A 288,358-nucleotide genomic window follows, 5' to 3' on the forward strand; every position below is an offset into this window, starting at 1 on the left:
CGATGCATGCGTCAGTGGAATACGTTCTCAGAATCAGTTCGGGATTTTATGTTGTTGCAACGTTTCTTGAATTCTTCTTTCACGGCCTTCGGAGTTTCTTCTCGTTTAAAAATTATATGCCCATCTTGCGAGCTTATTTCTTCGTAAAATATATCACTATCACCTTGCAAATCACTCATGATGGACTATATTTTTTTTTATTTTAATCTGCCTAGTCTCGAAATATTTCAACCGTAACTTCAAATTAAACCATCTGCACAAGCGTCAGTAGTTCAGAATATATATTTATCCATGGTTCTGCTCTTAATCCCGAACCAATTTCACTTGTTCTGAACGAGTTCTAAAGCACTGGGAGTTCAGTATCGGTTCGGAATCAGTTCTAGTCTTGTTGGAACATACATTGAGCTACTGCGCATGAGCAGATAGTTCAGAATCAATTCTGAACCGTGCTAGAACAAACCTAACATATAATACAAATATGAGTATCAATCCTAAAACTCTACATTTCCACGTAATATTCAATTGTGAGTACAAAAGCGGCATAAGTGAGTCAGCGGTGTAATATGATTAATTACCTACAATTATTATGAAATGCCGTGTAGCTTACAATTAGGATTGCATTTCCAAAGAAATCAATCTACCTTAAACAGAGACGAAATTGAAGTGAAAGTCACTTGAAGCTTTCCGGGAACGTCAACTTTCTTCAAAATTTGGGCGCCGTCTCACTTGTGATAAAAGTAGTTGCATAAGTTCATAGTCTTGTAGGGGCGACGAATCTGGAATACAGAGATATCCACCTGGTTGGAGCCAGTGCGAACAGGGAGTATGCAAATATGCATTTACAAGGATGACTCGAAACGTTGTTTGAAAAATTGCATACGGATACATAGGGTAAAGCGAAAGTGACTTACACAAACCTGCAATATGTTGAAAAAGTTCTTCGAATTATTATTATTCAAAAGAATATATAAATGAAATAATTTAATATAGGCCTACGTCTTAAAAAGATAAACTTTCCGTTCCGGATTATAAATTAAATTAAATTGTATTTTTTGTACAGACACTCGCAGCTACCAAGGTTGTATCACCGTTCCCACAGGAGTTCTTTTACATGCCAGTAAATCTACTGACGTGAGCCTGTCGCATTTAAGCACGCTTAAATACCATACCTGCGCCGGGATCGAACCCGTAACCTCGGACACACAAGGCTAGAACTCTACCGACTGCGCCACCCAGGTCAACCCCAGTTGATAAACAAAAACGTTCTCTGTAATCCCAAAATTAAGACGTTTGACTTCATTTTTAATTGATTATTTTACGACGCTTTATCAACTGCTATGATTGTCTAGTGTCCAAAGGAGGTGAAGGTGATAATGGCAGGAAAGGTCCACGGTCCAACACCAAAAGCAACCCAGTCTTTGCTCTTAATGGTTGAGATGTGATGCAGATGTTCGTTCATTGCATCACTGCACTAACTCTTTAAAATCTGCTACTACTTCTGTAGCTCTGCACCTCCCCAATCAGGGGCATGTGTATGGCCACTTTCTTTTACAACCTAATTTCTACCTACCTACAGAAAAGTCTCCTGTTCCTTCACGTCTCCACTCTCTGTATACAGATATCTTTTCTAAATTAATTTTGGTTTGCCTTTCTCAGATGTGAGACGTGGGCATTCCTCAATATTACCTAAATTTCTATTTCCTACTTCTATCTTATTTTTACAAACAATTTTAGTCATGTTCTAAATTCATTACTGTTGTAAGGCAATGGCGAAAAATTGTTGTGGGACGATTTGAAATTATTTCCACATAATTTGGTCTTCTAAATTCATTACTGTTGTAAGGCAATGGCGAAAAATTGTTGTGGGATGATTTGAAATTATCTCCACATAATTTGGTCTTCTAAATTCATTACTGTTGTTAGGCAATGGCAAAAAATTGTTGTGGGATGATTTGAAATTATCTCCACATAATTTGGTCTTCTAAATTCATGACTGTTATTAGGCAATGACAAAAAATTGTTGTGGGACGATTTGAAATTAATTCCAAATAATTTGGTCTTTTAAATTCATTACTGTTGTTAGGCAATGGCAAAAAATTGTTGTGGGACGATTTGAAATTATTTCCAAATAATTTGGTCTTCCAAATTCATTACTGTTGTTAGGCAATGGCAAAAAATTGTTGTGGGATGATTTGAAATTATCTCCACATAATTTGGTCTTTTAAATTCATTACTGTTGTAAGGCAATGGCGAAATATTGTTGTGGGACGATTTGAAATTAATTCCAAATAATTTGGTCTTCTAAATTCATTACTGTTGTAAGGCAATGGCGAAATATTGTTGTGGGACGATTTGAAATTAATTCCAAATAATTTGGTCTTTTAAATTCATTACTGTTGTAAGGCAATGACAAAAAATTGTTGTGGGACGATTTGAAATTAATTCCAAATAATTTGGTCTTTTAAATTCATTACTGTTGTAAGGCAATGACAAAAAATTGTTGTGGGACGATTTGAAATTAATTCCAAATAATTTGGTCTTTTAAATTCATTACTGTTGTAAGGCAATGACAAAAAATTGTTGTGGGACGATTTGAAATTAATTCCAAATAATTTGGTCTTTTAAATTCATTACTGTTGTAAGGCAATGACAAAAAATTGTTGTGGGACGATTTGAAATTAATTCCAAATAATTTGGTCTTTTAAATTCATTACTGTTGTAAGGCAATGACAAAAAATTGTTGTGGGACGATTTGAAATTAATTCAAAATAATTTGGTCTTTTAAATTCATTACTGTTGTAAGGCAATGGCGAAAAATTGTTGCGGGATGATTTGAAATTATTTCCAAATAATTTGTATTCTAAATTCATTACTGCTGTTAGGCAACGGTGAAAAATTTTTGTGGGACGATTTGAAATTATTTCCCAGTAATTTCTGCTTCTTATAAATGATATTGTGGTGAGGCGAATAAAATCGTGGAATGAATTGTAGTGGGACGAATATGATTCTTTGGACAAATTGTCGTGGAACGAATATTGTCGTAATATGAATTTAGAGAGGTTACCATCAGCAACAGATATACTTCACGTACTCTTCAACGAGGTCTTAATTCTTGAACGGAAGTAACTTGAGGTGGAACTCGGAATTTTTCTATTGCTGGTGATGAATATAAAAATCTCATAGTGATTCAAAGATCAGTCCTATCTTCGCTGTCAGGTGAATAAATAGGAAGAGAAGGTACGAAAAGAATCGTTGCAAATGACTAAGTCCACTTGACTGCTCTTAATATACAGAAAGTAAAATGGCTAGTTATCTACAGTATTAGAGGAAAATTAGTGGAGAAGTGATAAAGGCAGACAAAATATACTCCTACCATGTCTGTCCATCGTAGACTTCTTTTGCAATACCCAGGATTTGAACCTGGACCTTTGGCATGTACAGCTAGCATTCCAACCTCTAGCTGTTACCTGTGCAAAGAAAATGAAGGTCTTTGGCAGGTGAAGTGGGCAGTGGGAAGCATATCACAGCAAAGTTTATGGTGAATCTTTGATCCCAACATGTACCACACACGAGAGAAAAAAAAGTACTTAATTGAAAATAACTTCAATTTTGTAGCACACCATTGTGGAGACATGATGTGATCAATGCGAAAACTGTAAATCCATTAAATCCACTCCAACTACCTTTGTTTTTTTATATTATATCCGACGGATTATTTTCTCTGACATTTTCACAGAAAATAATGACATAACCCAGTGTTACCACCATAATTTTGCACTATGTGGGAAACCGAATGTTATTTCTCAAAAAACATACAACAGTACCGGTATGCAAAGTGTGCCAAAAGCCTGAACAAACTCAACCTAACCTGTCACTGATCTTCAACCTTACGAAAACTTGCTATCTACCTACCCACCAAAAACAATATACTTTGCATACTTCCACTCGGTAATCAGTTTTGGAATAATATTCTGGGGAAATTCCACAGATAGTAACAGTATATTCCTACTACAAAAAAGAGTAATTAGAATAATAGTAGGTGCCAAATCTAGGGAATCGTGTAGGACTATTTTAAAAAAACTACAAATAATGCCCATGGCTTGTCAGTATATCTTTTCATTAATAGTCTTCCTCGTATGTAATCGTGAAAACTTTGTAACTAATTCAACAGTTCATAGCATAAATACACGTCAAAAAAATGACTTTCATACTCCATCGGCAAGTCTATCGTGCTATGAAAAAGGAGTGCGTTATATGGCAGTAAAATTTTTAATAGCCTCCCTATCGATATAAAAAATGAAACTCAAAACATAAAATTATTTAGGGCCAAATTAAAGAAGTACCTATTTTCTCACGCCTTCTATTCTGTAGGTGAATTCATGACATTCAACAACGCTTCATGAAATTGATACTAAAACTTTGTGTTGTACTAGTAGACTATATTGTAATCTCGTCTGTATATATATTTTTCATCTGGGCTGTGACTATAAATTAAGACTTTATAATAGTATTAAGTTTTTTGACTTGTTCCATATTCTAGCTGTAAGCAATGTACGAATACCATGGAATGTTAATAAATACAATACAATACAATACAATACAATACGTATAACTTATTGCAAAACACACCAAAAGCTGAACTAACCAAACCAAACTTGTTACTGATCTTCGCGTTCTATGCATACACTTACCCACCAGAGAGTGTAAATGCAAGACATTCCAAAAGCCTGAACAAACTCAATCTAACCTGTCACTGATCTTCAACCTTACGAAAACTCACCAAGTTCTATTTATCTAAATACCTACCAAAAAGTGTAAACGAAAAAAAGCCTGAACAAAGCAAACCTAACTTGTCACTGATCACTTATTTTTCTTTCCAGATATTGGCGGCCCTGCGACAGCTATTTCAAAACTCCTCTGCTGAATAATATGCTCTCAACTAAAACTGTGAGGGCCGTATTCATAGACATTTTTAGCGCAGGCTTTCGGTGGATTATCAGCATTTTTCATATTCATAAACCAGTGTTAGCGACAGGATATGATTTGAATTCTGTACTAGTAACCAGTGGATAGCCGGGGCTAGCTTAGTACGCTCGTAGCGCGTGCTGCGAAATGTCTATGAATAGCACCCTCAAAGACTGACAAATGCATTACGAACTGTTTATCGAGTGTACTTGTGTAAATGTAGTCATGTTATGTACTTAATAAAATTTCATACATCTTGATTACACAACTTTTAACACTGTATCACTTCGGAATATGTATGATAAGACTTTCCTGTGTTAAATTTCAACGTACCTTGTTTACATGTTTCGACCTATTTATGGGTCATCTTCAGAACTGGTCGTTGTTGGTCTTGGCGCCACTTGTTCTGTTTCCTGTGAGGGTGTGTTCCTGTGGTATAGTGTAGAGTCAAAGAGTGTGTGTGTTTTGAAGTTGAGTTGTGTGTTGAGAACAATATGAAATATACAGACACACAAAAACACACCCCAACGAAATTCTCAACACACAACTCAGCTTCAAAACACACACACTCTTTGACTCTACACTATACCACAGGAACACACCCTCACAGGAAACAGAACAAGTGGCGCCAAGACCAACAACGACCAGTTCTGAAGATGACGGAAAATAGGTCGAAACATGTAAACAAGGTACGTTGAAATTTAACACAGGAAAGTCTTACCATACATATTCCGAAGTAATAAAATTTGTTATTTCTGTACATTAGTGAAGTTATTTCATCCCTCAGTTTAAACTGATGAGTTAAAAAAACACAACGAAAATGTTGTGTAGTGAAATCGAAGATTCAGGAAGTTTATAAACAATATTGAAAAACACGTTTAATTTTCTTTTTTTTTTTTTAACATTGTATATATTTTATATCTTACAACAGATTAAAATATCCACATAAATACCACAACAACTGTTTCAAAATCAATACTCGACGTCTTAATTAGCAATAGACAACTTGCACACCATCTTGCACTACTCACTAACTTGGAATCCTGGCTGCAACTATCACAGTTACGGGTTTACTTCTCTGGACTCTTGGCTCAAGTTCTTCCACTTTAACGCTGCAAATCTCATCTGCCCAGCAGACTATCACAAGGACGGAGGAATGCACTGCTCTCGCAGCTCGTGTGTCATTTGTTTCTATTTTATCCTACTGCATTTGTTTTTATGAGGATCCAGTTATACAAATTACTTTTTGCTAGGGGAAACATGTGAAAGTCGCTTTAACAATTAAAGGAATTGAAACGTTATCTGGTGTTAATAATTTGAAATTATGTTCTTTTTCTTCATTGTTGAAAAAACAAAAGAAACGGTAATATACTTAAGTTTTTCTAGGTTATATTATTTTCATTTCTTTTATCTAATTTTATCTGTCATCTTGCATGTTTTATAGATTATAGCAAATACCTTACTACAATAATACCGGACAGCTGTATACTAGCAGCATTGGTGTGAGTGCGAAAAATCGCGGACCTGACATCTAGCGCAGAGGGATGGAATTACGTCCACATATACAAATATTAACATAGCGAGATTCGGACTATTGTTTAAAACGTGGAATAATATATGAAACACTTAAGAAATGTTGAATAATATTTAATGTAAAATTATTATCCTATATCAAAGCTGCGTATTATGAGAATATTGCATACTTCATATTACTTTCCGTAATTAATTGTTACATATTTTTTCTTTGGTTTAGTGAGACAAAATCAATCTGACATTAGGAATGAATTTACAGTAATGTTTTATATACGCATTGCTGACAACTGCAAAGATAAAATTGATAGTAATCTGATGCTTGTAGTAATTAGTAAAGGCATGTGGACAACAATAAAACTTAATTTGATAAAACCTTAAAATTTCCAATATATTTTAACTTCTATTCATTTATTAGGCTTAAATAAAAAAGCTAATTTTTATTTTTCTATCAACACAGAGACAAAGGCATTAGGCCTACTAAAGAATGTTGTTGACTCACGTTTTATGAACTGTCGGAAATCGAAAGTACGATTTGGAGCAATTTGTAATGCTGCAATTGTCACAATTATAAACAGCACACGTACACCCTGACATTTTAACAGAACACTAATTAATAAAACTATTAACTAGCCCAGCAACAATATACATTGCAGTTGATTACAGCTTGTTTCGCGAGTATCTCCAAACCGGCAGGTAGGTAGCAGCACCAGCGTCGTTCGCACGCAAAACTGCTAGCTGTCCGGTATTATTATAGTAAGGTATTTGATTATACATTATTACTTATGATGTTTATCCTTGTTAAAATCCGATTATGTTTAATCAACACCTACTTTCTCACTTTGAAATCAAAATTTCACTTCTTTTTCTCGCTGTTATTTATACTTGCTTTAATTTATTTCGTCATATCGCGAGTATTTCACTTTTACATGATGGTACAATATTACAACGTTTTTATTTTTTCTCCAGTTATTTATACTTATGAAACTATTATTATTATTATTATTATTATTATTATTATTAATCTCTGTCTTTGATGTATCAGAAACTTGTGCAGAATCCCAAACCTTGTCTTCCAGAGACATCTATAGTCTCAGCTGGAGTGAAAAACAGACACAGTAACATTAATTTTCCCTGGAATCCTCCCCTTCAGGAACAGGGTTGTTATATGTGCACGGTAGCTATTACACTTTAAGTTAAATTTGCATAAATGGACCCTAAATGTTTATTTTCAACGTTAGGAGCAGCTGCGTTCACAAAGCTGATGCCTTATTACACAATGCATTTATTTCTATCTTACGAGAGAGCTCGAATTAAAGGATTTTGCAATTGTTTTTAATTCTCTAGCCGTGACGTTCATCGCGATATAAAAATAAATTTAAAACCTGTAGGCATAAAAACCTACTAGACTTGTTTAAGACTAGTTTATTTATGTTATGCAATCCGAAATATTGAGCATAAAATGTTAAAAGTAGTTTTGCGTTTTTAAAACTCAGAATAATAAAAAATCTAGAATTTTATGCATGTGAAGGTTCTGAGAATTTCGGACTCGCACTGTATCGGGGCTGTAGGTATTCAATGTAATACTTGGTCTAGGTCTGTCTAGGACTCATCACCTTTGAACATGGCATTGTCCACACCATTCTTTTCACTCATTTTCCTTTCTTTCATAGGCAGTCCGTTCCTCTTGCCCTCTTCGTCTTCTTCTTCTTCTTCCCTTGGTGTCTCCACGTATTTGTACCTCATGGCCATGTAGGCAAAGATTGCCATATCCACTAACATGAGGCCGGCAAACAGAAGGAACTCGTAAGCCTGGAACAAGACACACATGCAGGTCAACATGTCGATCCTCGGGGTCACAGGATAGGCTATTTGTTCATCAAAAATTAACTTAGCACTCGATATAGTAATACAGCTATTGGCGCCTGTTGTGCTCGTACCTGGCTGTCAAAGAACTTGGCCTCTGCGACAATGACGACAATGAGGTTGCCAAAAGCGACGGTCAGCAACCAGCCGGCCTGGAGGACGGACTTCATGCTCACCGGGGCCTGCAACAGCGACCGACAGATTGATTGAAGTTTATCCCGCAAAGACAAAGTATATGATTACGTCTCGTGACGAGAATATTGTACGAAATGGAAATATAAAAATTGGAGATTTATCCTTCGAAGAGGTGGAGAAGTTCAAATATCTTGGAGCAACAGTAACAAATATAAATGATACTTGGGAGGAAATTAAACACAGAATAATTATGAGAATTGCCTGTTATTATTCGGTTGAGAAGCTTTTATCATCCAGTCTGCTGTCAAAAAATCTGAAAGTTAGAATTTATAAAACAGTTATATTACCGGTTGTTCTGTATGGTTGTGAAACTTGGACTCTCACTTTGAGAGAGGAACAGAGATTAAGGGTGTTTGAGAATAAGGTGCTTAGGAAAATATTTGGGGCTAAGAGGGATGAAGTTAGAGGAGAATGGAGAAAGTTACACAACACAGAACTGCACGCATTGTATTCTTCACCTGACATAATTAGGAACATTAAATCCAGACGTTTGAGATGGGCAGGGCATGTAGCACGTATGGGCGAATCCAGAAATGCATATAGAGTGTTAGTTGGGAGACCGGAGGGGAAAAGACCTTTGGGGAGGCCGAGACGTAGATGGGAGGATAATATTAAAATGGATTTGAGGGAGGTGGGATATGATGGTAGAGACTGGATTAATCTTGCTCAGGATAGGGACCGATGGCGGGCTTATGTGAGGGCAGCAATGAACCTCCGGGTTCCTTAAACGCAAGTAAGTAAGTAAAAGTAAGTAAGTAAGTAAGTAAAAGTAAGTAAGTCAGTAAGTAACTATATATAGATTTCAGTCAGAGAATCTGAAATTCATCTGTGAGCAGTATGGGATGAAGATAAATGCAAACAAGACGAAGACCATGGTTATCGGAAGAAAAGTAAAGAAAGTAAACTTGCGAATCCTAAATGAGGCAGTAGAGCAAGTGGACAGCTTCAAATACTTGGGGTGTACTATAAGCAGTAACATGAGCTGCTGCCAGGAAGTCAAAAGGAGGATAGCTGTGGCAAAGGAAGCTTTTAATAGAAAAAGGAGCATCTTCTGCGGACCTCTGGAGAAATAACTGAGGAAGATACTAGTGAAGTGCTTCGTGTTGAGTGTGGCATTATATGAGTCAGAAACATGGACATTACGATGAAGTGGAGTGAATAGAAGCATTTTTGAAATGTGGATATGGAGAAGAATGGAGTGTGTGAAGTGGACAGACAGAATAAGAAATGAAGTTGTGTTGGAAAGTGTGAGTGAAGAAAGAATGATGCTGAACCTGATCAGGAAGTGAAAATAGAATTGATTTGGTCACTGGCTGAGAAGAAACTGCCTACTGAAGGATGCACTGGATTAACATAGTAAAGTTAATCACTGATGTAACTGTAACATTGTATTTCCAAGTTATAAGGCCTACCAACGATGATGGTAAGCACAACAAAAAAACACGATCGTGAAATAAACAAACGAACAAATGAATAAATGAATAAACAAACAAACAAACAAACAAATAAATAAATAAATAAATAAATAAATAAATAAATAAATAAATAAATAAATAAATAAATAAATAAATAAATAAATAAATAAATAAATAAATAAAATCTGAAACGACCAAGTAACTAAACATGCAATTAAATAATAAAATAAATAAAGCTGGATAGATATATATGCAAGAATGAAAATGACGACAGAAATAAAACAAGTAAATGATGATAGAAATAAAATTGAAGAAATAACAAGTGAATGATGAAATAAAATTAGGGAAATAACAAGTGAATGATGAAATAAAATTAGGGAAATAACAAGTGAATGATGATAGAAATAAAATTGAAGAAATAACAAGTGAATGACAAAATAAAATTAAGGAAATAACAAGTGAATGACAAAATAAAATTAAGGAAATAACAAGTGAATGATGATAGAAACAAAATTGAAGAAATAACAAGTGAATGACAAAATAAAATTAAGGAAATAACAAGTGAATGACAAAATAAAATTAAGGAAATAACAAGTGAATGACAAAATAAAATTAAGGAAATAACAAGTGAATGATGATAGAAATAAAATTGAAGAAATAACAAGTGAATGACAAAATAAAATTAAGGAAATAACAAGTGAATGATGATAGAAATAAAATTGAAAAAATAACAAGTGAATGACAAAATAAAATTAGGGAAATAACAAGTGAATGATGATAGAAATAAAATTGAAGAAATAACAAGTGAATGACAAAATAAAATTAAGGAAATAACAAGTGAATGATGATGGAAATAAAATTGAGGAAATAACAAGTGAATGATGATGGAAATAAAATTGCGGAAATAACAAGTGAATGATGATAGAAATAAAATTGAGGAAATAACAAGTGAATGACGAAATAAAATTGAGGAAATAACAAGTGAATGATGATAGAAATAAAATTGAGGAAATAACAAGTGAATGATGAAATAAAATTGAGGAAATAACAAGTGAATGATGAAATAAAATTAAGGAAATAACAAGTGAATGATAGTAGTAATAAAATTGAGGAAATAACAAGTGAATGATAGTAGTAATAAAATTGAGGAAATAACAAGAGAATGATAATAGTAATAAAATTGAGGAAATAACAAGTGAATGATGATAGAAATAAAATTGAAGAAATAACAAGTGAATGACAAAATAAAATTAAGGAAATAACAAGTGAATGACAAAATAAAATTAAGGAAATAACAAGTGAATGATGATAGAAATAAAATTGAAGAAATAACAAGTGAATGACAAAATAAAATTAAGGAAATAACAAGTGAATGACAAAATAAAATTAAGGAAATAACAAGTGAATGACAAAATAAAATTAAGGAAATAACAAGTGAATGATGATAGAAATAAAATTGAGGAAATAACAAGTGAATGATGATGGAAATAAAATTGCGGAAATAACAAGTGAATGATGATAGAAATAAAATTGAGGAAATAACAAGTGAATGATGAAATAAAATTGAGGAAATAACAAGTGAATGATAGTAGTAATAAAATTGAGGAAATAACAAGTGAATGATAGTAGTAATAAAATTGAGGAAATAACAAGTGAATGATAGTAGTAATAAAATTGAGGAAATAACAAGAGAATGATAATAGTAATAAAATTGAGGAAATAACAAGTGAATGATGATAGAAATAAAAATTATAAAGTAATAAGAGAATGGGGATAGAAACAGAATAAATTAAAATAAAAAAGCAAAATATATGAGCACACAATAATTGTGTAAATCAATTTTCTATTGTCGCTTGCTGAATTTACAACTCAGGCCCTTTCTATGGGCCACAGGTTATGTTGCAGTGCTGACACTTCCGCATGGAATGGTGATGCCGGAGAATTGATAGAATAAAAGCAGTATACACCAAGCTAACCCGTCCATTCTTTATCTACCAGAAATCTACAAATGTTGCTTAGACTTTCTAGGATTTGAACCCAGGTCGCCAAAGCAGTCACATTTGAGGTAAACATGGCTCGTACCTGCGTGAAGGAGAACTCCAGTCCAGTGATTGAGAACATCACTTCTCCCATCGTGATGACGAAATACTGCGGGATGAGCCAGAGCATGTGGATGCTATTCGGCTGCGTTACGGTCAGCAGTTTGTAGTTCTGGAACAACAGGGTGGCAAATGAGACGCTGTGAACCAATATACGATTATGCAATATGTAAGGAGGGAAGTTCATATTTCTTACTGCTAACTAGAACTGTATGCCGGACAACTGTCTATGAAAACTATCAAACTTTAAGTTATTCATTACCAGGGGTGTATTTTGCGGGCTACCGTGGCTACCGGTGGTAGCCCAAGGAAATTACAAAAGAAAAAGTTTATAATATAACATAATGTAATAATTTTGTATTATTAGTTTTACCATAGTAATTAAAATTAAAGTAATTGTTAGATATATTTTGTGTAATAATAGGGTCAGCGGTAGCCCAAACCCTTTAACCAGTATACGCCCCTGTTCATTACCATGTCATCAGGCTCGTTTTTTTCTTTTTGGTAGGTTATTTTATGACGCTTTATCAACATCTTAGGTTATTTAGCGTCTGAATGAGATGAAGGTGATAATGCCGGTGAAATGAGTCCGAGGTCCAGCACCGAAAGTTACCCAGCACTTGCTCATATTGGGTTGAGGGAAAACCCCGGAAAAAACCTCAACCAAGTAACTTGCCCCGACTGGGAATTGAACCCAGGCCACCTGGTTTCGCAGCCAGACGCGCTGACCGTTACTCCACAGATGTGGACTCCATCAGGCTCGTTCTGGCCTCATGACTAAGTACATTCCAAAACTGTTCCACTCATCTTTTCCTTGGTCTGCCTGTTTGAAACTAATTTCAGTTTAGGTACACATTCTTCTTTCTGTGTGATGTTTCTACTTACTCCTGCACTGGTACATTTTTATTCCGTTTTGATTTAAATGTATTTCAAATTCAAATTCAAATTTATTCACAATTTACATTTGAAATGAATACATATGAATAGATACCCGAAATGAGCTTATGCTCGTGCTCGGGTACAGTCCAGTAGTCTACATAAATTTTACAGGGTTCAAATAATAATGCTGATGATATAAATAATAGTAACAATAATAATAATAATAATAATAATAATAATAATAATAATAATAACAATAATAATAATAATAATAATAATAAAATAATCGTGACAAATGATACAAAGATTGTAATACAAAATAATTCATTAATAATAATAATAATAATAATGAACAATAATGAATAATGAATAATTTAACAGAGGTCTGCATCGGACGTTTTCGCTCGAGTGCCAAGTAGTTCATAGCATAATCCGATAGATAGCGCACATGCATGATGGGTGAAATTGTCACGAGCGATAAATCCTCGAACGGTATAAGCCGAGCGTTAGACATTCGTTCTTGTTACAGTGATGAACTGTGTAGTAACATCATAGATGTTTATCATTTCAAAACTTTGCAGTTTTTAACTAACCTCTCCATAGTACAACTACAAAACTTGCTTTAAAATGTAATATAAATGTTGTAGGTAATTTTTTTTTTTGCACACAGGAGCGATTTTGTTTTTGCCACATCTGATAGATGTTATTGGATGTAAATGTAATTATTATAAACGGAGAACACAATCACGATAATGCAAGAACCGTATCAAGTTTTCTAGTAGTAATAATAATAATAATAATAATAATAATAATAATAATAATAATAATAATAATAATAATAATAATCTCTAATAATTAGTGTATCAAGCTTTGCGTCTGTAACAGTTGTGCAGCATGATTATTCGTTTTATTATATTTTCTGTGACGTTATCTCTGTACTAATATTGTTATTAATCTACTGCTATATCAATAATATTTTGTAAAACGTTTCTACATTGTCGCAGTATATAGGCGGAACACTATGTATGGACCTATCATATTATATATGTGGTAAATCAAATATTGAATAATTATTAATTAGCAATAATAACTGTATATCGAAGTTTTTCATACTATTTTATTTATAACTTCATGTTGCTGTTTTGGTACGACTGTTCCATTAAACGTTTGTCATAAACGCAGAAAATAAAGCCTTATTTTTACCGTGTGAGCAAAACATATGTGTATCTTATCTGTCGCCTTCCATACAAGATAAGACATGTCGGTGAGATGACCTTGTACTGTGCTTCTAATTATTACGAGCGTATCACGACCGATCGTATCTCACTCGAGGGTGCGACACTCGACCGAGTTCAAGAGAGCGATTTAACTCCAATGCAGCACTCTGGTATTTAACTTCTTCCCGGTATGTTTGCTTGTCCTCTTATCTTTGTGCAGGCCAGTAACATGCCTCAGAATCACATCCCTACCTGTTACTTCAATCCTCCTGTCTCCAGGTTTGGTCAAGGTTCAGAATTCAGAGGTATGCCCCACGTTCAATTTTGAATGTAAGCTTACGACATAATTTAACATTGTCAAGGTAGGCAATTCCTGTCTCCCTAAGGGATCCTCAAGGTCTGATGGATTTACATCCTATATTAACTTACAAGTTCTCCGTCATTTTCCTGAATTGTGAAAGAATAGACGCCTCCAAGATCCATCTTTTCTACTGTGAGTTCCAGCTTTTTTCCTAAGTTTTCGATGTCGTCAATACTTATTCTGAAGCTGCAATGCAAAAAAGAAAAGAATATTGAATTAACACGTGTACAGGCTCCGAAACAAAACAGTTGTAAATACATCAGCTGAATTTCTACTTACTTAGAAGAAGATAGCTCCACATATTCTGTGACGTAATTCCCAGCTATGAGGGTGACATCTTCATTCTTAGTGCCATCCACTTCATTGAATGAAATCGTTCTGTTTTTACTATTGTCGGCAAAACTATAAACAACTCTGAAAAGAACAAAACAATAGAAATATGAGATATAAAATGTATGGTACTCACTGGTACAAAATTAATACAGAAAAACAGATAATCTGAAAAGTGTTATACTTCATTCACCCAGCTTTAACAGGAGTATCATATCTCAATTTTAAATAAGAAAAACAATACCACAGATGAGATTACACTATTTTTTAACTTCCAAAAATTTCAGGTACATGTCTTCAAGGACAAGTGAATAGAGATCACGTCAAAATAACAAATGAGAACTTACATCCAGTTATATTTTGAGATCAGATTAAAATTGATTTTTATCGTCTATTAATAAATTTATACCTAAAGGTAGAGGCTTTTGAAAATGTAAGCATTCATAGCACACATCGTTCTGAACATTTCATCTTAAAAAGAAGGCAAAAAGAGCATACCTTGGGAATGGAACTATGCACGATTTTATTATTATTATCACTCACTTACTGGCTTTTAAGGAACCCGGAGGTTCATTGCCGCCCTCACATAAGCCCGCCCGCCAGGGACTATCCTGAGCAAGATTAATCCAATCTCTATCATCATATCCCACCTCCTTCAAATCCATTTTAATATTATCTTCCCATGTACGTCTCGGCCTCCCCAAAAGACCTTTTTCCCTCAGTGTGGAATGATTGTTGAAGTCCTTAGGATGGATTCCTGTGAGTACATGATTGATTGTTTTGCTGTTTAGCCAACTGTCCAAAGACAGGTCTGAACCTCACAAGTGATACCAAGAAGGCACCACTTATGAGGCAACTAGGCCAGGAGATAATGGGGTAGGGTAGCCTTATGTGTCGATGCAGATTTTGGATCTGTCTTTTGTTTCCTTTGTATAATATTAGTATGTCATCTACGTATCTGTGCCAATATATGATGTTGTTTGTTGTTGTCTTTGTTTAGTATGTATGTCTGTTCTATGTGGTGTAAGAATATTTCTGCTAGTGTGCTGGAAATGGGTGATCCCACGGGTAGGCCTTCGGTTTGAGTGTAATATTTGTTATTGTATGTGAAGTAGTTTTGTTTTGTGATGATGTCTGTCCCCAACGAAATTCTCAACACACAACTCAATTTCAGAACACACACACTCCTTGATTCTACATTACACCACACGAACACACCCTCACAAGAAACAAAACAAGAGGCGCCAAGATCAACAACGACCAATTCTGAGGATGACCCATAAAAGGTCGAAACATGTAAACAAGATACGTTAGAATTTAACACAAGAAAGTCTTATCATACATATTCCGAACATGATATTGCCTACTGAAGGAACCAATTTTGAAGAGAAGATAAGGTTCATGCACGTTTCCTTTTATCGACATGCCACAGCAAGACAATTGCACATTTACACTTCAGAGTTAGATTGTAAAAGCGAGGTCTCTTGTTACACAGATGTTTTACTGTCAAAAAAATGTTTGTTTACCTTACTATAGGCTCTCCAGTGTCAGATTTATCGATGGTGTCATACTGAGTTAGTGGTATTATCTTCGGGTTGTTTTTTGGAGTCGTTATGAAATACGCTGCACCCTGAAACGAAGAAAGTAATGAGTTTTACAACTGTTGTCTTACTACAGCTCACAATGTTCATTTTCTTAAAAGTGCAATATTAGGAGTCAAAGTACTGGCATCGAACTAGTCAAGAAACTACATTTATATAATAGTTATGATTATCATAATACTTCATATTACAATACGAGATTGGAAAATTTTATCCACTTTGATAAAAAATTAATTTTTTTAATAAAAGTAATTGTATTATCTTTATCAGTTTTGAACATGTCTTTTGTGGAGACGGGATTGCATTATTATTACTTTTTTCCTGCGAGCCGCGATTCGTTTATGTTTATAACAGAAGAAGAGCAGTGCTAGGAGAAATAAACAAACATTGTTAAAATGAGTTCAAATGAAGATTCAGATATTGAAAATGCTGCAAATTCTGCAACTGAATGTTTAGTACAGTACCATTGTTGTTAATGTTTATAATAAATAAAATCAATTGCATTTTAGGCATATAGGGGCTAATCTCCTTATTGGTTGAATGGTATGAATGCTACTATCGATATGTATTGTTGTTTTTATTTTATTTTATTTTAGTTTTATTTTATTGGGTTATTTTACGACGCTATATCAACATCTAGGCTATTTAGCGTCTGAATGAGATGAAGGTGATAATGCCGGTGAAATGAGTCCGGGGTCCAGCACCGAAAGTTACCCAGCATTTGCTCATATTGGGTTGAGGGAAAACCCCGGAAAAAACCTCAACCAGGTAACTTGCCCCGACCGGGATTCGAACCCGGGCAACCTGGTTTCGCAGCCAGACGTGCTGAGCGTGTATTGTTGTTATAATCGACATAAAATATGTTGCCAACTTCTAAATTAACAGTCAGTTTTATATTGTTGACTTTTAGCCTATTTCAAAATGGAAATAACGCCAGTAATAGTAAAATACATTTTCCCTGGACCAAAAATATATACAAACTGACTAAAATCACATCAGTAGTAACGAACTGTTTAAATTTTTTTTATTTAAATTTTTAATTTGGTAGCATTGAATGCTTATCGAATATTGAATACTAAAAACCTAATCGAACCATTATTTCCACTAACCTTTTTTGTGTATAATGTGTGATGGGTGGCCCCTATAATGCATCTGTTCCCCATTTTATTTTATTTAATGTTACATTACGCAACCAGTTAAGTAATAGCAGTATCATTACCTAACTAGTTGTGTAATGAATGTGTTTACAACATTTTTATTAGTGATTTAAAGTTGATATTACATAATCAAAGTGGATAAAAATACTTACGTGTGTATAGACAAATAATAAAATAATTAATTAATTAAATTATCAGTTAAATAAATAAATATTGAATTAAACAATTAAAGTAAGTTAAGGAAGTTACGCAAATAAATAAATAAATAAATATAAAAACATAAAAATAAATAAATAAAAATATATAAACAAATTAATAAAAAATAAGTAAAAATGTAAATAAATGGATAAGTAAATAAATAAAAAAGGAAATAAATAAATAAAATAAAAAATAAAATATATATATAAATAAACAAACAAACAATAAATACAAGAAAAATTGACTAAACTGATACATACATTCTCAATCTGCATTTTATTTCTTTCATAGCAATTCAGTCCCTTATCACGTTGTGAATAATATTACTGTACTGTTTATTAACTAATATTCGGAAGACATACGTAAATTAAATCCTGTAATTTGCATCCAAATAAGATGATGAAATGTTGTCTTCTGGATTCTGTATAACTAAAAAATTAAGATGCTTTACTTCATTTATGGATGTACGGTTTAAGTCTGCAATTATGGTTCTTACAACAAATATCTTTATACTTGGACAAACAAATGACCAAGTGAAACATGTTTCAGATGGCTATCGTGGACTGTTTCACAGGTCCAGTGGCGAAGCTAAGATGTAAAAACTGGGTACACTAAAAAAATTTGCTGACCTTGTATCTTTTTATACAGCAGATGTTTCTCGGCTTTTCTAACAACATTTTTTGTGACATAGACCCCATAAGAAGATGATGACCACTCATTTCCACTCCCACACATATAATGAAAATTGGAGTTTTCTATTTTGCCTCCATCTGCTATTTTAATTGTAAATGTGGTGTCGAAGTCCTATCTTTGTAAACACATTTTGTTTCATACATCCAACTTGAAAACAGTTTCTCTTTTAATTCTTCAAATAATGACCTCAATGTTCTCTAGTGTGAGCCATTTTACACAAAATTAATATGTACGCATGCACTTTTGATTAAACTAAACTCAGCACTACAGCACTTTTAGAGACACCAATACAGCGCGATGTATTATTGTGGTGGAAGGCTAGCCTCGTTTCATACAGAGATATAGCGAATCGATACCCCCTTCCTGGTCCCCCCCCCCCTCAAGCTTGCAAGTCAAGATCGTAGCCATGCCTTTAGAGGCTTCTGCCACAAGCCTTGCACTGAACTCTCCATACCGGAATGACTCCAATAGTGAACTGAATATATGGAAGGATAGGAGTGCAACCAAGTGTTATAATACATCGTTATTACGAATTTATACTGTTCCTAGGTATAATAACTCAAGTTTTTGGGGTAGGCTAAGTCTGAAAAACCTCTTAAAAGCTCCGCCACTGTACAGGTCGCCACTGAGTGACACAGTCATGTTGCAAGTTGTTGACACGGACATAACACACTCGGTTTTCTCCAGGATCACTTTTAATTAAACCAAAATTAAGTTTAATATTTCGCTAAGCTTTTACACGTTAAAAAACATTTCATGTGAATCTTTTCCAACTCCATCTGATACCGAACTGTTTTTAACACGGTCATATTGGATTAAGATATAAATCACTGAAATAAAGAAGCATCAAAATACATTATTCATTTATTAATTAATATGTCTTCCTTATTGTTGAAAGTGCCTATATAAACAGACGACATCCCGAATGGCTAGTTGGTTGCTTTCAGGAAATGATGCGATGCACATAACCTCTTAAAATATAAAAACAAATGAGGATAGATCTTCCAACATAATAAGCGTGGTTAAACATTCCATTTGATGAATGTTGTAGTAGAAGCATAACCTGGACTACGAATGAACAAATGGTTGCAAAACGGTATTTGTCGAATACAGGGGGGAGAGCCATTAATCCTTCCCATTGAAGGCTTTAAGGAACCAACCTGGACAAATACCCAATGTCACATCCCTACCTTCCCGTGGTGCAGCTGTTAGTAAGCATAATTTTACAAGGGAGGGACTACTCATCAATTAGCACTGGTCAGCTTGATGAGTTAATGACTGAATTTGGTATAATTTTCCTCTATTCAATACCTAATTCCCTCTTTACCCTTTCCTATCCAGTCCTCTGACTGAACTCTTACTTTCTTCGACCCCGACAGTATTCGAGGCCTAGGGGTTCATTTCCCTTCCCTTCCTCCTCTTTCTACTTTTCTGTTCCCAGTGCTGACCTGCTATGGCACTAAAATCGTCCTCCAGTGGCTTAAGGAGGGAAAGCTGGTGATCAACAAGATCTCCCAACGAGGTCCTGTGGACCCGTCGACCAACAGCAGGTGTGGTCCTCCAGACATTCTGGGGGTTGTGTGTGAATGAAGTAGCCACCAAAACGTTAAAATATGGTGTTCACTTAAATCGGCTACAACTTGCCATTTAAAAAACAGTTGATTCCCGATTTACCACGAAAATCGTCTGTAGCTGCATTTAGATTGGCAACAGGCCATGACTGTTTGGCCAAACACCTGCATAGAATTGGAATATATCAGTCCCCTAACTGCCCATTGTGCAACTCAAACCAAGAAATGGGTTCGGAACGCCTCAAAATCTGTGCTTCAGTGGCTGACCATGATAATATCTTTGAAAAATATTGGAGTGCAAGAGGTCAAATGACTTTATTGTCAAACGCCTGGCATTAGAAAACAACAACAAATGAAGTCCCTTAACTAACGAAAGCATTAGGGGTGGCATCGACGCAACCCCCAAAGGGGTAAATGCTGTAATCTTTGTTACAATTTCTCTTGAGTTGTACGCAGAAAAACGTCCTACTTTGACCCTTGAAGTCCTTTTCTATGAACAAACTGCATAAGATCTGTTGTTACAGTGTCATCACCTGATGTTCGAGCACCGATATACGTCCTTGGGGCAGTCCGTTGCCGCATCCGTCCACCAAGCCCGATATCTGGTAGTTCGCCTCGTCGCTTACTGCCAGCATCTCAGACTTCCAGAAGTCCAGGGGTGGGATCTCGAACTTGTCTTCACCAGGAATATCACTTTGGATTGCGACTGAACAGTTGAAGCCATTGTAAATTCTCAGCTGGGCTTCTCCAGCTTGTGGAAGAACTGCGTAAGTGTCCTGCAAATCACCATGGTAACAAATTATTTGTCAATTTTTTATTTGAGATATTCTAGATCGCTTAGTCTCTCGTATTTTCTTAAAAAACAGTTGGCAACCCTAGTATTAAGTGACAAAGTGACATTTAGTTTTAATTAACATGAATTACCAATTATATCACTCAAGTGACTAACAATGTGATTTTATTTTAATCAGTTATGAGTAGGGCTAGGATTTTGATGAAATTGCATCTTTTTTCTAGTAAGCCAGAAACATTGCTGCTTTAGTATTTACTAGCCGTACCCGTGCACTCTGCTGCACCCGTTAGAAATAAATATAAAGTAATTACATAATTAAAATAGGACGTTTGATTCAGGGAACATTCGTGTTTGATAGAAGGATAAATCGTTTAATACGTTACTTAATTTAAATTGTATTTGGTCATAAAAATTATTTTAGGAAATACAGGAAACGAATGCCTATCAAGTTTTCTGTGCATAAGAAGCTATTTTAATCTTACCTGTCCTCGATTCACTCAGAAGTTACTGTAATAACATTATAGCATTATGTCCATCTAGAGAAACTACACTTTCCAATGCTGAATTAATAATTAATTATACAAATCGGTTAATTTAGCTTCTGATATTACTTCATACAAACACAGAAACATTATCTGTAGGCTATGTTTAATATCTTTCGATTGTTGTTGTCCAAGGCCCCTTATAGACGAAGTCATTTTTTCTTATTTCATTGCACCGCCTTAGATGGCGTTATTTTAATCTCATTTATCTCATTAAATATCATTCCTATCAAAATTTTGCAAAGAGTAAAACTTGTCGGAAATCATTTTTGAAGAAACTTTTGTTATGTAACATTTTTTACAAAAATCAATAATAAGCGAGATATTTCGATTTATTTAATTCAGGCCCCCTTATCACCCGCCTTTCAAATGAAGTATTGTGAATGCCATATAGCCTAAAATCTAAGTTATAACGAACTTAATTTATATTCCAATTTTCATATAAATCGGTTCAGCCATTATCGCGTGAAAAGGTAACAAACATCCAGACAGACAGACATACATACATACATACATACAAACAAAAATTTCAAAAAGGCGATTTTCTGTTTCAGGGTGGTTAATTATATATGTTACGACAAATTATTTTTGGAAAATCGAAAATTACCAGAAAAATTTCGGCTACAGATTTATTATTAGTATAGATTTATATCTTATGTGATAAACTGAGTGTTTTAAGACATATTTGTTAGGGCATTTTTTGCATTTTTTGCCTGTTTCAACTCATAAGAGCATCTTTTGTTTTATTTGGTCATTTTTTAGGCATTTTCATTTAATTTTGGCCATAAATCCCCGTTATTAATATAAAATAATGTCTATTTCCTTTTATATTTTCTTTACATATTTTGTCCATTAATACTAATTATTTTGTATAATATTTTAATCGTTTTTCTACACAAATATTGTCATTTTAACGTAGTACACCCCATGTAATGGATCAGTCCAACTCCCTTCAATATAGACTCGTCTATACCTGCTAATTCCGGATAAGAGTGGCCTTGTGGTAGACTACATGAAAACTAAGAGTAAAGTAAATTCATGGCGCTACAGCCCATGAAGGGCCAAGACCGACCAGCCGACTTCTGACCTCACGTCCACATGCCGACGCAGAGGTGAACGATCATACATGGAAACTACATCAGATAAAATAATTAATTAAAGTGTACTACTTAGAAAAAATTATGTAAAATTTAATTTAATTACTAGTCTAAATATTAAATAGTACAAAGCTCTTTTCCTACTAAGGTAATTATGTAAGATCAATTTTTAGGGCATTTTAAGGTCATTTTTGGAAGATTTTTAGGTCATAAATGCATTGTTTTTAGGATTTTTTTCGTGATTTATGGGTCATCAAAATCCTAGCCCTAGTTATGAGTGAAAATCTTGTTTCAAAGCGTTCTGGTTCAAAATGAAGTAAAATATTTACGAAGTAAAACTTCATGCTACGAGGACAGACTCTCAGCAAAGAAGTTAGGCCCCCAAAACCTGAAGTTACAGGTCACTTTTATCTCCAGGTTATTAGACTTTTATTTTATCTTTTGCGCCCCATCTGGTCATAAGGCCGAAAACCGCAACTGACGGATGGTAAGAGGAAGGAAGACAAATGAGACGTAAAGGCGTGCCTCAAGTTGCAGCTCCACGACGGCTGAAATGATGAAGGCGATGGCGGCCAGGACGCCCCCCACGCAGAGCCTCTGCAGGGGTCGCTTCAGCAGGTTGCACTTGGCCAGCAGGGGGTACATCACGGTCTCGAACAGGGGGATGAAGGCGAGGATCAGCAGTGGGTTGATGACCTGCAACTGGTCAGGCTTCAGAGACCAGCCGCCCAGGTCACCTGTCATCCGTGTGGCTTGGAACGTCCAGCGAGAACCCTGCAAATGGAGAAGGCGGATTACTAGGGCTAAGAAAAGTAACGATATCAGGGTAGTAAGTAATTTCTATATACATTGTTTACAATGGTGACTTGCTTGCAGACTCTCCATCAATCCTAAACAGATGGAAAAATTATTTTGGGCAACTACTAAATATACATAGGACAAATAGAAATGATCGGGACGGAATTGAAATACAAACTGCTGAGCCATTTATACCCGAACCCACACTTTCTAAGTCGAAATTGCGATAGAAAATCTGAAAAAGTACAAGTCTCCAGATATTGATCAAATTCCAGCAGAATTAATACAAGAGGGCGGAAGCGCATTATCTAGCGAAATTTATAAGCTTGTACTTGCTATGAATTGGGAAAAGGAAATTGTACCAGAACTATGGAAGGAGTCCATAATCGTACCTATTTTTAAGAAGGGGGACAAGACTAACTGTAGTAACTTTCGAGGAATATCACTTTTGTTGACGTCGTACAAAATTTTGTCCAATGTTCTTTTGAGAAGATTAACTCCGTTTGTAGATGAAATTATTGGGGATCATAAGTGTGGTTTTAGGCGTAATAGATCGACTATTGACCAGATTTTTTGTATTCGACAGATATTGGAGAAAAAATGGGAGTATAAGGGTACAGTACATCAGTTATTCATAGATTTCAAAAAGGCATATGACTCGGTTAAGAGAGAAATTTTATGTATCATTCTTATTGAATTTGGTATTCCCAAGAAATTAGTTCGATTAATTAAAACTTGTCTCAGTAAAACTTACAGCAGAGTCCGTATAGATCAGTTTCTGTCACATGCGTTTCCAATTCACTGTAGGCTAAAGCAAGGAGATGCACTATCACCTTTACTTTTTAACTTCGCTCTAGAATATGCCATTAGGAAAGTTCAGGATAACAGGCAGGGTTTGGAATTGAACGGGTTACATCAGCTTCTTGTCTATGCGGATGACGTGAATATGTTAGGAGAAAATCCACAAATGATTAGGGAAAAAACAGAAATTTTACTTGAAGCAAGTAAAGCGATAGGTTTGGAAGTAAACCCTGAAAAGACGAAGTATATGATTATGTCTCGTGACCAGAATATTGTACGAAATGGAAATATAAAAATTGGAGATTTATCTTTCGAAGAGGTGGAAAAGTTCAAATATCTTGGAGCAACAGTAACAAATATAAATGACACTTGGGAGGAAATAAACGCAGAATAAATATGGGAAATGCCTGTTATTATTCAGTTGAGAAGCTTTTGTCATCCAGTCTGCTGTCAAAAAATCTGAAAGTTAGAATTTATAAAAGAATTATATTACCGGTTTTGTAACTTTCTCCATTCTCCTGTAACTTCATCCCTCTTAGCCCCAAATATTTTCCTAGAACCTTATTCTCAAACACCCCTAATCTCTCTTCTTCTCTCAAAATGAGAGCAGCAAATCATAATACATCGTGATATGATATAAAATATAATTTTTTAGTTGTTTTTTTAATTTCGTGGTTTACGAGCAGAACGGTTTTTTGCTGTTTTCCAAAAACTACCCTGGACGATGATTCATATATAGATATCTGTCCTCGGAAATTGTGGAAAGAAAATGTGGTTAACGTTAGATTACCCAGTAAGGAATGAGACAGGAATGCCTGCACTCACCTGTTGGTCGAAGAGCGCCCAGAAGATCGGCAGCGGCAGATAGAGGAAGAGCACCCTCAGGGTCGCCTTGGTGTCTTCGATGAGTGTGCGGTCATACGTGTCGTCTGCGTAGTCCAGCCAGTGCTCGCGCTTCTCCTTCAGCTTGTTCTTCCTGACCAGCGCATGCTGCAACATCAGTGAACAGACATGAACCATGTGCCTTGTGAGTTGAAACAGGGAGAATGGAGGCAGAAGAGAATCACACGGGAGATATGAAGAAGAAAATGAGGGACAGAATGAAGACATAAAACATAAACATTCATTTTAACGATTAATAGTTTCGGGACCTTTTTTACAACCAAGTTAGACGTTACAGCCTATTGAAATATAATGAAGAAATAATATAATTTTAGTTCGGAATATGTATGATAAGAACTTTCTTGTGTTAAATTCTAATGTACCTTGTTAACATGTTTCGACCTATTTTGGGTCATCTTCGGAACTGGTCGTTGTTGGTCTTGGCGCCTCTTGTTTCCTGTGAGGGTGTGTTCGTAGTGTAGAGTTAAAGAGTGTCTGTGTTTTGAAATTGAGTTGTGTGTTGAGAATATCGTTGGGGTGTGTTTTCGTGTGTCTGTATATTTCATATTGTTCTAGTGTGTTTAGTTTCTGGCTTTTTGGTTGGATGTGTAGTATTTCCATGTCTGTGTTGATGTCTCTGTGGGTGTGGTTAGCATTTGTGATGTGTTCTTTGTAACGTGTTTGAAATGATCTGCCTGTCTGTCCTATGTAGAAGTTGTTGCAGGTGTTACATTTGAGTTTGTATACGCCTGTGTGGTTGTATTTGTTTGTGTTGTTTGTGTGTTGAGATGTTTTTGTAGAGTGTTATTTGTTCTGTATGCGATGTTGTAATTTAATTTCTTGAATGAGGTTGCAATTTTATGTGTGTTTTTGTTTTCGTATGTTAGTGTGATATATCCAGCCAAAAAGCCAGAAACTCAACACACTAGAACAATATGAAATATACAGACACACAAAAACACACCCCAACGATATTCTCAACACACAACTCAACTTCAAAACACAGACACTCTTTGACTCTACACTACGAACACACCCTCACAGGAAACAAGAGGCGCCAAGACCAACAACGACCAGTTCTGAAGATGACCCAAAATAGGTCGAAACATGTTAACAAGGTACGTTAATATTTAACACAAGAAAGTTCTTATCACACATATTCCGAAGTGATACAGTGTTAAAAGTTGTGTAATCAAGATGTATGATTTTAGTTTTGTTTCCGTCTTTACTTATTTTAATGTTAACCCAGAAGTATTTTGTTAACACATTTTAATATTTTACTGGTGAACGTTTCCGCCCATTTTGGGCATCTTCAGATCATAAATATATCTGTACATAATTGCATAATACACATTGAAATTCTACAAACAATTAATGGAAATTTAGAAATACACTAGAAACATTTTCTCAAAGGTACACCTAATACACCAACAAATGGTAGTTGTATGATAAATATGCATAATTAATGTCATATTATAATCATTCATGACAGCTGGAGATCACAAACGAGTTATTATATTGGATCGGTAAACTATATAATGACTCAAAGGTGAATACTTGTTTAACAATAAGACTCTTAGGTTAAATGTGCATATTTCAACAGAAAGTCACATGAAAATATTACATATCAAAAGAAATTAATATCATCAAAAAATCAAAAAAGGTCAGATAGATGTAAGGGGTCCTAGCTGACTGTTAATATTGAAGTTGGTGTAAATAGAAAGGATGTGGATTGAAGGCGAAAGGTTTGGAATGACAAAATGAATGTTAAATGTAGTTTATACAAACTTAGGTGACGCTGTGATAATCTATTAAACAAATACCGGTATGTTGTAAATATGCACTATTGTGAAGGTTACAATCTATACTAATAAATCTGTAGCCGAAATTTTTCTGGTAATTTTCGATTTTCCAAAAATAATTGGTCCTAACATATATAATTAACCGCTCTGAAACCGAAAATCGCTTTTTTGAAATTTTTGTTTGTATGTCTGTCTGTCTGTCTGTCTGTCTGTATGTTTGTTACCTTTTCACGCGATAATGGCTGAACCGATTTATATGAAAATTGGAATATAAATTAAGTTCGTTGTAACTTAGATTTTAGGCTATATGGCATTAAAAATATTTTATTTAAAAGGGGGGTTATAAGGGGGCTTGAATTAAATAAATCGAAATATCTCCCTTATTATTAATTTTCATGAAAACTATTACATAACAAAAGTTTCTTTAAAAATAATTTCCGATAAATTTTATTCTATGCAAAATTTTGATAGGACCGACATTTAATGAGATAAATGAGTTTCAAAATTACAATAACAACGCCATCTAAGGCAGTGTAATGAAATAAAAAAAAATTGGCTTCGTCTATAAGGGGCCTTGGACAAAAACAATCGAAAGCTATGAAACATAGCCTACAGAGAATGTTTCTGTGTTTGTATGAAGTAATATCGAAAGCTAAATTAACCGATTTGTATAATTAATTATTAATTCAGCATTGGAAAGTGTAGTTTCTCTATATGGACATAATGCTATAATGTTATTACAGTAACTTCTGAGTGAATGCAGGACAGGTAAGATTAAAATAGCTTCTTATGCACAGAAAACTTGATAGGCTATTCTGTACATTCGTTTCCTGTATTTCCTAAAATAATTTTATGACCAAATGAGTGCTCTCTGGATCAAAATGATCGCATTTTAATTTGTTTAATATAGCCTAATTTAAATTAAGTAACATAATAAACCATTTATCCTTCTATCAAACACGAATGTTCCCTGGATCAAATGTCCTATTTTAATTATGTAATTACTTTATATTTATTTCTAACGGGTGCAATGGAGCGCATGGGTAAGGCTAGTAATAAATAAAGTCAAATTATTACAAGTGTGTATCGCTATGATGGATAATATCAAGTTGTTATTGTCAGTCTCATATTGCCGTAGAAGTTCGTTGTGTGTCGAAGATTAATAGATTAATAGTATATGACAAAATATCATAAATAACTTTATAAAAGTTAAGAAGTATATTAAAATCACATGTTAAAATCAGTTAAAAGTCGAGGATTAATGATGATTAACATAGTATCATTGTAAGTTGTTGAACATTTACTAATGATGAAGTTGACGTAAAAAAGTGCATCATATATTGAATCGATGTATGGTGAAGTTATACTATTTCTTCATTATAATTCGACTTATTTGACACCTTTATTAAAATGAATTCAAAATTCAAATTTGTATTGAAATATGTTGCCGAGCAGACATGTTGAATGTAAACAAAATAAATGTAAAACAGAATCTTCCAAAGTACTACCGTGTAGTATTGTTTTTAAATTTTCTTAAATATTGTATAAAAATCGGTGTTTAATAAAAAATGTTTTCTTTTTCTACAATAGTGCGTGAAGTGCAGTACTGTCATGTCTTCTTAAAGTCAATGGAAGTCTAATCCTATTCGGGTTTATTATTTACTTTGAAAAGTTCCTAAATCTTTCCTTGAATGCAGGTATTTTGACAGGCAACTTATCTCTTTCTAAAATAAAATGAAATTTTATATTTTGCAGTACAAAAGCACCCTGTGCCTAGCAAAATATGTTTAGATTAAATAATATTAGAAAGGATAAATTCTTTTACATATCTCGGATACACATTATCTTTTTTCGATGAAGTGGACATTTCACAGAAAATTTCTAAATACACCAGAACAATGGGAATAATTAACAATATTATGAAACCTTCCCTAGTACAAAGGCATACAAGAATTCGCCTTTACAAGACCTTGGCGAGACCTGTACTTTGTTACGGCAGTGAGGCATGGACATTGAGGAAGAAAGGTGAAACCAGAATAACGGCTAATGAAATGAAATTTATGAGATATACAGCGAGATATACGAAATGGGATCACAAACGCAATGAAGATGTAATGGAAGAATTACAACTAGAACCTGTAATTAATCACGTAAAACATTATCATCTGCATCGCATGTGTAGAGGTAGAATCCCAAAAGTCATGCTCCACTATCGTCCAAACGGGAAGACATCTCTCGGTCGTCCAAAGAAGTGCTGGATTGAAATTCAACTGTGAGATCGTAACAGACCATTTGGCCTAATACTTGAAGGGAAGAAGAAGAAGAAGTAGAAGAAGAAGAAGAAGAAGAAGCAGTACAAAAGCCAGTCGAACATAATAATGCTAGCAGGTATGGAGATTATTTTCAAAGGAACTCTATATTGTGATAAATCAAAAGAAAGCCCCAAGTATTAACAAAACACTTCAACTCACTATTTATTCACTTTCAAATGTCATATAAGGAAAAACCCAATGATGCGCTGGTCTCCACAAAATGCCAGATATGCTATCAACTGAATTATACAGCGAACCTTGCTGGATTACAAGCGTATAATCAAGAATGAGTAATATCACAATCTGAAGAAACATGTCAGGGTTCCCATTAAAAAAAGTTGACTTTAAAATTACCTTGATAATCACGACTAAATAAAAAATAACTAATACCATTGTTTTTTCCCTTTAAACGAAGAAACATATATAACATTCTAATCTTGCAAATGAATTTTCTTCGAAATAAGCAGCTGGAAGTTAAAAAGAAAACACCCTGTATAACCATACTCGATGCGTTTTATTTTCTTGTAAAGCCATAATGTGTTTACATTTGAAACAGTTTCTCAGAATCTTCTATTAGGAAGCTCTTAAGTACATACCCCGATACAACTGCACACTCTGAGCACCACGTTGCCTTCTGGTTCCTTGATAATGTACAGTCGCTTGCCAATCACAAATATAACTGAAAAACAAAACAATAAGTATATCAACGTCATCATTATTTCAAAATATTAACAGAAATGAGAATGGATTTTAATGTTCCATTTTATCTGGGTCTTGTAAAGCTACCAATGAATTTTGGTGACTTTTTTTAGCTAAACTAGCTTTCGATATAACTTTCTGTAATAAAATGAAATGCTGAATTCATTTAATTTGCAAGTACGTCAGTCGTCAAGTACAGGGTCCTTCATTTTGGACACTTCCCTCACATTGCAAGCTATGCGGCATTTTCTGTTACACACCTCGCACAGTTTCTATGGTACCGGTAACTTTAGCTTCTAAACTCTAATTAGCAGGGAAATGTTTATAATCCTTCTTCATGTCAAAGAAACAACAACATTAGATATAAATCTTTTTCGGGTCTCAAACAACAATGGCATTCAGTTTAAATCCTTCTTCATGACAAAGAAACAACAACATTAGATATAAATCTTTTTCGTGTCTCAAACAACAATGCCATTCAGTTTAAATCCTTCTTCATGACAAAGAAACAACAACATTAGATATAAATCTTTTTCGTGTCTCAAACAACAATGCCATTCAGTTTAAATCCTTCTTCATGTCAAAGTAACAACGACATTAGATATAAATCTTTTTCGTGTCTCAAACAACAATGCCATTCAGTTTAAATCCTTCTTCATGACAAAGAAACAACAACATTAGATATAAATCTTTTTCGGGTCTCAAACAACAATGGCATTCAGTTTAAATCCTTCTTCATGACAAAGAAACAACGACATTAGATATAAATCTTTTTCGTGTCTCAAACAACAATGGCATTCAGTTTAAATCCTTCTTCATGTCAAAGTAACAACGACATTAGATATAAATCTTTTTCGTGTCTCAAACAACAATGCCATTCAGTTTAAATCCTTCTTCATGTCAAAGTAACAACGACATTAGATATAAATCTTTTTCGTGTCTCAAACAACAATGCCATTCAGTTTAAATCCTTCTTCATGTCAAAGAAACAACGACATTAGATATAAATCTTTTTCGTGTCTCAAACAACAATGGCATTCTGTTTAAATCCTTCTTCATGTCAAAGTAACAACGACATTAGATATAAATCTTTTTCGTGTCTCAAACAACAATGGCATTCAGTTTAAATCCTTCTTCATGTCAAAGTAACAACAACATTAGATATAAATCTTTTTCGTGTCTCAAACAACAATGCCATTCAGTTTAAATCCTTCTTCATGACAAAGAAACAACAACATTAGATATAAATCTTTTTCGGGTCTCAAACAACAATGGCATTCAGTTTAAATCCTTCTTCATGACAAAGAAACAACGACATTAGATATAAATCTTTTTCGTGTCTCAAACAACAATGGCATTCAGTTTAAATCCTTCTTCATGTCAAAGTAACAACGACATTAGATATAAATCTTTTTCGTGTCTCAAACAACAATGCCATTCAGTTTAAATCCTTCTTCATGTCAAAGTAACAACGACATTAGGTATAAATCTTTTTTGTGTCTCAAGCAACAATGCCATTCAGTTTAAATCCTTCTTCATGTCAAAGTAATGACATCAGATTTAAATGTTTTTCATGTCAAAGTAACAACATTAGACATAAATCTTTTTCGTGTCTCAAGCAACAATGCCATTCAGTTTAAATCCTTCTTCATGTCAAAGTAATGACATCAGATTTAAATCGTTTTTCATGTCTCAAAACAACAATGGTAGTCGGTTTAATTTTTTTTAAGGTTAAGTTAATCCCATTAGTCAAGTTTACCCCAGTTTACGGCATGGAAAATAATTCATTTCAGAGGAAATGGGAAGGGAACACACCATCAAGATCTTCCCTAAAACAATGTCTCTGGCCCCACTGACGACACTTACTGACAGATATGATCATGAGCACGGCGGGTATGCCGAACGCCAGTGGGTAGCAGGAGTCCTGGTCCAGGCACTTGACGTCCTCGCGCAGCACAGGCGTGAGGAAGGTGGAGATCAGACTGCCAGAGTTGATGGCGAAGTAGAACAGCGAGAAGAACTGCTGCAACTGCTTCTCCTGCTGGGGCAGCTTGAACTGGTCGCCGCCAAAGGCTGACACGCACGGTTTGATACCGCCCGTGCCGATGGCGATCAGCAGCAACCCCACTATACTCAGCTCCCTGCGCACGGTGGGCGTAAGAGAAATAAAAACCACACCACATACCACACCTAAGAGTACAAGCCACCAAAACTGTACATACCAACATCATAAGAAGAAAATTTTTAATACAAGAAGTAACTTTTAAAAATTTTAGACAAATTTAAAGTTACAGGCTTAAGGGGTTAGCAGTAAAATTATTCAACATTTTTTTCCTCCATTACTGTACTAATGAAAATTGCTATGTGTAAAACACAGTCCTTCTGCTATATGAAAAAAATATTTTTACGATTTAGAAAAAATTATTTATATTCTTTTCTTCAAAATTCAAAATGGTGGCAGTTTACTGTGCAGTGATGAAGCGTTTCCCTCATAACTCATAAACTTGTTAACTGTTTCATGTTCTCTCTCTTTTATTTTATTACTGAAACTCATGTTTACAATATCATGCTCTTTGAACTACATTCCTTAATAAATAATTTTTTTTTTGTTAGAAGAAAATACTCATATATAACCATTTTTTAAATGAATTTATTTTTTATCAGACAATCTATCAAAGGTAGGGAAATGATCTTGCATCATATTGTAGATATGACATGCATAAATACACACAAAAAAAATTCAACAGAATGTTGGGTAGTTTTTGAGTTATGTGGGAAATGCTTCATCACTGCACAGTGAACTGGATTTTGAAAAAAAAAAAAAAAAATGTAAATAATTTTTGTAAACCATGCAAATATTTTTTTCATATAGCAGAAGGACAGTGTTTTACACATATCAATTTTCTTTATTGTACAAGACACAGTAATGGAGGAAAAAAAATGTTGAATATTTCCAAAATTTTACTGCTGTAAGCTGTACCTAACACCGTAGTGCCAAAGACTATAATATAATATTTCCAAGACCTAAAACTGGACATCATCTTACCAGCGTTATAAAATTATATTATAACAGATAGTTGCCACATCATAAAAATATTCTTAGTACAATTTTCTTTTGTCAATTTCTAGAGCAAAAAGAGTTAGGCGAAAGGTAAATTTTTTAACTTCAAGTGCAATATTTCCAAGATCTGCAACTGGTCCTCTTATCAGAGATACAACAATATGTTATATAACGAACATTTGACACATCAGAAGACTTTTAGTGTGAAGACAAATTTTATAGTAATACACTTTTTGTAACTTTAGGCACTAATACTAAAAACTGCAATGCAACAATTTGAAAGCTGAGACTGAACACAAGCTTACCAACACTACAAAACTCAATTACAACGAAGACATATATCACAAAAAAAAATTTAATGCAATAAATTATGTATTGTAAAGTTTTTTGTGCAGAGTATCTTGCAAACTTGAGAAAATATATATGTTTTTAGACATTCTGTAAATTTAAACAGTTAGGAAACTTGTACTTTTTAGGCAAACTTCACATCTCCAGGCAACTTGTGCATTTCCAGACAATTTGTAAGTTACATTTCCAGACAACTTGTACATTTCTAGTCAACTTGTCCATTCCCAGGAAACTTGTATCTTTTCAGGCAACTTAAATCCTAGAACATATATACCCAGATTGCTCGGCCTTATAGGCTTTGACGGCAACAACTTTTGTCAGGTTTACTATGCTGTCATCTGGTTGTTATATAAGGAGTCACGTCATAACTCCCATTTGAATTGAATTAGCGACTGTACTGCCATCTCGTGTTCGTTTATTGTATTGTATTGTATTTATTAAAATTCTATGGTATTCATACATTGCTTACAGCTAGAATGTGGAACAAGTCAAAAAACTTAATACTATTATAAAGTCATAATTTATAGTCATTGTTTAGTTGAAACATATACAGAAAAGTTTACAATATAGTCTACTAGTACAACACAAAGTTTTAGTATCAATTTCATGAAGGGTTATTGAATGTCATGAATTCATCTACAGAATAGAAGGCGTTAAAAATTAGGTACTTCTTTAATTTGCCCCTAAATAATCTTATGTTTTGAGTTTCATTTTTTACATCAATAGGGAGGCTATTAAAAATTTGTACTGCCATATAACGCACTCCTTTTTGGTAGCACGATAGACTTGCCGATGGAGTATGAAAGTCATGGCGGACGGGTGGCAATCCTGGCGGTTGTTCTCTTCGAAGTGCTGCCAATTTTAACATAGGGATGAGCAATCTGTTATATAATATAGTATATGATCTGGGCTTAAACTTAATGTTAGAAAACTTGTAAAATGTCAAGTAACTTTAAAATTTTGACACATTTTATAATTTTTAAGTATCTCATAATTTCTTGTACCCATATAGCCTAGCGAAGTTTAATCATTATTTTTGTTTCTCTTTTACATATGCGCACCACTTATACCACTATCTTATTGCTTCATAATCCAAAGCACCTCCAGTCTGTCTGTCTTGTTGTTCAAGGAACGAATTCTTTGAAAGGTTTGTCTTACAGTGAAGTTCGAAGTAATCATTAAATTTAGTATGCTTTCATTTCAAAAGTGAAATCCACAATTTGAATCTGTCCGCATAAACTCACACAACAGAAAAAAAAAAAGTTACCTGGCAGGGACCTCGATGGCTCCAGTTGCAGACGCTACGGATACCACCACGTTTCCAATGGCGTAAATAACAGAGATGTAGAATATCGTCCTGGAAATGAAAGCAAAAACTTAGCGTGGAGTTAACAAATAGTATAAAGGGATAAATACGACCTCATCTTATTCGACTTAAGAGTGCATTGCATTCCTCTTGATTTCATTCTATTCTTCCTGTTTTCCTCGTATTCCCGTCCTTCTCCTTGTCTCCTTATTTGTCCATTGTCCTCATTGTACTCGTACTCCCCTTGATCTCCCTGTCTTCCCATTATTCTCCTTATTTTTCTATTATCGTCCTTGTCTTCCAATTGTTATCCTTGTACTCCCATTGCGCGCCTTGTCTTTCCCTTGTTCTCCTTGTCTTCCCCTTATTTTTCTCATGTTCTCCTTATTTGCTTCTTAATTTCCCCTTCTTCCCATTTTATTTCCCTTATTCTCAAGCATTTTCCTTGTTCTCCTTATTTTCCTATTGTTCTCTATCTAGTAGTATTAGTAGTATTTATTTATTTAACCTAGTAGAGATAAGGCCGTCAGGCCTTCTCTGCCCCTCTACCAGGGGATTAAACTATAACATGAACAATAAAATTACAATTAATATTAAATTTACAATTACAATTACAATAAAAATTAAAGTACGACAAGAATACCTGATTAATGAAAGCTAGACATTTTATCATAGAAGTTAAGAGCAAAGAATATTTTTCTATTTAACTGAATTACAAATTAAACCTACAATAACAAAATTCTATAGTGATGAAATTACCGGATATTGAAATATTTTGTGATAGATTAAGAGAACTATTTACAAGAAACCATGTCTGAACGAGTCTCAATTACTGACCAAGTGCCTAGTAAGTTTGCGTTTGAATTGAATTTTATTTGGACAGTCCCTGATGCTAGCAGGTAGCGAATTCCAGAGTCTTGGCAGGGCTATTGTGAAAGAGGATGAGTATGAGGAGGTGCGATGGGATGGTATTGTTAGTATTGTTTCATGGCGAGAGCGTGTGTTCAGATTATGGTGGGAAGAAAGGTAAGTGAAGCGAGACGACAGGTACGAAGGAATAGAAGAGTTCAATATTTCTAAGAGAAGGAGAAGTGAATGTAAATTTCTTTTCTTATCTAGTTTAAGCCAACCTATTGTTTCCAGGGATGGGGTAATGTGATCATATTTACGAACATTGCTTACAAAACGCACACACAAATTATGAGCACGTTGAAGTTTCGTTTTGTTGTCTGGAGAGGTCAGTCAGTAAAAACTCCCCTCGGTCTCCTTGTCTTCCCCTTCTTCTCCTAGTAGCAGTGAAAGGTCGTTGCATTCTTTTATGTAACTGTCAATTCCCAAGGTACCTACCCCCCCCCCCCCCACGTACTTCTACAACAAAACGAAGGCCCTATCTGTTGGGTTAACTCCGCAGAGGAGCTCTTGTTAACGGAGCCAACAGGTAGATTGCCCCTTTGTCTGCATTCCCTGATGACATTATCCACAAATCTCGTAAAATGTGATGAATGGTGTTAGAGAGTTAGGTGTAGGCAGGCCTATTGGAGGTTCTGGTCGCAGCAGATTTGTTCTAGAGAGTTGAATAACACTATTTTGCAGTTCTTGCAGTAATTCTGTTTTCACTCAAAGTGAACAATAGTGCCATAATATCACTAAAATACTAAAATAATGATTAAAAAGATTTTAAAATGGACGCAACGTACATACATAACACAGGGTGATTCATGACTTACACGCAAAACTTGGATTCCTCAAATTACAGTAGTAGGAATTGTCCCAAAAAAGGGTTTCGTAGTTACCGTTGTTTCTATATCGAATGACTTTTACAACATTAAAAGAAACTACAATATACAAAACGAAATTTAGGACATCTTTAAGGCTAAGGCACCACAGCCACACGTCTAAGCTATCAGATTCAGTAGGCTGCTACTGCAGGTAACAGTTGACGTGGAGTTATCACTCAAGATTGAACTGCGCGGTAGCAGTTCGCAGTGTCTTGCTTTGAAGCCTGCGAGATGCTGCAGTCATTCTTCTGTTATGCGACTTAAAAGGACAATTCATTACTTAAGCTGATATCCTATACAGTGTGTTTATTAATAACAAAACAATTAACAGAGTTAGGGAAAATAAAAGATTACTGAACTGTACTGCACTGAATAATCAACATATAACTTTTTAAATTGTCAACAATGCATACTCGATCCAGTAAACCTTAAACCATCATAAAAATTCGTGTAAAAAATAAAGCTATGTATTAATTTTTATTTTTAATGTAAGAACATAATTAGTGCCTGTCCAGGAAGACATCTTTTGCATATTTTGAGACTATCTTGCAGGCAGCATGATGGAAGCCAGTGCTGGGCAAAGTGCCGTTTAGCAGTAAGGTAATAAACCGAACCTAGGAGCAGTAGGTTGGGATCCGTACAGACAAAACCAAATCGATTCAATAGCAAAGGACCAACGCAAGGCAGCAAAAATATGTCAAACTGGGGAAGGGACATGGTGAGGAGATAGTAAAAGACTTAGGGTGGGAACTTCTCAAATCAAGGCGATGAAAAACCAGACTCACCGCATTGTTTAAGGCACAAATGGGACACAAAGCATGGACCGACATCAATGCTAGGTTAGCAACACCATCATACTTAGGAAGGGCTGATCATATTAGGAAGTTTAAATGTAGAAAACAAAGAACGGACGTGGCAAAATTTTCCTTTGTTAACCGCACAATAGTAGACTGGAACAGCTTACCTGCGGCAATCTTTCAGGGCGGTCCTCTCAAAATCAATACATTTAAGGAAAGGTTGAGAAGATTAGACTGAAAATTTAATTGGAGGTGCAGTGTAATTATTTAAATTGTCATGTAATTAATTGAGTTGAATAATAATTATGTTGATATGTAATTAATTAAGATGATATGTAATTTAGTTGATATGTAAATAAATTAAGGTGATATGTAATTAAGATGATATGTAATTAAGTTGGTATGTAATTAATTAAGGTGATATGTAATTAAGTTGGTATGTAATTAATTAAGGTGATATGTAATTAATTAAGATGATATGTAATTTAGTTGATATGTAACTAAATTAAGGTGATATGTAATTAAGATGATATGTAATTAATTAAGGTGATATGTAATTAAGTTGGTATGTAATTAAGGTGATATGTAATTAATTAAGATGATATGTAATTAATTAAGATGATATGTAATTAAGTTGGTATGTAATTAAGTTGGTATGTAATTAATTAAGGTGATATGTAATTAATTAAGATGATATGTAATTAATTAAAATTATATGTAATTAAGTTGGTATGTAATTAAGGTGATATGTAATTAATTAAGATGATATGTAATTTAGTTGATATGTAAATAAATTAAGGTGATATGTAATTAATTCAGGTTATATGTAATTAAGATGATATGTAATTTAGTTGATATGTAAATAAATTAAGGTAATATGTAATTAATTAAGATGATATGTAATTAAGTTGGTATGTAATTAAGGTGATATGTAATTAATTAAGATGATATGTAATTTAGTTGATATGTAAATAAATTAAGGTGATATGTAATTAATTAAGGTTATATGTAATTAAGATGATATGTAATTTAGTTGATATGTAAATAAATTAAGGTGATATGCAATTAATTAAGATATGTAATTAAGTTGGTATGTAATTAATTAAGGTGATATGTAATTACTTAAATTGGTAATAGTTGGGTGAAATAGAAGTACCGGTACTTATAAGTTAGATTTACTCTTGCTTATTGTAGGGATTATTACAGAATAGTTTTTATTTATAGTCCTAGGTTTATTGCATCTACTATTTATAGATTTACGTTTATTTAATTTTATTTCATGTAATTGTAATTAGTGTATATTATATATCACTGCCACCGGGTGTATTCCCAATTGTAGCGTTAATAAATAAATACATACATACTCTATTTTCATTTGTCTGTCTGTCCAACAAGACAACAGTTCACATGGTACTTTTTTTTTAATTATGAGGTGAACGTGTTATGATGATAGCTCTGAGTTGTTAGGAATCTGAAGGCTCCAAAACTTCACCTGAATTTCCCCAGAAGGCTGTCAGCCAGCATGGCCCCGAAGATGGGGAAGAAGTAGCACAGCATGGCGAACACATGGTAGATAACCGTGGCGTCGTCATCGGAGTAGTGCAGGATGTTCTTCAGGTAAATGGCAAGGATCGCTGCAACCAAGCATCGTTAACTCTGTGATCAGAACTGCCGACGTGAAATTGTATGTTTTGAATTTTAAATGTTATGACGTGAAAAAAGTCTTGAGCATTTAGGTTGTTAAAATAATAATAATAATAATAATAATAATAATAATAATAATAATAATAATAATAATAATAATAATAATACTTACTTACAAATGGCTTTTAAGGAACCCGAAGGTTCATTGCCGCTCTCACATAAGCCCGCCAGCGGTCCCTATCCTGTGCAAGATTAATCCAGTCTCTATCATCACACCCCACCTCCCTCAAATCCATTTTAATATTATCCTCCCATCTACGTCTCGGCCTCCCTAAAGGTCTTTTTCCCTCCGGTCTCCCAACTAACACTCTATATGCATTTCTGGATTCGACCATACGTGCTACATGTCCTGCCCATCTCAAACGTCTGGATTTAATGTTCCTAATTATGTCAGGTGAAGAATACAATGCGTGCAGTTCTGTGTTGTGTAACTTTCTCCATTCTCCTGTAACTTCATCCCCTTAGCCCCAAATATTTTCCTAAGCACCTTATTCTCAAACACCCTTAACCTATGTTCCTCTCTCAGAGTGAGAGTCCAAGTTTCACAACCATAAAGAACAACCGGTAATATAACTGTTTTATAAATTCTAACTTTCAGATTTTTTGACAGGAGACTGGATGATGAGCTTCTCAACCGAATAATAACAGGCATTTCCCATATTTATTCTGCGTTTAATTTCCTCCCGAGTGTCATTTATATTTGTTACTGTTGCTCCAAGATATTTGAATTTTAATAATAATACTAATAATAATAATAATAATAATAATAATAATAATAATAATAATAATAATAATAATAATGGCAATCAATTATATTTTTAGTTCGATACTTTCTCTATTTTATCATTTATATAGAGTGATTCACGAGAGTTTACCGTCACTTACCTCGTGAATCACCCTGTATATTCATCTTTATTCTCATCTATTTATTTTTGTGTGTTAGTATATTATAAATTACATTCACGTTGATTTATACATGTCTCTCGTAACCCTAGGGACATTCTCATAAGTAGCGATTTTAATGTATGTAACATCAGTTATGTATTATCTAGGGCTGACCGAAGCCTAGCTGCCATTTGCAGTAAATGACAATTATTATACAGGATGTTACAAAAAATTGTAGTAACACAAAGTTAAGTTTTTTAAATGGCACACACTACTTCATATCATTAATTTGTTGCATTCATTGTGATTAAAATGATATCAGCCCGAAGTACGGCACCATAGCTTTATTTTCAGGTCATTAACAAAACAAAAACGATTTAAACGTCCTATGTATGGTGAACGGAAGAAACGTTCGGGTCAGAAGATGTCAGATGATAACATTAAGACGGGTATGCTCGTTCTCTGACTCCCGATTACGTTCTGTAATCACAACTTTCGAATGTAGAGCGTGCTGTTCCCCGTTCGAAGCTCGACGGATGGCTGCAGAAGGCTGTTCAAGTACGAACAGTGCGGGACAATGACACAGTCAAAACCTTCTATAAGCAAACGATCATTCCGTACAGTGTGGGAGGAAGACTATTTGTTGTGCGTTCGGTGAAAACGTGAACTGTTTACTATGTTGTATTGTAAGGTACTGTCAGGAATACTACTGAGCAACATAAAATGACATTATACGCTCTGTCATCCAGAACATGCCGAAGTGATAGGGAAGCTCTTTTCTGTAATATGTATTCATATATCAACATTATTATTATTATTGTATTCCAATGGATACCATCCCATTGTGGAATCCTGGGAAACGAGAATGCGGATGCTTTAGCAAAGAAGGGCAGCACTGCTACTTACAGACCTGTTACTAAATCTACGTATTACTCTGTGAAGAGATTTATTAAATCTACATACTTAGACTTCAACAAACAAAATTTGATAACACAATCTCAAGGGAAAAAATGGAACTCTCTGCAACATAATCCACAGTTAATTCCCGATTTACCACGAAAATCGTCTGTAGCTGCATTTAGATTGGCAACAGGCCATGATTGTTTGGCCAAACACCTGCATAGAATTGGAATATATCAGTCTCCTAACTGCCCACTGTGCAACTCAAACCAAGAAATGGATTCGGAACACCTCAAAATCTGTGCTTCAGTGGCTGGTCATGATAATATCTTTGAAAAATATTGGAGTGCAAGAGGTCAAATGACTTTATTGTCAAACGCCTGGCATTAGAAAACAACATTATTATTATTATTATTAATATTATTATTATTATTATTATTATTATTATTATTATTATTATTATTTGATTTTATTCCAAAAGAAATACATGTTATGATAAAATAATTTTTTCAGGGTGCAACGTGCACTACAGTTTCAAGAATTGAAAGCACTTCATGAAAGGTCAAACATTGAAGAAACTCGAACAATTAGTGCCTGAATAAAATATACTGGAACAGCTCGAATGTGAATTCACAGAACATAGATTTAGTGGTTTTAGATGTATGGAGAGTGATATTAATATTTTTGTCAATCCTTTCATAGTAAATGTACAATCCGTGAGAGTGCAGTTCCAGGATGCGTTAATTGATTTACAAAGTGGCGTAGAATTCAGAAATGCAGAGAATATGACTTGACAAGAATAGAAGTGTTAAAAAAAATTAACAAAAGATGAGCTTATTCGCTGCCGCTGTATTGGCTACCTTCGCCTCGACATACTATACGTGTGTGAACAATTATTTTCGAGAATGAAGGTTGCTAAATGGAGACATAGATCCCGATTAACAGATGAGCATCTTTTGAGCTAGTAGCGCATTGCAGTAAATTCGTTGAAAATAGATTTCCGATTACTTGCAGAAAAGAAAGAGCATGTTGAATAGGCCGCAATGTATGGTGGAATATGAAAATAACACTACATATGATATAATAATATTAAACATAATAAATAATGTAATAACTGAATATTACAGTGTATACTCCTTCCTTTTTCAAATTCAGTTTATTATCCGTATTTGTTAGAGTATGAGAGCGATGCCACGGGCGGTGCTGCAATGTAGTTGCGGAGCCCAGTCCGTACACAGTGTGTGTTATGCAGTGCAGCATCATCCGTGTAATCGGGGCTTTTACAATTTTGAGCATACCTGCATTAAGGTATATGGATCGTATGCGGAGATGAAGAGTAAGGCACAAAGTTATGAGACTGGATAATGCTGGGTTTGCAGTGAAAGACCTGTCTTGGACAGAAAACTATGAACGAATATGTATGTATATATATATATATATATATATATATATATATATATATATATATATATATACAATACTTTTTGCTATTTCATGTAAAAATATCTTTCAATAGGTAAACAAAATAAAACAGATAAAAGTGTGGTTATGTTCCCCAGTATTAGAAAAGCAACAGTGAAAGAAATCAGAACACATTTTCCAGACTGTTATCACAGTCTAGTATATACAGTCACGTAGCTCAATATGTAGTAAATATGCAAACATTAGATAGTTGCTCACCACTAGGATCGCTAATATCACCTCATTACAGGCAATGCAAAATAGAACCGTCACAGTCTATTGTTTCTAGTACCCCCAAAACTCAAGCTTCGTGACTGTATATAGTAGACTGTGCTGTTACTTACTTCGCATTCCATAGTAAGAGAATCTTTCACAGAACTCATTGGTGATGATGAAGAAGACGGATTTGGGGTACTTTGGTTTCTGAAACAAGAAGACAGTCGCTTTAGTGATGTGCATTTGTCAGGAGCAAGCAAATAACTGTACATCGGTCATGTTATTTTTATTTTCAGGCGGCTTTGATTTCAACGTCTTTTATAAGGCCTGTAACACTCTTGAAGAGTTTTCGCTAGTGAGAAAGAGGCGAAGAGCCTTCCTCCACACACTTGGCGAGTTCTCGCTATCACAGATCACACCTCGCTATGATCAACTATGCACTGCCTTCATGCAGAGAGCATTTATCTGATTATAGTAATCACTCGTTGGGGGGAAATATTATAGGTTATGTATTTACGTATATTGTCATATTTAAATATATAACCTATAAGTATATACTTTACAAAATACGTACGAACGCCATGTTGAATGTGAGTATTCAGATGATGAGGAAATGGAGTTACATGAACATATTTTGTTAATGAAAAGAAAAAGTAGGCCTAAAATTAAAGCCAGAAATATCTGAAAATCACATTGTATCTTACGAAAATATGGGCGAATTTTGGACACTGGTTTCGATTTGAATGATGATACGTTTAGGCGTTATTTTAGGTTCAATGGATCACAGTTTTTTGCCATTCATGATATGATAGAGGATTCTTTGCTATGTTCTGATTAAAATTATGTAAACTGTTAAGACATATAGATACATTATTTCAAATGTTTAATTAATACTATTGAATATCATCAAAATAAAATATAGCCCTATTTATTTTCAGATAATCTGATATTTGTCTCCAGATTTCTTCTTTAAGTTTCGTGTTTTTATAGTTTTCATCCCGTGTATCATATAAATAGGCTTACGGGTGACATCGTACAAGTTCGATAAGTTTCTGGCTGCAATTATCAGCGATCTTTCCTCATTTTCAAATAAAAACAATACAATTCATCGCCACCTGTGATATCTTTTTCTACATTCAATCGTCATAAAGAGTATAAATGTCAAACATCTTTGATAAATGTGTCAAGAAAATTCGCTGAGCTACCGATTCCAGCGAGAAACTCGCGCGAGGTTTTTGCCTCGAACGAGAATCTCTTCCAGTGTGTGGACGTCCATTTGAATCCATGTTATCAATTTTTTTAATATTCTCGCAATACATTTCTCGCCAGAGAAAACTCTTCAAGTGTGTTACGGGCCTAACAACCGATAGGTCATTTATATGATTACATGAAAGTATATTTTGCAGACTTCCTTAATTTTTATATTTATTTCGGATGATAATCAAGCTGAAATGATTGATAATAAATTAATTTAAGTCATTCCAATTGTAAAAATTATTAAGAATGACGTAAATTTAAAAATGCATTTTTAATTGAGGTTTTCGACTTTTTTAAATTTTCACATTACACATTTGCAAGATGATTTAATATTACTACTGACAATTTATTTCGCTAATGAGTCAATTCACCAATTATGCATAAGAATCCATTGAGATTCAACCATCAGAGCTATCTATCCGTTTCATATTGCCACTTTTACTTCCACAAATCAATGAAAAACACCATCACCCAATTAACTCGGAAATAATCAACAATGTCCTCAGCATAAAGAACAGCCAATAAATTCCTTCTACGAAATATCATTTCCACAATCACACATTTAATTAAATTATTACCTTTTTAAATCTCATTGTATTTATAATAAAAGTGAATATTTCTATTATTTCATTGTTTCTGTTATACATTAGCAGTTCACATTACTTTTATTTTAACTGTAATCAATTACATTTCAGATTAATCAAGGGAATTTCTGAAAAGAACAGATGTAACTCAAATTTACCAATATTTTAAACAGAAAGTATCACATGCAATCCAGATTGGTCGATATTGTAATTCAGAAAAGGTCATCCGTAAATTCCATGCCTACTAAACGTCTTTAATTTTCAAGTTATTATACAATCACATAAACAAAACAGTCAGTTGCCATGGTTACCAAACAAATGATATTTTCTGAAACAAGATAAGAATGTAAGTAAATAGTATGCGTTATTTTCTTTTTTTTGTTATTAATTATTTATTTATTACATTTGTCTCAACAAATAATTTACTATATTCAGGAAAGTCTTATTAACTATCACGCGAGAATTATATTTCCCATTTTCTTTAGACTATTTCGTTTATATGACGTCATTCTATTTTCAGCCAATGAAGTATAATGAAATTCTGAATTCCAACCAATCACAGTCATACATCGCGATAATTTCTGCAGCTCAATTTATCACTATTAATTTTTCGCATCATCGTTCTTCTGTTTAGTCAGTGTCGCCAACTGTTTCCACGTAAATCGATGAGCATGAATCCATTGTACTAAATAAAGTGCGAAATCCTACTTCCACATCTACATCTTCATCTTCTAATTCCATGTCTATTGTATCTAAAGAAAATGACACTCCTTCATAACAATTGTTCAATTAATTAATGTATTAATCAGCTTATTTGTAATTATACTATAAAATGTTTAAATTAAATTATGATTTCAGCAGATAATGAAAACGTGTAGGCCTATCTATTATAATAAACAAGAGAAAAGTGCAGTACATGTAATTAACATTTTTAAACCTGTATTTCGCTTTTCTTAATTGGCATTACTGAATAACATTCAATTTCTTTATTGCAGTAATCGTTTATTTATTTATTTATTTATTATTGCTAGAAAGTTTGAAATGAATACAAATCAATAAATACAATGAAAGATAAACTAGCCCACTCCTGAATGAGTAAGACTCGTGCTCAGGAGGGGATTCCATTACAAACAAAATAAAATTAAAATTGAGAGTGAATACAGATTAAATAGTGTTTAATATGTTTAAACCCAAACTATAAATCCAATATAATTTTTTTTTATTTTTTATTAATTTGGAGAGGATTCGTGGTTAAAATAATATTAGAATAAAATTTGTTTAATAATCTGGGACCTTGATTCATGCTATGATAAAAGCTGCATTGGTTTTACATTTTGGTTCAGACAAACGCAGAGAATTCATATTTTTAGTTCTATATTTATGTATACACCTTTCAAAGTTATTAAAATTTCTATGAAAATATTTTAATAAAATAAAATAATACATTTGTTTAATGTTGAAAACTTTGAAATGTTTAAACAACAATTCAGTTGGGTAATCTTTCTGCTTTAATCGTTATTCATCTATTTCAACTTTACAATGTCTGAAGGTTAAGTATTCATAAATATACGATTATTAACATTTTGTGAGCGAATTTTAGGGATATGTTATTTACATTAATTTTATTTTATTCACGAAACAGTCCTAATAAATGCCACTCGAGGTTTGAGATTTCCCAAATAAATCCACTCGCTTCGATCGTGGATTTATCGGCAAATCTCAGACCTTTTGTGACATTACTATAGGTAAATTCACGAGAGCGAGGTGCGAGTCAATTTAGGACAAAAATGAAAATCTCTTTTTTATGATGATGATGATGATTATTATTATTATTATCTTATTCAATTTTGTGTGTAAAATTGTAGTGTAATTTGTAAATTTGTAGTGTTTTTGTAACGCAGTCTTTACTCCTGGTTGAGTGTTAGAGAAGGCCGTATGGCCTTAACTCTGCCAGGTTAAATAAATCATTATTATTATTATTATTATTATTATTATTATTATTATTATTATTATTACGTATTCTTTAAAAAGGGAATATTTTGTATGACGTACTACTGTCAGATTAAAATACAGGGACATCATTATATTTTTACTTCAATTTTTATTGTACCTGAGTTTTTTAATCTACTTCACTCTCACCCCTTCTACTAATGAAGTTCAACCGTCCTCCACACAGATCCAAAACCGCATACAGTCATAGTAGCCTTGCGGTCATAGTAAACAGTACGTTCCAAAAATATGTTCGCGTTCTCCAGTGACGAAAGAGCTTTCAATATTGCATCATTTTCCATTTGCCTACGTCGCATCCCGGTTTCCCCCACCAGCTTCTATTCGCCTCTCTGTAAATGCTAGTGGCTGGGCTGTCTTAGCTCTTTTCTGAGAACATTAATTTCTGTTTGGAATTGGACGTCTACGTAATATTATACACATACAATTGTTTAAAATAACTTCAATAAAAGGGCCTCGTTAAGTAATTAACTGTCACGTGATTTCCCCCCTTTCTACGACGCTGCGACGTAACCACTTGGACGGACAGTAGATAGCATGTCTGAGTAATTTTATCTTTTCGGATCGGGCAGAAGTGAAGATTGAATTTACAGTACGTAAGGTACTCTTTATAGAGTAGGTACAGAATTATTTCAACATGAGTTACTAGTACGAAGGACGAAACTGGTAATTGGGATTAGATACAATAGTCTATAGTGCGATAATATGCACATTAGAACTGAAGCCTGTATCGAAATGAACGGCCACCATTTTCAAAAATGTGTTTAAATAGGCCTATCCATATTATGATTATTTTTCAATTTAACTTCATTCTCTATTGTGTACGCTAATGTGATGTAGACAGTATAATATACACTGCATAATGAATACGTCCGCATGGACAGCTCAGTTCGTGAGTAAAAACACTCATTGTTAATATTGTACTGTATTTTGATTAAACAAAAACCTAATGAAAATTATCAAACTCAAAATCGCGATATTTCCTAGTTTACGTAAAGGGATGAACTACTTTTCTTCCCTCCTATACCTAGTAAAGTGATTTGTTTGTATATTACGCCAGTATAATCGAACTCCAGTCGTGGAAGGTGGTAGCAAACGGTGTTTCCGGTTCTTAATCGTTGATCCAAAGGTATAGACAGGTTAATATTAGAAATGTTAGTAAAAATAAAATTATGTCCCTGTACTTCATACAGATTGTTCGGGCGGGCGGAAGATGCGAACTGCGGTCTACCTATGGAGCTAGTACGTGTCACATGGGTCCATCCCAGCGGAGCTGGAACACGTGGTAAAATCCAGGGTTACTGTCAGGGTGCAGCACGTGACCAGACTCCCACAGCATACTTGCACAAATAAATTGTAACGTCCTTCAAAACAATCGTGTTAAAAATGTACTGTTAAAAGATTAGCCTCAAACAGTTCATTTCTGAGCGGTGGTTATGTAGCAGGGTACTTCTTGAATATAGTGCACCGTAGACTGATGTTCAGCAGGATACAAGTCAAGCCGCTGTATTTAAACGATTTTAAGAAAATATCACCTTACTTCCTTCTTCATTTCGGCCATCTCTTACAGTCCAGGGCATTTTCCAGACAACACTCGAGGAAAGGGCTAAGAAAACCCAGATTGACAGTAACTGCACGCAGTGAACGAGGAGCTCAGAGCTGATTTTTTTATCCTAGCGCCCCAGGTTCGATTCCCGCCCTGGTCGTGGTGGACAAAGCAGATGGTGCAAAGGGGCTTTCTCCCGGACACTATCATTTTTCTCTTTAATTCCACCGACACTCTCTACTTCGTCTATTGTCTGTAATAGTGAACAATACGCATAAGCGAAGTGTCTGGGGTAGTAACGGGTCTCCGATGATCATCTAGGATTTAAGAACTAGAGGCTACGGGCCCTAGGGTTTATTACGTAGGCCTACTCGTATGGGAATGGAACCTGGCTCTTCCAGGGCTGAGGTAATCAAATTAGTTTTGTTTCGTTGTATGTCTGCTCATGAGCACTGCCTCCTTTCTGAGACTTATATAAAGTGTCTGTGCGACAAAACTTTTTTCTAAGACTGTACGCTGGTTTATATAGTGTCCCAAATTGATGTATACACATTCTGAAACACTATTTCTCAGCAACGAGATGAGACAGAAATACGATTTTTGCGGTTTTGTATTTCTTAAGCTCGTACATGTTCAAAATGGCCCCCTTCCGCCACAGTACACTCCCAACAACGACGTACAACAGAGCGACATACCAACTGGATTGTTGTTAATGGAATATCATTACAGGCATGTTCAATCTGAACTCTCAGTTCCTCCAGTGTTTGTGGTTTTGTGTCGTACACTGTGTCCTTTAGAGCTCCCCATAGGTAGAAGTCAGGATGGGTTAAATCCGGAGATCGAGGTGGGAACTCCGCAGCACTTCCTCTTCGTCCTATCTATCTCTGGGTCGTCCTCATTTAGTGCGTGGACAAGTCTCGGAATATAATGCTTCCATTTTTGAGCTCGCAAAATTCGATGAACACTGGATTTGCTGATACCATTCTCACGAGAACATTGCCTCATTGACTTCTTTGGTGTTGTGCAAAAGCCTGCATGACTGCATCAACACTCTCGTTATCGGTGGAACTTCTCTTTCTCCCTTTCAACACATCTTGCACCGTTCCGTCGACTTCAAACTTGTCTAGGATTCTTGTGATAGTTAACCTTGTTGGTGGTTGTGTTCCAAATTCAACCCTTCAACGTCGTTGAACCTCAACAACATTCTCCACTTTCCAATAGCATTTCAGTATCCACTTACGTTCATCGAACGATAATTGCACCGCCATGTTTGTTTATAAACAGATGAACATGTTTCCATGCTTTCCACTGCCTTCTGAATCATAAACCACAAAAATCGTATTTCTATCTCATTTCTTTGCTGTGAAATAGTATTTCAAAGAGTGTTTAGATCAGTTTGGGACACTCTGTATTTGTCTTAATGTGCTTAATGTATATAAATTTACTTTTATGTTTTCAAGAAAGTCAACACTCCCGAGCACAAGCTTTTGTTTTTTTTTTTTCGGAAGTGAGCTAATGATAAAGAATATAATTTTAAATTTTGTGTAAAACAGCTCAATATATTATTATTATTATTATTATTATTATTATTATTATTATTATCATCATCATTCTGTCATTATTGTTTATTTGTATTTGTCTCTAATTTTAATAATTATTTGTATGCACCGTGTCTTATATTATTCCAGTCTTCATTTATATGATTTCATTAGTTCATTTGTAATTCATTTTGTTTAATTGCCATTATTTTAATTATCTCACTGTAGTAATTTTAATAATTATTTGTGCTACTTACTTTGTTGCATTTGGTGAATGATTAATGTAACTATTTTATTGATTGTATTTCATCTCACTGCCATTTTCTATCATTCATTCTCATCATCATTTGTTATTTTGTTTGTATCTTGTGCTAAACTGTAATTGGCCTTGTTTCGCACGTTAATATTCTAAATAAATAAATTATTATTATTATTATCATCATCTTCATTATTATTATTATCATTATTATTATTATTATTATTATTATTATTATTATTATTATTATTAATTTTTATAAAATCCGAAGTACAAACACCAAACTCCAATCCAAAGGAAATCTACAACTCAAATCCAAAGAAAATCTACCTACAACTCAAAACCAAAACGGAGAAAAAAAAAAACAGAACATAAAATACGAACATACACCGATTCTTGTGATTGAAACTAAAAAATAAAATAGCAAATCTAAAACGCAATCTAAACGAAACACTCAACCTCAAAAGTGAACCTAAGCCTACAACTAAATCCAAACACTAAAACTAGAAGATAACCGTGAAATCCAAAACCACACTCAAAATAATTATAACTCAATATTTTTACTAATGTTAAATCTCAAATTTAGAACTCAAAAACGTAGGTCTATGTGAACGTAGAACACAAACGCAAAATCCAAACTCAAAACAGAACTTAAACAATTAAAAGCCAGAATTTCGAGACCCAAATATAAAAAAAATAAATAAAAATCCAATCCGAATTCAAAAACTGAAACACAAAATAAGACCGCATATCCATATGCAAATATTAATTTTAATATGCCCGGAAATGAGATTGCTTCAAACAAATAGACAGGCGTCTGACAAAAACTTGTCGATAAGTTTGGAAGGTTGCTATGGAATATTTTAAAAGAGATATTCTGTCTGCAGTGTGGGTTTAAGGTTGCATTCATGTGAAAGTGTCCTTGTAGTTCCTGTAGGCTATGCCTTTCAGAGGTCGTTTTCTAGAAACAGTCAACGTACTTGAATAAAAATGTATTATCACTAAAAAATTGCCTTCCTGGTCAATTAACTTTATACAAAATGTTTCATTTAACGACCGTTTAAAACTGTGTTATTTGAGTTCGACGAGTCCATGATAAGGCTGCAGTAGTACAAAGAACGACGTAAAATAATTTTAGCACTAGTCTGTCTGTGTACAGCGATTTCTACTGAACTATTGGACGGATTTTGTTCATATTCAGAATCTACGAGTCAATTTGTCAGGGAATGATGTACATGAAATATAATAATTTTAGTACTAGTCTGTCTGTGTACAGCGATTTCTACTGAACTATTGGACGGATTTTGTTCATATTCAGAATCTACGAGTCAATTTGTCAGGGAATGATGTACATGAAATATAATAATTTTAGTACTAGTCTGTCTGTGTACAGCGATTTCTACTAAACTATTGGACGGATTTTGTTCATATTCAGTATCTACTAGTCAATTTATCAGGGAATGATGTACATGAAATATAATAATTTTAGTACTAGTCTGTCTGTGTACAGCGATTTCTACTGAACTATTGGACGGATTTTGTTCATATTCAGAATCTACGAGTCAATTTGTCAGGGAATGATGTACATGAAATATAATAATTTTAGTACTAGTCTGTCTGTGTACAGCGATTTCTACTGAACTATTGGACGGATTTTGTTCATATTCAGAATCTACGAGTCAATTTGTCAGGGAATGATGTACATGAAATATAATAATTTTAGTACTAGTCTGTCTGTGTACAGCGATTTCTACTGAACTATTGGACGGATTTTGTTCATAATCAGTGATGTACATGAAATATAATAATTTTAGTACTAGTCTGTCTGTGTACAGCGATTTCTACTAAACTATTGGACGGATTTTGTTCATATTCAGTATCTACAAGTCAATTTATCAGGGAATGATGTACATGAAATATAATAATTTTAGTACTAGTCTGTCTGTGTACAGCGATTTCTACTAAACTATTGGACGGATTTTGTTCATATTCAGTATCTACTAGTCAATTTATCAGGGAATGATGTACATGAAATATAATAATTTTAGTACTAGTCTGTCTGTGTACAGCGATTTCTACTGAACTATTGGACGGATTTTGTTCATAATCAGTGATGTACATGAAATATAATAATTTTAGTACTAGTCTGTCTGTGTACAGCGATTTCTACTAAACTATTGGACGGATTTTGTTCATATTCAGTATCTACTAGTCAATTTATCAGGGAATGATGTACATGAAATATAATAATTTTAGTACTAGTCTGTCTGTGTACAGCGATTTCTACTGAACTATTGGACGGATTTTGTTCATATTCAGAATCTACGAGTCAATTTGTCAGGGAATGATGTACATGAAATATAATAATTTTAGTACTAGTCTGTCTGTGTACAGCGATTTCTACTGAACTATTGGACGGATTTTGTTCATATTCAGAATCTACGAGTCAATTTGTCAGGGAATGATGTACATGAAATATAATAATTTTAGTACTAGTCTGTCTGTGTACAGCGATTTCTACTGAACTATTGGACGGATTTTGTTCATAATCAGTGATGTACATGAAATATAATAATTTTAGTACTAGTCTGTCTGTGTACAGCGATTTCTACTAAACTATTGGACGGATTTTGTTCATATTCAGTATCTACAAGTCAATTTATCAGGGAATGATGTACATGAAATATAATAATTTTAGTACTAGTCTGTCTGTGTACAGCGATTTCTACTAAACTATTGGACGGATTTTGTTCATATTCAGTATCTACTAGTCAATTTATCAGGGAATGATGTACATGAAATATAATAATTTTAGTACTGGTCTGTCTGTGTACAGCGATTTCTACTAAACTATTGGACGGATTTTGTTCATATTCAGTATCTACAAGTCAATTTATCAGGGAATGATGTACATGAAATATAATAATTTTAGTACTAGTCTGTCTGTGTACAGCGATTTCTACTAAACTATTGGACGGATTTTGTTCATATTCAGTATCTACTAGTCAATTTATCAGGGAATGATGTACATGAAATATAATAATTTTAGTACTAGTCTGTCTGTGTACAGCGATTTCTACTAAACTATTGGACGGATTTTGTTCATATTCAGTATCTACAAGTCAATTTATCAGGGAATGATGTACATGAAATATAATAATTTTAGTACTAGTCTGTCTGTGTACAGCGATTTCTACTAAACTATTGGACGGACTTTGTTCATATTCAGTATCTACGAGTCAATTTATCAGGGAATGATGTACATGAAATATAATAATTTTAGTACTAGTCTGTCTGTGTACAGCGATTTCTACTAAACTATTGGACGGACTTTGTTCATATTCAGTATCTACGAGTCAATTTATCAGGGAATGATGTACATGAAATATAATAATTTTAGTACTAGTCTGTCTGTGTACAGCGATTTCTACTAAACTATTGGACGGATTTTGTTCATATTCAGTATCTACTAGTCAATTTATCAGGGAATGATGTACATGAAATATAATAATTTTAGTACTAGTCTGTCTGTGTACAGCGATTTCTACCAAACTATTGTATGTATGTATTTATTCACACTGCAATGGGGATATATACCCGGTGGCAGTGGTAACTAATTACACTCAATAATGACAATAATAAACTTAATTAAAATACAATTAATAATAATACTAATAATTAATACTAATAATAGTAATAATAATAATAATAATAATAATAATAATAATAATAATAATAGGGAATATCCTAAATTAAATGTAGCACGATCACTTAAAATAACATTTAAAATAAATCTAATTTGTATCTTAAATCTAAGTTCGAACTAAAACCCACGATATGTTCATATCTGCACAAGTACCTTTCAAATTACACTCATTTCGCTGTCAACTCACTCACTGCACTGGAACTACGACACATTTCACTGATTCTATCCTGATTTCACTAATACTTCAAAAACATTTCACTGTTCAAATACTTTGCACTGCCACTATAAACTATAAAGCTTCACTGACAGGAACACGTTTCACTTACACAGCACACTTCACTGACACGACATACTTCTTCACTGATACAACACACTTCACTGACAACATAATTCTTCACTGATACAACACTTCAATAACAACATATCATTTACACCCTTTAAGTACTGTGTATAATTACCGTCTATTAGTAAGGTCCTTAAGCCTATTTTTAAATGCATTTTTGGCTGTTGGTAAAGCCTTTAGTAAGTCTGCAGGTAAAGCATTCCAGTCCCTGATAGTACGATTGAGAAAAGAAAACTTTCCAGTGTCCGTCCTCTGCCTTCTTTCCCTCAATTTATATGAGTGGTCGTTCCTTGAAGAGTAATTTGGCGGCTGCAACCTATTTTTTATTTCTCTCCAGGTAGGCTCACCTCTGTATGTTTTGAACAGTGCGCATAATCGAATTCGCGTTCTCCTGTCCGTGAGTGTGTCCCATTTAATGGACGGATTTTTTTCATATCCAGTACCTACGAATAAAAAAAGAAAGAAGAAAAACAGGACTGTCCTGGGAAAAACGGAACGAATGGGAACCGTATTTTATGAATAATCATGCTGACTTCATTTATAGACTAGCATGTAAGTATTTAGTTTCATTTAAATGCATCAATGTTTCAAATGACTAGTATTTAGAGTAAAATGTAGCTTACTGTAGAGGGTTATTCAATTACAGGCATTGTGACTGCCCCATCCTAAATTTGTAACATTCCAGAGATGAAATAATAAACGTTGAGAAAATGCTGGGCGTCTATAGTTGGAAAATGACTGTAGCGTGATTCATTTGTTGACATTCCGACCACTTCGAACACAGCCACGGAATGAAAATAAATATATAATATGCAATAATGTGATAAACCTGGAATCTCGAAGGCGGAAGTTACAAGTTTTGACGGGCTGGTAGGACTTAAGTATTTGTGATTGCAAACTACATAAATCGTCATCATTCACTAGCACAGAAAAGTCAATGTTCTTTTTTTTCTAGTTGCTATGGATACATTGAAAAGACGAATGACTGTCCTCATAGCACAAACCTTGGTCGTTTTACTTTCATGCGGATATAGAAAATAATGTTATCCTTCAGGATAAAAAAAAAAAGAAGAACTGGAATCGTGTGGGACGAATTTGTACAAAAGTTTGTGGGTCTACATTGCTAGTTACAAGAGGTCCTTTCTGAACTAAACAAAGCAGTACTATATTTTAATGTGAAAATATTTCAATATACAGGGTGTTAAGTAATATGATGGAAACCTTTGGGGACTATATAGAGGACCTAAAACCAAGGAAAAATATTTCATATAAATGGGTAGTAATGTTATATGTGCCAACATAAAATTGAAATACATGTATTTCTTGCACCGTAGCATGAAATAAAATTTAAGCATCAGGATCAAGTGGAGAACATACAGTATTTATTTATATTCTTTAAATATATTTTTTTGCCCTTAATTAGCCATGAAATGTAGCTATATTGTTTGAATCAAAATTTCTTTTTATTACAGAAGACAATAAAGAATGGAACAGAATTTTGCTTTGCCATTTTGCATTATTTCTTTTTATTTAATGGGAAATCAACTTTGATTCTGGAAATAAATAATTGCAACGCCGCAGTAAATTCAGTAGCACTTGTCAACGCATGCAAAAAAACCTTCCCAGCAGTGAGGAAGGTTGTCAACATCAGACCTTTCTGACAAGGGATCTGCCCTTACTCCCGGCGTTAGGGTGAAGCACGCGCCTAATATCAGCGTTGCCAAATATCCATTAAAATGATTAATTAATAATTAAATTATTGAGATACTCTTAAACTGTAAATGTGACAGAAATATTATGCAAATATTTGTTGGAAATGAAAACTGTAATTTAATAGTACATTATGCAACGAGCCTATAATGGTAGTAATTAAGACGGAAGTATGTTTATGAAACGAGCGAAAGCGAGTTTCGTAATTTTCATACGAACATCATAATTAGACTACCATTATAGGCAAGTTTCATACGACTTTTTATGCTCGACCATATTTCTAACTTGAAATTATTCATAAGTATTCATGTTATGGTTATGTAAGTGAGGAGCGGAACTGACCTGAATTGTGAGATGTGCGCAGACACGAAAGTATTGATTTTTTCCGAAGCACGAATGTCATTGACCTTGATATAATCTAGAGAATAACATGAAGATTAGTCTTGATATAACCTGGAAATTGATTTAGAATTGAAAAACGAGATGACAAATTTAATTTATTTGAATATTATTTACAATTAACGCTAATTATTATAGTAACAGAACATAACCTTCTGCGACAGTATTGGATTTCCAGCCTCCGTGACTTTTCGCTAACTGTCTTTCGATTGCATATCCGAGATTAATCGATACTTGCGGTTTTATAATGGTACAATGGTGATTTCTCATTGGCTGGACAACTGAACTATAATGAATAGGTGTACTTTAATGAGGTGCATTAAAGGGCTACTACCAGGTGTATAATTACTACATTTCGGCATGGTCGAGCATAAAGATGTTTATAAAATGTGTATTATAAATGTGTTTAAAAATAACGGGGTCTAAAATTATCACGTAAAATAATTATTTCTGAGAAATGTAAGTACAAACGAATAAAACAGCAGAGGACATTTCTGGTCATAATATGCTCAGAATTCGTCCTTTAAAAGGAATGGCATTAAACACCTTGCACTCTGTATATCCTTCGTTGAAAATTTCTTCAACGTTTCATGATCGAAATTAATTGAAATAGAGGTTTCTAGTTGAAATAAAACAAGGGATACTTAAAAAAGTTAAATATTTCTTCGACTACTTGTACTTGTACTAATTCTGAAACCTTTTTGTTAAACTTATCGCGGTGTTTTACCAAAATAAACAAATTTCATTTTCAATTAATAGAAAAAAAATCTTATGAATTAGACATTTAAGGGGACACTCAACTTAAAAATTGGAGAAAAAGTGTCATAAAAATGAAAAATTAAATTTCTACACTAATTTACGTGACAGTGATAATTAAAGTGATATTTCAATAAATGATTGATTAAAAATTGAAAAATTTTTTATTTTGAAAAGTATTGGATCTAATGAGCTGAGATTTTGCATGTTACTTTCCATGTGTATATTAAACTTTTTCTCCAAATTTGAAAAAGATTGGTCAAATAGGAAAAAAGTTCCAAAATATAGTTGAGTGTCCCCTTAATATACAATACAGTAGCTAAAAGAAACGAAAACCCTCGCCGATAAAAAAAATTGTTTAGGTGCTTTTTTTTTTTTTTTTTTTGTAAAAATACATTAAATGCAAACATACTAATGTGCAGAGGGAAATTTCCGCTACAAAATAATCTATAAAGACATATAGAAAATTAACAGCATAAAAAACGCATCTGTGACAGAAGAACGCACTAAATACTGCACGTTTTTGTGTCGGCAATATCTCGCAAGCAGCGGTTCAAATGATGTGGATGTTGATGTTCATCTTAAAGTCGAACAAATAAGAACAAAACAAAATCACTATAATTAGCGCCGCCACCAATATCGGTCACGTCCATTTAAACTCTTTCCGGCAATATGACGTCAAAACCAGTCATTCATTTTTTTTATTGTCATAGTAACCTCTCACACTTACTGACATCTGGAGTCTCGTTTGGAACGCGAGCTTCGTTTCATGCCCTGTTATTAATGCCCATTATTACATAGACATTAAGTTTCTGTTTTATGTGTTTAATGAACGAAAGATTAATATAATTTTTATGTCCTGGCAAGAAAAAAAGGTAAATACTTGTCAATTCATACTTACTTACTGGCTTTTAAGGAACCCGGAGGTTCATTGCCGCCCTCACATAAGCCCGCCATTGGTCCCTATCCTGAGCAAGATTAATCCAGTCTCTATTATCATATCCCATCTCCCTCAAATCCATTTTAATATTATCTTCCCACCTACATCTCGGCCTCCCCAAAGGTCTTTTTCCCTCCGGCCTCCCAACTAACACTCTATATGCATTTCTGGATTCGCCCATACGTGCTACATGTCCTGCCCATCTCAAACGTCTGGATTTTATGTTCTTGTCAATTCATAGGAATTGAAAATGTCTAGAGAGTTTAATGAGCAAGAAACGATAGAATTATTTATGGGAATGAGTTCTCTCTGGGACTGGTAGAACGTGCGTTCGATTTTGGTGGGTATGGGGTTTTCCCGTTTATCGTATTTTATACAACTGATGGCTTTCATCTCCTGTCGATACTAAGCACGTATACAGGAGAAGTGCTATGATTTTGTAAATTAACAGATTCTGAAATTTTCATGGAAACATTTTCCAGCGTTCTTCTTCTTCTTCTTCTTCTCCTCCTCCTTCTTCTTCTTCTTCTTCTTCTTCTTCTTCTCCTCCTCCTCCTTCTTCTTCTTCTTCTTCTTCTTCTTCTTCTTCTTCTTCTTCTTCTTCTTCTTCTTCTTCTGTCTTTTCCGTCAGTGTTTTCCTTTCTCACTGAGCTAGTTGTCCTTCGCAGTCTATGTAATGGTTACCAAGTATGAAATTACAATCCCCTTTAAAGAAAATTCTCAGGAAGGCCAAAGAAAAGACTATAAGGTGTTTTGCTTCAAACTGGAACATTTGTACGTAACTCAAATCATAAGTTTAAATGTTGATCGCTAGAAGAAAGTGATGCGGATTTTATTTCAGGGGAGATTTAGGGCCGTATTCATAAACGAGACTTTGGATGAAGACTTCCCAAAGTCGACTTTCATGGTAAAGTTTAACTTTGTTAAAAGTCCTATTCATAGTCACTACTTCTGAGACTTTGGCTTTGACTTTGATAAATCGAGATTTGACGATCTTGTTCTAATGTTGGCAATCACAACCACTGCCTTCTAAACGAATTAAATTAATAGATAGTTGAAATAGAGTAGGCATTGCTACAATCAAAGACATCTTTTGAGACACAGATCAATGAAACAATTGGACATCGGTACATGTTAAGCGATTGTTAACCGTTCTTGCAGCTTTACATAAGAATAATTATTCGTGGGCTTAGTGTGAAACTAACGTAAGTAAAAAATTGACATTTTTAGATCTTTACACCAATAGATAATAATTCGTTCTTCTACTTGGTCACAAAAAATCGTAACTCAGTTCCAAACAGTCTTGTACTCGTATATAATACAATAAAATTCGTAAGTACAAAACATGATGGTGTAGTTCATCTGAAATAGTATTGCCTGTTAAGAATTATGTTGTGAATAAAACATCGATTTTAATTACGTTAGGTTCACATTAAGTCCTCGAAATATTTCATTATAAAATAATTTTATTCTGAAAATATGGAAGATAAGAAGATGCCACTAATAACAGACTACTTAAAAATTAATTGAAATCAATATTCAGAAAACATTATTACATATGACGACCGCAGGATTAAAATTTAACAGCATATCCGACTGTAGGCTATAACATATCCTCTATAGAATTAAACAGTGAAATCAATATTAAGCCATCAATTACCTGTAGCGTAAAATCGCGATGGACTAAGAAATTCAATCATTGGTGGAACAGATAATCCTCTTTGATTATTATTGATCAATGAATGTTGAAACATGACGAGGATATCTAGTACTGTCTGTTTATCAAATCTGTACCTTGATTTGAATTTATTATCTATATCTAATAATACCCTAAGGAATAGGAACAGCTTTAATAATCTCCTAGATGTCTTAAATATTCTAGAAAAATTTAACAATTTTCGAAATATCAGCCATTTTTCTTATGTCCACGAACGAAAGTCAAAGTCAAAAAGTCTAGATTTTCGGCGACTTTGAAGTAAAATCACCATTGAAGTTTACTTCCGTCAAAGTATCGACTGTGAATAGGAAAATGGTAACTTTGTACTTTGCAAAGTCAACTTTGGTCCAAAGTCTTGTCTATGAATACGACCCTTAAAGTCCTATCTTAACAATATTGTATTGTATTTATTAACATTCCATGGTATTTATACATTGCTTCACAGCTAGAATATGGAACAAGTAAAAAAAAAAAAACTTAATACTACTATAAAATCTTAGGGCATTGCATATTCTTTCTACGTTTATTTTAATGCATAACACCGCACAAGTTACGTTATAAGCTATAACAGTAGACTGGTGTTATTTATTTTTTTTTGGGTTTCTATAGAAACCAGATAATGATTTGTAGGCCTACAATCTGTACTAATATGGAGCATTAACAATGCCGATAAGATCGAGAATAAATTTAATACTATCGTGGAAAATATATAGCAAAATTCAAATACATACAGAGATACTAAAATAACAACAAAATATAAAGATAAGTTTCAAAGAGTCATAGCAACACCCATATCACTGTCTACGAATTTCTAAACGTTTACACAGAAAAACAACAGAATGAGGTTTCTTAGAAACGTTGCACCGTACAAACTTCTGGATAAAAACAATTGAAGACAGCACCGATAATGAAATCATTTCAAAGCTAACAGACAAAATAACTGACTATAGAAAGAAGAAAGGAATATGTTGAAATAATAAATGACAATCGAATTCAGAAATTCACAAAGAAATTACAGTTATGTAAGAAGTAAGCTAACTGAGGGGGAAAAATAAAATCTGAATCAAATAATTTTGACATGACAATAGAATAGGCATAAACTTTCTAATGTTGTGCTCTATCAGTATTTAATTTGACGATTCTTTCAATAGAAGACGTTATTCAGAGATTAAATTTAATATGGGCGACAAAATTTGCCTGGAGCCCTACGTTACAGACACATATTTTACACACCATAACTCTAAGACAGACCCACATCTTTACTTATCTTCCGGAGAAAGCCAAGGATATTACCGTACTGACTTTTAAAGTCTATCGTGATGAAGGCAATACCACAGTCTACTATATACAGTCGCGAAGCTTGAGGTGATTTTTTGCAAATCTCGTGATAAAGCGCTCCAAGCGGTTAGCAACTAGAAACAATAGACTGTCCACGGTCGACTTTGGACTGTGTCGTATTTCCATCGAGTGCTAGCTCGTTGCGTATTTCACATTGATGCTTGTGAAATGTTCGTTATTGGTTGTAATGAAAATGTTAATGGCTAAAATACAATAATTGGAATAATAATATTTTACTAGAGACGTAGAAAAATTAAGTTTGCTTTAATGAAATTTATTGATCACGTTTTATTTTCAATTCTGGAGGGATTATCATTGCTTAGGCCTACTTTTTTTTTCAAAGGATATGTTTTTAATTATAGCTGTTAATTTTGTAGTTATTTTTATTTGTTACTTTACTAGAAACGTAGAAAAAGTAAGTCTGTTACAATAAAATTTATTGATCACGTTTTATTTCCAATTCTGGTGTGATTATTATTGCTTAACCTCATCCCACTTTAACTACGTAAGCCTACACTACAAGTACCGGTACGCGTAAGTTACTCCATTAATTCATATTTCCATTATTATTGTTGTAAAGGGAAATGCAAATTAATATTTATTGGTTTCATAGTTAATTATCGCTATAATCTTGAATGAGTGAAGCGATTATAGTAAATTTCAGTTCGTTTTGCACAAACAAAAATAATATTAACCTATTTCTTGCAGGTATCTTCGAGTTTATGGTGGAGTTTAATATACTTCATTAAAATAATAAATTAACTTTATGCATTTAATATTTCAATAATGGAAGGAAGGTGTTAATTTTTCCAAAAGAACACAACGAAAGTGTAACATATTTTGTCGTCTGCTAGGAGAGAGATCTGCGATGATGAGGCGATAGTAGCGATCCTAGTGGTGGGCAACTACCCATGTTTGCATTTTTAGTACATATTGAGCTTCGCGACTGTATATAGTAGACTGTGACAATACCATGTCAAATCATTACAAATGCATGGGATAACAAAGCAGTGTACTTTACCATCAGCAGATGTAGCGGTCCCATGTGATTGGGATTGATTGCACGTCTCTTACATTTCCCATTCGAAGTATCGCACAACCATGTACTACAAAATAACAATTCCAGGAGAACGTCCAAGCACAGCAGGTATTGCGGATTTCTTTCAAACATAAAACGCAGTTCAGTACGTTAAAAAACGACGAGTGATAACCTTGTGTTACGTCAATATACCACAAATAGTGGGAATAGATAGTGAGACAAGCACGCATGTTAAATAGGTGGGACATAAACAAAAAGTGGATGAAGAGTACACAAAAGAAATAGTGGATGGAAAATGTTACATCGGTACGAAAATTTTGCTTCCTAATTTTTTCCCAGAAACTTTCATCGCTCGTCTTGTCACATTAAAGTGAAGTGACGCATTTTCATAAACGTTCTGTTATTTTTCTACGAAGTCGTCGACATTTTTCACACGTATGTGAACGGGATACTGTATTACGAGGCGCGTCCAGAAAGTAAGTTTGCCTATTTAAAAAAAAAAAAGAACACACACTTTCAGGAAGACATTTACTGGCAACAGGTACAGCAATGTTTCAGCTATTTTTCAACATAGCCACCATCAGAATTGAGACACTTGTCGTATCGTGGGATCAACTTTTGTATCCCTCTGTTGTAGAACTCTGCCGCCTGTGAATGGAACCAGCGTGTGACAGACGTCTTCAGCTCTTCGTCGTTGCCAAAACGCTCATCGGAGGACAGGAATTTCTTGAGGTGCAAGAAAACGTGAAAATCGCTGGGAGCAAGATCAGGACTGTAGGGTGGATGATCAAACAACTCCCAGCCAAATTCCGTCAAAACAGCTGCTGTGCGCCGAGCCGTATGTGGACGAGCATTGTCATGGAGGAGCACAACACCTGCAGTAAGCATTCCACGTCTCTTGTTTTGAATGGCACGTCGCAATTTTCGCAGTGTTTCACAGTAACGGTCAGCATTCACTGTTTCACCTCTTGGAAGGAAGTGAATGAGCAGAATGCCCTTCCTGTCCCAGAACACCGTGCACATCACTTTCCGTACCGACAGCGTCTGACCGGAGATCCACTATGCCGCCAATGCATTGACTGCTGCTTGGTTTCCGGGGTGAAGTGCGAAATCCAAGTCTCATCGCCCGTGACGATCCTGTCGAGGAACTCGTCGCCATCATCGTGATACCGTTGCACAAATGTCAGTGCTGTTCCTAAACGTTGCATTTTATGTTCGGGTGTCAGGTTTTTCGGCACCCACTTTTTTTGAATAGCAGGTGCTTAGTGACAATCTCATGCAACAAGGATCGCGATATGTGCGGAAAATGGCTGCTCAGCTCCGTAATCGTGAAGCGACGGTTCTCCATGATGCACTGCCGCACCAGCTCAACATGATCATCACTGATGAGGGACGGTCGCCCACTGCGCTCTTCATCATGGACACTTTGACGACCTTCGGAAAACTGCCTACACCAGCGACGCACCATCTGCTTACTCATGATGTTCGGCCCATAGACCTGACAGAGCTGTCGATGAATTTCAATTGGCGCAATGCTTTGTGCATTAAAGAACTTTATCACCGACCGAACCTCGCAGGCGGCGGGAGAAGGAATAAGAGCTTCCATTTCGGACCACTGCTGCCACGCTACTGGCACCAGGCGGGACCTGTCTGGCTGGCATATGATTGATACGTCATAGATCTGTTACGCATGCGCAATTGACACGGCTAATTACGTTTACTTTCAAGGGGAAAAAATCGGGAAACTTACTTTCTGGATGCGCCTCGTACATCTCGGTAGAAATCCTTGTTGAGATTATGTAGACCAACACGAGCACTCTGTTTGAGTTCATAATATGGACCCAGATTTCGTCTCCTGTAGGCCTAACGACACGTGACAGAAACATGTCTCCTTGATTTGCATAACGCTCCAGGAGCTCCGAGCAAATGTTAAATCGTTTTATTATTGTGCTTACTATAGAAATGATTTCATTGCGCGTCATTTTTTCGAAATACGAATAGTTGAATATCGCGCTCACAATAATGAAAAATGAAGTCATGTTTATTTACGTAATATATGGCTTTTAATTTATATATATTTTTTATTTAAACAGTTTGCTGATGCTTTCCTCTGCGTCGACAATTGACTGCTTAAAAAGTTGCCTGTCGGTTGTTACATCAAGCACGCCAACTAACGGAACTAAATTCCCACGTACGCATAACGATCTGTTTGCAGAAACACTTGCACCTCGCATGACAACACGGTGCTGGCCGGGTGGAACTACGATCTACGAAAGACGTCACAAGGAACAAAAGAAGTATGACCTTTTTTTTAATTGGTTATTTTACGACGCTTTATCAACTGCTATGGTTATTATAGCGTCTGAATGAGATGAAGGTGATAATGCAAGCGAAACGACTCCAGGGTATGTAGACCTATGTATGTATGTATGTATGTATGTATGTATGTATGTATGTATGTATGTATGTATGTATGTATAGTAAGTTATTTTACGACGCTTTATCAACAGCTTAGGTTATTTAGCGTCTGAATGAGGTGAAGGTGGTAATGCCGGTGAAATGAATCCGGGGTCCAGAACCGAAAATTACCCAGCATTTGCTCATATTGAGTTGAGGGAAAACCCCTGAAAAACCTCAACCATGTAACTTGGCCTGACCGGGAATCGAACCCGGGTCACCTGGTTTCGCGGCCAGGCGCGCTAACCGTTACTCCACAGGTGTGGACTGTATGTATGTATGTATGTATGTATGTATGTATGTATGTATGTATGTATGTATGTATGTATGTATGTATGTAATTTCGTCCTAAGGATTATATAGGATGATGTTGGACACGTCAAAAGAAATTAAAACTATTATAGGTCTAAAACTAATTAGCAATACAATACTGATATATATATATGTGGTGTATAATATTGACATATGATTGAACACAACTAATACAATGATATTAATTTCGCAACTAAATTTATATAGAAGCAATGTCACATGAATAAATTAAGGCAAAAAAAAAATAAGAAAAAAAAAACTGACAAATTTTCACGCAATAAACCTAGAATTAAGTTACCCAGCATTATTTTGCTCTTAATGAGTTGACAGAAAACCACGGAGAAGGCACGTGTCTTTAATTAGCACCGATTTTTAAAGAAAAACTTTAAGTGGGCACCTATTCGGAAAAATGTCCGTCACCATTTCCGTAAGGCGGTACACTACGCTAATCTTCCTCCTTAGCGGGAGCTCGCCGATGCAATTCAATCCTCCTTTAGAAGGCCGATGGAACTCGCAGAACATTATAAGAAAAACAAATTAAGTTTGAATATCATCGTATATGTATTACATTCAAGATATTACTAGTGGATTGAGCAGCGAATGCTACATTTATTTTCTTACACTGGTTACGATATTCAAGAAAAGTTCAAGTTTTTTGTTTTATGATTATGCTAAGTTTCACTATTCTTATAAAGAAATGACTACGATTATTGAAACAAATTAAACAAAGGTTTTTTGAGAGCTTACCTTTAACGATTAATTCATACACATAACCATTCAAACAACGTTCCATGCAATAGAGATTCTACGAATTCCCTGCCACCTTTCTCACACTCTTAGCCTATGCTGGCTATTCTTACAATTAGGCCTAGTTCAAATACTACACGCAAAGTTTCAAGGAAAAGACTCGCCAAATAACTTCAGAGAAAGGAAGAAAATGTATTCTAATGTAATGAATATTTCGTTGGAACTTTAGCTTTGCACTGCATTTCTCAGGAAAGAGATTATTTTGTTTCACTTTTATCACAGATATTTAGGCAAGTTATAATCTAGGTCCACGTACTTATCTTGACTGCAAGCTAATAAGATTCTGAACCGAAAATCTTGTTCCCACGCTTCCTATTATGCTCTAAAATGTTTGTTTGAACTAAAACCTTTCACTGCCACCATTTCATTATACAGATTGACTTAAAAAATAACATGGTTGAGATAAACATGCCTCTCGCCTCGATTGATTGTTACGTGTGCGAACAAATGAGAAACGAAATGACTAACGCAAGGCGATGGATAGAGGACGCGCTCTGGTGCGGAACCGTCGAGTTTCTACAGAACCAGGTCAAGGACCTCAATATTCTGCATTCTTCAAGCTTATGCTTAATATCGCCACTCGATGACATTTGGCACTGCCACGCCTGCTAGGCCTCTTTATCTTCCGGAGTCCGAGGTTCATTATTTATACAGACCATTCAGAGAAAATAAGATCAACATAATTGTAATTCTTTATTTAACGTCGCTTTTAATTACAGAAGCTAATCAGAGACGTTAAGATGATGATTGTAGTTATATAATTCTTTATTTAACGTCTGTCTTTTTTTTTCAGCAGATGGAATATTTTGCAGATATAAAGACTGTTAAGTAAAACATATGTAACATTGATCTCCTATTAAAATAAATGAAAATAATTTATGTAAAGATTAATTTTTGGCCCTGCAGATTATATCTGTTATGCTAACAATAATAATTATGAACTTTGGCGTAGCTCAGTGGTTAGAGCACTTGGTACGTAGAACCAAGGACTGGGTTCGATCCCCGACGTCGGAGCGAATTTTTCTCCTCTAACAATCATTGAAAATAATTATTAACTTGTCTCATGCAGTGATACAGTAAAATAATCTAAGAATTTATATAAATAGAAAGTTAAGCTGAGATACGCAAATCACAAATGTAAAATAATTTTTATAAAAATTCACACACTAAAAATAATCAAAAATTTCCTTCCGTTGCACTTAAGAAGAATCTATTAAATAAATCGAAATATCTCGCTTATTATTGAGTTTTGTAAAAAATGTTACATAACAAACGTTTCTTTCAAAATGATTTCCGATAAGTTTTACTCTTCGCAAAATTTTTATGGGACTGATATTTAATGAGATAAATGAGTTTTAAAATTAAAATAACTGCCATATAAGGCAGTGCAATGAAATAAGAAAAAATGACTTCGTCTATAAGGGACCTTGGACAACAACAATCGAAAGATATTAAACACAGCCTACAGAGAATGTTTCTGTGTTGTTGTATGAAGTAATATCGGATGCTAAATTAACCGATTTGTATAATTAATTATTATTTCACCATTGGAAAGTGTAGTTTCTCTAGATGGACATAATGCTATAATGTTATTACAGTAACTTCTGAGTGAATCGATGACAGGTAAGATTAAAATAGCTTTTTATGCACAAACAACTTCATAGTCTATTCTGTGTATTCCTTTCCTGTATTTCTTAAAATAATGTTTATTTCAGAGAATTTACGAACCACAAGAGTGTATTGATTTAGTATGCAGTAATAATACGTTAGCTTAGCATTCCATTATTTTATAATCCAAATTTTAACTGTGCTCAATTGAATCGAGTTAAAATACATAAAATACATATGAATTAAATGCAATGCAAAAAAATTGGGTAATGAGCCAAGCAGATTATGTTGCGCTGTTGTAAAATAAAATTTGTCCTCGTGAGATTCAAGAGCTCCCATAACAAATTAAAAACTTACTTATCGGTGTACATCCGTTATCAACACATTTTTTATATAATATAATATAATATAATATAATATAATATAATATAATATAATATAATATAATATAATATAATATAATATAATGTAATTTAATTTAAGTTATTTACGTTATTTGAAGGGTTCAGAACCATAGTGGGCCAAGCGCCATTTGCTGAATACGTAGAAAACAAGAGTTAAAATTAAGTTATCATCATAATTCAATGGAAACATATAACAAGTAAAATAAAATATACACATTAAATCTAAATGATTTCAATGTTCATTAAACTATGGTTGCATGTAATAACAATTAAGAAACAGGTTAAAGGAATTGTCATTGCACCAAATGAGTGTCTCTGGACCAAAATGATCGCATTTTAATTATTTGGATGCAATTTAAATTAAGTAACATATTAAACGATTTATCCTTCTATCAAACACGAATATTCCCTGGATCAAATGTCCTATTTTAATTATATAATTACTTTATATTTATTTCTAACGGGTGCAGCGGAGCGCACGGGTACGGCTAGTAAATAAATAAAATAAACGAAATAATTAAATAAGTAAATAAATAAATGACGCAATAAATAAGTTAATAATTAAAATAAACAAGTAAATAAATAAATGAACAAAGAGACAAATAAATAAATAAAATAAACGAAATAATTGAATAAATAAATAAATAAATAAACAGATACATAAATAAAATAATAATACCGTGCGTTCGGTGCAATAAATAGGCAACTAATTGTTTCTTATAGCCAAATTATGTGTGCCCTATTAATTTGGTACAGTGCAGAGAAATGGCAGTGGACAGGTTTGGCCACAACTCCAAATGACACGATTAAGAATATCTGAAAGTAACTCAATGAAAAAAAAAAAAGTTGACGACCGGTGCACGCTTCGCTGCACAAATCCGGTCAGAACGCCGCTGGTATCGCATTCCACCGAACAACCCACACTTCCGTTAGGAATAATTGGACCTGAATTATTACGAAAAGAAGTTACCCCCCCCCCCACCATGCAACGCATGCGTAACACTTAGCGATTATCACACGTTTCGAAACCAGCTATTACGCTTAAAACACGGTTCAATTTTTCTTTCAATGCATTTAATTGTGCATGCTTTTTTTTTTCATAAAAATGAGAGCACATGCGGCAATTGAAAGCTACCCATCGCCGGTGGGTATTTTGTACGTTATTTCGTTCAACAGTAGCATGTAGCGAGCAGCTGATTATTCTAGGTGACCTTGAATAAAATAAAAATTCTTCTGTTTTGTGATGGCGGACATCTTAAGCTGAAAATGGCGGTAAGTACGATTAGCTTTATAGAAGATTATCCAAATACGAGTACCTATGAGTGTTGAACCACAATTTTGAGAATCAAGTAGGCCTAAGCATTGGATTGATATTTAATATTTACTAATTAATACACAGGGTGATTCACGACGATTTACCATCACTTACGGACTTTATTTCCGAAGACACTCTGAGCAAATAATGTCATATAAATATGTGTTCTAATCTCAATATTTTCAAAGTTACATTAATTTGGAGTTGTTAGTAAAATACTTTTTTTCTTCAGATTTAAGGGTAAAAAATATTACAAATAGAGAAAAAACTATTCAGAAGTATCATTTCTTTAATTGGTTAGTGTTCTGAAGCTAAAAATGTGTTGTTAATTGCTTTGTATAGATTTCATTTTTCAATTTTTAACTAAAAATTACACCATTCTTAGGCACTTATCACAAAAATTGTTACAAATTATAGGACTTTAGGAACTTGATTCTTTACAGTTTAATTATGCATCCTAATGTACAGTCTTAAAAAATTTACAAGAGTGGCGTGATTTGTAACAATAGTGATAAATGCGTAAGAAAATGTACGCACGATCTCGCACAATAGTAATATGCGTTACAAGAGCGGTATGTTGACGTTTTCATGGTCGAGGAAAAGATTAAAAAAGCTCAACTGGTATGTTGACGTTTTCATGGTCGAGGAAAAGATTAAAAAATCTCAACTACGTTTCGCTTTTTCAATCTTTTCCTCGACCATGAAAACGTCAACATACCGCTCTTGTAACGTATATTACTATTGTTTGGCGATGGTGGACCTTTAAGCTGAAAATGGCGGCAAGTACGATTAACTTTATTGCAGATCATCGCAAATACGAGTGCCTATTGAGTATTGAATCACAATTTTGAGAATCAAGTAGGCCTAAGCATTGGATTGATATTTAATATTTATTAATTCATATACAGGGTGATTCACGACGATTTACCGCCACTTACGGAGCTTATTTCCGACGACATTCTAAGCACAAAATGTCATATAAACATGTGTTCTACTCTAAATATTTTCAAAGTTACATTAATTTGAAGTTGTTAGTAAAATACTTTTTTTCTTTAGTTTTAAGGATAAAAAATATTACAAATAGAGAAAAAAAACTATTCAGAAGTGTCATTTCTTTAATTGGCTAGTGTTCTTAAGCAGAAATGTGTTGTTAATTGCTTTATACAGATTTTGTTTTTCAATTTTTAAATAAAAATGACATCATTCTTATGTTTTTACTACAAAAATTGTTACAAATCATACGACTTTAGGAACTTGATTCTTTACAGTTTAATTATGCATCCTAATGTACAGTCTTAAAGAATTTACAAGAGTGGCGTGATTTGTAACAATTGTTGTGGTAAATGCGTATGAAAATGTAATTTTGTACTTAAAAATCTTAAAAAAAAAAAATTCTGTACGAAGCAACTATGGAATTCACAACACATTTTTAGTTTCAAAATACTAGCTAATTTACCCTTAAAACTCAAGAATAATGGTATTTTACAAATAACTTCAAATTAGTGTAATTCTGAAAATATTGAGATTAGGACAAATGTTTATATGACTTTTTTGCTAGGAACGTCTTCAGAAATAAGCTCCGTAAGGGACGGAAAATGCTCGTGAATCACCCTGTATATACGTAGTGAAGATGTCGTTCAACACGACACACCATGTAGACACAAAATCTGCATGCACCTTAACTGAACTTCCCTTTTCAACTTGATTCTTTCAATATTATCTCCAAATTGCATGCATAAAAGCATGGAAAATTGAACCGTGTAGATGCACCTTATGTCCATTATCCGGCAATTTTTCATTTCGAAGTAAACCTTTGAAGTGTTACATCGAGTGTGATATCTTTCCCTTAAGATGTTTGCTTCGTTACTTCTATTGCGATATCTCTCCTTTTGATGTCACCAGTGACGTAATAATTAGAAATTCAGCTCACGATGTATTAACGTTATTTACAGTATCTATTTTAATGCATGTAGAGAATCGCCAGCATTTGGTGACTCCTAACGCAGCATTTCAGTTTGTATCGATTACAGATTAAAGCGAAAAACAATTCGGACACTGAAAATGTTACGTCATTACAATTATGAGAATTTAAATAGGTATAGTGTTATAATTATACAGTCTTATTTAATATTTTCATAATGAAATATATTATGCAGCTATTATTGTTTTTACTATATTATTATTATTATTATTATTATTATTATTATTATTATTTGATTATGTCTCGTGACCAGAATATTGTACGAAATGGAAATATAAAAATTGGATATTTATCCTTTGAAGAGGTGGAGAAGTTCAAATATCTTGGAGCAACAGTAACAAATATAAATGACACTCGGGGGGAAATAAACACAGAATAAATATGGGAAATGCGTGTTATTATTCGGTTGAGAAGCTTTTGTCATCCAGTCTGATCTCAAAAAATCTCAAAGTTAGAATTTATAAAACAGTTATATTACCGGTTGTTCTGTATGGTTGTGAAACTTGGACTCTCACTCTGAGAGAGGAACATAGGTTAAGGGTGTTTGAGAATAAGGTGCTTAGGAAAATATTTGGGGCTAAGAGGGATGAAGTTACAGGAGAACGGAGAAAGTTACACATTGCAGAACTTCACGCATTGTATTCTTCACCTGACATAATTAGGAACATTAAATCCAGACGTTTGAGATGGGCAGGGCATGTAGCACGTATGGGCGTATCCAGAAATGCATATAGAGTGTTAGTTGGGAGGCCGGAGAGAAAAATACCTTTGGGGAGGCCAAGACGTAGATGGGAAGATAATATTAGAATGTATTTGAGGGAGGTGGAATATGATGATTGAGACTGGATTAATCTTGCTCAGGATAGGGACCAATGGCGGGCTTATGTGAGGGCGGTAATGAACCTCCGGGTTCCTTAAAAGCCAGTAAGTAAGTAAGTATTATTATTACAAGATTATTATTATTATTATTATTATTATTATTATTATTATTATTATTATTAATATTAAACATGACTGACAATGACTGTCATGTACAAAATGGAAAGTTAGAATCTGAGAAATATAAGTAGATAAGTAAATAAAAAATGAATAAATAAATAAATACAAAATCTTAACGAGGACCTTGAATCCATATCTGCATGGGCCAGAAAGTTTGGTTTGACTCTCAATGCAAGAAAATCACGAGCAATCCTAGTGGGACATCAACGTCTACTATGCAACATTACTCCTGCTCTTCCAGTCAAGTTGAACGACACAATAATCCCTTTTGCTTCCTGTGTTAAAAACATTGGAGTTTACTTTGATACGCATTTAAACTGGAATGACCAAGTAACCCATACTACCAAAAAAGTGCTTTCCATACTACATTCCTTAAACAGCATTCGAAAATTCCTCCCGCTATCACTCAAGAAAATTCTAGTGGAAACACTAGTAATGCCCCACTTCGATTATTGTGGTTCTCTACTGACCGACCTCAATGTCAACCAGTCGCAAAGATTACAACGTGTTCATAATTCTTGTGTTCGCTTCGTCTGCGATGTCCGTCGCGCTGACCACATCACCCCATCCTTCCAAACTCTAAACTGGCTACGGCTTAACGAACGTAGAAATGTTCATTCTCTTGTTCTCCTTTTCCAAGTCCTTCACACCTCTACACCTACCAACCTTGCCTCCCGTTTCAGTTACCTGTCATCATATCATAATCTCTTAACACGCACGCAAAATAGCCGCATATTAGCCATACCAACACATAAGACATCATCGTATTCATCATCATACACAATCTCGCTCTCGCGCTTGTGGAATACCTTACCCAGTGACATCAGAGACTGTCGGAATTTAGTAGCGTTCAAAAGCAAGCTTATTAAGCATTTCCTTACTGCGTAGAGTAGGTTTAATTTTTACTTAGTTAATAAAAAAAATTTTCTCTCTTCTTAATTTTTACAATGAACTGTCTAGCTTTTATTGGTCTGTTAATCTTTTAGTGCTTTGATTTTTATTGTATTTGTAAATCCAATATTAATTGTAATTATAATTGTAATTGTATTCGTAATATTGTAGTTGTAATCCCCTTGTAGAGGGGAAGAGAAGGCCTGATGGACTTATCTCTACCAGGTTAAATAAATAAATAAATAAATAAATAAATAAAATGTAAAAGAAATATGCCTAAATATGAAGATAAAATGTTTTAATGAAACTGTTAAAATTGCAATAATTAAGTAGTTTTTAGAGTAGAAACGTGAGATTAAATAATATAATATAGAGAAAGTCATTTTCGATAGAAATGGACATTTAAAGGATCTATGTAAGAATTTCTAGAAGAAACACAACGGATTATAATACGAGAAGGAAAAATGGCTTCAATAATACATATTATTGCAACTCAGCAATTAGAACGGTATGGCCATATGAAAAGAAAGATGAGTAAAAAAAGAAATGTGCTAGGATCAAAGGGATTTCAAGAATGGTGTGATGTAAGTGATTTGATGGCGCAGTATGGTTACGACACTGACAAATGAAGTGCAACAGAGCGTAAAGTGAGAGCAGAAACACACTGCTGAATAAATATTATTGTCTGTCTTCATTATTATAGAAGTGCTTTGTTCGTATCAATTACATTAGATAACAAAATTTATATATATTTTAAGATTTAACATTACGTTTGTTTCAAGAAGAGAATTAAAAACAGAAGAAAAATGACACAGGATATTTCAAGAACGAATCATTACAAGTAATCAGACGAAAATATACATTAACCAACAGTAAGAGAGAAAAAAAAAGACGAACAGGAAGATCTCAAACAATATTGTACGCGAACTCTTACAAGAACAGTATGATTATACACGTATAGCTAACACAGCCCTAACGGCAGCGATTTTCTTATGTTTCTTCTTGCAGTTACCAGGAAATGCTCGTACGGTATCATAGCAACCATATATTCGTCAGTAAGAAATTTAATGTGACTGAAGTTCAGCTGAAATTAATTACGCGTAATAGCACAGATTACAGGAGGTTATCAAATGAAGCTTTCACTACAGCGGCGTTATACGGTGTGTACTGTAATTCCATTTTAATTGACAGTGTGATTAAAATTCAAATCCATAATATATGCGTACTGCAATCTCAGTTAAGCAGTGTGTAATCGATCTTAACCAATACTTGATCATGTGTTTCAGAAAGTCCAAGTAGAATTTGCGGTGAATAAATTGACCCAACACTATTTCCATAATTCACCATTACTCTATTACCAGTACATCATCAAGAGAAAAATCATACACCTTATCAACGTCCCCATTAGACAAAATTAATGGAAACTACATGGCAAACGTTGTACAAGGCAAGTAACCAAGGAGATACCTGGAGCTGGCATCGACGTACAAATTAAATCCTCACCTGAAACGTCAACCATGAAACAATCTGTAATCTAAGTCCAGATATCCTGTGTAATCTATACTAATAATAAATCTGTAGCCGAAATTTTTCTGGTAATTTTCGCTTTTTCAAAAATAATTGGCGTTAACGTGTATAATTAACCATCCTGAAACCGAAAATCGCTTTTTTGAAATTTTTGTTTGTATGTCTGTCTGGATGTTTGTTACCTTTTCACGCGACAATGGTCGAACCGATTTATATGAAAATTGGAATATGAATTAAGTTCGCTGTAACTTAGATTTTAGGCTATATGACATTCAAAATACTTTATTTAAAAGGTGGATGATATGGGGGCTTGAATTAAATAAATCGAAATATCTCCCTTATTATTAATTTTCTTGAAAAATGTTATATAACAAAAGTTTCTTTAAAAATGATTTCCGATAAGTTGTATTCTATACAAAAGTTTGATAGGACTGATATTTAATGAGATAAATGAGTTTTAAAATTAAAATAACGCCATCTAAGTCGCTGTAATGAAATAAAAAAGTGACTTCGTCTATAAGGGGCCTTGGACGACAACAACAATCGAAAGCTATCAAACAAAGCCTACAGAGAATGTTTCTGTGTTTGTATGAAGTAATATCGGAAGCTAAATTAACCGATTTGTATAATTAATTATTATTATTATTTCACCATTGAAAGGTGTAGTTTCTCTGGATGGACATAATGCTATAATGTTATTACAGTAACTTCTGTGTGAATGCAGGACAGGTAAGATTAAAATAGCTTCTTATGCACAGAAAACTTGATAGGCTATTCTGTATATTCATTTCCTGTATTTCTTAAAATAATGTTTATGAACACATTCATTTTCATCTCAGAGAATTAACGATTGGTGTTAATATGTATAATTATTCATCCTGAGACCGAAAATCGCCTTTTTCAAATTTTTGATTGTATGTCTGTCTGTCTGTCTGTCTGTCTGGATGTTTGTTACCTTTTCACGCGATAATGGCTGAACGGATTTCGAAGAAAATTGGAATATAAATTAAGTTCATTGTAAGTTAGATTTAGGCTATATGGCATTCCAAATACTTTATTTAAAAGGGAGGTTATAAGAGGGCCTGAATTAAATAAACCAAACTATCTAGCTTATTATTGATTTTTGTGAAAAATGTTACATAACAAAAGTTTCTTTAAAAATGATTTCCGATACGTTTCATTCCAAGCAAAATTTTGATAGGACCAAATTGCACCAAAAACGGATGTTCTCTGAACAAAATAATCATATTTCAATTATTTACATGTAATAACAATTAAGAAACATGTTAAAGGAATTATCATTGCACTAAATGATTGCTCTCTGGACCAAAATGATCGCATTTTAATTATTTAAATACAATTTAAATTAAGTGACATATTAAACGATTTATCCTTCTATCAAACACGAATGTTCCCTAGACCAGATGTTCTATTTTAATTATGTAATTACTTTATATTTATTTCTAACAAGTGCAGCGGAGCGCACGGGTACGGCTAGTAACAGATATATTAACAGCCTCTTTGCAGCATACACAAGAAATTTCTGCGAAATCTGCCGCATTTCCTGAGTAACTGAACGCTTCAATTCTTCGGTATTAGAGAAACTTCCTTTTTCTTAGACAATCTCCCAGCCAGAAATCGTCCTTCTTCTGAGAATTATTTGCCACACTGCTCATTAATTTATCTTCAGCAACGTTTCTCTAACAACCTGTTCTGTATTCGAAATTTTCACTAATTTTCTGAACTTGTTGTAAAACCGTTGCAGCATTTACATCATGTTCTACGAATTCTAGTCTAACACAACGTTTTTGTGTCTGCCATGGAACCGGTTTCTTAAAAATTTTCCGACAAGTTTCCAGAATGAAGATACGATTATAAGCCCACTCCTCAGAACACATCTACACGTGCTGAAAGATTCTCTTTCTAACATATTTAACACCGAATAAGATTGATTAGCATGTGTCAAGACAATTTACCCTAAGGAATAAACGTGCGCAAAACAAATGCAGTAATCACGAAGGAATGGCTTGAATAGCCTTCATTTGTTCTATTGTGGAATATAGGCCTACACACGTTGTCAAAGCAACCGAAATGAAAAAAAAAAAAAATGAAAGTGGATATCGTGACGAGAAGCTGCATTGTTTTGTGTATGAAATAGTGTTTTTTTCAGTATTTACGTAATGTAATTTATTTTAACATAGCCTTAGTGATTTGTAAAATGTTCCACTATTGTAATAAATTTAAAAGTTACAAGATGTTAATGAAATGTAATAATGTATTCAATCATATAACGTGATGTGAAATTACAGAATTTGTGATGATGATGATTATAATAGTTCACGAATTTTAGGTTAGGATATCTGTTTTGACCAACCAATGGATGTCGCATTAGAAAAATTTCGAAAGGTTTGTCAGTAATCTTTTCCTTTTCTAATGGTAATTCAAAATTTGTAGTGATAATCTTCACTTATACACCCAATTTTCATTCATATCTTTAACTCAGGGATGCCGTTCTTACGTCACGAATTACTCGTCACACATCTGATTTGTCACACTTTAAATTTTCGTCACAGGATTATGTCATATAATACACTTTTGTTACAGACTGCATAGGCCTATCATATGACATACTTTTCTCACAGATTCTAATGTCACATAATACACTTCTGTCACAGGCTTCTATTATCACGTGATAGACTTGTCACGGATTGTGTGTTACATGACACACTTTTGTCATAGATTGTCTTACATGATATACTTTGTCACAGATTCTAATGTCACATGATACACATTTCTCAGGTTTGTATTATCACATGATACACTGGTCACGGATTGTATGTTACATGACACACTTTTGTCATGGATTGTCTTACATGATATACTTTAGTCACAGATTCTAATGCTACATGATACATTTCTGTCGCAGGTCTGTATTATCACATGATACACTTGTCACGGATTGTAAGTTACACGACAAACTTTTGTCATAGATTGTCTTACATGATATACTTTGTCACAGATTCTAATGTCACATGATACACTTTTCTCAGGTTTGTATTATCACATGATACACTGGTCACGGATTGTATGTTACATGACACACTTTTGTCATAGATTGTCTTACATGATATACTTTGTCACAGATTCTAATGTCACATGATACACTTCTGTAGCAGATTTGTATTATCACATGATACACTGGTCACGGATTGTATGTTACATGACACACTTTTGTCATAGATTGTCTTACATGATATACTTTGTCACAGATTCTAATGTCACATGATACACATTTCTCAGGTTTGTATTATCACATGATACACTGGTCACGGATTGTATGTTACATGACACACTTTTGTCATAGATTGTCTTACATGATATACTTTGTCACAGATTCTAATGTCACATGATACACATTTCACAGGTTTGTATTATCACATGATACACTGGTCACGGATTGTATGTTACATGACACACTTTTGTCATAGATTGTCTTACATGATATACTTTTGTCACAGATTCTAATGCCACATGATACACTTCTGTAGCAGATTTGTATTATCACATGATACACTGGTCACGGATTGTATGTTACATGACACACTTTTGTCATAGATTGTCTTACATGATATACTTTGTCACAGATTCTAATGTCACATGATACACATTTCTCAGGTTTGTATTATCACATGATACACTGGTCACGGATTGTATGTTACATGACACACTTTTGTCATAGATTGTCTTACATGATATACTTTGTCACAGATTCTAATGTCACATGATACACATTTCTCAGGTTTGTATTATCACATGATACACTGGTCACGGATTGTATGTTACATGACACACTTTTGTCATAGATTGTCTTACATGATATACTTTTGTCACAGATTCTAATGCCACATGATACACTTCTGTAGCAGATTTGTATTATCACATGATACACTGGTCACGGATTGTATGTTACATGACACACTTTTGTCATAGATTGTCTTACATGATATACTTTGTCACAGATTCTAATGCCACATGATACACTTCTGTAGCAGATTTGTATTATCACATGATACACTGGTCACGGATTGTATGTTACATGACACACTTTTGTCATAGATTGTCTTACATGATATACTTTGTCACAGATTCTAATGTCACATGATACACATTTCTCAGGTTTGTATTATCACATGATACACTGGTCACGGATTGTATGTTACATGACACACTTTTGTCATAGATTGTCTTACATGATATACTTTGTCACAGATTCTAATGTCACATGATACACATTTCTCAGATTTGTATTATCACATGATACACTGGTCACGGATTGTATGTTACATGACACACTTTTGTCATAGATTGTCTTACATGATATACTTTGTCACAGATTCTAATGTCACATGATACACATTTCTCAGGTTTGTATTATCACATGATACACTGGTCACGGATTGTATGTTACATGACACACTTTTGTCATAGATTGTCTTACATGATATACTTTGTCACAGATTCTAATGTCACATGATACACATTTCTCAGGTTTGTATTATCACATGATACACTGGTCACGGATTGTATGTTACATGACACACTTTTGTCATAGATTGTCTTACATGATATACTTTTGTCACAGATTCTAATGTCACATGATACACATTTCTCAGGTTTGTATTATCACATGATACACTGGTCACGGATTGTATGTTACATGACACACTTTTGTCATAGATTGTCTTACATGATATACTTTGTCACAGATTCTAATGTCACATGATACACATTTCTCAGATTTATATTATCACATGATACACTGGTCACGGATTGTATGTTACATGACACACTTTTGTCATAGATTGTCTTACATGATATACTTTGTCACAGATTCTAATGTCACATGATACACATTTCTCAGGTTTGTATTATCACATGATACACTGGTCACGGATTGTATGTTACATGACACACTTTTGTCATAGATTGTCTTACATGATATACTTTTGTCACAGATTCTAATGTCACATGATACACTTCTATGGCAGGTTTGTATTATCACATGATACACTTGTCACAGATTGTAGCTAGTATATCAGATGGCATATGATACACTTTCGTAACGCTTACATAGTTTGTATTTTTAAGATCGCAAAACACTGTTTGCCGACTTATTTAAATTATGGAAGGCAAAATTAGAATAACAAAACATAAACATGGTGTTGGTGAACTTATGTACAAAGGGTAAAATTTAATGAACATCGTGTACAAAGAACCGGTATTGCGTGGCGTTATGAACTACGTAATGAATATAGGTCTATGCTGGTTATTTCACATGACAAAAGAGTGCAGTTAAGGGCCATCGGAGTGTTTACAATCAGTGAGGATGGAGACAGTCATACATCATTCAGCAGCATGTCTCAGACTCAACTGAAGCAGGAATTCAACTTCCTAATAAGGAATCTGTTCAAAGAACTGCGAGGAAGACAAGTCTACCTCCTGCAACAAGAATGCTATACGAACTGGAAATTATTGCTGACAGATATACCAGAACTCTTAACGGCGAAATATGTATTTCTTGTGACAATTTAATATTGTGACGTATTGTTTTTGTATAACGAAAAGCTAATTTACACTGAAAAACAAATTTTTACTTTTTGTCTTGCTTCGAAATATGAATAGATGAATATTACTAAAATTACTAAAATCCAAATTGCCCCATCATGTACCATTTTCCGGGGAAAATGAATTGAAATTTTTTATGATAAAACTTATTTGTTTTTAATTTTTCACTGCTACTGATGAAATTACAACACATTAGGGATTCAAAATTCCTCACAACACTTGAAAAATATGTACTGGATACAAAAATGATGTTACATAGTTTAAAACACAACAACAATAAAAATATTTCATGCGTATAATGAGAAAAATCTCGGAATTTGAACTTACATTTAAAATAATTTTCTGGATGACTTCTGACTATAAATAGACCCGGGACTGTATTTTACAAGGAACCAACAATAGTCTGCAAGCATGCTGGATGATGATCTTCCTTTATATCGCCTTTTCATTTCAGATATTTCTTGATGAAACCTTTCACCATGCTCGTCGCTTACCGCTCCAAAGTTAGGAGGAAAGAAATCCAAATGAGAATGTAAAAAGTGTATTTTGAGAGACATATTACACTCTATTTTGTAATATGCACTTAACATCGTTTCCACAACAAGTTCTATGTAATTCTCAGCCCTAGAATTTCCAAGGAAATTGGAGCGAACATCTTTGAAAGGGCGCTATGCCATTCTTTCTGTAAGGGGAAAGTTCTTTCTCAAACAAAGGGTCAGCCGTAACTTTGTGAATTTGTGGACCGATGAAAATGCCCTCTTTTAATTTGCGTTCACTCAAACTGGTAAATTTTTCCTTTAAATACTGCAAACCACACCCTTGTTAGTTCATTGCATAGACTTGACTTTGAACTGTTATGAAATTTACTAGAAGGGACCAATATCTGTTTATTATTAGAAGTACAAAAGAACATCCCAACAACCATAAGAAACCGGAAATAAGCATTACCTTTTGTTTTGGTTTATACCCCAACCCGCGCCAGATGTTTCCTGGGGAGCGCTTATCGAAAAGCGAAATCATAGTGTATCTTAAAACCTTACGTAGTACGAAGAAAAGTTTATTTCAAGTTTATTTAAATTCAAATTCAAATATACAGAATAAAGAAATATAATTACAAAAACAAACAAAGAGAAATAGAAATAAAATAATACAAGCAATATAAAAAGAAGATACAGTAGTATTAACAAAATTTGAGACCGGATGAGCAGCGCTCGTGCTCGGTCGCAGTTCAGATATAATATTAAAATAAAAAAAAATAATAATAAAAATAAATAAGTAAAATAAAATAGGAACTAAAATATAATTACAGCGGCAATGGAATTATATAATATAATATTAACACTAGAGAAGAATAAATATCGAACGTGAAAAGTAGGACTAATATATATTTCAAAATTATAGAATACAAATATAATATAGCTTGATTAATTCATACACATATGCTATAAATTTATTTAATCAAATTGAAGATATTAACACGTTTCTAATTTTCTTGTTATATGTTAGTGGGTTACATGTTAGAAGTTCTGGGTGTAATTTAGTTAAAGCATTGTACAACCGAGGGCCAAAATTTATGCTATGCTTTAGACCAGCAGATGTGAGACATTTAGGTTCTACTAATGTTGAATTAATATTTCGTCTTGTGTCATAATTGTGTGTCTGTAATACAAACTTATTACGATTTTTATGATAAAATTTTAACAGCATATACTTATAAATTTGTTCAATATTAAATACATTAAATTCAGAATAAATTAATTTAGTCGAATAATCGAAACGTTTCTTCAAACAAATTTTAATTATTCGTTTTTGTAGTAAATTTAACGGACTAAGATTAATTTTTGTACTTCTACCCCATGCATTTTCGGATTCAGCGCACATCAGACCATAAGAGACACACTGTTATAAGTCGGAGCAAATTTTTTGTTGTTCAGTGTTGTAATGAGAAAGCACAGAGCTTTTAACTCATTCACTGAATCAGTTTACCTATCCACTCTTCACTCTTCACTCACTTATTAAGTAATATTTACCACCGAGCAAGAGTTCAAAGTCTGTGCTTTGGAGGACCCAATTACATTTCAAGGTTGGGTCTACAAATTCTGGGATATTAAATTGGATTGCAAGCAAAGTTTGTAAACATAGTTATTGTACCATTACATAATTATCCAGGCTTACAAGGCAGAAACGTGTGTACATTCACAAAAATCGAATTAACAAAATTTTAACTTCGAGTTTGCAATCACTAGGAGGTTTTTCCAGTGATTTTTGCCTGTAATCTATTTGTTCTCTGAGTGGGGAACGAACCCAAAGCAGGGAAATGCCCTCTCAATGCTCTTGGAGTAGCATGCATTTAGAAATATAGAAGGACGTAGGACTATAGATCGATTTTTCGCCCTAAGATACGACAATATAATTTATCATTATACAGGGTTGTTTCCGATCTCTGATAACGGATATCAATGACGTCATGTGCGTCAGGAATCACACCGACAGCTGAATTACAGCGAGAGGTGACAGACCAGTAGTGCGTGATTTCACAATCAGAGTGCACGGTGTATCACAGTAGCAATGCCCAAGAAAATCGAGCCTTTTTGGGAGGGGTACATAACAACCCTTTCCGATGCCAAGTACAGTTACGTGAAAATCACAGGAGCCTGCAAAAAACGTGGTTTCGTTATTTCCAAGAAAGGCACCTTGTGTGTACCTAATAAGACTGGCAAAGCTCGGATGGGATTAATTCCAGAGTGCAAAAAGCAAGCAAATCCACCCCCGTCACAAGTCAGAGGAAATTAAACACAGAATAAATGTCGGAAATGCCTGTTATTATTCGGTTGAGAAGCTCTTATCATCCAGTCTGCTGTAAAAAAATATGAAAGTTAGAATTTATAAAACAGTTATATTACCGGTTGTTCTTTATGGTTGTGAAACTTGGACTCTCACTTTGAGAGAGGAACAGAGGTTAAGGGTGTTTGAGAATAAGGTGCTTAGGAAAATATTTGGGGCTAAGAGGGATGAAGTTACAGGAGAATGGAGAAAGTTACACAACGTAGAACTGCACGCATTGTATTCTTCACCTGACATAATTAGGAACATTAAATCCAGACGTTTGAGATGGGCAGGGCATGTAGCAAGTATGGGCGAATCCAGAAATGCATAAGGAGTGTTAGTTGGGAGGCCGGAGGGAAAAAGACCTTTGGGGAGGCCGAGACGTAGGTGGGAAGATAATATTAAAATGGATTTGAGGGAGATGGGATATGATGGTAGAGACTGGATTAATCTTGCTCAGGATAGGGACCAATGGCGGGCTTATGTGAGGGCGGCAATGAACCTCCGGGTTCCTTAAAAGCCAGTAAGTAAGTAAGTAAGTAAGTATTCTTTCTTCGTATGAGCAAAGTTACCAAAGGCTCCCATGTTCACTGAAAGACTGAAAAATTCTCTACAAAAATTTAGTGTATTAATCAGTGCTTCAAACGCGCGTTCACAGCACCACTAACGAATCACTAGTGGCGTTGTTAAGTGGCCTCGTCTGGAGGGGTCCTTAATCCGTAATAAAATTAAGATTAATTAACACTGCTTGTTGACTTCACCCTATTATGACGCGGTTACTAGGCAACGCTAAACGTGACATAACATGTTTCATAACCTGGTGCTAAGTAAAAATACGTATCAACGAGTTATTTAATGTACAGTGATACAGCATATTAAATAAGCGGCACTTTAAATTTTAAAGTGTTGGGCAATAGCCTGCATTACACAAGAAAGTGAATGAATATATCTCCAGTAAGTCACTGGCATTTCTGGGAAAGGATATTTAACGAGTTAAAATAGTGCTAAATGCAACAGGTTTCTTCATTCAACTATCTCAGAAACATTAAAAATTTAAATATTGATCAAATAGAACAGAAAATACATAAATATAATTTGTAAATGGTACAATATGAAGACATTTTGGAAAAGAAGTTGAGTAAGACCCAAATTGCTACAAAATATAACAGAAACTTTTGAAATTTGGAAGCGAAACATGGAGATAAAAAGGAAGTGAAAAAACAAAACACAACCAAAATGAAATATTTAGGATTGTCATTTGGATTAACACTACTAAGATTTATTTCAAATCATCAGTCCTCAAGTAAGGTTGACCACTGGGATCCGAATTAAGAAACATAAAAGATAAAGGGAAATGAAACGAGCAAAATAATGATTCGATTTGTACATTAAAACAAAAATTTACGTGTTGACATATAGATGATGGTGTATAATTTGAAGAGAGGCCTTCAGAATTTCCATTACGATCTTCTGAACCTCATAAAAGGGAATTTTATAGGATTTAAGGATATTACATGTAAATTTTGGTAAACAACCCCTCGCTCCAAATAGTAAACCTGTAACATCCCAGTTGTAAAGCGAAATGCCATATTTTTCACTGAGGTATGGAAGACAAGGTACATATTTAGCTCGCTTGTCATCATTTATCTGCAGTGCTTGATTCGTGTCTCGTTCAAAGCAAATCGTAGGGTCGAAGACCATCGCTTTCTGGGTTCTTCTATTGATGGCAATTATATAGACTCTTCTATGAGAATCATCTTCAGACACACAATGAATCTCCTCATGTACTTCCCATCCTCTGTTTCTTAGCAGGTTGGCAATTGCTGTACGGGCACGATGGTCAAAGAAATGAAATAATAAACATTGAAATTAAAAGTGAAATATAGCTTCAAAAATCGATGATAATAAGAGATAAAAAAAATGGAAACCACATGTAGAAAAGATAAAAAACTCGACTTTCAAATACAGCAATGTCATATAAGCCAAGAAAAGACACAAGAATCCAAGGAAGGTCACTGAAAAAAGGAAGAATAAGAAGAAAAAGTCTTGTTTCATATTTATACTGCATAAATGTACAATTTTTTTTCTGTTTATTTTTCACTTTTCAGCGATTCAAAACCAACAATTAAATAGCGATGAAAAACGAAAATATACAAGTGTAAGTATTTTGGAGGGAATTCAGTACTCGATCCGGAGATCTTTGTCGCCAAGGTATGTCCATAAATCTTGAAATCAGTCGATCAGGGAACGTGATTCTGAGGTTAGTCGAGCTTTCTGCTGCGGTATGCGCCGTGGCACCATCTTGTTCAAAGAGAGGATTATTTACCCCAAGTCTGGGTAGTTCTTCTAGGAGTCGATCTCGCAATATTCAACGCTAGAGGCTGTCTCACTGCTGAACAAAACCGACCCGACTTCTTGCCATGACAGTTTGCATCGTTCAGCGTTCACAAACGGAATACTGCCACAAAATAATGATTGAGTAACACTGCCTTGAACACGAAAATTGCTAACCCATTTTAAAATCGTATCTCGTTTGGGTAGACTATTCTTTTATGTATTAGAACTCGAAATTTAGTTATGAAATTTCTGTGCTTGTACAATGCTCCCTGTTTAAGGGGTTAGGTACAGCTTAAAGAAATAAAATTTTGGAAATATTCAACATTTTTTTCCTCCATTACTGTATCTCGTCCAATAATGAAAATTAGTATGTGTAAAACCCTGTCCTTCTGCTATATGATAAACATATTTTTACGATTAAAAAAATATTTATATCTTTTTTAAAATTCAAAGTTCACTGTGCAGTGATAAAGCGTTTCCCTCATAACTCAAAAAATATCCAACATTCTGTGATGAAATTTTTTGTATGTATTTATGCATGTCATATCTACAATATGATGCAAAATCACTTCTCTACCTTTGATAGATTGTCTGATAAATAAATTCATTTTCAAAAATGTTTTTTTTTTATTCTAGTAGGTTATTTTACGACGCTTTATCAACAGTTTAGGTTATTTAGCGTCTGAATGAGGTGAATGTGATAATGCGGTGAAACGAATCCGGGGTACAACACCGAAAGTTACCCAGCATTTGCTCATATTGGATTGAGGGAAAACCCCGGAAAAAACCTCAACCAGGTAACTTGCCCCGACCGGGAATCGAACCCTGGCCACCTGGTTTCGCGGCCAGACGCGCTAACCGTTACTCCACAGGTGTGGACTTCAAAAATGGTCAAATATCTAACACAAAATAAAAAAAAAAATATTGTTTTTTTAAGGAATGTAGTTGAAAGAGCATGATATTGTAAACATGAGTTTCAGGAATAAAATAAAAGAGAGAGAACATGAAAAAGTTAACAAGTTTATGAGTTATGAGGGAAACGCTTCATCACTGCACAGTGAACTTTGAATTTTGAAAAAAAAAAAAATGTAAGTATTTTTTTAAATCGTAAAAATATTTTTTTCATATAGCAGAAGGACAGTGTTTTACACATACCAATTTTCATTATCGTACAAGATACAGTAATGGAGGAAAAAAATGTTGAATATTTCCAAAAATTTTACTTCTGTAAGCTGTACTTAACCCCTTAAAAATAGTCTCCACAGAAAATGCCTACTGATTTACTGAAAAATATCCCATAGTTCTTCAAATTGCAAAACACAGAAAATTAATTCGTAACAATATGATATTCGCCGATTGTTGCGTTGACATTCCACAGCCTACTAATATCCATCCGTCCCCAGTGGCCAGTCCTGTACGTCAGCATTCATTATCTGCATTTATATTTCCCGCGTCCGAACCAATAAATTATCTAGATGCGTAAATCATCAATCTTGGCTCTGCGGTTAAGCGAAACAAGAAGAATATAAAAATGTCAGTACAACCTGTATCTACCAGTGTACAAAGAGGCACGCGAGCAAACCTTGAACTAGAATCCTGAGCAGGCACGCCTTCTCGATCAGTGCGGACTGCTTCAGAAACCTGTAAGTGTAGCCTATCCCAGGTGACAATCTAACGTAGCTTCAGATACAATACAGTTGCCCCAGAAGAAAACTATGACCACAAGTCTAAGACTGGGAAGACATGTTTCAATCATCATTCTTGTATAGTGGTAACTATGGCAAATTTCCTTGGTGGTAACCGACTTAGCCGCTTGATCCGAGGTTCGGGGTTCCAATCCCGGTCAAGGACGATAAAATCCTCAGAAGAAACAAAGCATCTTCTGTGTCTGCAATAACCAGTCTGAAATTTTAAGTATAAACGTAAAAACTTACAAATTCTTAGCTTGTACGAATAATTTTTACAATATGAAATCGATCAGTAAAAAACCTCGCATTTTTTATACTCTAATTTTTTCCCTATTTATACAAGATGCTGAGGAGAGTGCATTTTCAAAAATATACTATCGAAAGTCAAACGGTTTTCGTACTATTGAGCGACAAATTTAGCGTATTTTATAAAAACAAGCCTCTTTCAGCGCTCAGAACTCTGGAACCATTTACTGCAGAACATTGAACGGGAGCTTATTTTGAAGCTGACATTTGGTAGGTTATGTTAAGAAGTAATCCTTATTTTTATTGTACACAGAGAGACAGATAATCTAATTTTACTTGCTTTTAGGCTTTTTGGCCATTTGTAAAAATGTAAAAAAATATTGAGAAAAAACCTTGCATTATTAAGAGGGATTCGGCATTGTTTGCTTAGGGGCTCGGCAATAAGTTTCGAGGATATTAAATAAATTATTTTCACACGCCTACACTTGAACGGCGCCGTACCGCACGCACTGGCCGAGAAATGAAGATAAGCGAGCGTTGGGCGTCATTTTACTCCTGTGTTTATGAAAACTTGTGATAAAGCTAGCCCAGCTATGCGCTACTAGACGAAACATCACGTGTTTGTCTCCTGGCCTTGCTTGTCTCGGCTAGCTCCCGCCTCACAATCAGCTGGTTAGTTCACGCGCGTACTATTTATTTTCTTTATTTGATATTTTCAATACTTTCTTATCAACGTACCATCAGTAAAAATTATGTTTATTTGTACTTTCAATGCGGAATCTAACCATATATTTTAAAAATATTTTTTCGTGGGCAAAGGAGCCTTAATGAAGAAAAATCTAAATTTCTCCAATTCCATAAAAAGTAAGAAAAACTGTTTACATGTCAATATAAACTTTAATTTCTCAGCATCAAAATAAACCATGATTTTGATCATTGGGTGAAAGGGTTTCGGAGCCACAACAGTTTAAGGTTGCTAATTTTATGAAAATACGATAAATTTAAATATTTTAAATTTAAACACTATGAAGTTCTGTTACCTCAAACTTTGCACAAAGCATTATATCACAGTTGTCTACGGACAGAAAAAGTTTCATTGTATTTAAAAATTGCAAGCTCAATGTTCTCTATATTTCGGTCGATTTGAGATGGAATAGCCCAATATCACGTCAAAGCGTATATAAACATAACGAAAAAAAAAAAAAAAAGAATATCGAATTATACACAATATACAGGCGGCCATGCACCGCCAGGAGATATAAAGGACATTTTCGTTCTTCTTTTGTTTTTGTAATTATTCTGCGATTGTTTACTGTTTATGTTCGCGTTTTCCGGTATCGAGGTCAACTTGAAACGTACGATTTCTTTCAGGAAGAAAATAAGCAGTAAATATTAACGAAATACACTACGCAATACAATTTATTAATGCGAAACTTCATCCTGTAAACGAAAACGTAAACATTACTCTAAGCCTAAGGCCTACTTTAACTGGAACTATTGGAGAGGAAAACATGTGGCTATGCATGGCCTCCTGCGTTGTGTTTATGTTTTGTTGAAGCTTCTCTAACCGTTTTGTATTTCACTGATTAATTTATTGATTTAAAGTGTACCAAATTGATATTTAAATTAGCTTTCATGCTGTTATTTGAAAGAGAACACAACTTAATAGTAAAATTTGAGATATTTTAAGCATTTTTAATTCTATAGAAAAAAAATTGCAGGGTATTCGTAGAATTCCTATAATTATGTGGAGCATTCATTGGTCGTGTGTTTTCAGATAATTGTAGGTCACCGCTTGGGGAGAATCATCTCAGTATAATCATAAAACAAAGAACTTGAACTTTTATTCAATGTCGTAACCAGTGCAAGGAAATAAATACAACATTCGCTGTTGAAGTCACTAGTAATATCTTGAATGTAATACATACAGTTTGGGTTTGGATAATATTAATTTATTATTATAAAGCTATTATGAAAAAATTTCTTGCTGGTTATATTATGATTAAAAGATGGGAGTTTCCATATATGACAATCAACAATGCATAATCTGAAAGGACAAATGAAAACCGTAGATGATTAAAATGGCTACTACAAATCAACAGCGGGCACAATGTGTTCTTTGGTATGCTAAATTTGAGACTGTTAAAATAGTTCAAAGGGAATTTCGACGTGAGTATGGTGTGCGTAATGTATCTAAATAGGATTCCATAATGTTGTGGTATCGAACATTTGTAGAAACAGGTTCCGTGTTAAAAAACATGCAGGAGATCGCAGGCGAAACCCAGTACAAGAAGAAGCTATCTCTTGGCTTGGCCCCCAAATTCCCCAGATCTAACCCCTCCTGACTTCTTCGTGTAGGGTTTTCTTAAAGACATTGTCTATTCACAGAAACCCAGGAACATTGATGATCCGAGAGTAAAAATTACTCAAGCTTTTCAACAAATCACCCCTCTTTTGTTACAACGGACATGGGCTGAATTGCATCACCGTTATGAGTTGTGCAGGGTGCGCAATGGGGGTCATGTTGAGCTCTGAGGAATCTCCCATCTTTCAGTGTTGTATGCACAAAGTTTCAACAAATAAAGTTCAGTAGTAAATGTTTTACTGTGTTTTTATTTTATCCACACACAAACGGATCATCCTGTATAATGTACAATGATATTCAAATTTCATTTGTTTTTATAATAATGATATGTTGCAAGATGCGCGTGGAGTACTACAGAAATGGTGACATGCATCCTTCCTGAATAGGTTTCCACTTGAACGTCCCACATTAAAAACTGATCGACGTAAGACAACATGCAACGTATAGCTTTGGTAATTCCGGTATTTCTGTTTTGAGGAATAAAACAAATGAATGCAGACAAATGAAGCCTTGTGAAGAATAGTTAATTACATGTGGTGAGATCACGAAATAATTGAAACTCTATACAGATAAACGCAGCAACTAAATAGTAAAATGCAACTAATAAATCTATTTACTGTGACCACCCTATGAAGTGCTACTCTTTTGCTGCTTTGCCTGCCAGAGGCTCCTGCTGCGATACGAGACGTTCAGCTCAAGATATAGCGGATTTCACGTGACATTAGTTCTTAAAAAGCTAATATAGCATTCTTTTCAATGTCGCCAACTGTTGCCAGATATCACCAAACCAGATACAATCACAATCCTATGTACGAAACACACCCCCACCCCTACCATCGACAACTGCACATCGCAGAGCTAAGATCACCAGTGGTTCAAGAGATACTGAAGACGACGACACATAGCGTCGAAACGGGCCGTCTGTCGAAGATAAATACCTTTTTAACAATTTTAACACTTTTAACGTGTGACAGAGTAAATTTTATGTTTTTAACAAAGTGTTAACGAGAACTTTAATCAATGAATAAATATTATTTATTTATTTATGATTGATCGATCTAATATTAAAATATATTTTATGTAGCAAAATGAAATTAATTGCTTTGAGAGAACAATTTATGATTCATGAGACCTAACCTAAAAATTTATTGACAATTGTGGAAATTCACTGCACCATCGATTTTCGAATTTTTTTCTGAAAACCTCTAATTTTCACCCCTTTTTCAAAATAACTTAGAAAAAAAGTAGCGAAATGACCTAACCTAATCTAAATTTCGACTTAGGCATCAATGCATCGAACTGTTAAGGTAAGAGAAATTAATGTGTTTGTCAGATTGATGCCTAAGTCGAAATTCAGGTTAGGTTAGGTCATATCGCTCCTTTTTTTTCCCCCCCAAGTCCTTTTGAAAAAAGGGAGTAAAATTGGGGGGTTATCATAAAAAAAATCGAAAATCGTTGGCGGAGTGGATCTTCACAATTACCAATTTATTTTGATCAAATGAAATTAACATGAAACTCCGCAAACCGAAAACCACCTGAATCATGCAAGTGAAGTGGGTAGGCTTTGGAGACACTCGCACGTACACACTTTAACATGTTTGCTGTTTATTTTTGAATTATTACTGTATTATTTTATTAATAATATTATTAATTACGTTGAAATTTCAAATGACACTCGCTAGTAACTTTTGTTTCATGACCGTTGGCAACATCTTCAAAGACAAACGATGCTGCCAACATAACAGAAAGTAACTGTCAGTCGTAGTATTTTCAGTACCGAAATTCGAAACAAAGTTGACAAAAGAAAATTCAACCTGACGGCTGGAAAATCACTATAATCCAGTAACATATGCAGTAATAGGGGAAAAGTAGTTAGGTTCCACCCTTACGGATGAAGTAAAAATACCTGCACTATACTGTATGTATACAAGGTGAGCCAAAAGTAATGTCATTAATTTCAGGTGATTAATCTCTGAGACATTTCAAACAGAAAAGTTTTAGCTTCCTTTTCCAAATAAAAATTGTTTTATATGAAACATTTCATAGAATGTTTTGGGAAAGTCATTGATTCTATTTAAGAGAGCAGCGTATTATGATGGTAAATGATTGAAAGAATTTCAGTTTTATCCTTTAAACGTACGTTTTTGTATCAAATTTCTTCACATTTAAAGGACAAAACTAATTTTTTTTTTTCAATCATTTATTATCATAATACGCTGCTCTCTTAAGGGGTTAGGTACAGTTTATAGCAATAAAATGTTTGGAAATATCCAATATTTTTTTCCTGCATTAGTACTGTATCTTGTACATTAATGAAAATTGGTATGTGTAAAACACTGTCCTTCTGCTATATGAAAAACATATTTTTACGATTAAAAATTATTTATGTATATTTTTTTCGAAATTCAAAATGGTGGCAGTTCACTGTGCAGTGATGAAGCGTTTTCCTCATAACTCATAAACTTGTTAACTTTTTCATGTTCTCTGTCTTTTATTTTATTGCTGAAACTCATGTTTACAAATTACGCTCTTTAAACTACATTCCTTAATAAATAATATATTTTTTTTCATTATACGAATAAGGAGTAGCGGACAGCCGATGAGGGGTGGTCCTCCAGCTTGGGGATTGGGCGAAGGGCTAACAACCCATCACCGTAAAAAAACAGCTTGTTACGAAACCTTCAAATAAGCATCGGAATGGGACTGATTCTCTGGCACGACCACAGCAAAGGAATATAGAGTGTTAGTTGGGAGGCCGGAGGGAAAATGGGAAGATAATATTAAAATGGATTTGAGGGAGGTGGGATATGATGATAGAGACTGGATTAATCTTGCTCAGGATAGGGACCGATGGCGGGCTTATGTGAGGGCGGCAATGAACCTTCGGGTCCTTAAAAGCCAGTAAGTAAGTATTATGTGTTAGAAGAAAATACTGATATTTGACCATTTTTTAAGTGAATTTATTTTTTATCAGACAATCTATCAAAGGTAGAGAAGTGATCTTGCATCATATTGTAGATATAACATGCATATACACGAAAAAATTTCATCACAGAATGTTGAATAGTTTTTTAGTTATGTGGGAAACGCTTCATCACTGCACAGTGAACTGAATTTTGAAAACAAATGTGTAAATATTTTTTTTAAATCTTAAAAATATATTTTTTTTTTCATATAGCAGAAGGACAGTGTTTACACATACTAATTTCCATTATTGTACAAGACACAGTAATGGACGAAAATATGTTGAATATTTCCAAAATTTTATTGCTCTAAGCTGTACCTAACCCCTCAAATTGACTGAGCACATTGGGAATTAAATCAATGTCTTTCCCAAAACACGCTTTGAAGTGTTCATTAAAAAACAATTATATCAGAATATGTACGACAAGAACTTTCTTGTGTTAAATTTTAACGTACCTTGTTAACATGTTTCGACCTATTTTGGGTCATCTTCAGAACTGGTCGTTGTTGGTCTTGGCGCCTCTTGTTTCCTGTGAGGGTGCGTTCGTAGTGTAGAGTCAAAGAGTGTATGTGTTTTGAAATTGAGTTGTGTGTTGAGAATATCGTTGGGGTGTGTTTTCGTGTGTCTGTATATTTCATATTGTTCTAGTGTGTTGAGTTTCTGGCTTTCAATTTCAAAACACACATACTCTTTGACTCTACACTACGAACGCACCCTCACAGGAAACAAGAGGCGCCAAGACCAACAACGACCAGTTCTGAAGATGACCCAAAATAGGTCGAAACATGTTAACAAGGTACGTTAAAATTTAACACAAGAAAGTTCATATCATATATATTCCGAAGTGATACAGTGTTAAAAGTTGTGTAATCAAGATGAACAATTATATCTTTAAAAGGAAGCAAAAACAAGCATACAGGAGAACCTCTATTATCCGTGGTAATAAAGGGGGTGGGCTGAACGGTTAATCGAAAAAATCGGATAATCCGTACCATAGAAGAATTAAGTGTTGAATAATGCAGTTTCGAAATTTTCTCCGTGGTCATGTGTTTTAACACATTAGGTGGTGGACCAGAAGTTTTAAGTATAATAGCTCTGTTGGAAAGAGTGGGTGAAGAAAGAGTAATGCTGAAACTGATCAGGAAGAGAAAAAGGAATTGGCTGGGTCATTGACTGAGAAGAAACTGTCTACTAAAGGATTCAGTCGAAGGAATGGTGAACGGGAGAAGATTTCGGGGCAGAAGAAGATATCAGATGATAGACGACATTAAGATATATGGATCATATGCGGAGACAAAGAGGAAGACGGAAAATACTGTAAGAAAGACTGGAGATTGCTGGGTTTGCAGTAACAGAACACTACGAATGAATGAATGAATGAATGAATGTCAATGACGGGTTTCTAAGGGCCAAGGAAATTTCCTATGATAGATTTCTGTTGAAAGATAGGAAAACTATAGGTCTCATGTTATAGATTTAATTAATTTATACACTTTATCCTTGTTTTTTATTAAGTATCGCACATTTGTAACTCCAATCTCGTATTTCGATGTGAGATGAACCACAGTTCCTCTTTTCCAAAACCACTCAATTATATACACTTATCTCGATACTTAGCACAACATATTGTATTCTTTTGGCACTTCTGAAAGACGTTTTGCAGAGAAATCAAACACTTCACTCGAACAGTAGATCATAATGTGTAAGGACAAAGGCTTGCATTATAATATCACTCTATATAAAAAAAAATACGTACTAATGTATTGTACAGTACTCAATATTTTTTCTGCAACCAAAAAGGAGAGAATGACGCGGATAATCCAACAATCGGTTAATAGGGTGACGGATAATCGGGGTTCTACTGTAATTGCATTAAACTTTTTTTGTTTGAAATATCTCAAAGAATAACCCCCTGAAATTAATGGCATTACTTACGGTCCACCCTGTATCTGTGAGGTGATAAACAGCTGACGGGTGAATCTGGCATAGATACAGCCCGATCACTGGCGATAAATTTCGCAAACAGCAAAACTACATACAGCACGGTCCACTGTCAACTGTCCCGTTCCCCGTTACGTATTGTTGTTGTCGTCGTCGTCCGGATTTGGAAGTGCGAACTCCGCTGTAGCACACCACGTGGACACACTCACTCACTCACTGCTTTACCTTCTGCAGGCCCATGGCGAGCTCGGCAGCGCACCAGAACTCACTGACAACACTGAGCGAGCGGCCTACCCGGAGAAAGGCAACAGGACTGCAGGGGGCGTGGCTTAGACCAGACCGCTCTGTGCGAGAGCAGGTGTGGAGCAGGCAGGAAATCATCACCATCACCATCATCACCATCATTTTCTCCTTCTTCTTCTTCTTCTTCTTCTTCTTCTTCTTCTTCTTCTTCTTCCACAACTTTCTTTTCCCAATGTATTATAATTTTTCCGTAATTCTCGTTCGTCATATTTTCTTGCCATTTTCTACATTTTCATTCAGAAAACTTCAACGTGACTATAATTAAGGGTTTATAGTACTATCACAGTTTAATATATATAGTCACGAAGCTTGAGTTGTGAGGGTAGGGGAGTAGTGGGTACAGTGAGACACAAAGTATTAAGACATATGTATGCAAGTGAAATTTCAAGTATTTTTAAAATCAAGTGCAATAAAAATAGACATTAAAACATGGAGTACAATAATACATAAACAAAAATGTTAATAGATAAAGGACATAATATACAATGCGTGTTTGTCAAAAAAATGCAAATGTCTCACTGTTCCCATTCAGGAGGGTACAGTGAGACACCACAGTGTCTATTAACGGACATTCAAATGATTTACATTTATTTCAAAACAAAACAAAAGCTTGCTGTCTCTTTATCTTGCTATGTTCTGTAGACTCATTTAGAATCATTTTGAGTCTGACTTCGAAACCATTGAAACAACTGGAACATTTGGAAAAGTGAATTTTCCATGACTTTTCAAATTTTTGCGAAAAAAATAAAATGAATTTTTGGTGACAACAAAGCTTATAATTATAAGAATTTAATTTAATTCTTTATTATTTTTTAAATATTTTCTTAAATTTTGTGAATAAATTTTTATTTAAGAAACCATTAAAATGTAATGTATCCATTATTTAAGCTATAGTTCCTAAATTGGTTACTAGTATGTTCATTTTTAATGTTAGTTGCTGGTGAATGTACGAGGGGGATCCAGGAAATAACGACCGTTTTGTTGTAATGATTAAAAAAAATATATATTTATTTGAAAAAAAAAACAAAGTCTGTTACATAACTGAAGCTTCCTTTACTTCTCTACATAATCACCACCTACATTTAAACATTTGTCGTATCTGTTCACTAGCTTTAGAATTCCCGTGTTATACTCCTCTGCCGCCAGTTCATTAAGCCAGTTGTTCACTGTCTTCTTCATCACTTCCAAAACGCGTACCACCCAGAAAGTCTTTCAGCTTAGTGAAAAGGTGAAAATCGCTAGGAGCAAGGTCTGGACTATAGGGCGGATGATCAAAGATTTCCCAACCGAATTGATCCAGCAATTCTCGAGTTGAACATTTCGCACCATTTTCTCACATTTCTTTCATTCATTACAGTATCACCATACACTTCTTTCAATTGCCGGTAAATTTCTGCAGGTTTCAAATGTCGGGCATTCAAAAATCGAACCACACTCCTCACCTCACAGTCGGCGGGATTATCATTCACGTCGTTCATTTTGAAGTAACACAAAATGCACAATGGCGACTTGTTGCAACCAGTACTGACAACATTATGAGAACACATGTTAAGGAAGCCAGTTGACCTTCAAACAAGGAAGGGGAGTCAGCTGCGCAGCAGGTATGCGCGAACGGTCGTTATTTCCTGGATCCCCCTCGTAATATAATTACAGTTTGTTTTTGCAAATCATTGGTACATGGGAACAGTGAGACGTCTCAGTGTACCCCTCAAAGGCATGTCTCACTGTTCCCTTTACGCATAGTTCGTTTAAAAATTACGCCGTCACTTCAAAATCAGAACAATAATGACGAAACTTTGCCAAACATAATCTCAAATACCATAGTATTAGGTAACAAAACATTCATATTTGTATTTCATTTGTATATCCAATATAACCTTCATTAAACACAAGCCAAAATTTTGCTTCTAGAGTGAAAAATTACGAGTTATTTTTTCATCACTCACCTTTATAACTAGAATCAAATCGAGTATGAAAATACTGTTACTTTACTCATGCAACATACAACTCCACTGTTACAAACATTTCAGCATCAAAATTTACCATCTAATAAAATGTCTCACTGTTCTCCCTGTCACACTGTAACCACTTCTCCCCTACTAGGAACAATAGACTGTGCAGATACTATTTCGCATTGTCTGTGATAAGGCTATAGTAGCGATCCTAGTGGTTAGCAGCTATCTATGGATGCATATTTACTACGTATTGAGCTTCGTGACTGTATATAGTAGACTGTGGTTACTATTAATACTAAGACACAAAACTTCCATATTGATTTTATTGCTTTAAACAGCTTCTCATATTCTTAGCTTCAAAATGTAAATCGGCCTAATCATAATTCCCAGTTTTCCCATGATATTTCAGCAGAATTATCGTTTCTGTATCGCATTTCGCGCAGTTACAAAGCGGTAAAGTGTAAATATGATTTTGTGGGTTGCGCCATTTGTGCGCCTGAATCAACAAAACCGGCATGATAGCTATATCATCTCCTTGTTTACGATAATTGGATACGTCACTGTTGATGATAAAGGTCACATTATCACGGTATACGAGCCTATACTTCAGGTAGGATTCGCCAGGTTTGGAACCAAGACTTTCCGATATCCATTGCCTATCTGGTGCAATAAATATTCTGCATGCCAGAATGATACCTAATGGCTGTCAACTGTCACTGAACTGAATAAACATGCGGGAAGTGTCTGTAGAAACAACGACGGCTTCTTACGTAATGTTTCGTCCGAAGTAGAGATTGGCAAACCGGGGAAACCGCGGAGAGAACGAGTACAGGGTGTTCTGTTAGTCACCAGGAGTTCCTCCATTGATATTCACAATGTGTGTTGCAGCTATGCCTCGGTAGACGATCTTATATTATGAATTCGATTGCGTGTAACAATGAGTGCCTACAGTACGTGAAAAAATACACGTTTTCCTATTTTAGTACTGTCTGATTTGTTTGCCTGGCTTTCGAGGGTCGTACTGGGACGGACCCATGTATTCACGGTGGCCCATTGCGCCCCTGCAAACCCAGCATTCTCCAATCTTTACTATTTTCTGTCCTCCTCTTAGCCATATATCTTAATGTCGTCTATCATCTGACATCTTCTTCTGCCCCGAACTCTTCTCCCGTTCACCATTCCTTCCAGTGCATCCTTCAGTAGGCAGTTTCTTCTCTGCCAGTGACTCAACCAATTCCTTCTTTTTTCTTCCTGATCAGTTTCAGCGTCATTCTTTCTCCAACCACTCTTTCCAACACAGCTTAATTTCTTATTCTGTCTGTCCATTTCACACGCTCCATTCTTCTCCATATCCACGTTTCAAATGCTTCTATACCTGGTAAGGTTTATCTTGTCTCAGTAGCAATAAAACCAAGTCCCTTCAAATGAGGGTAGAGATTATAGGAAGGTTGTAAATTTTCAGTATTCCTTTCAAAACCTTGTTATTGTACAGGCTGCCGGAACTCAGTTTCTTGAAAGACAAGCTCAGTGACGGAACTACAGAGTATGGAGATATTTTGTTATTTTATTTTGCGCTACAGAATGTATCAACTAGTCCCTTCCGACACTGGATGAATGGACGGCACGGCTCCACTCCCCAATCGCCATAACAACACAGACGAAGTAAGACATATCTCCTTTCTCTCTCTTTTCACAGTGAGACAAGATACATCACACAGCCTTTAGTCGTTTCTCTTCACTATATGTTTCTGCACCGTATAATGCTACACTCCACACAAAGCACTTCACTAGTCTCTTCCTTAGTTCTTTTTCCAGAGGTCAGCAGAAGATGCTCCTTTTCCTATTAAAAGCTTCCTTTGCCATTGCTATCCTCCTTTTGACTTCCTGGCAGCAGCTCATGTTACTGCTTATAGTACACCCCAAGTATTTGAAGCTGTCCACTTGGTCTACTGCCTCATTTAGAATTCGCACGTTTACCTTCTTTACTTTTCTTCCTATGACCATGGTCTTTGTCTTGTTTGCATTTATCTTCATGCCATACTGCTCACAGCTGTCATTTAGCTCCAGTAGCATATCCCTTAGTATCATCTCCTCTTCTGCTAACAACGCCATATCATCAGCAAATCTTATGCACTTTATTGTTCATACTCCTACTATCACCCCTCCCATGTTCTAAAACAGTTCTTCAGTAAATCCTCCAAGTAGATGTTGAACTTAAGACACATTTAATAAAGTTCTAATGAATAAGTGGTAAACTTTCATGATCGCAGCTCAAAATCTATTGGAGGGTGATAATTTTGAAATTTATAACATATGTTTAGGGGAGAATCCACTGAAAATCATGAAAATTTTCCAAATTATTCTCATTTAATTTCTTTAGAATGTATGCTTTCATATCCCAAATAGATTTAGTTCAATTATATTTACAAATATGTTTGATCTTTTTAATTAAGGAAGAAGAACTGTGAAACTTATTTTTTCATTAAAGAATTCTTTTTTACAAATTTCTCATTACAAATCTAGTAATTTTTTGTCTAAAGTTGGCTCTCTGAAGTTACTAGATGAATGTAGCGGAGGAGAATTTTAATAGGTATGTGTTACTACATAATATTAATTTTACTTTCAAATCTATTTTTTCGTAAGTTTATTTTTGTTGATTCAACACCAGCTTTTTATGCCAAATATTAATCAATCTGGATGAAATTTTTACTGCAAGTATTTATGAGGTAGCTGCATGTTTCTATGCATTTATTTTGTGAGAAATGCTGCTAGTTTATTTTATTAATATTTTTTTCATGAATTATAGTAAAAATAATATTTTAAAAAGTTCAAAAATATTTTTGAAAGCGAATAAATGAAATATTTTATAAAATGAATGCATATAAATGTTTCCCTATGCCTTGTGAATGTAACAAAAAAAAAAAAAAAAAAAAAGGAAGCTTGAAAATTGAGATCTTCTACTACGAAGTTGGGTTTGAAAATATTTCTAAAAAAAAAAAAATTGAAATATTATAAAAAAAAAATCATAAGCTAAAAACATTTGGGAGTAAAAAATTTTGATTTTATTAGTCCTTTACATAGTAAACATCGCCTCAAAATTTGGTTAAAAATTAATTACAGAGAAAGTTGTCATTTTTAGTAGAGTGTCCCCTTATCATATTGAACGGGTTACATCAGCTGCTTGTTTATGCGGATGACGTCAATATGTTAGGAAAAAATCCACAAACAATTAGGGAAAACACGGGAATTTTACTTGAAGCAAGTAAAGAGATAGGTTTGGAAGTAAATCCAGAAAATACAAAGTATATGATTATGTCTCGTGACCAGAATATTGTACGAAATGGAAATATAAAAATTGGAAATTTATCCATTGATGAAGTGGAAAAATTCAAATATGTTGTAGCAACAGTAACAAATATAAATGATACTCGGGAGGAAATTAAACGCAGAATAAATATAGGAAATGCCTGTTATAATTCGGTTGAGAAGCTTTTATCATCCAGTCTGCTGTCAAAAAATCTGAAAGTTAGAATTTATAAAAAGTTATATTACCGGTTGTTCTGTATGGTTGTGAAACTTGGACTCTCACTTTGAGAGATGAACAGAGGTTAAGGGTGTTTGAGAATAAGGTGCTTAGGAAAATATTTGGGGCTAAGATGGATGAAGTTACAGGAGAATGGAGAAAGTTACACAACACAGAACTGCACGCATTGTATTCTTCACCTAATATAAATTAGGAACATTAAATACAGACGTTTGAGATGGGCAGGGCATGTAGCACGTATGGGCGAATCCAGAAATGCATATAGAGTGTTAGTTGAGAGACCGGAGGGAAAAAGACCTTTAGGGAGGCCGTGACGTAGATGGGAGGATAATATTAAAATGGATTTGAGGGAAGTGGGATATGATGATAGACACTGGATTAATCTTGCTCAGGATAGGTACCAATGGCGGGCTTATGTGAGGGCGGCAATGAACCTCCGGGTTGCTTAGAAGCCAGTAAGCAAGTACGCAGAACGCTTTCCAGTGCCGTAAACTGGCTTGGTGAATGATGTTCTACAAGAACTAGGCTAGATGTAATCGGAACTGCATCTCTGCGCAGTGAGGTCATTGAACTTTGCCGCTATTTAAAAATAAACAGCACATAGACTATGATTTCGTTCGGCTTGTCTAAACCCTATGAATCGTGTGGATTCAAGGAAAATGCATGCATTACGTTAATTAGCAGACACGCCTGAAATACAGCTGTCATTCTGTTGTACTATAATTGTATTACATAAAGACACAAAGATGAGATGTTATCTCGTTCCCATAGCGACACACTGCTTTCTATTGTCACGTGTCTTCCACTGAGCGTGAACGACCCTGAGGACTAGGACAGAAGTGGCGCGTGGGTGCAGGAAATACCCTACACACACATACACACACACACACACACGTGTCCTTACACGATTATCCACCGTACGCACCAACGACTCTCGTACTTTGAGGCAATCTTGTCACTATTATAAACTTCCTTTTTGTAGGCGATCATCTGTCGGTAGCAGAACTAGGAGATTACATTCAAAGGTTGACATACAAAACAGGGCGCCACTCTTGAGTTTCTTGTACAGAATCAAATTTTCGTCAAATTCAATTTTTCACAAGGCTTTTTCAGATTTGTCAGTACTTAACAGGTTTTACTGTTACACCACTTTAACAATGTTTGTTTATTTCTTATAGTTCTGCTGTTCTTCTGTTATAAACAAAAACCTTATGTCTTCAAATAGTACATTATGCAACGAGCCTATAATGGTAGTAATTAAGACGCGAGTATGTTTATGAAACGAGCGCAAGCGAGTTTCATAATTTTCATACGAGCGTCTTAATTACCATTATAGGCAAGTGTCATACGACTTTTTATGCTCGACCATATTTCTAACTTGAAATTATTCATAAGTATTCGTGTTATGGTTATCTAAGTGAAGAGCGGAACTGGCCTTCTAAATTGTGAGATGTGCGCAGACGCGAAAGTATTGATTTTTTCCGAGGCACGAATGTCATTGACCTTGATATAATCTAGAGAATAACATGAACATTAATCTTGATATAACCTGGAAATTGATTTAGACATTGAAAAACGAGATGACAAATGAATTTATTTGAATATTATTTACAATTAACGCTAATTATTATAGTAACAGAACATAACCTTCTGCGACAGTATTGGATTTCCAGCCTCCGTGACGTTTCGCTAATTGTCTTTCGATTGCATATCCGAGAATAATCGATACTTGCGGTTTTATAATGGTACAATGGTGATTTCTCATTGGCTGAACAACTGAAGTGTAATGAATAGGTGTACTTTAATGAGGTCCATTAAAGGGCTGCTACCAGGTGTATAATTACTACATTTCGGCATGGTCGAGCATAAAGTAATAAAACAAACAAACGAATCGTCTCTCGCAGAAAAAACTAATAATAATAATAATAATAATAATAATAATAATAATAATAATAATAATAATAATAATAATAATAATAATACAATCGCCTCTCTACAAAATACATGCTCAAAACTAATAAAAATAATACAATAAGTTTTATTTAAAAATTAATTGTTTATCAAAGTGAATAAAATATTTTACGATATACTTATTGTAACTTCATATTACAATACTCGGCAGGTTATCAAACTCGTATTGTAATACGATACTGATATCGTAAATATCGTAACTGTTAATCCTTTAATATATCTTTACATAATCGAAAAATACTAACAGGTCCACCGAACATAAACACGTTTCACTCAATGTAAGGGATTTCGTAAATGTCCTGTCACTTTTTAATTATTAATTTATATCACAAATTAGGGCCTATATGAACTTAAATTTATATGATTATTTCGTTTATATGACGTCATTCCATTTTCGGTCAATGAGGTGTAATGAAACTTTGAATTACAACCAATCACAGTTATAAATCGCGATAATTAATACAGCTCGATTTATGAATTTCAATTTACCGCATGGTCGTTCTTTTATTTAGTCAGTGTCGTCGACTGATTCCACGTAAATCAATGAGCATGAATTTTTTTGTTTTTATTTTATTGGGTTATTTTACGACGCTGTATTAACATCTCAAGTTATTTAGCGTCTGAATGAAATGAAGATGATAATGCCGGTGAAATGAGTCCGGGGTCCAGCACCGAAAGTTACCCAGCATTTGCTCATATTGGTTTGAGGGAAAACCTCGGAAAAACCTCAACCAGGTAACTGGCCCCGATCGGGAAATGAGCATGAATCCATTGTACTAAATAAGGTGCGAAATCCTACTTCCACATCTACATCTTCATCTTCTAATTCCATGTCCATTGTACTAAAGAAAATGACACTCCTTCATAACAATTGTTCATTTAATTAATGTATTAACCAGGTTATTTGTAGTTATACCACAGTCTAGTATATACAGTCACGAAGCTTGAGTTGTTGAGGGTGCTAGGAATAATAGACTGTGCAGGTACTATTTCGCATTGTCTGTAATGAGGCGATAGTAGCGATCAAAGTGCTTAGCAACTATCTATGGATGCATATTTTCTATGTATTGAGCTTCGTGACTGTATATACTAGACTGTGGTTATACTATAAAATATTGAAATTAAATTATGATTTCAGCAGATAATGAAAACGTATTTTTGTTATAACAAGAGAAAAGCGCAGTGCATGTAATTAACATTTTTAAACTTGTGTTTCGCTTTTCTCAATTGGCATTACTGAATAACATTCAATTTCTTTATTGCAGTAATCGTTATTCATCTATTTCAACTTCACAATGTCTGAATAGGTTAAGTATTTATAAATATACACTTATTAACATTTGTGAGCGAATTTGAGGGATATATTATTTACATTTTTATTTTATTCACGAAATAGTCCTAATAAATGTCACTAGAGGTCTGAGATTACTATATAAAATACGTAACAGAATTAATATCAACATACGTGCATTGCAAATGGCCTAGGCTAAATCCGCAACCTCACGGAATAATTCTTGCAGTCTGACAGGTCGTCAACGGCAGAAAACATAGTGCACTCACGAGGTATATTAACACATCACAAAAACATGTCATGGTAGAAACCCACAAATAAGCTTGCGGGAATCTTTATAACTACAAGGTCAGTCTTTGTCTAGAAAATGCTGTAACACACCAATAGCGAACATTATGACCAAACCATAAGCAAGATAAACCGCGTCGGCAACAATGTAATCAGCTTTCGGAATTTTACGCTGTGGCCAAATCAACATTGCACAAACTGAATTTTCAGTCCTCTTCCTTCGGAAACTACAATAACAAACTGCTTCCTTGCGGTTTTATTAATTTCCTGTTTCTGTGATGTACATTCTCCGTACTTTCTTCATAAAACTACCATGAAAATCCGTTATTACAATATAGTGCAATTAGGAAGTAAAATTTTCAATTGAAACTTACATTTCGTCAACGAATTAAGGAATCTATACTAATAATAAATCTGTAGCCAAATTTTTTCTGGTAATTTTCGATTTTCCAAAAATAATTGGTGTTAACATGTATAATTAACCATCCTGAAACCGAAAATCGCTTTATTGAAAATTTTGTTTGTCTGTCTGTCTGTATGTTTGTTACCTTTTCACGCGATAATGGCTGAACCGATTTATATGAAAATTGAAATATAAATTAAGTTCGTTGTAACTTAGATTTTAGGCTATATGACATTCAAAATACTTTATTTAAAAGGGGGGTTATAAGGGGGGTCTGAATTAAATAAACCGAAATATCTCGCTTATTATTGATTTTTTGTGAAAAATGTTACATAACAAAAGTTTCTTTAAAAATGATTTCCGATACGTTTCATTCCAAGCAAAATTTTGATGGGACCAAATTGCACCAAAAACGGATGTTCTCTGAATCAAATGATCATATTTTAATTATTTGCATGTAATAAAAATTAAGAAACATGTTAAAGGAATTATCATTGCACTAAATGAGTGGTCTCTGGACCAAAATGATCGCATTTTAATTATTTAAATACAATTTAAATTAAGTGACATATTAAACGATTTATCCTTCTATCAAACACGAATGTTCACTGGACCAGATGTCCTATTTAAATTATGTAATTATTTTATATTTATTTCTAACGGGTGCAGCGGAGCGCACGGGTACGGCTAGTGTTTGAATAAAACTTGCTTCCCTTGCTTTATTACCTAATACACTAGGGATTTACTATACGGTAAGTTTGTTCCAGCACGGTTCAGAATCGATTCTGGACTGCCTTCTCTTGCGTAGTATCTCGATGTGCGTTCCAACAAGCCTTGATCTGGTTTTGAACCGATTCTGAACTTACAGTTTCCTGTTCCTGGAACTGGTTCTCGATTAAGATCAAGAACTGGAAATTCTGAACTGCTGACGCATATAGGCTATTCCATATTAAATCGATCAGTAAAAAACCTCGCATTTTTTATACTCTAATTTTTTCCCTATCTATAGAACGTGCTGAGAAGAGCGCATTTTCAAAAATATACTATCGAAAGTCAAACGGTTTTCGTATTATTGAGCGACAAATTTAGCGTATTTTATAAAAACAAGTCTCTTTCGGCGCTCAGAACTCTGGAACCATTTACTGCAGAACATTGAACGAGAGCTCATTTTGAAGCTGATATTTGGTAGGTTATGTTAAGAAGTAATCCTTATTTTTATTGTACACAGAGAGATAGATAATCTGATTTTACTTGCTTTTAGGCTTTTTGGCCATTTGTAAAAATGTAAAAAATTATTGAGAAAAAACCTTGCATTATTAAGAGGAATTCGGCATTGTTTGCTTAGTGGCTCGGCATTAAGTTTCGAGGGTATTAAATAGATTATTTTCACACGCCTAGACATGAATGGCGCAGTACCGCACGCACTGGCCGAGAGCTGAAGATAAGCGAGCGTTGGGCGTCATTTTACTCCTGTGTTTATGAAAACTTGTGATAAAGCTAGCCCAGCTATGCGCTACTAGACGAAACACCACGTGTTTGTCTCCTGGCCTTGCTTGTCTCGGCTAGCTTCCGTCTCACAGTCAGCTGGTTAGTTCACGCGCGTACTATTTATTTTCTTTATTTGATATTTTCAATACTTTCTTATCAACATACCATCAATAAAGAAATATGTGTTTATTTGTACTTTCAGTGCGGAATCTAACTATATATTTTTAAAATATTTTTTTTCCTAGGCAAAGGCGTCTTAATGAGTAAAGATCTAAATTTCTCCATTTCCATAAAAAGTAAGAAAATCTGTTTATATGTCAATATAAACTTTAATTTCTCAGCATCAAACTAAACCATGATTTTGATCATTAGGTGAAAAGGTTTGGGAGCCACAACAGTTTAAAGTTGCTAATTTTATGAAAATACGATAAATTTAAATATTTTTAATTTAAACACTATGAAGTTCTGATGCCTCAAACTTTGCACAAAGCATTGTATCACAGTTCTCAACGTACAAAAAAAGTTTCATTGTATTTAGAAATTGTAAGGTCAATTTTCTTTATATTTCGGTCGATTTGAGATGGAATAGCTCATACGCAGTTGGGTTAATCTGCGGTTGAGGTTAAAATGCTTCGAGACTGGGCAGGTTAAAATAAAAGTAATAGTCAATCATGAGTATTTGGAAGGTGATAGTGATGTATTTCATAATGATTTATTTCGGAAGTAATTTTAATATGAGAAGAAATTCCGAAGGCCGTGAAGGAACAATGTTTCAACAGCGTAAAATCCCGAACTAGTTCTGCGAACGTAGTCAACTAGCGCATGCGTCGAAAATGTTCGGTGTAGTTCGTAACCACAGAGTTCGTAACTCGTTCTTAATGGCTTGCTGGAACAAACTCAATGTAAAATTCTTGTGACGTCACAGATTGCTCGAAAGAATACGTAAATGATGACTGTCAGAATTAGAATGATGCAGTAAATGGATGTGATATTTGTGTTAACACTAATATTATGTGGTTTGTCAGTCCTTGGTACTGAGTGAGTCTCTACACCAGAGATGATAATCACATGTGCGAAGTTGTACTGATCTCCAGAGGGGCTAGTAATTAATATGGTATGACGAGATGCACGCAAAACTGGAATATAGGAAGATAGAGGAGGCAGACCTGAAGTCCGGAACTAAATCAAAATTGTATTCGATACTTTTCATTTTGGTTTCCATATCTTCGTATGATTTATAAACAGAATAAATTAATTCGAAAATTTACAAATCCGACAGTTCTGAATAATGAAATTATTCGAAAATAGTCTATTTGTTACAGCACAGACTGCTTTCAGTTCGCGAAACCACTCTGTTAAAAAAAACCGCGGTACAAGGACTGGGAAAATATTTTCTTATGATATGATAATAGTACATTATGCAACGAGCCTATAATGAAGGTAATTACGAAGCGAGTATGGATATTTATGAAACGAGCGCAAGCGAGTTTCATAATTTTCATACGAGCTTCTTAATTACCATTATAGGCGAGTTTCATACGACTTTTTATGATCGACCATATTTCTAACTTGATATTATTAATTTTCTTTGTATCTGACCTTGACCAATGTCCCGTATGTTGTGAGATGTTGGCAGACGCGAAAGTATTGATTTTTTTTCCGAGGAACAGATGCCCACATTGACCTTGCTAGGCCATAAGAACCTACAGAGATAACATTGAAATTAAATTAGACATTGAAAAATGAGATGATAATTGAATTTATTTGAATATTATTTAAAATTAACGCTAATTATTATAACCTTCTGCGACAGTATTGGATTTCCAGCCTCCGTGACTTTTCGCTAATTCTCTTTCGATTGCATATCCGAGAATAATCGATACTTGCGGTTTTATAACGGTAGAAAGCTGACCTGTCATTGGCTGAACAGTTGTAACCTGAGTCGTCATTGGCTGAAAGACCTGACCTTTAATGAGTAGGTGTACTTTAATGACATACATTAAAGGTCTGCTACCAGGTGTATAATTACTACATTTAGGCATGGTCGAGCATAAATATTATTTAAGTTATAACACAGAATAAAAGCTGAATAAACTACAGGAAACTAAATAATGAACTAAGAAGAGAAATTAATAAAACAAAAGAAGACTGGATGAAAGAGCAATGTGAAGAAATAGAGGACATAGAGAGAAAAGAAAGATATGATTTAATGTACCGCGAAGTAAAATGTTTGGACTTCACAAATAAGAATAGGAAATCCATGTGGTTGATAGAAGACGACATCGGAAATGAAATAACAGACAAATAAGGAATACTAAACAGATAGACGAAATATGTAGGAGAGTTATATGAGACAAGGGATCGTCCAGATGACTTAGCTATAGAAAACGAAGAAGCCGTATCAAAAGACGAAAAAGGATTTTCTATTTTAAGGGGAGAGGATGGTATTTTTTAAAACTTTTTCCCTATTTGGTTTAAAATATTAATTTTTTGTATGTAGAGAGCTCATAGCTGTGGCAACTCAGCCAAATAAAAATATTTTGAAAAAAAAAAAAAAATTATTTGGGGGCCCAAATTTGAAAAAAATATACCCAATGCAGAATTGTACTGAAACCGATATATCTAAACCGCTTTTAAAAATAGATTCAACCAGTTTTTTGCCATGTATTTGCAAAAGCATGCTCTACAAACTGTCTGTAACAGAATTTTGATATCAGTCCCTACGTTTGTAAAATAAACAATTACAATTTAATAACAGTTTTCTGATTTCCTTTCTTGGAAACAAACGGACGTATTTTTAAAATGAAATCAATTAACAAAATTCTGTTACAGAGAAAAGTTTCCTAATAGTCTAAAGAATGTGTGTTCTAAATTTCATGCATGTATCTTTAATAGTTCAGAAATTATATCCATTTTTGTCTAGCAATGTAGCAAAAAAAAAAAAAATGAAGTTACTTGAAACCGATAAAAGCGGGCGTGTGATTTAAAAATCCATAGCGCAGGAAGTTTAAAAATGACGTCTCAACATCCGAGAAGGGCACAAATACCCACAAAATGTTATGCAATGCATTCCACACATATCAAAGGGTATTTTAAAGAAAAAAAAATGTTTTTGAAAATTTAATTTACCGGAAACAACAATAAAAGTGGGCGAGTGATTTAAAAATCCATAACGCAGAATGTTTAAAAATGGCGATTCAACATCCGACAAGCGCACAAATACCCACAAAATGTTATGCTATGCATTCCACACATATCAAAGGGTATTTTAAAGATTTTTTTTTTTTAATTTACTAATTTTTCACCAAAAAATACCATCCTCTCCCCTTAAGCGAAGAAGTTGAAGTAGCGCTTAAGGAAATGAAGAATTGGAAAGGAACAGAAGTTGATGGAATCCCCACTGAGTTAGTGAAATGCTTGGGTGAAGACAAGAAGAAAATACTATCATTATGCAAAGAAATATGCGAGAAAGGCGAATGGCCTGAAGATTTTACGGAGAAAGTGTTTATTTCAATACCGACGAAAAATAATGCCAAGAAATGTAAGGAGTTCGGGACTGTCAGTCTAATATAGCACTCGACGAAGATTCTCTTGCGAATACTGAATCGACGTTTATATTTTCAGATGGAAGAACAGTTGGAAGAAGAGCGGTTTGGCTCTTCAGGAAGGGAAAGGATACGAGAGATGCAATAGACGAAAGATGCCTAGAGAAGAATAAAGAAATACAGTATTTGTGAACCTAGAAAAGGCTTTTGACAGATTGGAATAAACTGATGGGGATCCTAAAGAATTTTATACGAAGGAAAAGAAACAACAGTTTTCAAACCTGAAATTATTACTGGCTTCATGACACAGCAAGGCATTATGATACAACAATCACAACGGCCTCACGAAGACAGATGTGTTCGTACTCCGTGACCTTGCGTTCTGGTAATCACGGAAATCTGTTGCGGACGTCGTGGAAACATTTTCGTTGCATAATCTCTAAGCTATGAAGTCAAATGACTCTCGCATTCTTTGATTAATAACACAGTACAATCTGAAATAAGCTGAACTTTAGATTTTATAAACGAGTTATATTACCGGTTGTTCTGTATAATTGTGAAACTTGGACTCTCACTTTGAGAGAGGAACAGAGGTTAAGGGTATTTGAGAATAAGGTGCTTAGGAAAATATTTGGGGCTAAGAGGGATGATGTTACAGGAGAATGGAGAAAGTTACACAACACAGAACTGCACGCATTGTACTCTTCACCTGACATAATTAGGAACATTAAATCTATACGTTTGAGATGGGCATGGAGTGTAGCACGTATGGGCGAATCCAGAAATATATATATATATATATAGAGTGTTACTTGGGAGGCCGGAGCGAAAAATACCTTTGGGGAGGCCGAGATGTAGCTGGGAGGATAACAATAAATTGGATTTGAGGGAGGTGGGATATGACGGTAGAGACTGGATTAATCTTGCTCAGGATAGGGACCGATGGCGGGCTTATGTGAGGGCGGCAATGAACCTCCGGGTTTCTTAAAAGCCTAAGTAAGTGAATAAGTAAGTAGACAGACAGACTAGTACTAAAATTATTATATTTCACGTACATCATTCCCTGATAAATTGACTCGTAGATACTGAATATGAACAAAATCCGTCCAATAGGTTAGTAGATATCGCTGTACACAGACAGACTAGTACTAAAATTATTATATTTCATGGACACCATTCCCTGATAAATTGACTCGTAGATACTGAATATGAACAAAATCCGTCCTATAGTTTAGTAGAAATCGCTGTACACAGACAGACTAGTACTAAAATTATTATATTTCGTGTACATCATTCCCTGATAAATTGACTCGTAGATACTGAATATGAACAAAATCCGTCCAATAGTTTAGTAGAAATCGCTGTACACAGACAGACTAGTACTAAAATTATTATATTTCGTGTACATCATTCCCTGATAAATTGACTCGTAGATACTGAATATGAACAAAATCCGTCCTATAGTTTAGTAGAAATCGCTGTACACAGACAGACTAGTACTAAAATTATTATATTTCGTGTACATCATTCCCTGATAAATTGACTCGTAGATTCTGAATATGAACAAAATCCGTCCAATAGTTTAGTAGAAATCGCTGTACACAGACAGACTAGTACTAAAATTATTATATTTCATGTACATGATTCCCTGATAAATTGACTCGTAGATACTGAATATGAACAAAATCCGTCCAACAGTTTAGTAGAAATCGCTGCACACAGACAGATACTGTGTCCAAAACTATTTTTTCGATATGAGCAATGCCGAAAACGTATATTTTCGTGAAAATCTGGAAATCTGTTTTTCTCAACAACGATTTCTCTTAACATTTCGTATATCGGAAGAACGAAAGATAGTAGGTTCGGATGTTGTACTCACTTCTTCTGCGTACTCGGGGTCATCCTCTGCATTGTTGTCCAATAGGGCAACCGCTGAAACAGAAGAAAATAAACCAATATAATACAGGTCAAGGGGTGCGGAATGGGAGCAGTTGTCCATTCACACAATGTGGGACACGTCGTTAATATAGACGAGGCTTGAAGAATGGGCAGTGGGGTCAGAGAGGCCTCGCAAGTGGTACACAGCGCTTGCAAGTCAACGATAAGCACTGCAACACCAGCTTACCATTCCGCGGTATCGGGTTCGAACCTCTGCGCTGGCTGGAAATTTAAAGGTTTTATCAAATTAAGTTTTATTGTCGTCCACATGCCTTTACTAATCATTACAAATACCATAATAATATACTATATATTTTTGTGCGAGATCGTGCGTATTTGCTTGCTTTCCGCACAGAACCAATACGCGGTAAGTGTGAAATACCACATTCAGTATTCCCAACGTAACACACATAACAATTTCCCTCTTCTTACCGCTTAAGCGCGAGATTCATTTTACTGCTTTAGGCTTTTAACACATTATTTTTAGAGACGTTTAACATAGTAATAAGTATAAATTGGAAACTTACCACTGCAATTTCACCTAAATTGCACTGTTAATTATTGTTTTTAAATATTTGCAAAAATTAAGTAAACTCTACAACACCACAAAAGTTACTGCATTTGTAATGCAAGTAACATTAAGGAAGCCGTGAAAAAATCAACAAACTTGCCGATGTTATTACTGCAATATGTTATATAAATAATATTGTTAAAATATTAAAATGAAAAATAAATCATTACATAACCTTACCGTTTGTTTTAAGTTCGCATTTATAGACTGGGGGGGGGGGAAAGACAGACGTATATCGCGGCCTGCTGGAGTATAGTAAACACAGAAAACATTTTATAGCAACAATGTTGACGATAGATATTTTAGTTTTTAAAAGTTGCCGTCAATGAACAGAAACCAAGATGGAGATTTCATTGCAACTAATTAGAAATTCCTCTTTCAGGTATATAATAAACGATCTTCGCACAAAATAATGTACGATACACGAGCGGTATGTTTGTTTTCATGTTCTCGGAAATTAAAAAAGCTCAACTACGTTTCGCTTTTTCAATCTTTTCCTCGAACATGAAAACATCAACATACCGCTCTTGTAACGCATATTACTATTTCGTTGTTGGTAAATCTATAGCATCTATTAGATGCTTTATGGTTGTGCTACAGATGGAATTACTTGTCAACAATGTGACGCTGAAACGTGTGTTCAGGTTACTGCCAAGCGACAGTCCTGATGTATTTTTTTATTTATTTTTATTTTTGATGATTGGTTAATTAATGTTAACCCGGCACACTCACAATCATACAAATTTCCAGACTTTAGACACCCAGGGAATTTTTCTTCTTCAAGAAGTGAAAGTTCACATGTGGTTTAGTAATAAATATTTTTTTCTCGAAAATTTTAATGCACTAGTTTCCGAAATAAATGTATGTTACGGGTGGTTTGAATCACCCTGTATTTTCTGTTCTTTTATTTAAATTACTAGCTTAAAGCACCCAGCGTTGGCCGTGTTTCCATTTTTTTTGCTTCTATTTTTAATAAAACTGGTTGTTAAACTTTTCGAAATCTCGGAAACTCAACTACAGACAACCAAAACGAACTATCGTTACTAAGCTTTCCTAGTAAGAAAGATGAATCTTCATTAAAGAACTTCGTAGCCAAATTCCTGCCAGGATTAACTCAATTCAAAACAGCTGAAGATCAGGCACCGAAAAGAAAAAAATCATCATGTTCCTTACGTCCGAGTTTGTATAATTGAGGCGTTAAGTTTGTTCTTACGATTTCGCGTTCACTGGAGACATCTGCTGTCCACAATGCGAACTAATGGTGACGATTTGCAAGTCATGGTACAGTTTACATTTCATCTCGTTTATCATCTGCTTGATAAGAAAGTTGTCAACTTTGCGAGATGAAGACAAAATAAGATCTCAAAGATAATAAAAGTCTGGCAATGACGTAAATAACCTTTCCCCTCTGATCACAGACTTCGAATTTCTTCTATCTTATAAATTCAATCTCAATTCATTATACAGAATATGAGGAACAAATGAAGGGAGAGACAAATTACCAGGCCTGCACATATACAAAGGGGAAAACAAACGACTACACACGATACAGAGAAAGAAAAGTAAAAAATAGAAAAACAAATGACTATTATACAGAGAATAGAAAAACAAATGTCTGCCTATTGTGTAAATTTACCTACTGCATAAAGAATAAAAAATCAAATGATTCTCCATTGTACAGAGATTGGGTAGAAATGTCTATCCATTACACAGATAATAGAAACACAAATTACTACCTATTATACAGAGAACAGAAAACCAAATGACTGATTATTATACGGAGAATAAAAAACAAATAACTGCAACTATACAGAGAATGGAAAAAAACGACTGCCAATTATGCAGTGAATGGAAAAACAAATAGCTGTCTAGTATACAAAGAACAAATGACTACACATTTATCTTTGTAGATAACTGAACAAATGACTACCTATTGTACAAAATATATATTACATAGAAAAGAAAGAGGGTACAATGACGGCCTATTATAAAGAAAAAAAGAAAAAGAAAGACAACTGAACATCTATTATACTTTAAAGGAAAAATTAAGTGCCTAATAACTAGGGTAGAGGGTGGTATTTTTTGGTGAAAAATGAGTAAATTTTCCCACAAAAAAAAAAAAAAAAAACTTTAAAATACCCTGTAATATGCGTGGAATGCCTAGCATAACACTTTGTGGGTATTTGTGCCCTTATCGGATGTTGAGTCGCCATTTTTAAACTTCCTGCGTTACGGATTTTTTAATCAATCGCCCACTTTTACTGTTGTTTCCGGTAAATTAAATTTTCAAAAAAAAAAAATTCTTTTTTCTTTAAAATACCCTTTGATATGTGTGGAATGCATTGCATAACATTTTTTGGGTATTTCTGCCCTTACCGGATGTTGAGACATTTTTAAACTTCCTGCGCTATGGATTTTTAAATCACACGCCCACTTTTATCGGTTTCCAGTAACTTCATTTTTTTTGCTACAGTGCCAGACAAAAATGGATATAATTTCTGAACTATTAAAGATACATGCATGAAATTTAGAACACACATTCTTTAGACTATTAGGAATCTTTTCTCTGTAACAGAATTTTGTTAATTGATTTCATTTTATAAATACGTCCGTTTGTTTGCAAGAAAGGAAATCAGAAAATTGTCATTAAATTTTTAATTGTCTATTTTACAAACGTAGGGACTAATATCAAAATTCTGTTAGACAGTTTGTAGAACATGCTTTTGCAAGTGCATTGCAAAAAACTGTTTGAATCTATCTTTAAAAACGGTTTAGGTATATCGGTTTTAGTACAATCCTGCATTGGGTATATATTTTTTTTTTTTTTCAAATTTGGGCCCCCAAATAATTTTTTTCAAAATATTTTTATTTGGTTGAGTTGCCACAGCTATGAGCTCTCTACATACAAAAAATTAATATTTTACACCAAATAGGAAAAAAGTTAAAAAAAATACCATCCTCTGCCCTTAAACAGAGAAGAAGGGCAATACACCTCATTACTTCGTATATTACACAGAGAAGAAAGGAAAAAGAATTGATTACTTACAATACAAAGAGGAAAGGAAAGGAAAAACCAATTGACTTCCTACTATAGGGGATTCCACGTTAAGAAAAAAGCATTCAGCATAGAAGGCTATTCCATCAAATGTCCAGTTGGCATAGAAACGCCTACCAAGGACAGAGCTTCTATAATAAACTAAGCAAGGCCTTTAAAACAAATGCTTTCTTCTTAACATGGAATACTCTATATGCAGAGATGGAAATAAAACAAATTACTATCCATTATGTAGAAAACAAAAGAAAAAGAACTGAATACCTATTATACATATAGAGAAGGAAGATAAAATAATTGATTACCTATACAGAGAAGAAAAACGAAGAATTTGTACAGAAACAACTGACTACGTATACAAAAAAATAAAGGAAAAACAGCTACTTAATATACAAGAAAAGAAAAAATACGTATCATAAAAAGATTAATTCAGAGATACAGAGCTTCAAACATTTTAAATCTGATATAACAGCATTGCGCAGAATGACATTCAAATGTTTCTAAATTGCGCTGTGATTGTTGGAGGGAAATATTTTGTCAGGAGGGAGATATGTTATTATGGATTCAATACATGCAGGAAACGAAAAAGACGACGTAATGTGCGTTAAGTTGTTATTCCAGGGAACGCTTCAATAATAATAATAATAATAATAATAATAATAATAATAATAATAATAATAATAATACTTACTTACTTACAAATGGCTTTTAAGGAACCCGAAGGTTCATTGCCGCCCTCACATAAGCCCGCCATCGGTCCCTATCCTGTGCAAGATTAATCCAGTCCCTATCATCATATCCCTCCTCCCTCAAATCCATTTTAATATTATCCTCCCATCTACGTCTCGGCATCCCCAAAGGTCTTTTTCCCTCCGGTCTCCCGACTAACAATCTATATGCATTTCTGGATTCGCCCATACGTGCTACGTGCCCTGCAACAACAACAATAATAATAATAATAATAATAATAATAATAATAATAATAATAATAATTACCGACTACATATACAATAGCCAATATATTATTATTATTATTATTATTATTATTATTACTTACTTATTGCCTTTAAGGAACCCGGAGGTTCATTGTCACCCTCACATAAGCCCGCCATTGGTCCCTATCCTGAGCAAGATTAATCCAGTCTCTATCATCATATCCCACCTCCCTCAAATCCATTTTAATATTATCTTCCCATCTACGTCTCGGCCTCCTCAAAGGTCCTTTCCCCTCTGGCCTCCCAACTAACACTCTATATGCATTTCTGGATTCGCCCATACGTGCTACATGCCCTGCCCATCTCAAACGTCTGGATTTAATGTTCCTAATTATGTCACGCTAAGAATACAATGCGTGCAGCATTATTATTATTATTATTATTATTATTATTATTATTATTATTATTATTATTATTATTATTATTATTATTATTAAAAATTCTATTAGAAAGTCTGACGAAAAAATGAACTCTTATGATTACAGACACTTTCTATTTCAAGAGGCGAATTTCTCTAACTCCCTCTCCTGTAGAGATACCTTGTGTTGCCAAACTCAGTGGAATTCTTGCTATGGAATAGTACGTTATACAACGAGCCTATAATGGTAGTAATTAAGACGCGAGTACGTTTATGAAACGAGCGCAAGCGAGTTTCATAATTTTCATACGAGCGTCTTAATTACCATTATAGGCAAGTTTCATACGACTTTTTATGCTCGACCATATTTCTAACTTGAAATTATTCATAAGTATTCATATTATTATTCTTATCTGACTGGGGAGCGGAACTGACCTCGTGCAATATCTCGTAAATTGTGAGATGTGCGCAGACGCGAAAGTATTGATTTTTTCCGAGACACAAATGTCATTGACCTTGATATAATCTAGAGAGTAAAATAAACATTAATCTTGATATAACATTGAAATTGATTTAGACATTGAAAAACGAGATGAAAAATTGAATTTATTTGAATATTATTTACAATTAACGCTAATTATTATAGTAAGAGAATATAACCTTCTGCGACAGTATTGGATTTCCAGCCTCCGTGACGTTTTGCTAGTTGTCTTTCGATTGCATATCCGAGAATAATCGATACTTTAGCTTTCATATTGCTTTCTGATTGGTGGAACACCTGAACTTTAATGAATAGGTGTACTTTAATGAAGTCCATTAAAGGGCTGCTTCCAGGTGTATAATTACTACATTTCGGCATGGTCGAGCATGAAGTCTATTATTGAATTTAATTTTTATATTGTACTTGCGCCAATGCGGAGAATAATGGATGAAATTTGTACAGTATGTTCAACAACTGATAATGAAAATATTGTTTGAGGCCACTAAAATTTCGATTTTTCTGTTAAAAAATAAGCGTAAATTTATTTAGTGATATTTGCCTAAATTTTTCCAGTATGCAACCACCACGTTTTCCATACTGAACTTATGTCGCATTCAAATTCAAGTAAGCACTTCAAGTGTTGCCTCCACGTGCCAGATATCGCTAAGATAGCAGTCTAACAATGCAGCGGGGGGCGATATCTAATCTTGTTACAAAACGTTACATAGCAAATTAAAACAGGAAACTTCAGACTTTATTATAACTTAATGAAAGTGGCCACTGTGAGCTCTTCGCCCTTCTTTATTAAGCCTACACTTATCGGCGATTAACTGCTTTATCTCGTATATGTACTGTTAACAGCGTATTAACTTTCAGCTGTTAATTCTGTGGTTACCATGACAACCTTCGTCTGCAAGTTTGAACCAGGCTGAGCAGGATTAATTTTTAGAAGGCGAAAAAAATATTCTGCTTGAATTGAAATTACGTCTTTGGTGTCGTGGTAGCAAAGTCTACCTTGTATTCTAGAGGTCCAGAGTCTGATCCCTACGGCCAGTCATCGCGACATGGATTTTTACTGATTTCCCAAGTCTCTCCGGAAAAATGAGCAATTAAAAGGGACACGACCTGCAACCCTTTACGTCATTCTTGTAAACTCTTTAAGAATGTACAATAAAAAAGGTAAAAAAAAGTATCCCCGTAATATGCCATGAAGGTACTTGGGGGGCATGGAGGTAGAGCCCCATGCTTTCCATGACCTCGGCACTAGAATAAGGTGGTGTGGTCGGCACCACGCTCTGACCGCCTTTTACCCCCGGGAAAGACCCGGTACTCAATTTTATAGGAGGCTGAGTGAACCTCGGGCCGTTGTGAAAGTTTGGCATCGAGAAAAAATTCTGTCACCACCTGGAACCCCGGACCTTCCAGTCCGTAGCCAGCTGCTCTACCAACTGAGCTACCCGGCCGCCTAAGACTGTACATTAGCATGCAAAATTCAACTGTAAAAAATCAAGTTGCTAGAAGTCGTGTTATCTAACAACTGTTGTGATAAAAATTGAAGAAAAAAATCTGTACAAGGAAACAACACATTTTTAGCTTCAGAATTCTAGCCAATTAAAGAAAGTATAGGCCTACTTCTGGATAGTTCATTCTGTATTTGTAACATTCTTTTACCCTTAAAACTAAAGAAAAAAAGGTATTTAATAACTGTAAATTAGTGTAATTCTGAAAATATTTAGAATGTCCACACCTGTGGAGTAACGGTCAGCGCGTCTGGCCGCGAAACCAGGTGGCCCGGGTTCGAATCCCGGTCGGGGCAAGTTACCTGGTTGAGGTTTTTTCCGGGGTTTTCCCTCAACCCAATATGAGCGAATGCTGGGTAACTATCGGTGCTAGACCCCGGACTCTTTCACCGGCATTATCACCTTCACATGAGCCGTTCAGAGCAAAAGTGGTGTAAGTCAAAGTTGGGTAATGATGTTTAAAGTAAACATTCTGTAAAATACAGTGCAAAGTAGCAATTAATATGTCCTTCGTGCTATCCACTGACTACTAATAGTTTAAATAAATTGAATATTAATTGCTACTTTGCGCTGTATTTTACAGAATGTTTACTTTAACTCTCATTACACATTTTTGACTTACACCACTTCTGCTCTGAACGACTCATTATTAATTTTGATCCCGCTATATTTCCTGGAATTTTCGAAAAACGATCTAAAGATGTAGTGGAATTTAAATGAACACCAGTAAACAATGTACACGAGTGGCAAAAAAAACCGGACCGACCCTTGTAGCTGATTTCAGAGCCCTGTTCACTCCAGAGCACGATAGACTGGTAACTAAGACTTTCGTGGTTCGAATCCTGCTTGGAAGGAAACTTTTTTTTGTTCCTTATTCAAATTTATTCCCAATACTTTTCGATTGCTGGTAAAATTCATGTTCTGAGAATAATAAGTTAATTAAGTAGTAAAATATCGCTGCAATCGAAAAGTATTGGGATTAAATTTGAATAAAGAACAAAAAAAAAAAAAGTTTCCTTCCCAGGGAGGATTCGAACCACGATAGTCTAAGTTACCAGTCTATCGTGCTCTGGAGTGAACAAGGCTCTGAAATCAGCCACAAGGGTAGATCCAGTTTTTTTTTTGCCACTACTGTACAATCAGAACTTAATACGATGGCGAATAGAATACAATATGCTGAGGGTATCAGGGGGCGGAATGTAGAAAATTACAAAAGGAAGAAACATATGGAGACGATTCTATTTATTGACTCTCTTCAATTAAGAAAAAAGGAAAATTTGAGAATAGTATTTCTTATACTACAAAATGTTTTTCAGGGATCGAATTCAGGCCCTTTTTGTTAAAAAGGCTTCAACCGTTTGGTTTTGGACCCTCAAGTAGCTATATTACATTTAAACAAATGCAGCACCACAAAATTCTTGGCCACTGAGTCGTTACCATGGATACCAACCTTCACTCCAATCGAACTCGTCCGTGGATTCCGATGAAGATCTGAGTCTGGTGGAAGCCATGCCTTGGGAAGGTCATGGTGTCGAACCCGGGTCTGTGGGCACGGGAGATCAATTACGGTGGAGTTAGCACAGATTCCGCGGGATAGCGTGCTGGCTTCGTACCCAGAATGTATGGATTTTAATTCCAGAAGAGGAGGAAGGTTCTATTCTTGGTATAATTTTTTAAGTGTATGGTCACAGGTGCATTTATGTTTAACATTTTAGAATATGTATAGCAAGTAACTCCACGATTTTCAGCTTTTTCTTGCTGTGAAATTACGATAGAAGACTATTTTACATTTTTAAATGCTTTCGTATATAGCAATTCAGACTTTGGGGGTCTATGAATGTAAAATTTATAATGGATGAAGATTAAGAAAGCGCTTTCGGATATTTTACAGTAAATCACAAGGGAACTCTTAGTGAGTTCACATCGAAACCTCCCCTCAAACTAACCAAATTGTCGGACCTTCACAACATAATACAAAATATATAGGCTACAGAGTGCTGCATTGGAGTTAAATCGCTCGCTTGAACTCGGTCGAGTGTCGCACCCTCGAGTGAGATACGATCGGTCGTGATACGCTCGTAATAAATAGAAGCACAGTACAAGGTCACCTCACAGACATGTCTTATCTTGTATGGAAGGCGACAGATAAGATACACATATGTTTTGCTCACACGGTAAAAATAAGGCTTTATTTTCTGCATTTATGACAAACGTCTAATGGAATAGTCAATGGAACGTACCAAAACAGGAACATGAAGTTATAAATAAAATAGTATGAAAAACTTCGATATACAGTTACTATTGCTAATTAATAATTATTCAATATTTGATTTACCACATATAATATAATATGATAGGTCCATACATAGTGTTCTGCCTATATACTGCGACAATGTAGAAACGTTTTACAAAATATTATTGATATAGCAGTAGATTAATAACAATATTAGTACAGAGATAAAGTCACAGAAAATATAATAAAACGAATAATCATGCTGCACAACTGTTACAGACGCAAAGATTGATACACTAATTATTAGAGATTATTATTATTATTATTATTATTATTATTATTATTATTATTATTATTATTACTACTACTAGAAAACTTGATACAGTTCTTGCATTATCGTGATTGTGTTCTCTGTTTATAATAATTACATTTACATCCAATAACATCTATCAGATGTGGCAAAAACAAAATCACTCCTGTGTGGGGGGGGGGCATTTACCTACAACATTTATATTACATTTTAAAGCAAGTTTTGTAGTTGTACTATGGAGAGGTTAGTTAAACGCTGCAAAGTTTTGAAATGATAAACATCTATGATGTTACTACACAGTTCATCACTGTAACAAGAACGAATGTCTAACGCTCGGCTTATACCGTTCGAGGATTTATCGCTCGTGACAATTTTACCCATCATGCATGTGCGCTACCTATTGGATTATGCTATGAACTACTTGGCGCTCGAGCGAAAACGTCCGATGCAGACCTCTGATAGGCTACACTGTGTAACACAGTTTACTGTACATTGTGAAATTAATAATTTGTAAATACTATCTTTTCTGTATGTTTCACAGAAAAATTATATAGTAATAAAAAAAAATGTTAAGGGACTAAAAATACATCGGAATGCAACTATTTCATTTTCTCAATAGTTCCAGAAGACAAAAATAAAATAAAATTATAAAGTGTACCTTCATTTGTTTTATTTAACATTTTACATTTTTGTTTCTTCTGCAGTCAATTTTTTTAATTGTTCATATTTTCTTAATTTTCTATATACCTTATCTTAAAATCTGGTATTGGCTTATTACACAAGAAATGAACATTTTTTTTATCACCATGACAACGAGTTTGTTTTTGATTGTTCTGGTAGTCGTGTTATTAGTAGGCACTTTGCTGTAACTTGGCCTAAAAGTCCGCCAGATATTAACCCAACAGATTATTTGTTGTGGGGTTACATGAAGGACAGAGTGAGCAAACCTACGACAATTGATGAGTTGAAGGACTGCATCGTACATACCGTGGCAGATATTCCACAACATGAACTCAGGGCTGCTGTATAGCCTACAGCATTGAAGAGGGGCTGTTACTTGTACAAGAACAAGATGGTGGACACACATCTACTATGCTTTTTCAACTGCTATGGTTGTCTAGCGTCTGAATGAGATGAAGGTGATAATGTCAGCGAAATGAGTCCAGGGTCCAGCACCGAAAGTTACCCAGCATTTGCTCTTCATGATTGAGGGGAAACCACGGAAAAAATCTCAACCAGGTAATTTGTCCCAATCGGGATTTGAACCCGGGCTCTCTCGTTTCACAGTCAGACATATTAACCGTTATTCCACAGCGGTGAACAAGTTCCAACATAAAACAGTGTCATAAGACTTAAAAATATGTGTTTAATACTATAAATCGATTTCTTATCAGGGACATTATTTTATTTTAGTAACATTTTTAATATTAACCTGGCTATACCTTTGGATTAATGATTGAGACCCGGAAACACCGTTTGCTACCCCCTTCCACGACTGGAATTCGATGATACTGGCGTAAAATACAAACAAATCATTTTACTAGGTATAGGAGGGAAGAAAAGTAGTTCATCCATTTAGCCTACGTAAACTAGGAAATATCGCGATTTTGAGTTTGATAATTTTCATTAGATTTTTGTGTAATCAAAATACAGTACAGTATTAACAATGAGTGTTTTTACTCACGAACTGAGCTGTCCATGTGGACGTATTCATTATGCAGTGTATATTATACTGTCTACAGCACATTAGCGTACAATATAGGGAATGAAGTTAAATTGAAAAATAATCATAATATGGATATTTAAACACATTTTTGAAAATGGTGGCAGTTCATCTCGATACAGGCTTCAGATCTTTTGTGCCTATTATCGCACTATAGACTATTGTACCTAATTCCAATTACCAGTTTCGTCCTTCGTACCAGTAACTCATGTTGAAATAATTCTGTACCTACTCTATAAAAGAGTACCTTACGTACTGTAAATTCAATCTTCACTTCTGCCCGATCCGAAAAGATAAAATTACTCAGACATGCTATCTACTGTCCGTCCAAGTGGTTATACCGCAGGATCGTAGAAAGGGGGGAAATCACGTGACAGTTAATTACTTAACGAGGCCCTATTATTTAAGTTATTTTAAACAATTGTATAATATTATGTAGACGTCCAATTAATTCCTAACAGAAATTAATGTTTTCAGAAAAGAGCTAAGAAAGCCCAGCCACTAGTCTTTACAGAGGGGCGAGCAGAAGCAGGTGGGGGAAATCGGGATGCGACGTAGGCAAGCGGACGACAGTACCTGTGCGAAAATATGATTCAATATTGGAAGTTTTCGTCACTGGAAAACGCGAACATATTTCTCAAACGTACTACACTCACTAACTGAGTACTGCGGCCTTGGTTCTGTGTGGAGGGCAGTTGGAACTTCATTAGTAGAAGGAGTGGGAGTGAAGTACATTAAAAAACTCCGGTACAATAAAAGTTGAAGTAAAAATAAAATGATGTCCCTATAGTATCGTGTATTGATTAAAAAAGTCATCAAAATGTAACATTGTGACAAATAACCCGATAATACGACGCAAGGACCCTGGCATTAAAATATGGGAATTCGTGTTATACTGTATAAAATACAGGCTAGTACAGGTGTGATAACAGAACTGGAGACTTGCACGCAATAACACAAAACACTATAATATAGGTCTACATACAGGGTTTTTCATAAGTAAGGAATTATCCAAATAAAACTGAAATTAACTAATTAAAAAAAATGTTCGGACATGTCAAATTTAATATTTTGAAAGGAAAAAAAAAAAAAGAAACAACATTTTCAGCCATTATTATACAGGGTGTGACGCCATTGACAACATTTTTAAATGGGAACATATTATTTTTTCATTTTTTTTCTGAAAGGTTGGCATCCTATTTAGTTATTTATTTACTTTCATACGAACGTTTGGTTGCTATGGAAACAGTTTCATTGTTGACTTGTTGATGAAATGAAAATAGTAAGGCAAACATAATTTACTGGAATAGTCTGTCCCGTAACTAATTTGTTCACACATTTCACAGGATCTTCAAAGGATCGAAATCCAGACTTCTGGAACACTCAGCCAGCACGCTCACTCTAAGGTCGCTCTGTTGTTTATCGTGTATTCTTTACACACTTCAACACAATGAGATAACTTATCGGTTTTACGAGCAGTAACATTGTCTGGTATCATGCATCGGTGAAGAAACGCTCTTCCTACACAACAATTATGAATGTGCTAGTAGATACCATTGTGCATGTTTCAAAGTCTGAAATATCTACATTTAAAACAAAATATTTCCTCTCTTATTTCATGCATTTAATTGGATGTTGAACGATATCTCCAACCGAGAAAAGAATTGACAAAAGAAATGAAGAAACAAATGCATAACGACGAGGTCAGAGTTTGCTTCCGTTGCTATAGAAACAATGAAAAGGAATTGCTCACTTATTCTATGTAAATATTACTCTTCCGTGGAATGTTTGGCGTATGATGATTTTTTATATCTAAACATCTACCTACAATCTTCATAGAGACGTTGGGCAGTGGAGACATCTGGCAACGCAGGGAACTTGGTTCGTTTGCATGCGTAAATTTACAACACGGACTTCATTTTATTTCACTTCTGAAGGGAGCCCTGCTAAAGATTTTTGCCACCCCTAAAATTACCGAAGAGAATTCTCTACAATGCAAGTAGATGAAATTTATTGAGTGCAAGATTTATGGAACGAATTAACATGCCTGCTGCAGGAATCGCCATAAAATATACTTAATAAAAAGAACGATATGAAAATAATTTCGATCATTCACAGAAATATCTCTGAAATGACTTAACTTGCAAATGCTTATATAAAAAAAGATTAAACGATTTGCTTTTATCTAATGAATTAATGATAAAGACAAATGTGGAGGTTACCATGGCAACCAGGCAGCCATCTCGATAGCAGAATCTACAAATAAAATGGCGTTCCTTTCATGTTTTATAGACCACTTCAATCGCATTCCCATCAAAATAAGCTGATTTTCTCGGTAGAACCTTACAGTTTTGTTTTCCTCGAGTACACAAAGGAGCAGTAAGTTCAGCTTAATACGGACTATGTTCCTCAGAATAATTATATTGGCAGTTTGCTGTATGCAGAATTCTGTTACATGCCAGCCAAATGAGAAAAACACAAATGAAGTTCAGAAATATATTTTAAGCAGATAAATGTTATTTTTAAGTGCAGTTTCAGCCAATATATTTTATTTTGAATTCTTATTTCAGTCGATAATTTTCTAACTCACATAAGCCCATTGGTCCCTATCCTGAGCAAAATTAATCCAGTCTCTACCATCATATCCCGACTCCCTTAAATCCATTTTAATATTATCCTCCCATCTACGTCTCGGCCTCCCCAAAGGTCTTTTTCCCCTCAGGTTTTCCAACTAACACCCATACGTGCTACATGCCCTGCACATCTCAAACGTCTGGATTTAATGTTCCTAATTATGTAAGGTGAATCGACTATTGATAAGATATTTCTTATTCGACAGATAATGGAGAAAAAAATGGGAGTGTAAGGGCACAGTACATCAGTTATTCATAGATTTCAAAAAGGCATACGACTCGGTTAACAGAGAAGTTTTATATGATATTCTTATTGAATTTGGTATTCCCAAGAAACTACTTCGATTAATTAAAATGTGTCTCAGTGAAACGTACAGCAGAGTTCGTATAGGCGAGTTTCTGTCAGATGCGTTTCCAATTCACTGCGGGCTAAAGCAAGGAGATACACTATCACCTTTACTTTTTAACTTTGCTCTAGAGTATGCCATTAGGAAAGTCCATGATAACAGAGAGGGTTTGGAATTGAACGGGTTACATCAGCCGCTTGTCTATGCGGATGATGTGAATATGTTAAGAGAAAATCCACAAACGAATATGGAAAACACGGGAATTTTACTGGAAGCAAGTAAAGAGACAGGTTTGGAATTAAATCCCGAAAAGACAAAGTATATGATTATGTCTCGTGACGAGAATATTGTACGAAATGGAAATATAAAAATTGGAAATTTATCCTTTGAAGAGGTGGAAAAATTCATATACCTGGGAGCAACAGTAACAAATATAAATGGTACTCGGGAGGAAATTAAACACAGAATAAATATGGGAAATGCCTGTTATTATTCGGTTGAGAAGCTTTTATCATCCAGTCTGCTGTCAAAAAATCTGAAAGTTAGAATTTATAAAACAGTTATTTTACCGGTTGTTCTTTATGGTTGTGAAACTTGGACTCTCACTCTGAGAGAGGAACATAGGTTAAGGGTGTTTGAGAATAAGGTGCTTAGGAAAATATTTTGGGGCTAAGAGGGATGAAGTTACAGGAGAATGGAGAAAGTTACACAACACAGAACTGCACGCATTGTATTCTTCATCTGACATAATTAGGAACATTAAATCCAGACGTTTGAGATGGGCAGGGCATGTAGCACGTATGGGCGAATCCAGAAATGCATATAGAGTGTTAGTTGGGAGGCCGGAGAGAAAAAGACTTTTGGGGAGGCCGAGACGTAGATGGGAGGATAATATTAAAATGGATTTGAGGGAGGTGGGATATGATGGTAGAGACTGGATTAATCTTGCTCAGAATAGGGACTGATGGCGGGCTTATGTGAGGGCGGCAATGAACCTCCGGGTTCCTTAAAACCCAGTAAGTAAGTAATTATGTCAGGTGAAGAATACAATGCGTGCAGTTCTGTGTTGTGTAACTTTCTCCATTCTCCTGTAACTTCATCCCTCTTAGCCCCAAATATTTTCCTAAGCACCTTATTCTCAAACACCCTTAACCTCTGTTCCTCCCTCAAAGTGAGACTCCGAATTTCACAACCATACAGAACAACCGGTAATATAACTGTTTTATTAACACAACGAAAATTAGACAGATGTTCATATGCACATTTTCACTCATGTCAGAATAGTCGATGTTACTACCTCCTAAAATATTTACTAACTCTTCTACATCACCCTGTACATAATATATTAAACTTCTTGTAAAGAAACACTTGTTTGAACGTGGTGACCTTTCCCCTTGTGTTTTCGTATTACATTTCAGACTTAATCGACTGTACAGTTTCTGCCTATGTGGACTGCCTTTCCTCCGGTAACTTAACTTGTTGACCGTGTAATACAAAGCGGTAATACACAATCTTGTTCTGGCGTCAGTTGATTTATAAGCGGATTACGTTGTGAAGATGTTTCACACACCCCTTCTAGACCTCTAACCTGTAACCAGAGCAATTATTTGTGTGGCTGCCCTTCCTTTCACCCCATAACCTACAGCTTTTAAAATATTCTTTTTTAATTATGTGAAAAATACATTACATAATATTTAACGCGCATTTATGGCCTTGTGGGCTTCTGTGGCGTCATTTTTAAAGCCCTGGTGCACAGGATTAAAAAAATTACACCATATTTTGATTGCAATTTTTCTTAGACCCTAACTTAAAGAAATCATTAAAAATACTTTTTATACGGGTTGAGTAACTTTCTTATTTCTAATTTTACGAAGAAACTGTTTATACAAAAGTTGTAGCGTATTATTTATTTATTTTGGGTTATTTTACGACGCTGTATCAACATCTAGGTTATTTAGCATCTGAATGAAATGAAGGTGATAATGCTGGTGAAATGAGTCCGGGGTCCAGCACCGAAAGTTACCCAGCATTTGCTCGTATTGGGTTGAGGGAAAACCCCGGAAAAAACCTCAAACAGGTAACTTGCCCCGACCGGGAATCGAACCCGGGCCACTTGCTTTCGCGGCCAGACGCGCTGACCGTTACTCCACAGGTGTGGACTGTAGGGTATCAAAGAAGGAATATTGTGAACATATTTTCAAGTACCATGCTTTTCATTTATAAAGAGTGTGCCAAGGAGTCGGTTTTTTTTTAATAGCACCATGTACTTATTTCCCCATTTTTGGATTCTTCAGGTCTCAGTACGTACAAAATACTTTTGTGCGAGATCGTGCGTATTTGCTTGGTTTCCGCACAAAACCAATCCGCAGAAAGTCTAAAATTCCACATTCAGTATTCCCAACGTAACACACATAACAATTTCCCTCTTCTTACCGCTTAAGTGACATATTGATTTTACTGCTTTAGGCTTTTAACATATTATTTTTAGAGACGTTTAACATAGTAATAATTATAAATTGGAAACTTACCACTGCAATTTCACCTAAATTGCAATGTTAATTATTGTTTTTAAATATTTGCAAAAAGTAAGTAAACTTTACAACTCCACTAAAGTTACTGCATTCGTGATGCAAGTAACATTAAGGAAGCCGTGAAAAAATCAACAAACTTGCCGATGTTATTACTGCAATATGTTATATAAATAATATTGTTAAAATATTAAAATGAAAAATAAATTATTACATAACCTTACCGTTTGTTTTAAGTTCGCATTTATAGACTGGGGAAAAAAAGACAGACTTATATCACGGCCTGCTGGAGTACAGTAAACACAGAAAACATTTTAAACCAACAATGTTGAAGAAAGATATTTTGGTTTTCCGAGTTGCCGTTATTGAACAGAAACCAAGATGGAGATTTCATTACAACTAATTAGAAATTCCTCTTTCAGCTATGTAATAAACGATCTTCGCACAAAATAATGTACGATACACGAGCGGCATGTTTTCTTTCAATTCTCGGAAATTAAAAAAGCTCAACTACGTTTCGCTTTTTCAAACTTTTCCTCGAACATGAAAACTTCAACATACCGCTCTTGTAACGCATATTACTATTCTGTCATTTATAAACTATTGTATTGTAAAAATTACCTCTTTTGATGACAATGTAAATGTACTGAATAAAGGGAAATTTTAATGTCTCAGTACACCAATTTGAGGAGGCTTTGGATTAAACAATTGCAGACAAAAGCTGATAGAAACAAGTGAATAAAGCTAATAAAAACAACTGAATAACAACGGTTAAACATAAAACAATTTCAAAGACAGATTTATGCATTGTTTGGTAGTCAATGAAACCGTTTGAGCATCTTTTGTAAACCGAAATCAAAATACGATTAATTTTGGTTTTAATGAGTTTGCTTGCTTTAAAACCCGTGTTTGGCATCACTACTGCAGTTAAATTTCAATGGCGCATGTTCTACATGTGTCTTTTTTAAATTATAAATTTCAATAAATTAATATTGTTATTCAATTGTTTTATTAACTTTATTCTTTTCTTTCTATTAGCTTTTGTCTGCAATTGTTTAATCCAAAGCCTCCTCAAATTGGTGTACTGAACCATTCAAATTCCCCTTTATTCAGTACACATACATCGCCTCTAAAGAGGTAATTTTTAAAAAAACTATAGTTTGTAAATGGAAAAAAAATATGATTTTGTATGTACTGAGACCAGAAGAATAAAAAAATGAGGAAATAAGTACATGGTGCCATTAAAAAAAAAACGGACTCCTCGGCACATCCTTTATAAATGAAAAGCAAAGCCTAGTATTAGAAAACATATTCAAAATATCCCTTCTTTGATATCCTACAAATTTTGTATAAATAATTTCTTCATAAAATTAGAAATAAGAAAGTTACAAACATTGTTCCATACTTTTTACTCACCCTGTATAAAAAATATACATGACATAAAATTTAACGCGAATCTTTAACCTTGTCAGCTGCTTTATGTCATTTTTAAAGATCTGGTGTACAGGGTTTTTAAATGATGTTAAAATTTGCTTTCAGTTTCTCGTAACTTTAATTTTTTACTTCATTCCATAGTAGAGAATGTTACATATCTTCGAAACTACCCAGCTAAGTTCATGATATTTGGTACAAACATTCTTTAGGTTACTAGAAAACTTTTCTCTGTAATATAAATTTATTTTGTTACATTTAAAAAATATGCTTAGATGTCCTTATATGTACCTCTAAAATGCAGTTGTTTGCCTTAAAATATTGAAACCGAATATAAAAATTGTGCTACAGATATTTTTAAACAACATGCTTCCGGGAGTAAAATGTCAAAGATTTTTTGAATTTATCTTTAAAAATGGCTGCGATATACAAGATGGGTTCAAAAGTCGCTTTCCCAAACATTCGTTCTTAGATTTCATACTTGTACACATATACAGATGTTATAACTTAAACAAACGAATAGCTTGTGTAGCAAGTTGTAGCTTATTTTACGACGCTTTATCAACATCTTAGGTTATTTAACGTGTGAATGAGATGAGGGTGATAATGCCGGTGAAATGAGTCCGAGGTCCAGCACCGAAAGTTACCCAGCATTTGCTCATATTGGGTTGAGGGAAAACCCCGGAAAAAACCTCAACCAGGCAATTTGCCCCGACGGGAATCGAACCCGGGCCTGTGAAGTAAGTGATCGGTTGACAATCATTTTCGTACGTCAACTGTTTTTCCTATGTCATGTCTCTATTTTGAACAAAATCTGTGAAGGAAAGTGTAGTCAAATGTAAACTGAATGTAATTAAATGTAAGGACATGTTTGGGGAAAGCGACTTTTGACCCATCTTGTAATCATTTTAATGGATTACTGTATCTGTCCTTTTATTTGGTGCCATTTTTAAAACTATCTAGAATTTAAGTTATTCCAAGTGGTACATCAATTAGGGGTAAAAATCAAATTTAGCCATCTTCTGTCCTTAAGTGAGGTGTCAGCTAACCATGTGTAAGTAACCGATAATTTTTTTACTTGGTTATTATTTTAACGACACTGTATCCACTACTAGGCCATTTAGCGTCGATGAGATTGGCGATAATGAGATGGTATTTGGCGAGATGAGGCCCAGGATTCGCCAGAGATTGCCTGACATTCGCCTTACGGTTGGGAGAAAAATACCCAACCAGGTAATCAGTCCAAGCGGGGATCGAACCAGAGCCCCAGCGCAACTCCGGATCGGCAGGCAAGCGCCTTATGCCGATGGCTAAACCGGTGATTATAATTTAACCACTGCTACTTTTAACCGTAGTTACGGTTACTTTTTAACAGTGGTTACTACGTTTTAACACAGATTGATGCATATCGCCATAAACATTTTATCGGCCTCTGTAGGATTTTAACCTGGGAATCTCGGATGTAACCATGGCAACCTTTAGTTCACGAGGTGGAGTATTGTGAAGATGATGTGTGCAACGCATGCGATGTGAGAGTGGTCAGCTTAAAGACCTCAGAATCGAACCGTGTGTGCCACTTTCATCGGGCCTTCCTCCCCCAGGGGTGACAAGACGAGGCAGCTAACGGCACACAACAGACGCTCTCTGTGTTACCTACAGGAGGGGAATCCCACGCATCGCTCCGAGGTGAAGAGCCTTTCACCAGGAGCAGTGAATGCTTGAAGGAAATAACAGAGTGGAGACGGGTCAAAGCCCTCTGCTGCCAGAACTCGACCACGGCCTCATGAACGAAAGCAGAATATTTCACATAACAGACTTTTTTTTTTTTTGCGTAATATGAAAGGTCGGACCTTTCAGAAAACTATTAGCTGATTTATTGTTCATTGCTACGTTAATTTAATACGATGATGCATAAATTTACTGTAAATTAAATCTCAATAGCGATTTAGTATATAGAAGAATATTTTATTACAAACACAAGCTTAAATCGGAATTGTAAGATATTAACTTGTTTTGTTTTGAAATTACAACATAGGTATAATTATTTAGATATTAGTTCCAGGGTTGCCACCTTTCATTTCTCAGAAGTAGAAACAAAATTTGGGAATTATTTAGCTACAAGTTCCTAGTTTTCTTTCTAGCTGCCTATTGTTTTATATAAAACATAACATTACTAATCTTGTCTTAATACTATAAAGCTTAGTACAATAAAATATACCAATACATTGACCCAATTAACCTAGTCTTAGTAACATAGATGGATTGAAATAAAACTCATATTGTACAATCCAAAACACTTCTGAAAACAGCAGATAATTCAGAGAGCTTTATGAGACACATTAATATTTAAGAGTGTTTCTATTGATACTTTTTGTTGTTCCTTCCTTACAAATGACTTTTAAGAAACCTGGAGGTTCATTGCCGCACTCACATAAGCCCGCCATCGGTCCCTATCCCGAGCAAAATTAATCCAGTCCCTACCATCATATCCCACCTCTCTCAAATCCATTTTTGTATTATCCTCCCATCCCTAAAGGTCTTTTTCCCTCAGGTCTCCCAACTAACACTCTATATGCATTTCTGATTCATCCATACGTACTACATGCCCTGATCATCTCAAACGTCTGGATTTAATGTTCCTAATTATGTCAGGTGAAGAATACAATGCGTGCAGTTCTGTGTTGTGTAACTTTCTCCATTCTCCTGTAACTTCATCCCTCTTAGCACCAAATATTTTCCTAAGCACCTTATTCTCAAACACCCTTAACCTATGTTCCTCTCTCAAAGTGAGAGTCCAAGTTTCACAACCATACAGAACAACCGGTAATATAACTGTTTTATAAATTCTAACTTTCAGATTTTTTGACAGCAGACTGGATGATAAAAGCTTCTCAACCGAATAATAACAGGCATTTCCCATATTTATTCTGTGTTTAATTTCCTCCCGAGTGTCATTTATATTTGTTACTGTTGCTCCAAGATATTTGAATTTTTCCACCTCTTCGAAGGATAAGTCTCCAATTTTTATGTTCCCATTTCGTATAATATTCTGGTCACGAGACATAATCATATACTTTGTCGTCGGCCTAAGTAGCGTACTCGGTATAGCGCTGGCCTTCTGTGCTCAAGATTGCGGGTTCAATGCCGGTTCAGGTCGATGGCATTTAAACGTGTTTAAATGCGACCGGCTCATGTCAGTAGATTTACTGGAATGTAAAAGAACTCCTGGGGGACAAAATTCCAGCACATCTATGACGCTGATATAACCCCGGCAGTAGCGAGCGGGGTTAAATAAATCATAATTTAAAGTTTTTATACTTCATCTTTTCGGGATTTATTTCCAAACTTATCTCTTTACTACAGTAGTTTCAAGTAAAATTCCTGTGTTTTCCTTAATAGTAAATGAGAGAAATGAAACCGACACAATATGAAATTTAACTTGTTTGTTAAAAATTGGATGGCTGTGAAAAAAAAGCATATTCCTGAATACGTTCTATTAGAACATAGTATAATATTAATAAATATATCGTAACATAATAATAATAATAATAATAATAATAATAATAATAATAATAATAATATACACAATTTGAAGTACCGAAAATGTAAACTGTAAACAATTTTAATAATGTCCCTCCCCCTTAACAGAATTCTGCGTACGCCACTGCTTTCTATACATGCTCCAGGCGAGATCTGAACCAGGGCCACAGATAGAATACGTCAGAAAGACGTTAGACGTTACAATGTTCAGTTCCCGTCCCCCACCACAAGACAATCGAAAAACCCACCTACGCCACTGATAACACGTGTGTGACGTCACAACCACGCTGCCGGTTGAAACATATGGAACTTGATAAAAGGGTTGGAGAGCTTCGTTTCAACATCCAATAACCGTGTTTGATCGAGAAACTGAGACACCGAGCACCACTTACCAACACACACGCACCAACACTAAAGTGGAGCACAGCCAGCGAGTGACCACGTGACCTTGATCACCGCACTTCCTGCTTCTCGCCGCCAGTCAGTCATTCAAAACGGAACTAAATCAACGCTCACGTTTGCAGCCAGTCGCTGATGGCTGTAACTATGGTTACCGCAGCCGAAACAACAGACTGCCGGGCTCCGCTGACGTGAGCAGTGCTGGGCTTGCGCAGACAGCCAGTCTTCGGTATCAGAGTTGTCGTCAGGTTAAGAAGGCGTACTACGATGGGTGCGGGTTCGTTGTCAGGCAAGGCAATGATATTATCGTTGTGATTTCCTCAGCAAATCATAGCGGATGAAGGTTTGATTCTGGACAAATCATGCGAGGTTTTTTATTACACTATGCGTCGATGTAACAGGCTTTCCAAGAATACCTCGGCTTTTTGGTCATACTTATTTTTTTACTTCTTTATTTAACGACAGAAAAACTGGTTTACAAGGCACAGTACATCAGTTATTCATAGATTTCAAAAAGGCACATGACTCGGTTAAGAGAGAAGTTTTATATAACATTCTTATTGAATTTAGTATTCCTAAGAAACTTACTTACTTACTGGCTTTTAAGGAACCCGGAGGTTCATTGCCGCCCTCACATAAGCCCGCCATCGGTCCCTATCCTGAGCAAGATTAATCCAGTCTCTACCATCATATCCCACCTCCCTCAAATCCATTTTAATATTATCTTCCCATCTACGTCTCGGCCTTCCCAAAGGTCTTTTTCCCTCCGGCCTCCCAACTAACACTCTATATGCATTTCTGGATTCGCCCATACGTGCTACATGCCCTGCCCATCTCAAACGTCTGGATTTAATGTTCCTAATTATGTCAGGTGAAGAATACAATGCGTGCAGTTCTGCGTTGTGTAACTTTCTCCATTCTCCTGTAACTTCATCCCTCTTAGCCCCAAATATTTTTAAGCACCTTATTCTCAAACACCCTTAATCTATGTTCCTCTCTCAAAGTGAGAGTCCAAGTTTCACAACCATAAAGAACAACCGGTAATATAACTGTTTTATAAATTCTAACTTTCAAATTTTTTGACAACACATCAGTTATTCATAGATTTCAAAAAGGCATATGACTCGGTTAAGAGAGAAGTTTTATATAACATTCTTTATGCTCGACCATGCCGAAATGAGTAATTATACACCTGGTAGCAGCCCTTTAATGAACCTCATTAAAGTACACCTATTCATTATAATTCAGTTGTTCAGCCAATGAGAAATCATCATTGTACCATTATAAAACAGCAAGTATCGATTATTCTCGGATATGCAATCGAAAGACAATTAGCGAAAAGTCACGGAGGCTGGAAATCCAATACTGTCGCAGAAGGTTATGTTCTGTTACTATAATAATTAGCGTTAATTGTAAATAATATTGAAATAAATTCAATTTGTCATCTCGTTTTTCAATTCTAAATCAATTTCAAGGTTATATCAAGACTAATTTTCATGTTATTCTCTAGATTATATCAAGGTCTATGACACATTCGTTCCTCGGAAAAAATCAATGCTTTCGCGTCTGCGCACATCTCACAATTCAGGTCAGTTCCGCTCCTCACATAACCATAACATGAATACTTATGAATAATTTCACGTTAGAAATATGGTCGAGCATTAAAAGTCGTATGACACTTGCCTATAATGGTAATTAAGACGCTCGTATGAAAATTATGAAACTCGCTTGCTCTCGTTTCATAAACAAACATGCTCGCGTCTTAATTACTACCATTATAGGCTCGTTGCATAATGTACTATATTGAATTTGGTATTCCCAAGAAACTAGTTCGATTAATTAAAATGTGTCTCAGTGAAACGTACAGCAGAGTCAGTATAGGTCGGTTTCTGTCAGATGCGTTTCCAATTCACTGTGGGCTAAAGCAAGGAGATGCACTATCACCTTTACTTTTTAACTTTGCTCTAGAGTACGCCATTAGGAAAGTCCAGGATAACAGACAGGGTTTAATAAAAGAGCTTCGCCGATTGTTCAGATCGCGAGACGCCACTGTCCAAGTGTAAGGCGAATGTCAGGCAATCTAATGGGAAATCATCGAACTCATCACGCCAATATAAAATCTCGTTATCGCCAGAATTCCAACGACGTTAGGCAATACAACGTCATAAAATAACCATAAAAAAGGAATTTTTGAATTAAGTGACGCTTGAAATATCTCGTAAATTCCTGCGGTATATCAGTGGAGGCAACGTCACGATAATGGCCGACTTGAGAGGTACAAGGGCCACATTCCGAACTGACGCACAGCTCTGAGCCCTCTAAAGGCTGACGAGCTCTTGGTGCGAACAATAGACGGCAGATAAGAGCAGGTACTTACTAACCTGGAATAAGGTCAGTCCCGATACCCGCACGTTTTTATAACGCATGGATTGAGAAATGCTGACATACAGGATGTCCAGACTAACCGAGGAATTATATGCACTGAAAACCTTAGAAAAATGTACTGACACTAAAAAAAATTAGCTACGTAAAGTTTTGCTGCACTTTTAATGAGGCATCCAGATAATTTCTAAATATTTTTACTTTTAAAAAATCTGAAAACACATATGAAATAACTTTACTTGTGTTATGTAACTGTTTTTGCTGTAGTTTAAATGACAATAAATAAGGATGGTAGATTTTATAAACTTGAAATTAAAAAATTAGCCATTTAAAAATCAAATTTAGCACTTTATAGCGCTTCTAATGTTAGAATTAGGCATTTTTGCGTTTTAGGATGGAACATATTTTATGGAAAATTTGTTGGTAGAAGTTCAATGTCGAATAATTTCAAGGGAAAAATTGTTCCGGGGCCGGGTATCGATCCCGGGACCTCTGGTTGAACGTACCAGCGCTCTCCCAACTGAGCTACCCGGGAACTCCACCCGACACCGTCTCAACTTTTCCCTTTATATCCACACAACTCGCGTGGGCTGACGAAACGCCAGAGACCCACATCGAGTGCACACAATCTCTGTGTGACTTGGAATTGTGGTTTTCTGTTAACGTACACAGTGACGTATATATTATGCAAATATAGTCTTTCAGGTGAAGCTCCCTGTAAAGCAGATTTGAATAATTTCAAGGGAAAAATTGTTCCGGGGCCGGGTATCGATCCCGGGACCTCTGGTTGAACGTACCAGCGCTCTTACCAACTGAGATTTGCAAGTTCAATGTCATCAATATCTTTACAAGAACAATTTTAAGATTTTTTTGGATGAAATTCTTGAAAATAATAAATAGGTACAGCAAGATACAAAATTACAGTGAAATTGTGAACTTTTAAGAAACATTCCAAAACATAATATGTCGTTCTAGTTTTGTAGTTTTCGTTGCTACAAGGATGACAATAAAACATTCAAAAATTTGTTTCTTTATCGTTCTAATTTTGTAGTTTTCGTTGAATGAAAATTAGCGCACTTAATTATTTTTGATTTCCATAGAAATAATTTCGTTCAAAGACATTTAAATGTAAGCTTGCTCGTCATTCAACTTTCTTTTTTTGTTTCCATAGAAATAACTTCATTCAAAGACATTGAAACGTAAATTTGCTCATCATTCTATTTTTGTTTGTCTTGCCATGATAATAGATTTGATAAGACTTGTTCGAAAGTCAGTTTATTTCGTACTGAATTTTAAAAGGAACCTTTATGTATTTTTATATTATTTAAAATTCGGCTTGACTTACAGCATGGTACACATCCATAATTTTTTTTTATTTTAGTAGGTTATTTTACGACGCTTTATCAACATCTTAGGTTATTTAGCGTCTGAATGAGATGAAAGTGATAATGCCGGTGAGATGAGTCCGGGGTCCAACACCGAAAGTTACCCAACATTCACATCCATAAATTCATACTCAAATGACAATTCTGGTAATCTTCTCATAAGCACACATTTTCATGATCATGGCCAGCGCGTTCGCCAGACTTCAATTCTTATTGTTTTTTTTTACATATCACAGACATTGTAATTTCTCAGTTTATGCTAGGCCTATAAGCTACAATTAAAAAATCACGAAAAAAATCGTGTAACAATTTTTGAAGCTGGGTGAAATTGTGTTTTTTTTTTGTTTCAAGTAAAAATTAATTAAATCCAAATCCGTGACGGGACAGCCTATATAGGCCAAGGCCTATAAGCCGACTGCTCACCTTACGTCCACATGCCTCAACAAAAGTGAAGGACCATTCAACCAGTACGGGGGTAACATTCGGTTAGCATGATGGTCTTTCTTGCTATTATAACTCGTTTTCGCTATCTATCGTAGCTCTTCAAACGCATCACGATGCTGGGTGGGCACCGGTCCCATACATTGGTCGAAATTTCATGCGAAAATACTTTCCCCTCGAAGACTGGAACCAGTGCTCAGTCTCTAAAGCTAGTTCTAGACATGGCGCCTTACACCACACAGCTACGGTGCGGGACAAAATACAGATGACCCAGTAAATTTAATCGAACATTCTGTGCGTAACAAGCTGTACAAGAAAGAATGTTGCTTGTTTCAGATCAACATGATGGACGTATGCAACACGTATGACGAAGATTTTGATCTAATCTGATTAAATTGTTTAAAATCGAAGAAAAAACAATGACGACGTATTTGAGATTAAATGACAATATCCTGGAAAGTACATACAGTAGATATACTGTACTTAAGAGTTCCAATAGGCCTAACAAATAATGCTTGAACACAGTAAGATGTGTGAAGTCATCCAGAAGTCACCCCAAAATTTAAAACGTAACAAATGTAACTATTATAATGTTTGAAAAAGAAAAAATCAGAAACATCACCACAGTCTAGTATATATAGTTACGAAGCTCAGTATGTAGTAAATATGCATCCATAGATAGTTGCTAACCACTAGGATCGCTACTATTGCCTCATTACAGACAATGCGAAATAGTACCTGCACAGTCTATTGTTCCTAGTACCCTCTTAAACTAAAGCTTCGTGACTGTATATACTAGACTGTGACATCACTGTGTTGGACAAATAATAGAGGTTCTTCATTTGTTACTTTTTGAATTTCCATAGTTACCATTTTCTCGATTAAAACATTAAAGATCTGATTAGTGCTACAAACATTTTGAACTTTCAAGCCGTATACTAAATAGTAGTTTAAACTGCGTTTAATTTAATCCGAGGCTTAAACTTAAAGCATGCTCCATATTTTCAACACTCTACTGAAGGCAGATTAATTTAAACTACTGTTAAACCTAAGCTGAATTCAAACCAATCAGTTGGTAATCCTGTGTTACAGTAAACTGCCACCATTTTGATCGTAAAAATATTTTTTTCATATAGGAGGACAGTGTTCTACACATACCAATTTCCATTATTGTACAAGATACAGTAATGGAGGAAAAAAAATGTTTAATATTTCCAAAAATTTTACTGCTGTAAGCTAAACTATGTAGTGTTTAAACCAACAAAGGCAATTAAACTAAATTTGAGAATACGGTTTTTTGTTTAAACTACAGTTTAAACTTACAGTGCCTAAATTAAAAAATAGTTTGAGAATACGGCCTTAATGTTAGGATACAGCTGGTCCAATGCTATAGGAGTTTGCTCAAGGTCTAAGAAAATTTAAAACATTTAACAGTTTTAAGAGAAGGACCACAGTTCATTCCTACTTACGTGAATTTAATCAGAAGGTTTAAGGAAAGTGGTTTAATTGCTGATAATGAATCTGAAAGACCAAAGATAACCAAGGCAATTAAACTAAATTTGAGAATACGGTTTTTTGTTTAAACTACAGTTTAAACTTACAGTGCCTAAATTAAAAAATAGTTTGAGAATACGGCCTTAATGTTAGGATACAGCTGGTCCAATGCTATAGGAGTTTGCTCAAGGTCTAAGAAAATTTAAAACATTTAACAGTTTTAAGAGAAGGACCACAGTTCATTCCTACTTACGTGAATTTAATCAGAAGGTTTAAGGAAAGTGGTTTAATTGCTGATAATGAATCTGAAAGACCAAAGATAACCAATGATGTCACTGCTTCTGAAGTTCATCAGACAAATAATAAGTAGAAATAGTTATTATGAAATTAGGAGTGTTAGTCAGACATCTTTAAATGAGTTACGTCACAGTTTGGAGAATTCTGAGACACCATCTTAGGGCCGTATTCATAAACGAGACTTTGGATGAAGACTTACCAAAGTCGACTTTCGTAGTAAAGTTTAACTTTGCTAAAAGTCCTATTCATAGACAATACTTCAGAGACTTTGACTTTGACTTCGGTAAGTCGAGATTTGACGATCTTGTTCTAATGTTGGCAATGAAAATCACTGCCTTCTAAACGATTTAAATTAAAAGATAGTGAACTAGAGTAGGCATTGCCACAAGTAAAACCATTTTTTGAGTCACAAATCAATGAAAGAATTGAACATCGGTACATGTTAAGCGATTGTTAACCGTTTTCGCAGCTTTACATAAGAATGATATTATTCGAGGACTTATTGTGAAACTAACATTAGTACAAAAATTGGCATTTTTAGATCTTTACACCAATCGATAATAACTTGTTCTTCTATCTGGCCAAAAAAAATCGTAACTCAGTTCGAACAGTCTTGTATATAACACAATTCATAGCTACAAAACATGATGGTATAGTTCATCTGAAATAGTATTGCCTGTTAAGAATTTTGTTGTGAATAAAACATCTGTTGTAGTTGCGTTAGTTTCACATTAAACCCTGAAATTATTTCATTCTAAAATAATTTTATTGTGATGATATGGAAGATAAGATTCCACCAATGACAGACTATGAAAGAGACATATTATCCTGCTGCCAGTTGGCAGAGTTATTCCCTGCATGTGTGTAGAAACTACTTAAAAATTATCTGAAATACAGAAAACATTATTATGACGACCGCAAGGATTATAAATTAACTGCATTTTCAACTGTAGGGTAAACATTGGTAATTTCGTGGCAGTGGTTATTTCGTGATACTTCTTCTTTGCTCTTTTGTGAACTAACCAATGGTGTTACGAGATCCAAATTTCCGCCAAGGGATTGCATATGTTGTCCAGTTTCCAGAAACATACAGCTAAGCTTTGTGTGACTATTGTAGTTGCTTCAGTGTGCTTTTATGTTTGGAGAGAGCAAGTTTGCGTCGACTTCTCAGGCGTACAAATTTTGTGGATGTTTGTAATTACATTACAGGCTTATTACTAAAGGTAAGCATATGATATTTGGTACAAAGATTTATTGTATCTTCATGAAATTTTAGGAAATGTTTTTGGAATTTTAGATACATATGTAATCGCCATATAGGCTTAGCTTTACTGATAGAAATCTTATCTGTTTGAGGCGAAATTTTGTTGAGCATTAAGTGTTACAATTTTTAAAATAGTATAAAATGTATTACAATACGAATTTTAGAAATCTGAAGACAAGATGTGATAACAAAAAAGAAAACGGAGACGCAGTGGGTTCAATGTAGCTTCTGTTTGATTTGTTATCATGCTAAGTGTCAATGATAAGTGTTAGATGACTTATTTGCAAGAATTGTGACAGAAGATGGAACATGGCTCCACCATTTTGGACCGGAGACAGAGGCAGACAATGGAGTGGCATCATGAAAATTCACCAAAGAAATAGAAATTCAAAAGTACACCTTCGGCAAGAAACGTTATGACTACTGTGTTTTACGATTCAGAAGGACTCTTGCTTGTGGACATCATGCCACACGGAACCAGCATTAATTCTGACGAGTATGTTGCAACTCTCAAGAAACTTCAAGTTCGACTGAGTCGTGTTCGACGACATCGGGAGAAGCAGGGTGTTCTGCTATTGTACGACAACGCACAGCCATATGTCAGTCACAAGACCACAGACCAGATCAAAAAATTCGGATAGACAACACTGAAACATCCGCCTTACAGTCCTGAACTGGCACCGTGCGATTACCATCTCTTTTTGGTAGACTGAAGGATCCCTTCGCGGAACGAGGTTAGAAGATGACTCCCTTGTGCACGCTGCTAAAGAGTGGCTCAGACGTGTTGGTCCAGACTTTTACCGTGCTGGTCTACAGGCCCTCGTTCCTAGGTTACGTAAGGCAGTTGAAAGGGACAGGGATTATGTGGAAAAGTGACATTTTGTTCCTTAAGGATGCATCTACGTTCTGTGAAAATAGCAAAGCTGTAGGATAAAAATATAATTTTTAAACAAAAGATATGCATTACTTTTGGAGTTATCCTAGTAATATAGGCTATAGTAAAGTCCATAATAAAAGTGTTCACCCTTTCAGGGCAAAGAAGATCCCTTTTCAATTTCAATGTTTACTTTGATTTCATTCTTATTATGTGTTGATATGTATTTCTATGTGTTCTTGCTATGAATATTAGACGGAATTACTATGTTTGAAGTCTTGTAACAATAAATGAGAATTTTATTTGACTTTAATGAATTTTTTCACAATTCTTCTACCTCTCACGAAATTATCAATGCAATATCACGAAATTATCAAGGTTATCACGAAATAACCAACCTTTCAGCTTAAGTTGTAAAAGTGGTTTTTGGCACATATTCAAGAACGTATCCAATCTTTTATGTCTCCAGATTTGTACAGCAAGTTATCGTCTTTTAGATGAAAAAATCTGAATAAGGACATATTTACACATTTGCATTTTAAATTAGTTTTCATGAAATTATCACGAAATTACCAATGTTTACCCTATAATCTATCCTCTATAGAATTAAATAGTAAGAATCAATATTAAGCTATTAATCCTTACCTACAGCTTAAAATCGCGATGAAATACGTTGTATTATTTATTGGTGGAATAGATCATCCTCTTTGATTATTCATCAATGAAAGTTGAAACATGACGAGGATATTTAATACTGTCTATCAAATCTATATCTTGATTTGAATTTATAATCTATAATAATACACTAAGGTACATGACCAGCTTTAATAATCTCCTAGATGTCAATATTCTCGGAAAATTCAACAATTTCCCAAATATCAGTCATTTTCCTTTCGCCCACGAACGAAAGTCAAAGTCAAAGTCTAGATTTTCGGCGACTTCGAAGTAAAGTCACGATTGAAGTTTACTTTCCTCAAAATTGTCGACTGTGAATAGGAAAATGGTGACTTTGTACTTTCCAAAGTCAACTTTGGTCCAAAGTCTCGTCTATGAATACGACCCTTAGTCTGTACCCATAAAAAAAATAGAAGGAAAGGTATGATTGCACTTTGAGAGAGTTTTCTAGACAAAGGAAGCACAATCCTTTCTTAACGGCGGAATTAACACAAATGTAATTGTAGAATTTGGTCTTTAATTCAACATGGAATTCACCACTTCAAAATCACTCTATGGTGTGGCTTCACTTAACAATCTATCATTGGTACACATTTCTTCGAAGACGACAATGGAATAATAGAGACTGTCACAGGAAACGGGAAGCGCTAGTTAAGCGTTATCGGTATAGAACTTCACCCCTAGACTAAAGAATCATGACATGGAAAACATAATCTTAATGGAAGAAAACCCAGACAGGATTGTTAGCCCATCAAAGTGATAAAATGGCCACCGATGTTTGTTCATACACTTCATCTGTGAGATTTGCAACATCTGCTGATAGTCTGACCTTTATAACGTAATTCCTTGTTAATCTAGTTTGTTAGTCTGCTTCCTTACTGTCTTACCGCGATTTCAAAACCCGTTCAAATAACACGCTATCTGCAAATAATTAAAAAAAAAAAGGCTTCCCAATACAATGCAGATAGCTTTGCTTATCCTCATGTCTATCTTAGTTTGTCTCGTTGCTATGCGACAATTTTGATCAGGTTGCTGAACTGAAAGAAATCTGTGACTGTCAGTTGTTACCCTTAAATTGAACATTCGTAGTCTTTGAAATATAGTAACATCACAGTCTAGTATATACAGCCACGAAGCTTGAGTTGTTGAGGGTACTAGGAACAATAGACTGTCCCGGTACTATTTCGCATTGTCTGTAATGAGGCGACAGTAGCGATCCTAGTGGTTAGCAACTATCTATGGATGCATATTCTCTATGTATTGAGCTTCGTGACTGTATATACTAGACTGTGGTAACATAAGGTTTGTTCCTGCACGGTTCAGAATCGATTCTGAACTGTTTGCTCATGCGCAGATCTCAATGTGCGTTCCAACAAGACTAGAACTGATTCTGAAGCAATTCTGAGCGCCTGGTTCTGAACGTGCTTTGGAATTCGTTCGGAACGAGTGAAATTGTTTTTCGGTTAAGAGCAGGAACTGGGAATTCTGAATTGCTGACGCATGCGCAGATGGTTTAATCTGAGGTTGAGGTTAAAATACTTCGAGACTGGTCAGGTTAAAAAACAGTCGATCATGAGTGACTTCTGGCTGAGAAGAAACTGCCTACTGAAGGATGCACTGGAAGGAATGGTGAACGGGAGAAGAGATCGTGGCAGAAGAAGATATCAGATGGTAGACGACATTAAGATATATGGATCATATGAGGAGACAAAGAGGAAGACAGAAAATAGGAAAGACTGGAGAATGCTGGGTTTGCAGTGAAAGACCTGCCCTTGGGTAGAACACTATAAATGGATAAGTGATTTGGGAGGTGATAGTGATATATTTTATGATGAATTAAGTTCGGAAGATTAATTTAATTTTAATATGAGAAGAAACTCCGAAGGCAGTGGAAGAACAGTTCAAGAAACGTTCTAACAATGTAAAATCCCGAACTAGTTCTGAGACCGTACACATCTGGAACATGTGTAAAAAATGGTCGGTATTATAAGAGGATTTCACATTATGAAAAAAGCATTAAGCATAATATAGGGCTATTCCATGAAATGACCAGTTGCTATAGAAACGCATACCTACCACATAGCTTGTACAATATATTAGGCAAGGCCTATAAAAGAATGCTTTTTTCTTAACGTGAAATCTTCTACGTGTTCTGGATTGCTTGCTGGAACAAACCTATAACGTATCATTCATATTATATTCATTTGTTTCTCGACTGCCAAATCTAAGCAATTGCTGTTTTAATATAACTAGTTAAGATATTCTGTCAACCGAACATGGACGTTGCTATATTTAATTTGTGGCTTCCTTGCGAAAATGCAATATTCAATGTACAAACTTCATTCAGTAAGAAATCAATGCATTACCTGGATCTTACATTACTTAAATATTACACGTAACACAAATAAATAAGAAACTTAACATTCATACCTACATTTTAGCCCTTAATAATAATAATAATAATAATAATAATAATAATAATAATAATAATAATAATAATAATAATAATAATAATGTTTTATTTTCGCTGGCAGAGTTAAGGCCATAAGGCCTTCTCTTCCACTCAACCAGCCTTAATCAATACAATACACGAATATTTACACTACACTTAAAAGGTTCTCCAGCAATATTCTTCAGTTAAGTTTTAACGACTAGTAGACTACATATTTATTTAAATTTAGATAAACCTTTAAGGTAAAGTAGTAACTTAATTTATGAGCTAATTTAATTCAATCAATTATAATTAGTTTGAGCTTTGAGATAGCTAGTAAAATGATGAAAATTAATTTAATATAAGCTTACTAGAACTATGTTACATGGAGAAAAAAAATATATATAAATCTAAAATATATTTCTATAATGAGAATATTAATGTAATTGCCATTATAGGTTTTGTAAATCTATTTAGAGAAATTAATGATAATAGGAATGGACAGATGTTAGTTTCATTATAATAAGTAATAAATATTAATCAGCAATTAATTTAAGTAAGAATTTATGTAATTTTGACCTAAATGAAGTTATTGTCCAACAACCCCTTACATCACTCAGAAGCGAGTTCCAATTTCTAGCAACCTAAGATGAAAAAATAAAGATGTCTTGTTTTTTTATTTTATTTTATTGGGTTATTTTACGACGCTGTATCAACATCTAGGTTATTTAGCGTCTGAATGAAATGAAGGTGACAATGCCGGTGAAATGAGTCCGGGGTCCAGCACCGAAAGTTACCCAGCATTTGCTCATATTGGGTTGAGGGAAAACCCCGGAAAAAACCTCAACCAGGTAACTTGCCCCGACCGGGATTCGAACCCGGGCCACCTGATTTCGCGGCCAGACGCGATGACCGTTACTCCACAGGTGTGGACAAGATGTCTTGTGGTAGGGTATAATGAGTAAATTGTTATGATGAGATCTTGTACTTAGCTGATGATATGCGGATAAATTTTGGAAACGAGAAGCCAAATAGATTGGGGTAGCGGTGCGCAGAATTTGAAATAAGAGAACAAGAGAATGCAGGGCTCGTCGATCGCTTAGCCTTAGCCAAGACAGAGTTTGGAAAGACGGGGAAACATGACCATACTTACGAATATTACAAATATAATATATATAATATATTATTCTGAAGTTACACGTAGTACTCACTGTAATAGCAAGATTTATCATTCAACTGTTCCTAACCGCTTTGTTGATTATATGGCTAGTTTAGACGGCCACGAAATTGTGAACATGAATAAAACAAGCTGCCATTCAATGGATACTTCTTAATGTTTCTGAGTTTAGACGGCCATGACATTGTGAGCTTATAACCTCTACAACTTGAAATATTTATTCAATGTAAATATGTGCTATCATAGAAAAAATATTGTATGACACACATTCGTAAAGTTATTTTTTTGGCCCTCGTGCTAAAAAGAGACCTTTTACGAATTATTGTGGACCGGAAATTACACTGGCGTTATTCAACTTCGGTTGCTATGGAAATGCTTACACCATATCTGATGATCTCAACAATGCGAACGAATTCATTGTTATAGACAAGGAAAATCCGCATATGTATATATATAAATAGCCTATTTGGAAGAGTTTATAATAATCCGAGGCGGGGGTTACAATATATTTCAAAAAATAAAATCAGTTTGACATAGTTTTGCTGTGAGAAACAAACGCGTGCACAATACATGTGTAACTATAGAACATTAATACGCGCTTGACATTACAGATGGATAAATAACAATAACAATATTTTTATGAGATATCTTCAGGTACTTATTTACAGTATACCAGTTAATAATTTGGGTTGGATACAAAAGGCGCATTTTATAACATAAAAAATATGACATAGCCTACCTCACTTGATTTGAAAATTGCACCTTTTAAATACAAGTATGCCAAATTAATTTCAAACGTATTAGTTACTACTTGAAAGAATCTATCAAAAGTAAGCCTAAATATGTGGCCCCCACATCTGAATTACATTACAAATGTAGCCCCGTTCATTCTGAGTTGTACAGCCCTGATTTGGACATCGTACGTACAAAGTCCTACATACCTGAAAGACGGAATGCCACAGTTATCTGTTCATATTTCTAATTTGAGTAGCAGCGATGATGAATGGAGGGATTAAGTTCTTATATTCCACCTAACTGAAGTTATCAGCCATGACAGACAACGCTGAACATGTAGAATACAAGCTCTAGGCTTTCACAAGAAAGAGGCATTCGAACTGCAGAAGCTCAAATCTACCCGTTTGGGAAGACGTAAAATTAAGCTGCTAGGTATAAATTATATCAGGAGTTTTACAAAAGTTAAATTAGTTTCTATATGATGCTAAAACACGGGAGTCCGATATCATTTTCACGAACAAAAGAAGTCATATTGTCTCTTAGCAACGACTGAATAAAAAACTCCCTTTGCTGTCAGGGAACGATAATGCATCTTTTGTTTTATATAATTCGAAAGTATAACATTAGTTCAACGTTGTTTTCGCCGTGAGTATGATATTTTGAGAGCTCTGAATTACAAATCGACAATGTTGTGATATCGCTTGTTTAACACTTAAATTGTCGAAGTATCGTATAGGATACATTGTAATAATTTATGCTATAATATTAATAAAATAGCGTGAAAGAAACTGGTGGGAAAATATAAATTAAAGACAAATTATAGTAATATACAACATTGCGTTACGTGTTTTCTTTACGGTCCGTCACGGCTTAAGAAATGCCAGTGTGAGAGTTCCTACAATTTAAGAGATAAATTGTGTTTGGTAGAACACAGATTTCTGGTATAGGCAAAACTCCCATCCTTCTAAAGAGTATTTACAGATTTCTAGAAAATAAATAGAAAATTTTGTCATATTCTACAGCTTCTTTATTTTATGTCTTCACAAACGGATCACCCTGTATTTTAACCAAATACCTTACTATAATAATACCGGACAGCTGTATACTAGCAGCATTGGCGTGAGTGCGAAATATCGCGGACCTGACATCTAGCGGAGAGGGATGGAATTACGTCCACATATACAAATATTAACATAGCGAGATTCGGACTATTGTTTAAAACGTGAGTTACTAATGTGGAATAATGTATGAAACACTTAAGAAATGTTGAATAGTATTTAATGTAAAATTATTATCTTGTATCAGAGCTGCATATTATGAGAAATACTTTCCGTAATTAATTGTTACATATTTTTTCTTTGGTTTACCGAGACAAAATCAATCTGATATTAGGAATGAATTTACAGTAATGTTTTATATACGCATTGCTGACAACTGCAAAGATAAAATTGATAGTAATCTGATGCTTGTAATAATTATAAAGGCATGTGGACAACAATAAAACTTAATTTGATAAAACCTTAAAATCCAATACGTTTTAACTTCTATTTATTTATTAGGTCTAAATAAAAAAAAAACTAATGTGTATTTTTCTATCAACACAAAGACGAAGGAATTAGGCCTACTAATGAAATGTTGTTGACTCACGTTTTATGAACTGTCGGAAATCGAAAGTACGATTTGGAGCAATTTGTAATGCTGCAATTGTCACAATTATAAACAACACAGATACACTCTGACATTTTAACACAGCACTAATTAATAAAACTATTAACAAATTAACTAGCCCAGCAACAATATGCATTGCAGTTGATTACAGCTTGTTTCGCGAGTATCTCCACACCGGCAGGTAGGTAGCAGCACCATCGTCGTTCGCACGTAAAACTGCTAGCTGTCCGGTATTATTATAGTAAGGTATTTGTTTTAACCATGGGAAGGGCATCGATCACTGGGCAACAATGAAAATGTTTCTTACTCAAAAATAGCTAATTCTTATGTATTTCCACGTGCTGAATTCAAAAGTCACCATAAAAATGACATATTAGCTCTTGATTTGTAGAAAAAGTGACATTTCATTTTTTAAGAGTCAACATTTTCAGTTTAGGGGAAATTTGGGGGAAATTTTGTTTTGGGAGTTGGCACACCTGTCAAATAACAAAACACAAATGTTCTTTAGCTGTTTGTAGTTACAAACATAGGTATTGTTGCTGTCACTGTGAATTTCATATTGTTTCTGCTGTAATTAATGCAGAATTTCTTGTTTGGAAGTGTTTTTAAAGCGTAAAATTTGTAAAAATGCCACGAAAATTGTGTGTTTGGAGTAGAAAATGAAGACAGTGTGGAACAAGAAGAAGAACCCAACAAGCCTTCCACATCCCAGGACCCTGATTTTGAGGAAAAAAGATGATAAACAGCACAAACTGAGTCAAGCGGAATTGAATGATCTCATTAGAGACCTTGACCTGTCAAAGGAGAAGGCAGAAATTCTAGGGTCTAGACTACAGCAATGGAATCTTCTCGAACGTGATGTCAGGGTCTCACAGTACAGACAACGTCACAGGGATCTGCTTCCCCCTTTTTTTTTTTTTAGAAGAAAAACAATCTTGTTTGCTGCGACATTAATGGCTTGATGAAATGTTTGAATTTGAACCATGATCCAACTGAATGGAGGCTATTCATAGACTCCTCCAAGCTTAGTTTGAAAGCTGTATTACTTCACGATGGCAACCGTCTTCCTTCTATTCCTGTTGGTCATGGAGTTCACATGAAGGAGATTTATGCAAATATGACAGCCCTCTTCGACTCAATCGAATATCATGAACACAAGTGGAAAATCTGTGGTGATCTAAAACTCATTGCTGTACTCTTAGGAATGCAACTGGGGTACACAAAATATTGCTGCTTTTTATGTATGTGGGACAGCAGGGATAGGAAATCACATTATATTCAGGCAGACCGGCCTGCAAGAAATCTTAACCCTAGCGAGAAAAATGTAGTTGCCGAGCCTCTCGTGGACCCAAAAGATATTCTTCTTCCACCCCTGCATATTAAGCTGGGTTTGATAAAAAATTTTGTCACAGGATGAACCAAGAAGGACAGGCCTTTAAGTACGTAAGAGAGAAATTTCCGAAATTAAGTGATGCCAAAGTCAAGGAAGGTATTTTTGTCGGGCCACAAATTCGAGAACTTGTAAAGGATCCTGCATTTGACCAAGTTTTGGAGGGGAAAGGAAAGGAAGTTTGGGAAGCCTTCAAGGGAGTTATTCATGGATTTTTAGGCAACAAAAGAGATGATAACTACACTCCGTTGGTGACAGTGCTCCTGCAAAAATACCATCAACTCGGATGAAACATGTCCCTTAAAATCCATTTTCTCCACTCCCACCTAGACTTTTTCCCTCCTAGTTGTGGAGCTTTCAGTGATGAACACGGAGGAAGGTTCCATTACGATATTTCTGTTATGGAACAAAGATATCAGGGCCGTTGGAATGAAACAATGCTTGCGGATTACTGCTGTCTTTGCGTAGGGATGCTCCGGAACTCACTTACAAGAGGCAAGCTAAAAGACAACGATCTCATGAAGCCACACATGATTCTCTTCAGACCCAACCATCTGCCAAGTATTCTTCTATAAATTTAGAACTCTTAGAATGTAACTGCCATTAAAAAAAAATTAAATGCATTTTCAATGTTGTTGGCATATGTAATTAAAATGTATCATCCACACCTGTGGAGTAACGGTCAGCGCGTCTGTCCGCGAAACCAGGTGGCCCGCGTTCGAATCCTGGTCGGGGCAAGTTACCTGGTTGAGGTTTTTTTCGGGGTTTTCCCTCAACCCAATACGAGCAAATGCTGGGTAACTTTTGGTGCTGGACCCTGGACTCATTTCACCGGCATTATCACCATCATTCAGACGCTAAATAACCTAGATGTTGATACAGCGTCGTAAAATAACCCAATAAAATAAATAAAAATGTATCGTTTTCTCTTAATCCGTTAAACTGAAATACTTACACTTATTGTGTATCACAGAAACTAGAGCTAAGAAAAATTTTTCATTGTCATATTCGTTTTTCTCAACCCAAAATTAGTAAGAATTGACTCATGAAGTGCAAGAAACATTCAAAAATTTTTTTTTTGTTGGCCAGTGAGACGATAGAAGGACCTATACACTGAATTTGATTGAGAAAGTTTTTGATACGCAAAAAATAAATTAAAAAGTTTCTTAATCAATTTCCTATAAATCACAATGAGCTGTGATACTAGCAATAAGAAAGGCAAAGATAAAATAGAAGAATGCTTAGTCACGTTGAGATGGGTGTCAAAAGTCACTAATAGCACGTTTCTATTTAGTGAATTTTGTTATTCTCATAAAAACATGACAAAGATAAAAATAACAATAACCTCGCAGATTCTGATAACGAAAATAAATGCGCATCGAATCTCTGAAGAGATGTCGCGTGGGAACGGCAGACAAATGAATCTACATGTGCGTTCCCCAGGTTATTTGCAATACTTTATCTCTTGTGTCTTTCTAGACTAGAGAGGCTATCCAAACACAATAAATAATGTGATAATTGTAGTTCTTTATTTAACGTTTCTTTTAAACTACAGAGGCTAGTCATTGCAACCTACAAAGGCTCTCCAGACATTTCATTTACTGATCGGTTGGAACTTGTTTACTTGACCGGCAACTTTCCACCATCATGTAATGAGCTGCTTTGTGGTAAAAGAAAACAAATGACTACTACTAGACGGCGGTAAGAGGAGGAAATGTGGCAAGATTGGAAACCGTTATTGCTATCAGTACAATCAAGGAGACTATCATAATAGAGAGACACTTTCCGTTTCGTTTAAGTGGGTCAGTGAAGGAATGAATTACCCCGAACGTAAATGAAAAAAAAAAAAAAATATATATATATATATATATATATATATATATATATTGGTCTTTATTATAATATTCATAACCGTCATTTTTTCCCCACTTCAGATTAATGATCAAAGGAAACAATCGAACATCACAGGACTGAAACTGTCTTTTACATTAAATATAATGTGTTGCCATAGAAACATTAAAAGCAAATATGTTAAAAATGACGTAGGTTTTGTTCAATATCATCCAATCTATACTAATAATAAATCTGTAGACGAAATTTTTCTGGTAATTTTCGATTTTCCAAAAATAATTGGTCCTAACATATATAATTAACCACCCTGAAACCGAAAATCGCTTTTTTGAAATTTTTGTTTGTCTGTCTGTCTGTCTGTCTGTCTGTCTGTCTGCCTGGATGTTTGTTACCTTTTCACGCGATAATGGCTGAACCGATTTATATGAAAATTGGAATATAAATTAAGTTCGTTGTAACTTAGAATTTAGGCTATATGGCATTGAAAATAAGTTATTTAAAAGGGGGGCTATAAGGGGGCCTGAATTAAATGAATCGAAATATCTCGCTTATTATTGATTTTTGTGAAATATGTTACATAACAAAAGGTCCTTTAAAAATGATTTCCGATAAGTTTTATTCCATGCAAAATTTTGATAGGACTGATATTTAATGAGATAAATGAGTTTTAAAATTAAAATACAATGCCATCTAAGGCAGTGTAATGAAATAAAAACAAATGACTACGTCTATAAGGGGCCTTGGACAACAACAATCGAAAGCTATGAAACATAGCCTACAGAGAATGTTTCTGTGTTTGTATGAAGTAATATCGGAAGCTAAATTAACCGATTTGTATAATTAATTATTATTTCACCATTGGAAAGTGTAGTTTCTCCAGATCGACCTAAAGCTATAATGTTATTACAGTAACTTCGGAGTGGTCTCTGGACCAAATGATCGCATTTTAATTATTTAAATACAATTTAAATTAAGTAACATAATAAACGATTTATCCTTCTATCAAACACGAATGTTCCCTGGATCAAACGTCCTATTTTAATTATGTAATTACTTTATATTTATTTCTAACGGGTGCAGCGGAGCGCACGGGTACGGCTAGTCTATATATATATAATTTGAACTGGTAATGGAAATTACGGGAAAACGGCTGAACGGATTTTAATAAGTGACACCTCATTTTCATGCCTGTCATCCAAAGTTTTTCGGAAAAGTAGTAGTTTTCAGTGAAATGTCAATTTTCCTACATAATTTTCCTATTTTCCAAAATCCATCTGTTGTCAGTTTTGAGAACTAATTTTATCGAATCACGGCCGACTTGATTGAATTTCAGAAAAAAAAAACACACTACAATAAACAATAGGCTATTACACGAAGGCCATGACCTGCAGGATTGCCGACATATTGAGAGCTCAATTCAATTTGTTATTATAAACTGATTCTGTAGTGTATAATTTTCTGAGTACAGCTGTGTATTGGATATTCAAATCTACGAAACTTGAGGTGGTTTGATGACATTGTTACCATTAGAAATTAAATATTATTATAGTTAATATCATGATGCGTCTATTTTTCAGAGTATGTTTCATTATTAGGGAATCAAATAACTTTCAGAATGTCTGGTATTCTTCATTGAAAATAAACTTGAAAAATATTTATTTGAACGTCTAACGAACTTAGTTTGCAGCATTTGCTGCACAAGTCACTAGTTATAGAATATAATCGGAAGGAGATGGACAACAAAATTTACACTTTCTTCACTGACACTGCTTCTAAGGCGGGTAATTACAATTTGCTTAAAGAACTTCGCCAAATTTGATTTATTACGAAATTAATGCTTTTTTAAGTTGAACAAATACATGTAACGTACAGTCTTAGTAAAAAGTTTTATAAGTCCCAGAAAGGAGGCAGTGCGCATGATCAAGGGACGAGCGACCTGATTCACAAGAGAACGACTAGTTGAGGTAATAAAATTAGTTTTGTTTCGTTGTATATCTGATCATGCGCACTGCCTCCTTTCTGGGACTTAAAAAGTACCTGCGCGGCAAAACTTTTTTCTAAGACTGTACATTATCAAAATACTGTCAAAAATTGTTAAAAATATACAGAAGAATGCATGTTCATGCTACCAGAAGAAATTTGACATGTCCCTTAGCTGAATTTATTTTATTGGGTTATTTTACGACGCTGTATCAACATCTAGGTTATTTAGCGTCTGAATGATATGAAGGTGATAATGCCGGTGAAATGAGTCCGGGGTCCAGCACCGAAAGTTACCCAGCATTTGCTCGTATTAGGTTGAGAGAAAACCCCGGAAAAAACCTCAACCAGGTAACTTGTCCCGACCGGGATTCGAACCCGGGCCAACTGGTTTCGCAGCCAGACGCGCTGACCGTTACTCCACAGGTGTGGACTCTTAGCTGAACCAAAATGTTACACAACCATGAGTAAATCATGGCCAGAGTTACGGGGCACGGTTATACAACTCCGTATTGACAATGAATCCAGACCTAGGTAATTTTAATTTTGACTATTTCGTTTATATGACGTCATTCCATTTTAGACCAATGAAGTGTAATGTAATTTTGAATTCCAACCAATCACAGTCAGACACCGCGATAATTTTTGCGGCTAGATTTATCGCTATCAATTTATCGCATGGTCGTTCTTTTGTTTAGTCGTTGTCGCCAACTGTTTCCCCGTAAATTGATGATCATGAATACATTAAGATGCAACTACACGGTTAAACTTTTCTTTCAACTTTGAAACAATGAATGCAAGATTGATATTTAATATTAATTAATATATTTACGCAGTGAAGACGACGTTCAAAACGGCGCACCATGTAGACACAAAATCTTCATGCATTTTAACTGAACGTACTTTTTAAACTTGATTCTTTCAATATTATTCCCAGATTGCACGCATAGCGATTGGAATATTGAACTGTGTAGATGCAGCTTTAATTCCGTTACACATTACAGCGAGAATGCATTTGTCGAGCTATAAAAATGCTTTCCTGTAGCACTGAGTAACGGTCGAAATAAGGCACAGCTGACATTGGTCCTGCTCCCACAGGTAACTTAACCTATAATTGTAGCCTATAAAATTTGTATTTTGTGAATGAAATTAAACAGTTAATAGAAAGTCAGGTGTTAAAATTTATGTCAAACCCAAAGACCTTGTATAGTAATATATACAAGGTCTTTGATCAAACTGCCTTCCGTGTGGAGTAATAAAATTCGTGTTTTAATTATTTATACAGAGATGGCTTCACTGTGTAGCAACATGTCTCGCTCTGAATACATAAGCATTGCTATACAATTCTTCATTTAATTAATGTATTAATCAGGTTACTGTAATTATATTATAAAATTGTAAATTAAACTATGATTTCAGCAGATAATGCAAATATATTTAATAAATACATAATATGTTATAATAAGAGAAAAGTACAGTACGTGTAATTAACATTGTTAAACCTGTATTTAGCTTTACGCAATTGGCATTACTGAATAACATCGAATTTGTTTATTGCAGTAATCATTATTCATCTGTCTCAACTTCACAATGTCTGAATAGGTTAAGTATTCGTTAATATACATTTATTAACATTTTGTGATAGAATTTTAGGGATATATTATTTACATTTTCATTTTATTCTCGAAATAGTCCTAACAAATCTCAGACATCTCGTGACATTGCTACAGATAAATTTATAAATAAAATTAAGCAAGTTATTTAATATTCTTGTCCTTTTTTCTTTTTCTTATTTTGAGTACATTTATTCAGTAAAAGTTATATTCCATTCTTGATTTGATTCTCTGATTTTTATCTTAGTAATTTCTGTTTTATAATTATTGCATTAAATATTGCAATTCTATTGCATTTTTGTTATACTGTACAAAATAGTTATTCATAGGAACTGCCTCGAACGGGAGTTTGCTCAGGCGAGTGTGCCCTGTGTATATTATAAGTATTTAATTTTATATTGTAGTATGTAGCAATAAATACAATACAATACAGTACAATACATGATTTATACAGGCTACATCAGTGACTGATTACATTAGTTTCTATCTGCAATATAGGCTATTACAGAATAACTATTTCTTATTTTCCGATGTGACAAGAAATGTTTAATAACCGATTAAACAAAAGACAGCCGGTTATATTCGATGACTCAACTGTTGTCGCGCTACCACCGCCTTCTCGATGTGACACCTTCGCCCAGTATCTGTCGCGTCCCACGTGCTCCAAATGCCGCCACATACCGTTTCTCAATTGTAATGGAAATAACAAACTATACATTTATACGTAGAAATCTGGGTTACAAGGACAGCGAGAGTGGACTCTTTGATTACGTATGTATGTATGCTAGGTCGTACGTAAACTCTTGTGTTAACTTACATTTTTATTGTTAATCTTTTTATTTCCTAAAACGTTCCAGAGTCAGATTTTACTCTTTCTGTTCGGAAAAAAGACCTAAGCTTACGGATATACGAAAGAAATGTGGGGATGAAATAACTGAAAGACGTTGCGTGGAAACATGAAATCAAAAGTTACAGAGGTCAAATTACAATACGACGAAATTGTGGTGATGAAACAATGTATAGAATTACGTGGATACATTGAATAAAAAAAATAGAATAAGCAAAAATAAGGATGTGAAACAAATGAAAGTTGTTGCATGGATACGTTAAATGAAAAAAATGAAAGCCGTTAGGTAGATACTTTAAATCAAAATACATAAAGATACAATTAGGATACGAAGAAAATGAAGTGATCAAACAATTGAAACTCGTTGCCTGGATATGTTAAATGAAAAAAAAAATTGAAAGCCGTTGGACGGATACTTTAAATCAAAATTCATAGAGGTACAATAATCTTAATTATTAGGATACGAAGAAAATTAAATGATCGAACAATTGAAACACGTTGCGTGGATACATCAACTCAAAATTCAGAGCGAGAGTGGACTCTTTGATTACGTATGTATGTATGCTAGGTCATACGTAAACTCTTGTGTTAACTTACATTTTTATTGTTAATCTTTTTATTTCCTAAAACGTCCCAGAGTCACATTTTACTCTTTGTGTGCGAAAAAAAGAACTAAGCTTACGGATATACGAAAGAAATGTGGGGATGAAATAACTGAAAGACGTTGCGTGGAAACATGAAATCAAAAGTTACAGAGGTCAAATTGGAATACGACAAAATTGTGGTGATGAAACAATGTATAGAATTACGTAGATACATTGAATAAAAAAATAGAATAAGTAAAAATAAGGATGTGAAACAAATGAAAGTTGTTGCGTGGATACGTTAAATGAAAAAAATGAAAGCCGTTAGATGGATACTTTAAATCATAATACATATTGCCAGTTTGCCCAAGTAATGTTTAATTTTGCTTAACGAATGTTAAATTAACAGTCTGTTTATTTTTAACGCTTTGTTAATGTATTTTCCATTTGTTCAACATCATTTTGTTTAAGATAACCAACACTTAACTACAACGTCTGTTAGCACTATTTTAACTATTCAACAGCAGTTGGTAATGATTCTACACATGTAAGACAATTCTTGATTGGCTAAAATTAATCTTTAAATTCTATATTATAGAGTGAGTCATGAAACTTGCATAAAATGACAACCTGTTATAGTAGGCCACGCTCCATAAACAAACAGTTGACAAATAAAAGTTGTAGCTGACGTGCTGAATAATAATTACAAAGTGAGGTTATATTTCCTCATTGCTATTATGGATACGAAATACAAAAGAAATAAAATAACACTGATGTATTTAAACAATCCAAAGTATTTTTTAAATGTTATATTACCAGTCATATGCTAAACATTCCCTACAGAGAGACACAAAATATTAATTTCGCAACATCTGTTCGTACAACTGTGGAGACATCGGCCATATTTAACTAACTGTTAAACGAGGTAACTGCCCGAAATTCTACATTTAAAATTAACAAACTGTTAACAGTCTGTCAAACCAAACTGGTGTTGAAAACATACAATTTTATTAATTAACAAACTGTTTAGAGTTTAACAGTCGTTAAATTTTCTAACAATACTTGGAAAAACCGGCCATTAAAGATACAATAGGATACGAAGAAAATGAAATGATCAAACAATTGAAACTCGTTGCCTAGATATGTTAAATGAAAAAATTGAAAGTCGTTACCTGGATAATTTAAATAAAAATTCATAGAGATAGATCTACAATCAGGATAGGAAGAAAATTAAATGATCAAACAATTGAAACTCGTTGCCTGGATATGTTAAATGAAAAAAATTGAAAGTCGTTAGCTGGATAATTTAAATAAAAATTCATAGAGATAGATCTACAATCAGGATAGGAAGAAAATGAAATGATCAAACAATAAGAAACACGTTGCATGGTTACGTCAACTCAAAATTCAGAGCTAGGAGAATATAAATCGGTTTTTTATGATGCCCAGAGGTGAAGTTAGGTTACGAAGAAAACGTGATCTAACAATTGAAAGACGTGTTGCCTGAATATACATGAAACCTGAATGCACGCTAAGATACGAAGAGAACATTATGAGATTAAGGGCGTTCCGTAGGTGGGAGGGGTTGTGATTTTATCCACCACCCTGACCCATTGACGACAAACACGGTCAATGCTAAATGTCAGGGATAGCCTGTCTCCATAAACTACACACAGAAACAAGTACAGAACCGTGCGTCAATTGGTGGGTAGTGTATCTAGAAGACCAAAGTCGATTCCCGGACGGTGTATGCGTACTGGTTGTCCTGAGCCACGTTCACCACAACAGGAGAAGTTATCCAAGAGAAGAAGGTTAAAAATAGAAATGAAGGAAGGATAAATATAACTTACTTACTTACTTACTTACTGGATTTTAAGGAACCCGGAGGTTCATTGCCGCCCTCACATAAGCCCGCCATCGGTCCCTATCCTGAGCAAGATTAATCCATTCTCTACCATCATATCCCACCTCCCTCAAATCCATTTTAATATTATCCTCCCATCTACGTCTCAGCCTCCCTTAAGGTATTTTTCTCTCCGGCCTCCCAACTAACATTCTATATGCATTTCTGATTTCTCCCAAACGTGCTACATGCCCTGCCCATCTGAAACGTCTGGATTTAATGTTCCTAATTATGTCAGGTGAAGAATACAATGCCTGCAGTTCTGCGTTGTATAACTTTCTCCATTCTCCTGTAACTTCATCCTTCTTAGCCCCAAATATTTTCCTAAGCACCTTATTCTCAAACACCCTTAACCTATGTTCCTCTCTCAGAGTGAGAGTCCAAGTTTCACAACCATACAGAACAACCGGTAATATAACTGTTTTATAAATTCTAACTTTCAGATTTTTGGACAGCAGACTGGATGATAAAAGCTTCTCAACCGAATAATAACAGGCATTTCCCATATTTATTCTGTGTTTAATTTCCTCCCGAGTATCATTTATATTTGTAACTGTTGCTCCAAGATATTTGAACTTCTCCACCTCTTCAAAAGATAAATCTCCAATTTTTATATTCCCATTTCGTACAATATTCTCGTCACGAGACATAATCATATACTTCGTCTTTTCGGGATTTACTTCCAAACCTATCTCTTTACTTGCTTCAAGTAAAATTCCCGCGTTTTCCCTAATCGTTTGTGGATTTTCTCCTAACATATTCACGTCATCTGCATTATTGTATAAAATACAGAAATGGAGGAAAAAAAATATTGAATATTTCCAAAATTTAACTGCTGTAAGCTGTACCTAACCCTTAAGAGCTGTGCTTATACAACTGAATGTTCACAAAATTCTACTGTGTTTAAATCGTTGTTGGGAGAATTTCGTAATTCCTTATAATATTGCAAGAATTTGTTTTCCTCAATACCTCCATTCAAAAAAGCCGTATTGTGGGTTCTAAATTAGTAATTTCGCTGAATTAAACATTACATCGAAGCACATACCTGTACTTGCAAGTTCCATGTGAAAGAATAAAACACAGTTCACTAGCACTTAATGTGGTTTTCAATAAAGCGCTCTCTATTGTCACTGATGAGTGAGGATTGAACACTGCAGATAGTAATGTTTACACAACCCCAAAACAAATAAATATCTGCGGAAAATATAGCTCAATGTCTTTACAAGATGCCTCGTGCAGTCAGGGACACATATTCGTAAAAATATATAGTGAAATCAACACGTCGAGAAATGAATTTTGTCCACCTAGATTAAGAACATTGCACACTGTGCGTTGGGAGGGACATAAAAGGAACACGAGTTCGAGTTCTTGCAAGGATTCTCGGAGTTAACATATGTGTGAGCTCCTAGACTAAAGGTCACTTGTCTCACTTAGATTACGTCGTCCCACTTCAGGATCTTAAAAAGTGGACATAGTAGAAAAAAGTAAAAAACTCGCAATAGTCTCACGAAAACCAAGTCTCCATTACCAGCCAAAGATAATGAACGCCAGGGACTGGAATCCAAAATAAATAAGTGGAGGAAAGTAGGTCCATGGAGCACTGCTTTTAGGATTCATCATGATGTAAGCACAGTCTAGTATATACAGTCACGAAGCTCAATACGTAGTAAATATCCATCCATAGATAGTTGCTAACCACTAGGATCGCTACTATCGCCTCATTACAGACAATGTGAAATAGTACCTGCACAGTCTATTGTTCCTAGTACCCTCAAAACTTAAGCTTCGTGACTGTATATACTAGACTGTGATATAAGAATGAAAAAAAAAAAAAAAAACGTTAACAAAAAAAAAATGAGTGACGCAAATAACATAAATGAAGAGTCTTATACTTTGGGATCAGTGTGTAGGATACTCGATTGTCAGATTTTTCAGCTAATAGCGAACAGGTCTGTTCAGCTGCTAACGCTGCCAAGGCAACCGCGCTCCACTTTCTTAATACTGTGCGAAAGTTAAGCGTTCTTCAACTTTCTCTTTGGCAAGCTTTTGATGATTACTTAATCAGCCTCTGAGGGCAGTAGTTCTGCTCCCAGCGGTCCCAAATATTGCGAATACATACGAGCACAAAATGGCATTCGTATTGGCGTTTATTTGCTCTGATAGCTTTGTTTATTTTCACAGAAACTTACAAATAATTTAATATAATAGTATATAGTAACTAAACGTAATGCAAGCAGATAAGAACATTTTCCTTCTGCAACTTCACACTCCTCCCTTATCGCTTTTATTCAAAACAATTTCAGAACTCTATTATAATTATTATTACTACTACTTCTTAACTTTGCTCTAGAATATGCCATTAGGAAAGTCCAGGATAACAGAGAGGGTTTGGAATTGAACGGGTTACATCAGCTGCTTGTCTATGAGGATGACGTGAATATGTTAGGAGAAAATCCACAAACGATTAGGGAAAATACGGAAATTTTACTTGAAGCAAGTAAAGCGATTGGTTTGGAAGTAAATCCCGAAAAGACAAAGTATATGATTATGTCTCGTGACCAGAATATTGTACGAAATGGAAATATAAATAATTGGAAATTTATCCTTTAAAGAAGTGGAAAAATTCAAATACCTGGGAGCAACAGTAACAAATATAAATGACACTCGGGAGGAAATTAAACACAGAATAAATATGGGAAATTGAAACAGTTCTGTATGATTGAGAAATTTGGACTCTCACTTTGAGAGAGGAACAGAGGTTAAGGGTGTTTGAGAATACTGTGCTTATGAAAATGTTTGGGGCTAAGAGGGATGAAGTTACAGGAGAATGGAGAAAGTTACACAACGCAGAACTGCACGCATTGTATTCTTCACCTGACATAATTAGGAACATTAAATCCAGACGTTTAAGATGGGCAGGGCATGTAGCACGTATGGGCCTGAGGGAAAAAGACTTTTGGGGAGGCCAAGACGTAGATGGGAGGATAATATTAAAATGGATTTGAGGGAGGTGGGATATGATGATAGAGAATGGATTAATCTTGCTCAGGATAGGGACCAATAGCAGGCTTATGTGAGGGCGGCAATGAACCTCCGGGTTCCTTAAAAGTAAGTAAGTAAGTTAAGTTGTTAATGAAACACAGTAAGAATCGGCCTGAAGTACCACAGAAACAGTACTCGAAACAGGCAAAAAAAGAAAGATATTTCTGTTGTTCAATATTTACGAAGAAAATCAGAATATTTAATTACTACATGAAGTAAGTCACGATTACATTTCTGTAATTATATATTCGTGATTGCTAAAGTGTGCGCAGACTACACAATCTTGTTGCAAACAAATGCGCTGAATTTTGATTACATTTCTCCTCTTGCGAAATGTTACCGAGATATTCTACATATTGTCTTTAAAATATGCTTTCCTATTGCAAAATCCTTCTTTGTTTCGTGCCCTATCTTATCACACAACACACACCATTACAAAGCGCACCTTAATGTCTCATAATTCAGAGGTTACGATCAGGGGTAGACAAATCCCAAAACTTTTTGTGTGGCGCCTGAGTTTTCTTTTAGTTCAGTTAGAATTTAAGATTCTGATTTCTTTGGGGCTAAGAGGGATGAAGTTACAGGAGAATGGAGAAAGTTACACAACGCAGAACTGCACGCATTGTATTCCTCAACAGAGAGATTCTCTTCAAAATATGTGATTGGTTCTCAGTCAATAAATTAGTATTAAATTGTAACAAAACGAACATAATTCAATTTAAATCCTGTCCAAATTCAACGTCGCAAATTTCAAGCGCAATTATAAACAATAGATCCCTATTAGAAGCAACAACAACCAAATTTCTTGGCTTAAAAATCGATAATGTGTTAAAGCGGAAAAATCATATTAAAGAAATTACCCCCAAACTAAATTCAGCTTGTTTTGCTATTAGATCTATGCAAAAGATAGTAAATATCAATACCTTAAAAACAATATACTTTGCATACTTCCACTCGGTAACGAGTTTTGGAATAATATTCTGGGAAATTCCACAGACAGTAACAATATATTCCTACTACAAAAAAGAGTAATTAGAATAATAGTAGGTGCCAAATCTAGGGAATCGTGTAGGACTATTTTCAAAAACTACAAATAATGCCCATGGCTTGTCAGTATATCTTTTCATTAATAATCTTCCTCGTATGTAATCGTGAAAACTTTGTAACTAATTCAACAGTTCATAGCATAAATACACGTCAAAAAATGACTTTCATACTCCATCGGCAAGTCTATCGTGCTATCAAAAAGGAGTGCGTTATATGGCAGTAAAAATTTTTAATAGCCTCCCTATCGATATAAAAAATGAAACTCAAAACATAAAATTATTTAGGGCCAAATTAAAGAAGTACCTAATTTCTCACGCCTTCTATTCTGTAGGTGAATTCATGACATTCAATAACGCTTCATGAAATTGATACTAAAACTCTGTGTTGTACTAGTAGACTATATTGTAAACCTCGTCTGTATATATTTCATCTAGACTGTGACTATAAATTAAGACTTTATAATAGTATTAAGTTTTTTGACTTGTTCCATATTCTAGCTGTGAAGCAATGTACGAATACCATGGAATGTTAATACATACAACACAATACAATACAATACAATACAATTCAATACAATACAATGTTGCTCAGGATAGGACCAATGGCGGGCTTATGTGTGGGCGGCAATGAACTCCGGGTATCTTAAAAGCCGTAAGTAATTAAGTAAGTAAATAAGTAGGTAAGTAAGTAAATAAGTAAGTAAGGCAATTGTTTGTTGTTCTATCGTGCACCAGGTGGTTCTGTCTACCTTATTTACAAAACATGATATGAGTCAACGACAGACCCTTTCATGCCATTCGAAAAGTTAATGACTATGTACAGTACGCTGTTAACTGACGTTTGTAAATGACAACAAAATAGTTTTAAATGTAAATAAATGTAAATTGTAAGTGTAAATAATTGTTCTTATTTAGTCAACTGTCCAAAAACAGGTCTGAACCTCACAAGTGATACCAACAAGGCACCACTAATGAGGCAACTAGGCAAGGCGATAATGGGATAGAGTGGCGAGTTTCTTTACCCCTCCATTGCATACATCCCTGACTAGTGCAGCTAATATGAAAAAAAAGTATATATATTTTTAATAATTTATTGATCCATCAGCGCATTTAGCGCTATACAGATCATTTCTAAATAAAATATACATACAATACATGACACTGAATTGAGGGCAGCCTAGATTGGGCTCCTCAAAGAACAAAAATAATTGTTAATAAATAATTACTTACAAATGGCTTTTAAGGAACTCGGAGGTTCATTGCCGCCCTCACATAAGCCCGCCATTGGTCCCTATCCTGAGCAAGATTAATCCAGTCTCTATCATCATATCCCACCTCCCTCAAATCCATTTTAATATTATCTTCCCATCTACGTCTCGGCCTCCACAAATGTCTTTTTCCCTCAGGCCTCCCAACTAACACTCTATATGCAATTCTGGATTCGCCCATACGTGCTACATGCCCTGCCCATCTCAAACGTCTGGATTTAATGTTCCTAATTATGTCAGATGAAGAATACAATGCGTGCAGTTCTGTGTTGTGTAACTTTCTCCATTCTCCTGTAACTTCATCCCTCTTAGCCCCAGATATATTTTCCTAAGAACCTTATTCTCAAACACCCTTAATCTCTGTTCTTCTCTTAAAGTGAGAGTCCAAGTTTCACAACCATACAGAACAACCGGTAATTAACTGTTTTGTAAATTCTAACTTTCAGATTTTTTGACAGCAGAATAGATGACAAAAGCTTCTCAACCGAATAATAACAGGCATTTCCCATACTTATTCTGTGTTTAATTTCCTTCCGAGTGTCATTTATATTTGTTACTGTTTCTCCAAGATATTTGAATTTTTCCACCTCTTCAAAGGATAAATCTCCAACTTTTATAGTTCCATTTCGTACAATATTCTGGTCACGAGACATAATCATATACTTTGTCTTTTCGGGATTTACTTCCAAACCTATCTCTTTACTTGCTTGAAGTAGAATTTCCGCGTTTTCCCTAATCGTTTGTGGATTTTCTCCTAACATATTCACGTCATCCGCATAGACAAGAAGCTGATGTAACCCGTTCAATTCCGAACCCTCTGTGTTATCCTGAACGTTCCTAATGGCATACTCTAGAGCAAAGTTAAAAAGTAAAGGTGATAGTGCATTTCCCTGACAATTTTCAACTACATTCCTTAATAAATAATATTTTTTTTTATTTTGTGTTAGAAGAAAATATTGATATTTGACCATTTTTTAAACGAATTTATTTTTTATCAGACAATCTATCAAAGGTAGAGTAGTGATCTTGCATCATATTGTAGATATGACATGCATAAATGTCATCTCAGAATGTTGGATAGTTTTTGAGTTACGTGGGAAACGCTTCATTAATGCACAGTGAACTGAATTTGGAAAAAAAAAAAATAAAATAAAATAAAAAATAAAAAATAAATAAAAAATAAAAAAAAATAATAATTTTTTTTAAATCGTAAAAAAATATATATTTTTCATATAGCAGAAGGACAGTGTTTTAAACATACCAATTTTCATTATTGTACAAGATACAGTAATGGAGAAAAAAAGTTGAATATTTCCAAAATTTTACTGCTGTAAGCTTACCTAACCCCTTCACCTCATATTTACTCTTTCACTGAATCACCCTGGATGAAACAATAAAGATGAAGACGACAATTTATTGACACAACAATCTTTCAACTTTCAGCTGCTGAGATCCTAAGTTTTATGGTGCAGAACAATATCAATCAAATTAAACACGTTAAAACACGGTAATTTCGCAATGCAATGCTTTAAGTGGAGAAAGGACACAGAATTAGACCTCACTTAATATATTTGAATATGCAGTTCCTGTTTACTACAATACCATATGCATTCTACATTGAACCTTATTTGTTTCACTTAGAAACCTGTCTAAAGCAATTTAATTTTTTTTAAAGACTCGTTGGTTTACGTATTTAACACTTCATTTGTTTTTTTCCTGGTTGCTACGTGCTTTACGACAACCTGTTGCAATTTGGCGAATCACGTGGTAACCACAGCAACAAAACCAGTTCCGCGTTTTCTGGGTCAAAGGAAAACTTTCAGTACCATAGGCTACGCTAGTCCAGTTCAATAAATTGCTGATATTTATTCTTGCTATATGTGTACAGTTTGGTATAGTACTTTGCATTACGATTTTCTCGATAAAAGATTAGCTTGCATATTAGCGGTTAGCGGTAACGGGCAATTAAAATTTCTCACGTCTGCTTTAATGTTTATATGTAAGGTAAGGTTGAAAATACGGACGTCTTTCTTTTGTTTTATTTTTTTCAGAAGAAGAAATAGTTATTTTTAATGCAAGCATTCAGTTGTCATGGTAACAAATTTGTCAAGGAAAAAAAAAAGTTGAGTTTTATACTGTTTTATTTCATTTGTAGAAAGGAATGGTTTTTTCGTAGGTAATTTCACAAAGTGTTTTCATTTAGCAGTAAATAGACGAACGACTTCAGTTGTGAATGAATTTATCTAGGAAAGAAAAAGTCTGGGAATAGTATTTATTAGAACTATTTCGCTAATAGGATAGTAAATAGTTGATATAAAGTATATCTATATTATTATTATTATTATTATTATTATTATTATTATTATTATTATTATTATTATTATTATTATTATTATTATTATTATTATTTTTAAATAAGATATTCAGTTCACTAATCTAATAGCCTATTATATTTTATTAGTTGGCATGGCCTACTTTATTCTTTAAACAAAGAGTGGAAATAATGTAAATTTGCAAAAACTGGTTCCATACTGTACCTCAGATTTTGTCTGTGTGAATTGATTTCGCATTTTTTTTATTATTTTGTCAATTCATTACTGGAAAGCTTCATCTTATCTTTTTTAATCTTCTACCATTGTGAGAATATTAATTTTAGGTACAACCAGCCATGACCTTCTAAACTGTCTACATAGATTAAACAATTGCAAAACAGTAGTGATAAAACAAAATCACTAATCTGAACGATAACGTTGCAGTAATAGGTGGCTCTAAAATTCAACGGATTACGGTACACTGTATTGTGAAGAGATTCTTCAGTGCAAACATGTATTATACCTATCAAATTAATTTATTCAATACCCGTTTATAACTGATATGGGCGGAGTTATTTCATATCGGGTGTCACCGCCATCTAAATTCTGTGTTTCATGTAAAACTCCAAGAAATTTGACATCTGCCACGGTGTCGGACTTGTGATGGTTTAGAGTTGACCCGTGCAATGTGAGTTCTTCCCAGAAGCTTTTAGCTTGCAGTGCTTTCTAATTACACAGCAGTTACAATAACCATCATATGTACAGCACCGACTACAGGTTTGGCAAATTATTCAGGTCGTATACTTACAGAACTCCTCCTTTTGCAGTTACAGCATTTCTACTGCTTCAAAGAGGCACACATAATATAATAACAGTGAATAGCGCTTTTAATCCCACTTGAAATGGCAGCCCAACAGTAAACTACAAACTTGCTGATGGGATCTGCAATCGAAACTTCAAACATTTCCGACCACAATCAATACCAGCTGACGAATGTCTTCTTTTCTTCTTCTTTTTGACTGGACAGGTTTTTATTCTTTTGCTGCAACTTACAACCCTCGGTAATGTATTTCTGCCTCTCCTTTCATTAGTGTATGAATAACTGTGTATTTGAAATATATAAAAATACATAAATAAATAATAAATAAATAAATAACGAAACAAATAAGTCAGTAAATTAATGAATAAATAAATAAACAAGTAAATGGCTAAATAAATGACTAAACGAATAACAACAAATGAATAAATAAATAATTAAATTCATTAATAACTGAATAGATAAGTAAATAAATAACTAAATAAATGAATGAATAAGCAAGTAAACAAGTAAAAAATAAATAAGTAAATAAATAAATGAGTAAATATATAAGTAAATAGATAAATACATAAATAAGTGAAGAAATAAATAACTAAATAAATAAGTCAGTAAAAATATGAATGAATAAATAGATAAAAAATAAACGAATAAGAAGAAATGAATAAATAAATAATTAAATAAATAAATAAATAAATAAATTAATTAATAACCGAATAGATAAGTAAATAAATAACTAAATAAGTGAATAAATAAATAAATAAATAAATAGATAAATAACTAAGTAAATAAATGAATTAATAAGTGAATAAATAAATAAATAAATGAATGAATAAGCAAGTAAACAAGTAAAAAAATAAGTAAATAAATAGATAACTAAGTAAATAAATGAATTAATAAGTGAATAAATAAGTAAATAAATGAATTAATAAGTGAATAAATAAGTAAATAAATAGATAAATAACTAAGTAAATAAATTAATTAATAAGTGAATAAATAAGTAAATAAATGAATGAATAAGCAAGTAAACAAGTAAAAAAATAAGTAAATAAATAGATAAATAACTAAGTAAATAAATGAATTAATAAGTGAATAAATAAGTAAATAAATGAATTAATAAGCAAGTAAACAAGTAAAAAAATAAGTAAATAAATAGATAAATAACTAAGTAAATAAATGATTTAATAAGTGAATAAATAAGTAAATAAATTAATTAATAAGTGAATAAATAAGTAAATAAATAGATAAATAACTAAGTAAATAAATGAATTAATAAGTGAATAAATAAGTAAATAAATGAATGAATAAGCAAGTAAACAAGTAAAAAAATAAGTAAATAAATAGATAAATAACTAAGTAAATAAATGAATTAATAAGTGAATAAATAAGTAAATAAATGAATTAATAAGCAAGTAAACAAGTAAAAAAATAAGTAAATAAATAGATAAATAACTAAGTAAATGAATGAATTAATAAGTGAATAAATAAGTAAATAAATGAATGAATAAGCAAGTAAACAAGTAAAAAAATAAGTAAATAAATAGATAAATAACTAAGTAAATAAATGAATTAATAAGTGAATAAATAAGTAAATAAATGAATGAATAAGCAAGTAAACAAGTAAAAAAATAAGTAAATAAATAGATAAATAACTAAGTAAATAAATGAATTAATAAGTGAATAAATAAGTAAATAAATGAATTAATAAGCAAGTAAACAAGTAAAAAAATAAGTAAATAAATAGATAAATAACTAAGTAAATAAATGAATTAATAAGTGAATAAATAAGTAAATAAAAGATTTTAATAAGTGAATAAATAAGTAAATAAATAGATAAATAACTAAGTAAATAAATGAATTAATAAGTGAATAAATAAGTAAATAAATGAATGAATAAGCAAGTAAACAAGTAAAAAAATAAGTAAATAAATAGATAAATAACTAAGTAAATAAATGAATTAATAAGTGAATAAATAAGTAAATAAATGAATTAATAAGCAAGTAAACAAGTAAAAAAATAAGTAAATAAATAGATAAATAACTAAGTAAATAAATGATTTAATAAGTGAATAAATAAGTAAATAAATGAATTAATAAGTGAATAAATAAATAAAAAAGTAAATAAATAGGAAAATAAGTAAATAAATAAAGGAATAAATAATAAGTAAATATATTAATTAATAAGTGAATAAATAAGTAAATAAGAAAATAAATAACTAAATAAATAGGAGAATAAGTAAAATAAATAAATAACTAAATAAATGAATGACTAAGCAAGTAAATAAGTAAAAAAATAAATAAGTAAACAAATAAATGAATAAATAAATAAGTGAGTAAGTATATAAGTAAAGAAATAAAATACATAAATAAATGAAGAAATAAATAACTAAATAAACAAATAATTAATTAAGTAAATAAATAAATAAACGAATAACAACAAATGAATAAATAAATAATTAAATACATAAATAAATGAATAAATTAATTAATAACCGAATAGATAAGTAAATAAACAACTAAATAAGTGAACAAAAAATAACCAAATAAATGAATGAATACGCAAGTAATTAAGTAAAAAAATATGTAAATAAATAAATGAATTAATAAGTGAATAAATAAATAAATAAATAGGAAAATAAGTAAAATAAATAAATTAATAACTAAATAAATAAGTAAATAAATGAATGAATTAGATAAATAAGGAAATAAATACATCAATAAATTTAATAAATACGCAAGTAAACAAATAAATGAACACATAAATAATACTTTAGCTATTACCTAAGTACTGTAATGTGATTTTTTAAACTTAAAATCGTTTTTCTCATCATTTGTGTCTTTGAAGCTGCATCTACACGGTTCAATTTTATATGCGCCTATGCTTGCAATCTGGGAAGAATATTGAAAGATTCAAGTTTAAAACGCGCGTTCAATTAAGAGCATGAAGATTTTGTGTCTGCATCATGGTGCGCATTTTGAACGTCACCTTCACTACGTATATATAATTAATATTAAATATCAATTGCTTGAATGCGTAAAGTTGAAAGAAAAGTTAAACCGCGTAGATGCACGTCTACAAGTGGAGTTATAGTCAAATTAATAACTGCGAATAAACTGCTTTTCATTCCCCCTTGGCTCCTAACCTCTCACATTCATAAAATATGTGGTCAGATTTGGAGATGTGATTTCGATATTTCAACTAGAAGTTAAATCGATTAAGTATTGCGTAGCTGGCATTCTTGACTTTCATTAAAATCTTGAAGTCGATTTTTAAAAATATCATAACATCACATTTCGCTTTATACATTTCGTATAAGAAAAAGGGAAATGTATGCGGTCCACATTCCATTTAATTCCGATTCCTACATATCAGTGGAAAGTGAAAAACAACTGAAGGTGCTTGAGGCAAGAAAGAGAAACAACGCGAACAATGAATTGGCCTTGGGTAACATTGCGAAGGTCTAGATCAGAGACTACGAACAAATGCACAACAATGTACTTGGAAAAATTATTGTTGTGGGTGACTGGCTTCAGGCAACAAAACGCTGCCTTTAAACTTGTACACGCGTGAAGGATGAGTGGGAAATCTTTATCAGTTTTGGATTTATTGCATTGTTATCTGAGGAACAACAAGGTTCCAAGACAATGTCGTGAAATTGTGATAAACTGAAGATATTCGAGATTCAAGAAGTGAATGTCATAAAGTTAACACAAACAAGGTTCTTGAAGTCTTCCTTCGAGCTGCGCGATAAGGCGTGAATTGGGGTCAATTGGTCTTGTAATATCATTTCGAGTGCGGTATGTTTTACCAATTTAATTAAGTATATCGGGCGTGTCATCTCCCAGTTTATGAAGACAAGGACTACAAGTGAGGCTCGTTCTGAAGTAACGTAACTCACGCTGAAGTATGTATCGTACACTTTAGGTTGTGACGTCTGTATTAAACACAGAATAAATATGGGAAATGCCTGTTATTATTCGGTTCAGAAGCTTTTATCATCCAGTCTGCTGTCAAAAAATCTGAAAGTTAGAATTTATAAAACAGTTATATTACCGGTTGTTCTGTATGGTTGTGAAACTTGGACTCTCACTTTGAGAGAGGAATATAGGTTAAGGGTATTCGAGAATAAAGTGCTTAGGAAAATATTTGGGGCTAAGAGGGATGAAGTTACAGGAGAATGGAGAAAGTTACACAACACAGAACTGCACGCATTGTATTCTTCACCTGACATAATTAGGAACATTAAATCCAGACGTTTGAGATGGGCAGGGCATGTAGCACGTATGGGCGAATCCAGAAATGCATATAGAGTGTTAGTTGGAAGGCCGGAGGGAATAAGAGTTTTGGGGAGGCCGAGACGTAGATGGGAGGATAATATTAAAATGGATTTGAGGGAGGTGGGATATGATGATAGAGACTGGATTAATCTTGCTCAGGATAGGGGCCAATGGAGGGCTTATGTGAGGGCGGCAATGAACCTCCGGGTTCCTTAAAAGCCATAAGTAATTATTATTATTATTATTATTATTATTATTATTATTATTATTATTATTAGACTGTTATTCATAGCTTATGTTATTCCATTAGACACACTTAAATCTTAGAGCAAATTGGATTTACAGTCCGATCCGTTTGGGTATGGATACTATTAATTTATTATTATGAAGCTATTATGATAGTAGGAAAAATTTCTTGCTGGTTATATTATGATTAAAAGATGGGAGCTTCTATATATGACAATCAACAATGCATAACTTGAAAGGACAAATGAAAATCGTAGATGATTAAAATGGCTACTACAAATCAACAGCGGGCACAGTGTGTTCTTTGGTATGCTAAATTTGAGAGTGTTAAAAGAATTCAAAAGGAATTTCGACGTGAGTATGGTGTGCGTTATGTACCTAAATACGATTCCATGATGTTCTTCGTGTGGGGTTTTGTTAGACATTGTTAAAGATCAACATTACAACATTAACTACCTGAAAACCCGGTTCTAAGGAATCAATAACCTAAATATTAACTGGATTAAAATTTCAATTGAAATTAAAATGCAGTATGGTTCATTTTCACATATAATAGGCTAGTAGTACGTGGAAAGCCCCAGTAGCATAAAACCTAAAATAAGAAAAGAAAATCACGTTTGCTTCATATTCTTGTAGGCGCACATAATTTTCGAGTATTAAATAAAATGTTAAAAACTACTCTAAAGACTAAGAATTAAGTTAGGCTATATCATCTTATAAGCATAAAAGTACAATTAATATAAAATATTATATCTTACTTCCCTCAAAGCAACAAGAAAGTGTAAAAAAAACCCCTACTTGCCGCATCTTCATTTCGTTGCAGATTATTGTTTAGAATTCTTGCTAAATTTTGCGTTCTTTCCTTCGAAAATCGAAATATTCGCCTGAAATTATCGTCGTTAAATACTGCAGTTGCAAAGGATTAGTCCTTTATGCAAATCTGGCGTTCAGGTAGTAGCTCCCTGTAAAGCAGGTTTGAATAATTTCAAGGAAAAATTGTTCCGGGGCCAGGTATCGATCCCGGGATCCTTCGCTTAGCGCGCGAACGCTCTACCGACTGAGCTAACCCAGGAACTATGCACGACACAGTCACAATTTTTCCTTTATATCCACACAACTCAAATGAGCTGAGTTCTGGCGTCTTGTCAGCTCATTTTTTGAGTCGTGTGGATACAAAAGGAAAAATTGTGACGGTATCGTGTATAGTTCCTGGGGTAGCTCAGTCGGTAGAGCGTTCGCGATCGATACCCGGCCCCGGAACAATTTTTCCTTGAAATTATTCGATTAGTACTTTGCTAATCATCCAGTTGATCTCCTAACTCCATCTTGTATACGTGAAGCCTTGATTTTAAACCTACCCCAATCGTGGTCTCTGCTTCGGACCATGGCTCAGAAAAATGAAAAAGACCTACTGGTAGTTTTATAAATCCAAACGCGGTTTAAAGGCATGGTCGTGGTCTAGATTTCGTTTCAGAAATCGACTCTAAAAATTGAAGAACTTTCACTTTGTATTGATTTTATATAACGCTTGTCAAGATATTTGCACTTACTTTCCCAACACTCTGCATAATATGAGTATTTAATAATTTCCAGTTGGAAAGATATGCGACCAGAACCTACACTGTAGCCTATTGTATAAAAAAGCAGTCAATTGTTTCAGGCACACGAAAATGTTTGCGAATTTAAGATCCCTGCACGTAATAACAGTCTAGTATATACAGCCACGGAGCTCAATACGGGCTATTCCATCTCAAATCGACGGAAAATGAAATTTGTAGAAACAAAAGCCGCCCTAAATAAGGGTTCGATAGATCGGCCCACTAATCAATTCATAAAGAATAATAAGTAAACAAAACAATTTTGTGACACTTGGAAAGAAAAAGAAAAAAACATTAAGATAAGAAAACGTAGGAAATCATTTACAATAAAAATTTTGTTGGGTACAAATGATTACTAATTATAGCTAAGGATGATTTTAACACGTAAGATCCCATGGCATCAATCGTTGCATCAGAAATTTTGTATTGTTTAAGTTGATTTAAAGTTTCACGTGGGATCGTGCCACGGGCACCGAACACGAGCCCAAAAACTGTCCTTGCAATTTTTAAATACAATGAAACTTTTTCTGTCCGTAGACAACTGTGATACAATGCTTTGTGCAAAGTTTGAGGCATCAGAACTTCATAGTGTTTAAATTAAAAATATTTAAATTTATCGTATTTTCATAAAATTATCAACTTTAAACTGTTGTGGCTCCGAAACCCTTTCACCCAATGATCAAAATCATGGTTTATTTTGATGCTGAGAAGTTTATATTGACATATAAAGAGATTTTCTTACTTTTTATGGAAATGGAGAAATTTAGATTCTTCTTCATTAAGACGCCTTTGCCCACGAAAAAATATTTTAAAAATGTATGGTTAGATTCCGCTTTGAAAGTACAAATAAAGGAAATAAATAGTACGCGCGTGAACTAACCAGCTGACTGTGAGGCGGGAGTTAGCCGAGACAAGCAAGGCCAGGAGACAAACACGTGATGTTTCGTCTAGTAGCGCATAGCTGGGCTGTGCTAGCTTTATCACAAGTTTTCATAAACACAGGAGTAAAATGACTCCCAAAGCTCGTTTATCTTCAGCTCTCGGCCAGTGCGTGCGGTACTGCGCCGTTCAAGTCTAGGCGTGTGAAAATAATCTATTTAATACCCTCGAAACTTATTGCCGAGCCACTAAGCAAACAATGCCGAATCCCTCTTAATAATGCAAGGTTTTTTCTCAATATTTTTTACATTTTTACATATTGGCAAGAAGCCTAAAAGTAAGTAAAATCAGATTACCTGTCTCTCTGTGTACAATAAAAATAAGGATTACTTCTTATCATAACCTACCAAATGTCAGCTTCAAAATAAGCTCTCGTTCAATGTTCTGCAGTAAATGGTTCCAGAGTTCTGAGCGCTGAAAGAGGCTTGTTTTTATAAAATACGCTAAATTTGTCGCTCAATAGTACGAAAACCGTTTGACTTTCGATAGTATATTTTTGAACATGGACTGTCCTCAGCACCTTGTATAAATAGGGGAAAAAAATTAGAGTATTAAAAAAATGGAAGGTTTTTTACTGATCGATTTCATATGGAATAGCCCATACGTAGTAAATATGCATCCATAGATAGTTGCTAACCACTAGGATCGCTAATATCGCCTCATTACAAACAATGCGAAATAGTACCTGCACAGTCTATTGTTCCTAGCACCCTCACAACTCAAGCTTCGTGACTGTATATACTAGCCTGTGGTAATAACTAAAACCAATGTTCATTTTTTTTAAACAAAACAATTTCCGCAGAAAACAAAAGCAAGCTAGTGACTTCAATGCGTTGAAAGGTTTCTATGGCTACTCACGCGCTGGGCTCTCAGTGGACGGAGGCTGATCCTCCATTTTCTTTTCACTGCTGTCCATTTTATTCCAGAAGTTTACAGAACCGAGGCAACAATCGAAATGAGAAAATTTATTATGCGTCTTTCCTCCTTTATAAACTTCCTGGCTTCATCCAGGACAAAGCATAATCCTTTAAAAGATGACGAAATATTTTATCTGATATCTATCAATCGTTATCTTGACAGAAAGCGTGTCAACAGCTCAGAGCGGACTAAGAATTTCATCGGACATATTCACATGATTAATTGTGATTAGAGGGAAACCCGTGCCAGCACGTTTATCTGATTTTTATCAGATAATTTGTTTTTGAATCCCGTTAGCATGTGACAATGGAATAATGTAGACGAACACGCAGGATTGTGCAAAGTTGATAGCATGATCATTACAGGACAACTAAGGAAAAATAGTTTATTAACGCAGGGAACAATGTGATTCTGTTCATCTCAACCCGTCTTTAAGCAGTTCGTTCAACCCTGCTCTATCTCTATTAATCGAGATGAAGATAAACATGGCGGATCTAAAAATGTTATTTTTGGAGAGCCCGCTTAAAACTTAAAAACAATCTTTACCTTTTATCAGTGGCGAAGCCCTTAAGCGACTATTTTAGGCTTAATAAAAACAAATCCGTGGCGCCACAGCCCTTGAAGGGCCCAGATCGACTGGCCTCACGTTCACATGCCGAAGCAGAGATGGACGATCATGCAACCAGAATGGAGGTATAGTATGGTTAGCATGATGATCCCCCAGCCGTTATAGTTGGCTTTCTTTTTTTTTTTTTTTAGTAGGTTATTTTACTAGTACAGCAGAGTCCGTATAGGTCAGTTTCTGTCAGATGCGTTTCCAATTCACTGTGGGCTAAAGAAAGGAGATGCACTATCACCTTTACTTTTTAACTTTGCTCTAGAGTATGCCATTAGGAAAGTCCAGGATAACAGAGAGGGTTTGGAATTGAACGGGTTACATCAGCTGCTTGTCTATGCGGATGACGTGAATATGTTAGGAGAAAATCCACAAACGATTAGGGAAAACACGGAAATTTTACTGGAAGCAAGTAAAGAGATAGGTTTGGAAGTAAATCCCGAAAAGAAAAAGTATATGATTATGTCTCGTGACCAGAATATTGTACGAAATGGAAATATAAAAATTGAAAATTTATCTTTTGAAGAGGTGGAAAAATTCAAATATCTGGGAGCAACAGTAACAAATATAAATGATACTCGGGAGGAAATTAAACGCAGAATAAATATGGGAAATGCGTGTTATTATTCGGTTGAGAAGCTTTTATCATCCAGTCTGCTGTCAAAAAATCTGAAAGTTAGAATTTATAAAACAGTTATATTACCGGTTGTTCTGTATGGTTGTGAAACTTGGACTCTCACTTTGAGAGAGGAACAGAGATTAAGGGTCTTTGAGAATAAGGTGCTTAGGAAAATATTTGGGGCTAAGCGGGATGAAGTTACAGGAGAATGGAGAAAGTTACACAACACAGAACTGCACGCATTGTATTCTTCACCTGACATAATTAGGAATATTAAATCCAGACGTTTGAGATGGGCAGGGCATGTAGCACGTATGGGCGAATCCAGAAATGCATATAGAGTGTTAGTTGGGAGGCCGGAGGGAAAAAGATCTTTAGGGAGGCCGAGACGTAGATGGTAGGATAATATTAAAATGGATTTGAGGGAGGTGGGATATGATGATAGAGACTGGATTAATCTTGCACAGGATAGGGACCAATCGCGGGCTTATGTGAGGGCGGCAATGAACCTGCGGGTTCCTTAAAAGCCAGTAAGTAAGTAAGTAAGTAAGTAAGTAAGTAAGTAAGTAAGTAAGTAAGTAAGTAAGTAAGTAAGTAAGTAAGTAAGTAAGTAAGTAAGTAAGTAAGGTTATTTTACGACGCTTTATTAACATCTAGGTTATTTAGCGTCTGAATGAAATGAAGGTGATAATGCCAGTTAAATGAGTCCGGGGTCCAGCACCGAAAGTTACCCAGCATTTGCTCTTATTGGGTTGAGGGAAAACCCCGGAAAAACCCTCAACCAGGTAACTTGCCCCGACCGAGAAGCGAACCCGGGCCACCTGGTTTCGCGGCCAGACGCGCTAGCCGTTACTCCACAGGTGTGGTCTATAGCTGGATTTCGCTACCTAGCGTAGCTCCTCAAGCGCATCACGATGCTGGGTGGGCACCGGTCCCAGACACTGGCCGAAATTTCTTCCCCATGAGGACTCGAACCAACGCGCATTCCGTAACGCAAGATCTAGGCAGGATGCCTTAGATCACGACGCCACGGCGCGAGACGGCTTTTGAGGTTTAGCCTTCCCAAAAAATTGGAGTTATTATTCTTAGTAACAGTAGGCCTATAAATTCGTAGTAACGATACAGGGTGTACCACGAGGTTTTCCCCAGGTTTATGGAGGTGATTCCTGATGTTATTTGGAACAGGAGGTTACTATACGACGCTTTATCAACATCTCAGATTATTTAGCGTCTAAATGAGATGAACATGATAATACCGGTGAAATGAGTCCGGGGTCCAACACCGAAAGTTACCCAGCATTTGCTCGTATTGGGTTGAGGGAAAACCCCGGAAAAACCTCAACCAGGTAACTTGCTCCGACCGGGAATCGAACTGTTTGCGTAGGACTGACTGTAACGATCAAACAGTAAGGAGTAGCCTATATAAGCGAAGCGAGTGATACGTTCCCATAACAACAAGCACGTTGTTGATACTGCAGTCGCTGATTGCATGTGAGGTTACGAAATGCTACACGCGCGGTTCACACCTGTGTGAATCTTTGTCGTCTTCAGATGCAGGGAGGAAATTTTGAACATTTGCTTTAAATCCACTCTACATGCAAGAGACTGGTACAAAATTAAACACTTGTTTGTATTCTAACTATGATTTCCATTTTTTTCAGTGACATCCTCAAATAAAAATTGTTTTCTACTTTTTTTCAAATTGCCGTAACTCCTTAATTATGAATGTCACCCCATTACTGTATTTACATTTTTTTGTTCCAAATAACACCAGGAATCACCTCAATAAACCGGGGGAAAACCTCGTGATACACCCTGTATATTGTAACACTTTACTGCACTCCGATCCTTCCATATATCAAGTTCACTGTTGGCAGCCATTCCAGTATGGAGAGAACAGTGAGGCTTAAGGCAAAAGCCTCAAAAGGTGTTGACTCGCAAGCTTGAAGGAGAACCCGGGAGGTGGTATCGATTCGCTACATCTCCGTACTAAACGCGGCTAGCCTTCCGTCACAATATTACATCGAGCTATATTGGTGTTCTGTGAAAGTGCTGCGTTGTTGAGTTTAGTTTAATCAAAAGTGCATGCATGTGTGTTACATATTAATTTTGCGTAAAATGGTTCATACTGAGAGAACACTGAGGTCATTATTTGGAGAAAAGAGAAATCGTTTTCGAGTTGGACGTATGAAACAAAATACCTGTGCTTACAAATGTAGATCGACACCAGATTTATATATTAACATAGCGGATGGAGGAACAAAAAATAGACATTTTCAATTTTCATGGTATAAGAAATATCCTTGGCTAACAGGGTGCTCTGAGACAAATACGTTATATCTATATTCTGTTTGGGGGTGAAATGAGTGGTCATCAACTTCTTGTGGGGGTCTGTGTCACAAATAATGTTGATAGAAAAGCCGATAAACATCTGATCTGTAAGAAGATACAAGATAAGCCAATTTTTTTGTGCGAGATCGTGCGTATTTGCTTGGTTTCCGCACAAAACCAATCCGCGGAAAGTCTAAAATTCCACATTCAGTATTCCCAACGTAACACACAACAATTTCCCTCTTCTTACCGCTTAAGTGACATATTGATTTTACTGCTTTAGGCTTTTAACATATTATTTTTACAGGCGTTCAATATAGTAATAATTATAAAATAGAAACTTACCACTGCAATTTCACCTAAATTGCACTGTTAATTATTGTTTCTAAATATTTGCAAAAATTAAGTAAACTCTAAATCATTACATAACCTTACCGTTTGTTTTAAGTTCGCATTTATAGACTGGGAGGAAAAAAAAAGAGAGACGTATATCACGGCCTGCTGGAGTATAGTAAACACAGAAAACATTTTAAAGCAACAATGTTGAAGATAGATATTTTTGTTTTGCAAATTTGCCGTCATTGAACAGAAACCAAGATGGAGATTTCATTGCAACTAATTAGAAATTCCTCTATCAGGTATGTAATAAACGATCTTCGCACTACGTTTCGCTTTTTCAAATTTTTCCTCGAACATGAAAACTTCAACATACCGCTCTTGTAACGCATATTACTATTGTCATTATACATACAGGGTCCGGCAGTTGGCTCTGAGAAATTTCAGCATACTGTTCTAAAGTGACTATAACGTTTACAAATATAAAATAACACAGGATATGGCTTGAACAATGCAATTTATTGGCATGTCATTATTTTTTTAAATTACACATTTCAAGTGATCCCCTCCGTAGCTATCTTAAGGTTTGTTGCAATCTTACTCGAAAATTCTTCATGACACGTTGCAATAAACCTGCGACTTCTGCCTGCAGCCTGTTTTTTTGAGATCCTGGATACAGCGTGATCTAGCTTGAAACACCCTTTCTTTGAGGTACCCCACAGAAAAAAATCAGCAGCTTTAAGGTCTGGGGATCGAGCCGGCCAATTGGTAACGCCAACTGAGGAATTAAGCGTCCAGGGAAAAGATTTCTCAATGACTGCACAGCTGATAACTCGTACGACAAGAGTCGTAAAAATATTTTGTTTCTATAAAAATATTTCGGTCTAAATACAAGGTTTGACGTGTCTAAGCTTATTGTCCAAAATCCCCTCATTCAATTTTAATTGCAATTATGCGTTACTTTTGAAACACCCTGTACTTACTGGCTTTTAAGGAACCCGGAGGTTCATTGCCGCCCTCACATAACCCCGCCATTGGTCCCTATCCTGAGCAAGATTAATCCATTCTCTATCATCATATCCCACCTCCCTCAAATCCATTTTAATATTATCTTCTCATCTACATCTCGGCCTCCCCAAAGGTCTTTTTCCCTCCGGCCTCCCAATTCACACTCTATACACATTTCTGGATTCGCCCATACGTGCTACATGCCCTGCCCATCTCAAACGTCTGGATTTAATGTTCCTAATTATGTCAGGTGAAGAATACAATGCGTGCAGTTCTGCGTTGTGTAACTTTCTCCATTCTCCTGTAACTTCATCCCTCTTAGCCCCAAATATTTTCCTAAGCACCTTATTCTCAAACACCCTTAACCTATGTTCCTCTCTCAGAGTGAGAGTCCAAGTTTCACAACCATACAGAACAACCGGTAATATAACTGTTTTATAAATTCTAACTTTCAGATTTTTTGACAGCAGACTGGATGATAAAAGCTTCTCAACCGAATAATAACAGGCATTTTCCATATTTATTCTGTGTTTAATTTCCTCCCGAGTGTCATTTATATTTGTTACTGCTGCTCCAAGATATTTGAACTTCTCCACCTCTTCAAAGGATAAATTTCCAATTTTTATATTTCCATTTCGTACAATATTCTGGTCACGAGTCATAATCATATACTTTGTCTTTTCGGGATTTACTTCCAAACCTATCTCTTTACTTGCTTCAAGTAAAATTCCCGTGTTTTTCCTAATTGTTTATGGATTTTCTCCTAACATATTCACGTCATCCGCATAGACAAGCAGCTGATGTGACCCGTTCAATTCCAAACCCTCTCTGTTATCCTGGACTTTCCTAATGGCATACTCTAGAGCAAAGTTAAAAAGTAAAGATGATAGTGCATCTCCTTGCTTTAGCCCACAGTGAATTGGAAACGCATCTGACAGAAACTGACCTATACGAACTCTGCTGTACGTTTCACTGAGACACATTTTAATTAATCGAACTAGTTTCTTGGGAATACCAAATTCAATAAGAATATCATATAATACTTCTGTCTTAACCGAGTCATACGCCTTTTTGAATGAAACACTCTGTATAATTATTTTTAATTGAAGCAAAAAATTTATATATATAATAAATACATTTTTATTAATAAAAAGTGACTATATGCCATAATATTTCTACAGTACGAATCAGTACAAAAGTATGTACGAAAAAGGGAATAAAAATAAAAACAAAATAAAAACGCCGGTCATCTATACACAATATGCATAAATAGGATAAACGTTCACTTAGCACACTAGAACTAGAATGTAGCTGAAGTTGTTACTTTCCTTGCCGATTATAAGTTAAATAAACGTAAGTTTGTACACATTCTTACATAATAAATCACATTTCAAGTTGAGATAAAATAATGTAACAACAAGGTGCAAACATTAAAATAACGTATATGTACATTAAATCAATGTTGGACCACGAATAGAATTTACTTTAATGTATATGCCTTGCGTCACTTCCCCGCAGCTTCCAGCAGCGGCTGGCTCTCTTCGCATTGCATGACGCTGCTGGAGCCGTCTGCCTCCAGGTTCACATAATTGTACCCGGTGCACATCATCGCGAAAAGCGTCATGTCCACGAAAATGAGACCGGCGAACAGGAAGAATTCATAGGCCTAAGGAGAAACATTTACCATGTTAGGCTAACATAAAAATTTAAACGATACTGTCTTGTCGGGGTTACTTCGCTTTTATATATATACAGGATGATTCACGAGGAAAGGTAAAAAATTTAGGATACGATATCTTAGGCCATTTTGAGTGAAAAAGTTCATATGAACATAGGTCCGTTTTCGAACGATGGCAGAGCTAGATGCATTTTTTTGGGAAAACGTCTCGCCCCAATGTGAATCAGACGTTACCATATGCTGCCGACGTGAGACAAGGTCAAGGTCGCAATGAATGACTTAACATTGGAATCTGCATTGTCAGCGGTGTAGATAAGAGGAAGAAACCGGGTGGTGGGGCATTACAAATGTCCAATCACCTGCCCTTGTCTGATGTAATGACACAGAACCCGCAGATAACACAAATAGCCTACACTATCATCAATTCACAGTCAGCTACCTACAGTACAGTAGTTATACAGGTACAGTTATCGGAAGTGTTAAGTTGTGTTTTTCAAGATGCCTTATAAATTTTCGACTGCAGAATACGCCGATATTGTGTATGTTTATGGTTTGTGCGATGGAGTTCCTTGCGTGCCATTGCTGAACATGAACGACGCTTTCCAAACAGAAGGGTACCATATCGAAGAGTACTTACTGTCTATGGGGTTGGATGAAAGACTTGGTATAGCAAAGGAAGGGGGAAACGAGAGAGGCGCTAATCGACCTATTTTGGATGCGGCATAAAGAACAGCCACGTGCAACTCTCCCGAGCGATGAGCGCGATTCACGCCCGAGCGCAACAGTGCATTGAAGCAGAAGGAGATGCCTTTGAAAAAGTGCGAAAACATCGACCACGACTTCTAGAATATTAGGTATGTATGCATACGTGAATATAAACTTTAAATTTGTCCGTTATCTGTCTCTAAATGCGAATTAGTAAAATGGAATCTTAGAAGTTTTTGTGAAATCAAAGAGCCATATCTCCGTAATAGTTCGAAAACGGACCTATATTCATATGAACTTTTTGACTCAGAATGACTTCAGAATTCACATCCTAAATTTTTTATCTTTCCTCGGGAATCACTCTGTATGTATATATATATTTTTTCTCATTTAGGTTGTCTCAATAATTTGCACTTTATGACATTATTATTTTTATAATAATAATAATAATAATAATAATAATAATAATAATTAGCAGGGAACGGATTTATATGGACTAAAAATATATGAAATATGTAAATATATATGTAGTTATTTTTACCAAAATATGGAATTAAATATGGATTTTTACCAAAATATGGAATTAAATATGGACTTAAAATTATAAAAAAATGACTATGTACGTTAAATATTGGTACATTTTAATCAAACTAAACAAAAAATATAATGGACGTACCTTATCTTCCAATGTAGTTTCAACAAAACACAATTTTTATTGTCTGTTACCATAACAATAGGTTACAAACATTTCTTTCAAGTGCTGAAAAGTGAATCTTCTTCTATTGTCTCTGAGGATAGATTTATACTGACTAAAAGAGCGTTCGACGTCACAAGAAGTAACTGGTACATAATTCAATTTCACAATGTCTGCTGGGGATAAGTCCAAGTTAATCTTCACTGTTGATTCACCACTCATCACAGCAACAACCTTTTGTAGTTCTTCATATCCAGGGTTTTTTGAAAGTACAGTGTCCACCTTAGCTCTTACTGCATCTGCAACTTTACCTCTACCACGATTCAGTTGTTCCACAGTACTATTTATAATTTCAAAACTTTCAGATAGTGAAAGGTGCCTATTTTGGAGACTTTTGAGCGTTTTTATGATGCATGAAAATGTATGCTGAATGTGAGCTAAGTCATTCTTCACACTTATGTCACAGGTAACTGTTTTCGCAGTATCAATTGAGACTGCATCTTCAGAGTCCAATGCAAGGAGAACATTGTTAATAGAGTCTATATGTTCGGCATAATATTCAACTGCTTCTAGCCATGTACCCCATCTAGTTAAAATTGGCTTTGGTGGCAATGGAATTTCAGGGTACATTTCTTTCAACACGTTAACTCTACTGGGAGCTTTGAGAAATACTTTTTTCACTGATGAAATCAACAAATCTACTTTAGGGAAATTGTCTCTGACCACTTCTGCCACACGATGAAATGCATGCGCCACACAAGTAAAATGAGTCAATTTAGGATATACAACAGATAATGCTTGTCCAGCTTTGACCATATAAGGGGCAGCATCGCTAATAAAGAATAACACATTATCGTACATAATACCCTTTGGCCACAGGATACCCATAGCTTCGTTGAACAGTTTAACTATAGTTTTGTTATTGCACTTTTCTAGAACATCACAATGTAAAAGAATTCGTTCAGAATATTGTTCACTTAACAAACCGATAACTACATTACCAACAAGTCTACCTTCTTTGTCGGGAGTCTCATCAATGGAAACCCAAATTGAACTATCTTTAATTTCATCTCTTATCTTCTGTATTGTCTCATCGTAGATGGATGGAGCATACGTCTTCCTAAGTGTTGACTCATCCGGGATTGTATGTTGAGTATATTTTTCAAGGAATTCCCTGAAGACCTTATTCTTTAGTTTGTAGAGAGGAATATCAGCAGAGATGAGAGAACGGCACAGGTCGATGTTAAACTCAGATCTTACATTCGATGTTGTTGGTTGTGTTAAAAACAATTGTCTCTGCTTGGAATTTAGTTGTTTGTTGGCCTGATGTTTACTAGTTGTAATGTGTTGTTGCACCAGGAACTTTTGTGTAGATGATACTGCACACTGACACAAATTACAAAATAATATTTTATTGTCAGTTGATAAACCATCTTCTTTAAATTCTGAAATGTAACTTGTTAGTTTTGATTTTAAATTGACTGAATGACGTACTTTTGGCATATTTACCGTCTTTATAGTATGATTTACAAAACTGAACCTATGTGTACTCTGACTGGCATTTAACTGTTGAGCTGCACAACTGAAGTCTGTTAAAAATTTTAAATTAAATTAATACAGTTTTGTAACTTACTTTCCCATTGTTGATAGGACTGCTAATTTTCAAATAACTCTGATGTTAAAGGGATTACTGAACATGTGTTTAAATCTCTATTGTTGAAATGTATTTTTAAAAGTTAATGGAATTTTGTTTTGTTTTATTGTTAAACCTAATATAATATGGACTGTTTTATATGAAATATGGAAAATATATGGAAATTAACGAAAATATGTACTAAACTCTAAAATATGGAAAAATATGGAAAATAAAAGTAGGATTTTTCAACCCTACACATTGTGAAACATAAAGATAATGCAAAATATAAATTATATTAGCTTTATAAGTAAATATGTATTTACATATAAATCCTTTCCCTGATAATTAGTATTATTATTGTTTAGTCCGTTGTCCGAAGACGGTTTGAACCTCATAAGTGACACCAATAAGGCATCGCTCATGACGCAACTGAGCCAGGAGATAATGGAGTACGGTGGCCAGTCCCTTTCCCCTCCAATGCATACATCGCTGATTAGTAACATGTCGTTACCTCAGAACAACAGTGGGATATCTTGCAAAAATCATATTTTAAATAATGAGGATAAAAATTGCTATTGAACATCGAGTCCAATGTGTAAACAAAGTTTTGATTTAATATGAAGCTAAAACAACAAGAAACTTTGTTTACACATTGCACTCGATGTTCAATAGCAATTTTAATCCTCATTATTTAAAATATGATTTTTGCAAGATACCCCACTGTTGTTCTGAGGTAACGATATTACATCAATCAGACTATTATTATTATTATTATTATTATTATTATTATTATTATTATTATTATTATTATTATTATTGTTATTATTAACTAATATAGTGCCTCTGGTTGAGGTTCTGGCTAATATGTAGATAAAAAAATGATCTGCTGCCGTGCATTTTTTAAAAAGTGGAGCGAAGTACTCATATGATGGGTTTTCAGCCTTCAAAATTAACACTTATGCCTACAGATGAAGTATTCATTATTGAGCATTTAAAAATATTTGAACTTAAAAAAAAATAATGAAAGCAATGAAACAATGAACTCTGTGGAATATAGAGGGAAAAATTGGATCGGTGTCTGGCAGAGTTCCCAGGTAGTTCAGTTGGTGCAGCATTGGTACGTTTAACCAAAGGTCCCGGGTTCGATGCCTGGCCCTGGAACAATTTTTCCCTCGAAATTATTCAAATCAACTTTACAGGGAGTTATACCTGAAAGCTTGATTTTCATAATACACGTCACTGTTCGTTAACAGAAAACCACAATTTAAGTCACACGGAGTTAGTGTGCACTCAATGTTGGTTGCTTGACGGTTGTCAGCCCACTTTGAGGTCTGTGGAATATAGAGGGAAAAATTGGATCGGTGTCTGGCAGAGTTCCCGGGTAGCTCAGTTGGTGGAGCATTGGTACGTTTAACCAAAGGTCCCAGGTTCGATGCCTGGCCCCGGAACAATTTTTTCCCTCGAAATTATTCAATTCTGGTATAGTTCTTATGTATATAAAACAAAGACACAGTCTAAAATGTTTTAATACAGGTATTATTTTTATACTTGTATTAAAGGTTAACCACTTTTATTTAATGTTGAAATCCAGGTGACATTTATAAACGACATTCAGAATAAGCTCATTATAAAAAATTCAGTCTAGAGAAGAAAATGTTATGATAGTGGCAGAGAAATAAAAGCAAGTTTTCGGAGATGTAATTTCAGGAAAAATGTCACTATTCAGGCCGATGTGGTACTAATAATAGTGAATCATATGTTCAGAGAAAGGACTTCTTTTTCCTCCCTGTTCGAAATGAACACAAAAAATGCATAACTTGGGGAAAAAATGCAGAAGGGGGAAAATTCCCTGCCATCCTCTTTTTTCAATTCGAACATTGACTTTCAACGTATTTTGAACCCCTTCTACTAATATTTTCTTTTCTGGTTGTCAGATTACTCCAGTCGAAGTTCCAAACGTTGCTTGCAGGCACATCTTTCATTTCAATACTCAAATACTGCATATCTTGCCTTCGAATTTTCTCATTAACTGCCACCCTAATTCTTTTAATATGATACACACAGTACAAACTAAATCCAGGATGTTTTTCAAGTGAATGACCTGGACAGTTATCTTCAAATCTGATTACATTCCTTCCCTATCTGGCGAGGTAGGATTTCACTATCGTTCATAATCCTGAGGAGTTACTGGAAATGCAAAGTCATTCGTTTGTAAGATATATTGTATAAAATCAGCTTCCTCTTCATCAGTAAGTGTTTGAAGGAATTCTACTTTCAATTTCTTAATTGAAGTTCTTTTGGGAACATTAAAGACCTTTGTTGTATTCTGCTGAGACATTTTGTTTCTAATGGCTGCAAGACATTCTTCCAAAACTCCTAAGTCGCAGCTTCGATATCTGCCTTCTTCTGCAATTCTTTTATATTTCGTGGCATTTTCACCCATCTGAAATAAATTACATTTTGTATCACTCTGTTCAATAGACATACAAACTCGTACATATTTGATAAAAATAAGTAACAGTGGGCATAGTTTACGGAACAGATGCATTATAGGACCCACCCTAAATATAAAAATATGCAAAGCCACAAAAAAAAGGTCAACGGAAGTAGCGTTTCGATCAATTAAATGATCGATACATATTGTTTCCATTATGTTGCCAACCAATCAATATTGTTGTAAATTAGTTTGATCATAATCATGGCGGCAATTTCGAATGCTATAGTTAAATATAAAAAAGAAGTGGATTAAATTCTCCCTCTTGATTTAAAATGTAGGCCTCGAAATGGAAATTATGGAATTACAAATAACGTGTAAACTTTTTAGTTGCTTGATCCATGAATAAGGACATGTAGGCTATGTTTATGGTTTTTTTATGTAAATGTGGTTTACTTAGGAGTGAAATGTTTTGCAAAAGATGCAAGTAAACGAGATGAACTCCTGTGGAGATGTCATTGGAAATTACAAGGTATTGAATGATAAACACAGGAACGCCGTATCGTAGCACTTTGTGAAATCACTCGGATAACAGAGAAGATGAAACGAAACATCTCCAGTGAGGTCTATGGTAAAATGGTAATTTTATATCAATTTTGTTTTTAATTCTTTGGTCCAGGGAAAATACTAGTAAAAATGTGTTTTTGTGAAAGACTAGTATTTTTCCTGGACCAAAAATGCAGTATAAATGGCGTAGAATTAGTATTTTATAATATACTATAAAGATGACTAATATGAACTTAATTTTATCGTTGTATTAATACCAATGTTGTATTGTTTGAAAGTGTAATGTTACTGTGTTTAAAGTTTAGCTTTGGTTGGCTTCTTTAACTTTATTTTGAATAAAATTTAATATATTGTATAACAAAGGTGAATAATATAATTTTAATTTCAATGTTGTTGGTTTTATTAAATTATACATGTCTATAGCTATTACTATGTATTTATTTTGTTAAGATGGCATACTTGATATAATAATCGAAAATATCTAATATATAATCGATACTATGGATTACTCGGGGTGGGTCCTATAATGCATCTGTTCCTAATTTGCTCTACATTTGCTGTGGAACAATGCATCCCCAAAATTAGGAAAAAGGTAACTTATAAAATGAAAAATTCTCTATAAACAATAAAAGCCATTAAATGCGAAACAAATATTACATGGCAGGCAGACATAACTATCAAGTAAAATAAAGCAAACTCACCTGCAGACAAGTACAATCCAGTCTGATGAATGAAGATATTTTCGATTAAGTTTTCCACACGAGAGTTTAGTTGTGAGGTTTTAAAAATCCAAAACAGCGATGATTGTGATGAGCATGTTGTAGTGTTAAAACACATTTCCCTCCACAAAACTGGCTTCATTTATACACCGACGGATCCTTGATCTCCAGACAACAAGGTGTCGGTGCAGGTGTTACGTGCTGTCTCTTCTCACTTTATAGATCTCTTGGATATGGAACAACAAGTTTTGATGGAGAAATCGTTGCAATAAGTGAAAGTCTCAGGAATCTTCTATGCCACATCAATAAATTTAAGAATGCAGTTATATTGTCAGACTCCAAAGCAGCTATTCTATCAATAGTCTCTAAACACACACCTTCATCTCAAACAGCAGAAATAACTAAAATGCTCTCTCAATTAATATCACTCAATAAAAGAACTGTATTCCAATGGATACCATCCCATTGTGGAATCCTGGGAAACGAGAATGCGGATGCTTTAGCAAAGAAGGGCAGCACTGCTACTTACAGACCTGTTACTAAATCTACGTATTACTCCGTGAAGAGATTTATTAAATCTACATACTTAGACTTCAACAAACAAAATTTGATAACACAATCCCAAGGGAAAAAATGGAACTCTCTGCATCAAAATCCACAGTTAATTCCCGATTAACCACGAAAATCGTCTGTAGCTGCATTTAGATTGGCAACAGGCCATGATTGTTTGGCCAAACACCTGCATAGAATTGGAATATATCAGTCCCCTAACTGCCCATTGTGCAACTCAAACCAAGAAATGGATTCGGAACACCTCAAAATCTGTGCGTCAGTGGCTAACCATGATAATATCTTTGAAAAATATTGGAGTGCAAGAGGTCAAATGACTTTATTGTCAAACGCCTGGCATTAGAAAACAATAACACATTGTGACACATTAGCTGATTCGATATCTACACACAATGAATCTCTTTGTTCGAGTGAAGCAATATTTGACCCCAACCCCAAGTTATGGCACTATAAAATAAAATATTCACAGTCTAAACTGGCATAAACACAGCTAATTAAAACTCTTATATATTAAATATTATTAGGAAATGCTAAAGGTGAAGTACAAAATATCACAGAAAAATTTCAGAGGAATGTGTATCTTTTGTGGCTGATAAACTTGGACGATCGGCACTCACCTGGCTCCTGAAGACCCTGACTTGCGTGATGATGATGACCAGCAGGTTGCCTAGGGACACGGACAGGTACCAGGCCGCTATCGTCACGGTCTTCATGCTCTTCGGTGCCTGCAAACAGCAACAACTTGCTACAGCCTACACCACATCGTGACTCCTTCATGCTTCACACACCCCTTATACATAAAAAATCATATATATAATAAATTTAGCTTCCCTTATGAAAAGGTTGCCAGATTTGACAAAGCGTATTACATATAATTTGGAAACATACCTAAAAGGTAAAATGATATCCATTTGAAACGATGAGATAATCGAATATACAAAAGTCAGAAAAATTAACACCTAAGTAGCGTACATGCTCATTTGCAGTTAAGCATGTGACAGTGGTGTCATCAGAAATGTTTAGTTGATTTGGATGCAATTTACCGCGAGAAATATTAATAGCTACAGATTTATTTACATTTATATCTAAACCAATAGCTTTGAAACGATCAATAGCCATCCTTGTGAGTTCTAAAGCGGAGTTTTTGTTTTTAGCTATGGTAACAGTATCATCTGCAAAACCAAGTACAGTGATGGGTTTTAAACCTGAAACAAGATTGAAACCGTATTCGGCAGCGATCGAGTCTTCTGACAATTCATTAAGGATATGATCAGTACATAGATTGTATAATGCGGGTGAAAGGGGCGATCCTTGCATAACTCCTTTTCGTAAATCTATGGGATTAGTTTTTTTATGATTGATTTCTACTCTAGTGGAATTATTTAATTGAAGATTCAAAATTAACGTTTTCAACACGCTTGGAATAAGCAAGCTATCTAATGTGTTTGATAGGTGCAAGTGCCCGATATTATCGAATGCCTTACTAATGTCTAGGAAAACGAGAGTTGCATCACATTTTTTAGATTTTGCGGACATTAAAATGGACCTGAGAAAGGATGTATTAACTATTGTTCCTGGAGAATGTGTAAATCCCCTCTGATGAGGATTGAACTTTATATATTCTCGAAGGCGTTTATCGAGGACGCATTCAATTACCCTACGTAACACGGAACAAATAGTAATTGGTCTCCAGTTTTTTAAGTCATTTTCGTCGCCAGATTTATAAATGAGAACACTTCTTGCGGTCTGGAAGCATGGAGGTCACTGGGTGTGCTACAAATAAGCAACTGGTTTGTAAAAATTAATAATCTTTCACCACAAATATCTAAAAGTACTCAAATATCTTCGTTAAGATACCTGATTACATGTAGTATTTCATACAACTTACTTACAAACGACTTTTTAAGGAACTCGGAGGTTCATTGCCGCCCTCACATAAGCCTGCCATTGGTCTCTATCCTGAGCAAGATTAATCCAGTCTCTATCATCATATCCCACCTCTCTCAAATCCATTTCAATATTATCCTACCATCTACATCTCGGCCTCCCCAAAAGTCTTTTTCCCTCCGGCCTCCCAACTAACACTCTATATGCATTTCTGGATTCGTTCATACGTGCTACATGCCCTGCCCATCTGAAACGTCTGGATTTAATGTTCCTAATTATGTCAGGTGAAGAATACAATGCGTGTAGTTCTGCGTTGTGTAACTTTCTCCATTCTCCTGTAACTTCATCCCTCTTAGCCCCAAATATTTTCCTAAGCACTTTATTCTCGAACACACTTAACCTCTGTTCATCTCTCAAAGAGAGAGTCCAAGTTCCACAACCATACAGAATAACCGGTAATATAACTGTTTTATAAATTCTAACTTTCAGGTTTTTTGACAGCAGACTGGATGATAAAAGCTTCTCAACCGAATAATAACAGGCATTTCCCATATTTATTCTGTGTTTAATTTCCTCCCGAGTATCATTTATATTTGTTACTGTTGCTCCAAGATATTTGAACTTCTCCACCTCTTCCAATTTTTACATTTCCATTTCGTACTATGTTCTGGTCACGAGACATAATCATGTAGAATTGTACAATACAGGTCCCTAAATTTGTTTGACATGGTATATGGAAAAAACCCTCTGTTACTTGCAGGGTATTGTTTTTAGGATTAGCTTTATTACATATTTCTACTTATTTTGATGAATACCACCTACTGTCGAAATCTATAACCCACTTTGAACACCCAGTACATCAGCTCCATCAGGCAAGGCAAAGAAGAGAGAACCTATCGTACTGTAACTACGTAGAGAACAGCTCTTAGAAGGGATCCCCGATTTTATTAACTTGAAGGTTTCCACATCCCATAACACGGTGCAAACCCCCATCACCAAAATGTCAAACAACATTGTAATTATATAGACCTGTGCTAACCTGGTTCTTGGTTTTAGTACTGTTATTAATACACATAAATAACAGGTAGGTGATTACCTGAAGGAAGGAGAACTGTAGTCCAGAGATTGCAAACATGACCTCGCCAACGGAAATCAGAATGTACTGCGGCACGAGCCACAGCATGTGGATCCTGTTCGGAGGAGTCATCACGAACAACTTGGAGAACTGCAACAAGAGAGCGATATCATCAAACTGGAACATTCCATCTAACTAAATCCTGAGATGGTGATGGTGGTGCAAAATATGATAGTGTTGGTGGGTATGATTATGAAGATTGTGGTGATGATGACGACAACGACGATGGTTTTAATGATAAGTAAGATTATTCATTTATCCAAAACTAACACTTCAGTGTCAGCCAATTAATTATAACTTACTTACTTACTGGCTTTTAAGGAACTCGAAGGTTCATTGCCGCCCTCACATAAGCCCGCCATCGGTCCCTATCCTGTGCAAGATTAATCCAGTCTCTACCATCATATCCCACCTCCCTCAAATCCATTTTAATATTATCCTCCCATCTACGTGTCGGCCTCCCCAAAGGTCTTTTTCCCTCCGGGCTCCCAACTAACACTCCATATGCATTTCTGGATTCGCCCATACGTGCTACATGCCCTGCCCATCTCAAACGTCTGGATTTAATGTTCCTAATTATGTCAGGTGAAGAATACAATGCGTGCAGTTCTGCGTTGTGTAACTTTCTCCATTCTCCTGTAACTTCATCCCTCTTAGCTCCAAATATTTTCCTAAGAACCTTATTCTCAAACACCCTTAACCTATCTTCCTCTCTCAAAGTGAGAGTCCAAGTTTCACAACCATAAAGAACAACCTGTAATATAACTCTTTTATAAATTCTGACTTTCAGATTTTTTCACAGCAGACTGGATGATAAAAGCTTCTCAACCGAATAATAACAGGCATTTCCCATATTTATTCTGTGTTTAATTTCCTCCCGAGTGTCATTTATATTTGTTACTGTTGCTCCAAGATATTTGAATTTTTCCACCCCTTTGAAGGATAAATCTCCAATTTTTATATTTCCATTTCGTACAATATTCTCGTCACGAGACATAATCATATACTTTGTCTTTTTGGGATTTACTTCCAAACCGATCGCTTTACTTGCTTGCAGTAAAATTCCAGTGTTTTCCTAATCGTTTGTGGGTTTTCTCCTAACATATTCACGTCATCCGCATAGACAAGAAGCAGCCAATTAATAATAATACGGAATAATGAAATTTCAACTTGAATTACTAATATTATAGATTTATTAATTTGTCATACAGAATAATATCTGTAATATTGACAATTAATATTGGAGGAGAAAAATTCGCTCCGGCGCCAGCGATCAAACCTGGGTCCTTGGTTCTGTGTACCAAGCGCTCTGACCACTGAGCTACGCCGAATTCAATCCACAGTACCGGACCGAACCCTCCTACCTTTGTGACCTGACTCCAAGTTAGGCATATATGTTGACGTATATGTCAACTGCCATTAAATATTAATTGTCAATATCACAGATATTATTCTGTAGGACAAATTAATAAATCTATAATATTCTCATAGCTGCAGTGCATATATTTGTACAGATTAGTGTGCACGTAACTGCGGAATCCCGGCCAAACAAGTCACTCAGCTGAGTGCGCTCCTAGTATAATGGCAGTTGACATTGGACATATACGTCAACATATATGCCTAACTTGGAGTCGGGCCACAAAGGGAAACAGTGAAGGAAGAGGGTTCGGTCCGGTGCTGTGGATTGAATTCGGCGTAGCTCAGTGGTCAGAGCGCTTGGTACATAGAACCAAGGACCCGGGTTCGATCCCCGGCGCCGAGCGAATTTTTCTCCTCAAATGTTAATTGAATGACTAAGTTTAATTGTGAATATTGTACACTGTTCTTGTAGTTAGTCCTCTACAAGTAAAATACATTTTAAGCAGTGTTAAAAGTCTCACACTTCAATATTTACAATGGAAAGAAACCAACTCACCACAATGTTCCCTGTCACTTCTTGTATTACTAAGGAATAAACAGCTCCAACCTCGAGGTGGACATCTTGCTGGTAATCAGGCACTGAAGCGTTTAGCAGAGAGATGGAATATTTGTATCTGCAACAAATTCCAGTAGACAGTACGGTTATGAAATTTGTAGCACCATAAGATCACTATTGCAGTTTATGTTTCTCAAAATACATTTTAAAAATCTTTGTTTTCAGAAAATTACATTAAACAGGAGGAGTCAACAATTGGCGATCAGATTCCCAAGGCAAAGAGAAATCTCCAAATTCATCTTTATAGTCACTGAACTCGTAGCGTCAATGAATCCAGAAGCCAAAACAGAATAAATGGTTCCCATTCCAACTTTGCTCATTCTTTCGAATCCAGTAAAGATCTTTTCAGTGTTGCCATGTCTACTTTTATGCATGTAAATTAATGTTTTAAACGGATTTCGGCCATCAGTTCTGCTATCTACTTAATTTCTTTTTTTTTTGCAGCTTCATGGATTTTTCATCGTACAAAACAGTATTAACTGACAGAAGGTGTGATCTTGTGTCACAAAATAGAGAAAAGTTACTTGTGCTGTACTGTAACCAGTTTTCAGCTACGCCAATGTAGGACTAAGTACTACTTTATTTCATTTTATTTATTTTAATCAATTAAATAATTTACTTATTTATTTAGTTATGTAGTTATTTACTTATTTATTTATTTACTTACTTATTTATATACTTATTTACTTGCTTATTTACTCCTTTTTTATTTACTGATTTATTTATTTACTTATTCATTTACTTAGTTATTTACTTATTCACTTATTTATTTAGTTATTTACTTATTTATTAAGTTATGTAGTTATTTACTTATTTACTCATTTATTAATTTATTTACTTATGTATCTATTTACTTATTTATTTTCTTACTTAGTCATTTATTTACTTATTTATTAATTTATTTACTTACTTAGTAATTTATTTACTTATTTATTTATTTACTTATTTATTTATTTACTTACTTATTTATATACTTATTTACTTGCTTATTTACTCCTTTTTTATTTACTGATTTATTTATTTACTTATTCATTTACTTAGTTATTTACTTATTCACTTATTTATTTAGTTATTTACTTATTTATTAAGTTATGTAGTTATTTACTTATTTACTCATTTATTAATTTATTTACTTATGTATCTATTTACTTATTTATTTTCTTACTTAGTCATTTATTTACTTATTTATTAATTTATTTACTTACTTAGTTATTTATTTACTTATTTATTTATTTACTTATTTATTTATTTACTTACTTATTTATATACTTATTTACTTGCTTATTTACTCCTTTTTTTATTTACTGATTTATTTATTTACTTATTCATTTACTTAGTTATTTACTTATTCACTTATTTATTTAGTTATTTACTTATTTATTAAGTTATGTAGTTATTTACTTATTTACTCATTTATTAATTTATTTACTTATGTATCTATTTACTTATTTATTTTCTTACTTAGTCATTTATTTACTTATTTATTAATTTATTTACTTACTTAGTAATTTATTTACTTATTTATTTATTTACTTATTTATTTATTTACTTACTTATTTATATACTTATTTACTTGCTTATTTACTCCTTTTTTATTTACTGATTTATTTATTTACTTATTCATTTACTTAGTTATTTACTTATTCACTTATTTATTTAGTTATTTACTTATTTATTAAGTTATGTAGTTATTTACTTATTTACTCATTTATTAATTTATTTACTTATGTATCTATTTACTTATTTATTTTCTTACTTAGTCATTTATTTACTTATTTATTAATTTATTTACTTCCTTAGTTATTTATTTACTTATTTATTTATTTACTTATTTATTTATTTAGTTATGTAGTTATTTATTTTCTTCAGTATAAAAAATTGAGTTATCTAGTTCTTGCATTCAGGTACAGAGTGGATAACACTGACAAACTATTTCATTATGCAGGTTTATTGTGTTTTATTTGTCAGCATATTAAATATGGACAAAACCATTAATCCCTAAAGGCTTACTTTTTTAACAGTGATGTAAACCTGCTCCAAATAGTTTAAGAACGAAGATATCTTAGAACTGAAATATTTATTTCGTATCTTCATATTCTGGCAAAATTTTCTGTATATTGTGCAGGTCTCAAGTTATAGACCTGTTTGAATATTCATTATTACTTATTTATTTATAAATCTATCTAAATATTTTGTAGATCTACTCAGATCGTCTGCATCTGTTAATACAAAATCTTTCAAGGAAATATAAAACTCAGCCCACTTACTGAATGGCACAGCATAAACAGAGGCCACAGTTAAACAAAAGATGACAGCTATCTTAGATATGCAGTGCCTGTTAGCTCTTATTTGATTCTTCAATGAAGTATTCACACATCGCGTACAACAATGAAGGAGAATGCTGATGAACTAGATTCTCACCTGCCAGCATCGAGCTCCATGTACCTGGACACCCCCAGCGTCTTCTCGGGAACAAAGTAAACGTCGTTGACCCCGTATGTGTTGCGCAGGGCGACGGTGGTGTTGACGAATATGTCTATGCTTCTGAGGAAAACTATCCTGTAAAATAAACATCGCATTCACAGCTATTGCTACAGCTTGGAAAACAATTACAACTTCAATTATATTACTAATATTTGCTTCTTTAGTTATGTTAATCCAACTATTTTCGGTTTTGTAGCGATTAACACCTTCTTATTCTCAATTGCTATCACTGTCTATCATTCCAGTCTCCTCTCTGGTTGTCTGTCCTAGCCTTAACACACATTCCAACCAAGCCAATTGTTTATGTAATTAATTAGTTCAATTACTATAGTACATTATGCAACGAGCCTATAATGGTAGTAATTAAGACGCGAGTATGTTTATGAAACGAGCACAAGCGAGTTTCATAATTTTCATACGACCATCTTAATTACCATTATAGTCAAGTTTCATACGACTTTTTATGCTGGGCCATTTTTCTAACTTGAAATTATTCATAAGTATTCATGTTATTCTTATCTGACTGGGGAGCGGAACTGACCTTCTGCAATATCTCGTAAATTGTGAGATGTGCGCAGACGCGAAAGTATTGATTTTTTCCGAGGAACAAATGTCATTGACCTTGATATAATCTAGAGAGTAAAATAAAGATTAATCTTGATATAACCTGGAAATTGATTTAGACATTGAAAAACGAGATGACAAATTGAATTTATTTGAATATTATTTACAATTAACGCTAATTATTACAGTAAAACAACATAACCTTCTGCGACAGTATTGGATTTCAAGCCTCCGTGACGTTTCCCTCGTCTTTCGATTGCATATCCGAGAATAATCGATACTTGCGCTTTCATATCGCTACAATGGTATTTTCTGATTGGTGGAACACCTGAACTTTAATGAATAGGTGTACTTTAATGAGGTCCATTAAAGGGCTGCTACCAGGTGTATAATTACTACATTTCGGCATGGTCGAGAATAAAGATATTTATTTGCTTTGTCATTAAACTGTTTATTCACTTATTCACGTATTTATGGAGACATGAATGTAATTAAGAAATTCCTATGGACAAGTTACAAGCATGTCGCAAAGTAGTCCAGTGGTGGGGCTGCAACCTAAAGACTTCTGGACAGGCTTCATATTGAAATTTTCTCCATATATGCTGGATCATACTAGATGGCCTAAAAAAATCTTATCTTATGTCCCAAGAGAACGAAGAAATTTAGAACGACCTAAAAAAACGCTGGCATGAGACCGTAACAGATCCACTGGGGTGTAATACATGAAAGCGTCGTTAAATAAGTTACCATATTTTTTTTAATACATGAAAGCTCATGATGATGATAATGATGATGATGATGATGATGATGACGATGACGACGACGACGTGTTTATGTAACCAGTTTATTTAAGAATTAGTCCAGCACTGTGGCATCGCGGTCTAAGGCATCCTGCCTAGGACTCGCATTACAGAATGCATGCTGGTTCGAGTCCTAATGGGGGAAAAAATTTTCTCATGAAATTTCGGCCAGTGTATGGGACTGGTGCTCACCCAGCATCGTGATGCACTTGGGGAGCTACGATAGGTAGCGAAATCTGGTTGCGAATACCAGCTATAACGGCTGGGGGGATCATCGTGCTAACCACATGATACCTCCGTTCTGGTTGGATGATCGTCCACATCTGTTTCGGCATGTGGGCGTGAGGCCGGCTGGTCGGTCTAGGCCCTTCAAGGGCTGTAGCGCCACGGCTTATTATTATTATTATTATTATTATTATTATTATTATTATTATTATTATTTAAGAATTGTTTATTTTTTGACTGATTTGCTTAATTTAAAATAAATGAAATAAATAAATAAATAAATAAAGCAATCAGTCATCAGTCAATCAATCAAACATATCGCCGTTGTTCCTCAATAACTCCCATGTGCAAAATATGAAATTTTTCAGTAGGAAGAAAAAACACATTTATTCATTCTATGGCAGTGGTACATAGGAGATCGTGAATTCTTTCGAAAGAAAGAAATATAATTACATATAGGAGATTTTATTATTTGCTGTATCACTATTTAAGTTATTTAATAGAGCAAAAATCTGAAAATCGATAAATGTGTCACATAGGAGTTATTGCAGGAACAACGACAATATTATTAAATTTTCTTCATTCTTTCCTCTATTTAATTGATTGATTAATCATATTTCCAAATTTGTTATTTAGTTCATGGCTTATTAACTTAATTATTTATTACAGGTTATTAATTTATTGTTTATTTATTCAGATATTAATTTCTTTTAACGATATTTAATTTGTTATCAATTTGTCTTTTATTTAGTAGTTATTCATTTGTTTCTTTTTTATTGAATGCATTATTAATTTTCTGTTTATTTCACTCTTTATTCATTTGTTTTTGTTCATGCGTTTAAGTAAATATACTTTCTTACATTTATTAATTTTATTTCTTGCGTATTTAGTCTGTTATTAGTCTTAAATAATTTCTAATTTCTCCCAATAATTTTATTTTCCATTTAAAAATCAACATGCAAGTCGCCTAGAAATTTAAAACATTGAAACAATTACATAACTGCCAGCATTGGACTGTGTGTCCCTCTTTACAATGACGTGCGATCCAAAAACACTAATTAAGATAGATTTCCGTCATGATTTTAACAATAAACATTATACGCAAGTTAATCTGGAAATTCTGCAGTTTATCCATGAAAATTTACCACAAATCATTTTAGTCCAATACCAGTTCAACCCAGATAAGACATACAAATGGGCAGACTGAAAAACAGGCAGCCAAATAGACGAACTTACAGACTGACAAATGGATAAACAGACAGGCACCAGTCTAAAACAATTTGTTTCGTTTTCAAAGAAAATCAAAACATGTATTCAACTTCTAAAATCATGTTGATGATGATAACAATTATTATTTTCGTAAAATTACGATATTTCTTTGTATTCCCATATATGTAAACAATAATTTGACTATGCAAGATCCAGGCATGTAATCCGTCTGGCTGTCCCATTTGTACTAAATTAACATGAATATGAAAGACACATTACCTAACTCTGGGTTTCCCACTGAGAGACTTCGTCAATTCTTCGGGTTCGGAGGAGAATACTTTTAAATTGTTGTTATCGATGCAGATCAGAAAGGTGTCCACCTGCAAATGGAGATAATACCCATCATCTTGTGGTCAAACTTACAACAAAGTGAGTACTTAACATAGAACAAAACATCTATTTCTTCGATATTTTGAGGTGCTTGAAAATGTTTGCGCTATTTTGCCAATAAAAATATTGTGTTGAAATCATAATGAATTCTTTTATTGTAGAAAGTTGTCACTTTTCTAACCAACATCCCTCTCCCAATGTGATGCAAGTTTAAAAATGTCACTCCTAGGCCCAATTGTATAAAACTCCCTGACTAAAGATCAACTTTGATCGAAGATCGAAAAGTAAACCGAGTTCAGACACTTCTTCTATTGTATAAAACTTTTCTGCGATCAAATTACCTTGGTTCAAATGCAATCTAAGTTCACGTGAAAAGGATTTGGCAACATCGCATAAACAGGTGAAATACGTGATGCGCGGACCATGTTATACAGGTTTGTTCAGTGTTGCCAATCTAGCGATTTTAACTCTTTTTCAACAACAATTTCTTTTAACTTTTATATTGCTTAAATAGGGATTTAGTGACCTTTTTAGCACCCCATAGTGACAAAATTTAATCTTTCTTTGTTGATAATGAGAAATCTAGCGGATTTACAACTACTTTTTCGCGACTTTCCGTATTACACTCTGTTGGAGACACTGGTTTTTTTTGCAATGTAAATAATGGCGGACAATAAGAAGAAGGTTGACTGTTCACCAAATTGTTATCATGTTATGGTGTTTGATACTGCTAAACATAATAAAGCTTTATAAAACGACAATTTTCGTTTAGTAATACAGTTAATTGAACATTTATGAATGTAGCTATCATATCCATTAATAATTAATGGTTGTTATAAACATAATATAATTATAGGTTATGTTATTTGATACTGCTGAACACGATAGAGCCTTATAAAATATAAGAATGTTTGTGTATTAAGGCAAGAAATTGAAAGAAATATATATAAATGTACCTAACATATCTATTAATATTAATAATACTGGATATTTTATTTGCACAATCTGTCACTCGTATATTTCAAACAGAAAATAAATAACTGAACTTGGATCATCTAACTTAATCGGAGAAATTTCTTCAGTCAAAGTAGACTTTAGTTTGAGACAAATTAATCTCAGATTAGACTTTATACAACACAAAATTCCAAGTTCAGCTGAAACAAGGATCAATTTAACCTCTGATCTAAGATTAAATGGTTTATACAATCGGGCCCTATTCAACTCGCTGTCTTGTATTCAAAAGGGCTTTCCAACTTCATTCTTTCTGATACATCTTGGAAGATCTATGAATAGTGCTCACATCAAAAGTTATTAAAATACAACATAAGCATTGGACAGTTTCTACACATTTTAAGAGGAAAATAAATTATTTTGAACCTTCATTTTGTTAGTTATTTGAGTGTGATATTTCCTATGTTATATTAAACAAATGAGTCCATCATGACCTCCACTTAGGCTGACCAGATTTTTAACAGTCCAGCATGGGACATCGGCAATTTCAAGAAAAAACCACAAACGCTTACCTATAATCTTTTCGCTGTAAGAAAAACCCTAATATAAACAATAGCACGTGACTGAAGTGAGGCTTCATTGGCCGCTGTTTGGCGCCACAGATTCTCAGTACATGTTCCCGCCTACTGTTGTACATTCTGTTTCATGTTAAACATTTCCCGTTACTTGTCAAGTAGGCCTAACCTCACTACTATGCATTCGTTTGCTTAGGAAACATTTACTTTATAATTACTGTGATTAAAACTCTCATAACTTATTATATACATTTAAGACTATTTCTTTTTCTCCGCTTTTGAGAGGGTTTCTACTCTTATGATTAATAACCACACACACCGAGGATGCAGAAGCCATACTTTAGTACCACGTCAATAACTACGAGCTGAAGCGACGCCAGCTTGTTACAGAAACAGACTAGCTAATAGGGATTATAAAGAATGGACACTTCGCATCGGTACCTTTGATGTAGCCGGACTGATTTCAATGACCTTCAAGCCAGCTAGAGCGTGAGATTCTGCTTTTTCCCTAGAGTTGGCGCTGACATCACTCCAGCTAGCAGTCGACACAGTGGAAATATAACACATACAATTAATACATCTAGGTACATTACGTACTCAAATAAAATAAACTGAATCCATAAAATAATAAATCCGTCATTAAGTGTAATGTCTAGACTCTAGAGTTCCTTTATAATGAGAGTTCAGAAGTTGACCCCAACAACAATTAAAATATGTAATGATTTGATAGCGCTGAAAATGGAAAAACAAAACACTTACGAGAAGTAAAAACCATATACCTATATTGTATTATATACAAATATTAAACGAATTCGATACTTAATTTTATAATGTATTATATTATTTTGTAATATAATTTGTGATATCTGAAATATAAAAAATTATTATTACAACTAGTTTGTCACTGAGAAATAAGGAAAAGCTGTTAACTTGAATTTATTTGAAGCAAAGCGTTACTGGATTATGCAATAAGGTAGGCGATGTTTGGATCCTGTGTCTCAACTCTATTCTCAATTATTATCTTAGCGTATGCTCGATTACACTAACCTCTAGCGCTTGAAAGTGGAACTAAACGCTGGTGCACAGAGAAACAAAACACAGGAAAATTCGCTCAGTGTCCATTCTTTATAATCCCTATTCGCTGAACTGACTACCTCGGTATTACTGTTTGTATTCATCCGCGTTCATAGTACATAACAAAATATAAAAGTAGCTTTTCTTTTACATATCGTTTTACATATGAGTGAAGTTATATGTTTCATTGTATTTAACAATTATAATTCAATTTTTTATTTTCAAATAATACAAGATGATAGTTTCCAAATACGGACTATATTTTGCTGCGTCCTGTGAGTGTTTCGACTGTGAGCCAATCACGGGTATGACAGCCACGTGCTTGTGTTTACATTAGGATTTTTCTTACAGCGAAAACAGTATAGTCACTATCCGTTGAAATGTTAAAGAAAATACATGTAGCAGAAGATACAACGATAGAACTTTGCACATTAATTCATAAAGTATCTTAAAGTTTTGAATTAAATACATAAACACACGTAACTCATGTATATAGTTCATTACAGTTACTAAGAATTCAATTTCAGTACTGATGCATGCATGGTAGTCTTCTACATGATAGGCCTAATGTACACACTGAATTCTAATACACATTTTACAAGTACTTGTGTGAAGAATGTATCTTTTTAAGGATCCGTTCATTCCCATACAGCTTCACACTAAGTTCTTCAAATGAGGAATGAAAATTTTTCTTTTTCACTTGTAGACCTAACAAAGCTTTAACTGTTTCAACTTTTTTTGTGACTTTTCATTAGTCCAGATTGAGTTCATTGTGGAGAAAAATCTTTCAACTGATGAATTACTGACTGGAAGAAACATGATTAATGACACTATTTTGAGAAGATTTTCAAATGGAATGATTTGTTCCTTGAAATGTTGAAAAATATCATACCACTTTTCACCCGTTGGTTTGTCACAAAATTTCTCGTTTTTGAACTACTTACACATGGACGCTGCGGCAGTTCTAACGCTTCCGCACAACGCGAATGCAAAGATGACCAAAGATAAATATGCTATGTTCTTCTCAAAGAGTGCAGAATATCTCATACTGTGCTCGCTGGTACTTCTGTCTGATACTGAGAAGCGTTCAGAAATGTGCATGAATCGCAGTAATTCCATCACGATCCTTAAATATTTATGTGTAAAATTTTATTGAAACAAAATCAAAGCTTCTGAGGGCAAAATTAAATTCTGGGGACAAAATGGGGACATTTGCTCCCTGGGGACAGCAATTCAAAACCGGGGACGTCTGGTCAGCCTACGGCTCCACTGTGAAGTGACTCACGAATCGTTTCATAATTATGAGACCACTCCACAGCTGAATGAACAATAACACCCACTACAATGCTCACGACGTACATACCTGGAATTCCGTGGCCACCACCTCCATCCTCAAGCTATTCACTTCCAACTGGACGTCATCACACTGCCTGGAGGTGAACAGCGTTATTTGGTACTTGGTCCGGTTCTTGGCTGCCACATTGCGGAACACGAAGTTGTTGGTGGCGTTTATAGTTTGGAGGCGGTTGAACGGGTTCAGAATGTGGACTTCGCATGGCAGCAGGTTCACGAAGTTCAACTGTGACTCTCCTGCATCAGGAAGAACTGGGTATGTGTCCTACGATCAAAGAAAGAAATCTCATATACAATAAAATATTAATTGACTTACTAAATTCTATTTCACTAATGTTAGCTTCACAAAACGTTTGAATGGAGCCGCCATTTTCAGTTGACTGTCTATGCAGGAAACAAATGACAATAGCAAAGCATGTTTTATAGTACCGTAAAGAATTTGCAGTTTAAAATGTTCGCAAACAAAGAAACAAATGCTAGGGAGGTGATAAAAATTGTTGGAATAAGCAGCCATGATTGGTTATAACATGTTGTTCACTATCACTTTATTGGTCTAAAGTAGTATGACATATTAAAAGTGTTACAGTCAAATATACTCGTATTAAAAGAAAGAGAGAACTAAGACAGACAGACAGACATACAGATAGATAATTAAATACATAAATAAATAAAATGAAACTTATGCTAAGTTTAAACAAATCTGGACATAAACATTGTGAATTCAAACACAATGATAAGAAAAACGTTAAATAATTGCAAAGGAAAAGCCGTGATCTAAATGTAACAACAATTCAAGCGATGAGTCACATTACCTCAAGCTTCAGCTCCAGAACTGCTGAGGCGACGAAGGCAAAGCCGGCTATGAAGCCACCGATGATCATCTTCTTGAGCGGAGAAGACATGAAGTGGCACTTGTCCATCAAGGGGTACAGAGTTTTATGGAAGAATGGGATCAGCAGCAGCACAATCGCTGGGTTGATGACCTGGATCTGGTCCGGTAACAATTCCACGCTGAGCACTTTCCCAACCATGCGAGACGCTTGGAACGTCCATCGTGAACCCTGCAGAAAAACACAGTAACAGTCATCAGATGTGTTTTGAGATAACAGAATTTTTATTCTAGACAGATGTGTAGCTGTCACAGACATGTACGTGAATTTAGCTTATCTCGATGCTGATTCTTTTCATTCTGAATTCCATATTTTATTTTGGATTCTTACGTGCCCAGCCACCGAATTTGAATGCTGTATTTGTTATTGTGGTACTATAAGCAGTTTGTATGTCTAATCTTTTCATTAAGAGGGGAGGTACGCCATTAGCCTGCAAAACTTGAGTGAAATTCATTTTTTTATATCTCAGCTACTATAAAAGCCAAATCAACAAAACTTTTCATGTTTAATGTACATACATTACACTTTATAAAACACTGCTCACTGTAAAAATAATATCAAATTTGCACATTTTTACAACCGTAAAGCATTTACATAATAAAATATACAAATAATTAAATATCTGCGTTGTTTTTTTACTAGAATGTTTTAAAGATCTATATCAACAACATAGTCTAGGATCTTTTACCTCTTCTTTAAGGAAATATTTCTTTAATAAAAATTTTTTCCAAAATTTAATATTGCAGGTAACGACTAAAAAATTGGAAATTTATCCTTCGAAGAGGTGGAAAAATTCAAATATCTTGGAGCAACAGTAATTAAACACAGAATAAATATGGGAAATGCCTGTTACTATTCGGTTGAGAAGCTTTTATCATCCAGTCTGCTGTCAAAAAATCTGAAAGTTAGAATTTATAAAACAGTTATATTGCCGGTTGTTCTGTATGGTTGTGAAACTTGGACTCTCACTTTGAGAGAGGAACAGAGATTAAGGATGTTTGAGAATAAGGTTCTTAGAAAAATATTTGGGGCTAAGAGGGATGAAGTTACAGGAGAATGGAGAAAGTTACACAACACAGAACTGCACGCATTGTATTCTTCACCTGACATAATTAGGTACATTAAATCCAGACGTTTGGGATGGTTAGGGCATGTAGCACATATGGGTGAATCCAGAAATGTATATAGAGTGTTAGTTGGGAGGCCGGAGGGAAAAATACCTTTGGGGAGGCCGAGACGTAGATAGGAGGGTAATATAAAAATTAATTTGAAGGATGTGGGATATGATGGTAGAGACTGGATTAATCTTGGTCAGGAGAGAGACCGATGGCGGGCTTATGTGAGGGCGGCAATGAACTTCTGGATTCCTTAAAAGCCATAAGCAAGTAAGTAAGGTAATGATTAAGAAAAAAAATATTTCCTGAAAAAATAGGTAAAAGATTCTAGTCTATGTTGTTGATATTGGTCTTCAAAACATTCCAGTAAAAGAATCATGCAGATATTTATTATGTAAATGCTTCACGCTTGTAAAAATAATAATCCAGTGTTTCTTCACTAAATTTTGGAAAAAATATGCACAGTGTATTCGCGTTTATATGGTGTATATATAGAGATCAATAAGAGCACAACTGATTAAAATAAACATAACAATAATGGCGATGGCAGTACCAATGGAACAGGAAAGTGATTTTAAGACATTTTATTGCTCTTTTAGTTATTCTATCATATTGTAAGAGCAAAATTTCTAACAAATAAACTGACAGCACAATATCACACTGTACCTGTTGGTCAAACAGACTCCAAAACAACGGCAGGGGGATGAACAGGAACAGGATGGAGAGCACGACTTTCATGTCGGAAATCAACTTGGAGTTGAACTTGTCACTGGCGTAGTCCAGCCAGTGATCTTTATTTCTGACTCTGGACCGGCATTTAGCTGTCACGGCATACTGAAATGAATCAAAATCGTTTTCATTTCATTACTGCAATTCATAACTTGGATAACAGATTAAATGGCGATCTTACTCGTGTTAATTGTGTAAGCATGTGCGGCTTACAACTGTTTCGGTGCTTCTTCACACCATCCTCAGAGCCTACTAGATCTCGGTGTCATCTCGAACTTCTCTGCCTGTTGTGTGGGTGCGTTCGATTGTTGAAAAGTGTTGAAATGTGATGTCAAATAATATGTGTGTTCTGAAATTGATCTGTGTGTTGAGAATTTGATCAGGGTGACTTTCAGTGTGTCTGTATATTTTGTATTGTTCTAGTGTGTTGAGTTTTTCGTTTTTGGGTTGTATGTGTAGGATTTCCATGTCTGTATTTATGTTATGTCCTCTGGTTATTGCTTTAATGTGTTCTTTGTATCGAGTTTGGAATGATCTGCCTGTCTGTCCAATGTAGAAACTGTCGCAACTATTACATGTGAGTTTGTATACGCCTGTGTGGTTGTATTTATTTGTTTGTGTGTTGAGATGTCTTTGTAGTGTGTTTTCTGTGCTGTATGCTATGTTGTATTTCTGTTTTCTGAATGAGGATGCGATCTTGTGTGTGTTTTTGTTTTCGTATGTTAGCGTGATGTATTTCGTGTGTTCTTGGGTTTGTGTTGTGTTTTGTATGTTTTTGTGTTTGTTGAGTTTTTGTTTTGTCTTCCTTATGATGTTGTCTATTATGTTTGGGTTGTAACCATTTTCTTGTGCTATGTATTTGATTGTGATGGATCATAACTTGGTTTTCAGACACCCATTGCTAAAAATTGGCCTGTTAAGAGTGCATAATCCTGTTAAAGATGGACTATTATAGGAACGTGTATAGATAACTTTCAACTGTACAAAGAGTTGACAAATGATGCAAGGTCTACTTTTACCAATGTCTGCCTAGAAAATAGTGTACGAGATACTGGTAAATGAAGATAAAAATAGAGATAGCCTATTGTGTCCCGTGAAGAGCAAAGTCATCCTGCTAGAGAGAAAGTTCTAGCTTTTTAACATGGTGAGTTAATCCACATTACAAGTTGCACTAAATTATGTAATGAACTTTATTTCTATTAAATATAGAATATAATCTAAATTTAACAGAAGAAATACTGAAATCAGAAGTAAACATTGAAATAATGAAACAATTGTCTTTAGAGACAATTAATATTGGGTACCCTCCACAAAACTGGCTTCATTTATACACCGACGGATCCTTGATCTCCAGAGAACAAGGTGCCGGTGCAGGTGTTACGTGCTGTCTCTTCTCACTTTATAGATCTCTTGGATATGGAACAACAAGTTTTGATGGTGAAATGATTGCAATAAGTGAATGTCTCAGGAATCTTCTATGCCACATCAATAAATTTAAGAATGCAGTTATATTATCAGACTCCAAAGCAGCTATTCTATCAATAGTCTCTAAACACACACCTTCATCTCAAACAGCAGAAATAACTAAAATGCTCTCTAAATTAATGTCACTCAATAAAAGAATTGTATTCCAATGGATGCCATCCCATTGTGGAATCCTGGGAAACGAGAATGCAGATGCATTAGCAAAGAAGGGCAGCACTGCTACTTACAGACCTGTTACTTAATCTACGTATTACTCTGTGAAGAGATTTATTAAATCTACATACTTAGACTTCAACAATCAAAATTTGATAACTCAATCCCAAGGGAAAAAATGGAACTCTCTGCATCATAATCCACAGTTAATTCCCGATTTACCACGAAAATCGTCTGTAGCTGCATTTAGATTAGCAACAGGCCATGATTGTTTGGCCAAACACCTGCATAGAATTGGAATATATCAGTCCCCTAACTGCCCATTGTGCAACTCAAACCAAGAAATGGATTCGGAACACCTCAAAATCTGTGCTTCAGTGGCTGGTCATGATAATATCTTTGAAAAATATTGGAGTGCAAGAGGTCAAATGACTTTATTGTCAAATGCCTGGCATTAGAAAACAACAACAACAACAAAGACGACTTTATTTTATAGTGAATTTTTAGTTCTTGGTAATGTCTGATTGTCTTTGGCTAGTTGTGTGATGTCCATTCTTGAAGATAAATGATGCAACGTCACATTTGATATTCTATCTCTCACAGATGCACCTAGGATCTTGAGTTGCACTTTTTGTTGATATATTTGGATCGAGTTCTTGTTTTTCCATTAGTGATCATGTTTGACACCCAGGGTATACACAAGTCTTCAGTGCTTCAAATTTGATTCCCTTGCTTGTGTTTTGTCTGGTAGTATAAATTTAAGAGCCAAGAATGCTTTCCAAGTTAGATATATTATTTTTATTAATATACTGGTATAATCAAAAATGTATTTAAAAATAGGCTTAAGGACTTTACTAATAGACGGTAATATATTATACACACTGCTTAAAGGGTGTAATTGATAATCTTGTTATTTGAAGTGTTCTATCAGTGGGGAAGTGTGTTGTGTCAATGAAGTGTGTAGTGTCAGTGAAGTCTATTGTGTAAGTGAAGTGTGTTGGTGTCAGTGAAGTGACTGTGCAAAATATCTGAACAGTGAAATGGTTAGAAGTGATAGTGAAATCAGGTAGAATCAGTGCAGTGAGTAAGTTGACAGCGAAATAAGTGTAGTGCCGAAAGGTACTTGTGCAGGTATGAACCTGTCACACTCGTGGGTCTTAGTTCGAACTTAGGGTTAAGATGCAATTTTTTTTTTTATCCAATGCCACCAGGTTGTCTTTTCGACATTTCTGGTCTTCTCTCCTGGCCATGGCTTAGTTGTAAGCCACTTCTGAGGTTGGGGCGCCTGGAAGGCGGAGTTACATTACCCCGATGATGTGATAATGTGGTGCCAGGAGAGGTCTTAAATCTAAACTTAACCTAAATTCCAGACCATGGACGAACACAGGAATAATCCTTTTCCTTTAAGGAAAAATTCCTGTGCTCTAACCGGGAATCGAACCCGGGACCTCATGAACTATAGCCAGAAGCTCTGACCATTAGACTATGAGGCTGAATATATACATTATAATTTTTTTAAAGTTTCTCTTCCACATCTAATGAATCATATAACCAGTTCCCCAATGTTATTTTGTTTACAGCTCCAGGAACTGCTGGAGGAGACTTCAGGAAGACTACACAAGCATATAGTAACACAAACAAATTTATTTCAAGTCCCTTTCTAAAGATTTTTATAAATGAAAGGAAACGCACTTTTATAATTTCAAAGGATTTAAATGTGAATTAATTAATAATGTGGAAGTGGAGAAAAGTGAATGAAAAGGTACACATTCCCGCAGTTCTGCAATGAGTAACACTGTTGATTAATGCGAACTCAGAGTTCACAGACATTTGTGTCATTCCGAGATTAAACAATAATCTTAAAAATAGTGTTTGATATACAGTGGCAAATTAGATTTACTTTAAATGTTATTTTAAGTGATCATGCTTCATTTAATGCACGATGCTCCTTGTTATGATTATGATTATGATTATTATTATTATTATTATTATTATTATTACTATTATTATTATTATTAATTATTGTTTTTATTACCTGTGTTTATTATTAATTGTCATTATTGAGTGTAATTAGTTACCACTGCCACCAGGTATATACCCATTTGCAATGTGAATAAATACACACATACATACATAAAAATTATTGTTTAGACAAGCATTCCTAGATCTTTTAATACTAAACCTTTATCCATAATTCACAATCATCCTTACTGCTGAAGCAGTCACTGGACCATACAAACAAAAAAGAGAACTATATGGATGCAAATTGTTCAAAGAATACTTACGCATGCACACTGGATGAACTGCAGGACAACGTTCTCCTTTGGTGCCTTCATCCTATACAGTGACCTTCCCATGATGAACAGAACTGAAACAAAATTATTTCCACTGGTTGTCAGCCAAGAAAAACGAGATCATGTACTAGCAATATTAGATATTCGTAAGTCTAATAAGAAAAAAATAACAGATGTTCACTTTGTCCAGACTGAAGAGTGAGCTGCGAATATATTGAATAAGCAGTCGTGGACAGCCGATGAGGGGAGGTCCTCCAGCTTGGGGGTTGGCGAAGGGCTAACAACCCATCACCGTAAAAAACAGCTTGTTACGAAACCTTCAAATAAGCCTCGGAATGGGAACTATGGACTAAAGCAAGGAGAAGCACTATCACCTTTACTTTTTAACTTTGCTCTAGAGTATGCCATTAGGAAAGTCCAGGATAACAGAGAGGGTTTGGAATTGAAGGGGTGACATCAGCTGCTTGTCTATGCGGATGACGTGAATATGTTAGGAGAAAATCCACAAACGATTAGGGAAAACACGGGAATTTTACTTGAAGCAAGTAAAAAGATAGGTTTGGAAGTAAATCCCGAAAAGACAAAGTATATGATTATGTCTCGTGACCAGAATATTGTACGAAATGGAAATATAAAAATTGGAAATTTATCCTTTGAAGAGGTGGAAAAATTCAAATACCTGGGAGCAACAGTAACAAATATAAATGATACTAGAGAGGAAATTAAACGCAGAAGAAATATGGGAAATGCCTGTTATTATTCGGTTGAGAAGCTTTTGTCATCCAGTCTGCTGTCAAAAAATCTGAAAGTTAGAATTTATAAAACAATTATATTACCGGTTGTTCTTTATGATTGTGAAACTTGGACTCTCACTTTGAGAGAGGAACATAGGTTAAGGGTCTTTGAGAATAAGGTGCTTAGGAAAATGTTTGGGGCTAAGAGGGATGAAGTTACAGGAGAATGGAGAAAGTTACACAACACAGAGCTGCACGCATTGTATTCTTCATCTGACATAATTAGGAACATTAAATCCAGACGTTTGAGATGGGTAGGGCATGTTGCACGTATGGGCGAATCCAGAAATGCATATAGTGTGTTAGTTGGAAGGCCGGAGGGAAAAAGACCTTTGGGGAGGCCGAGACGTAGATGGGAGGATAATATTAAAATGGATTTGAGGGAGGTGGGATATGATGATAGAGACTGGATTAATCTTGCTCAGGATAGGGACCAATGGCGGGCTTATGTGAGGGCGGCAATGAACCTCCGGGTTCCTTAAAAGCCAGTAAGTAAGTAAGTAAGTAATATTTGCCATGCTGATTTCTTTAGGAAGAACTACGTCCTCCCGATTCATCACATCCCTACTGTCTGCTCAACAAAACCAGACAGCTTCCAGGAATTTCTTCATTTCTATTACAGGATATTTGAACCATACCCATCCCAAGACATTCAAAACTTTCTCTTTCATTGCTACACGAAAATTTAAAAATATACATATATGTAACAAATAGAAATAGGCAATTTTAGGCCCTTAAACCTTAAAAATAGGTCTCGATGGGCAAAAAAAAAGGATTTTTAGGCACCATAAAACCGCATCAACCAATCTTCTTAATGTATCCAGCTGTTTGCTGACAACATAAAGTCCACTATAGTCCACTGTAGTCTATTCAGTTGTTGTTTGTCACGAGAAATGAGGGGTATTTTGATCGGTGTTCAGTATAGACGCCTGTTGCTAGTAGCCAGAGGTGGGGTGTAGTCAATATACAGGGTTAGTTAAAAGTCCCGCACCACCTAAATAACTTTTAAAGCATGTGGTTCAGTGACATGAAACTTGGTATGCGAGGATAACCATATACTAAGTACTCAATAATGGTATTACCGAGTTTTTTCTACTTCCGGTTTAACCGGAAGTAACTCCAACTCCCTTATTTTACATGAAGCACACAACATATTTTTTTATTTTTGAATAAAGCTCATTAAGAGCTTTTCAAAAATTACCCACACTTGATACTTCTGTACAAATTCAGTGTTGCTAAGTCAAGAAAACAGAAAATTGTATCAAATATTAAAATAATAAATGCACTACCTAAATAAATTTTGAAGCATACGGTTCAGTGATATGAAACTTGGTATGTGAGGATAACCATATACTAAGAACTCAATAATGGTATTACCGAGTTTTTCTACTTCCGGTTTAACCGGAAGTAACGCCAACTCTCTTATTTTAAATGGAACACCCAATATATTATTTTATTTTTGAATAACGATCATTAAGAGCTTTTCAAAAAGTACCCACTCTTGATACTTCTGTACAAATTCAGTGTTGCTAAATAAAAATGGAAGTGGTGCAAGATATTCCTAAAGCCTGGTTAAATCATTCCTTAAGTGGTTTCTATGATCGAGTGACACATTGTAAAGCAGCTGAGGGCTACCAATTTGAACACATAATTTAGAAGGTCAGCTAGCTTTGTTTTGTTTTTGTTAAGGAAGGAGTATTTTATTATTTTAATATTCGATACACTTTTCTGTTTTCTTGACTTAGCAACACTGAATTTGTACAGAAGTATTGAGTGTGGGTAATTTTTGAAAAGCTCTTAATGAGCATTAAAAGATTTGGAGTAACTTCTGGTTAAACCGGAAGTAGAAAGAACTCGGTAATATCATTATTGAGTACTTAGTATATGGTTATCCTCGTGTCGTAGTTCCAGTGCAGTGAATGAGTTGACAGCGAAATGAGTGTAATGTGGAAAAGTACTTGTGCAGATATGAACATATCATACTCGTGGGTTTTAGTTCGAACTTAGATTTAAGATACAAATTAGATTTATTTTAAATGTTATTTTAAGTGATAGTGCTTCATTTAATTTAGGATGTTCCCTATTATTATTATTATTATTATTATTATTATTATTATTATTATTATTATTATTATTATTATTATTATTATTACTATTATTATTATTATTATTATTATTGTTAGAATTAATTATTTGTATTAATTATTGGTATTATTATTAAGTGTATTTTTAATTAACAAGTTTATTATTGTCATTATTGAGTGTAATTAGTTACCACTGCCACCGGGTATATACCCATTGCAGTGTGAATAAATAAATAAATAAATAAATAAATAAATAAATAAATAAATACATACATACATACCAAGTTTCATGTCACTGAACTGTATGCTTCAAAAGTTATTTAGGTGGTGCGGGACTTTTAACTAACCCTGTATACTGCAGGGCTGTGTCTTCTGCAACTGGTACTGATGATTTTAATGATCTCGTGGGTACTCACCTTGTCGTGGTAAGGGGGCTTAAACTTGTTGTTTAAGCTAACAAGTAACAAAGAGGTACCCACATAAGCTGCATTAACACCAACGCAGTCCCACTATATTTTTTCACTGCTTATGATTCATGGAGTCCCTCAGTGTAAAATTCTCCGGAGGTAAAATAGTCCCTCAATCGGATATCTGTGTAGGGACTGCACTGAGAGATGCCATGAACCGTACTAAAGTACTTATTTGGATAAAACCGCTATATAAAATGTGAAGATATTTAACTAGTTTTAGTTTATCCCTACAGAAAAAAAAATAGACTTTAAAGCTCACTTGTATGTGGGTTACTTACGGAACGCCAACACCATGAGTGCGGCGGGGAAGCCAAAGCCAAGAGCATAGCACGAGTCATTGCCGAAACACGCAAAGGCGGTCCGCAGAATAGGGGTCATGATCATGCCGATCAAGCCACCGAAGTTGATGGTGAAGTAAAATATGGAGAAGAACTGATTGAGTCGTTCTTCTTGCTGCGGCAGATGGAACTGGTCCCCACCGAACGCAGCCACGCAGGGCTTGATGCCGCCCGTGCCAGCAGCGATGAGGATCAGGCCTAACAGCGTGCAGGTCCTGCAACAAACATTAAGACGGGAAATTCCATGACTGGATATTCGCAAAGGGATGATGAGTCTGTTCTTAGGAGCAACAGCAGTCTTAGAAATAAGTGTCACAAAGATACCTATATGGTAAGGTTACCAGATTTTTTTCACAATTACCAGGGAGAGATTTTTTTTTCCAATCATAAGAAAACTTTATTATACAATTATGTACAATACAATTATAGATCTCTTGGATATGGAACAACAAGTTTTGATGGAGAAATCATTGCAATAAGTGAAAGTCTCAGGAATCTTCTATGCCACATCAATAAATTTAAGAATGCAGTTATATTGTCAGACTCCAAAGCAGCTATTCTATCAATAGTCTCTAAACACACACCTTCATCTCAAACAGCAGAAATAACTAAAAATGCTCTCTCAATTAATATCACTCAATAAAAGAATTGTATTCCAATGGATACCATCCCATTGTGGAATCCTGGGAAACGAGAATGCGGATGCTTTAGCAAAGAAGGGCAGCACTGCTACTTACAGACCTGTTACTAAATCTACGTATTACTCTGTGAAGAGATTTATTAAATCTACATACTTAGACTTCAACAAACAAAATTTGATAACACAATCTCAAGGGAAAAAATGTAACTCTCTGCATCATAATCCACAGTTAATTCCCGATTTACCACGAAAATCTTCTGTAGCTGCATTTAGATTGGCAACAGGCCATGATTGTTTGGCCAAACACCTGCATAGAATTGGAATATATCAGTCCCCTAACTGCCCATTGTGCAACTCAAACCAAGAAATGGATTCGGAACACCTCAAAATCTGTGCTTCAGTGGCTGGCCATGATAATATCTTTGAAAAATATTGGAGTGCAAGAGGTCAAATGACTTTATTGTCAAACGCCTGGCATTAGAAAACAACAACAACAACAATTGTGCTTAAAAATTATAAATACTGTGCTATAAAAGCACACAAGAAACATGTGTGGAGGTTGCAGTCCTATGACTGTCCTCTGGCAAAATGTGAAACAAAACAAAAATGTTAATCTTCAAACAACAGATCTGAGTGTCTTTTTCTTTTTAATCTTCTTATTTGGCGAGGCGGTGGAAGTTGTTCTGGGATGGCATTAAGCAGTTCATTTGGATGGTTAACCGTTGGGTGATGAAGTCATATGTAGGAGCTGCGCAGGGTGGATTCAACTGTAGACACGTTCAAGGTTGTCATTGCGGCTGTACCAGGGTGCATCCACGATTAGACGAAGGACCCGGTTCTGTATTGTCTGAATTCGTCTGATTTGGGAATTGGATGCAGATCCCCATATGCCACAGCCATACATCCATATAGGTAAGATCAATGAGAAATATATAAGTCTTTTCAAGTGTAGCAGCAGTGGTGATGAACCCTTCAACAGATGTTTATCTTGATATAATTTATGTCAGAGTCTTTTCACTAGGTTGCTTATATGTGTATTCCAAGTGAATTTTCTGTCCAAGTACAGACCTAGGTACCGCACTGACTCAGCATTTGATACTTCTTCACCTTGTAGAGTGATGGATTGATTTTCAGTTTTTCTTTTATAGGTGAACTGAATGCCATTGGATTTGCTAGGGTTCACTTTAACTTTCCAGTTGTTACACCATACATCCACTAAATGTAAAAAACTGCTGCAATTTATTAGCTGCCATTTCACATGAATCTTTGCACAGAACAGCAACATCATCTGCAAACTGAGCTGTTGTTAAATTGGCGTCTCTGGGGAAATCAGACACATAAATCAGATAAAGGTAAGGTCCAAGTACACTACCCTGAGGTACACCTGCTTCATTACTTCTGACCTGAGATACTACATTTTCATACTTCACTGAAAATGTTCTGTTGCAGCGATAGGACTGTAGTATTCTAAATAATGTGTCTGAAACTATTGGTCCAGGGACAGATATAAGAAAAAATACTTTCAACATAATTATCTGTTAGTTTGCCATTCATTTATATTGTTTTTACAGAATTTTAAAGAATTAAAATATACTGGTACTCAATCCATTTACAGATTAACCCACTGTTTCCTTTTTTTTTTTTTTTCAAGAGAGTGAATTTTAACGATGCTGTATCAACTATTAGGTTATTTAGCGTCGATGGGATTGGTGGCAGTGAGATGGTATTTGACGAGATAAGGCCGAGGATTCGTCATAGATTACCTGACATTCGTCTTACAGTTGGGTAAAACCTCAGGAAAAAACCCAACCAGGTAATCAGCCCAGGCAGGAATCGAACTCTGGGAACCACAGAGGTTATGTTTCCAACCGGAAACTTCGTCTCACGGAAATTTTTGGGCTTGAAAATATTTCATACAAACGAGTTTTAAAAAGTATGACACCTATTCTTAATCTTTACGGAGCTACAGCTGTATAAAAGAACTGAATTTTTGTTGTGGATATGTTACACTTCTGCAGATAAACGATAAAGTTTTAAATGTTACAGGTGAATAATTATCTCAAATCTAAAACTTCTTCAGATAAAAGTGTTGCAGCTTAGAAAAGAACATGAAATATTTGCAACTAAGTAACGAAGATAGCACAGCACGGGCGAAAGAGCGTGAAGTGGCATAAATTTTGCAGATTTAGTCAAGAGATCTTTAGTCATACACAAATTTTGTACTGCACAGAATACATGAGGAGGAAATTTCATTTGCATGACATCGTTTATTATGTTTTATCATTCATCCTGTGGCTAATGGTCTTGGAAAACATTGGCATCCAAATTCTTCTTTTACAAAAATTGAGAGTATCTTTAAGCTAGCCTATAATGTAAATATTTGCCTTACACTGGTGGAAGAGAAACTGGTGGTGCGGCAGCTATGCAGAGCAGAATGTTCCCCACTGCGTAAATGCAAGAGAAGTACAGTATGGTCCTGCAACAGCAAACAACCAAATTACATTACGCGTAATAACTGGTGTCATAAATAAACAAACAACAAACAACAAACAAACAAATAAATAAATAAATAAAATTAAATAACTAAATAAATTAATAAATGAATAAATAAATAAATAAATAAATAAATAAATAAATAAATAAATACGTGAATAAATAAAATTAAATAAATAAATAAATAAGTGAATAAATAAAATTAAATAAATAAATAAATAAATAAATAAATAAATAAATAAATAAATAAATAAATAAATAAATACACACAGACAGACAAACAGACAGGAAAAGAAACAAACAAACAAATAAATAAGTAAATAAAATCGTGAATGAATGAATGAATGAATGAATGAATAAATAAATAAATTTGAATGCTGTATAAATAAATAAGTAAATAAATAAATAAATAAATAAATACACACAGACAGACAAACAGACAGGAAAAGAAACAAACAAACCAATAAATAAGTAAATAAAATCGTGAATGAATGAATGAATGAATGAATGAATGAATGAATGAATAAATAAATAAATAAATGTGAATGCTGTATAAATAAGTAAGTAAATGAATAAATAAATAAATGTGAATGCTGTATAAATAAATAAGTAAATAAAATCGTGAATGAATGAATGAATGAATGAATGAATAAATAAATAAATAAATGTGAATGCTGTATAAATAAATAAGTAAATGAATAAATAAATAAATAAATAAATAAATAAATAAATAAATAAATAAATACACACAGACAGACAAACAGACAGGAAAAGAAACAAACAAACAAATAAATAAGTAAACAAAATCGTGAATGAATGAATGAATGAATGAATAAATAAATAAATAAATAAATGTGAATGCTGTATAAATAAGTAAGTAAATGAATAAATAAATAAATGTGAATGCTGTATAAATAAATAAGTAAATGAATAAATAAATAAATAAATGTGAATGCTGTATAAATAAATAAGTAAATGAATAAATAAATAAATAAATGTGAATGCTGTATAAATAAATAAGTAAAGGTAAAAAGGTGAAAGGTATCCCCGTCACATGCCATGAAGGCACTTGGGGGGGTATGGAGGTAGAGCCCCATGCTTTCCATGACCTCGGCACTAGAATGCATTTCTGGATTCGCCCATACATGCTACATGCCCTGCCCATCTCAAACGTCTGGATTTTATGTTCCTAATTATGTCAGGTGAAGAATACAATGCGTGCAGTTCTGTGTTGTGTAACTTTCTCCATTCTCCTGTAACTTCATCCCTCTTAGCCCCAAATATTTTCCTAAGCACCTTATTCTCAAACACCCTTAACCTATGTTCCTCTCTCAAAGTGAGAGTCCAAGTTTCACAACCATACAGAACAACTGGTAATATAACTGTTTTATAAATTCTAACTTTCAGATTTTTTGACAGCAGACGGGATGATAAAAGCTTCTCAACCGAATAATAACAGGCATTTCCCATATTTATTCTGTGTTTAATTTCCTCCCCAGTATCATTTCGACCCTCCCAAATACTAACATTGTAACTCAATTTTTTATGGTTTTGAGTTATGCTAGTTAATATGGTCTTAAATCGTTTCCAGTACTATCATTGTAGCTCTAAACCTTCCCAATAGTATGTAAAATCTTATTGTTACTATCTGTATACACTGATTTACATGGACATTTTAAAACTTCATTTGCTTCTCCTGAAAAATGGAAGAAAGTGAGTTACAATGTTAGTACTTGTGAGGGTCGATTTATATTTGTTACTGTTGCTCCCAGATATTTGAACTTCTCCACCTCTTCAAAGGATAAATTTCCAATTTTTATATTTCCATTTCGTACTACCAACTGAGCTACATGAATAAATAAGTACATGAATGAATGTATGAATAAATAAATAATAAGTAATCTAAATACATAAATACAAGTAAAATAAATAAGTAAACAAACAAATAAATAAATAAAGTAAATACTGGTAAATAAATAATATAATGTAACTGTTCGTATTAGAATGGGAGGACAGAAGGACATTTATTTCCATGTATTACCTGTATTTTCCGAGAAAGCTATCAGCTAACATGGCCCCAAAAATAGGTACGAAGTAGCAAAGCATGATGAATACATGATAGATCACCGTTGCAGCATTCTCGTGAAAAAGTAAGATATTCCTCAAATAAAGGGATAAAATTGCTGCAACAGAAAAGAAGACGAAGTACGGTTACAAGAAAGTGAATTTTAACAGTTAGCAGAAAAGTCATTATAAATACCGGTACCGGTACTGATTTGTACAAAATAATGCACAACTTACTCCTCAGTCCACAGAACGAGAATCTCTCGCAGAATTCTGTTGCAATTATAAGAAAAATAGATCGAGGATATTTCCATTTCTGTAACAAAATCCAAAGTTATAATTTTATTATTGGTGTGTTTTATCAAGAAATTAATTGAAATACTTTTTAGCATTGCATTTACAGCAAGCTAGTTAAAGTGCTAGTGCTGTTTGGCATTTCTTCTAGTGGCGGATTTCATCTCGTTTATGGACATATTAACCCCTTCATGGAACAAAACACAGTACTGCAGTGTACCGAATTTAGTGTCAGTGAGTTTTATGATTAGACAGTATTTTGGCGAAATGAGAACAAGGATCTGCCATGAGATTAGCCATCTCGTAGTTGGGGAAAACTTCGGAGAAATTGCAACCAGACAATAAGTGCTAAGGAGATTCGAACCCATGCCTCAACGCAACTTCGGAATACGACACCAGCTCGTTACCCTTGGGCTATGCTGATGACAATATGTATACTACAGAGTGATTTATATAGAACTAACACATTTCTTTCTTTAATTATTCCGTTGGAAATTCATTCAATGACCCAATTTTAGCACCAAATTAAGCAGAATGTTCTGGAGTTTCGATTCCTTGTCACTAGATGCGCAGATGTTTATGTTTTATTCCTATTGTTGGCAGCACTGACCCAATTTTAGCACCAAATTAAGCAGAATGTTCTGGAGTTTCGATTCCTTGTCACTAGATGCGCAGATGTTTATGTTTTATTCCTATTGTTGGCAGCACTAGATGTGCAGATGTTTATGTTTTATTCCTATTGTTTTCGACATTTTGTGTCAATGTGAAAATGCAGTACACATTAAGTCAACGACTCTCCCTTGTGAAGCAATACTGGATTACGAATTCAATTACAGCTACTCAAAGGGCATACCAGAGAGAATTTGGTGTTCGCAATCCTCCAAAAAGAAACACAATACTGGGACTGGTAAACAAATTGGAAACAACTGGATCTCTGGTGAGTGAAAAGGGCAAGCATCGTTCATCTAGGCTTCCCACGGTTGTTGTTGACGTAAGAGCACGACTGGAGCAGTCACCCAAAAAATCATTAAGACGTTTGTCGCAGGAGACAGGGTACACCTACTCAATGTGTCAGAAAGCTGCGAAAAGTGCAGGCCTAAAACCAAGTTTCTTTGACGACCGAATAATTTCCAGGAACCTGTGGCCACCGAGATCTCCGGATTTGACAACGCCGGACTTCTTTCTATGGGGTTACTTAAAAGACAGGGTTTACGCTACACGTCCCCAGACATTGGACGATCTGCAGCACAACATCACACAGGAGATTCAAGCTATTGACAACAGAGTCCTCCAACGAGTGGCCAGTAACATGGAACGACGCGTTGAGTTGTGCCTTATGCAGGATGGAGGACATTTTCAACATTTGCTATAGAGGTAAATAATCTCCCAAAATTCCTCTTCATTTTAGGTATAATAAGTTGTCGCTAGCACAATTCGTTTCGAAACAATTAATGAAAGAAATGTGTCAGTTCTATATAAATCACTCTGTAGAACAGAATACGGTATATAATGAAGTAAAGAGATTTGAGTTCTACATTGTATTCAGGTATCTATCCGTAATCCACATACAGAGACTGGGCCTATATAAAAATAATAAAAGAAAAGCTGAAAGATGTCTTAGCACTAGGGAAATTTGAAAGAAACTGCAACATGGGCAGAAATTGCAAAGATTTCTATATAGAACAACGAATACTATTGTAGAATTAATTGATTAATTAATCCATTAATCATGCCATGTTTGCAGTTGGGCAGAACACTGAATGAATGAAAAGATAGTCAATAAATAATCAGTACACTACAAACTATCCCTTTCGCTGATGATCAACTTATAGATTGATAGATACAGTAAATGCACAAAAAAAGTTTTCGTAAGGTCGAGAATCAGTGACAGGTCAAGTTTGATTTGTTAAGGCTTTTGGGATGCCTTACATGCTCTTTTTGGTGTATAGGTACACAGAAATATACATTATATGTGTTACGTTTGTGAAAATTAAGTTTTGTACCGTATTTTTTCCGTAGAAACTGTATATTTTATACTTTATTTTTTTTTTTTTACCAATGGCGAGGGTACTTTACTGTTCGTCATTCACCCATATGAAACCAGATGTGACGATCAATTTACCGACAGAGTCGTCACCCACAATGAGATAATGATAGCGATATGTTGGGATGTCACAGAGGAACCGGAGTTCTTGGAGAAAATCCCTGTTACCTGGACCACTGGCTTGCCCAACTCAAGTTCTAAATCGAATCCGAGACCACAGAATTATAGCGAAGTCCAGCGCTTTAGCCACTAAACCTCGGTGGAGGCTCATTTTTTAAATTTGGAGTTTGTAATATTTATGAGGTTTTAGAAATCTGAAATGTGTTTTCCGCTATTTTTAAGAAATTTTCGTTCCTGAAAAACCATAAAATATGACAATTCCTCGGCCTCATATCACTTAAATAATGCCCTTAAGTAACTCACTAACCTTGTCACATACTTCGACTTAATGTTACTTAATTTCATTTAACCCATCTAATCTATAAAGAAACTTAAAACCAGACATCAATCCCGTGTGTGATATGGGACGATATGGAAGATTGCCGCGCAGGAAATAAGTTTCTATAGTTTGTTATAGTTACAGTCTTACAGATAACATAAAATACATTTAGTAGACTCTACACTTAATCTTGTTCTTCAATGTTTGCTCGTAAATATAATATAAATATACGATTACTGATTAAATGCAATGATTCTTAAATCAAATGAGATTTTCAGTTGTAATTATGCGGTACTGCGATAATGTATAGACTACTTATCCTATATGAAAATTATCCATTGCCATTACTCATTGTAACTAACCTCAAATTATGAATATGTAGCTCATATCTATTAAAACTGATTTTAAATTGTTCAATACGACACATAAGCTTACTTATGAATACTATGGTATCAGTACCGGTACTAACAAAAATTCATACCTTATCAGTATTTGCATTATCGGTATCATTTGAAGTATTTAACATATTCCTATTTGCAGTATAATAAAAATCACAAATAAGTTATATTCTCGTAAATCCGATGGTTTTAACGAAAAAACAAATGAACCATGATGACCCTGTTCGTGTACAGGTATAATGTACGATACGGCTGAATAGAAGCCTTCTATATCAATCAATGCCTGTCATCCGGTAGGCTCTGACTACGGTACTATATAAAAAAATAATATAATGAAGGCCTATGCAATATTTAATCTTCTTCTTCTATTATTTTAAGCGTATTTATACACGCTTTAACATCTGCCATCTACCCGCAATATGCGGAATCCGAATGACGCAAATGAAGTGGGTAGGCATTATTTTTTATTTTACTTGGTTACTTAACGACGCTGTATCAACTACGAGGTTATTTAGCATCGATTGGATTGGTGATAGCGAGATGGGGCCGAGGATTCGCCGTAGATTACCTGACATTTGCCTTATGGTTGGGGAAAATCTCGGAAAAAAACCCAACCAGGTAATCAGCCCAAGCGGGAATCGAACTCGCGCCCGAACGCAACTCCGGATCGGCAGGCAAGCGCCTTAGCCGACTTTCTATTATTTATTGTACATGTCTTGTGTTCATGTAACTGATTTGAGATTTTGATTAACGTTAATGATATTGGCGATTGAAAGAGTGATGAATCATGGCATGTAAATTCCCAATCCGGCATTTCCCTTTGTGACTGAGGGGAAACCATGAAAACCCCAGTCAGATTGGTTGGTCATGGGGTTTGAACCCGAGACCTCGCGGATGCGAGTCTCAAATGCTACCATCTGAGCCAACTCGATCGATTCTTCTTTTATTTTTATTATCATTAATTGGTTTATTTTACGACGCTTTATCAACTGCTATGATTATCTAGCATCTGACTGAAATGGTGATAATGCCAGCGAAAATGAGTTCAGGGTGCAATGCCGAAAGTTATCCAACATTTGCTCTTAATAGGTTGAGAGAAAACTACGGGAAATGTCATGAATTCACCTACAGAATAGGTGTGAGAAATTAGGTACGTCTTTAATTTGGCCCTAAATAATCTTATGTTTTGAGTTTCATTTTTTATATCGATAGGGAGGCTATTAAAAAGTTTTACTGCCATATAACGCACTCCTTTTTGATAGCAAGATAGATTTGCCGATGGAGTATGGAAGTCTTTTTTTTTACGAGTATTTATTCTATGAACTGTTGAATTGGTTACAAAGTTTTCATAATTACATAGGAGGAAGTTTATTAATGAAAAAATATACTGGCAAGCCACGGGCATTATTTGCAGTTTTTTTAAATGATCCTACACGATTCCCTAGATTTGACACCTACTATTATTCTAATTACTCTTTTTTGTAGTAGGAATATACTGTTACTACTTCTCAGTTGTTTCTCAATGCAATATTCCAAGCGCGCGCGCACACACAGATATATATTTTACATAAATTTTGTAGAAAGAAAATTAAAATAAACATATAAGAATTATAAAGTGAAGAAAAGAAAAATAATTAAACAGAGTGAATATGATGACTCAGAATTTGGCAAGAGCATTTCAAAACTGAAGTTATGACGTCAGTCGTAAGTGTCTGTGGTAGTTCAAAAGTCTTCCTGAAGCTTTCAAAGAACTTCGGAATCATACCACGAGCTCCAATAAGAAGACCAATCACCTCAATGTCTTCAAGCTGGTATTTTGCTTTGAAGTAATCAACTGTTGGCAGATAAATGTTGATCTTTTCTTGATTGACACCCTCCGGCTGGCTACTCCCCGTTTCAATCCTTATGGTAGGATCAATTATATATCCTTTCTTGGTAGTCTGGGAATACGCTATGATGTCAACACGTCTAGAGGAGCCATTAGTAGCAAGGCAAAAAACTCCCTCTTCTACTATCCAAGACTTTTTTCTTAAAGCAGTTGCAATTAAGGATCGAACGTGGTGGTGTCTGGCATTTCGGAGGAGTAAACCTCTGTTATACTGACCTTGGACGTGGGCAAGGGTTTCAGTCTCCGGGCAGCCATGTCTGCACCGAGATCCGTCCAAAGAGCGACCAGGTACTCCTCTAACTGCTGCTAAATTGGCATTCATTTTGAGGCAGGTTACCCATTCAAATGTAGATAGTCCAGACTTATTAAAAATCCAGGCGTTGGCTTTAGGTACTTGGCTGTACAATTCTACACCTCTGCCTCTTCCAGGCATTACTTTCCAAGATTCGAATTCTGCATTTCTTAATTCCTCTCTTAATTTCCTAGTCACAGATTTACGAAGTTCAACTGGACAAGGGAGACTTAGATGTTGACAGGAAGAATTAAGTTCAGACATCGAAGGTCGCATCTATTACATAAGGATTTTCATTTAATATTAAAGTGATGCAGATGTTGCAGTGTTGCAAGAACGCTTCCCATGATGCTCTGACTAGTCCCAAACCGTACAAACAGTATGAGCAACTTACATTTGTCTATCTGTTGTGAAGATTGCGTGTGTACAGTTTGAGGAGAGGTTTCGACACGAGCTGACTGACAGTTCCCTTGTTAGTTCTATAGTTACCCGAGATCCAGATCCTCTCCAGTGCACAGGATGAAGCTCTCTGGTCTCAGCATGCTGTAACCTGACTGTTATAAAATCAGAAGGATATGGAAATGATACAGAGAGATAGTGACAGTTTCTGATAAGAATATCAGCTCTCTTTTTTTAAATATATTTATTAAGCTTGTTGTCGGAGTTTTCATTATAATATTTACAATTAACATGCATCACCTTGCACTATAGTTGCAGAACATGTGGAGGTTAACCAGCAGCGCAATATAAAACAGTCTGGAAGAAGGAAACTCTCTCTTTGTCACGTTTAAAATCCTAATTACTAATGTGTAATGGCATGTAAGTAAATTTAATGCTATACGAGTATAATACAATTAAACTTTGTCACCTTAGGTTCCTATCTGCATCGTATACACCAGTCCATTGTAACGTGGACTTGAAATTAAGTCGGTGAAGATGTGGTACAGTGGATCATCATTAGCAATCTGGAAACACGAAAATGTAATTTTATGGTAAAATATCTATACTCACAGTGAACTACTGGAAATATTAAAATTCATCTACAAAAATCTTGGTTTTTGTTGTATATGTTTGTGCAGAAGGAAATCAATTCACTGAATACAAAAAAAAGCCAATATCAATGAAAATTAACAAATCACTGTTCACAGTGTTTATATGGAACACTTAAGAAATCAGTCCAGTTAAGAAAGTTGTATGATTCATTCAATTTTATAATTTTATGGGTTGGATGCTTCGTGAAGAATATCATCTAATTCTGTCAGAGAGAAAATACCATACATTGTATTAATATATTAATTACACTTCATTCAACAATTTTTATGAAATAAGTACGTGAAAACGTTGACTCAGCAAAAAAAAAATTAAAAAATTAAAAAAAAAATAAATAAATAAAAAACAATGTTTTCAAAAAACAACTGTTCGTTTTCTGTCCGTATACGAGTTACATATATATTTTTTACATATTGTATATGTTAATTTTATGTCTTTTTTTTTAAATTCACTGTGTACGTTTTTTCTTCATTTATACACAATTTCTTCTTTTTTATCAATTGTTTTTTTCTTCACATACAGAATGACAATGTATAAGATGTGAAGCTAAAATCACAGTCTAGTATATACAGTCACGAAGCTCAATACGTAGTAAATATGCATCCATAGATAGTTGCTAACCACTAGGATCGCTACTATCGCCTCATTACAGACAATACGAAATAGTACCTGCACAGTCTATTGTTCCTAGCAACCTCAACAACTCAAACTTCGTGACTGTATATACTAGACTGTGCTAAAATTAACATATGTCTCTTCTGTTTTTTTCCTTCTATTCAATATCACACTGTAACAAAAATATTTGTGTGAATAAAATATAAATTGTAACTATAAGCAGAAAAAAAGGCATATCAAGGAAACCATGATACTTGCATAAGTTTATTTCTCTTCATATTATGGTGCAAAAGCTACTCAAAATAGTTTATCTGGTTGGTATATAATCGATGTTCCATTGTTAATAACTATAATGCGCAGCAATTGCTGTAAAATTGATTGTGACGTAATGTAAACAATTGCCTGCTAAAGCCTCTGTTTTTGGTTTTTAAAATGCGTCAGACAACACATCATCTTTCTAGCCTATGAAATGTCTTTGAAATTTTTATTTGCACTACTATGAGAATGCTACATGACTGTACCATACCTTGCTGGATAATAGTTTATTACCAGAAACATCCAAAGAAAGAGAGGTAACCTTCTTCCAACTGCTATTCTAGTTCACAGGTTTGTATTGCTTTTGAAATGTCTGAAAATGTGATGAGTTAGTATAGGATAACATGTACATTTGCAACGGAAAGTTTTAATGACAATTCTAAGTTAACCCACAACTTGAAGAAGAGGAAAGAAATTTAATCGTGATCAGAGCTTAGGAAAATTAAGTTTCTTTCCACTTAACTTCATGCATCTATTGCAAATAGATGAAATTTACAACAATGGAAGAAATCTGTATTTCTGCAGGCTCCCGTATTTGCCACAGCATAAGCCACTGCAGAGATACAGCAGTACACTGGTTTTCGAAGCTCTATAATTATACAAAATTTATTCACCTTACTTAAACGATTTAGTGTTTGTTTCAACACAATGTCGAAGATCTAAATGCTATCACATATCAAGTTAACTACTGTATATTTAAAAAGAAATTTTATACAAAGATAGCAGATATTTCCATAAAATTTTACCATACAAAAATGTCATATCTGCAGCTACAGTGATCCGTTAATATCACTTCCTCACATCTTGCCGCGAGAAAGGATTTTAACATTTGTGCATTTTCAAAGACCTATTGTCATATAATGTTTCATACCCTTCTGAGTGGTTGAAGGTTAATAGATTTATCATAAATGCTGGACTAAGGTGACTTCAATGACACATTTTACATAAAAAAATTGTTTCGAGAGTTTAGGGCGAAACAAGCAGACAAAAACACATACACACATACACCACACTCAACCACTTAATGTCGACATTAGTAACTTCCGGTACAGACTTAATTTTAGTGAAAATTAAAACACAAGACTGAGATTTTGGTCAAGGTCTAGAAACACAAACAGTTTACATAAGATTCAAATACTACAGAATATCCACAAGTTGTCTCAGTTTATATGGCAAGGTCATTAAACGCGTTTAGCTGGGCATATGTATCTTGTTGTGTGGCTTATAGTACAGCTTTTAAAGTTTTCAACTTAGCTTAGTACACCTCATCTCAACCATACATTAAGCACACTTGTTTTCAATTAGTGACTTATATGACAATACAATTAGAATTACAATTATCTCATAATTGCATGTCATAATCATATTTGTAATGTAAATAATTGATTAAATGGCGATCTTACTCGAGTTAATTATGTAAGCATGTGCGGCTTACAGCTGTTTCGGTGCTATTCGACATCATCCTCAGAGCCTACTAGATCTCAGCGCTATCTCAACTTCGCTGCCTGTTGTGAGGGTGCATTCGTGTGATGAAGAGTTGTGTCAAATAGTGTGTGTGTTCTGTAATTGATCTGTGTGTTGAGAATTTGACTGCAATAACCAGAGGACACAATACATCTACATATGCCGAACACATAACCAATGCTAACCACACATACAATAACATAAATGCAGACATGGAAATCCTACACATACAACCCAAAAACCAAAAACTCAACACACTAGAACAATACGAAATATACAGACACACTAAAACACACCCCAGTCAAAGGCTCAACACACAGATCAATTTCAGAACACACACAGTATTTGACACAACTCATCATCACACGAACACACCCACACAACAGGCAGCAAAGTTGAGATAGCGCCGAGATCTAGTAGGCTCTGAGGATGGTGTCGAATAACACCGAAACAGCTGTAAGCCGCACATGCTTACATAATTAACATGAGTAAGATCGCCATTTAATAAATTATTTATATTCAAGTGTTAAAAGTAGTGTACGAAAGATTCAACATGGATTATTTGTAATGTATTATAATTCATTAGAAATTTTTCGATTGGAAGTCAAACATAATAATAAGATATTTACGAAACTGGAGAAACGCAGTTCTGAAATTATTATTTACTAATTTGCCATGACATGAAACAAATTCTTGTGAACTTAGGAACACATTTCAGTATAATTTGAGACTTTCACAGTGTTGAACATATTGAGCTAGAATTCGAGGTTTAGAGATATCCAATGTTTCGGAGCTGCATATGGCTCCATCATTAGGAAAAGGGGAGAGATTTGTGTTAGATTCATTACTAAGAGCTACGCTCCATGACTAGACGTCAAATGCAGTGTGAGCTGGATAAATTCTTCTTCTTCTTTCTTGGCGCTACAGATCAATGTGAACCTTGGCCTCTTCCACGATTTTCTGCCAGTTGTCTCGGTCCTGCGAAATTGCTTTCCAATTCCTATATCCCATCTTAAGTGTATGTCTTCCTCAACTCCATCCAATCATCTTATTCTTGGTCGTCCACGACTTCTTTGGCTCCCGGGATTTCCATTTAGTATCCTTTTAGGAATTTCTACATTACTCATCTGTGCCACATGCCCAGCCCACCTTAATCTTGCTGCTTTCACCATTCTTCTAATAGGCGGATCTTCATAGATGAATATAAGTCATTAGAGCTGGATAAATGGTGGTGAGAGACATCACCAGCTGATGGAAGAAGAGTTGCTATTTGTTATCTTTCAGAACCAAAGCCTCTTTCTGGTCCACGAGAATTGTGCAGGAATGTGAGAGATAAAAAAACTGATTAATTATTATTCCATAAGATACATGAATCATGGTGTAAATTACCTCATAAGGGCAAAGGTGTTATCCTGTATTCTGAGTGCCCCAAGGCAAATTCCTGAATGTCATCAAAAGCAAATTTATCAATTTCAGAATACATAATGCAATTAAAATGTCCAGCAATCTATCTGCGGTTAGATCTGTGCCCGGCAGAAGTTTCAACACAACCCGTTGTCGCCATCCCAGCTGCAAGAGATGGAAACTCTTGGTCACGTGTTGGGATTCTGTCGAGAAATGGAGCTGCTGTGCAACAATCGACACCATAAGGCCAGGATCGGTATTGCCGAGTCCTCAAGCATCATGTGTGGGAGGTACACGAGGAGGTCCACTGCATTTCATCCTTAGATTCGAACAGAACAGCAGATATTGTAGCCATCTACAGGACTCAATCTAAGGAATTAGTCCTTGATCCTACAATCCGGTTCGAGAGGGATGCCCTGCAGGCACAACACGTTGATGAGAAGAAGAAATCCATTTATGAGTCCTGCATCCCTTATCTAAGTGAGAAATATAACATCCCCACTAGTCAGTGGAGTGTTTCTGGTCTTTTGTTTGGTGCGCGTGGCACACTCCCTAAATTCACATGTGATATTTTAAAAGCACTCAGACTCCGATTTTTTGAAATTCAAAAAATTTTGTTGAATATTCTTAGGGATTCAATCCAAATATTATATTACCAATTTATATTTTGGCCATTGATGATTGTGCTGGGTTTGCATTTCTCTGAATTTTTTACTAAACAATGCTTTTATTTTGAATCTTTATGGTCACCCTCATTGAGGGCAGATTATTTTCTCTAAATATATATATACTTACAAATTTCTTTCCTGTATTTCTTAAAATAATGTTTATGTGCCATATTACAATGCATGCTGCTACATCTCTCAGAACTTGCACATTACCCCACTCTTTCAATGATGTGTACTGAGAGTTTTACTACATGCTGAAGCAAGACACATGTGACTACTGAAACGTGTGTAAGAACCTCGCCATTGTAAAGACCTTGGAGAAACTTTGTGGACTCAATGTATTAATATTCACAAAAAGAGAAAAACTATAACAAATTAACACAGTTTACTTCCAACACATTGTAACAAAAAATTTCCATGTTAAGATATTTCTTCTTCACGCACTTTCTGCACAACACATATTCTAATGGCAGAGTATGCCTTCATTATTTACAAAAGGATTAGGTCAGTAAGAAATATAACAATGGCTTGGGAGAGGGTAGGAGTTTCATTGAGTCAAACGTTACTAATATGTACATTTCTCATGTTGTGGACTTGTAAAATCTCCGATCGCAAACATGGGGTACAATTCGTAAAGATTATGTCTTGTTTTGTGTTGTTCTTTTGAACTGGAAGGAAACAACGATAAAGATGACAATGATTAAGAAGAAAAGGGGAGAAAATGAGAATAGAGAAAGAACAGAGGAGATGAAGAGAGGAAAATGAGACAGAGAGAAAAATTATGATCAAATGGAGCAACAATGGAATTCACACAGATAAAACAGTTCTTACAGACTAGGAGAAAACTTCCTCACAGCCGTTTTTTCCATGTGAAACTCGCAGAATCTGACAAGAACTAATTCCCAGTTTCTGTGGTGAGGAGCCATCATAAATCGAGTCGCAGTTATATCTGTCTTAATGGCCAAGAGTCAAATCTTTCGTCTGGCCACAGTTAACTAATACCCATTTTCAAGATGTGTACCTCGTACATTGGACTCAAAAGAAATGAAAGTCGAAGTTGCTATCGATTATTGTGTTATGAGGAAACAATAGAACTAGGGATACACAGAAGGCATTGCAATAAAATAATTATACAAACACATCTAAACTGGCCTGAATTTTCTGAAGAGTTTTTATTCCATGCAAAGGAGAAATGTGTAGTTATATGTTTCAATTAGATTCAATATTCAGTTCTATATCTGTATTTATAATACAATTTTATATTTATTTTATTTTTATTTATTTATTGTAATATTAATATTATATTTATAATAAAATTGATACCTTTTTTTGTTAATACAAAATAAAACATAACTGGCCGTATATATCGATTGTAACAATGACAGCATCCATGGATAATAAGGAAGGCCGTGGAATACCATATAAACTGCAGTACCGGTACAGTATTATTATAAAGGTGCAACTACATGATTCAACTTTTCTTTCAACTTACGCATTCAAGCAATGCATGCAAAATTGATATTTAATATTAATTAATATATTTACGTACTGAAGATTAAGTTCAAAGCACGTTTTAAACTCGATTCTTTCAATATTCTTCCCAGATTGCATGTGTACACACATGAAAAATTGAACCATGTAGATGCAGCTTTAATGTTGTAAAATAAAAGTATATGAATAATTTAAAATCAATTCATATTAAATAATAATGCGAACATGTTATAGAAGTCGTATTTACATGTTCTTAAAAAACTAATTTCAGAAAAATAGCTTTCCATCTCGCCATGTTTACTAAAGTCCTTGGAAAACGATAAAATTTCGTATCAACATTTCTTTTACAGTCCAGTGTACATGTACAGAAGCATTCATCTGTATTCCCAGTCGAAGTCTTATACAGTTTAATTTATTATCGTCTTACGAGGATTTTTGTTGGGAAACAAAAGAGATACCTACTGATATACAGAAGGCTTTGTAAGCCCTATTACAGTTGTGTAAACATAGTAGCATTCAGCCTGTTTGTCAAGGCTTTGAGTAAACTATCTAGTGTAACTTAATAACACAAAGAACTCAATTCATCATAATGCAATAATCCAAAAGTATCTACATTAGTTCTTGAACGTTTATTACAACTCACTGCAGGCAAACTAGAAATCAGAGTAGATACAAGGAACTGTGGATTTTTTTAAACAGCAGGTACTTGAATATGTGTCCTTCTTCCAAGTGTCCCCATATATGAAGGATGTACCGAAGATGTAGTTCTTTCTGCTGCCAGAGGCATTGCCCTTGGTGCACCATGGAATGCAAAACAGGAGTACCTGCGAAAATCAATCCCACACTCCTCCTGCAGTACTGTTTTTGTGCACCAGAAATTTCACTTGGACCCGCTAGGATTCGAATCTGGATTACCAACGTGCAAAGAAGACTCTCTAACCATTTAGATAATGATGTGCCAACTGTGAAATCTATGCCAGGGAAAAGTTGTCTATTTTTAATAAGAAAGAACAGAAACTTCTTTCATTGGTACGAGGCTCATTCTTTGGATATCTGAGAGGCATAATAATAAAATTAATCAAAGACAACAAAATACCCAATGTTCAATTTTGAATGAGAGCTTGCGGCATTTGTTTCTTATATACATCAATGAGGTCATTATCACGGAGTGAGTTTAATCCTCAAAGCATAGATAAACAGTGTAGGCCATGTCTGATGTTGACATTGAGTGTTGTTCTTTTGTTTTGTCAACAAATGAATGCATTCGTGAATTAAAACAAGAAATAGATGTCATCCACGTTATTCCTACATTTTAATTTTAATTTACAAAACTTACCACCAGAGTGGCCTGGCTAAAATGAGGAAGTATACTTAACAAAATGTAATAATATTAAATAATAAAAGAAGTACTTAAACGTGAATTTAGGATACATATAACAAAAGTTAAGTCACTGAAATTATGTGTTGTTTATATATAAATTATATTTTAAAATCTGAATAGATGGCTTCAGGGCCATGAGGGTCATTTCTCTACAGATTTCAAACTTAATTATTTTTTTTTTAATTTGTCAAGGGCTAAATGAATGAGCATTACAAATTTATTCTTTAAATTTACTTCTGCACAGGAGTTTTACTTGGAAAGTAGTATATATCGTTATGATGTTGATCACTGCGTGAAAATTTCTGGCCAATTGGACACAATTCCAGGAACTTTCTTGATGAAACGTTCTCATACTTGTCAATAGGTAAATTCAGTATTTCCTTGTTCATTTGATAAATAGATATTTTTAAAAACGAACGTAATTGAACAAATTAAAATTTGACATTTCCAAAGTATAAATTATTAAATCAGTAAAATTGTCTGTCTTTGGTTAGGCTCAATAAACAAATCTATGATGTCGTGAATGTAAAAACAAGTGCCGGAAACTCACATTCAACATTGAACATGGGGTAGACCTAAGAACAGACAAGGAAAATAACTGATAAATAGAGCTCTTATATAGGAAACATAAGAACTGTTAACACTTAACAAGGATCAGGATTTTTTAAGGGACAACTCCCCATGATGAAAAAACCTCTTCGATATAACTTTGTATGATAACCTGACTGCAGATAAGAGATGAAAGCAGCTACAAGTACTGTACAACTCTAAAATCTTACTTCACAGATGTTAAAATATATTCAGTTATACCACAATGGCATCAAAAGTGGTTAGAAGCTTCCTAAGCCAGAATATGTACGGTTTTAGATTACAAGAAAGAAACTACGACAAGAAAAATAAGTCCATAGTCCGGAGGACATCTGGAGCTGAGAACAAAAACAATCACAGAACCATACAATATTGTACAGGATACTAGGAATGGCTTAATTGGTTAGTATAATAGAAGACTTCCCTGTGCTCAGATCTGAGTGGATGACGACACTTCTTGGAGGAAAAAAGTAATACTATACTGATTAATTTAAATCCGACATAAGAAAGTATTGTTACATTTTGTAATTGTGACGTATGATACATCATATAGTTTAAGATTTACATAAACAGCGTCATGAAGGAACAAGCTAATACAATGAGTTCGTATACAACCTGCATTGATTGTAATTATAGGTTGATCACGGTTGAAAATAACACCACCTCTCTACATTTGTGTAAAGCACAAAATCTTCGAAAATGTGAGTTGATATGGCATATTATTGCAAATCATTTTAGTGGAGTATTGTGAAGGACAGAACTGTCCAAATATTTGAGCATTAAGAACCATGGAGAGTGCAGAGGAAAAAGAGGGGATGTCCTTTTTCAAACAACTTTTAGCACAGCAATTAAAAAAATTAAGGAAGTTGTAATTCATAAACACTTGCAAGAATTTCAATGAATGTTATCAGTCTCATTCTTATTAAAATATAACTAACTTACACAGAATAATAATGAAATTCGGAAATAACTCGTCTTTACAGGTGGAAAAAATAAAAGCTTTAGCAATCAAATGCAAGAGAAAAGAGGGACTTTGCTCAAGATGTCCTGTTCAATCCTTTACCGATCACTTAATATTACAATCATAATAAAAATGAACGAATTTCATCTGATATTAACATGTTTAATTAATATTTCGTGAATGATATCTTTTAAGTAGTACGTAAAATATGCAAAGAAACTATTTGTGTATGTCGTTGAAGTTGAAATTTTCAACTTCCATATTTTTTAAGCAATATTTTTCAAATTTTCAAAGTGCTGCCATACCAAATTTGAATTTCACAGGTCAAACAGGTTTTTATTTAATTAGTTTTTGTATGATGTCCCTTGCATTGCAATTTTTATTTTTTTGAACTGAAATTTGGTCAATAGTTAGTACAAACTTAGATAATTAACAATTGCTCTGGGTTTTTTTTGTGTGACTAATATATTTATAGGAAAACTTGTTTAAACTTTTTAATTTTTATATTTTACTATTTTTGTTTCTTTTTGTATGAGAAAAATTCACCAATATAGGGTTATTCGAAAGTTAGTTAGTACATTTTGAAACAGATATAAAAAAACTAACGTATACACAAAATTATAACACATTTGTATTTATCGAACAATGGGATTGTTCATTTATCACACTCATTTGTTTTGGTTAATATGGTAACAGGTTTTATTCATAATGTGTCAAAAGTAAATTTACTCCTAATTGAATTTTTAAATCACTATCATTGACTGTTTTAAAATGGCTTTGACTTTACAAGATCAAATTAGTGTTGTTCAGTGTTATTATGGATGTAAAAGAAGTTTAACAAACGACATACGAAAATTCAGAAAACATAATTTTATGCAAATCTGGCTTTCAGGTAATAGCTCCCTGTGAAGCAGACATGAATAATTTTAAGGAAAAAATTGTTCCAGGACCAGGTTCGATCCCTTTGCTTAGCGCATGAATGCTCTACCGATTGAGCTACCCAGGAACCATACACGACGCTGTCACAATTTTTCCCCTTTATATCCACACAACTCAAATGGGTTGACAAGACGCCAGAAACCCAACTTTGAGTACATACAAACTCTATGTGATTTAAATTGTGGTTTTCTGTTAATGTATCTACAGTAATGTATATATTATGCAAATCTGGCTTTCAGGTAACAGCTCCCTGTGAAGCAGACTTCAATAATAAGGTATCAGCAATACAGGGTTTAAACTATAAAAACTGTCAAAAAATACTAATCATAGCATAAATAACTGAAGGAAAAAGTCAACTGACAAGGTTTTCCCAGAAAAAATGACATTGAGACTGGTGATGTGTGATAAATATTAACAATTGAAAGCACTTGTAATTGTTCAGAGTGACTTTTCTTATGGGGGGAAATGTATTCTCGGTGAAGTGAACTCTTTCTTCAATATAAGAATAAGAAACTTGCTGTAACTCTGTAGCTAAACATTTTAATCTATCAGGTTTGCCACAAAAGGAATTCAAATAAAGAAAAACTAAAGGTTACAAATGGACATTCCCTCTTTTTCTCGTGCACTATAAATCTTCAAATAACACCATACCATGGAAGCAATTTAAGAATTGATATGCTCTATTTTATGTGGAGCAATATTATTTTTTTTTACATACAAGTCATAAGAAATTCTTATTTAATCAGTTCATAATACTCTTGGCTTAAGAGGCTTGCTACAGCTTCTATTTTTTAATCTCTTCAAATGCTAGTAGCATAAGATATTGTTTTTGGCACTAGACGTCTTAAAGACTGTATCGTACTGAACCAAAACGCATCTGTAAATGAGCTATTCATATATGATATGTTTAGATTACGTAAAATGTTAATAACAACGCAACTGAAGGGCTCCCTGCAAAAAGGGGGTTGCTTCACTTTTATAAAGTTGTGGAAAAAAACAAAAACATTCTAAAAAATTCAAAGAGCTGCTTTCATTTATCAGAGTATGTCCTAGTTACTTGGGAGTTTCATTTTAATCATTCACTCATTTATTACAATCAGCAATTTAGGGGGATAAAATATAAATAAATAATGAAGCTACACCCTTTTTGCAATAAGTAATGTCATTAATTTCAAGGGGTTACTCTATGAGATATTTCAAAGAAAAAGTCTAATACAGTGTTTCTCAAACTTTTCTGAAGTGGGGACCACTTTTTTTAAGTCAGGACAGTTCCGCGGACCACCTTACTCTTGTTCCCTTCGAAAGCAGATTTATCACTTATGTAGCATATTTTAATACCAGTATACTTACATTTTTTCAACTTAGTATGGAATACTGAAATAATCCCAAAAGACTGGCTCATAGGAATTATATGCCCACTACATAAAAGTGGAGATCAATTAGTACGTGCAAATTTTAGAGGCATTACTTTGTTAAATACAGTGTACAAGACGTTGTCTAATATCTTATACTACAGGCTTCGTCCTTACGTAGAGAACTTATTGGGGGACTATCAAACAGGGTTTCGCACCGGAAAATCTACAATTAACCAGATTTTTATTTTACGACAAATTTTAGAAAAAATTAAGGAATTTTGTATCCCAATTCATCTGCTTTTTATCGATTTTAAGTGTGCCTATGATAGTATTAACAGGGAAAGGCTCTACGTGGCAATGGAAGAATTGAATATCCCAACTAAATTAATTAGAATGGTTAAATTGCTAATGAGTAACACATACAACCAAGTTAAAATACAGAACCTAACATCGAAACCATTCCAAGTACACAATGGAGTTCGTCAAGGAGATGCAGTAGCATGCCTCCTATTCAATATTGCATTGGAAAGTCTGGAGTGCAAACACGGAGCAACATTTTTTATAAATCCACACAAATATTGGCATTTGCGGATGACATTGTCATTATTGGCAGATCCATGAAATATGTAAAGAAAGTGTTCCTTTCCTTGGAACAGGCTGGAAAAGAAATAGGCCTCATCATCAACGAGAGGAAAACAAAATATATGTTGGCAGATAATGGAAAGATAGTTGACAAAATAGACAGCCTGCAGATATCAGATTATAATTTTGAGAAAGTTGACAACTTTACATATTTAGGATCAGTGGTCACAAGCAATAATAACATGTCCAAAGAAATCTCTAATCGATTAATGAAAGCAAACAGAGCATATTTCGGCTTGAAATATCACTTTAGTTCGCATGCTCTATCCAGGAAAGTAAAAGTTATCCTTTACAAAACATTAGTGAGACCAGTTTTGACATATGCGGCAGAAACGTGATCAATCTCCAAAAATGATGAAAAAAGACTGGAGATTTTCGAAAGAAAGATTCTGTGAAGGATCTATGGCCCAACATTTGAGGAAAGTCTCTGGAGGAGGAGATGCAACTATGAATTATATAGACTTCTAGGAGAGCCAAATATAATCAATACAGTTAAAACTAGCAGATTGAGGTGGGCAGGACATGTAATACACATGGGCCCATGTGAACCTTGCAAAAAAATTGTAATAACAAATCCGGGAGGTCAGAGAAGACGAGGTCGACCGCACTTGCGATGGATTGATGGAGTGGAAGAGGATGCCAGAAAGTTGGGGTGCAAGAATTGGAAGGCTGCTACACAAGATAGAGACGGATGGCGACAATTACTAAGGGAGGCCCAGGCCCACCAAGGGCTGTAGCGCCAATGATGATGATGATGATGATGATGATACATTTTAATGTAGAAATAATTAATTAAAATTAATTTAATTCAATTAATTTTATATTAGTATTAACTAATTAAGTTAATGTTAATAGAAGAAAATTTCTTATATCGTCATCTGTAAAAACAGAAATAAAAAATAATTAATGCAGAAACATGCCCGATTTTCAACAAGTAAAGATGCAATTTTGCATGTTCTATTATTGGTGTATGATGTACAGTACGTGACCATTTCAATGTGCAGACTGGGTGTCAGCAAAACTATTAAGAAAGTCATAAATACATGAAAAGGTTCGGTACTTCGGTCCTGTTATGAATTCGGGTGGTCTCTAGCTGGGTAACAGGCACAGCGCCAGATTTGCATGGAAAAGATAGCGAGAAACACCACGTTCATAGTGCTTTAAATCCCTCTTTTGTTGCTGAGAGTAGTGGGAAGGCGATAGATAGGTTAAATAAATTTCATAAAATGTCAGTACTGGGAGAAAAATTGAAAAGCGATTGCCATGTGTCATTTACAAACTCTGAGATTTTCAGCTATAGTGTGATACGCAATTCGATTGAATTTTATTTTTTCTTCTGTCTTTTTTGAAGGACCACAGGGGCAGACATCGAGGACCACAGGTGGTCCGTGGACCATAGTTTGAGAAACGCTGGTCTAATACAATTTTGCTTGTTTTTGCTTCCTTTTCGAAATAAAAATATTTATATATTAAACATTTCATAGTGTGTTTTTGGAAAGCCAATGATTTAATTCCCAATACACTCAATCAATTTAAGATAGCAGTGTATTATGATAATAAATGACTGAAAGAATTTTAGTTTTCTCCTTTAAATGTGAAGAAACATGCGAACAAATGTAACACTGCAAAATTCCTTTACAGAACGAAAAGTTGTATTTGTTTGGATCAAATTTCTGCACATTTAAAGGACAAAACTAGAATTCTTTGAATCATTTATTACCAAAATACACAGCTCTCTTAAATTCACTGAACAGTTTAGAAATTAAATCAATGGATTTCCAAGAACATTCTATGTAATATTTCATATAAAACAATTTTTATCTCGAAAAGGCAGTAAAAACGAGCAAAATTTCATTGAACTTTGTTTGAAATATCTAAAAAAATAACCCTCTGAAATTAACGACACTACTTTCGTATATATTTTATATATTTATATATAATTTTTCTCCGTTCCATTACTCTTTCATCATATGATGACGCAGAATATCTGCATGGAAATATCATATGTACTTCGGTACATTATAATATATATGATATGCGTAAATCACTTCGTGATTTAAGACGGTGCTTATTCCGTCGGATCCCGGCCAACTAGTCAGTCATTACAAGTGCACCTCAGCACATGTGTGGACTTCGGTCCTAGGTTCATAGATATCTATGACGTAGTGCAGAGGGCGGCCACTAGAGGGAACCCAAGAGTTGGAACTTAAAACTGAGACGATTCTTTCGGCGTCGGGATGGAATCCGGTGTGGCTTAGTGGATAAAGCGTCAGCACGTAGAGCTGAAAACCCGGGTTCAAATCCTGGCGCCGGAGAGAATTTTTCTCCGTTCCATTACTCTTTCATCAGACACTACTTTCGGTTCACTCTGTATATAGCTCCAGCTGCTGCCTCCTTTTTGCAACGAAACGATTGGGAGCTCAGCGACAATTCCACTGTAACTTACTAAAAAATGCTCAGAATCACACCGTTCTTACACTAAAAGGTCGGGCATATTTTTTAACGTATGAAACAAGCAAAACATTAATTTGACCAAAAAGTGGAGTCACCCCCTTTTGCAGGGAGCCCTTCAATTTCACCAACTGGAAGGTAAACACTAAATTGGTTAGCCTTTAGATTAGTAGTAACTCATGTGAAACAGTTCGTAATAATTAATACACACTGCATTTTATTGCATGCTGATATGAAGTAGCATCCTAGCTAGGTTAGGTTAGGTTAGGTTAGAACTTTGGTTAGTGCTTAGCTTCGTAGTGACTGATTATAGTACCTTCATACATGAGTAGGGTTGCCAGATGTACGGTTTTACCTAGAACAATACGGTTTCAGCTCTTTTTATTCCACGTACGGTGTGAGTCTTGAACCATACGCCAAATGTTCTGTTTTCAAATTCCAAATCCCGCCTGCAGTACCTACGTCACATTTGCAGTGTGGTTAGTGGCACTGTGTATTTTGTAGATTAAACTGGTGCACAAAAACCGAAAGATGCTGAGAAAGACATCTTCAAGATGCCGTCGTCACCACCATAATAAAATTTTCTGTAGCGATATTTCGTCAGCATCTTTATGGTGTACATTCAATTTAAATTATATTTTCTTCTTTTTTTTTTCTTATGTCTTAATCAATTTTGTCTGAAACCTGTTTATATAATTTTTCATTTTAAATTTTATTGTGAGCTATTCTGTGTCGTAGGGCAAACCCAAAATATTGGGTCAGACCAATAAATTAAATTAAATACGTTATTGCTAAACTTTTCCCCATTTACAGCGATTATTTTCGGTAATGGCTACAAAATGGAAGGACGAAAAGAATAGAATACTGCAAATGTTATGCAAAATGAACTTTTTGTATAATTCAACAATGATGTGAATTTTACAAGAAGATTTTGTTAATTTGTTGTATAAATAAATAGTTAAATACAGCATATTCAAGTGAGAAATACAGGTTAAAGACAGGAATATATAAAATTAAAGAGTAAGTTCATAATATAATTATATGACGTAGTAAATAACTACAATTTATAATGCATAAATCATAATAAGTTCAATTATATTAATTAATATGTAACATATTGGTTGGGTCACTGGCTGAGAAGAAACTGCCTACTGAAGGATGCACTGGAAGGAATGGTGAACGGGAGAAGAGTTCGGAGTAGGAGAAGATATCAGATGACAGACAACATTAAGATATATGGATCATATGAGGAGACAAAGAAGAAGGCAGAAAATAGAAAAAAAAATTGAGAATGCTGGGTTTGCAGTGAAAGACCTGCATTTGAGCAGAAAACTATGAATGAATGAATTCTCTTCTTATACATTCAATGTTTTTTCTAAGAAACCGAATGTGGATGGAAGGTTTTCCTTATTTTCCATCTCAAAATCTGGCAACCCTGTATATGAGCGCGAACATTTTCGGCTTAGATTTCCACGACAGTTACAGACTGTTCACTGTCACGAGCTACTGGTTTTTTAGTTGCTTATTTAACGACGCTGTATCACCTACTAGGTTATTTAGGGTCAATGAAATTGGTGATAGCGAGATGAGGCCGAGGATTCGTCATAGATTACTTGACATTCGCCTTACAGGTGGGAAAAACCTCGGAAAAAATCCAACCAGGTAATCAGCCCAAGCGGGAATCGAACTCAAGCCTGAGTGCAACTACGGATCAGCAGGCAAATGTGCCTAACTGTCTAGCTACTCTAGTAGCTATGAATTACTGCTAGAGAAAGTAAAAAGTAATGACAATATTCATCAGTCATCTGGTATGTTCTGTATGTTACATTACTCTTTTGACAAGCAAACTATTTTCTCTAGGTTAAGTTAGGTTACGATTGGTTATTTTATACGTAGCTTACTTACTCTGTATACAGGGTGTTTCGAAAGTGAAGTAAAAAATGTAGGGATGAAAAGTAAAAACTAAGAGAAACAATAAAGTTCCAGTAAACATGGGTTCGTAAATTAACCATTTACGAGATAATGTCATTTTGTGCTGGTTTGCCGCACTGAATACTAAGTACTAATTCCAACAAAAGCAGTGACAATTTTATTTAATTTATCAACCACGAGACAGTAACATTCATAATTTTATATATATATTTTGATGTACCGAAGTACATATGATATTTCCATGCAGATATTCTGCGTCATCACATGATGAAAGAGTGATGACGCAGAATATCTGCATGGAAATATCATATGTACTTCGGTACATCAAAATATATATATATGATATGCGTAATAAATCACTTTGTGATTTAAGACGGCGCCCATACCGTCGGATCCCGGCCAATCAGTCACTCATCTGAGTGCACCTCAACACATGTATGGACTTCGGTCCTGCGTTCATAGACATCTATGACGTAGTGCAGAGGGCGGCCACTAGAGGGAACCCAAGAGATGGAGCTTAATCTGAGATGATTCTAAACGGCGTCGGGATTGTATCCGGCGTGGCTTAGTGGATAAAGCATCAGCACATAGAGCTGAAAACCCGGGTTCAAATCCCGGCGCCGGAGAGAAGTTTTCTCCGTTCCATCACTCTTTCATTCATAATTTTGTTTCAACACCACAGAAATGTGATTAAACATACACAAAAGAAACTTTTTGTTTGAACAACAGTGAAGTTTGTGGATAAAGAAGGTACAGATATGGAATTAAAATTTGGAGCGAGTTTTGATGGGAGTCCACCTGTATGCAGGCAATAATTTCGCATTACTGTCCACAAGGGGCTCTTGTTTACTGCACATGTGCAGTGTGTTGTAAGCAAAACTTACACAATAAGGGAGCTCCAAATTTTATTTCCGTATATGTACAGTACAGTATGGACATGTTAACTGAAGAATTTTACAGCAGGTGTTCAAAATGCTGACAATGCACTTGAATGCATCTGTCTGGTCTTCTACGCAAAGACCCAAGAATGCGCTCGAGCAATCCTGGGTCATTCTTCATTTGCTGGAAGGCATCTACAATCCGATGCTGCAATTCTTCAGGTGTGGTGACGTCTATTGTGTAAACTAATCCCATACACAAAAATCCAAAGGATTTAAATCCAGTGATCTAGGCACAGGTCCTCCTCTACCTATCCACCGTTCACCATATCGTCTGTTTAGATACTGTCTCACACTTGGAAGGAAATAAGATGGAGAAAGTGCGACATACATACGAAGCAAGAATGTTGCCACTTTACCATGCCCAGACACTCGGTTCACTGGTGGCATCCCCCCAAAAAAGACATTATCTCATGAACGGCTAATTTGAGGACTCATGTTTACTGGAACTTTTTTTTTTTTTTTGCCTTTTTTCGTTTACTTCTCACCCCTAAATTTTTGACAATCACTTTTCAAACACCCTGTATAACTTACAAAGTAGTACTGAAGGAGTTCGCACTTGATGTCCTATAGGGTTATGAAAAACCTTTAAAAATGAAGCGAAAACTCACTCTTTAGATAAGATTCAAAAACTTAGTTACGTATTTTTAATTTTCTATAAGTTGGAGAATATAAGTCTTTTATCACAGTCTTCTATTCGTTTAATGATGGAAGCCATTTAAACTGGCTGGATACATTATATCAATATCAGATGCAGAGATGTCACTAAATCAGTGCCATCCGACACAGAATCTGAGTTTTCATCAAGTCTATATCTCTTCTGGAAGTTCGTCTCTTTTCCAAGGACATTATAAATACTTCCATTGGTGGAATTTAGTTCTTAAATTTGGACGATGATATTTTCCATCTCTTTCAACTAATGTCGGTTCAATCTTAATTGTACTGCTATACAAAACAACTTATTCTTAAAGTTTCAATGGCTTTACTATGTAAACAAACATGTTTTTATCAAATCCTGATAACACGGTGTTTTATAACAGCATTTCACATAACATTTCTTGCAAAAATCCTTCTCTTTCTCATTAAAGTATACATTTTTTCCTTAATGTCTTTCGAACATTGGTAACATGATTCTTGGGAGCAGCGTAAACTAAGCAACTTATATAATTAAAATTTGAAAATTGAATTTGGGGACCCAAGGAAAAAAATTAATAAAATTTTGAACCGACCTAACTCCATTAGAAATTGACCCAGGGTAAAACATCTTTTGCAAAAGTGATCCCCTACATATGGAGAATGTTACACACTAAAATTATTTATCTTGAACCATTAAGAAGATATGCCTCATTATATAAGCACTTTAGAAAAAAAATACGTATATTTGCATATTAAAAAAAATATATATATATAAATAATTGATTGAAAATAATAATTTCGGTTTACAACATAGCCACATGTTTAGGCTTTAATTTGGTACCTCAGTGAAGTCTTTCGCCTAATTGAAACTCTACTTTTTGTCTGTCGGAAAAGTAATAAATATCGGAAAATGTGAAACAGGAGAAAACAGACACTGAAGATGGCGTAAGGTATAGAAAGTATAGTGCGCTTATATTAGAAATTCCTAAATAATTACGAAATTATTGAGATAATGGGTACAAGTTATATATTTTTGAAAACTAGAAGAAATGCGCTTGCAGATGAGGCAAAAACATTATTTACGAAAATTTTGAAGAAAACTGATATTTCTGGAGTCGACATACACCTTCATTCTGAGATATCACCTCTCTGATTTTTGTGATGAACACCTCGGATAATATCACCAGACATTTTTTATAACCTCAAAGTTTAATTCTGGCATAACATTAAGTCCCTGGGCATATATCAAAGCGTTTATATTCACTTTTATTCATTTATTGCATGAAAAAAAATGCATAACTATAACTGAAGCAAAGCAAACAAGCCAACTGGTTGACAGGACTTTGCACTGTATCCCTGTAATACCCTCGATATCAACATCTGTATCTCCTAACTTTTTACATAACATTAACTTCTTCAGCTTCTATTTTACGTATCAGACTAGAATCAAAGCGATAATTTTTAGAATAAAAAAAATACTTTTTATCACTTATAGATTGTGATACCAGTATTAATTTCATTTCTGCCCTCCATTTTATTTCTTGATTCAGATCTCAACAGCAGGATTCCTCCTGGGAGGAGAAAGGATAGCAAAGACATAGTACACTCACCCTCCTAGACGCCATTTGCTAGAAGGTGTATTGGCTAAAACAATTCCCCACAAAGAAGTGACTGCATACCGGTACTAAAGTGGCTACGTACTCTTACGTTTCTAGAACAAAGCAGAGCTAATACAGTATGCAGGATGGCCGGCATTTTAAGAATCAGATCTATTGGTGTTCATATAAAATAATTATTCATTCCATTAAGAGCTGTTTATAAAATGTATTAACAAAACAATAAAATTATAATTTATAGCATAGTTACTATTATGCATCTAAATTATAAACAAAAGACAAATGAAATGCTAAAAACAAACGAATACCTATTCATAACATTGTTATGATCAGTATTTCATCATAGCATCTTCGCAACGCATACACAATACAGCGTTACTATAAATGATCTTTCTGATTACAAAACTTGAATAACTATTGTTAGGAGACATTTAAAAACATGATATTGGTATCAATGGAAAGAGAAACTCAAATATTTTTTGTTATGCTGGTGAACCTTCGCATATTTATTAATTTCGTTGCTAGGAGACGATATAACATAAAAATGGCTGCAAATGAAGACAGGAGGGCATTTTGTGTGCTAGATTTTCACATATCCCAGTCTGTTGTCACTATACAACGCAATTTTAGAAGAAAATTTGGTGTTGATCCACCCAGTGGGCCCAGTATCCGTAAATGGTAAGCTGACTTCAAAACGAGGGGATGCATCTGTAAGCGGAAGTCAACCGGTCGTCCATCAGCAAGTGAGGCAAATGTGGAGCGTGTGAGAGAGTTTCACACGATCCACAGAAATCCACCGTAAAAGCCAGTGAAGATTTAGAATGTTTGCATTGGCCTCCACGTTCCCCCGACCTCAGTCCTTGTGATTTTTTCTGTGGGGTTTTATAAAACAACAGGTGAATCAGCCACCATTACCACCTACCATTGAGGATCCTCGTGTCCGCATCACAGAGGTCATTGCACTGGTGGATGGTCCAATGCTACAACGTGTATGGCAGGAAATTGACTACAGACTTGATGTGTGTCGTGTGACACAAGGAGCTCACATTGAGCACATGTGACTTACGGTTATGAACCAAATGTTTCTCTTTCTGTTTCATGTTTTCCAGTGAAAAAATTTAAAAATTGTTGGAGTTTCTGTTTCTGTTGATACCAATTTCATGTTTCCTAATTTTTGCTGATTTAAGAGTAGCACATGTGATTTAACCGAATGGATAACAAAAATTTTTGAGTTTCTCTTTCCATTGATACCAATATCGTGTTTCTAAGTGTCTCTTAACGATAGTTATTCAAGTTTGTAATCGGAAAGATAATTTATAGTAACACTGTATATATTATAATAGTTATCTTTATATTTGTTAGCAAAGTTTAATATACTAATGCACTTCAAATATGGCTACCGTAATGAAAATAGTATAATGTACAGAAAAATATACAAAAAGAAATTAAAAGGAAGAATAAATTACATTTTATTTATGAAGTCAAACAATTATAATAACAACACAATGCAGAATACAAACAAAAGAATATTCGAAATTCTACATAAAACATAATAATAATAATAATAATAATAATAATAATAATAATAATAATAATAATAATAAAACAACCAAAAATCCAAATACATTCCCCAAAAACAAACATTTCAATGTAGCTTCAACTCAAGCAATACAACAATGTCATGTAATTATTAGTAATGTACGTATATCGTAGAGAATAAAATTCTCTTATATTCACATAGAAACATTCTTGATGTCAGAGTCTAAAGTTAAAACTAGCAATGTCCTCAGAACGAAAACATTAACACACTCAAAATGTTCGATATGACTCAAGCTACTAAATGCACTTGAAAAGGTAAATGTCGAGAATAAACCGAATTACTTTCTCCTTGTACACACGTGCTGTTATTATTTACAAACTAAGCGATATCCACAGATGAGTCTATGAGCATTGCTTCAACTTATAGCACATCTGTGGCTCATCTTCCATCCAGGCAGCCTAGGTTCGATCCTCGGCCAAGACCTGTTAGAATTGGTAGTGGACAAAGCAAACCTTGTTCAGAGGGATTTTCACGGTTTACTCCTGGTTCCCCTTTTTCAATCCACTAACACCCCACCTCTCCCTGATTTAATTTATTATCTGTAATAGTTAAAATAGGCTGGAGTGAACTCTTGGGGAGGGGGGGGGGTAGAATGCATTCCCGATGCTGATAAAGGATGGGCTTAGGGCTACGGGCCCTGAGTCTTATCAAATACTCGTCTAGGGATGGGACTTGGCTCCATCAAGGCTGAGGTAGAATGGCCTACATGTCAGCATCGGATTCACCCAGGCCACCTATCGGTTTTGAACAATCATTGCATATACAGGGTGGAAGTAAAATAACTCTGCAGGTTTTCAGAACGAATAGCTCATGTTGTATGTAACAAAAAAAGTGTAATACCGTATTGGTGAAAAATTAATAGTTTTCTCAGAAATTTTTTTTTCCCCCAAATGTTTGACGCACTCTTATTAGGTAAAGGATCGTGATTTTTTCCATATCAATAGAAAACTAATAAGAAATCATTTATCCTTCTGGATTATTTCAATAGCGTGGACGGTTTTCGTGTAAATTTAATTTAAAAACCACTAATTTCAGCCACGGAACAATCCGACCAGATTGCAACGTTGTAGCCAGAGGGGGAGGTGAAAGGCAGTTCACCTAGAGAGACAGACCTGAGTTTGTTGCCCTCTTACATCTGTATTACGAGAAGAAAGAGCAGTGTGTTAGCGGCAGAAACTTCCAACTTAATTTTCTACTTAACAGTGCATTTAATCACAAAACGTAATATAGGTTTTCTATTCATTTAAGTGTACCCTATCAGCCCTTTCAATCCGCAGGATTATTTCACTTCCACCCTGTATAAGGCATACAATGGGCCAATGGAAGCCTAAATGCTAGAACCCGTACTGTCAAGTCAGCCAGTCAAGTAATGAGGTGTCATTTAAGCAATTACTAATACTAATAATAATAATAATAATAGTTGACAAAATGGACAAATGACTCAAAAATGTGAACAAACAGTGATGTGTCACACGGTCAGTTTATACAGAGTGTCCCATAAGTCTGGAATCATCGGCGAATTACTGTGAAAACGTTTTTCTTTGTCCACAGGACAACTGAGTGATGTCTTTAAATAAAGAGGAACGTATTCAACTGATCTTAATTGCTACAGGGAGGTTGCCTGTGAATTTAATGCTTTGCACCCAGAATGAGTGCCAATTACACACAGTTGTGAGAAAAATCATTAAAAAATTCATTGAGATGGCCGCCAACAAGCAGGATCAGTTGAATACGTTCCTCTTTACTTAAAGACATCACTCAACTGTCCTGTGGGCAAAGAAAAAACATTTTCAGTAATTCGCCTATGGTTCTAGACTTATGGGACACCCAGTATATAAGAATATTATGACCTGAGAACTTCAGAACAACTTGCTACTTGGAACTCAATTTGTAAACTGAGTTACAATCTGGAATATGCACTACAAATACTGAGTGCCTGACTTTTAACTATAATTTAAATAAAGTAAACACCGTAAAATGTATTTGTTGGTAATAAATTTCTACAATAAAGTAAAGAAATATCTAAAATTAATTAATAATCGTAAGTACAAGTTCTATCACAGAGAAACAAAAATTTTAAGCCACGTGACTGTATGTAGATTAGTTAATATTCTGCTACGAAATGCAGCAGTAGCACAATACTCAAAACAAATGCCTGCATCATTATAAAAATTAAGGATATATTATATTAATACTGTGGGAATGCATACATGAAATGAAATGACGGTAGTTATGCAGAAAACAACCAACTCTGAGTAAAACATAAAATGCATTTCAACTCCTCAAGAATAATTAGAAATTGAGTTCATAAATAAAGTTTATGAAGGAAATGTACGTGATGTAGATTTTTGACTTCATGCAATATACTGGCTGAAAAGTTCATTGCGGCAGAAAATAATTCACAATATACCGTAATTAAGTTTTCACTAAAGGTGGTTAAAATTACTTTTTTATTTTAATTAATCCCAAACACAATCACAATCAAAATATTAATTCAATAAAAAAATGGCTGCAGAATTTTCTTCTCTATAGGAAACTTTAAGGGGAGAAGATGGTATTTTTTAAAACTTTTTTCTTATTTGGTGTAAAACATTAATTTTTTGTATGTAGAGAGCTCATAGCTGTGGCAGCTCAACCAAATGAAAATATTTTGAAAAAAAAAAAAAAACTAAAACCGATATATCTAATATATCTAAACCGTTTTTAAAGATAGATCCAAACAGTTTTTTGCAATGTATTTGCAAAAGTATGTTCTACAAACTGTCTGTAACAGAATTTTGATATTAGTCCCTACGTTTGTAAAATAAACAATTAAAATTTAATAACAATTTTCTGATTTCCTTTCTTGCAAACAAACGGACGTATTTTTAAAATCAAATCAATTAACAAAATTCTGTTACAGAGAAAAGTTTCCTAATAGTCTAAAGAATGTGTGTTCTAAATTTCATGCATGTATCTTTAATAGTTAAAAAATTATATCCATTTTTGTCTGGCAATGTAGCAAAAAAAAATGAAGTTACAGGAAACCGATAAAAGCGGGCGTGTGATTTAAAAATCCATAGCTCAGGAAGTTTAAAAATGACGTCTCAACATCCGATAAGGGCACAAATACCCACAAAAAATTATGATATGCATTCCACACATATCACAGAGTATTTAAAATTTTTTTTTTTTAAATTTACTCATTTTTCACCAAAAAATACCATCCTCTCCCCTTAATAACATTTTCTTCTATAATAATTAGAGGAGCTAATATAACAAAATACTACTAGGTTCAAAAAGTTCCCGGAATTTTACTACCATTTTTCGTATTAATATATAACAAGGGATATTATACATTTGTTTTGTTGGTAACATTCATGATGTCATTTCCTTAAAGTTTGTTGATAATGGCGATTGTTGGTTTTGAGTTGTAGGCAATTGTTTATCATAGTGTTTTGTTTGTTCGTCGCATTTTGTAATTATGTCCACAGAGCAACGTACAAACATGAAGTTCTGTGTTTTGTTACACAAAACTCCTGCAGAGACATTAAGATTGTTGGAAGAAGCATATGGCGAAGCAGCAATGAAAAAACTCAAGTGTATGCCTGGCATAAACGCTTTTCTGGTGGCCGCGATAGCATCAAAGATGACGTATGCAGCGGCTGACCAACAACTGCAACAAATGAAGCAATCGCTCAGCGTGTGCTTAATGTTGCGAGGGACGACCGACGTAAAACCATAAAAGAGATAGTAGCAGAGGTCGGAATATCAGTCGGAAGTGTATACAATGTTCTTCACAAGCATCTCAACATGCATTACGTGTCTCAGAAGTTAGTTCCGAAAATGTTGTCGGCAGAACAGAAAGAAACAAGAATGACTCTTGCTGGGGACATGATCAGTATGGCTGATGAAGATGGTGATTTCTTAAACAAAATTATTGCTGGTGATGAAACTTGGTGCTACTTGTACGACCCAGTCCCTAAACGACAGTCATCTGAGTGGAAATCGAAAACATCCCCTCGGAAGCAGAAATTTCCTAGGGACACTTCCAAAGGCAAAGTTATGTTGGAAGTTTTCTTCAGGGTCTCATCCACCATGAGTTCATTCCAGAAGGTCGTACTGTAACGAAAGAATTGTACGTAGAAATCCTCCATCGCCTCCGGGACGCAGTGAGAAGGAAACATCCAGAGAAGGAAACTGGTTCCTTATGCATGACAATGCACCTGCTCATCGCGCAATTATTGTAAAGAATTTTCTTGCCAGGCACAACATAACTGCTTTGGATCACCCACCATACTCTCCTGATCTCTCACCACCTGATTACTTTCTGTTTCCCCATCTGAAAAGTCATCTGAAAGGACGGAGATTCAATGCTGAAGAGGTTATCGCAAACGCGACGAGAGCACTAAGACGGGTTTCACAAAATGGCTTCCAGGCCTGCTTGCAGGAACTCTACACGCGTTGGCAAAAGTGTGTTGTTGCGGAAGGCAACTATTTTGAAGGGAATGCTGTAGAATAGTGTTTAAGGTACGTTGTTTCCATGATACTAGCAAATTCCGGGAACTTTTTGATCCTAGTATGTATAAATTTTAGCATTGAAATCCCTATGGTGTGTGTTCCAAGTCACCATCCAATATAGAAAAAGAAATGACATGTGAAGTTTAGAATGTGACTATATATAGTCATACTCCTGTTTAAAGTGAAATCTTTTATATTTTTATCAACTACGATTATTTGGTTTATAAACTCGCGAATTTAAATGAAAATCCTGCTTTGAACTGTAAACTATTCAATATCTTTGCTTTGGTGTAATACTTGCAAATCCAATACTGTAAATGTTAGTGGATACAATTCAGTGTGTCACACTTACCCGACCTTAGTACACGACATAGAATATGGACTGTGACTGTAAGAAGGTATGCTTAGCAATCTTTTATTACTTACTTTGTAATTCATGTAAACTAAATAAGTTAAAACAGCACACATTTACCATATTACAGTAGTCTGTAAGTGTAGAAATACGTGTGTACTGCGTAAGTTATATTCACTAAAAGTTTCCTGTCAATATTTCTTGAACAGTTCAACTTAATATAAGGTAGACACAGTTTATAACAGTGCTAAACCTTGCAAAAGCCAGTGCAATCGTAGCAGAACTTGAGAGCTTCAGTGATGATGTCACTCTACAGTACAGAGAATGTATAGTCCTCTTCCTCTTAATTGACCTTTATTTAAACAATGAATTCTTAAGAGTAATGAAGTTATTTACTACAAACTCGTTGTATCACTTATAAGGTGGTCAAGCGAACATGACAATACAGACATATTTTATTTTATTTATTTTATTGGGTTATTTTACGACGCGCTGTATCAACATCTAGGTTATTTAGCGTCTGAATGAGATGAAGGTGATAATGCCAGTGAAACGAGTCTGGGGTCCAGCACCGAAAGTTACCCAGCATTTGCTCGTATTGGGTTGAGGGAAAACCCCGGAATAAACCTCAACCAGGTAACATGTCCCGACCGGGATTCGAACCCGGGCCACCTGGTTTCGCGGCCAGAAGCACTGACCATTACTCCACAGGTGTGGACGACATATTACCATATGAATCCGAGACAAACAGCAAGAGAAGCCAAGAACCATTAAATTTCCTGAAGAGACAAAGAAAACAAACCCTATACAAACTCGAGATACTAAAATGAAAAGTTCCTGTAACATGGTACAATTTACTACATTCTTATAGTTTTATTTTAAACTTCATTTTATTTGATGAAGGATGAGTGGAACAGGGAAAAATTCTCTCCGGCACCGAGATTTCAGCTCTGCGTGCTGACACTCTATCCACTAAGCCACACCGGATTCCCATTCCGATGTTGGATTGAATCCTCTCAGTTTAAGTTCCACCTCTTGGGTTCCCTCTAGTGGCCTACCCTCATGCACTGCGTCATAGATGTATGACAGTGGCACAATGTCCACACATGTGCAGAAGTGCACTCGTTATGAGTGACTAAGTGTAATAATATAGTAATAATATATTCATTTTATTTGGTTTTTGAGTTCATTATGCTCACAGATGATAAACAGTATTTAATATTACAATAACACAGGCATTAACTTAATTACTTTCGCTGTACATGTATTTCTGCCTGTTCCCTTACTGTATGTCCCCATAGCCAGATTTTTTCCTAATGCCACCAGGTTGTCTTTCGACATTTCTGATCTTCTCTTCTGGCAGTGGCTTAGGTGTAACCCCTGATCACATATGTAACAGATTGGCCATCCCCCATGTTAAAAACGGTAACATTTGGAAGAGAACAACCATCAGGATCGCCACCGTCGATTGGAAACGACCGATAGATGGAAGTACAGTTGCTCCATGCAATTCAAATGAGAGTTATAAAGAGATTTCTTATGCAGTAACTAGATGGCAGCATAGTGAAGTTGATAAAAGTTGTTGCCGTCAAAGCCTATAAGGCTGAGCAATGTGATCAGGGGTGTAACCCACTTCTAAGGTTGGGGCACCTGGAGTTACATTACCCTGATATGATAGGATGATCATGATTATATGGCACCAGGAGAGGTCTTATATCTGAGCTTAACCTAAATTGCAGACCAACAGACAAATATAGGAATTATTCCCTTTAAGGAAAAATTCCTGTTTTCTAACTGGGAATCGAACCCGGGACCTCATGAACTGTAGTCACAAACTCTGACCACTAGACCACGAGGCTGGTCACAGCCAAATTATAGCCTGTCATATCCCGAGATCATAAATAATACAAGTGCTGCCCTCGTCTACCACGACTCTACTGGCCTTTGCGGGGGTCGCACGGTGAGAGGTGAGGTAGTCCTCTGAATCAGTTTCAGCTGCCACTGGAGACGCATTTACTGAAATGTCCAAGACATTTAACACAAGCATTTTTCATAAGTACTATACAATCCTCCTAATACATCCTGCACAATTATATTCCGTCCCCAAGAATTTATCATGCATAGATGGTACCCGTTTTACACCCGCATTACAAATAGAATTCCATTCTAATTTTCGTGCAAATGTTGATTAGAAAAAAATACAGTTGTATTAATGTACAATTATGAGCAGAATACGATTTTCACGTAATATTTAGAAAATATATCTTTGATCGGCAGCAAATTCACATAAGTCAAAAAAGTTGATTTTTCTGTTCTACCTAATCACATAATATGTCTAGTATTTTTTTCTAATTTTTTAAATAATAAAATTTCTTGTGTTTTAAATTGAAGAGGGTCTTACTTTAACCAACATACATGAATTTCATTATTATACTTATATTCAGTTAAGAGTAAATTAAAAAGAAAGTCTCTCCTGAAATATTAATTTTTTTTACTTACGTGTCTTTTCCCGCCAATCAAAGATATTCTGTAATGAATGACTAACATTTCTTAAATCCCTCCCCCATTTATCACTAATTTCCTTTATATCATAAATGTAAGAACTTTGCAGCCAGGATTGAAAACTGTGATTTAATATTTGTCTCAACATAACTTCAAACTTACACATCTCATCTTTACATAATTTCGAAATTTGTTATGGGAGTGTAATTACCTTCGAATCTTTCCCTCTTACTGAATATTCACCTATGCTGCACATGATTGTCAATTTGTACATATTCTTAAAGAAAAGAAAAACCTATGCCTACTTCTAATTTTAATCTCACGAGCAGCTAGAAGTGGTGGACAGTGATGTTTGTAAAGAACTTTTCTCTAATATTTGAATTGATCACGATTTACCTGCCAATTATTTCGTTATTTTTAATTTGTCAAAAATGCTCAGAATAAGGGCTGAACACTGGACTAATATTCAGCACTCCGTATTACACATTTTTCAACTTCTTTAGAAGAAGTTCGGTCATTGTCATCTTGGAGTGAGAAATAAAATTAATGTATTGTGATGTTACCAAGTTTCAGAAAAACTGGACCATAAGTTTAGAGTTATTATAGCTACACCGGATGGATTATGTAATGTTGGAACAAATACACGGTATAAGTACTCGCAGACTATAAACAAATTAAACGTTTATGATGGAGATCCTTAACAACATGTACCGTCATTTTTTACTTAAGGCCATTCAGAATGAGGCAATACCAGCATAATGAAGCAATGATGGCATCTCAATGGTTAAGAGAAACTTAATAAGTACTCAAGAGATAATATGATGCATACTCGCTTTGTTCACTATAAATCACAAGAGTTCCTTGAGATTGAACCCTGGATCCTTTCGTTGATCCTTAACAAATTTATAGCACAAGTCAGTACCACTATTGGCGGAAATTCAGAAGTGATTATGTTTATTCCACTTGTAAGCTTGAAAAGAAAATATTCCGGTTCTCTAGCAACTTAAAAATGAAACCTCTTCTTTTTAATGATACTTCTCTTCTCCACTATAATGTAACATCACAATCAGTTGTTAACCGTTTATAATGCAGAGGCTCCCAACATTTTCTCTCTGCATTTTCTTAAAATGTCTAACATCACCAAAAATAAAAACTTACAGAATTCGGACAACAGAATAGTCACATACTCCTTGACACAACAATCAGTTCCAGCGTCATTTGTTTCAAAATACTTCTTCGCATCAAATGCTTCACATAAAGTAACTCACAACAGTTTAACACAATAAAAAATCTCCATGTTAAGAAATGGAAGCATGTAACTATCATTTGTTTTTATAAATAAAACACAAACGTAATTTGACTGTCATTTGTTTTATGAATCAAAACAAATGCATAATATAACAGTCATTTGTTACGTTCTGAAAGTAATGGTTTCTTATAAAATAACTGAAGTTTAATGTGACAGTCACATGTTAAAAAGAAAGGAAAAAAAATGAGAGTGCATTATTATTTCTCGAAATTGCCACAGCACTACGATACTGCATTTTTAGCCCTGCATGATATTAAGTTATTCGAAAAGAGTTTCAGACAAATAACACATGCTCTCACATCTTTTCCCTCATGGGAACTTCTGTATTAACCTCTTCAAATTTTAGCGATTTACAACAATTTCGAAAATTCGACGCAACTGCGACAATATCAGCTCCTCTCATTAAGGCAGAAGACAATCAGTTCTACTTCTATAATATGTATCAGTTCCTTACTTCGTGTTATTCCTTGGCTTCCTAGGAATCATGTTAAGTAGACCTGGAGAAGGATTGTGTGTGGCTTTGCACTATACTGCCGAGAGACTGACTTCTGAGCATTGTCACATTACCAATCTACAAGCTCGTACAGAAACTGGTTGCTTAAGAGTTCTTCCATTAGCCCTCATATCTTCTAGCCTGGCAATATGCAAATTATGATGTAAGATGAAGTAATTAGAAACTGGCAAGACAACAGTATGAATTCGTTATTTACAGATATGAATTTCGACAAGGATAAAATATTGATAAATTTTGCCTGAAGTCTTCTGGTTCAGGAGTTCAGTAATTCTTTTCTTTTGTTATATCATTAATTCATTACGAATACTACTCATATTGTTCAAATATTAGCATTGTAAGCCTGTTCCAGATCCAAACTAAAATTTTGTTAATTGGTTGCTTTCTACTGCCAAGCAAGTTACAACTAAATCATTTGCTCTCACAACAGAGTCCATTTTTTTTTAATTTGTGCATCTTGCGCTAGTACAATACCCAGCATACTGAAATCGAATTCTGGGCAAAAAAATTGTTATGAAAATGAGCGTCTTAATACACACGTAAAAGACTAAATACGAACATGCATGTAACTAAACCGACAGTACTATTACCACAAAAGTGTCCTAAAAAAGAAGAAACAGCTTAATTATTAACAATAAGCAAAGTTGCTCCATTTTGGAGATGCAATACATATGCATCATACTAACCAATTCTTCAAATTTGATAATAATTTTCATTAAAGAATAAATTCAAGTTATTTACCAAAAAAGCTATCTTATTATTTCAGATTTAAATAGTAGTAGAGTGTTTATTGTCCATCCATGTAAAAATTTATGATTTTTATGGAATCGATTAAAATTTTTTCATAAATAATAAAGCAATTTAAACCAAAGGTTTCGAAAAACTGAAGAACAGTGTCACAGATCATTTCTCTTGATGCAAAAAGATCAGGTTCAAAATTTCTACTGCCATATTGATGAGAAAATTTAGTAATGTAATAATTTTCATAATTTTCATATATTATATAGCCTGTTTTCCATTATGAACTGATTTACAATGTTCCAGGTCATCATTTTCATATCTGATACATGAATCTGTGATATAAGCTTGGAGTCATTTTTACAGAATGCTGCTATGTCACTAAATCTCCTGGTTCAATCATAATTCACCAGTAGATCTTCAAGTTTATATTGTGTCATGAGAGCAGCTGCTGAGAATATGGGAAGAAGTTTCTATTCTTTAAATCAACATTTTGCATCATCAATTTTTTCTCTTCACTCTATATTTTTTTGTACTTTATTCGGTTATTTTACGACGCTTTATCAACATCTAGGTTATCTAGCGTCTGAATGAGATGAAGGTGATAATGCCAGTGAAATGAGTCCGGGGTCCAGCACCAAAAGTTACCCAGCATTTGCTGGTATTGGGTTGAGGGAAAACCCCGGAAAAAACCTCAACCAGGTAACTTGCCCCGACCAGGATTCGAACCTGGGCCACCTGGTTTCGCGGCCAGACGTTCTGACCGTTACTCCACAGGTGTGGACTTTCGCTCTATAAGTTCGTGTGAAGTTAAAGTAAAAATGATAGATCATGGAACACATTAAAAGAAACTAGAGTTTCTCTGACCTAACACAAGATAGCAATATTAATATATTTATAACATTAACTCAAAAGATACAACAATGTTATGTACAGTGGAAGTCACGTAAGATTAGGTCCAAAAAAGCTAAAATAATGTCTTTTCAATGTTGCCAACTGTTATATATAAAATCAATGCTATGTACGGAAACAATAATATATATATTTATTTATGATTGCTCTAATATTAAAATATATTTTGTCTAGCAACATGAAATATATTGGCTTGACTGAACAGTTTATGATTCATATGAGACCTAACCTAAAAATTTGTTTGACTACATCAAATGATTAGTATGAACTCCAGAAACCGAATACCTGTTTAAAATGTATTCTGTCTATTTATTAATATATTATTACTGTAACATTTATTAAAAAATATTATTAGTGTTAATATTATTAATTTAAGATCACAAAGAAATTTTAAGTCACATGAGGTTTGTTTTGAGATATATACCAGTACTCCCTGTAATATATATAGAATTGTCTTTCATAGCATGTAAATTATTACTTCAAAGCACGAATTTATTGGACGTAGGTTAGTGTTTTCTGATTTGGGAAAGCTCAAAATGTAGTACAATTGATATACTACCAGATGGCATACACATCTCATAAAAAAAATGTGATTTAGAATGTGGTTTGCCTGTGGTCTTCAATCATACATTACGTTCAAATTTCAAATAACACTCACTAGTAACTTTTGTTTCATGAACAGTGGCAACTTCTTCAAAGGCAAACGATGCTGTCAATACAACAGTTAGGAAGTAACTGATAGTTGTCAGTACCAAAATCCAAAAGTTGGCAAATGGAAATTCAACCTGACAGCTAGAAAATCACTATAATTCACTGGCATATAGAGTAAGAGGAGCAAATGGTAAGATTTCACCTTTTGAGTGTAAAGCAAGAAGACTAGTGGCCAGTTTGTCCAAGTAATGTTTAATTTTGCTTAACGAATGTTAAATTAACAGTCTGTTTATTTTTAACGCTTTGTTAATGTATTTTCCATTTGTTCAACATAATTTTGTTTAAGATAACCAACACTTAACTACAACGTCTGTTAGCACTATTTTAACTACTCAACAGCAGTTGGTAATGATTCTACACATGTAAGACAATTTTTGATTGGCTAAAATTAATCTTTAAATTCTATATTATAGAGTGAGTCATGAAACTTGCATAAAATGACAACCTGTTATTGTAGGCCACGTTCCATAAACAAACAGTTGACAAATGAACGTTGTAGGTGATGTGCTGAATAATAATTACAAAGTAAGGTTATATTTCCTCATTGCTATTATGGATACGAAATACGAAAGAAATAAAATAACACTGATGTATTTAAACAATCCAAAGTATTTTTTAAATCTTATATTACCAGTCATATGCTAAACATTCCCTACAGAGAGACACAAAATATTAATTTCGCAACTTCTGTTCGAACAGCTGTGGAGATATCGGCCATATTTAACTAACTGTTAAACGAGTTAACTGCCCGAAATCCTACATTTAAAATTAACAAACTGTTAACATTCTGTTAAACCAAATTGGTGTTGAAAACATACAATTTTATAAATTAACAATCAGTTTAGAGTTTAACAATACTTGGAAAAACCGGCCATAGGACTATTTAAAAGAGAACATTCCCAATCCATTTCTCTGCAAACAGTAATCATTCTGCTGTAACCTTGGAAACCAATGAACACTAATAACGAAATAACTGGCTCAAGTATTGCACACAATCTTTCTCCAAGTCCAGCACCGTGTGGAAGAGACAATGACATGCTTTGAGGAGATTTATCTACACCCCACAACCAAACACACACACACCCACACACACAGATACACACAAGTACTGGAAACATGGCACAAGGTGGCTACATGGTGTTGTATTCAACATGCTGTCCTTGGTTGGTGTGATCAGTTCGTTCGTAACAGAGGCTTCCAACCGATGAGGAGATGGTCCCCAAGGGGCATGAGGGCAGCAGACACTTTCTTCAAGGAAGGAATAAATGATGTTTTCGTTATGCAAAGTTTCCTTAGTCATCACTCCCTGATGATGAACTTAATGCATGCATAATCACATCAACCTCTAATGCAGTGTGTCCCAAACTTATTTTATCCATGGTCTTACTTTCAGGTTTGCCAGGGAATTGGCAGATATTACAATTTTTTTAAAGGTCATGTTGAATGTCAGATAAGTTTTATGAGATTATATTAAAATCAAGAGTCTGTCTTGTAACGCCGGGATGAATGGGCCTCATCGCCAAGAAATCCTCCACATACATCACCTAAAAACGCCTCATCACGGCGACTCAGACTGAGAATTCTCCACATTTCTTCATAGTTTATCATCATACTGAGCTGTTTTAGTCGACATTTTCTGAACAATCTTAAACGACTGACTACATATTTTAAACACATCATATGTGATTAACATTGTATTACAATTATGGTCAATGAAGACTTAACCTATATGTCAATTAACATTATGTATGTCACTTCAATATTTTATGTCAAGCACCCAAGGTTATTATAGTGCTAAATGTATTTTATGCTCGACCATGCCGAAATGTAGTAATTATACACCTGGTAGCAGACCTTTAATGCATGTCATTAAAGTACACCTACTCATTAAAGGTCAGGTCTTTCAGCCAATGACGACTCAGGTTACAACTGTTCAGCCAATGACAGGTCAGCTTTCTACCGTTATAAAACCGCAAGTATCGATTATTCTCGGATATGCAATCGAAAGAGAATTAGCGAAAAGTCACGGAGGCTGGAAATCCAATACTGTCGCAGAAGGTTATGTTCTGTTACTATAATAATTAGCGTTAATTGTAAATAATATTCAAATAAATTCAATTTGTCATCTCGTTTTTCAAGTCTATTACAGCAAGTACTAGACAACGCCGTCAAAATTGTCAACTTTGTTAAGGCACGACCTTCGCAGTGTAGGCTACTCAAAATCCTGTGTGAAGATATGGGTAGTATACACAAGTCATTGTTAGTAATATTACACACAGAAGTGCGATGGTTGTCGCGCAGTAAAGTGTTGTCCCGATTACATGAACTTCGAACGGAATTTTCTTCACTTTTGAATTACCAGAAAAGTTTGCTAACAGATTTTTGAATGATCAGGAATGGTTGTACAAATTATGTTACTTGGCAGACATTTTTCAAAAATGAATTCAGCACATACAAACAAGGTAAACGGAAGACTATATTCGACGCTGATGACGAAATTGTCGCACTGAAGAAAAAGATAGTGTTCTACATAGAAAGCGTCGACAATAAGGATCTTACGTTTCTCATTGACTTTAAACTTTATAGAAGAAAATAACATAACAATGAATGTCTCATTCATAGCAATAATGAAAGAACACCTTGACAATTTGCTTCAAAATATGAATTCATACTTTCCAAGGGACACTCAGGAATCGATTCTAAAGAAACATGAGTGGGTTGTAGATCCATTTCCAGTGATGTCAAAACCAGCAGCCCTCACTGCTTCAGATATGAGGTCCTTATAGACATGGTTTCGAACAGCCACTATCAGGCATAATTTAAAAGCAAACCATTTCCGAAATTTTGGGGCAAGTTAGGGGAGGATCTTTTGATATTAAGTTCAAAAGCTAAATTTCTCTCACTGCCTTTTGGTACTTTGTACCTCAGTGAAACGACCTTTTCGAGGTACACGGCTACAAAAACAAATATCAAACTTGTTTGGACACAGAAGACGATATACGTCTTCAACTGACTTCTATGACACCGGACATTGACAAACTCTGTCGCAAGAAACAGGCACATTATTCACATTAACTTCGGGGTGTATATGTAACATTGTAACATTTTAAAAATATCTTAACTACTTGTTAATATCATTTTGTAGATTTAGTACTTTTTTACTATATATATTCATATTCGTGTATGGGACCGGTGCCCACCCAGCATCGTGATGCACTTGGGGAGCTACGATAGGTAGCGAAATCCGGTTGCGAATGCCAGCTATAACGGCTGGGGCGATCATTGTACTAACCATACGATATCTCCATTCTGGTTGGATGATCGTCCACCTCTGCTTCGGCATGTGGACGTGAGGCCAGCAGCCGGCTGGTCGGTCTAGGCCCTTCAAGGGCTGTAGCGCCACGGATTATTTATATTATTATTATTATTATTATTATTATATTCATACTTCCGTTTATGTATCGTGTGAAATATGCTTCATAGAACGTAGACAGATAAAGCTAAAAGTAAACATTTCTTGGGGCTCCACGAGAAACTTTTGCTTCAAAAAGGGCTCTGTGGCTGAAAAAGTTTGGGAACTGCTGCCTTAGACAATACAAAATATATGCTCGGAGGATAACAGATTACATAAGGACTCTTGCTGAGAATCCAGAACTTAACCTGGGAAATCGAGTGTTTATAATGAAAATACAATTTGCTATTCATAACCAGTTGTCTGCTCCAGTATACCGCCCTATGCTTCAGTATTCCTGGCAGTCAGCTGGTTACGTGAATCCTGAACAAGTCTCGGACTTCAAAAATGTAATTCAGGTGGCATTTGATTTTTCAGCACTGGAGTGTGGTTCAGAAGATTGTTCAGGTGTTGCTTCTGCGTGTTGTGCTTATTGCTCTGCTCCATGCTGTTTCATGCATTTTATAGAGAATCCTCATGTACATTTTTAAAGAAGTGTATTGACCAATACCAACCAAACAGAGAGTTACACAAATGAATGCTTTTACGGACTTCATCACCATTGTGAGGCAAGCCTCTGTACAAATTTTTAACCAAAAATTTCTGTTCGAGCCGAAACCCTTCCCTTGTTAGCTACCGGGTGGGGTGTTGTACTCTATACGAGATTTTTAATGCACAGTTACAGGCATGTTTTGAAGTTCTTAGTAGAAATAACTCCTCAGTCTATTTATGACTCACTCATACATGCAAGGAACATTACAATCGTAACAAGACTCCGAACAGTTTCATGGACCACAGTTTGGGACACACTGCCTTAACATAACTACATCTATCACTCTAGAGTAGCTAGGTACATTGTTAATATCTTACTGGAGACAAGGTGTAAGGAGGAGAGGGGAGAACTGTGACGAGGTTGGAAATCTCTGCTGTATGCTTGGTTCACGGCACCAAATCCGCTCTATACGTTGAGATCGGAGTTAGAATTAACGGTATTGTTATTCAGAGATGCCTGCTGTCGGAGGTAAGCTGCGAACATCTGCCGTGCCTGGTTCAGAACCCGGGTCACATTGTGCTTGCGTATCATCTTGTCGAAATGCATCGCCATCTCGTTGTAGTCCATGCTGTTACCCATCACTTTGTCCCTGTGCTGGCTCAACACGGTCAGACACAAAAACATGAGGAACGGGTTGCCACCGCCAAATTCAGACGGAGGCGGCAACTGCGTGCCGGTACACTGTACCGTCTGCCTCGTGCCGGCAGCTGCCGGAGCAGAATTCCGTAAAGTGTGTTCCGTTACTTCTTCACATGAATTTGTCATAGCGGTTGGAGGAGCCGCTGGCAGCATTTCCTTAGCCTTCTGCCTCGCTACCTGTCCTGGGTCCGAACCTCGCTTCTCCGGCAACACTGCCCTGTTCGGTACAGTTCGGGTGTCGTTGCAGATGTTGCCTCTGTGGTCGTCCCATCCGTCCGAGCTGTCACTCGCGTCGTCTCTCTGCGACGTCTTGTTGTTGCTATGCTGGTCTTGAACACCCACGCCACTTCGAAGAAGTCTTATCGGAGTAACCGATTTAATGCCTTGCCCCTCGTTCTCGAATATTTCGCCACCCGCAATATTGAAACCACTTTCACTATGGGAGTCGTCGTACTCGAGGTCTGCCTGCTCGTCTGGGGTCGTCGGGCATTGAAGAGGGTTCTCCCACACAAAAATCTCTTCTCCGGTCCCCAGCGTGGCGCTCGGACTGAAATGCTGCAGAGCCTGGTTCAGTCTTAGAGAACTCCTCGCTTTCTTATCCGAATCCGAATGTTTTGGTGTTTGGTTCTGACTCTGTTGCCAGTTCTGATCCAGTTTCAGGGTCAGTGGTTTCGGACTCGGTTCCGGGCAGATCTCTGCAACTTCTACAACAGTCGTTTCGCTATGAATATCGGAATCGTGCTTCGACACTGCACAGTCTTTGTTTTCACCGTCACCGTCTGCTTTGAATTCCACAGAATGGAAAGATTCACTGCAAGGAGATTCCAGTTCTTCTGAATCCTCTAAGGTAAAGTTGTGCTGGTTGAACTTCGAACCGAAGACCTGTCGATCTAAGTTCTCTAACTCTAGCCGTAGCTCGCGGGTCATAGACGTTGTCATTGGGAAGTACTCTGTTGAGTCATCGGGAGAACTGCCATCACAAAACGCGTCACGGTTTCCGAACTGTCCCTCAGTAGAGACTTTGTCCTTGTCTTCGCTAATCTCTGCATCCTTTGGAGATGTCACGGGGGGATCGGTGTCCGCCAAGCAAGTCTTTTCACTAACAGTAATCGACGAATTTTCTTGCCACATATTGGAAGAATCCTTCTTTGGAGTTTGGTTAGGAACTATCTTGTCTGGAATTAAACGGTTTTTATTAAGAGCTGTGAAGTTCAGAAACTCGTTTAGATTTTTAACAACTCGCACCTGTTTTTTTTCTGCGGTGTCATCTGTTATCACATCTTGAGTATCATTCTTATCCAATGATGAAAAAAAATTCTTACCTTGACTTCCAGAAAATTTCTCTTTAAGGTCCTGTAAGTATCCCCGCTTCGACCCACCTTTAGAGATCAGGAGGTTGGCCGACGTGTCGGAGTTGACTTCGCTCTTTAGCACAGTGTTGCTGTTGATGTGGTTGATTATTGTCGTCTCGTCTGATTCGGGTTCCGAGAGCGTGTCGAACGACGTCACGGACTGTGTCTTCGACTCCTGCGCACGGCCGATCATCTGGAGGCTGGCGTCATCCAGGCTGGCGAAAGGCTTGACCTTGCTGCGCTCCTTGACTGTCGAAGTTTCGTCCAGGCTCTGGTTCTGCCGGTGCCGGATCACCTGCCTCGTGGAGTTGCTGGTGGACAGCGAGTGGAGCGATGCCGCAGAGCTCTGACGCCGCAGTGCGCACACCTTGGTGTACGCGTTCTCCCGTGGGGTCTTCAGCAGAGGGCTGAGGGCTGCAGGTTCATCTCCCGGTGTCAATGTGCAGAACTTCGTCTCGAACAAGAACAGTTCTTTCTGTGGCGGCATCGGAGGCAGCGAGCTCCACAGGACCTCCAGCATGCGCAGCGCGTCATCAAATGCGAACTCTCGCTTCATCTCCAGCAGCAACCAGCGATAGCAGAACAGTAGGTCGTCAGCCTGGAAGTCCAACACAGGAGATTACACTTGCAAGAGAAAGAAGCAAACCAAAGAGTAGAAGAGGAAGTAACAGCGATACCCATGAATCATACAATGAATCTCAATGTTTTTATTGGTTATTTTAATGTACTATTTTGACTATGTCTATGCTATTTTATTCCTTTCACATTAAGGTTTATCTATAGTCCGGGTCAGCTCACTTAATATCCTAAGAGTGACACCTAACCATTTTCCCCTATTACTACATATGCTAGTGGATTATAATAATTTTCTAGCTCTCAGGTTGAATTTTCTTTTACCAACTTCGTTTCGAATTTCGGATACTGACAAATACTACAACTGGCAGTTATTTTCTAACTGTTATGTTGGCATCAATAACTTCAGTTTGCAGTGAAGTAAATTGTTGGAAATGCAAGTACCTAGGCTTGTGAATGAATAATTAATTGGTAATGCCGGTATTAATATTAATATCAATACACAATTCAGTTCTGTTTTGTTGTGATTTCAATTCAACACTATATTCAGGTAAATGCAATTAAATAAGAAATAGCTTATAGACCCACTTCGTATGAAACATGCACATAAATATTTTAATGAAATTTTTTCGTGTTTAAATTTTTATTAAAATGTCCAAGGGAGAAAACTGCATGGTAGTGACTTCTTCAAGAAAGGAAGTGCTTGAAAGTAAGTTGTACATTTTAAAGTTTCAATAAATTTCTTGAAAATATTAATTACAGAACCGATAGCGCTAAAACATATAAATTTCTGAAGAATATTTCCAATACACAGGAAAATACTAGCCAACCTATTATTCATAATAACAAAACACTAACAGATAGTAGATATATAGCAAACGCATTTAATAAACACTACTCACACTCTCACAGATTACATCCCAATACCAAAAAAACTGACAAATTTATCAAAAGAGAATTACATAAAAATAATAAAAACAATATTACTAGTACAAAACCTGAAATATTTCATCAAAATTTTACTTCCAAAGAATTAACTCTAGCTTTACAAAATTTAAAAACCAAGAAATCTCCTGGCCCCAACAACATTCATTCCGAATTTTTTAAACATCTGGGGGGAAAAAGCCAAGTCTGTACTTTTATCCATTTTCAATTTATCATGGAACACCTCAATTCCTGCAGCTTGGAAAAAAGCAATCATTGTACCAATTCACAAAAAAGGGAAACCTGCTCATGATGTTAATAGTTATCGACCAATAGCACTATTAAGCATGATAGCAAAAACCATGGAGTCCATGATCTCCAACAGATTAACCTGGTATTTAGAATCCCAAAATCTTTTATCACAAGACAAGCCGGTTTTCGACAACTGCACTCTACCAATGAACAAGTCATATGCCTTGGCCAAGAAATAAAAGACAGTTTTAACAAGAAAGAAGATACCTTGGCAATATTTATTGACTTTCAGCTAGCATATGACTCTGTTTGGAGAAATAAATTATTACTAAAACTCCAGAAATTAGGTATCTCCAGCAATATGTTCAAATGGATATCAGAATTCCTTAGTCAAAGATTCACTGCCACTAAATTCAATAACTCACTTTCTAGTTACAGACATCAAAGCGCTGTCCTCAGCACAACTTTATTCAATATTTATATAAATGACTTACCCTCCCTATTAGAGGAATCAAACATGAAAACAGCTCTATTTGCAGATGATATAGTTTTGTGGACTTCCGGATCTTGCAGACATAGAGACAAAATTCAAAATTCTGCTCTTAAAGCTCTAAATCAACTACATGAATGGAATACATCAAATTTGATGACACTCAATTTAAGCAAAAGTAACTACCAAATATTTTCACTCGGTAAAAAAGAAAGAGAATTCAATATCCAATACAAACACCTTCCTAGGACTTATGAATCCAAATATCTTGGAGTTATTTTCGATAGTAAGTTAACATGGAGCAACCATTTGAAATACATTTCTGAAAAAGCTCGTAAAAGATTCTCCCTTCTAAAAAGACTAGCAGGAAAGAAATGGGGATGCTCTAGGAATACTTTCAACACTACATACAAAATGTTTATACAGCCAGTGCTGACATACTGCGGAGAAATTTTAATTACTTCACCTTTCATAAACGACATAGAATATGTTCAAAACCAAGCTCTCAGACTCATTACTGGTGGAATCAAAACAACTCCAATAGATTCTATGAGATTCCTCACTAATATTAGCAGCATCAAAATGACAATAGAAGAAAAAGCACTGATTCAATATGAAAAACTTATCAGATTACCAGGAAACAATTGGCATTCATACAGTCCTCTCTGTAGATTGAAAACTCAAAAAAGTTTCATATCCATGGTTCAAGAATTAAAACAGTAAATCAACATCCCGAATTTAAAAGAAAACTTACAAATTAAACCAAACCCTTTAACTCTATTAAATATAGAATATAATCTAAATTTAACAGAAGAAATACTGAAATCAGAAGTAAACACTGAAATACTGAAACAATTGTCTTTAGAGACAATTAATATTAGGTACCCTCCACAAAACTGGCTTCATTTATACACCGACGGATCCTTGATCTCCAGACAACAAGGTGTCGGTGCAGGTGTTACGTGCTGTCTCTTCTCACTTTATAGATCTCTTGGGTATGGAACAACAAGTTTTGATGGTGAAATCATTGCAATAAGTGAAAGTCTCAGGAATCGTCTATGCCACATCAATAAATTTAGGAATGCAGTTATATTGTCAGACTCCAAAGCAGCTATTCTATCAATAGTCTCTAAACACACACCTTCATCTCAAACAGCAGAAATAACTAAAATGCTCTCTCAATTAATATCACTCAATAAAAGAATTGTATTCCAATGGATACCATCCCATTGTGGAATCCTGGGAAACGAGAATGCGGATGCTTTAGCAAAGAAGGGCAGCACTGCTACTTACAGACCTGTTACTAAATCTACGTATTACTCTGTGAAGAGATTTATTAAATCTACATACTTAGACTTCAACAAACAAAATTTGATAACTCAATCCCAAGGGAAAAAATGGAACTCTCTGCATCATAATCCACAGTTGATTCCCGATTTACCACGAAAATCATCTGTAGCTGCATTTAGATTGGCTACAGGCCATGATTGTTTGGCCAAACACCTGCATAGAATTGGAATATATCAGTCCCCTAACTGTTCATTGTGCAACTCAAACCAAGAAATGGATTCGGAACACCTCAAAATCTGTGCTTCAGTGGCTGACCATGATAATATCTTTGAAAAATATTGGAGTGCAAGAGGTCAAATGACTTTATTGTCAAACGCCTGGCATTAGAAAACAAGAACAACATTTTAAAGTGGTGTTCTGTTTTCGGAATTCGTACTAATCATTTCACGTGATCAAACTACATTTTTAGGTTAGGTCTCGTGAATCGTAAACTGTTTATTTAAAGCAATGAATTTCATGTTACCAGACAAAATAAATTTTAATATTAGATCATATTAATCCTAATTACCAACATAATATGTGAGAAGTCCAGGAGAAAAATATACTCTTTTATAAATTACTGAATCATGTAGAAAACACCTCGCAACATAAAGATGAGATGTGGTAAATAAGTAAGACATGTAGTTATTGTTAATTATTATTATATTATTATTATTATTTTTATTATTATTATTATTAGGATATTATTTATTTATTGCAAATTATTTCATTACTTTTTTTTTTTTTTTTTGAAGAATAACAATATTTTAATAAACATTTCCCAACAACCAGAACTGTTAATACAATAGTGTTCAAATCTAATAAAACAAACATAAACGAATCGCCGCTCTGTTATGACTCGTACACCCGCAGAGTTGCTCAGGATGGCTTGATCTTGGCTGGGTCTGCCTTCTTCTTGGAGCTCTTCGCTCTCGTCTTGAAGATCGCAGGGTCGAGGTGGTTATACGGCATGTCACACCAGTCCACGCTCTGTGTGAGTGGGTTATTCACATCAGATTGGAGCAGATGCGGTGCGATCAACACGAACATTTGCTCAGCCCACGGTGTTAGGTCCATGGGCGTGAATTTGAACTGCTACTGGGGGAGACCCTGGTGTACCAGCATCATGCGGAAGTACTGCGTGAAGTCTGCAGCCAGGTAGTGCCACTCGAAACTTCATGTCCAGCAGCCAGATCTTGGGGTCCTCTCGTTTTAGATCGGATTCGCACTCGCTCTTGTCCATGTACACCAGACACACCTTTCCGATGCCTTGGCAAGCGTCCAGTTCGAAGATCTTGCACTTGACGCCGAAGTTGGGATATTATTATTTCAGTATGTAGCATTGTGATTTTTCCTTCTTTGGTGATAACTGGTATTAGTTGGCAACACTGAAGAGACAGCCAAATTAGACTTTTAGGAACTGCTCTTACATGATCCTCACTATATCCAGTCACAAAACTAGTAAATGCCAAAAGTCCATAATGCGCATGGATGATAGAAGAAGTGTAAACAAGATTTATTCAAACACTTTCAAAAGAAAAATATGGAGGAAAAGAACAGACAAGAGAAAGAAATGGAAAAGAGGTCACACAAGAAAAACAGAACGAATACAGAAAAAAAGAAAACAAAAAAGGATATACAGAAAAAGAAAAAAGGACAGGTAATAGAAGGCATACCCTGTGTTCAATTTGGAACAGAAAACAAACCTGTGACGACATGAATGTAAAAACAAGTGCTGGAAGCTTTCGTTCAAAACTGAACACAGATTGTTGAAAGGTGGAGAAGAAAATACAATGGATAGAACGAAAAGAAAAACGAATAAGAGAAGAAAACAGAAGAAAAATGAAGACGAATAAAATACATAAAATTAATTATAAAGGGGAAAAGTCAGGAAGGGAAAATAAAATAGACAGGGTATAGAGAGACAGACGTGGAAGGAGAGAACAAGAGAGATGTAAAAGAGAAAGATAAAGAAAGGAGAGAAGGTTAAGGAAGACCAGGAGAAAGAGGCATAACAGAACAAGAAAAAAAACGAAGGAGAATTTAATGAAGTTGTGTACTTACTATTACCTGTAGTGCAGGGCTCCAGGTCTGTTCCTCTGCACCCGACACTCACCTGGTGGCTCTTGAGGTACGCGTAGAACTCAGGGTCGTAGTACAGAAGGCCTTCCGCGAGGTGCTGGAACTTGAGGGTCATCACAATGCCGTCCAGCAGGAAGTTGGTGTGCAGGCGCTTCATGAGGGCGCAGAAGCAGATGTACGCGTGCGCCTCGTCGCCCATCGTGACCAGCAACGGGGAGGCGAGGTCGCTCATGCCTTGGCAGTAGCTCACCGTGGGGTGGTTCAGCGCATACCTGCCACACAAACAGAGAGTTACGCAACGCCCCTGAGAAAGAAACTCCACCTAAATAATCTAACATGCTTATAGAAGTAGTTTCCTTTCTACTTCTGAAAATAGTCCAATTTTGACAAATTTCATCATTTTTTTATTTCCGTGCTAAAAAATGTACAGCTTCATGAGGAATATTTTCCTGAAAATTTTATCTCCATATCTTAATCATAAGTCTACCTTTATATAATATGATAGAAGTTGTGTTAATGCATGAGTTTTATGTGTTACTTACTGGCTTTTAAGGAACCCGGAGGTTCATTGCCACCCTCACATAAGCCCGTCATTGGTCCCTATCCTGAGCAAGATTAATCCATTCTCTATCATCATATCCCACCTCCCTCAAATCCATTTTAATATATGTTTCGGCCTCCCCAAAGGTCTTTTTCCCTCCAGTCTCCCAACTAACACTCTATATGCATTTCTGGATTCGCCCATATGTGCTACATGCCCTGCCCATCTCAAACGTCTGGATTTAATGTTCCTAATTATGTCAGGTGAAGAATACAATGCGTGCAGTTCTGTGTTGTGTAGCTTTCTCCATTCTCCTGTAACTTCATCCCTCTTAGCCCCAAATATTTTCCTAAGCACCTTATTCTCAAACACCCTTAACCTATGTTCCTCTCTCAAAGTGAGAGTCCAAGTTTCATAACCATACAGAACAACAGGTAATATAACTGTTTTATAAATTTTAACTTTCAGATTTTTTGACAGCAGACTGGATGATAAAAGCTTCTCAACCGAATCATAACACGCATTTCCCATGTTTATTCTATGTGAGTTATGTGTTACGAAAACTTTAAATTTAATCATGTATAGTGTGACCTGCCGAAGTGGTGTGCAAGGAAAATGGGCCACAGTCCTGCCATCTATCCGCAACATGCGGAACCCGAATCACGTAAAGTGAAGTGGGTAGGCATTAGATACATACATACGTAATGAAAGCCATCCGACGCATCAAGACGAAAGCTCAAGGGCCAGACAACATTAGCATATTACTCATACAGAAAATACAAGACATAGTAATACCTACAATTGCACACATATTCAATAGTTCAATCACTTCAACTTTCCCTAAAATATGGAAGCAAGCTTTCATTCTTCCTCTTCCAAAAGTCAAAGTTCCCACCGACCCGAATGTCTATAGACCAATCAGTATCCTGCCAGCCATATCAAAAGCACTGGAAAGAATCGTACACAGACAAATTACTAACTACATGAACGAACACAAATTATTCGACGAGTATCAGTCAGGTTTCAGAGCTGGACACAACACAAGCACTGCTCTACTTAAAGTGACCGAAGACATTCGTGAAGCAATCGACTCTAATAAAGTAACAATACTAACACTTCTTGACCTTAGCAAAGCTTTCAACTCTGTAAATTTTGACCTGCTCACCCATAAATTGAGAAATCTGCATTTGTCAGAGACTGCTGTGAGTTGGTTCATATCCTACTTACGGGAAAGACAACAATGTGTTGTATCCGGGAATCGAAGCTCTTCCTGGCTTAACATAACATCAGGTATACCACAGGGGTCGGTACTCGGACCATTGTTGTTCACAATATATGTCAATGATATTACATCTCATGTAAGGCATTGTAACTATCACTTGTATGCTGACGACCTTCAATGCTACATCTCTTCCCGCTTAGATCGAATAAATGATGCTATAGATAAATTGAACGAAGACATTGACTCGATTGTGACATGGACAAAGAAATTCCATCTTAATATCAATCCTGGAAAGACACAAGCAATTATATTAGGACACAAACGGCAAACCGACGCTGTAAAGCACCTCGACATTTCCCCCGTTAAAGTAAGTACAGTGCATATCCCTTTCAGTTCTTCGGTAAAAAATCTTGGCATTCACATGGATAATAATCTCAACTGGGACATGCAAATCATAGAAACCTGCAGAAAGGTACGAGGCCTGTCTAAAAAGTATCCGACCTTAATTTTTCCCGCGTAAAGTTGTGATTCTAAGGCGGCGCCACTGTGCATGGTGGAAGGAGGAACTGTAATGCGCATGCTTGAATTTTTTCACCGCATTCGCTTGTGCCAGTCACTGGCTGGTGGTCGCCAAGTAAGGTGCTGTTCTAGGTGTGTGTCGGATTTAGTTTTCTCGCAAGATGACTGAACGAATTGAGCAAAGATACTGCATCAAATTTTGTCAAAAGCTTGGTGATTCTCAAAGTCAAACAATTCGTAAGATTCAGCAGGTGTTTGGGGAAGATGCGATGGGTGTAACACAAATTAAGGAGTGGTTCAACCGATTCAAAGATGGCCGCACATCAGCAGAGAGTGAGCAGTGTTGTGGCAGGCCCCTAACTGCTCGGAGTGCAGCTGTTGTTGAGATGGTGCGAAATTTGGTGATGGCAGATCGTCGTTTGACCGTGCGGGAGATTGCCGAAGAGGTTGGAGTGAGTAAAGATTCTGCACATGCAATTTTGTGTGATGATTTGAACATGAACCGAGTGGCTGCGAAATTCGTGCCGAAGTTGTTGTCCCGGAACAAAAAGACCTCCGTCGTGACGTTGCACAGGACCTTCTGGACACCGCCAACACTGATCCTGGGTTTCTGAACACCGTGATAACTGGAGATGAGTCATGGGTGTACGGGTACGACCCAGGAACAAAAAGACAGTCGTCGCAATGGAAGCATCCCGAGTCTCCAAGGCCGAAGAAAGCGCGGCAGGTGCGAAGCAAAATCAAGGTGATGCTGACTATTTTCTTTGATGTCCGTGGAATTGTGCATCACGAATACGCACCGGAAGGACAAATGGTGACAAAGGAGTACTATCACGATGTTCTCTGGCGACTCCGTGATGCAGTTCGGCGCAAAAGACCAGACATGTGGACGGCGAACAACTGGCACTTGCATCACGACAACGCCCCCGCACATTCATCCCAATTGATACACACTTTCTTGGCCAAACATGGAATTACAACCGTTCACCAACCTCCCTACTCTCCAGACCTGGCTCCTTGCGACTTCTGGTTGTTTCCAAAATTGAAGACACCACTGAAAGGATCCCATTTTGAGAGTAGAGAAGAGATAATGCGGAATGCGACGACGGAGCTGAACACCATTCCAAAAGAAGACTTCCAGAGGTGTTTCCGGCAGTGGAAGGATCGGTGGGCTAAGTGCGTGCAAGCACAAGGGGCCTACTTTGAAGGGGATTAGGGTCCCAACCCCGTCAGGTATTTGAAATATTTTTTCTGGCTAAAGGTCGGATACTTTTTAGACAGACCTCGTATATTCTATTATCCATGTGCTAAAAAGGATAAATGTTCATCTTCCCTCTTGCTTAAAAAAGTCCCTTGTGCAGACACTTGTATTTCCCTATTTTGACTATGCTGACATTTTACTGACTGACCTTTCCAGCGACAACAAAACGAAACTTCAACGTGCTCATAATTTGTGTGTACGTTTTGTAAGCAATGTTCGTAAATATGATCATATTACTCCATCCCTGGAAGCAATAGGTTGGCTTAAACTAGATAAGAAAAGAAATTTACATTCACTTCTCCTTCTCTTCGAAATCTTGAACTCTTCTATTCCTTCGTACCTGTCGTCTCGCTTCACTTACCTTTCTTCCCACCATAATCTGAACACACGCCCTCGCCATGAAACAATACTAACAATACCATCCCATCGCACCTCCTCATACTCATCCTCTTTCACAATAGCCCTGCCAAGACTCTGGAATTTGTTACCTGTTAGCATCAGGGACTGTCGAAATAAAATTGAATTCAAACGCAAACTTACTAGGCACTTGGTCAGTAATTGAGACTCGTTCAGACATGGTTTCTTGTAAATAGTTCTCTTAATCTATCACGAAATATTTCAATATCCGGTAATTTCATTACTATAGATTTTTGTTATTGTAGGTTTAATTTGTAATTCAGTAAATACAAAAATATTCTTTGTTCTTAACTTCTATGATAAAATGTCTAGCTTTCATTAATTAGATAATCTTGTCGTACTTTAATTTTTATTGTAATTTTAATTGTAAATTTAATGTTAATTGTAATTTTATTGTTCATATTATAATTTTAATCCCCTGGTAGAGGGGCAGAGAAGGCCTGATGGCCTTATCTCTACCAGGTTAAATAAATAAATACTAAATTACTAAATACATACAAATTTAATTGTCTCAAAAAAGAATTTTTTAAAGTTTTCAATCACAAATATTAATTTAGTTCTCAGTGGTTAAAGCTAGAGTGATGAAACTTGGCATATTTATTCATTAATATCTCTGTTGTGAAATTGAGCATTTGATTGGCTGTATTCAGTATAGTTTTATTGACTGAATAACTTTATGATATCTTTACTATGTTAACTTTTGCAAGTAAAGATATCATAAAGTTATTCAGTGATTATAAGTGTTAAAAGAATGTACCGAACAATGAACAATAGTTTTATTGCTAGACAATTATACGTAAAGCAGTATTATCTTTTTATTAATGTTTGAATATTGTCAGACTCCAAAGCAGCTATTCTATCAATAGTCTCTAAACACACACCTTCATCTCAAACAGCAGAAATAACTAAAATGCTCTCTCAATTAATATCACTCAATAAAAGAATTGTATTCCAATGGATACCATCCCATTGTGGAATCCTGGGAAACGAGAATGCGGATGCTTTAGCAAAGAAGGGCAGCACTGCTACTTACAGACCTGTTACTAAATCTACGTATTACTCTGTGAAGAGATTTATTAAATCTACATACTTAGACTTCAACAAACAAAATTTGATAACACAATCCCAAGGGAAAAAATGGAACTCTCTGCATCATAATCCACAGTTAATTCCCGATTTACCACGAAAATCGTCTGTAGCTGCATTTAGATTGGCAACAGGCCATGATTGTTTGGCCAAACACCTGCATAGAATTGGAATATATCAGTCCCCTAACTGTCCATTGTGCAACTCAAACCAAGAAATGGATTCGGAACACCTCAAAAATCTGTGCTTTAGTGGCTGGTCATGATAATATCTTTGAAAAATATTGGAGTGCAAGAGGTCAAATGACTTTATTGTCAAACGCCTGGCATTAGAAAACAACAACAACATATTGAATAAATTATATATTTTTTTTTGCAAATGAACAAATTAGAGTAGGGCATTACTAATGCTCCATTGCACAACATGCAGTGTTACCTTTAAGACATTTCAACTCTCTAGCTAAAAAATTTTGGAATTTAGAAATTTCAGTAGCACACCACCTTAAATGCTACGGCCACTGATAGTCTATTGCATTCATCCATACATTCTCACTACAGGAAGTACAACAGTCCACATGAAAGATACTCAAAATATATTGTAGGGTCAGTACTGTAACTATCAACCAATAATCTAATGTTTTGGGATAAACAGGGAATACAGGAAATAGTTTTTTTGTTCCCCATTTTCAATTCCATTCAGACAAAAGCTGTGTTACAAAATTTTTAGGGCAAACGAGATGTGTAATAGGAATGACGATCACTTGTATGAAATATGACAACATAGATCTCAGTAGAAAAGCAGATAAGAGTGAATTTTAGTAACACATTAAGAACAGTTATTAAACCATTTCATAGCAATTGCCTGCATTTATGTACAGCAATGGCAAAGGAAGTGCTTTCAATAGAACAGGAGTAGCGATTCTGTAATAGAAGACACCGACCATGTTCATGCCTAGCTTTGTTCTATCTTGCCTGCATTCTTTTTTAGTGCATTGACTTTAGTTTGTTTTTCTACATAATAAAATGCATAATTATACAGAGCGTTCGCTTACAGGTGGGGCCAGGAAAGCGGTACATGCTGATACGTGCCGCTTTGTGCGCACAGTTGTTGAGACACGCTAGACAATCAAGGTCGACAAGTTATCAGTTGTGAGCCAGCTGTTGCAGTGTTAACACGTACAGTGCAGTTTCTTGACACAGTTGCTTAAATATTCAGCGTGTGTGTGTATTTTTTTTTATTTTTTTTTTATTGGGTTATTTTACGACGCTGTATCAACATCTAGGTTATTTAGCGTCTGAATGAAATGAAGGTGATAATGCCGGTGAAATGAGTCCGGGGTCCAGCACCGAAAGTTATCCAGCATTTACTCGTATTGGGTTGACGGAAAACCCCGGAAAAAACCTCAACCAGGTAACTTGCCCTGACCGGGATTCGAACCCGGGCCACCTGGTTTCGCAGCCAGACGCGCTGACCGTTACTCCACAGGTGTTGACGGTGTGTGTGTAAAATTTGTTAACAATGCAAAATGCAAAATTCACGCTTGAACAGAGAGTTTTTATGTATGAAGCACGTGTAAGAACAGAGTCATGTAGAGAGGTGCGTGGGCAATTTGAAGTAAAATATCCGGGTACTTCAATTTCGGGTAGAGAAACTGTTAGACGTCTTGTTAACAAATTAAGGAGAACAGGGTCGCTAAATGCTACAATTTCTAAGCGAAAACGAAGAGTATTGATGGAAGAAAAAATTGATGAAATCAGTGCATCATTTAGACGCTCTCCTAATAAATCTCTAAGACGTGTTTCACAGGAAGTTAAGTGTTTCAAAAACATCAGTCTTTACTGCTGCTAAACTTTTAAAATTAAAACCCTACCGAGTGAGTATCGTGCATGAATTACGGCCTAGAGACGATGAAAACTGAGTTCAGTTTTGTAAATGGATTTTACAAAGTATTTGGACGGTATTGTGGATCCTCATTTAATAATTTTTTCTGATGACGCGTGGTTTCATTTACGAGGTGATGTTGCCTCACACAACAATAGGTATTGGAGTACAGAGAATCCCCATTTAATTCATGAGGTTCCATTGCATGACGAAAAGACTGGCGTTTGGTGTGCTGTTACGGTGAAGCAAATTATTGGGTCCATTTTCTTTCAGGATACAGTAAATGCACAAAGATGATATCGCACTCTAATGCTCGCGCCATTTTTCCAAATGCTATCAGATGATGAGAAACTCAATGGGTATTTCCAACAACATTCAGCAACAGCCCATACAGCCCATGAATCCATGAACGAAATGTGACTTTTTGGAAAAAGGATTATTTCTGAGGACTTATGGCCGCCACGTTCCCCCGACCTTATAGTGTGCGATTTTTATTTTTGGGGAACTCTAAAAAATAATAGCTATAGGAATAATCCTTACAGCATAGATGAATTGAAGAAGAACTTATTCGTGTGAATGCTAATTTTATTAAAAGATGCCAGAAATGTGCGGAATCACATGGACATCACTTCCAACACCGCGTATAACAAGATGAGTACTATGTAGAAAAATTCTCGTGTGAATGCTATTAGTATAGAAAGCGGAAGCTTACGGATAGATGATTCCTGCAAGCGACACCGCAGGCAGGCCACTTTCCTGGCCCCAATCATAGGTGAATGCTCTGTACAGTTAACTAATATATGGAAATCATTTCTTTATTAGGCCTAAGTGTATATTTATTCAGTATGAATTACTGGTTACAAAGACTTAAATAAATATCATTGCTGAGCTTACTCCTTTATTGTGTGTAGCATAAGCATACTGATTATGCAATTATTTATTAACTCCATTTAACTCGGCATAAAGGCACCCACTAAACCACATCTTGAAATGTATTCCCACCAGTATGGCTTGTTCTCTTGAGTTCAGAGGTTTGCTGCGAATTTTGTGACAATCATGTATAGAAATGTGGACTGTGACCCAGATGTGTAATTCGAAACGAATTCTCAGGAACAAAGAAGGAAGAAAACAGAGGGAAGCAAGACTGTTAGCATGCGATGAGCCCTTAGACTAACGTGAAGCTACCGTAACTTAATCACAAGGTTAGTAAGTAGTAAGAGAAATAACTGACAAGAAGCAAAATGCTTACGTTGTTAGTATATTAAAAAGGGAGGCTATGTTTTGATTATCGTCACTACCAGCATAAAATTTGTGATGGCGGTCAGTTCTGAGCACGTCCTTGCGAACCATGCTGGTGACGTAGGCCAGGTCACCCGTCACCTGCAACAACAAACAACACGCTGCATACTTCTAGTTACAGCTACAATATATATTTAATTGAAAAGAGGATAATGGAGAACTCTACTATCCAGACAGCTAAACTGACACTAGCTACAATTGATCTCTGATGTTTGCCGTCACGTGATTGTCAAATATATCATTAATTTAGACTTCGGATTTTAGGTAAAAACCTATTTTAATCCTCAAAAAAAAACTTGCACGTACATGTTACATACAAAACTATGCCTAAAATTGGTATTTTAATAGCACATAAAAATGCTTATTTTGACCTATTAAGTATGTATCATTTCAATGTATTTTACTTTATTTTTTTTTCTATTATGGTATTATTTTCATGATGTTTAGTGTCGATTTATTGTGTTATTATCATTATTTTTTTTGTAATATGTTAGTATTCTGTTCTTTAACTTTTTGTTAAATTTTTCACTGATTGTATACTTTGTGACCTGGTAGAGTGTAAGAGAAGGCCCTATGGCCTTAACTCTGCCAGTATAAATCAGTGGCGTATACTGGTTAAAGGGTTTGGGCTACCGCTGACCCTGTTATTACACAAAATATATCTAACAATTACTTTAATTTTAATTACTATGGTAAAACTAATAATACAAAATTATTACATTATGTTTTTTTTTTATTTTAGTAGGTTATTTTACGACGCTTTATCAACATCTTTGGTTATTTAGCGTCTGAATGAGATGAAGGTGATAATGCCAGTGAAATGAGTCCCCGGTCCAACACCGAAAGTTACCCAGCATTTGCTCATATTGGGTTGAGGGAAAACCCCGGAAAAAACCTCAATCAGGTAACTTGCCCCGACCAGGAATCGAACCCGGGCCACCTGGTTTCGCGGCCAGACGCGCTGACCGCTACTCCACAGGTGTGGACTACATTATGTTATATTATAAACTTTTTCTTTTGTAATTTCCTTGGGCTACCGCCGGTAGCCCGCAAAATATGCCCCTGGTATAAATAAAGAATTATTATTATTATTATTATTATTATTATTATTATTATTATTATGTTTTATCTCTAATAGGTCAAAACAGCCATTCTTATTTTAAAAATTTGTAATTTTAATTTCCAAATGTGTTGCTGGTTTTGTTGGAAATAAAGTACGGGATAAACTGGAGCAAGTTCTGCAGAGAAATGTAGGACTGAAGGACCTGCGTACTGTTCAGATATCCTAGCAGGGAAGAACACGGATTTACAATGCAACATTCCTGTGCAACTAATGTCAAAATTGAAATAGGCTCCAGTTACTTCAGTGGATGTGGAGCGTTCATTTTCAGCATACAAATTTGTGTTGAGTAACAGATGGCATTGCTTTTCAGTTGAAAATTTAGAAAAAAGTATTAGTAATTTATTGTGGAGCTAATTATGGACATTAACGGACAAGGCTTGGTAAAAATTGATTATATCTAACTTGTTTGTATACTGAATTTATGTCTAAAACATATTTTTCACATTTAATTGTTCAGTTTACGTATAGGGCTAACTGGTTAGATATTTGTTTGTATCAAGAGACGACAGTACGTTAGAGTTTGTAATTGTACTACTGCAGTAGTATTACTGTACCAGTCAGGAAAGCTAGTTTCGTATCTGTTGAATAGGAGCATGGTTTGCTTCTCGCCCAAGAGCTCTCAGTAGAAGATGTGCTGCTCTTACAGTGATGGTACACATTTGTTCATTTCTCAGAAGATATTTTTAGGACCCATATTTGTAGAACTTTTTATATTGTTTTGATGCATATTACCTCCTCTCTAAATATTGGAACCTTTTTCAGAACACCCTGTATAAGAGAGGGAGTCTGCTCTACATCAATGGAAAAGTCCTGGTACATTTCTGCTGAACAGTGTTAATATTATTAAAAGATTTAACATAGTGTACATCGTTAAACTTTGTTATTTTATAAAAGGAAATAAAATATTATATCCTGGTGTAGTGAATGAACTGAACACAACAGTCATAATGCCTTACAGCACCAACTTGTCCTCACCTGTCCATTCTTCACCATCTCCTTCCAGCAGTCTCGCAGTGCCTGGTATTCATAAGCTTTCTTTTTCATGTAATCCATTCTTTCCTTCCCCGACATTCCGTCTGGATACACGTTCAAAATGTGCTTCCACACAACTTTCCTACAACAAGTTATAAAAAAAAAACGTTTATAAAATCATGTGAATCAAAATCTCACGAAATACAAACATCCAAATAATTTCATATGCAGATGACCAAATCGTAAGAGCAGATTCAGAAAATACATTACAAAAATCTATATATAAATTCCAATTAATTACAGCAAAATATGGATCAGTAGAACTTGGTTATAACGACATCCAAGGGACCTTGAAAATTATGCTGTTATAAACGAGTGTCGTAGTAACCGAAATTCATATTGTAACGTTTTATACTAGACAACAATGTAATTTTATTATCTCAACAATAACTCTTCACACTCTATAATTTAATTTCACTCCCATCAACAATGGGATTTGCTCTCCACACAGTAACACAGTATTCGTTAGTGCACTCCACTGACGACAATGACAATTTACTTGGACTATTACGAACAACAATGAACTGTTAATCCTAACTAATACTCACAAAGCACTATTTACAACACAGAACTGTCAGTTCTCAGTTCACAGCTCGTTTGTCTTGGCTAGTTCTTCTAGCTCAGTCACTCGCGTTCACAGAATCTCGAACCCCAGACCTTCAGAGACGATCCGCTGCACTTCGAACTCAGGTCCCCCAACTGCGGTCCACTGCACTCGAACTCCGGGCTTCAGGCTCCACTGTTACGGACACAACTCAAGTCGCGCTCTGGTCTCGAAGCTGGCTTCACTGCTACACAAGACTGGCTGGCTTACTGACTGACTGACTAAAAACAGCTCAAGTTCACTCGCGTTTCTTCTTTTATAACTAAACCATAGTTACGAGAAATTTCTACGGTTGTCCAGAGATAGCTCTCTCGAATTATCTAGATATCTCCAAGCGTCACTCGAACGATCCAGACCCCTCTCCTCTCTTCCGCGGTCGCTCTTTCCCCACTCCACTCTACTCCCTAAGCCACAGGAAGCAGATGCGCGCGCAACCTCTGCGCCGGCCGACCTTGCACTTCCTTCTGCTGGTCGTGAGTTCGAATCTCACGTCGCTGTCACAATATTATCAGTCTAGTGAGGTGGAAAATGAAAAATAATAAACATAATTAGGCTTATTTTAGATTTATGTATTCACTTTTAAGCATACCATGAACGCAATAAAATACACGTACAATTATAAATACAGTATTCTGTATTAAAACAGTTTGTTCATTACTCACCAAACTTCTTTACTGAGGAGTGAAGTAATCAGTCATTTTACTCTGTTGTCTCCTACTTGCCCAATACACAATTTCTAAATTAAATTCTATGTTCATTATTTCAGTTGCAATTTCACTGCTCCTTCTCCTAGCTTCATAGAAATGTTCACAATTCTAATGGCTTCTAAAGCGTCACTCACTTCTTTCAGTGGCCATACTGCGTAGTGAAAACTTCCTGTCGAAACTGACCGCATGCAGGTACCATTAATACCGCATGAATTCGGGCAGGATGGGGAATCTGCCTGCATTCCAGAGGTCTATGATAGAAGGGAACAGTAAAGGATTTGCTAGATTTCAGCAAAATATTTGTTAAAATACTTTGGTTCTTAGAAAATTGTATACCAAACTGAGGTTGAAAATGACGTTATATGCGAGGTAGACGCATATGCGTTTGTCGTATTAAGCAAGGTAAAAAAGCATATGTCTTATGGGGAATTAGTTGGGACCACAGAATATTTGACATTATAGGTGAGGTGTCACACAAAACGAGGTCGCTATAACCAAGTTCTACTATAAATATTTCCAGTAAGAAAACTAAGATTATGGCCTTCAAAGGAAGAGATCCAACCAGAAACAAAATATCAACAAATAGGAAGCAATATAGTAGAGCATAATGCATTTAACCAATATCATCAGAAAGAAATGGATATTACCGTCAATACCATAAAATTTATTAAACTAAAATAATGGTAAGTAACAGCACAGTCTAGTATATACAGTCACGAAGCTCAATACATAGTAAATATGCATCCATAGATAGTTGCTAACCACTAGGATCGCTACTAATGTCTCATTACAGAAATTTGCGAAATAGAATCTCCACAGTCTATTGTTCCTAGTACCCTCACCAACTCGAGCTTCATGTCTGTATATACTAGACTGTGGTAACAGTAAGTGCACTGTAATGGGTTTATTTCAGTGTAGTTTTATCAAATACCTTACTACGATAATACCGGACAGCTGTATACTAGCAGCATTGGCGTGAGTGCGAAAAATCGCAGACCTGACATCTAGCGCAGAGGGATGGAATTACGTCCACATATACAAATATTAACATAGCGAGATTAGGACTATTATTTAAAACGTGAGTTACTAATGTGGAATAATATATGAAAGACTTAAGAAATGTTGAATAATATTGTGACAGCGACGTGAGATTCGAACTCACGACCAGCGTCCCGCAAGAGAGAAGATCGCGCGGAGCACTTTGGGATGGCGCGCGGCGGAGAGGGGAAAGGGCCAACGCGGCGAGAGAGTGGAGAGAGAGTGCGCGCGCATCTGGTGCTGGTAGAGAGGAGAGGGCTCTGGATTTTTCTGGAGTGCCATCTCTAGAGACGCGTGGAACTTTCGAGGCTACGTCGCTGTGGTTATAAATTAAGGACGCGAAGGAACGACAGCAGTTTTTCAGTTATTCAGTCAGTGAGTAAGCCAGAACAAGCAAGCCTTGTGTACCGGAGTTCGACTCGAGTGTGCGTCCGCAACTGTATCAGCATCCGAAGGCCTGAGTTCGAGTGCAGTGGACCGCAGTTGGAGGGACCCGAGTTCGAGTACAGTGAACTGTCTCTGAAGGTCTGTGGTTCGAGATACTGTGAACTCAAGTGACTGAGATAGAAGAACTGTGAACTGAGAACTGATCGTTCTGATTTGTAAATAGTGCTTTGTAAATATTAGTTAAGATTAACAGTTCATTGTTGTTCGTAATAGTCCAAGTAAATTGTCATTGTCGTCGGTGGAGTGCTATAACGAATACTGTGTTGAGTGAAAATCCAATTGTTGACGAGGGCGTTTAAGGTGAATTGTAGAAAGGAATTATTGTTGGAAGAATAAAATCCTATTGTTGTTACTAATAAAACGTCACAATATTTAATGTAAAATTATTATCTTATATCAAAGCTGCATATTATGAGAAATACTTTCCGTAATTAATTGTTACATATTTTTTCTTTGGTTTACCGAGACAAAATCAATGTGATATTAGGAATAAATTTACAGTAATGTTTTATATACGCATTGCTGACAACTGCAAAGATAAAATTGATAGTAATCTGATGCTTGTAGTAATTAGTAAAGGCATTTGGACAACAATAAAACTTAATTTGATAAAATCTTAAAATCCAATACATTTTAATTTCTATTCATTTATTAGGTCTAAATAAAAAAGCTAATTTGTATTTTTCTATCAACACAAAGACGAAGAAATTAGGCCTAATAACGAATGTTGTTGACTCACGTTTTATGAACTGTCGGAAATCTAAAGTACGATTTGGAGCAATTTGTAATGCTGCAATTGTCACAATTATAAACAGCACACATACACCCTGACATTTTAACACAGCACTAATTAATAAAACTATTAACTAGCCCAGCAACAATATTCATTGCAGTTGATTACAGCTTGTTTCGCGAGTATCTCCACACCGGCAGGCAGGTAGCAGCACCAGCATCGTTCGCATGTAAAACTGCTAGCTGTCCCGTATTATTATAGTAAGGTATTTGGTTTTATGCTATGAAGAATGGTTTCCATAGTAACAAGTTTCTTTGACTGCTTCCATGGTCTGTTAGTCATCATGCTGGCTTCTAGATCAGGAGGTCCCGGGTTCGATTCCTGAGCTCGGCTCTCAGTAAATTTTTCTTAAAGAAGAATTCCCTAGGTGTCTAGAGTCTGGAAATTTGTATGAATGTGAGTGTGATTGTGAGTGTGCCGGGTTAATATTAATTAACCAATCATCACAAATATAAAAATACATCAGGACTGTCGCTGGGCAGTAACCTGAACACACGTTTCAGCGTCACATTGTTGACAAGTAACTCCATCTGTTAGCACAACCATAAAGCATCTAATAGATGCTATAGAGTTACCAACAACGAACGAAAAAAAAAAAAAGTTTCTGCGTGGGAATTGTAACTTTAAAGGCCTAACAACAATAGCTGTAAATACAACAAAAAACACGATCGTGCAAAAAACTATTTCTTTACTTCTTCTTTAACACAAAAACATGGATTAAATGACAGTTGGTGGAATAGAGAGAGGAGAATGAAACATATATCAAGGAATAAGATAAGGAGTGGGGCAGATGGTCAAGAAAAAAATTACGATGACAGCACTGCTGAAAACGATAATTACAATAGATTGTTATTCAACATCCGTCCTTTCTCGCTGTTGTTACAATTACACAGCATTATGGACCCAGTGGACTAGCACACCGGCTTGAACATGCTTGACGCTGTGTTGCAACGTATCACTCACACCGCAGCAGTGTCAGTCTTCCTGTTATCAGTGATGAATGGCTCACGGACTTGGGGGTTATGAAACTGTGAATTGTGCTCAACACATTTCGCCTTCAGTCTAAAATCATGTGTTGCAGTCTAAATGAAAATGTGAGTCAGCGAGTGAAGACGAATTCATACTTTATAACTCAACTACCAACAGCAGTGAAGAGGGTGAATCATCATCATCATCATGATTATTTCTTAAAATTCATTACACTGGTGTTTTCCGATAAGTCTACTATAATACTTGATCAATTAAATACGTATTTCCGTCTAATGACTTATCTAAGTTTTACAAAACAAATATTATAACATATAATAATTTGTTATTGTATTCTATAACATATGAAGAGTCCACTACAAGAATGATGGATGTCATCTGGAATACATTTTGCAGGAGAAGCGATTGAAAGTTTGAAATGCTTAGCGCTCAAAGCTTAACTGTGATTTTCCGATCATTACTGGACAATGACTATCAGTGTTAATGCCATATAACTCTGTATGTACATTCTATATGTCTTAAGCTATGCATTGACAGTCTTGGTTCATTTTCGACAAGAAAGTGACATCCATCATTCTTGCAGTGGACTCTTCATATGCGAATGTTTTCGCCAATTGGCATCTTCAGGCATAATTTACAATATCTAAATGTTTGTATATATTGTATATTTGGTTACAATAATGTTCAGCAAATACGTTGTAACCATTGTTTTAATATGTTCCATTTAAAATTATTGTTTGATTTCTTCTTCTTCTGCCCGACAAGCGTTAGGCCACAAGGCCTAAAATTTTCACGCCATCTCTTAGGAGGACGACCCACAGATCTTTGGCCATGTGGTACATATTCATAAATTGTCTTTGGGAGTCTACTATTACTCATTCTTTCCAAATGATGTTTCCAATTAGACTGATATTGAACAATGTAATCTAAAACTGGTTGAGTTTTTAGTTCCTTTAAAATTTCACAATTTCTTTTCAGATCCCATTTAGTATAGCCCGCTGTTCTTCGCATGAATCACATTTCACAAGCCATTATTCTGCTTTTATCTGCTTTCCTCAGTGTCCATGCTTCGCTGCGATAGCTAAGCATTGCTGTTTGATTTCATTGTTAATTATTCACATGTATTTGCCAGACATTATTGTAACCAACAATATTATGTTATGTTATTATGTTTCTCGTTAAGTTTAAGAGAAAAATAACTAACACAGAAAGAGCAGAAGAATTGAAAAAAAACTAGTCTTAGAAAAAATTATACAGGGTGTTTCTAAATTAGACCGACAAACTTTTGGACTGGATAGATAACTTTCTTTCAAACACTTTTCATTAAGGAACCCATGGGCTCGGACACTTCGTTTCAGTGCAAGAGGGGTTTAATCCTACCACCCGGTTTGTTTACTCCATCAGTGCAGTATTATTTTTCGACCTGGTTTATTTCCTGAGCTTGGTATCATGCATTAACCCAATTTGATTACCACCTATGGTTTATGAAACCCCTGTTGACTCTGAAGAAAATCTTGCAACATACATTGTCTGGGCAGTAGCTGAAATCAGGGAAATGCCTGGCATCTTCAAAAGGGTACGACAAAGTATGGCACGTCAATGCAATGCTTGTCTGGAAGTCAATGGACGTGTGTTCCAGCACTTGTATGATGAAACAGTAAAGCAATGGAGCCAGCCTTCAAATTTAACACTGAAGTGAATGTTTTTCCTTTACATTCGCTTTGTTTTGTTTGTGTTCTTCTGTATGCTTTACAATGCTCCTCCATACATTCTTAAGTTAGATGCCATGGAACTACTCTGCAGTACATATAAGGATCACCTTCAAATTTATACAGATGGATCTCTAAATCCTAACAATGGGACATCAGGAGCAGGGCGTTATATTCCAAAATATCAAGAAAGTTATTTCACACCATGTTCATCCTCCTCCAGTCTTCACGCTGAATTGCTAGCTATTGATGCTGCTCTTCAGTGTGTTACTCAAATTTCTGAAAAATCTATTTGCATACTTACCGACTCCAAGGGGGCTATATTTAATATAATCAAATATGTACCAAACCTATACGCACATAGAATTATTCCAATTCAGAAACAACGAAGTAAACAAGAACTCCAAAAGGAAATAACATTTCAATGGATACCTAGTCATTGTGGTATACCTGGAAACGAGAAAGTCGATAATATTGCAAAACAGGCAACATATTTGCAACCAAGACCTCTTCAAGTGATATCTCTATCCAGTGCTTTTGCTTCAGTAAAGTCTCATTTTATAAACCTATGGATCAACAACTGGCTCTCTTCTGACAAAGGAAAAACTTTACAGTCTGTACAAAAGAAACCAAATGACCTGGAAATGTACAAAAACTTGCCCAGACATGTTCAAACATTTTTAACAAGAGCCAGCACAGGTCACATTGTCACTCAATTGTACCTACACCGATTTCACCTTTCTGATAATCCTACTTGTCTGTGGTGTAATAATCATGATGAAGATCTGGAACATGTTCTCCTATACTGTCCATCCATAAACCACAAAAGAAGTAAATTAAAACCATCAGTACCAGCTGCAGAAGACACAGCCCTGCAGTATATATTGACTACACCCCACCTCTGGCTACTAGCAACAGGCATCTATAATGAACACCGATCAAAATACCCCTCATTTCTCGTGAAAAACAACAACTGAATAGACCACAGTGGACTATAGTGGACTTTATGTTGTTGGCAAACAGCTGGATACATTAAGATTGATTCTTCTGTATGCTTGGGTCAATAAATTGTGTCTGTAACATTAATGATTTGTTGTTTCACTTTTGACGTATCAACTATTCAATCTCTTTCTGTACGATCAAACCATGTAATGACATAAACCCCTCTTGCTCTGAAAGAAAGTGTCACAGCCCATGGGTTCCTTAACAAAAACTGGGAACAACTGGATAATACCCACGGCAGAGCAATGTCGATAGTCGATGTTACTCACTGGCCACTAGTCACCAGGCCGTACCGAGTCGTGCCAAACAAAACACAATCGAAATGGTGGTAGTAAAATTCGCGACTATATTCTTAAATAATTCACTGCATTAGTCAAGTGCAAGACTTCTGGCTTCTGTTGCGTTCAAACAATTATAAAATACGATAATTTGGTCCAGGGAGCATCCGTTTTTGATGCAAAGATAATTTGTTTGGCTTCTTTCTTAAATAAAATTACGAAATGGCGTTCCTGTGCTTAACATTTAATAAAAAAAGAAATATAGCAAAACTGTTTTGTCTCGAGACTCTCATCTAAGTCACGTAATAGGTCACGTAATGTACTTCAATATATTTGCGCAAATATATCTTGTAGCTAAGAGTGGTGCTATTTCTCAGTAATGTTCAGAACGAAGGAGGTAGAGAGAGAAAAGAAACAAATTTCTCCCTCCAACGACGCCACACACCAACGTCGTGTTCTTATGTTGGCAAGATTGTGTATTTACTTAAATTTGGTGCTAAACGTAACGGCACGGTTCAAAGATACAGTGGGAATTCTCCAGTTTAGCGAAAAACTGTTTGAAAGAAGTTATCTATCCGATCCTAAAGTTTGTCGGTCTAATTTAGAAACACCCTTGCAGCATGTAGACAATGACCAGGACGACTGGAATGAACCAACAAGTGGCTTAACTCCATAATACTGTAGCTAAAAGATGATGGCGTTGATGAAGAAATGGTCTATAATAATAAATTACAAAATGAAGTGCAAAGCATTCCCATATAAGCAAGTCCCACCACTACTCACCTCAGACTGGGCTCTATGCCTCCGTAGTAGATGACGGTCCTGAGTTCGCGGGCCTGCACCACCTGCCCCACTGGCCCCAGGAACTTGCGGAACTCTGCGTCGGTGAGGGGACAGCGAGGGGGCTGGTCGGACACGGGGGGCTGCTGCTCCTCCACCAGGTTGAGGGCACGCTGCACCATGCTGAAGGTGCGCTCCACCTGGTTCAGGATCAGCCCCGGCAGCCGGTTCTGCGGCTTGCTCTCCGGCACCTGCGTGCGCGGCACGTCGATGCAGCCCAGCACATCCCAGTCGTCGGAGCTCTCCTCGAACGGCTTCATGTCCACCTGCAGGCACAGGCATGGCTCCGACGCACTGCAACAAACAGCATTGTCACACTTCTTGCATTACCAGGCGGGCGCTACATGAGAAAATCATGAAAGGTTACATACTGGTATTTGTTAAATGACTATAGGCTTATCCATAAAAGTATTTGTTGAAAAACAGCCAAAGTTGGCACATTTGTTAAACACACTTTGGGCATTTCAGCATTTAATATTTGTTTAAACAGTTCACATTTGAATGTTTATATAACAATTTTAACATTTATGCCTTTACGCTGTACCGTTTCTCAAAAATTATTTAGTGGACATGGTTAATTTTTATTATACGTATACTGAGACACTCATTCTACCTCACTTCGATTATTGCGACGTTTTGTTCAGTGATCTCAGGATTGATTCCACTCAGAAACTACAGCGTGTTCATAACGCGTGTGTCCGCTTCATTTGTAATGTTCGATACTATGATCATATCTCACCTTCTTTCGAGAAGTTATCATGGCTTAGGTTACATGAGAGGAGAAATCTGCACTCACTTTCTCTCTTATATCGAATTATGCACACTTCATCCCCCTATTATTTATTCGCTCGTTTTCATACTCTCTCTCGCTATCATAATATTAATACTCGATCACAACGCGATAACACACTAGAAATTC

General features: G+C 35.0%; 3 protein-coding genes and 1 non-coding gene across 7 annotated transcripts in view; 1 reads left to right on the forward strand and 3 right to left on the reverse strand.

Annotated features, from left to right (window-relative positions):
• Positions 1 to 5,847: 5,847 nt before the first annotated feature.
• On the reverse strand, positions 5,848 to 174,083 carry LOC138704404 (peptide transporter family 1). 4 transcript variants are annotated; one of them, XM_069832250.1, is made up of 16 exons: positions 173,929 to 174,083; positions 110,357 to 110,409; positions 42,388 to 42,466; positions 38,586 to 38,727; positions 34,480 to 34,569; positions 31,670 to 31,944; positions 29,701 to 29,783; positions 24,934 to 25,098; positions 23,035 to 23,283; positions 20,611 to 20,853; positions 16,384 to 16,487; positions 14,807 to 14,941; positions 14,596 to 14,713; positions 12,054 to 12,182; positions 8,436 to 8,543; positions 5,848 to 8,307 (listed from the first exon to the last, which is right to left on the reverse strand). In XM_069832250.1, exons 1-16 carry the CDS (start codon positions 173,984 to 173,986, stop codon positions 8,098 to 8,100), a joined length of 2,241 nt encoding a protein of 746 aa, XP_069688351.1. In that variant the 5' UTR covers positions 173,987 to 174,083; the 3' UTR covers positions 5,848 to 8,097. The 4 variants fall into 4 exon arrangements, with proteins under 4 accessions (XP_069688351.1, XP_069688350.1, XP_069688352.1 ...); XM_069832249.1 differs by lacking the exon at positions 173,929 to 174,083 and adding an exon at positions 118,843 to 118,918; XM_069832251.1 differs by lacking the exons at positions 110,357 to 110,409; positions 173,929 to 174,083 and adding an exon at positions 93,915 to 93,983.
• Positions 174,084 to 180,084: 6,001 nt separating this feature from the next.
• Positions 180,085 to 218,185, reverse strand: LOC138704405 (solute carrier family 15 member 1-like). The gene is made up of 13 exons (XM_069832252.1): positions 218,050 to 218,185; positions 215,905 to 215,991; positions 212,816 to 213,090; positions 209,181 to 209,263; positions 205,195 to 205,362; positions 203,336 to 203,584; positions 202,534 to 202,788; positions 198,460 to 198,560; positions 195,320 to 195,457; positions 192,839 to 192,956; positions 190,885 to 191,013; positions 188,519 to 188,626; positions 180,085 to 180,564 (listed from the first exon to the last, which is right to left on the reverse strand). The coding sequence occupies exons 1-13, from the start codon at positions 218,112 to 218,114 to the stop codon at positions 180,403 to 180,405; spliced, it is 1,938 nt and encodes a 645-aa protein (XP_069688353.1). The 5' UTR covers positions 218,115 to 218,185; the 3' UTR covers positions 180,085 to 180,402.
• A 23,052-nt stretch (positions 218,186 to 241,237) lies between these two features.
• On the forward strand, positions 241,238 to 241,309 carry TRNAY-AUA (transfer RNA tyrosine (anticodon AUA)). Its single transcript has one exon. It is a non-coding gene; the product is annotated as a tRNA-Tyr (tRNA).
• Positions 241,310 to 248,158: 6,849 nt separating this feature from the next.
• LOC138704411 (uncharacterized) overlaps positions 248,159 to 288,358 on the reverse strand; it is a 60,305-nt gene continuing 20,105 nt past the window's right edge. Inside the window, exons 4-8 of the mRNA XM_069832257.1 lie at positions 287,383 to 287,733; positions 278,978 to 279,116; positions 276,830 to 276,960; positions 268,688 to 268,925; positions 248,159 to 263,601 (exon numbers count right to left, since the gene is read on the reverse strand). Coding sequence (XP_069688358.1) covers positions 261,418 to 263,601; positions 268,688 to 268,925; positions 276,830 to 276,960; positions 278,978 to 279,116; positions 287,383 to 287,733 — 3,043 coding nt within the window. The 3' untranslated portion in view covers positions 248,159 to 261,417. The remainder of the gene's footprint in view (positions 263,602 to 268,687; positions 268,926 to 276,829; positions 276,961 to 278,977; positions 279,117 to 287,382; positions 287,734 to 288,358) is intronic.

Source organism: Periplaneta americana, chromosome 8, assembly GCF_040183065.1.
Source record: "Periplaneta americana isolate PAMFEO1 chromosome 8, P.americana_PAMFEO1_priV1, whole genome shotgun sequence".
NCBI lineage: Eukaryota > Metazoa > Arthropoda > Insecta > Blattodea > Blattidae > Periplaneta > Periplaneta americana.

Excerpts from the sequence above, each read along its gene's own strand:
- LOC138704404 (XM_069832249.1), bottom strand. The coding sequence starts at position 118,903 with ATGGCTTCCACCAGACTCAGATCTTCATCGGAATCCACGGACGAGTTC. Across the intron at positions 42,467-110,356 it reads ACCCCGAGTACGCAGAAGAA|AAACCAAAGTACCCCAAATC; the intron begins GTGAGTACAACA and ends TTCTTGTTTCAG. Across the intron at positions 34,570-38,585 it reads AGCCTTCTGGGGAAATTCAG|GACGATATTCTACATCTCTG; the intron begins GTGAAGTTTTGG and ends TTTCATTTCCAG.
- LOC138704405 (XM_069832252.1), bottom strand. The coding sequence starts at position 218,114 with ATGCTTTGCTACTTCGTACCTATTTTTGGGGCCATGTTAGCTGATAGC. Across the intron at positions 202,789-203,335 it reads TTCTGGAGCTGAAGCTTGAG|GACACATACCCAGTTCTTCC; the intron begins GTAATGTGACTC and ends CTTTGATCGTAG. Across the intron at positions 195,458-198,459 it reads AGTGGGAAACCCAGAGTTAG|GATAGTTTTCCTCAGAAGCA; the intron begins GTAATGTGTCTT and ends TTTATTTTACAG.